General features: G+C 42.4%; 14 protein-coding genes across 15 annotated transcripts; 6 read left to right on the forward strand and 8 right to left on the reverse strand.

Annotated features, from left to right (window-relative positions):
• Nucleotides 1-1,869: 1,869 nt before the first annotated feature.
• Nucleotides 1,870-6,851, reverse strand: LOC306700077 (uncharacterized protein). The gene is made up of 7 exons (XM_079164973.1): nt 6,785-6,851; nt 6,347-6,423; nt 5,208-5,478; nt 4,918-4,995; nt 4,326-4,480; nt 3,629-3,896; nt 1,870-2,064 (listed from the first exon to the last, which is right to left on the reverse strand). The coding sequence occupies exons 2-7, from the start codon at nt 6,417-6,419 to the stop codon at nt 1,902-1,904; spliced, it is 1,008 nt and encodes a 335-aa protein (XP_079021099.1). The 5' UTR covers nt 6,420-6,423; nt 6,785-6,851; the 3' UTR covers nt 1,870-1,901.
• Nucleotides 6,852-9,324: 2,473 nt separating this feature from the next.
• LOC306699578 (fucolectin-like) lies at nt 9,325-11,975 on the reverse strand. The gene is made up of 4 exons (XM_079164218.1): nt 11,711-11,975; nt 11,269-11,423; nt 10,331-10,610; nt 9,325-9,514 (listed from the first exon to the last, which is right to left on the reverse strand). Exons 1-4 carry the CDS (start codon nt 11,863-11,865, stop codon nt 9,367-9,369), a joined length of 738 nt encoding a protein of 245 aa, XP_079020344.1. The 5' UTR covers nt 11,866-11,975; the 3' UTR covers nt 9,325-9,366.
• Nucleotides 11,976-12,714: 739 nt separating this feature from the next.
• LOC306699822 (uncharacterized protein) lies at nt 12,715-17,666 on the reverse strand. Its single transcript, XM_079164586.1, has 6 exons — nt 17,598-17,666; nt 17,172-17,236; nt 16,216-16,501; nt 15,802-15,956; nt 14,710-14,989; nt 12,715-13,089 (listed from the first exon to the last, which is right to left on the reverse strand). Exons 2-6 carry the CDS (start codon nt 17,230-17,232, stop codon nt 12,942-12,944), a joined length of 930 nt encoding a protein of 309 aa, XP_079020712.1. The 5' UTR covers nt 17,233-17,236; nt 17,598-17,666; the 3' UTR covers nt 12,715-12,941.
• A 2,584-nt stretch (nt 17,667-20,250) lies between these two features.
• LOC306699820 (uncharacterized protein) lies at nt 20,251-26,772 on the forward strand. Its single transcript, XM_079164584.1, has 6 exons — nt 20,251-20,305; nt 20,496-20,563; nt 22,765-23,050; nt 24,825-24,979; nt 25,307-25,589; nt 25,732-26,772. The coding sequence occupies exons 2-6, from the start codon at nt 20,500-20,502 to the stop codon at nt 25,880-25,882; spliced, it is 939 nt and encodes a 312-aa protein (XP_079020710.1). The 5' UTR covers nt 20,251-20,305; nt 20,496-20,499; the 3' UTR covers nt 25,883-26,772.
• An 844-nt stretch (nt 26,773-27,616) lies between these two features.
• LOC306699821 (uncharacterized protein) lies at nt 27,617-31,954 on the reverse strand. The gene is made up of 6 exons (XM_079164585.1): nt 31,891-31,954; nt 31,579-31,646; nt 31,006-31,291; nt 30,564-30,718; nt 29,295-29,574; nt 27,617-28,578 (listed from the first exon to the last, which is right to left on the reverse strand). The coding sequence occupies exons 2-6, from the start codon at nt 31,640-31,642 to the stop codon at nt 28,428-28,430; spliced, it is 936 nt and encodes a 311-aa protein (XP_079020711.1). The 5' UTR covers nt 31,643-31,646; nt 31,891-31,954; the 3' UTR covers nt 27,617-28,427.
• A 2,348-nt stretch (nt 31,955-34,302) lies between these two features.
• On the forward strand, nt 34,303-54,517 carry smarcc1a (SWI/SNF related BAF chromatin remodeling complex subunit C1a). Of its 2 annotated transcripts, none has more exons than XM_079164782.1 (28): nt 34,303-34,550; nt 36,226-36,345; nt 36,447-36,532; nt 36,722-36,803; nt 37,156-37,248; nt 37,382-37,451; nt 38,560-38,629; nt 38,996-39,071; nt 39,445-39,570; nt 40,651-40,769; nt 40,964-41,094; nt 41,994-42,053; nt 42,178-42,215; nt 43,275-43,396; nt 43,793-43,864; nt 43,990-44,103; nt 44,276-44,429; nt 44,678-44,788; nt 45,041-45,100; nt 45,543-45,801; nt 45,980-46,141; nt 47,328-47,383; nt 48,101-48,254; nt 48,494-48,672; nt 48,867-49,001; nt 50,141-50,477; nt 50,632-50,742; nt 51,732-54,517. In XM_079164782.1, the coding sequence occupies exons 1-28, from the start codon at nt 34,359-34,361 to the stop codon at nt 51,839-51,841; spliced, it is 3,399 nt and encodes a 1,132-aa protein (XP_079020908.1). In that variant the 5' UTR covers nt 34,303-34,358; the 3' UTR covers nt 51,842-54,517. The 2 variants fall into 2 exon arrangements, with proteins under 2 accessions (XP_079020908.1, XP_079020909.1); XM_079164783.1 differs by having other exon boundaries at nt 51,750-54,517.
• Nucleotides 54,518-59,404: 4,887 nt separating this feature from the next.
• On the reverse strand, nt 59,405-62,624 carry LOC306700230 (uncharacterized protein). The gene is made up of 3 exons (XM_079165184.1): nt 62,583-62,624; nt 61,515-61,591; nt 59,405-61,269 (listed from the first exon to the last, which is right to left on the reverse strand). Exons 2-3 carry the CDS (start codon nt 61,585-61,587, stop codon nt 60,251-60,253), a joined length of 1,092 nt encoding a protein of 363 aa, XP_079021310.1. The 5' UTR covers nt 61,588-61,591; nt 62,583-62,624; the 3' UTR covers nt 59,405-60,250.
• Nucleotides 62,625-68,309: 5,685 nt separating this feature from the next.
• Nucleotides 68,310-116,933, forward strand: cspg5a (chondroitin sulfate proteoglycan 5a). Its single transcript, XM_079164189.1, has 6 exons — nt 68,310-68,536; nt 85,021-86,008; nt 99,548-99,736; nt 106,296-106,452; nt 109,427-109,483; nt 115,912-116,933. The coding sequence occupies exons 1-6, from the start codon at nt 68,440-68,442 to the stop codon at nt 116,077-116,079; spliced, it is 1,656 nt and encodes a 551-aa protein (XP_079020315.1). The 5' UTR covers nt 68,310-68,439; the 3' UTR covers nt 116,080-116,933.
• Nucleotides 116,934-126,181: 9,248 nt separating this feature from the next.
• elp6 (elongator acetyltransferase complex subunit 6) lies at nt 126,182-129,507 on the forward strand. Its single transcript, XM_079165298.1, has 7 exons — nt 126,182-126,406; nt 126,548-126,626; nt 127,055-127,125; nt 127,335-127,459; nt 127,762-127,981; nt 128,088-128,249; nt 128,632-129,507. The coding sequence occupies exons 1-7, from the start codon at nt 126,353-126,355 to the stop codon at nt 128,755-128,757; spliced, it is 837 nt and encodes a 278-aa protein (XP_079021424.1). The 5' UTR covers nt 126,182-126,352; the 3' UTR covers nt 128,758-129,507.
• A 5,427-nt stretch (nt 129,508-134,934) lies between these two features.
• Nucleotides 134,935-155,475, forward strand: scap (SREBF chaperone). Its single transcript, XM_079163847.1, has 22 exons — nt 134,935-135,119; nt 137,081-137,201; nt 137,529-137,686; nt 137,932-138,152; nt 138,926-139,031; nt 139,431-139,603; nt 140,504-140,630; nt 142,714-142,826; nt 142,981-143,075; nt 143,235-143,333; nt 143,882-144,094; nt 144,461-144,852; nt 145,005-145,154; nt 150,091-150,292; nt 151,160-151,275; nt 151,435-151,984; nt 152,376-152,461; nt 152,664-152,746; nt 153,313-153,479; nt 153,610-153,690; nt 153,899-154,105; nt 154,245-155,475. Exons 1-22 carry the CDS (start codon nt 134,998-135,000, stop codon nt 154,488-154,490), a joined length of 3,828 nt encoding a protein of 1,275 aa, XP_079019973.1. The 5' UTR covers nt 134,935-134,997; the 3' UTR covers nt 154,491-155,475.
• Nucleotides 155,476-158,540: 3,065 nt separating this feature from the next.
• Nucleotides 158,541-173,594, reverse strand: ptpn23a (protein tyrosine phosphatase, non-receptor type 23, a). Its single transcript, XM_079164270.1, has 24 exons — nt 173,392-173,594; nt 172,440-172,514; nt 171,404-171,531; nt 170,870-170,946; nt 169,797-169,846; nt 169,566-169,697; nt 169,392-169,472; nt 169,157-169,288; nt 168,982-169,029; nt 168,354-168,410; nt 168,192-168,250; nt 168,005-168,084; nt 167,509-167,623; nt 167,352-167,417; nt 166,742-166,887; nt 165,660-165,977; nt 164,794-164,948; nt 164,286-164,617; nt 161,720-164,129; nt 161,261-161,445; nt 161,030-161,134; nt 160,745-160,883; nt 160,420-160,533; nt 158,541-159,840 (listed from the first exon to the last, which is right to left on the reverse strand). Exons 1-24 carry the CDS (start codon nt 173,473-173,475, stop codon nt 159,235-159,237), a joined length of 5,694 nt encoding a protein of 1,897 aa, XP_079020396.1. The 5' UTR covers nt 173,476-173,594; the 3' UTR covers nt 158,541-159,234.
• A 909-nt stretch (nt 173,595-174,503) lies between these two features.
• Nucleotides 174,504-176,158, reverse strand: LOC306699734 (tripartite motif-containing protein 16-like; the record flags this gene model as incomplete). Its single annotated transcript, XM_079164455.1, has 3 exons — nt 174,504-174,754; nt 174,897-175,056; nt 175,217-176,158. The coding sequence occupies 3 exons, from the start codon at nt 176,156-176,158 to the stop codon at nt 174,504-174,506; spliced, it is 1,353 nt and encodes a 450-aa protein (XP_079020581.1).
• Nucleotides 176,159-179,491: 3,333 nt separating this feature from the next.
• LOC306699735 (GA-binding protein subunit beta-2-like) lies at nt 179,492-188,263 on the forward strand (the record flags this gene model as incomplete). Its single annotated transcript, XM_079164456.1, has 8 exons — nt 179,492-179,599; nt 181,616-181,783; nt 182,069-182,263; nt 185,350-185,458; nt 185,724-185,888; nt 186,790-186,911; nt 187,533-187,811; nt 188,252-188,263. The coding sequence occupies 8 exons, from the start codon at nt 179,492-179,494 to the stop codon at nt 188,261-188,263; spliced, it is 1,158 nt and encodes a 385-aa protein (XP_079020582.1).
• A 20,280-nt stretch (nt 188,264-208,543) lies between these two features.
• Nucleotides 208,544-208,795, reverse strand: LOC306699572 (cortexin-3; the record flags this gene model as incomplete). The annotated part of the gene is made up of 1 exon (XM_079164211.1): nt 208,544-208,795. One exon carries the CDS (start codon nt 208,793-208,795, stop codon nt 208,544-208,546), a length of 252 nt encoding a protein of 83 aa, XP_079020337.1.
• Nucleotides 208,796-235,000: the final 26,205 nt, after the last annotated feature.

Below are 235,000 nucleotides of genomic sequence, written 5' to 3' on the forward strand. Positions count from 1 at the left end.
TTTTTCAAACAAGTAGTTCCTCTAATTGTGCTTTTGTAAATACCCAAAATATTTGTAAAATGCCAATGTAAAGCCTTCAAAAGGTTCTCTGTGTTTCTTTATTGCTGTTTATTGCCAAAGGAAGTCTTGTTATTAAAGCTGCGTATTCGGGGTACTGTAGCACATAAAAGAAGTGTTTTTAGTGATTGAGAACCGTTGGTTTGTGAGTTCTGGAACAGCCAATCCAAACCATTTGTAGCAGTGGATTTTGTGTAAATGGTAGCAGTTGTTGGTTCCTTCTTCAGGGTGCGTTAATGGCCGTACAATATTTCAGGATATATACGCTTAATGGCTTTTATGCCGAGACTTAAATGAGAAGATCCATATAAGGTCTTTGTGGCAATACATGAAGCTACGGCCAGCAGGCAGGTGGCTTAGCTTAGCACAAAGACTGGAAGCAGAGGGAAACAGCAAACCCGGCGATGTCAAAAATGTGCTGAACAAAACTTCTAAAGGGTGCAGAAAAGACGAGTTTTGGTCTTACGGAGCGTTTTGTACATATTTTTTTGGCTGAGCGCAATTGTTTCCGCTGGCAACCTCACGCTGACGACAAGTTACTGTTCCTGGCTAATAAATAGCCCCGTATAAAAACCCTGTAAAGCCACAATTTCAAAAACAACCTGTTAATTAATGATTCATTTATACCTTTAGAGGTGCTGGAAGGCAGATTTTGTTACCATTTTAGAGATCCAGGGTAGCTGTTTCCCCTTGTTTCCAGTCTTTACACTAAGCTAAGCTACCGACACTTGCTGGCCATAGTTTCACATTTAACGGACTGATATGAGAGTGGTATCGATCTTCTCATCTAACTTTTGGCCATGCATTTTTCCAAAACTATTCATATAAGAGGAAGGCGTCCTCCAACATGGTGCCATGTCCTTAACTATTGGTAACCACTTATTAAATATTCCACGATGGGTTTTCTCTCTCTAAAAACACTCTCAGCTTTAATGTGTTTTTGTGTATGAACTTGTAATAGGGTGGAAAAAAACTTTGGTACAACAAACCTTGGTGCAGGTTGTTTTATTGATTGGGCATCGGAATGAGACGAAAGAACAAATTGAATTAGTGCAATGACAAAAAAACGTTAAATGTGCCAGAGCGAGCGGTTGAACAAATCAAAAATACACATTTAATCCATTTTGGACATTTTGTCCATCAGATTTCAGAGCTGTTTCTTCATGTACTCTGGTTTCGCGGTGTGGAAGTGATCTTGTAAGTGCCCGTTTTTTTGTGAAGTGGGGCTGTCGTCACACTTCCTGAAACGCATAAATATTTTTTTTTCCTGTCGCAGGCGTTCGTGTGTTTCAGATGTCTTTTATAATATTTGTCTATTTTGTCTGTATTTTAAAAAATAAAATATTTGCCATCAGCACCATTGCTTGTTTGTCTTGTATTGAAGAGTTTTCACAACAGACAGTTCCGCAATCGTATTCTATAGCGCCCTGGCTTTAGACGACAAACAACGGTACAAAATCAAGCATCCAACAAAAGCTTAAAGTGAACGTTTGCCTTTGTTTTCACACGGGACATGTGTTTGGGATGTGTTTGCAGTTCTTCAGTCCCTTTAGGAGTGATATCTTCTTGCAGATTCAAGTCTACAGCCCAAAGTTCTTAAAATTCTCTCATTAAAATAGTGTCTTTAATTAAAAGTATATAATGGTACATTTGTGTTTAATGGCCTCCACCAAAGATGATACATTTTATGTCCTGTACATGCTAATTGCATCACACGGTTGTGGTCGATAAAACTTTAAATGCAAGAAAAAAGGCTTTGATTCAGACCATTAAGGGTTGAAATGAAAAGAATGATAGGCTGTGTTAATGATTTAATGTTTTTTTTATTGTGAACTTCTTCATCCCTAATCCAGGGAAGAGCCATACACCTCCACCTCACACAGACTCAGAGACTCTTCTCTTGGGATGACTACGTTGATGTAACGACCGTCCATCCCATGACCGTCCGTCCCGTTACACTGGAACTCACCGACACCACCTGATGGGATACTTGTGATCACAGCACACCTGGCAGAAGAAACAGAAATTACGTTGTTGACTCCAAAAAAGATTGGTCTCTGTCGCTTTAACAAAGAGCACAAAGCCGTAATAAAACCAGACTTTAAAACAGTATAACCAGATAAATTAGATGAAATAAAATATAATATTGTCCAGAAGATATAAAAACAAGTCAGTCTAAAGCCAGATTAAAAAGGGATGCATTAAGCGTTTATGTGAACAGTGATTAATTCCACAGTTTAGTTGTCATGTGAGCAAATGCACGGTCACCTTTGGTTGCAAATGTGGAAACGTTTAGGTAACCCCGGTTCTCGGAGTAGCATGAGTGAGTGTCTCACATTGGGAACGCCTTCAGCTCGACCTCATCAGAAGCTCCTATTGCATTCTGCCAGCCAGGATTGGCTGGAACTAAGCACGTCGGTGTCAAGGAGGGTGGAGGCCCTCCCCTTTATAAAAGGGCTTGACGCTACGCTGCCAGTCATTCAAAAATGCTCACCTCTTCTCGCTACGAATGAGCAATGAGGGTGGTTTGGTGAGACACTCACTCATGCTACTCAGAGAACCGGGGTTACGCAAGTAACCTAAAGTTCTCTTTCATAGCATTCGTTTCGTGTCTCACATTGGGAAAGTACTGACTTTGAGGGAGAATCGGTCACAGTGCGTGCACTCAAATCAAAGGCTGCTTGGGCATGTTTCAAACCAAGACACATCACACACATCTGGTGAGTGTCCCAGCTCGCGCCTGCATTTTCTCATCTGCTTTAGGGACAAAAGCGGCAGCCATGGTCACTAGCAGAGATAATTAGCTGTAAAGCTATAGTTACGCTGTGTGTGCTATTAGCCCGGTGTGTCTAGGGGTAGCGGGGGCCGACTGGGAGTGTTGCGACTTCCAGGCGGGTTGTGCAGCGGGAGTATTGCTACTCTGTGATGCGTTAGCCTCGTGAAACTAACGGTTTGAGGAAAGTGTTTCACTTTCGTGGGGTATTGCTACCTCGGAGTGTTGCCACTTGGTTTGGCTAGCTGTTGAAAGTATTGCTACTCTCCACATTTAGCAGCTCAGACTACTGTTTGGTGACAGACTAGTATGAGCGGTAACTCTCTAATAACCGAGCAGCCCGTGAACAAAGTGCCCGGTGACCGAGTTTTCGCTCGTGTCTATGGACAGTTAAGCTAGGTCCCAGAAAGACAGTTAGTTCAAGAGATATAAGGTTGGAACTTCTGGTCGTAGCGAGAAGAAGTTTTTGAATTACTGGCAGCGTAGCGTCAAGCCCCTTTATAAGGGGAGGGCCTCCAATCTTCTTGACACTGACGTGTTTAGTTCCAGCCAATCCTGGCTGGCAGAATGCAATAGGAGCTTCTGATGAGATGTGAGACAATGTGAGACACGAAGCCAATGCTACGAAAGAGAACAGCGATTATGTTTCATATGGGATGGTCTCAAGTTTGTTTTGTGATACCAGAGGTTTTTCCGTGGCTAAAAACATTGATAAGAGCAGCTGTAAAGAAAATACAAATGTATCTAAAGATGTAAATGAAGAAACCATGGATTATAAATTAACAGGTTGTAAACTACCTGGTGTTGTTGTTGCCGAAGTTGTGGAGGGAATCTCCAATGCGGATCTCGGCTCCATTGAGTCGGTCCGAGTCTTCCTCTCGGTTGGTTATCTTAACAGAAAACACTTTGTGGGTTTTGCGCAGATCCAGTCGCCACCAGGGGTTGATGTCGTTCTTTGTGTGAGTGCAGGACCCGTTTCCCGGATTCCCATCTATCGCGTGCGCCGCAGTCAAAAATGTATGCACTGACGACTGTGAGGCTACTCCTCCGAGTGCCAGGTTCTCTCCTGCAAAACAAACACACTTACAAATATGATAAGTGTTACCTGGGCTTCTTTCCCGTTATTGAAAAAAAAAAAAATGCACTTCTGATGCTGTTCTTTTTTTTTTTTTGCAATGTTCAATTTAATATCTCCAATGACTCATCAAGAAAATGTGATTAAGTTAAACACTTAAGTATAACTAAATGTATCACTCAGATATAATTAAACTTTAAATGTAAAATAAAAGGTATTATGTGGGATGCAGGATACAGATGTTAAGCACCATTTATAATATGATTATTTGTAATGCAAATGTAGCCAATAAGCATACAACATGAATAACATTAATAACATAAAAACTGGTTTTATATTATTTTATCTAGTGGCTGACACCGTCAGTTTATAAATGCGATGTCACTGCATACTAATTTATGAAATAGCTCAAATGCTCACCAGTCGAGGCACGGTACCCGTAGACTTCCACTTCACAGAGTGTGAGGAATCTGTCTGGACCCGGTAGAGACACAATCACGTAACGTCCCGCCACACGATTAGTGACAGGCACAGAAACAGATTGTCCTAGACCAGCACTAGGAATTGTACCAACCCTAACAGAGAGAGAGAGAAAGAAAGCAGCACATGAATCACATTGTATACCTGTAGTCCTTTAACATGAAGATGAAAGAAACAAGCTTGTTGTTTTTTGATTCTTGAAAAGTGAATTTTCCTCACGTGTAGTGACTTTAACCAATATCCATTTTTTCTATCTAAATGCCACTGGGGGGTGAACGGGAGAACTTGTTCGGACGCGTGTTCCACAAACATTTCATTGTCCAATGCAATCTTTCTTTTGATCCGTTGATCCATTTATTCCGGTTACATGACACCATAACAGAAACACATAGGATACTGGACTGGATAATATATCACCTGCGACTCCACATTGACACGACAAGTTGCCTTGATACGACTAGTTGCTTTGAGACGGTCTAAAACTGTTGGCTTCCCGTCCACACACACACCTGGCTCATTACCAGGCACTTACCTAACTGCATTTTTAGGGCAAGGTATCAGCCGATGATCCACGCCAGAAGGACTGCACACATATTTATGCTGTGTTCCCCTCAAAAACGAAAGAAAACAACAAAACCACATTATGGCTCCAACATCACGTAATAATGATACTTATTTTTTCAAAAGAGGATAAAAAAAAAGATTTTATATATGAATTTGTGGAAATAACATTTAAAGGTGCCACATATCCATCGCCTCCACATGGCGACAGCTGAGCCTGCAGCTAACTGTCTTCTTTGATTGCGGGATATATTTTCTTACGGTGGGTTGTTCAAAGAGTGGACGATGTAAATCTCTGCCCCGTTGAGCCTCTCCGCGCAGCAGTCTCCTCTGTTGGTGACGACGACGGAGGTGATGATGTACAAGTCCAGCAGGTCCACTCTCCACCAGGGGTCGGCCATTTGAACAGTGTGGGTGCATGATCCCGCATTAGCATCAGCATCACGGTTTCCATCAATAGCATTGTAAGCAGCTCCAAACACGTCCTTGTAACGCTTTGACTGGGTCGCCTTTCCACGCATGGCCACGTTGTCTGGGAATGAGACGGTTGAAAAACACAAAAGAGATATAAAGGAAGATCGTTTGTGAATTGTTAAGCATAAATCTGTGTCTAACAGCTTATTACTCCATGGCTTAGTGTGATGTAGACAGAGATGGGCAGTATTTCTATCACTTGTATTTGAAATATGTATTTCAATTACTTTTGAGTATTTTGTCATTTGTATTTGATTGGGCCAATTAAAAATTGAACGTAATTTGTAACAAAATACTTTAGAGTGGAGTAATTTTGTATTTAAAATACTCAAAATACTTTCTCCACAAATCAAAAAACAGTTCACGAGTTCAGTCTTCAGATCTTCAAGTTCAACGGATTGTCTGTCAAGTTAAATATTATATCTGAGTGTGACAGATGTCAACTAGCTTGATGTATAATTTATGTCTGGGTCTGGCTACATAGCCTATTGTATATACATGGTGATGGTTATAATATCAAGCTAGCGATCGATGCTAACATGCTAATGACACTAGCATGCTGTCTAGGCTAGTGCATACATAGCCAGTGTTTAGCAAGTTAACTTATCAGTCGAGTAGCTAGCTATAGGAAGAGGGAGATTGGGAGCTTGTATGTCATATGTGATGAATATTTTCGTGTTGATACAAAGCCAAAGTTTATGGGCCGTTAAGTCCCATTAATAAAAATATATATATACATAATCAATCAAGTTGTTGTCTTTTAATAGCTTTGCTTAGTTACACTGACATTCTGTGACTGTTCTTCCTTTTTGTGGGGTTCACCAGAGCTTTGTGTACATTATAGCCCAAACCTGAATGCTCTGCTATACCAAATTGTGAGAAAACGGAAAATCCAGAGAAAACACATACTCTCAGATCATACTCACCATAAATGAAAGGAGGTCTCCAGCATGAGCATGTCTCCAGGAGGAGCAGGAGAACCAAAACGCTGAGTTTCATTATTCTGGTTGAGAGAAGCATTTATAAACCATATTGTTTTTAAATGGCACGTCTTATTATTCATTATTACTTGTGTAATATGTGTCCTATTGGAATTCTGGAGGAGTGATTATAACAATAATCTTGAACGTGTTAGATTTCAACAATAAGATTAGAGAGAACTTCATCCAGAGGGAAACTGCTGTTCAGCAGATGTAGTACAAAGGAGAGTGCATATACATAGTATAAGTATTCAGTTACATTTCACAATTATGGTTAAAACCATTACAACTATTATTTGCCTCCATGTGCTCCAGAGGTACATATCGACATGCTAAAGATACTCAGAAGATGATCTGATGCAACAAAGGAATGAAAAGTGTTACCTGGAGTCCCCAACAGTCGGATGATTCAATGAAAAAGAAAAAAGCTTCCAAACACCTAAAACCTAAACAGTTCCCGTGCTCTTTATATGCGTCTCGGTGAAACCGTATCCAACCAATCATCAAAAATCAGAACATATTCATCTTCAACTCTTATCCAATCACATGCCATCGGTTTACTCCCATGCACTAATAAACTGTTGCGTTATACCCACCACGTATGTAAATGGTTAAAAGATAAACAGAACTTTGCCCAACCAGACAAATATCAGTCAACTTCCCAAAAGTGTCAACCATGAACTCTCACACTTTGGATTTGCTGGAAACATGTCCTTGTGTACAGTTGTGTAACACTCAAAGGGGCTACTCTGCCTAACGTGTACTTTTGATCCTTTAATTACATTTGCTTTTAGTACTTTAGTTCTAATATTTAAGTAACATTTTGAATGCAAGACTTTTACTTGTAACAGAGTGTTTTTCACAGAGTGGTGTTGTTACTATTACTGAAGTAACTTGTATAAGTACTTTTTCTATCATTGCTTACTGGACATCCTTCACAACCTCTGCAGACTATGGCTTGATTAAAATGGATCATTACAGCAGGAGGAATGGTTGAGAATGGGTGAATAATCTGCACTTCATAAACTGGTGAAGTATAATTCAGAGATATAACCAACAACTTCAGTTCAGAGAAGCAAAGCTGTCAGTCCAGTTATTTTGCAACAGCCTGATGCTCCTTACTCAAGACTTCACTGTATGGTACTTCAAAGGTGTCTGTGTGGTTTTTTAGAGGTCTTTTGCAATGTGCTCTTTAACTGCCATGTGAGGAAAAACAGCTGGTGTCAGCCTTTTTTATGTGCTACATTACATTACATTACATTACAGTCATTTAGCAGACGCTTTTATCCAAAGCGACTTACAAGAAGTGTATTCAACATCGGTATTCAAGAGAACTACTAGTCACCAGAAGTCATAAGTGCATCTCCTTTGCTAAACAAGTATCTAAGAGCATAAACCAGGGCAAACGTACAGTGCAGAAACAAACATACAATAAGTGCAACGAGCTAACACGCAATACAATAAGTGCAACAAACTAATACGATTACAATAAGTGCAATAAGCTAATACGAATAAAATAAGTGCTAAGTGGAAGGCTCAGGGTAGTACTTCTTGAAGAGGTGAGTTTTCAGCCTGCGCCGAAAGATGGGCAGCGACTCCGCTGTCCTGACGTCAGTGGGAAGTTCATTCCACCACTGTGGGGCCAGGACAGAAAACAGCCGTGACCGGGTAGATGCTATTGACCTGAACCGTTAATGCTGAAAATGCTTGGCTGCAGATTTATTTATTTTTTTGCACAATGTGCCTATTCCCAAAAATGTATAATTTGTTGCCAGCAGTGCTCGGAAATGTCCTACTCTTACGCAAAGGGGCTTATCTCGCTAACTACAAGGTCTATTTGAATAATTTAAATGGCTTAATAACACAAATAAATGTGAGCTTTGTTAAGATGTGTACATATCATTGTATATGTTACTGGTAAATGCTGGACGAATGTTACACACAGCTCAAATTGAGAATTTTCAGGTTCGTTTTTTTTTTAACCTAAAAAGCACTTTTATTGATTTGAAATGATGCAGAATCTGGCCTAAACTCTCCCAAATCATATCACAACATGTCAGCAGTCCTTTTAAAAAACAAATTGGCTTTGACAAAGTGAAGTATGCCTGAGAAATCAAGGTCAGCTGAGGTCAGCCAACGTCAATTCTGATTTTGGAAGTAGCACAAATAGCTGTTTTATTGGGCTTTTATATACTATATAACAATATATGTCACTCCTTTTATCACTAATAGTATTCAATCTATCTAATACAGCAGTTTGGCATCATTTTGAGAGCTTTGGCTATATAAAAACCTGTAAAATATGGCTCATTTTCGTCTGAATTTGAGTTTTACGTGATGTATTTGAACCTTACTAAAGCCTGTGATTGGCCGATTTGCGCATGTGACATAAGATTTGAACCGGAAGAGTGTGAGGCGTGTATGAGGCGATCTTCGAGTTGTTTGACAGAATTTTAAGCCAATAAAATAATCAAAAACCGTGATCCGCCCCCATGGGTCAAACCCATTGGCCAAAACTGAAATAGGTCAAATGTTAGTTACCCTAAGTTAGATTGATCCCAATGTCTTCAGGAAACAGTTCAGAGCCGCCACAGGATGTTGATAGAACAGTAGGACCCGGGGAAATATGCCTTTGTTTACATCAAAACAGCATAAAGGTAAGAAGTTTATGAAATATTAGCGGTGAAGCTGGTTTGTTGTTCTGGTGCTTGTTTGCTCACAGCTCTGTGGTGGTTTCACGTAGATAAATAGTGAAGATATCTTTGGATTCAGTGTGTTATTGGCGTGTTTTCTGCTATTTCGGTTTTCCGTGTTAGCATTTAGCTATAGCTTATAGTTATAACTCAACAGAATTAGAAATTACAACTTACGCACCAAGTAGTGCCATAAATAAATCCCACAATGGAATCACTGTCATGGTTTACAAAAGAAGTGATTTTTGGTTTTTATTGTGAACTTCTGCATCCCTAATCCAGGGGAGAGCCATACACCTCCACCTCACACAGAGTCAGAAACTCTTCTCTTGGGATGACTACGTTGACGTAACGACCGTCCATCCCATTACACTGGAACTCACCGACACCACCTGATGGGATACTTGTGATCACAGCACACCTGGCAGAAGAAACAGAAGTGACGTTGACAACAAAAAAGGTTGGTCTCTGTCGCTTTAACAAAGAGCACAAAGCCGTAATAAAACCAGACTTTAAAACAGTATAACCAGATAAATTAGATGAAATAAAATATAATATTGTCCAGAAGATATAAAAACAAGTCAGTCTAAAGCCAGATTAAAAAGGGATGCATTTAGCATTTATATGAACAGTGATTTATTCCACAGTTTAGTTGCCATGAGAGCAAATGCACCATTGGTTGCAAATGCAGAAACAGCGAGAGGAGCTTCCTCTGCTGATCTAATGTGCGGCCACGTCTGGGCTTGGTAGGTCAGAGGTGTAGCTTCGAGCGAAGCCGATTATGTTTTGTAAGTGATGGTCTCAAGTTTATTTTGTGATGCCAGTTTTTTTCAGAAAACTTGATTTCTTGGCCACATGGGGGCAGCACAACAAAGTAAAATCGATACTTAGATATTATCACCTTAAAAAACAGATAGTTATCAGTGGATTAATCACTTTCACTATGCAGAGTCATTTCATCCACTGTAATAAGAGGTGCCCTCCGAAACTTGGTTCTAAATGGCCCCCGGTTCTAAAGTGAGTATTGATAAGGTCTGGAGGTTCTGCTCTCGGTACTTTAGAAGTTAACGTCTGAGCAAAATGTCTCAGCAATCCATCCAGTAGCATTTGAGATATTTCAGTCTGTAACAAAGCTGTGGCTAAAAACATTGACAAGAGCGGCCGTAAAGAAAATACAAATGTATCTAAAGATGTAAATGAAATAACAGGGATTATAAATGAACATGTTGTGATCTACCTGGTGTTGTCGTTGCCGAAGTTGTGGAGGGAATCTCCAATGCGGATCTCGGCTCCATTGAGTCGGTCCGAGTCTTCCTCTCGGTTGGTTATCTTAACAGAAAACACTTTGTGGGTTTTGCGCAGATCTAGTCGCCACCAGGGGTTGATGTCGTTCATTGTGTGAGTGCAGGAGCCGTGCTCCCACTTGCTGCTGGGATTCCCATCTATGGCGTTATATGCAGTGCCAAACTCAAACAGTGACGACTGTGAGGCTACTCCTCCGAGTGCCAGGTTCTCTCCTGCAAAACAAACACACTTACAAATATGAAAAGTGTTACCTGGGCTTCTTTGCAGTTATTGCAAAAGAAAATGCACTTCTGGTGCTGTTTTTGTTTTTCTTGCAATGTTCAATTTAATATCTCGAATGACTCATCAAGAAAATTTTAATGAATTTGCCGACATAATATAGGACAACAACAGATGACCCCCATTGTCTCGCCCTGCCCTTCTCAGACAATAGTTGGTGCCCCTGTCCCAGACCCTCCCTCCCCCTCACCATTCCGTGCCTTGGCAAAGAGAGCGAGGTGGGATGTTTTTGCTGTTGTCCTGCTAGCATGTGTAGAGCTCGTCTATGACCGGGAGCGCTTTGTCGAGCATGTTAAGAGAACGGGTAGCAGTGTTGACTGTTGTTTGGCGCAGGCTGCGGCCCACAGTAGCCTGTGTTCTGTTCACTAATAAAGTGCAACAAGCAAGATAACGTCTCGTAGCTTTCCTTATCGAGGGGTCGCTACAATATGATTATTTTAAATGCAAATGTAGCCAATAAGCATACAATGTGAATAACATTAATAACATAAAAAGAGTTTTGATATTGTATGTTTTATCTACTGGCTGACACCACAGTTTATAGATGTGATATCACTGCATACTAATTCATGTAATAGCTCAAATGCTCACCAGTCGGGGCACGGTACCCGTAGACTTCCACTTCGCAGAGTGTGAGGTATTTCTCTGAACCCGGTACAACCACAGTCACGTAACGTCCCTCCACACGTTCAGTGAAAGTCAGAGTAACCGATTCGCCTGGATCAGTTCTAGTAATTTTACCAGCCCTAACAGAGAGAGAGAGAAAGGAAACAGCACATGAAGCACATTTTATACCTGTAGTCCTTTAACATGAAGATGAAAGAAACAAGCTTGTTGTTTTAATCTTGAAAGTTGAATTTTCCTCACGTATTAGCATAATGATACTTCGAAAAAAAACTAACGTATATATACTGTACATATTTGTGGAAATAACATCTGGAGGTGCCACATATCTATCGCCTCCACATGGTGACAGCTGAGTCTGCAGCTTGCAGCTAACTGTCTTCTTTGGTTGCGGGATATATTTTCTTACATTGGGTTTGCGGCACCGTTGTCCACTAAAGAGTTGCCGATGTGAATCTTTGCCCCGTTGAGCCTGTTCTCGCAGCAGTCTCCTCTGTTGGTGATGATGACGGAGGTGATGATGTAGGACTCCAGCAGGTCCACTCTCCACCAGGGGTTGGCCATTCGAACAGTGAAGGTGCATGATCCCGAATTAAAATGAGCATCACGGTTTCCATCAATAGCATTGTAAGCAGCTGCAAACACCTTCTCATTACGGTCTGACTGGGTCGCCTTTCCACGCAAGGCCACGTTCTCTGGGAATGAGACGGTTGAAAAACCCAAAAGAGATATAAAGGAAGATAGTTTGTAAGCATAAATCTGTGTCAAACAGCTTATTACTCCATGGCTTAGTGTGATGTAGACCATGTGTTTCAACATTATATACTCTTGGTCTAAACTTAAGCCATTAGCTCACTGTTATGTAGTCAACTATAGTGCGTTTGTGTATTTGGTTGTTTGCATGTGTTGCCCAATTGATAAATTTGTTTCTCGGTGATTAATTGTTCCAAAGATGTGTTGATTTGTTTGTGTCTCTTTGCATGTGTTTCCTTAAGTCTGATGAGCCACATTCAACTTTCTGCTCATTACAAAATCCTGCAGGAAGTTGTTGCAGACAAGTTTGCAGAAAAAGAGGACGTTGGTCTGCCAATGCAGTTTAATTTGAGGAGGGAAATTCATTTTTATGAAGAACAAAAGTACGATTTCAAAAACAACATAATCACATTACCGTATAAAAAACTCAAATTAAGTAAAAAAAAATTTCTTGCTTCCTTTCACCACAACTCCAAGTATTTTGGAGAGATATCAGAAGTGATATCTTGCTGTAGATTCAAGTCTAAAGCCCAACGTTCTCAAAACTCTCAATAAAATAGTGTCTTTCATTAAATGCTGAATGTATCACACAGTTGTGGTCGATAAAACTTTAAATGCAAGAAAAACAGTTTTGATTCAGATCAATGAAAAGAACGATAGTCTGTGTTGAAGATTTAATTGTATTTCAGTATTGATGACAGACAGTTTTATCATGCAGCAGGTAGTGACAGTAAACCAAAAGTTTGGTAAGAACAAAAGACAACTCAACAGTATTAGAAATTAAAGCTTACGCACCAAGTAGTGCCATAAATAAATCCCACAATGGAGTCATGGTTTACAAAAGAAGTGATTTTTGATATTGGTTTTTATTGTGAACTTCTTCATCCCTAATCCAGGGGAGAGCCATACACCTCCACCTCACACAGAGTCAGAAACTCTTCTCTTGGGATGACTACGTTGACGTAACGACCGTCCATCCCGTTACACTGGAACTCACCGACGCCACCTGATGGGATACTTGTGATCACAGCACACCTGGCAGAAGAAACAGAAGTGACGTTGACAACAAAAAAGGTTGGTCTCTGTCGCTTTAACAAAGAGCACAAAGCAGTAAGAAAACCATACTTTAAAACCGTAAAAACCAGATAAAATAAAATATTGGACATATAGATATAAAAACAAGTCAGTCTAAAGCCAGAGATGCATTTAGCATTTATGTGAACAGTGATTTATTCCACAGTTTAGTTGCCATGAGAGCAAATGCACGGTCACCATTGGTTACAAATGCAGAAACAGCGAGAGGAGCTTCCTCTGCTGATCTAATGTGCGGCCACGTCTGGGCTTGGTAGGTCAGAGGTGTAGCTTCGAGCGAAGCCGATTATGTTTTGTAAGTGATGGTCTGAAGTTTATTTTGTGATGCCAGAGGTGTTTTCTGAAATACTTGTTTTTTTGGCCACATGGGGGCAGCACAACAAAGTAAAATCAATACTTAGATATTATCACCTTAAAAAACAGTTATCAGTGGATTAATCACTTTCATCCATTGTAATAAGAGGTGCCCTCTGAAACTTGGTTCTAAATGGACCCCGGTTCTAAAGTGAGTATTGATAAGGTCTGGAGGTTCTGCTCTCGGTACTTTAGAAGTTGCAGAGTGAGATCTCGTCGTCTTAAACCTCCTCTCTCTGTCTCTTTGTCGTTGTGTTTCATTGTGACACACACACACAGACACAGCGTGAGACACACATCATGGCAGAGAGAACAAAATGATCCAAAGTACGGCTACATTTCACTCCAGTAGATGCTGAGAACTCTTGTTATCACAAATGCAATAAAACCCTCACGAGTAAGGGAGGAAACAGCAGCAGTTTATCACATCTGACCAACAAGTAGAACATCAATCTGCAGAAATGCTCAGTTTTCTACTGTTTGTTGAGCATCCGTCCATCCTCGTCCTCGCCCTCTGCAGGTAACGTTAGTGATGCCATACGGAGTTTGATCATAACAGGATAATAAATTAAAGCTCATCACTTAGCTAATTGTTCAGCTGCGAATGTATTGTAAATATTTCTGAATTTAAGAAACACTATTTGTTTACATGCAAGAATAATCAAAAAGAACCAATAAGAGTATCGATAAGGAACCGACCCGATGAGCATGTGTTGATAAGAGTACGATTATCGATAAAATCGTAATGATACCCGTCCCTAATTGTAATAGAAGTCTACAGCCATGCTGGCAAAGTGTAGCAGCTCTGTGAGGCTACACAGCTAAATGCTAATGTCAGCATTCTAAAATGCTGCGTTTAATAGGTTGTGTTCATGTTAACCATCTTAGTTTAACATGTTAGCATGTTAACGTGCTAATTAGCACTTAACTCAAAAGCACAGCTGATACTGATGGGAATGACACTATAGTATGCAGGTATTAAGGTTTAAGTTTTGACCCGATGATGACATCAGATGAAAAGTTAAGGGATAACCAAATTCAATACAATTCATCTTGAGGGGAAAATGAATGTCTGAGCAAAATGTCTCAGCAATCCATCCAGTAATAGTTGAGATATTTCAGTCTGTAACAAAGAGCAGCTGTAATGAAATTACAAATAAAGATGTAAATGAAGAAACAGGGATTTTAAATGAACATGTTGTAAACTACCTGGTGTTGTCGTTGCCGAAGTTGTCGAGGGAATCTCCAATGCGGATCTCGGCTCCATTGAGTCGGTCCGAGTCTTCCTGTCGGTTGGTTATCTTAACAGAAAACACTTTGTGGGTTTTGCGCAGATCCAGTCGCCACCAGGGGTTGATGTCGTTCTTTGTGTGAGTGCAGGAGCCGTGCTCCCACTTGCTGCTGGGATTCCCATCTATGGCGTTATATGCAGTGCCAAACTCAAACAGTGACGACTGTGATGCTTTTCCTCCGAGTGCCAGGTTCTCTCCTGCAAAAGAAAATGCACATGCAACATGTGTGACTTCTGATGCTGGTCTTGTTTTTCTTGCAATGTTCAATTTAATATCTCCAATGACTCATCAAGAAAATGTGAATAAATCTGCAGACATAATGTAGGACAAAAACAGAATTAACCTCTTGGACCCTCAGCCTTTTTTTTAGGCCTCTTCTCGAAAATTGTAACCCATACAAAAGAGACTACAATTCTGTAACTGCAAGGTCTATTTTAAAAATGTTGACGCTTGAATAACACTAGGAATTGTGAGATTTGATGAGATGAGTAAATGTTGTGTATATGTTACTGGTTAATAGTAGCTGAAGACTGAACACAGCAAACTTCCCAGGTTTGCCTGAAGAAAAAGCACTGTAGTTTATTAAATGAGGCCCTGGCTAGCCTAAAAACATTCACAATTCAGAGCACAAAGGGTGCAGGTGCCTCACAAAAAGATTTGGTGTAAATAAAGTGAAGCAAACCCCAGTTATAGGTACTTTTATATACTATATAACTATATATTTCACTATATTTCTCTTTTTTTATCACTCATATCATATAATCTATCATAACAGAGCTGTTTGGCATCATTTTGACCCATTTTGACCTCTCCTATCTCTCCTCCATGCATTTTCCTCGTCTCTGTCTGTGTGTATGGAGCCCTTGCTCAGCCTATGGTTGGTGCATCTTGTCATGTGACCACTCGTTAGAACCAGGTGGCTATTTGGATTTGGCTATTTTATTTGACACCACAGTTTATAGATGCGATGTCACTGCATACTAATTCATGTAATAGCTCAAATGCTCACCAGTCGGGGCACGGTACCCGTAGACTTCCACTTCGCAGAGTGTGAGGTATTTATCTGAACCCGGTACAACCACAGTCACGTAACGTCCCTCCACACGTTTAGTAAAAGTCAGAGTAACCGATTCGCCTGGATCAGTTCTAGTAATTTTACCAGCCCTAACAGAGAGAGAGAGAAAGAAAACAGCACATGAAGCACATTTTATACCTGTAGTCCTTTAACACGAAGATGAAAGAAACAAGCTTGTTGTTTTAATCTTGAAAGTTGAATTCTCCTCACGTATTAGCATAATGATACTTCGAAAAAAACTAACATATATTTGTGGAAATAACATCTGAAGGTGCCACATATCTATCTATCTATAGCTGAGCCTGCAGCTTGCAGCTAACTGTCTTTTTTTATTTTATATTTTCTTACATTGGGTTTGCGGCACCGTTGCTCTCTAAAGAGTTGCCGATGTGAATCTTTGCCCCGTTGAGCCTGTTCTCGCAGCAGTCTCCTCTGTTGGTGATGATGACGGAGGTGACGATGTAGGACTGCAGCAGGTCCACTCTCCACCAGGGGTTGGTCTCTTGGTCAGTGTGGGTGCATGATCCCGAACTGTAAATATTTTCACGGTTTCCATCAATAGCATTGTAAGCAGCTCCAAACGCGTCCCCCCAACGGTCTGACTGGGTCGCCTTTCCACGCAAGGCCACGTTCTCTGGGAATGGGACGGTTGAAAAACACAAAAGAGATATAAAGGAAGATAGTTTGTGAATTGTTAAGCATAAATCTGTGTCTAACAGCTTATTACTCCATGGCTTAGTGTGATGTAGACCATGTGTTTCAACATTATATTCTCTTGGTGTAAACTTAAGCCATTAGCTCACTGTTATTTAATCAACTATAGCGCGTTTGTGTATTTGGTTGTGTTTGCATGTGTTGCCAAATTGATGAATTTGTTCAAAAGATGTGTTGATTTGTTTGCGTCTCTTTGCATGTGTTTCCTTAAGTCTGATGAGCCACATTCAACTTTCTGCTCATTACAAAATCCTGCAGGAAGTTGTTGCAGACAAGTTTGCAGAAAAGAGGACGTTGGTCTGCCAATGCAGTTTAATTTGAGGAGGGAAATTCATTTTCATGAAGAACAAAAGTACGATTTCAAAAACAACATAATCACATTACCGTATAAAAAACTCAAATTAAGTTAAAAAAAATGTCTTGCTTCCTTTCAGACTAGAAAAACTAGAAAAACTTAAACTCCCAACAGTTAAAAAGTAAATTTTTATAAATATACTAGTTACTTTTCTTGCTAACAAAACAGACATACGTGCACCTCCTGGTGATGATTGACAATAAAGACGTCACACATACTCTCAGATCATACTCACCATAAGTGTAAACTGAGCATGTCTCCAGGAGGAGCAGGAGAACCAAAACGCTGAGTTTCATTATTCTGTTTGAGAAAATCATTTATAAACCATATTGTTTTTAAATGACACGTCTTATTATTCATTATTACTTGTGTAATATGTGTCCTATTGGAATTCTGGAGGAGTGATTATAACAATAATCTTGAACGTGTTAGATTTCAACAATAAGATTAGAGAGAACTTCATCCAGAGGGAAACTGCTGTTCAGCAGATGTAGTACAAAGGAGAGTGCATATACATAGTATAAGTATTCAGTTACATTTCACAATTCTGGTTAAAACCATTACAACTATTATTTGCCTCCATGTGCTCCAGAGGTACATATCGACATGCTAAAGATACTCAGAAGATGATCTCATGCAACAAAGGAATGAAAAGTGTTACCTGGAGTCCCCAACAGTCGGATGATTCAATGAAAAAGAAAAAAGCTTCCAAACACCTAAAACCTAAACAGTTCCCGTGCTCTTTATATGCGTCTCGGTGAAACCGTATCCAACCAATCATCACAAATCAGACCATATTCATCTTCAACTCTTATCCAATCACATGCCATCGGTTTACTCCCATGCACATGTATTTCCCTTCCCTAAACTCGTGACTCAATTTCAGAAATGCATCTACAGAAGTGTGCCAAAGATCACACACATCAATTCATTACCGATGATATTGGTTCAAGAGTTTGTATTGTACTTACAATTGTGAGGTACTGTACATGATTTTTCCCATTTTATACTACTTTATACTTCTACTACACTACACCTCAGAGGTAAATATTGCACTTTTGACTCCACTTAATTTGTATGAAAACTAAAGTTACTTTGCAGATTATGATTTCACAATTAAAACGTGATCAATTAATGAAATATGATGTATTATCATAGATTAAACCATCCATCAGTGTAGTAATAAAATAGCCACACCTCAGCCAGCTGTGGTATTAATCTACTGCTTATCTGTAATAATATTCTACTTAATAATAATAATTATATAACATTCTCAAAGGGGCTACTCTGCCTAACGTGTACTTGTGATACTTTAATTACATTTGCTTTTAGTACTTTAGTTCTTATATTTAAGTAACATTTTGAATGCAAGACTTTTACTTGTAACAGAGTGTTTTTCACAGAGTGGTGTTTTTAGAGGTCTTTTGCAATGTGCTCTTTAACTGCCATGTGAGGAAAATAGCTGGTGTCAGCCTTTTTCTCTGTGCTTTTGACCTGAACAATTTGACCCTTAATGCTGAAAATGCTTAGTTGCAGATTTATAATTTCTTTTGCGCAATGTGCTTATTCCCAAAAATGTAAAAAATGTTGCCAGCATCTCTTTAATGTCTCTCTGTTTCAACATCTCAAATGCTCTGCTACTTCTCTGTTTCTCCTTCTGAAAACACACAAACATTATCCAACTCTCTCCAGTTTACTTCCACTTTACTTGCCAAAGTATGATACTTGGTGTGCCTCTTTGATAATACAACGCCGAGCCACTCATAATAATTAAAGGAACAGTGCGTAGCAGAACTGTAATATAATAATATTAAGTGTGTTTTCTTATATACTGTATATATATATATATATATATATATATATATATATATATATACTGCATATAAGAAGTGGATTTAGTCAATTACTTCATTGAAACTAATTACTACATATTAAGAAACTTGGAATTTTAAAAATGGATTTATAAATTGCTTCATATCTTCAGGAGCTTTTCCATCGTGAAAATCTAGTTTTAAGACCCACAGTCTTTCAGCTGATACCGTGCTTTTCAAAAGCGAAGTGTTTGTGTTCATGGTAATGTCAGTCAGTGCAACAGTGTGGCTCATTGATGTGTTTTCAATAGTTTTTGGACGATGGAGCTCTATTGTACAGAGGAATAAGATATATCGGTTACAAAGACAATACTTATTAGGATCAATTCATCATTCATTTTTTGTCTTTTCATTGGATTTCTGGACAACTATTATGGACCTATTCTCCCCTCCTTTGTCTTCATGTGGTTTCACATTTCATTGGTTGCTTGCCTTTACAGCATCAGTATTACATCCCTGATAATGCAAAGTACAAACGTTATCTAATCAAACCAGGAAGTTGAGTCTCATATCATCCACCTTGCGGTGAATTACAAACATGAATGTGCTCTAATTTTACTGTTTTATCTGTGTTTATCTGAAGAGGAAGTAGAACCAGATTTATTCGGAAATTTACAGTAAACAGCAATTACGCGTGACACACTTTCTTAAACAAAAGGTTGCCTATAAAAGGAAGACGCATGAATAAAGTGCATGTTTGGATTGTTGCAATCAACATTTAACTAATTTTTTAATGTAGCCTGTAACCAGATTTTGTCAAAATGTCGTTTTAAGTACCCCATCCTTTCAGTTGATGATGTGCTTTTCTAACTAAACTACAGTGTTTGTGTTCATGATAATGAAGGAACTTGTTAATCAGTGCAACAATGTGGCTTTTTAATAATTTTTGGAAGACTAAGGCACAGAGAAATAAAGTATATTAAGCTTTGATGACAAAGACAATACTTAATAGTAGGATTGTATGATTTTGGTCTTTTCATTGGATTTTCTGACTATTTGAGCAGCACAATCCGAGTGCCATATATTCCCTTTATATTCGAGAGAAGGCAAACATCAAACTGTGACATGAGAACAGTTAGTGCCCCAAACTGTACAAGTGTACCAAGGTCCATGCTTTAAAGAAAAAGCGAAGATCAATTTCACATATCGCCTGGACTAAAAAGGAGATTTGACATTTCCCCCGCCTTATTCTTTAAAACCCTTTAACCTCTTGGTGCTGGAATAGTATTTACTGTAATGCGGGTTTTTAGCTCAAGTTTATTTAAATCACACTTTAATATCGTTAAAAGCTCCGGATCTCTGATCTGCCTGATAGCCGAAATGAGCCTTACAAGGACAAGAACAAAGTCGTCTGTGGTAAATCATCAATGAACAACAGCATGGGCCATGATAAGAGGTGCACATAAATATCCCTGTGTGGTCCACATCAAGTCATATTCACCAACAAAACATAAACAGCGGCTCCTCGTCTTCTTCTGAGTCAATTTTGCAAGTCAAGGTATGTTAAAGTTGAATTACGATGCTTTTAAAAACAAAGTTATTCTTCTTATAACAGTTCATTCATTTGTGTGCACTTTGTATATCGAACATCTGGAACAAAGATTGTTGTAAATTTCAAACAGTATTAAAGAATATGTTTATTCCTTCAGTTTAATTCTGTTATTGACTCTCTTGCATGTCTCAACCAGAACAATGAAACACAGTTCAGTTCTGCCTTTGCTGCTCCTCCTGGGGACGTGCTCAGCTTACACCTATCGTAAGTATGATCAGGCTATATTTGTGATATCTCTGTTATAAACATTGAAGTCTCTCTTCACTCAAAAATGTGTTTTGCTGATTATTATATTCTTTCTATTTGTATGAAGGCAAATCACTGTCAAAATCCGAGAGCACAAATGAGATCCATGCGCGCTCGTATTTTACTTTGACGAGCGCTTTTATATCACTCCGCGAGCAAAAATCCGTCTCGCGCGAGCAAAATTCACTCTCACGTGAGCAAAATTCACTCTCACGTGAGCAAACACTGTTCGCTCGCGAAACTTTATTCTGCTCGCTCTCGAGTCTTTTTCCTATGGAAGCCCATTCCCTCCAGCAAATAAAGATAAAGAATCTACCCAAAAGAAAATAAAAAAATAAAATATCCACCCAAAAAATAAATAATATATATATCCACCCAGAAAGAAAAAAAAAAGATAATGGGTTTTTTTTTTGTTTTTTTTTGTAGCTGGAAAAAAGTAAAAAAAAAGATTATGATGTTTTTCCATGAAAACGACATGCAATTCTACATATTAATACTTATGATATATAACATCTAACAGTTACAAAAGTCACCAGTAATAGTTACGTTGTGTAGAATTGCATGTCGTATTTTTTCCGGCAAAAAAAACAAAAACAAAAACATTTTTTTTTGTTTTTTACTTTTTTCCGGAACAAATACGACATGCAAAAAAAAAAAATTAATCTTTTTTGTTTGTTTTCGGGGTGGATATATATATAATTTTTTTTGGGTGGATTTTATTTTATTTTATTTTTTTCGGGTGGATTTTTTTATTTTATTTTGCTGGCAGGAATGGGCTTCCATATTTTTCTGCTCGCTCGCGAGTAGATTTTCTTTTTGACAGTAAGTGGGCGGACCCAGTCTCCATTGTATCTCTACATCTGATTGGTTACAATGCTCGTCTTTGGATAAACCGGATATCACTGACACAGACGTCAGGGGGAGATTTTCAGATTGCGCTACGGGTCAGGGTCAAATAATGTACATTTTACTGCACGGGTACTTTTACTTTCTGCACTTAAAGTACATTTTGCTGATAATAACATACTTGAGTAAGGTTTTGAATGCATGTATTTTGCTCATAATGGATTATTGTTTCATCAGTATGGTATTAGTACGTTTACTGCAGTGAGGATCTGAATACTTTTTCATCCACTAATTACTTGTCAGTGATTTAACAGTTAATATACAAACAGTGGTCCCTAATCTTGGCTCCAGATCTTTGAGCAGGTCCAAATTGTTGCTCATATTATATACAACTACATTATATCTCTTCTGTAAACACAACAGTATGATTAAATATGATCGCATCATGTTTTAATTAATTAAGATCAAAGAGTGTCTTTGAGCGGTTTGTCACAGTTTGACTATCAAACACACATTGTCTGTAATAGAATGATGGAGTGAATTAAAAGCAAATGTAGTGGCAATGTAGTGGAGTAGTGTTTAGTGGCGGATTGATAACCACCTCTAACAGACCTGGCGTCTGTGTCAGTGATATCCGGTTTATCCAAAGAGGAGCATTGTGGCCAATTAGATGTAGAGATACAAGGGAGACTGGGTCCGCCCACTTACTGTCAAAAAGAAAAACGACTCGCGAGCGAGCAGAAAAAAGACTTGAGAGCGAGCAGAATAAAGTTTCGCGAGCGAACAGGTTTAAGCTTCTCAAGCGACTTTTACTCACGCGAGAGTGAATTTTGCTCGCGGAGTGATATAAAAGCGCTCGTCAAAGTAAAATACGTGCGCGGCTGTTTGATTTTCGCACGCCCATGGGTCTCATTTGCGCTCTCGGATTTTGACAGTGATTTGCCTTCATATTTTTGCTTCTTTTGTACGACATTCAGTCTGTACTAGATGTAATGTACGTAGATAAGTTTAATGTGTGTGTCCGCCACCAAGCAACAATTTGCTAACAAGTTTGCCAGATCAATTTAAACGGTGGTGATATGTTATATGTTGTGTTCACAACTGGTTTCTGCTGCTCTCAAGTGGCCAAAAAAAAGGTTATTGCAGGTTTGATCAGTTTCATATATATATATATACATATAATGTTGAAACACATGGTCTATATCACACTAAACCATGGAGTAATAAGCTGTTAGACACAGATTTATGCTTAACAATTCACAAACGATCTTCCTTTATATCTCTTTTGTGTTTTTCAACCGTCTCATTCCCAGAGAACGTGGCCTTGCGTGGAAAGGCGACCCAGTCAGACCGTTGGGGGGACGCGCTTGGAGCTGCTTACAATGCTATTGATGGAAACCGTGAAAATTCTTACGGTTCGGGATCATGCACCCACACTGACCAACAGACCAACCCCTGGTGGAGAGTGGACCTGCTGGAGTCCTACATCGTCACCTCCATCATCGTCACCAACAGAGGAGACTGCTGCGAGACAAGGCTCAACGGGGCAAAGATTCACATCGGCAACTCTTTAGAGAGCAACGGTGCCGCAAACCCAGTGTGAGTGAACGTATTGAAGTTTCAAGTAAAGTTTGAATTTATTGTCATTCCTGTCCTTACAGGTCATGCAAAAACAGCAGGAATTCAATTCAATTCATTTTGTATGGCCCAAAATCAAAAATCACACATTTGCCTCAGAGGGCTTTACAATCTGTACAACATACGACATCCTCTGTCCCAGGACCCTCACATCGGTACAGGTCCCCAAAGAAATCCTTCAACAGGTAGAAAAAAAGGAAGAAACCTTAGGGAGAGCAACAGAGGAGGGATCCCTCTCCCAAGATGGACAGAAGTGCAATAGAGGTCATGTGTACAGAATGAACAACATAATAGATTTACAATACAATCAATGCGTATGACATAAATCATTCATATAATCAGAGTTGTAAGCAGAATAATGATGGAAAAATGATGACTACTAATAACAGCAGCAGTGGATATAACACAGTATTAATGATAATAACAGCATTGATGGTATCAGTCATAGCAATAGAAATGTGACTAATAATAATGATAATAGTAGCAGTTGGCATCAGCAGGGCCATGGCAGGAGGAACAACTACGATCCAGGTGTAACCACGATCTGTGGAAACCTGCAGGGTGAGAAAGCACAAAGACTCCGCTGACTATAAACCTGAGCCAGCCCTAATTATAAACCTGAGCCAGCCCTAACTATAAACCTGTGCCAGCCCTAATTATAAACCTGAGCCAGCCCTAACTATAAACCTGAGCCAGCCCTAACTATAAACCTGAGCCAGCCCTAACTATAAACCTGTGCCAGCCCTAACTATAAACATGAGCCAGCCCTAACTATAAACCTGAGCCAGCCCTAATTATAAACCTGAGCCAGCCCTAACTATAAACCTGTGCCAGCCCTAATTATAAACCTGAGCCAGCCCTAACTATAAACCTGAGCCAGCCCTAACTATAAACCTGAGCCAGCCCTAACTATAAACCTGTGCCAGCCCTAACTATAAACATGAGCCAGCCCTAACTATAAACCTGTGCCAGCCCTAACTATAAACCTGAGCCAGCCCTAACTATAAATCTGAGCCAGCCCTAACTATAAACCTGTGCCAGCCCTAACTATAAACCTGAGCCAGCCCTAACTATAAACCTGAGCCAGCCCTAACGATAAGCGTTATCAAAGAGGAAAGTCTTAAGCCTGCTCTTGAATGTAATGAGTGTGTCGGCCCCCTGGACTGAAATTGGAAACTGGTTCCACAAAAACATGAACTTGATAACTGAAGGTTCTGACTCCCATCCTACTTTTTGAGAACATATGAACCACAACAGTAACCCTGCATTCAGGGAGCGCAGCTCTCTAGTGGGGTAATATGATACTATAAGCTCCTTAAGATATGATAGAATTAAATATGACGAATGAAACATAGTATCTTAAAAATGAAGACAAAGCAATAAAAAACAGCATAGAACAATAGGAGCAGCAACTATCAACCACGCCATCACCCTGCTTTCTACGGACTTGATAGTCCTCTATGCTGAAGGAATAAATACAGGGTTTCGCCAAGGAAATTGTTTAGCAGACGTAAGCCAACCAGATCCTGCAACAGCTCATCTTATGATCTATTATCTAGTCGATCACTAAATGATAGCAACACTCATAGGATATGTGGCATGTGCTGTGTGAAATACTGTCTCTACTCTTTCTCCAGCAGGTTAAGTGTTGGTATTATTTCTTACTTTATATTGCTGTATACCTGTCAAGCACCCCACCTATAAAACGTATGAATGCTTCCTCTCTCTCTTTTAGGGTTGGTGTGATTCCTCATATCCCATTAGGCAGGTCTTTGAAAATCACTTTTACCAGACTTGTGGCGGGACGTTATGTGACTGTGGTGCTACCTGGTTCAAACAGAGTCCTCACACTCTGTGAAGTGGAAGTCTACGGGTACCGTGCCCCAACTGGTGAGAACTGAACATGAGGCTGAAGCCACACAAGATGTGATTTTCTAAGCGATGCCGCCTCATTTATTTATCTCTACCTATCTAAAACATAGCAAGAATCACCAGGCAGCTGGTTTATTTTTAAAATGAATTAACATCTTTAAAACTGTTAAAACGTAAGCAGATACATTTTCTGAACAGTTAAGATTTGAAAATGGCAACAATGTGCAAATAGTTGTGAACATCAGTTTCAAACCATTTACAGATTGGGGCAACTTTGTTCTGCAGAAAGCATCACGTTAAACTGTCCATCAGGGCTGATGTTTTTAAATGTGTCCTTTTATGCAGGAGAGAACCTGGCACTCCAAGGAAAAGCCACACAGTCGTCACTGCATTCCACAGGCGTTGCAAATAACGCTATAGATGGGAATCGTGCATACTACTGGAACCAGGCTTCTTGTACTCACACAAAGGCCGACCTTAACCCCTGGTGGCGACTGGACCTGGGCAAAACTCATAAAGTGTTTTCTGTCAACATAACCAACGTTATAGATTCTTTGCCACAACGACTTAATGGAGCTGAGATCCTAATTGGAGATTCGCTTGAAAACAATGGCAACAACAATCCCAGGTATAGTTTACAATCCTAAATATGACTAAAAATGTGGGATTAATGCATATTTGACATAGCAGTGACTTATTTTTATCAAATTAATTAATTTGAGTATGAAAATGATCATTCGGTGAGTTAAAGTTATTTCTTCTGCCACTAGGTGTGCTGTGATCTCAAGCATCCCTGGAGGTTTCACAAAAGACTTCCAGTGTAACGGGATGGACGGTCGCTACATTAACATCGTCATTCCTGGAAGAAACGAGTACCTGACCTTGTGTGAGGTGGAGGTGTACGGCTCCAGACTGGATTAGGTCTGAGGAGGCTCATAATGTATAACAATGACATTTTACATTGGTGATGTTTATCTGAGTCTCATGGTACAATCATAGCTTAAAGGGACAGTTCACCACAGAGTTTTGGACGTATGGGCCGTAGAGATGTCTGCCTTTCACTTGAATATAACGGAACTAGATGGCACTCGGCTTGTGGTGCTCAAAGCGCCAAAAATATATATTTAAAAAACTAGACAGCGATGTCTCTTTCTAGAAATCATGATCGGTTAGTCAAGATAATCCTCAGACCTTGTTGTTAGCAGTTTAGTTTAGGAACAATTTTCTTTCTACCAAACTACACCCGCCAACCGTATCCGGAAACAGACAGTGCTGTTGAGTTTTTCAGATGTACTTTTTGGGACTTGAGCACCACAAGCCGGGTGCCATCTAGTTCTAGTATATTAGAGAGAAGGCAGACATCTCTAACCATGCTAATTCAGCTAATACATTAATGGTCAATCAGTTTTCATATTCGTTCATGTCAATCATCATCGGTGTGTACAGAAATCAAACGCATTTTCAACGCTTCTCTAGTTTTATTATCGCATATTATAATGGACCTTATCGCTCCTTCTCTTGTGGTTTCACACTTCAATGTTACATTCCTGAGAATGCAACGCGCACACGTTATATCACACCAGAAAGTTGTGTTATATGTGATCCACCTGTCAGCGTATCAGCAAAATAAATATATTCTCTAATTTTACACATTTTTCAAAACAAATCGGAGCCTATAAAAGGAGGACACATAACAAAAGTGCATGTACCGATTCAACTAATGTCATAATGTAACCTGAAAATATCTGTACAACATATTGCTCTTCTTATTTACTTCACACATTGCAAGAATAAAAGCACGTTAACATGTACTGGACTGTATGTGTCTGTGTGAGAGTCAAGAGGGCGCCATCCTGTGGCGACACTATCCTGCTCTCTTAGTTTTTCCGTGCTGGGTGCTTGTTCAGCTGTGACAGATTTAAATTTTGCACATAAGAGAGAGAACGAGTCTCTTGTATGTCAGCTGATATCAGACTCTTCCTGGCTGCAGAGAGTTTGTCCGTCCATCCAAGTCTGGGAGGGAGAGCAGGTTTACACCGTCTCTTCTTCTCTGAAGTGGATCATAAAAATAAAGATCACCAGACTCGTTTCTTCATGAGGCAAATCAGTCCAGTCTGTGACACTCAGGCCCAAAGGTTAGGTTGCTATTAAAGATGTAAATCTTAATTAAATTATCGTTGGATTCTCTTTTTTTTTAAAGACTCAGTAATTTCCTCAAACGAAGGGCAAAGCTGGATTACCAACTGTGCAAAGCAGGGCACTTGATTCCCAAATGTCCCAAAACCCACGGTTCATTGTGTGAAAATAGTTTTGAGGTCATTTCAATAACTGTAACTTTGTTTGGGAGTTTGGGAATATACACTATTTGTACTAATTGACACAAGACAGGCCTCTAAGTGAGTGAGTCCTGCTTCATCATCTGGTTCCTAAAGTTCAAACTTAGCCTTCTTATGTTGTGTGCTTTCTAAGTGGAGTTTTACATATCACCAAATCAACACGTTGCTCCACACACACTACTTCTAATGTACTCTTGAAAATGTAAAAAATACACCTCCCAGCACATCTGAAGCTCAATCGGAGATCATACAAAAGGTTCAATGTGGAATGAATACAGGTACAATGAAAAGAAAAAAGAAACTAAGGCAGGCTGTTTTTTTTATGCTTTCATTTATTTCATCAAAGGTGACGTAATATTCATCTGCTGGAAATTTAAATCTTCACTTCAGTCAAATTAATCTGCGACAGTTTTAAAAAACAAATCATGATCCAAACAAATACAAAAGTATACAAAGTTCATACAAAATCATATGTAGGCCTACATATACAACATTATTGTCACTGTAGGTTAAATGCAATACAAATATGCATATTTGTATTATTGTTATTATACAGGTAAGGTCGGTGTGTTTTTTTCCTGTGAACCAGAGTGTGCTTTATCTGTGTTTCTGAGTATAGCCATGACTCGGTGTGTGACGCAACAGTCATGGCTGTTGTGTTCCTGAGGACCTAAAGAAGTGCAGTGTCGAGTGTTGTTTTTTATGAGCTTTTCTCGAGAAATCTGAGACAGTAAAGGCCAATCCTTCGGCCCGTTCCGAACAGGCATCTTTTGCATGGTTACTGCACTTGTAAGAAGAAGAGGAAATACAGGCAGAGGACAGAGTCTCTGCAGATACAGACTCCGCCACACACTCCTATGGGTCATAAGTGATGATTGAGAGGGATCACTTTGATTATTGATTACTTATGAGTATTTATTCGTGCATAGTATAGCTTTAATATTATATGTAACACCTTTATTTTTCCCACTATGAAACGCCAAAATGTCTGCCGATCATTGAAACATCGTTTTCGATCAAATCTTTTTTCCCGCTCAGTTGTTAGAACAGAATTTTAAGTTTGATAGTATGGATGTTTCTCTACACTTTGGGAGTGGTAGTTGGAACTGAGGTGTTGATTCATCATGTACCTAATCGAGTCTGGAGCCGTACACCTCCACCTCACACAGGACCAGGTACTCGCTTCTTCCAGGAATGACGATGTTGACGTACCGACCGTTCATCCCGTTACACTGGAAGTTTTCAGTGAAACCTGGAGAGATTCTTGAGATCACAGCACACCTAGCAGAGGAAGAAAATCATCCTTTGTTAACTCATTGAGTGATCGGCTGAATTTATACTCTCAGAAGGATGTCTCAGTTTAATGTTTTAGCTTTAAAAGTACTACTTATAAAAGATCAATTTTAGTTACTGCTACGTGTGACGCTCCTCCCACTGTCCTAGCCAACCTCAGCAGGCAGTTGGCTGACATGGGAGGATCATCAGCTTTATCTAATTCAGCTGGGCCTTCCAGGATATAAAAGCTGGTCCATGTGCACACTATGTCTCTAACCTTCCTACATCTGGCATCCACAATGCTTTATTGTCTTGGTTTTTGCAGATTCAACACCTCCACTGGACACATGCCACATATTCATGCATTGCTTGCAATGTTGACCTAGCTGATTTCCATATCTCATTGTTTATTTGAGTTAACCTCAGTTTAATAAATGATGTTTGTTTTAATAAGGATAACCTTGCATGGACTCTGTCTTTGTCATATTCCCTGGGCCAGTTTGCCACAACGTCAACAGTCCATTCATGAGATTTACTTAAACATAATTTAACTAAAGTTGGCACAAAATAAACAATGGAATGGGTATCAGCAATGAAAGCAATGCATGGATGTGCTGTGGAGGTGTATTGTGCATGAATGTGTTGTTTCAAACAAACCCAATTACAAATATACATCAATCGCAAACTTTTAATTATATTTTAGTTGATGGACATTAAACTACCTGGGATTGCTGTTGCCATTGTTTTCAGAAGAATCTCCAATTCGGATCTCAGCTCCGATAAGTTGCAGGGTAGGAGATATGTAGTTGGTTATGTTGACAGAAAACACTTTATGGGTTTTGCCCAGGTCCAGTCGCCACCAGGGGTTTAAGTCTTTGTTTGTGTGAGTACAAGAAGCCTGGCTCCATTGGGTGGCACGATTTCCATCAATGGCGTTATTTGCAATGCCTATAGAATGCAGTGACGACTGTGTGGCTTTTCCTTGGAGTGCCAGGTTCTCTCCTGCAAACAAAACACATTTGTAAACACAAGATAAAGATCTAGCTTAAGTTCAGTCTGGAAGAATATACTTTTGCATGCTTAGGCCTGAAGTATATTTCGCATGCGTCTGCCGTTCACTCCTCTCACGCATGCTCACTCATAATTCCCTTGATGTCATTGTTTGGGGTTGTCAATCATGGTGTCAGCTGTTCTCATCACCTGGTCTCTTCTTTCCAAAAGCACAGAGACACACCTGCATTGTTGTCCTCTATCAACTTGTCGCTGTCTCTTTTCAAATATGATTGTCTCTCTGCGTTTTGTACGTTCATGTTGCTGCAACACACGCCCCTCCACCTCCCCATCACCATCCAGTCTTTGCAGATCAATCAGATTCATCAGATTCATCATTTCAACAGCCACCACCGCCAGTTTCTGGACCCCATGGGGGTGGGTTATATTGCTGCTGCACAGGGCAGATTACAAATCTCCCTGTAGAGTCTAAGCACCATAGACTCTGTCAAGACTTTATCATTACACATCATCTGTTTGTATGAAATATTTGTCTTTTCATCATATTACTTTTCTCTCCTGATTGGAATTAAATAACAACTATTTAATCAGCGGTGCAAAACTTGAAGGCATTTAGCAGAAGTAAATGTGTACATTGTGTTGTATGTATGAAACATTTGCAAACTATCCAGAATCCCAGTACCCTTTGAGAAACTGTGTCTTCTTTCGATTTAGCAATTTATATCGGCAATAAATGTTTTTTAAGATGTTGATTCTTTCTCAAAGGGAGTCTCTCTATGTTAGAGTTAACATTTAGCTTCAATAGATACAACTTTGCAAAGTAGAGATCTTTTAGTCACAGGACGTGCATGCATTTTGCTCATTTCTTCATTCAAATAATTGCAGTTCAAGGTGTGACCTCGGCTGTATAGAAAATGAGGCGGTGGCATCATTTAGAAAATCACATCTTGTGCGGCTTCAGCCTCATGTTCAGTTCTCACCAGTTGGGGCACGGTACCCGTAGACTTCCACTTCACAGAGTGTGAGGACTCTTTTTGAACCATTTAGCACCACAGTCACATAACGTCCCGCCACAAGTCTGGTAAAAGTGATTTTCAAAGACCTGCCTGCTGGGATATGAGGAATCACACCAACCCTAAAAGAGAGAGAGGAAGCATTCATACGTTTTATAGGTGGGGTGCTTGACAGGTATATAGCAATATAAAGTAAGAAATACACTTAACCTGCTGGAGAAAGAGTAGAGACAGTATTTCACACAGCACATGCCACATGTTCAATGAGTGTTGCTATCATTTAGTGATCGACTAGATAATAGATCATAAGATGAGCTGTTGCAGGATTTGGGTGGCTTACGTCTGCTAAACAATTTCCTTGTATTGTAAAAGAAACAATTGTATTTAAGAAGTCATTACGTTCACTTACACAGGGTTTGCGGCACCGTTGTCCACTAAAGAGTTGCCGACGTGAATCTCCGCCCCGTTGATCCAGTCCTCGCAGCAGTCTCCTCTGTTGGTGACGATGATGGAGGTGACGATGTAGGACTCCAGCAGGTTCACTCTCCACCAGGGGTTGGTCTGTTCAACAGTGCGGCTGCAGGATCCAGCCACGTAGTTAGAATCACGATTTCCATCAATAGCATTGTAAGCAGCTCCAAATGTGTCCACATGACGGTCCGACTGGGTCGCTTTTCCACGCAAGGCCACGTTCTCTGTGAGTGAGACGGATGAAATACACATAGATATGTTTGATGGAAAAATGTTAAATATAAATGCACTAACCTTTTTAAAAAAGAAATACATTCAACCCTTCTGAAGTAAAGATTTAGAGCACTGTGCCTCTTCTTCAATTTATTTCTAAAACACCTGGTTATACGTCAGGAACACACTTACAGGGTAACCTTGAAAAAATCTGTGTCTGAACCTTGTTGCGTCACCACTCAGGGTTTGGTTCATGTGAGACTTTAATATAAAACAAATATAGCCAGATCTTACTTACGATAGGTGTAAGCCGAACACGTCCCCAGGAGAAGCAGCAAAGGCAGAACTGAACTGTGTTTCATTGTTCTGGTTGAGACAAACAAAACAGTCAATGAATTACACTGAAGGAATAAATATTGTCATCATTCAAGACCTACAACAGTCGTTGTTCCAGAAATTAGATATCCAAAGTGCATAAAAATGAAATAACTATTATAAGATAAATAACTGGTGGCAATGTGTAGCCTTAACTGTCAATGCACACTAGATAAAAATGAAATGATCCTCCAGACTTTGTATTTAAAAGCTTTACTCAACTACAACCACATACCTTGACTTGCAAAATAAACTCAGATGAAGACGAGGAGCCGCTGTTTGTGTATTGTTGGTGAATATGACTGGATGTGGACCACACAGGGATATTTATGTGCACCTCTTATCATGGCACATACTGTTGGTCATTGATGATTTACCACAGACGACTTTGTCCTTGTAGATAAGGCAAATGTGATTCCTTTGTTTCTGTCTGTTGCTACTTTTTTAATTAATAGATTCAAAATAAAATACGTTAAGTCACATCAACAAGTGAAAACAAACAAAAGAAATAACACTTTATAGGTTTTCATTAAGGAAATGTAAATATTAAATCAGCTAGAGCTCAGCTAAATACTGATGCAGAATGCAAACAATAGGAGAAAATCTGCACACTAGCGTCATGTTTAGATGACATTTTCTGTCCAAACTTTTGAGTTTTATTCTCATGTATGTCAGAGGGAAAGTGCAGCTCAATATCAATGATTTTTAAGGTTGTGAGTACAATTTTGTCCATCTGCTTTTTCTCTTTTGCTGTGGTGCCCAGGCTGAATTCGACCAGAATAGAAAAGGTAGGCATGGATTCCACCAAAGCCTTATCTGAAGCATCCCTTCTCTCAATAACCTATATTTCTCTGTTTGCCTCGTGAAAAAAGTCTTGAGTGATCCTTTTTCTGATGATAGAGATGGCGTCGTCTGTTTCAGAGAAGAGGAGATGGTGTAAACCTGCTCCACCTCCTGGCCTTGGATGGACTGAGGCATAAACTCTCAGCAGCCAGGAAGAATCTGATATTCGCTGATAAACAAGAAAGGCGTGCTAAAGTTCAATCCTTTTTATGTGTTTGGCTTTATAAACTACCTTTGGTTTAAAATAAATATGCCACGTGTTCTTGCTGATTACTGTCAATTCCCGAATAAAGATGATTGTGTTTCCTGGTCAGATAAACACAGAGATAAAACAGTAAAATTAGAGATATTCATGTTGTTGATAAGCTCCTAGGTGGATCATATATGGCACAGCTTCCTGGTCTGATTAGACAACGCGTGTACTTTGCATTCTTAGGAATAATTATTGATGCTGAAAAAGAAAACAAGCAATGGAGTGTGAAACCACAAGAGGACAAAGGAGGAGAGAATAAGTCTACAATAATATAACAAAACAAGAGAATAATTGTGTGTGATCAGTGTGATATTAGTGATAGACCATGGAACGTGTGCCCTTGTATGTGTTGAAATAGGAAGAAAAAAAATGTAGAACTTTTTTTTAAAGTATTTTTATTGAACAAGATTCATTAGCAAATTAATTAAGGTGGAGAATAAATGGGAAGATCTGTTAACAATCAACGTCTATACAATTAGAAATAAATAGTAAATGATAAACTATGTTAACCGCATTGGTGGAAAGTAACTAAATACATTTTCTCAAGAGCTGCAGGACAATGTTGGGGAACTTGTACTTTACTTGAGTATTTCTATCTTATTCTACTATACACTTCTATTTCATTAGATTTCAGAGGGAAATCAGTTATATAAATTCATCTAGATATGGAAGCCCATTCCTGCAGCAAAAAAATAAAAAAGGTTAACTAAAAAATAAAAAGAAATAAAAAGAAATCCACCCCAAAAACAAACAAAAAACACCGCCCAAAAAAGAAAATAACTGTTTTTTTTTAAATTATTTTCAAACTTTTTTTTTGCCAGCAAAAAAATAAATAAAAATGCACCAACACTTTTGGTGCATCCAACCATAACACTGACCAGACGTTTCCAGTTGCTATAGAAAGTCGAACTTATGAGATACACAACAGTCATAGAAGCAGCTCTTCATCCTACATTTGACATGGATTGTGAGTACATTGAAGACTTCTTTAAAGGTGGCTTTACAACAGATGAAATACTTCAATTGCTTGATGTTTCACATGGATTGCACTGAGCAAACGCACCCTTGAATATAATTTTAAGCAAGAAGCAGCTCTGGAGTATAAAGAATAAAACCAATGTGGCTGAGGTGGCGACCTTCAATAAACAGCAACTGGAAACATCTGGGTTTTTTTAGGGGTTTTTTTGCTGGCAGAAAAAAAGTAAAAAGAAAAAAAAATAATAATAATTTTTTTTCTTTTTCTTTTTCTTCGCCAGCTCCAAAACAAATTGAAATCTTTTTTTTTTGTGGATTTTTATTTATTTTTTCTTTCTTTCGTTAACTTTTTTTGCTGGCGGGAATGGGTTTCCATATCTATATTATATTATATTATTTGTAGTTATATTTTATATATATATATTTTTTTGCATCACTCTTTTTATCACTCTCGTAAAGGACAACGTTTACATTTGCCTACATCTCCCACAAGCCCTCTAATATTGAGACTCGCGAGACTCAAACATCAACACGTTTGCGGCTGCGCAATATCATTCGAAAACTTGCATGGTGAGCGGACGCCGTGGAGGAGAAAGAGACAACGCAGCGGACACAAAAAAATACACACAACAATGGCGACGGCGGCGGGTACAACAGCAGGCGGAACGGGCTCAGGCGGACCGGCCACCGGCCCGGTCGGTGGCGGCGGGACCGCAGTGGGACGAAAGAAGGACGGCGGTCCGTCAACGAAATTCTGGGAAAGTTCAGAGACCATATCCCAGTTGGAGACGGTGCGGCAGTGGATCGGAAAGCACTACAAGAAGGTGAGCTAGCAGCTAGCTAGCTATCTAGCTGGATCTCCATTGATTCTCTATGACGGCCCGCGTCCCTGCTGGCACAATGGGGGCGCTAGCTATCCTAGCTAGCTTCAGCCACAACAAAACTAACGTTCTAGTTTAGGCCGCTTGTATAAACGTGTGTTTGTTAATTAAAGGTGATGTCCAGTTAGCACATCTTCGTGTTAGCATACCTCATATTACACAGACTCTTAACTTTACTGTAGTGAAGCTGTTTTATCGATTGGTTAGCTCCCGGCTAGCTAGCCAGCTAACTGCCGCGTCAGTGCCGTTAATAATAATAACACACTACGGGGCGAAAATGTTGACAAACAAAGAGGCAGATGGGTCGTTACAGCTACTGACGTTGTTCAGCTTATATTTGCAGCTTCTCTTAATAGATAACATTTCAGCGAAACTCCTTTTTATTATGAGCATTGGCTTTAAACAGGCCCGAGAAGCTAATCAAATGGCAGTCACGAGACACCAGGCAATCAATCAAATGTAAGCAAAAATATATACGAGTTTGCCCTTTTTAATCATGCTCAATTACACTGTTGTCCGTTTTGTCAACACCGCAGCATACCAGACTGTGCAGCCACCACTAAGTTAGCCAAACAAAGAGTGGTCCTCCTGTCTCTTCCTGCTCTCTCTCTCAAACCCACTGACACACGTTTAGCTGTTTATGTTGAAGCAATAATACATTTAATTGGGATGAATCTAGATGAGAGACTTAGTTACGTGTCCTACACAGAGAAACACCTGAAACTAAAACATGTAAACATGCTTCTGCATAAATGCTAACCCAGATGCTTGGTTTGAGTTTGTTTATATGATATCACTGCATCTAAAACAGCTAAGATGGATGTTTTTTTTCTTAAGGCTGGAAGTGGGTCTCCTTGACATTGTCCTTGTTATAAATAGACCGGGACATATGTGAGCTTTTCCCCCTGTTTAGTTTGGCTTGTCCTATTTTCTCATAGCGAGAGCTTTTTATAGCTAGATCCCTTTGCAGCATTGTAGCTCTATGCTAAGCGTGGAAATGTATCTGTGGCCATGATAAGAAAGTCATGTATGTGTGAGATTTGGTAGATAGCAGGACCCGTGACAGCAAATATCTGCTTTGCTTTAACGTCCTTTAGGGAGCTGCAAGCTCTTGGTGTTGTTGTTGCCCCTGACCTTTGACCTCCTGTCTTGAGGGCGGCAACTGAACCCACACATTTCAGTGGGTGCTCCAAATGATGTTCCTGTATATTGGCTATATTCATTGCAACATCACACACATTTAAAATGTAAAACACAGTTTTGATCTTTGTAGTAAATTCCCATTTTTTTCAAGCAACCAATTTTCAGACGTCTTTTGGGGATCTTGTTACTAGAGGATTGTCTATTTACTTGTTTATTTTATTTAATATTATATTGTTCCATTTCTATTCAAAGGTGACATACATCCGTTCATTTTTGACATTAGAGTGGTGCACTGTGTTGTTTGTGACAAATCGTGTGTGTGTGTGTGTGTGTGTGAGTGTGTGTGTGTGTGTGTGTGTGTGTGTGTGTGTGTGTGTGTGTGTGTGTGTGTGTGTGTGTGTGTGTGTGTGTGTGTTTGTGTTTGTTTTTCACTGGGGTGTGTTTTAATAAATGTTTATATTCCATCTGGTCCCAGTCTGTCCAGAATGACTCCCCCTCCAGTAAATCCTTGGCGGGTCTGGTGGTCCAGCTGCTGCAGTTCCAGGAGGACGCATTTGGACGCAGGGTCAACAACCCCGCTCTTACCAAGCTACCTGTAAGCAAAACACATTCTTAATTTCTACAGCATATATGCAATTCCTAGCTCTCCCTGTGTGCAGACACGTCACATCCTCATTGTAACTCTTCTATCTTCAGGCCAAGTGTTTCCTGGATTTCAAGGCAGGTGGTGCTCTCTGTCACATACTGGGGTCGGTCTACAAGTTCAAGAGCGAGCAGGGATGGTGAGTTGACTTGTGGCAACTTCCATAGAAAGACGTGTTGACCATAACTTTTAACACTCGTGTAGTCCTGACATGTAAACCAGTTGGCTTTGTCAGGACAAAGAAGCTCCCGCTTTTGTTTTTACAGAAGTCTGCATACTGCTGCATCCACATCTCATTGTCTTACTCTTCTTTGTCAACCACTCCCAGGCGTAGATTTGACCTGCAGAATCCTTCCCGGATGGACAGGAACGTGGAAATGTTCTTAAATGTAGAGAAGAACTTGGTCCAGGTACGACACAACCTCTCCAAACACTCGCTGCGGCTTTGATGAAGTGTCCCCAATTAAAATGTCTTTAGATGTTCTTTATTTATTTTTATTATGTGAATCAATTTAATGGCTCTTATTAAAAGGATCCTGCACTAACAGAAAGACTCTCAAACTAGTTGTTATTACCAGCAGACATTTACTGTTTTAGTTAACTGACATTAATCTGCTGTTTCGAAGTCTTCTTCTTCAGAATTTATTAACTAGTAATAACTTCTATCCAGTTTTAGCCAAGCTGCATGGATACATCGATAGATGAGCAGTAATCGTCTTTTAGACACATTTTTGGGATGAAAAAATGTTTCTGTGCTTTTAGAACAACTGCTTGACTCGACCAACCGTCTTCCTGTCGCCGGACATCGAGCAGAAACAAGCCAGTAAGCTCAAAGACATCATCAAAAGGCACCAGGTGAGCCCAAACCTACTACCTCAAACTACACAATTAAATGATTTATCAGTGAAGTGGAGAAGGGTTCTTTCTAATGGCAAAGTATCTGTCTCTCTGGTTGTTGTTCATGATTTTCTCCACTCTGTCCTCTCAGGGCTCCATTACTGATGACAAGTCAAAGGCCACCCACCACATTTACCCCACTCCATCCCAACAAGAAGAAGGTGAGGTTGAATTGTCTGTAACACACAGATGAGGCTACATCGACACAAAACTCAGAATATGACTACAATTTTGAGGGGAGTCGGTCAAATATTGATATGTCCGTCAGAAACATCTCCATCTGTGCGTATGAGCGGGAAGGAAGAAAGAGCGAGGTGTCTGTCTGCAGTATGCAGGCAGGCACTCACTCATGGGGAAGCTAGCTAGCTAACAAGCTATGACGAGTCACAAAACAAAATGGATTAAGATGTTTCGGTGGATTGTTTTGTATGTGGGAGGCTAAGCTACACTCAACGGCGGTATGCAAGAGTTTTAACTACCGTTTAGCTCGTTGGCTAAACGTTAGCAGACAATGACGTTATTATAGTTCACTGATAAGAACACTTTTGACATGTCGAGGGATTATACAAAGAAGGAGGTTGTGGAGGATGGTTTATGGCTTTTTGCCGGTTACACCTACAGTCTGTGAGCATATCTCTGGGTTTCACTCGTTGTCTTTTTGATTCTTCACAGTCCATTTTGTTTGTACGCCCGCTGGCGTTTCGGAGAATAATGCAGCGCACAGAGTACAAACAGAGGCTCGCGCTACGGCGCCAAGTGCGAGTATAAACAAAGCTTTGGTCTGGTGTCTAGTGTCCAATCTGCTGCACTCATATAGCAGCTAGCTGGGTACAGATGCACACAGTCTCTGGTGTCAACATTGTCTAGTTTTTGTGAAATAACTCATCAGCAGGAGAATGCTTCCATTACGTCATCATTACAGATGTAAGGAAAGCAACGGTTGAAATGAAAGATTATCGTTAAATCACAACCATGGCCAGTGAGCTAGTTAAATTGAACTGGAGCTGGGTCTTATTGGAGTAGTTCTGTATCAAAGTGGTTAACTGTATAGTTTTCGTATTGTATTGCAGACCTTGTATCGAGATGTGTACTGAATCGTCTTGAGTCGTGCGAAATACAGTAAGATGATAACATCAAATTTTAAGCAAGAGTTTGACTGGTAATCTTGTTCTCGATCTTTTTGGAATACCGGATCTGTTTACGTATGACTCAGTAATTTGTATAGTTGGTCAATGTGTATATGTCAGCATTGGTTTGTGTGTGTCGCAGAAGAATGGCTTCGTCCTGTCATGAGGAAAGACAAGCAGGTGCTGGTTCACTGGGGTCTCTCCCCAGACAGGTGAGCAGAGACACTCCTCATACTCACTGATTTAAATGATCATAGTCAGCGTTTAAAGAAAAGAGGGTCTTCTGAAGGGACTGAACAGAACCAACATTTAAGTTTCACAACGTTCTTTGTATTTTTGAGGGAGTAAATTGATTTTAAATGTATTTTTACTCAGATTCCCACATGTACTTATAGGAAACGGTGCTATAAATTTATATAATCCAGATTTCTGCATTACTGAATCATTTTATTTTTCATATTTGTGTTTGAATAATGAAAACGGCTGGGCATTAGTGAACTCTTAAAATACATGTTAGTGACAATTGCAAGTTACAAGTTTTTATAGCCGATTTTTCAGCTGTTTTCATTCTCTATCAGCTATGACACCTGGGTATCAGCCGGTGAGGTGGATGGAGACGTGGAGGACCCACCCGGCACCGACAGACCATGGAAGGTGAGCAACAAGGAGCACGATAGAAGGAACCTTTAGCAAGTCGAACATCTTTAAATCACAACAGGCTTTGACACTCAAAAAGGGAAATTAAGTTTAGTTCCAAAGAGACGCATTCGGGGAGTCACTGTGTCCAGCAGCACTTAACTGGTGCTACTTTGTGACATTTTGTTAAGTTTAATAATTTCTAATGTCTAACTTTTGGGGCTGTTGTCAAAAAAGAAAAGTCAGAACAGTGAGTTCATTCTATTGTGTGAAACAATAAAGGAAAACCAGGGCGGCATTGTGAAGGCGTGATTAGATTCTAGTAGGACGAACAGATAATAAACTATCAGTACACACGATCATGTTGGACAACGGTCTCCTTCCCACTCAGGTCCATGCCAAGTGGGTTTTAGACACCGATGCCTTCAACGAGTGGATGAATGAAGAAGACTACGAGGTGGACGACAACAAGAAGTCAGTCAGCTTCCGCCAGAAGATCTTCCCCAAGGAGGAGGAGGTAGGTGTTTGTGTTGTATGTGTGTGTTTGTGTTGTGGTGTGTGTGTGTTCGTGTTCCCGGCTCTGAACGTTTTCTAACCCTCGATCATCAGTCCGGCTTGAAACCGCTGTTTGTTGTTTATTAAATAACAGCAACAACTTTTCCTGATCGTGTCCCACATGATAACAACCAACCAACTAACTGACACTGAATGTTCAGATTGGCAGTTCATGAACAATAGAAATCAAACATTGCTCATGAATTCTGTACCGTCTGGGAAGTTGCTGATGGAACATTTTGAAGGCGAGCCAGCCGGCTTGTGTAGAAGACTTTGTGTTTTGCTGCGTCTCTCGTGTGGATCGTGCATCTCCTTCGGCTGCGTCTGGCCTCTTTGTCTGTTTTGTTGCCCATCCTTTCCAAACCTCTCCTCACTCTTTGTCTCCTTCTAATGTATGTCAGGGTTTCTGTGCATGTTTGGAAAAAATGATTTTTGAACATTTCACCAGGAGAACAATAGCTGGTAAACTAAAGCAGGTTTTCTAGCCACAAATGACTTGCTCCACAGGCCGAACACTTACACACGATTGCAATCAGATACCATGTGAAGGATTCATTAAGGGGAGAGTTTGTCTTGGTCTGTTCACCGTCACCTCATTGAAGTACCCTCACAGTCTCCGCTAACATTAACACATTCAATGCAGAGGTTTTCTTTTACTTACATCAGTTTTACATAATGCATAACGGCCCCGAAATAGTTCATAAGCTCCTGTTTTTGTTTGATCACTAACTAAATCAATCTACCAATACAAACATTAGGTGTTTATTTGTCTCAGATCAATCTTTAACCTCAATGCACGCACCCTGAAGTGGAGGTTTGGGTGACAGAGAAGCTATATTTGAGACAGCATTGAGGACAGCGTACAGGAACCCTGGTCGTCTCCTCCACCTCCACGGCATCCCCCCCCCTTCCCTTTCCCGCCGTCGTTCTCCCACCGCTTCCCCTCCTTGTGTGTGCAACCGTTCCATCCTCTCATTCTGCGGCTCTTTCTCTCATCCTCCATCCCCTCGCTCCCTGCGCTGCACGGGGTTTGTCTGATCAGTCTTCCCGTACACCCGATCGCAAGGAGCGCAAGGCCAACTCTGCCAGCAAGAAGAGGCGGCGCTCGCCCTCGCCGCCCAGCACTCCTGTCGAGTCCCGCAAGAAGGGAGGGAAGAAGGGGTAAGGAGGCCAAATTGTTACGTGTGTTGATGACTTTATGGTCTGCACAGCTAAAGAAGGAAACACCACAACTTGATCTTGTGTGTTACTTGGCTAGCTTGAGCTGCCATACTGAATTGCTGCTAACGTAGATTTTTTTTGTTGAGGATCTCCAGTGACATTTAACTGACTTATGACTCTCTCTTCGGTGTCAGGAACCAGGGGCCTCACTGGAAGCGACGGGGCCACAGAGGCGAAGAGGAGGACACGGAGGAGGACATGACCAAGGACATGGACGACTCCTCAGCTGGTGCCAGCATGGAGGAGGGAAGCGTGTCCAAGAATGGTACGTGTCGGGAGTGGAGCTACGCTGAGATAAGCGTTCCCTCCGATTTTAATCCGTGATCACGATGGAGGACCGGGCTGCTGAGGTCTAATGTGCAGGTCAAAGGCCAAAGTTATAATAGTTATTATTAACTTATTCTTTATCGTCTTTTAAATTCACAGTTTTATCTAGAAAATGTAATAAAAAAACATGTTAAGAAATGCAATGAAAAGTTCCCACAGACCAAAAAAAAATGTTTATTTAACAATAAAACAGAGAAAAGCTGTGAATGTAATAATAATCTTTATATATAATTTTTTGTACATTTGGTTACATCCAGCTGCAGCCAGTGTCATATCAGCCAAAGATGAAATTAATACTGAATACCGGTATTTCTGAACTCGATGGAGTTCTGAAGTCTGTTTGGTTAAACATTTAATTCAGGATTGTGTAAGGGAGACACTCTGTGTTGTTGTCGGTCACTGATCACTCTGAGCAGCACGATGGGAATGAAATACAATATAATAAGTGTCTGATTAAGTTAGTCGTTCCAAACGCTTCAAGCTTGTTCCCCTACGGCTTCATTTTTTATGTTTTATCACTTGTTCATTCACGCTGAAGAACTTCTACACCGACGACATGTTGTGTGTTTGTGGCTGTCAAGTTATTGTCTGTGCACGTGCAAAAAATAGTAAATATGAGACTGACCTGGGGCGATTAGCTGACGGACCTCATGTCTTGCTGATGTTCAGTTCTAGGGAACTCTACGAAAAGATTCTCTTCTGCTCTTTTTAGACCAAGTCCCCCCCCCCCCCCGGTCTATTACAACGTTTTCTTTTGTAAAACCAGAGTGCCGGTTAATGTCTCCATGCCCACGGCCCAATCACCCTTTTCAGTCGTCTACTTTCTTTCTTACACAGCAAACTCAAAGAAAGACAGTGAGAATACTCCGGTGAAAGGAGGGATTGTGGCCGATTTGGGTGCGTATTAATAACTGAATTCATCTGTTAAGTTGTGTAACAAAAAAAACATGTTTTTAGATAATTTTCAAATATGTGCATCGACCAGTGTGATGCATCTCAACTGTTTTTTTACTTTTTCCAGATGACATGGAGGATGACTCCGTGCTGTCTGGTGGAAAGGTAAGATGATCGATGACTGCTTGGCTTCTCAGTCGGTCTGCAAGATGTCACCGACAATGAGAAATAATTTAGGCTGAACAACAACAGTAGTGATGCCCACCAGATGTTATCAGAGCTCAGAGTGTTGTTGTTACAGTCAAACCTCTCAAGGCTTTCACGTCATTGTTGACTAATCGTCTCAGACACATCTTAAATAACGTGACCTGTCCATCTCTCTAGGAATGTAGTTTTTAATTACACAAACTTAACAATATGTCATCAGAAAAGTTTAGGTTTTTATTGGTCGGGGAAAAGGAGAGTTGTGTCGCACTCAATTTTAGCTCCCAAAAAATGTATTTGAGCGAAAATAAGGCAGGATTTTGAACCTGCTGTGTCTTCTTCAGGCAAATGACCGACATGACAAAGACGAATATATATATATATATATATATATATATATATATATATATATATATATACAAATCATAATAGTACAATATCATTTAAGATAAAATACGTTATCGGTGCTGGACTAGAGACATTTTCTACAAGAAAAACAAAAAACTCAGTAAAAACCTGAAAGAAATTGATACCAAAAATGTTTTAAAAGCAAAACTTAAATAGGTAAAATGTATTTTCTTATTGAAATTGTCTGTATAATCTTTGTCATTTGGGCCATTTGGCTGATGAAAACCTTTCAACCCTCACTGAATCTGTCATGTATCTGGCCTAAATACATTATGGGATGTGCACACAACTACCTTCTGGTTTTATTGGTTAAAGGTAAAAAAGAATTCTGCTCCCCTCTTGAGTTCTCCAAAACTCTTTCATTTTCTCTCTACGAGTTCTCAGAGTTCTAGTCCTGCATAATAAAATGTAAAAATAATTTTCCATCTTTAAATATTACTCTAAATAAGATCAGCTTAGTTTTCTTCCAGGCGAACGCATTCTTTATGTTGAGAAACATTTAGGAAAATCCGACTGCTAAAGTTGTTCTTTTATTTCTTTTGGCATCACTTGGTGCCTCCCAACACCGTGTTCACCGCGCTGACCGGTCCGACGCTTTGTCCCTTTCTGCAGGACGATGAGGAACAAAGCAAAGCTGAAGTGAACCGACTGCTGGACTCCAGCGAGGACAACGTGACGGAACAGACTCACCACATCATCATCCCCAGCTACGGCGCCTGGTTTGACTACAACTGGTACGTGTGTGTGTGTGTGTGTGTGTGAGGACGAACGCATAACTACAGGTTTTGCTCTTTTATTTTATTTCTGTTGTGATTTAATGAGAACTTGAGGCCTCGATATTGTACACCCATTTGATTCTGCCTTCAAGGTCGAGGCTTTTGAAGAAGTTGTATGAGCTGGAATCTTTTCATTTGAATCACTAGCTGTATTTTATTTACACTTTAAGGTGCACTTGAGATGGAAACACTCAAAGGTCACTGTCACTAAAAATGCCTTGTAGGTTTGGCAAGATTGCACCTTTTTAACAACCGCTCAACAGATTGTTACACAGCAAATAAGGAGCCACAGTCAGTTCATCTTTTTAAAACTAATTCTTTGATTTCTTTTGACCTGTTTTCCTCTCCTGATAGCATCCATGAGATCGAGAGAAGAGCGCTGCCCGAGTTCTTCAACGGGAAGAACAAGTCCAAAACTCCAGAGATGTGAGCTCACACACACACACACACACACATCATTCACACATTGTTACAAATGATCTAAAACCACAAGCATTTGTATGTAAATCTTGTACGATGTGTGTTTCACGCTCACCTCTTTCTTCAAACAGATTCCTGGCCTACCGCAACTTCATGATCGACACATATCGGCTCAACCCTCAGGAGTACCTCACCTCCACCTCCTGTCGCAGGAACCTGACCGGGGACGTCTGTGCCATCATGAGGTGAGCGGTCTTTAGAGATACGTTGTATCCTTCTCTGATGGTGTATTCGATCTTTTCAAGTGGAATGCCACCGTTCGTTTCCATAATGGAGTCTGATTTCCATGCCACTGCTACGCACCTTTTTTAGCGAAAAACAAAAGCATATCGATTGTGTTTTGCTGTCTGTCTCCAGGGTTCATGCGTTCCTGGAGCAGTGGGGTTTGGTGAACTACCAGGTCGACTCCGAGAGTCGCCCGTTACCCATGGGCCCCCCACCCACACCCCACTTCACCGTGCTGGCTGACACACCTTCTGGCCTCATGCCCCTGAACCACAGACCCCCACCGGTAAGGCCGACTTAAAAAGATACGAGTTGAAGAGGGTGACGGATGGATGAAGGGAGTTTGTGAATTGGACGAAAGAGAAATGAGGAATACAAATGAAAACATCACATCTTCAACGTATTGTAGCGTGTCTGGATTCCATCGTTTTCTACTGTTTGTATGAGCAGCTTCGTCTACAGACGTCTCCAATGGGACTAAAGCGGTACTACGTGAAGACATTGTTGCCAATGTGCTGTGTTTCATCCCTCCAGATTCCCCCCCAACAGCCAATGCCCAACTTCGCAGACAAAGTCAAAGACAAGTCCATCGACCTGCAGAACTTCGGCCTTCGCTCCGACCTCTACAACAAGAAACACCTCAAGGTCGGCACACGACTCGCTTAACGACCTGTAACGTGTTTTCCACTTTACGATTTATCTTGAGCTCGTTTCTAAAATGGTGAACAGAGGGGCAATAGCCCAAAAATAATAGAATATAGAAATGTTATGTTTACTTATATTGGAGGATATAGACTAACGTGATTGAAAAACGTTTTGCTATTGTACTTAAAATATTGCCAATACGTGTTCCTGATGTCATTCCTAACGTGACCATTTGGTTCTGGTTCCCTAAAGGGTAAGACGGTCAACTCCACCAGGGATTGGACCGAGCAGGAAACCCTTCTGCTGCTGGAGGTGAGTCTCACAGGACCTGTTGTGAATATTTATGACTGCTGAGCGCTGAAACTCTTCTTCCAATCGGCTGTCATAAACACTGATGGAAACATAAATCGGTTAATGCGCTTGTTGCTCGTTGTCCATCTTTAACCTCCATCACCTAACAGGCAGCCTATTATTCTCTCTCTCTTCCCTTCTCTCTTCCTATTCTTTCTCATTGTGCTTTTTGCTTCCTTCCTAGCTTTCTAAATCCTTTCTTCCTTTCTCAATTTGACTCCCTCTCTTCTTACATTTTAATTGCCTCCCTTCTGCAGTGCGTAACCCTCCTCCTCTCTCATCATCTTCCGCCTTACGACCCTTAAATCTGTTGCTTTTATGATCCTGCATACCTCCTTTAAATATTGCACACTGACAAGCTATTGTGGCTGAATGTATATTCGCTCCCCTTCGACTCTTCCAGGCCCTGGAGATGTTCAAAGACGACTGGAACAAAGTGTCTGAGCACATCGGTTCACGCACCCAGGACGAGTGCATCTTGCACTTCCTGCGCCTCCCCATTGAGGATCCGTACATGGAGAGCACCGAGGCCTCCCTGGGCCCTCTGGCCTACCAGCCCATCCCCTTCAGCCAGTCTGGAAACCCCGTCATGAGCACAGTAGCCTTCCTGGCCTCTGTGGTCGACCCCAGAGTGGCGTCTGCTGCCGCTCGGGCAGCTTTAGGTGAGAACTGACGGAAGGAAGATGAAACTGCAGAGTCGCTTCTTTTTAAACTGTGTAAAAACAATACAAACAAAGTCTTTTGAACACAAGATTAAATGTTTCAGTAATGCATGACATGGACATGTTGAGTGTCTGTTTTGTATCGTTGGTTTAATAAATGTCCTCTCTCTGTCTGCAGAGGAGTTCTCCCGTGTGCGTGAGGAGGTGCCGGCTGAGCTGGTGGAGGCTCACGTGAAGAAGGTGCAGGAAGCGGCCAGGAGCACAGGGAAGGTGGACCCCGCCTTCGGCCTGGAGAGCAGCGGCATCGCTGGCACCGCCCCCGAAGAACCCGAAAAGACTGGTGAGTAGAATGCGAAGATGGGGTAGAAACAGGAGCTGCTTAAGGTCTGAACTCGCCTTTTTAGCTAGAAAATCCTTTAAAAAATCAGACTGTGAAAAGAAACCAACCTCCCGATAATGTTCTGTCACTGCATCGATGCAGAATCATTCACCTCCGCATCGCGATGCGTCCTAGAATCGGGGAAAGTTCCACACCTCTTGTAGCCACTAGAGGGCAGCAGATAGTAGCATTGTAACTGCCATCTATTGGGCGTCTGTGTGCGCGTGTGTGTGAGAACATCTTTGCTTTTCCTCCATCTTTGAATGAAAATGATGGTCTTTCTTCGCCTGAATATCAAGACAGATGACATTTGAAGACATTACACATGTCAGCTTTTATCAGCAGGGGGTGAGCAGCACAGAAATACTGCTGTGTGTGTGTGTGTGTGTGGGGGGGTGTGGGTGGTGATACCCAGTGGATTAAAACAACGGTGGCAGATGGGGCAAGGGAGGGGGGGAGGAGAAAACTGGGTCATCTCACTCTAACATGTGCTGATCTCTTTCTCTTTATTTTGTTCAGTGCTTTCTTGAAATATTTCTTCCTCTTTCACTTCTCCCCCCCCCCCCCCCCCCCCCCCCCCCCCCACACACACACACACACACTCACACTCTCCCACCCAATCATTCATCTGTTATACCTGAATTAATGCCCTCCTCCTGACTGAGCCACAGTTGCAATCAATAAGCTTTAATGTGTTCAGTGCCTCTCTTGGCCTGAAGCAGTCGACCGACCAACACACACACACACACACACAATCAATATTCAAACCTTTAACACACGCTCAAGTGCACTCGTGACACGGTTTAACACTCAAGCGTACACATGTATTCATCCGGTCACTTGTGTGTGTGTGCACTCTTGTGGCTCTGCTCCCTTCAAATGTCTTTGACCTTTACTTCCTGAGTTTCTTCCCTCACACACTAGTTTCTGATGGTGTTATCCTCAGAGACTCGATGAACCGGTTGATGTGTGTGTGCTTCCTAACCCTGTTGCAGTTGCATCAGAAGTGTTGAATTTGTAGTTCCTTTTGTCCGATCTCGCCCTCTTTCTCGCCTGTGTTCTGCTATAAATGTCCCAATCTGAAGCGTCTTGATTAGCTTTGTTCTGTGACATGGTGCTAAATCCTCCACGTCGCCATCTCTTGCAGAAGCCCCAGAGGCAGAGAAGATGGACACGGACACAGACTCCCAGCAGGCCGACAAGGTAAAACCACCATTTGTTTTTCCTTTATGCATCCTACACGTCGAGGAAATCTGTGCGTTTGCGAATGAATGCTGTAACAGCATCAGTCTCTCTGAGCACTTTTACCATCTCCGTGGCTCTCAGCCCATAATCTGACACATAAATCTTTAAAAACTGGATCCAAATATAAAGTTTCATTTCTAAAACAAGATCCCGAAGCAAATCCTATTTCTACACTTTCCCTCTCTCCCACTTGGTGTTTAAAGTCAATTTTCCAGTCCTCTACATTTGGTGTCTCTTGGTCCGTAAAGGCCCACCGGCTGACTGAAATGGCTTTTTTTATTTTTTTTGTCCCCGCTCTGCTGGGCTGCTCGTTGGCTGATTGCTTCCTCATTAACATCCATTAACGTGTGTCGGACGCTGTGTCCAAATCACCGTGATCGTCCCCCAAAAAGTGGATCAGGTCAAGATACGACCCATTGTTCCACTTAACCCCGAGCATCAGCTCATTTACCAGCGTCGGCCACATTTACCTGTCGTGGTTAAGTTGTTGTTTCATAGTTTCTTGGCCATTTGTCCCATTTCTACCATCTCTTGAATGTTGTTTTTTTCTCAATTGGGCTTTACAACCCAAAATGTCAGATTTTCTCGTTTATCGAGTACTAAATCTCACGTCGTCTTTTGAATCCGATCTTGACACGGCCCACTTAACGTTGTGCATCCGTCCTCGACCATCAGGCGGAGTTGAAGGACGAGGCGGAGAAGCCCAGCGAGTCTGCGGAGAAGAGCGACAAGACGGAGGCCGCAGACAAGGTGAAGAAAGAGGGATCGGAGACGTCGGAGCGCGAGGAAGACAGCGAAGAGGGAGGGGAGGCAAAGACGACTCCATCAGGTAACTGTGAGGTTCATGATCAAATAAAAGAAGATGTTGCACACACTTTGAGTTTTCATTTCATTAGCAATTAGCTCCTAATTAAGGTCACAGATTGCTAGAAATACTTCAGTGTGTAGAAACATTTTTCAACATACTAAAACATCTATGCAAGAGTGCAGAAGGACCAGTTTTATTTTGTTTGTGTGATGATTTTGAGTTAAGAGTGGTAGTTGCATTTCTGTCTCCGTCGCTGTCAGACAAAACCAAGGACGAGACGATGGAGACGTCGTCCTCGGAGCAGGAGAAGGAGAAGGAGGAGAAGGCCGCTGCAGAGGAGGGAGAGGAGAAGAGGAAGAAACTGGAGTATGACATCGGAGAGGGTAACATCGCCACCGCGGCCGCCGCCGCCCTCGCATCGGCTGCAACCAAGGCCAAGGTTCGTCATTGTGAAAACACTGCTGTATGTCAGCGCTCTGACCTCTGTTAGGTTTTACACAGTAGACAAGAATTTAGAAGACTTTCCGGTCACAAAGGTCACTTCAGAATGAGCTAAACTTGATGACGTAACGGTTGTCGCATTACTCGACATTGATCAGATATTTAATCTTCGTCTTTTCTTCGTCCTCTCAGCACTTGGCGGCGGTGGAGGAGAGGAAGATCAAGTCCCTGGTGGCTCTGCTGGTGGAGACCCAGATGAAGAAGCTGGAGATCAAGCTGAGGCACTTCGAGGAGCTGGAGACCATCATGGACCGAGAGAAAGAGGCCGTAAGTCAAAAAGAAGCTTTTTAATGCTTGAGTGTGGAAGATGAGCTTAAAGGTGGATGTTACTGGCCAGCGTTGACCCTGCACGAGTGCATTAGTTCCGGCATTAACATTTCTTTTCTACACACCCAGTAAAGGCTCTCAGCTGTGGTCATTAATAATGAAGGTGATCTGTGGAAAGAGCCTCGTCCAGCAGGATTGTGAAACGAAAGGTGGAGGGTAGATATTGCAGGTTTTTGTAATTATCCCTAAACGACCCACTCACATTGTCCTACTTCTGCGGCTGCTAAATTGAAATAAGCAGCCAGTAAATATTTGGAGTCGGCGGGCCGATGTTGGCCACTGAACAAGTTGCTTCCTGTTTGGTCCAAAATCCACCAGAGAGACTGAAGAGGAGACACAGAACCACGTCTTTGTGAAGCCGCTCAATAGAGCATAAAACATTCTTCCAGAGAAAAGAGGCTGAACAGTCGGGCAAGTGAAACTGTTACCTGTTTCTCCAGGGGAGTGAATAGACGTCAGCTCTGTGTGTGTCTGTCTCTCTCTCTCTGTCTCTCTCCGTCTCTCTCTCTCCGTCTCTCTCTGTGTCTCTCTGTGTCTCTCCTGGCGCTGAACAATCCCCGGAGACACCAGTGAGAGTCTAAAACTATTTTTCGCGGTGGAGGCATCGGGAGCGTAGCCCAGCTTCACAGCTGTAAATAGTGCATGAAAAGGACTCTGGTTTACATAAGCTTTCCAAAGACTGGAGAGGAATCAAACCTGCTGCTGTCACAGGCTGTAAAACACTGCAAAGACACAGTTTTATACTGAGTCTTAAGGGTCCACAGGTCTGTATGTGCAGCAGCTCCGCTGCAGACCGCTGAAGTGTGCAAATGTGCTGCACTGTCCTGGAAGAGGAATCCCTCCATCAGAGGTTTCTTCCTTCTTGTGTCCCTGTTAGAGGGTTTATTGTTTTCCTTTATCTGAATCGAGGGCTGAAGGACAGATGTTGTTGTTTGCTGTACAGATTGTAAAAGCCTGTTGAGGCAGATTTATGATCTGGTGCTATATGAATATAATTGACTCGCTCACCAGCCATTTGTGTGGTTAGAACACGTCTCTTCATGTAACCGCGTTGCCGTTTCTTCATCTCTTTCCTGCAGCTGGAGCTTCAGCGGCAGCAGCTTCTCACCGAGCGCCAGGCGTTCCACATGGAGCAGCTCAAATACGCCGAGATGAAGGCCAGGCAGCAGATGGAGCAGCAAGCCGCTGCCGCCGCCGCTGCTGCTGCTGCAGCCGCCGCCGCCGCCCAGGCTCAAGGGCAGGGGCAGGCTCCCGGATCCGGACCACCTCCGTCAGGCATGCACCCTGGAGGGCCCCCGCCTCACCACGGAGCACCGTTGCCCCACCACGGAGGGCCCCCACCCGGTGCTGCCATGCACCCCGGCTACCCGCCGATGGGTCTCCACCCCATGGGCCCTCATCACCCAGGACAGACAGGTGAGAGACGGAAACACGGAGCATTCACATGATCGTTATGATCAGTGTTTTTATTTCTTTGTTTAATTCCTGATCATGTGTCCTGCTTCAACCAGTCCTCTCCACCACACCTCCACACGTCTGAATTGTTTCTGCTATATCTTCTACACTACAGGACCGATGGGACCGGGACGCATGATGTCCGGCCCGCCTTCTGGCGGCCCCCCTCCTGGCGGCATGGCTCCCATGATGCCCCCCCGCCATGCTGGAGCTCCCAACGGCATGTGTGAGTACAAATCTCCTTCTGCCACACATTGTGTTTGTTGAGTGTGTTTGTGTATAAACTTGTATGTTTGTATCAGATTTAAAGGGGATTTATTGGGGTGATGTGTACTTTTAATTCATCAAAACCAGTATGGAGGAAAATGTGGGGTATTATTATATCACAAACAATCCCAAAAAAGGTTTGTGGGGGAAACTAAACATTACTGTGACCGAGAGCTACAGCTCAACCTAAGAACCCACATTGAACCTGATCTGAATCTGCTTGGAGGACAGTTCCCAAAACACCTATTAGAGATAAAACTAGATTACTGGGAAGTCAGAAAAGAAGACAAAACATTTATATTTCAGTCTTGTTGATTATCTGACGAGATTTACCAAACTAGTACTAGATACACTCTGAATTTTGACCCATTAATGCTGTCAGTTAAGCAGTTAAAAGAAATATATCACTAATGTTAACAGGCTGAGTCCACCTTAAAGGTCAGTCCACCTTAAGTGAGCCGGAGTTGTCGCTAACTTCGGCGCTAACCTCCTGCACTTCAATCAGCAGGTTGCTGGCAGCCAAGAAATAAGAATCTTGTCTGAGGAGTTGTAGCATTTATTAGCGGACAGATAAACTGCACGCACTCTCTTGACCGATGCTCGCTGATGTTACGTCAGGATTGCAAACCCTGACGGTGTAAACGCACAGCTGACAACCTCGCAGCTACACTAATTGATGCAATGAAGAGTTACTGGCTGCATGTGTCCACAGCAATGCACGCAACATCGTGGTTGTTTTTTTCTCTTTGCCGCTGGATTTAACTTGTTAGTGCATCAGGTTATCGTTGCAGCTGGGCGCCTTTTAACCACATCACCCCTGCATGCAAAGCACTTATCTTATTGGTTAACTGTTAATGATCGGTTAAAGTCCAGACCTCCAGGTTTGAAACCGCTATCAAGGACTCTCCTTCACCTCATAAAGTGTTTCTCTTTTTCTCTAAAAAACAGCATCTCTCCTCTTTCTAGACCCTGGCCCACCACCTGCACAGGCTGAACCGGTACCTCCACTTCCTGTGGGTCCTCCGGCGCCCGCGAGTGGACGAGTGGCTGACAACTAAGACCCCCCACCCCACACACACACACACACACAGCTAACTCATTCTCTGAACCCCTCTTTTGATGGCCTTTGCTACTGGCTCGACATGTTTCCCTCAACACTCAAAACTACAGTAAACTTTATCATCACACAAACACACACACACACACACACAGGGTTCAGTGGCAAGGGTAACCCAATTTTACACACACACACACACACACACACACATCCAGACTTCCTCTCAGGGCGCAGCGGCAAGGGTCGTCTAGTAATGAACACTGTTTTCTGCTCTGATGGAGGCTGGAGAGAATGACTTTGTGTACAGAAAACAAAACAAAGAGAACAGATTAAAAAAAAAACTGTCTTTCTCACCTTTTTTCTCTTTTCAATGCTGTTTTTAAATGACACTGTAACCCCCTCCCCCTCCTCCTCCCCCTCCCGTCTCTCTTTTACACACAAACACACACCTCCTCTTGTCTGGTGCCTCTTTCTGCAAGCCAAACACTAGGGAGAGCTAGTGAGACCAGACCTACACACACACACACACACACACACACACACACACACACACAGCTCGTCCTTGCTCGTGTCTTGTAGAGTATCTACCTCTCGCTCCTCTTTAAACAATACACTGTAGTTCTGTGTGTGTTCAAGGCGGGGGGGGGGGGGGGGGCGGTTCACTCGTTTAACTCCCGTCACCACACTTTGTGCGTCTTATGTAATCTTTGGTCAACAGAAGCACAAATTGGTGAAACGAGGCAGGTCGATGGACAAAAAAAACAACAACCGTAACTTGTTTTTTAAGATGTTAATAGTTATTGTCTTTCCGCTACAGAAAATAAACCCTAAAATAAAGTTGTTTTCTTATCTGTTTGACAAGATGCGTCTCCGTTCCTTGACCAAAACAAAGATGGCGGGGTGGAGTTTCGTCTGATGTTTGACAGAAACTGGCTTTTATACTGATTTAATATAAAAAGATGTAACTGGCTTAATAAGTTGTCTTATTTCCAACAAATCCCACGACCAAAACCAACAACGTGTGAGTCCGTCTCATATTACACTACGAACCAGAGCCCGTTGGTTCGTACTGAAGACGTAAATATGAACAAAAAACATTGACACAAAAGTACACGAGACAAACGTTCCTGCTTCTGCCACGCACCAACCACAGCACTGTAACACACACACACAGATGTAAGCTAAGCTGAGGCTCACACTGGAGGCTGCGTGCGCACACTCACACACACACACACACACACACACACAATATCTCCTGCTGACCTTAACACCGAGGGAGACGCTGTGACTGAAACATCGGAACACGAATGACGCTCTTCCTCGTTGGGCTTCTAGATTGATTTTAGGTGCTGATGATAATGTAGCGGATAAACCCCGCCCCTTCTCTCCCTCCTCTTCCTCCTCTGCTCACCCTTTTCCGAACGCCTAGTGCTGCCTACCTCGCTAGCCTCGCACACTTCCACCCACGCGCACAGACGTTTTTTGTTTTCTGACCACTAGCCACGGGAAAACTAAGCAATATCCCTCCTTCCTGTGTGTCAACCCTAATACCGCAAAATAGCGCACGATCGCGATTTCAAAAGTTTTTAGTCAAATTCTGTGTCCTTGTGGCGTCGTAGGGAAGAATATGGCGCGTAAATGAGGGGAACAACCGCCGACCGGTTATTTATAGAGCTGAAATAAGCGACGATTAGTCGAAACAACAAGAAACTAACTCTGAGCCATTTTGATAATTCTTTGGTTCCAGCTTCTCGGATGTGAATATTTTCTGTCTTGTATGATGTTAAACTGGTTTTGGAGTTTTAAGACGTCACTTTGAGCCTCAGGAGTTTGTAAGAGGCACATTTTCTCTATTTGCTGACAATTTATCAACTAAAAAAACAATTGATTCATTGAAAGTAGTCTGCCCTAGTTCTTGTCTTTTATCAGTTAATTGTTTAATCTTAAGATTTAAAGCTGGAACCAGCAGGTGTTTGGTAATATCTATTGTCTACATATTTAGTTCTCCAGACATTAAGAAAGCAAGTCATCTGAACTCGAGGAGCTTTTCTAACTCGTATCCTCAGAAACCGTTACGGCGCGCTGCATCTTCCTTCAGTCGACACACGGGTTGATAACGAGCTAAAGACAAGAAGTTTGTTTTAATGTGAAGTCTCTCCCCCTTCGCTAGCACTGTTAGCATCTCTGCTACCTCTTCCTCGTTCATCCGCTAGCTACCTCTTCTAGAAATCTCTCTCTTGCTATGTGCTACCTCTCTGCCCCCTCGCTACCTCTCGTTACCGTTTCCTTTCTCCTTATCTCCTTTTTATTCCCCCCCTTGCCCACGTGACTGCTGCATTACTGTTGCCCTCTTCTCTTTCTCTCACTCACACACACACACACACACACGTAGTCATCCAAGCTCTCATTCACCGCGACCTCCTTTCCCATTCAACACCTTCCCAAGGCTTGTTATGTAATATCACTTAAATATGACGGGAATCCCCCCCTTACATATATTATCTTTAATCGATACTTCTTTGTGTTAATGGTAATGTATTTTTTAAGGAGAAGTTTTGTGTAGATGGAAGTTATCTCTGTTCTTTGGAAGTTTGTAGCATTTGTTTTGTTCTTTTCTTTTGTATGGGGTCTGTTGTTACCTGGACCTAGACACTGTTGAATAAACTGTTTTGTATGAGGTTGTTGTCCCGATTTCTTTCTTCTTTTTTTTATTTACAGATTTTCCTCCCTGCTTCTTTAGACATCTTTCTTTTAATGAGCCGGCTTAAAACCCACAAGATCCGGAGATAAATATCTCTGCCGATCAGGAGGAAGATGCTTTTTGTTTTTTAAAGGCACAAAAACCAGCACTGGACTCTAACAGGACAGCCTTAACCTTTTTAAGTAAGTGCTTAACCATCCTTTCTAGATGTGTGGCCACAGCTAAAAACACATCACAAAAGGTGCATCCTGTAAACTGGTGAAGGGTTTGTAATCTGAAGAGGAAGGTGGTGTTACAGCTCCGGGAGGAGAAACTGGATTATCTGTCTGTGTGTCTCCCTCTTTGTGTCGGGATTAGGGACGCTGCTTCAAAACACGCATCTGCACACGATGCGTTCCCAGTATGTAAACGACAGTTGGAAGTGACATCACAGGCTTTATCAAGCTATTGTGGAAGTCTCGTTCTTTTTTCTTTTTGGGGGGAATAAATAGTGACGTCGTCTCCTTTCATCCCTCTCGGATCTTTTCTCTTATAGAGACAAAAATAGTTTCTTTTGTAATATGTCCAACAAAGTGCGTCATCTCGTCTCCTGCAAGACATGCAGCAATTAAAACAAAAGTATAAAACAATACAATATTAATTGATTCAAATTGTATCAATGTAAGACATACAAATTAGAATTACTATTGAAACAAAGTAGAGGCTTCTAGCAGGCCAGACATTTGATAAATACATTGTTTGAATTATATATATTTTAACTGTTTATAGTAAAACTGAGAGAGAGAGAGAGCGAGAGAGAGCTGCTGCTGCTGTTTAAAACCTAATCCCGGCCAACCAGCGCTGTAATCTGGCGAGGGGGGGGGATTTCTCCATTCGGCAGATTGACCATGAGGATGCTATGGAGAGGGATGAGGGCCAGAGGGTGATTACTCCCTCTGTGATGGTGGTGGGGGGGCGGGGTCTTATATTTAGCTTTTGTGTTGGAGGAAGTATTATAGTGCAGACACCGTTCAGAGCCTCTCTTCATGTGAGGCGTGAAGCTAACATGTTTAGCCACAGATGGGTGCAACTTCAACAAATTCAAGTTCAATGTTTAGCATCTGAAATGTGAATTCTTTTTCTTTGCAGTCACATGCTGAAGAGGCTCGTTGCAAGCTGCAGCCCAATATCATACCTGCATTCATAGAAGCCAACACTTTTTTATAAGTATGAGGATAGACATCTGTAACTTGCTTTAGCACCGTTTGCTAAGCATTTCAGATATTCAGAGAGATGCTCCCGGCATTAAGTCTGGCCTAAAGTCATGTTACCTAAATCAAAAAAAGGTTTTGTCCTCTCTATGATGACCTTTTTTTAAGTTTGCTCACTCCAGAAAATAACTAGTTGGGAAACGTCTGTAGTTGGCTAACGCCGAAGGAAGACATTGCTCGCTAACACTAAAACGTTCTCAGGGTTTTTACAGAGCAATAAAGCCTCCTGAGCTAGCTTGTTAGCCAGCTAACGGGACAATAAGCTCACGCACTAATTTGCAACAACCGACTCTTGTCTGCAAACCGGGTGTATTTTAAGGAGGCATGAATAAATATGAGTGGATGGTGCAACACGGCTAATAAGCTACGATAACTACGTTTGCTGCTGGTCAATGTTCTGAATTCACATGTAAAAGTTTAACAGAATGCAAACACTTTAAAAAAAGTTTAGGCTTTAGGCTCATGTTCAGGCAGACGTTAACATGACATGATAACCTTTTATTCAATCCATTATACGTTAGTAGGCTAATATTTAGCTTGTTTATTCTGATGTTTCACGTGCATGGTTAGCATATTAATAGGCTAATATTTAGCTTGCATATTCTGATGCTTCACATGCATGGTTAGCATGTTAATAGGCTAATATTTAGCTGGTGTATTCTAATGTTTCATGTGCATGGTTAGCATGTTAATAGGCTAATATTTAGCTTGTGTATTCTGATGTTTCACATGCATGGTTAGCTTTTTAATAGGCTAATATTTAGCTCGTGTATTCTGATGTTACACATGCATGGTTAGCTAATAGGCTAATATTTAGCTTGTGTATTCTGATGTTTCACATGCATGGTTAGCATGTTAATAGGATAATATTTAGCTTGTGCATTTTCATGTGAGCATGTTGTGTTGGTGACGCACAGGACTGACGAAAGGGATGTTGTTTTTGCACTTTCAGAAGACTTTGGGTCCTTTCTTTAGAGACAACAGTAGCTGCTCAGTGTGTTAACCCAAAACGTGTATCGAGATAACATTCATAACGTTTCACTTTAACCGGCCTACTCAAAGAGTTACCCCGTAGCCGTTGAGGCGAGTATGTCTCTGTTCATTTCTCAGTCAGAAGTCTCTCAAACCTCCGAGCTGCTGCTGTTCTGAACTCGTTTCCAGAGCAGAAAGAAAACTGACTGACAGACCAACAGCCGGCCAAAGAGGCTCCATGAACCGACCAATTTGCATTTTTGCTGACTCTCCTACTGAGAATATCTGACAGCGAGTGAAGAAGGGGTCGAGTGTTTTCACACAAGGGTGTTTAAACTTGACACATGGGCTCAAACAGTGACCTTTTCAGTTACAAGACCTTCTGTCTCTTCAGTCTGCACCGCTGCTGACCTCAGATGTCTCCATATTTAGTATTTCTTTGAGGTTTTGAACTGTCTCTTCCTCTCATATTCAAACGAGATGCAATGAGGATGACAGCGGGGAGCAACGTGATTGACACGTGTCTGTGGAGATTCACGTCAGTATTTTCTCAGTAAGGAAACAATCAGATGGAGTCTGGCTGTGAAGTTATATTCGTCCTCCATCAGCTCATGAAGACACATGAGACTTCATGTATGTCACAAGACTTTGCGCTAAGATCTCATGTGTTACTGTGCATACAATTTAATTATTTGGATCGATTCATAACAAACATTGCGATGCATTTGCAAGAGAAATACTTCATATTTTGCAGGCTTGTAGCCAACAAATGTTTTGCACACTAAGTTGATCATTCGATTAACTTAATTTCTGTTTTCCTCTTCTTCATTTTTCGTATTTTTGTTGACGGTAAACAACGGTTAAATTCTTAATTTCTCTCAGCTCCTTCTGGTCATCGCTCATTCCCTTACATTTTTCAGTTGCATCCTTTTGACTTTCTTCCCCAGGCAGTCCCCTGCTGGTGTGGTGTGTAAATAAATGAACAAAAGCAAAGATACATATATATTTTTTTAATATAGCCAGGACCACTCATACAAACTAATACAAATTCATCAGCACTCGTGGTATCGTCTGAGCACTTCACCTCTTCAACTGAAGGCATGAAGAGAAGCCGGTTGTAACTTGATATGTTCACACTGAGTGTGTGTGTGTGTGTGTGTGTGTGTGTGTGTGTGTGTTTGTAAGCGAACACACTTCTTCCCCAGAATGTTTCATAATTAACATGGCCGCTCCCTCGGGCCTCCCACATCTGCACTAAATCTGCCACTACCGATGAGCTTTACACTTTGCAACTCAACCGTTATCTGTGCCTTTATACCTTTTCTTTCTTTCTATTTTCATCCTCCCTTCCTCCCTCTGTTGTTTTATTCCCGTCTCTGACTCTAACCTCAGATTTCACCTTTACTCCTCAACCTGCCTCTTCTTCTTTTGCAGCAGTACCACCAGCAGCTCCGGGGACAGAATTGTTGGTTAGTAAAGAGGTGAAGTCCCGCTCCTTTCGGTCTACCTCATGGGACCGTTTTGGTACAAATATTCATATCCTGTTTGAATTGTGCCATGAATTACACGTTTGTCGATTTAAAAGAGAATTTTGCACGTCAAGAAAGTCGCAGTTTGTCATAGATTTGTCGTATCATTTAGTTTTGTGTGAAACCGCTCAGGTGAACTACATCTCTCGTCTTGCAGAATGTCAACAACACGGTCTTTATCTTGGCTTGCTAGCAAGCTAGCTAACTTAGCTATGTTCCACACACAAATATAACATTATCTTACCTGATATATATATATATATATATATATATATATGCATACATATATATATATATATATATGTATATATTTATATATATATATATCTGTATATACCATGTATAGTACACCTATACAGAGAGCTGACTCTGAAATACTTTTTAATATGTCAATATCACAGGTGGTCATGCATGTTTTCATAGTTGACATTTCACTGCTGTGTCTGCATGCTTATCAGGGCATAAGTGTGTGTGTGTTAATGTGCTTATGAACAGTAAGTGTGTGTGCGTCATAAAAAATGGAGAAGGCTAAAGTAGGCCAGCGGTTCACAGCACATGAGCTTGAAGGAGCCGTGCAAAGACGTCTCCCTTCCCTCCCACGCTGCCTTCCTCTTTGTCCTCCTCTGCCTTTGTCTTCCATCCCTCCTCTCCTGCACTCTTTTTACCCTATTCACCTGTTCATCTATCATGATTTTCAGAACAGAAAACTGACTGAAATGTGTATTTTATGGTTATTTTTACATGCATTTCTGACTGAGTAATGAGGTACGGTCATGTATTTTCAATGAAGAGGAGAAAACAAGAGAAACATCCTTAAATGTTAAACGTTGATGTGGATTTTAAACCGATCCTCCTCTGGCTGAATATTAGAAACACAGTCTGTGGTCCTTTTGCAAACAGACACCTCTTAATACTATTATTATTTTACTAGATTCCCTCTCACATGAGGTTTATGTAACAGGCATGCAGGAGGTGTACTCCTGCAGGATTAACTTTCCATTCCTGCATGATGGAACATTTGCAGTGACAGAATTAATTGAAATTCTTGGTAGTTTTTATTTTTTTCTTTAAACAATGGGCCCTTGAATTCAGACAGTTAGACAAAAGTAGGCTTCTCTTTATTAGCCGACAACAATCCATTTTAATGTATTACCAGCAGGTTTTATTACAAGGTTATTTATATTCATTCATTGTCATACAACAGCACAGCGCAGGGTTACACAACCAAATGTAGACTGCAGGCCCATTTTGATACAATCAAATATCGTCAAAACAAACAAAATATGAACTGATCTGGCGTACACCACAGCCGATTGACCTTTTAACATGTTTCATTCATGTCTTCCAGATGGCCACAGTTCTGCAACTCCTGAGCAGCCTGGGAGTTGCACATACCGATCTCAAACCAGACAACATTATGATGGTGGACCACGTCAACCAAGATGATTGACTTTGGCCTGGCCTGTCCCGTTTCTCAGCTAAACCAGCGCTTACTCATGCAGCATCAGGTAAGTAATTGGTAACACTGCACAGTTCGATTTTATTACTAATAAAGCCAACCATGGAAGGTCAACTAGGAACCTTTCATTGGTGGTGGACACAGGATTTAAACGCATCCACTTGACAGTTCTGTTAACATTTTTAAATAAATCCAATTGAAATACTTTTATTTGAAAGTCTACTGAGCGACACGAAAGAAATGGAAAATGTGTGTCCATGTTCATGAATCACTTTGTGTTGTCTATTGTGTATGCGCTATGAAAACTAACATAACCATGACTCAAAACATGCTCACACTTTTGTATTAGTTTATATTAGGTTATGCACAGTAGCTTGAACAGCATTTTAGAGGAACATTTGTATTCGCTTTCTTTACAAAAGTTCCGTGAGAGGATCAATAAAGCTGGTTGTCTCTTGTACGAGTAATCGTGTGAAATCTTTCATCACACTGAGCAGCTCTAAGGTTTCTCTCCTGTGTGGATTCTCATGTGTCTCTTTAAATGTGAACGGTGGTTAAAAGACTTCTTACAAACTGAGCAGCTGAAAGGTTTCTCTCCTGTGTGGATTCTCATGTGTGCTTGTAAAGTTGAACCCTGGTTGAAAGAGTTCTTACAAACTGAGCAGCTGAAAGGTTTCTCTCCTGTGTGGATTCTCATGTGTGTCTGTAAATATGAACGCCGGTTAAAAGATTTCTTACAAACTGAGCAGCTGTAAGGTTTCTCTCCTGTGTGGGTTCTCATGTGTGTCTGTAAATATGATCCCTGGTTAAAAGATTTCTTACAAACTAAGCAGCTGAAAGGTTTCTCTCCTGTGTGGATTCTCATGTGTGTCGTTAAATGTGAACGATGGATAAAAGAGTTCTTACAAACTGTGCAGCTGTAAGGTTTCTCCCCTGTGTGGATTCTCATGTGTGTTTGTAAAGTTGAACCCCGGTTAAAAGATTTCTTACAAACTGAGCAGCTGTAAGGTTTCTCTCCTGTGTGGATTCTCATGTGTGTCGTTAAATTTGAACGATGGTTAAATGTGTTCCCACACACAGAGCAGCAAAATAATTTCTCACCAGCACTACATCTTGGTCTGGTCTCCTTCCAATCAGCACTGTCATCAGTGTCAGAAGAGTCTCCAGTGTTCTCATCAGTATCTGGTGCTTGATGTCTATCTGGATCTGAGTTCCTGTCTGGTTCTGGTCCTCCACAGTCCTCTCCATCAGCTTCTGTTTCCATCTGTTCAGTTTGTCTTTGATGAAGCTGTGAGGACTGAGCTTCCTCTTCATCATCTTCAGTCTTCACAGGACTGAATGAGAATTTGACATCAGTCTCCTCCAGACCTTGAAGCTGCTCTCCCTCCTGACTGGTCCAGAGGTCCTCCTGTTCCTCTTTAATGTGTGGGGGTTCTGGGTCCTCCTGGTTCAGACTGGAGCTCCACTCCTGCTGCTCAGGGGGAACCTCTTCTTGAACCACCAACAGCTGCTGGACATCTGCAGGAAAACAGTAAACACACACAGAGACGTTACAAAGAAATATTAGTAAGAGCCAATAGTCTCCTGAACGTACACTTTTATTCCCTTCAGAAGCAGCCACAACGTAACCGTGGACGTGACCATGAACATAGGAATCATTTTAGAATTCAACAAGCTGCAAAATCCACGTGGTGTTATCAAAGGGAACACATAATAAATATGTTCTGTCATAAAGAAGCTGAGAGAATAAACAGTGAACCAACCTGCTCTGTGTAACTCAGCAGCCGCAGTTAGTCGCTGGTTGACTAAACATCTCAGCATTTGGACTTTAGACATTTTCCTGCGTGGACAGAACCAGATATAGTCATCTGTAAGCATGCAAAAAAAATATTCAGGTGGAAATAAAAACCTTCTTCAGTGAGAGTAAACGTATATCAAACTACTCATTGCCAGAAGCATTCGCAGCGTTACATTTTAAAAAGAGACTAAAACCATGCATGTAGTGTTCAAGAACAAATGTCACTTCTGCTGAAAACGTTGCAAAACTAGCTAAAGAACCAGCCATCAATAACATGTAACATGAACCACGAGCAACGCAGACAAGAGAAACAATTCAAAATGTATCAAATCTAGTTGAAACTAGAACATTTCGCAAGAGGTTTTGACAGTGTGGCTGCTACTGCCCAAAGACGTCGAAATATATATACACACGCCAATATTACCGCTTCACATCAACAGTGAATACTGACTGAACTCTTATTTTGTCAAAGATATAGCTTAAAACATTCTCATCTGAACCCGTGGCTTTAAAGGGATAGCATGTATTATTGTAGTGACCCTTGTTCAGGAAAGCTACGAGACGTGATCTCATTTGTGGTGTTATTTATCGGACAGTACACAGGCTACTGTGGGCCGTAGCCTACGCCAAAACAATCCGTCAATCCGTTAAACGTTCTCAACAAACTTAACCATCTGTTCCCGGTCCACCCTCCAGGCTCGCAGCACCAACACAACAACATTCCCACGAGGCCTTCACTGACCTCCGTAAATTGCAATCACCAACTTATTGATAACACAATAACACTTATAACATAACTCAGTCCGTTACAGTATTAACAACACAAGCTAATACGTTAGCATGCTAGCAGCGATTAGCATTCAAACAGCAGTACATGTAATTAGCTCTCCAGCCTGACACTGGCTCATTCCTTAACTACGTTGCTATAACAAATTCCCTCAAATCATACAACTTAACACAATGTCTTTACACAGTTAACAATCCCAATTTCAAGGTGATTCTGCATTTATTAGTAACTTCTCCCGCTACTTACGCTGACCCGTAGTTCAGGTATTTCCCTTCAGCTCAGTCTGGATGCTAAATGCTAATGCTCGGTCCTCAGCAGCCTCTGATTCCCGCTCTATATTTCCACATCTCACGTGAACTCCGTGCTCTCGCGTAGCTCACGCTTCACTGTTCTTAAAGTGACAGTACGCCAAAATACAATCAGCATCTGTCACTGTCATTAACCCTGCACGTAAGTCATATCTATCATGGACATTACAAAAACCTGTCTACCCCCACTTCGCCTGGCTACATATATTTTAAAAATAGAAACGCGAAAAAAAACTCATTACGGACTACAATGAAATGTCTGCATTTTACAGTTACTAAGGCTTCTCAAGTGAATACAGATGTTATACCTAATATGTTTCTGTTTAAAGTCAGTTTACCTTACATTTATCAGGTCAGGTGAGAAGCGCTTTCTGTTTGGACACTTAGCTCATTAGTACCGAAGGCTTTCTTCTGCTCTACTTATGTTAACCACTGATGCTCAGCATACTGCCTAGAGCGCCCTCTGCTGGCGATGTTGTGCATAGCAGAAATAAAATAACCACACATCCCAGTAAAAGACCTAATGACAGCATGATACAGGTATGAGAATAGTATGTTTCTGAGACCTTAGCTTTTAATTTCAAACACACACACACACACACACACACACACACACACACACTCAAAACCGTCGGACAGGACGCTCTCGTCCCGTAGTAATTAGACTTGATAGTCTGCACGTATAGAAATATAGGTCCTAAAATGACCCCAGGTCTGCTATTACACACTAGCATACTGGCTGTATTTTGTGTTCGTTGCAGTTGTTTGAAGAGTGAATGATGGAACCACCTTGAATTCACACTAGTGAGCAATTTGATTCAGGCACAGGCCACTCTGTTCTGATCATATAAGAGGTTTTATTTGCATCTATCTTGTGCAGCAGTGCAGCATGTTTCTGCTACTCTATTGTTTCCTTTCACACCTAGTATTTGTTTTGATTGGCTAGAAAGCACTTATTACCTAGCATTCATTTAAAAATAAGGAAACAATACATAAGAGAGCTTAGTTAAAAAAATAATGGGCTCAAGCCCATTCTGCCAAATGAAACGAGAAGCTGTTCACTGCGGCATCTTTTTTATTCCTTTTGCACTTTCCGTGATATGTGAGTTTCCCTGTTTGTTTAACTTTATTGAACATTGTTATTATGTTGCTTGCAGTTTGAAGACAGCTGAGTAGATGAAAGAAGATATGAGAGTGGATGTTCTTTGTCATCTCAGCCACAAAATCCATCCGTCGTCATCCAAGCTGCACTCAAACATCGTTCCAAATCAGTCGGCACCGAGTTTGAAGAAAGACTGAATACGTAACAGATATTAAAAACAAGTAAAAACTGTAACATTTTCTACCGTTTACTGTTTATGAAGTCGAAGATAACACACCAGAAAAAAACACAGAAAGACATACTCGTCTACTGGCAGTCGGAAAGGAGACTATCACCTATTTTTAACATGTTCAACGTGCACATTTGGGTGGAAAAATTGTATGAGATGCAAATGCCTGGAAGTGTGTGTGTGTGTGTGTGTGGGGGGGGGGGGGGGCTTTATGTTTTGTAAATGAACAAGAGGGATTAAATGGCCCCTAATCCATGTGTTGATGAGCACTGTACCCTATTTATCATCAGTCTGGATGGTCACAACAACAGCACGTGACTCTCAATCGGACATGATAGCTGTGCAAAAATTAACCCCAAAACACTGGGACAAATGCCGTACTGCCATGTAGAATTAGGATATAGTGTGTGTGTGTGTGTGTGTGTGTGTGTATGTGTGTGTGTGTGTGTGTGTGTGTGTGTGTGTGTGTACAGGGAACACCACGGTTGTCTTCTAATAGAGGACCAATTCACATCCTGTTCAGCCCAGTGTCACATGTTGAAATCTGTTAGTTTGGTTTACAGGGACACGACTTGTCTGTTTTCCTTTAAGCACCACCATGAGGTTGACGTATGCGATTTTAGGTGAAATATCTTCAACATTTTTTAATGGATTGTCATGAAATTCAATACAGATGTTCATATTCCCCGAAGGATGAATCGTAATAACTTTGGCAATCTTTTGACTTTTCCTCGAGCACCATCTTCAGGTCAGGTTTTCACTTCTTCAACATTTTTGGTTTACAAGCAAACATCTAAAAAACAAATGTCATTAAAAACAGACATTGTCCTGCTAAAGTTCAGCATCTTAGCATTTTCATTGTGAGCATGTAATCATGCTAATGTTAGCGTTTAGCTCAAAGCTCTGCTGTGTTTAAATACCTAACCAGGCTGTACACTATTATGGACTTTACGCAACAGGAGCCTGAGAATAGTTTGGAACGAAACTATTAACACCAGCAGAGATGCGAGTTTGCGACTGTTGCAGCACTTTTTCATTAAAAGGTTTGAACAGATTCACGCAGGCAGGGGAAGTGGAGATAGTCGTCGTGACGTCACCCGTTGGTTTGTGGACTTCTGCTTTAAAGCCTCAAGGTTGTTGTTTTGGTTGTCGCCATCTTGGATTTTGGCTGTCGCCATTGTTTTTTTTGCAACCAGTGAGCGGAAGCGACCATATTTGGACTGTGGAGGAGTGACGTAGAGGCGCCATATATGGCTCTGGTAGCGGTAGAGACCTGTCAATCATACTCCTCTTTATGGTCTGTTTGACTCTAAATGGACCATCATTTACTAAATGAACATCATGCTGTATTGAAGAAGACTTGAAACTAGAGATTGAGACCATAAACTCATGTTTACAATGTTTACTGAGGGAATAAATCAAGAGAGAAGTAGTCATTGATAAAGTTTGCCGTCTTGTTTCAGACTATTTATCCTCCGTGTTGTTGTACACTATCGTGTATGTTTTGTACAATGTGATTAATTGATGCCTTTAATCGCAGTGCAAAAGCTCAGGAAATCAACCTTGTTCTGAAAAAAAAAATGAAATGCATTTTTTTTAAAACTCATAACAAAAACAAGAGTTCGAAAAGGTATGTTGACGTACGAATAAATCACACAAAAAATCAGCCCTGATGTGAAAAAGCCTTTAGTGTTGTTGAGTTTTAATACGCAGTGATTTTGAGACTTTATTCAGCACGGATGACTCACCTGAGACAAGATGGCAGCTCAGATGAGTCGGAATAAGCAAGGACAACAGTGAGACAACAATAAAGCTGATTCTGAGACAAAAGGAGGGAAAGACGGATGAAAAGACAAATATTCTTTATTACATTTGGGGGATTGGACGACACAACCGAAAGTTCATAACAGATGGGATGCCTTTTGTTATTGTTCCCCTGTCCAACGCTGCTGTCAGCTCATATTGGCATCACACAGTGGAATAGATAAAACAGTCGTCCAGTGAAACCAGATAAAAGCAGCAATGAGCAGGAAGGTCGTCAGTGTGAATGTAATCTTATTGTGCTCATAATGAATACACTGATGGTTGTGCGGATCTGAGGCAGAAAGAGACGTATTAACCGAGAGAGACATAGAGAAATAACTGGCGCTTCGTACTTATTAAAAATGTTCTTTTTTTTGGAAACACGTTTTGGGAGGATACACGTCGTTCATATTCTCCAAACATGTCTCTGCCAGAAAAGGGACCAAATTTTATATGGTTTTAAATGGAAGCCACCAAAATGTCCACTTGACCTACTTTTCACAATTCACCAAACACATTCTTTCTATTCCACTAAACATTTTGGATTTCATTTTGTGGACATTGCTGTTGCTTTCACATGCACACGTACACATCAACAACCAAGTACACACACACACACACTCACACACACACACACACACACACACACACACACACACACACACACACACACACACACACACACACACACACACAGACACAAAACATCTCCTGTTGCCCAGCCCCTCTCTCTTTATGCTTTTTTTTGTGTGTGGAAGAATGCCCACGACCCCCACCACCACCACCAACATTACCCCCGGGGCCCTTGGGCATTCATCACCCTGTGCATCCCCCCATTTACCCCTCCGACCCCCCCCCCCCCCCCCCCTTTCACCCAGACACCCCCACATCTCCCCTCCTCCTCCCCCCTTTTGTTTGCTTCTCTGTGTCACACCATTACACAAAGCAGGTTGTTTTGACGGCATCGAACAACACTTTTTTTTCACATAATCTAAAACTGCTTCATCCCACACACACACACACACACACACACAAACACACACACATGGGACGATGAAGGGAGGTTAATCTCCTTCGAAATATACTGATTTCCCTTGAGGAGGAAAAAAAAAGTGTCCAGAGCAGAGTGTGCACTCCTATTGAGGTCCAACACTCAGATGAATAGCAAATAACTGAAAGCTTTGAGAAAGAGATGGAGGAGGAGTAGAATGAGGTGGAAACGTTGTGGGAAAGGAAAGGAGGAAGTGAAAAAGATAGGGAAAATGTCTCAAAAGTTTGAGAAAATATAGGAGTAATGAGCTAGGGAGGAAGAGGAAGGAACAGTTTTAGGGAAAGGGGAAGGTGGAAAAGGAGAGGGATGGAAGGAGGGAAGTAAAGGAGGAGGAAAAAGAAGGAAAACATCTTTGCAAAGGTGTGGGAGAGGACAAACCGTTTTCTGGAAGAAAAAAAAAGAGGGAAACAAGGTTTTAAAAAGTCTTTGAAGATTATGGAACAAGAGGAAGGGGAACAAAAAGAGGTGGACGGACAAAAAACAAAGGAAAAGTAGGATGAGAAGGAGGTGGAGAAACATGGTGGGAAAGGTGCAGCAGGATGAAACATTTTCTGGAAGAACAAATGGTGAGGCTTAAAAAGTATTGGCTGATGAAGAAAAAGAAAGCCGAAAAAAAACTCTGGAAAGGACTATTTTGAGGAGGAGTCGATTTGGGGAAAGGAAAGGAAGGAAAAGGAATGGTGACATCTCGGTGCAGGAGAAAAGATAACACATTTTGTGGAAGAAAAAAAGACAAAACGTTAGGAGGAAGAAGATACACGTCTCCTGAAAAGAGGGGGGCAACAAAGTAGGAAGAGGTAAATAAAATGATGGAAAAGGATGGATCAATATGGGATTTTGAGAGGAGGAGAGGAAGGGAAACATCTTTTGGAGAAAAAAAAACAAGGACGTTAAAAGTGCAAAACGTCATGGAAGTTGAAGAAAGTGAGGAGGAAGATGAGAAGAAAATGTCTGCCAAAGGAGAGAAGAGGACAATAAGTTTGAGGAGGACCTATATGAATGCTTTGAAGGACTAAAACAGAGGAAAAAGTTTTAAGGGAAGGATGGAGAGAGGAGGAGGAGGCAAGCGTCTTAGGAAAAGGGGGGAGGAGGGATGAAGAGGAGGGGGATGGGGGGGCATCAACAATCCTCTTTTCCCCTCCCCAGATGATGAGAAGGCTGCCGAGCGCGCTGCACTCCGCCGTGCGTTTGTTTCCCTTTTAAAAGTGCCCAAAGCACCGAACCCTACCGAGCCCAGCCAAGCCGAGCCACGGCGTGCGTCTGCGCCCCCCTCCAAACGCACCTCCCCGCCTCCGCCACCACCACCCCACCCTCGCCACGCCGTCTCCGACCGCCGTTCTGTGGCAATGGAGCCGTAACCAACCTCAGTGTGCTTAACTGAGCCGAGCGCGTGAAATAGCAACGGATACGAGGAGACAGCTGAGACCAAGCGGCTATGGAGGAGCAGCGCAGCGAGGCTGGAGTCTAGACTGCACGCACATTTAACAGACCCGGATTACTTTTTGCCACCATTTTTTTTGAACTCTTAATATCACGATTAGAACAGGAATTTCCCCCCCTTTTTTTCCACCCGTCTGATCATCATATTATTCTATCGTTACACGGCGAGGATGCAGGCGAAGGAGGCGAGCTTTTGCACGGGATGCTGGGGACTAACGCTGCTGTCATGCGTCCTGGCTCTGCACTTGATCCCGCTGTCGGTCCACGGTAAGAAACAGCCTTTAACGGTGCACTTTAATCATGCAAACAAAAAAAACCCTTCACTTTTAGTTGCTTGATTTCTTTACATTTAATTTGCTGCAGCAGCACGTCCTCTCTGTGGATTCAGGACCTAAACACACTCCCACAGGGCAGCCAGAAAGGAGGTCAGTGAGGCTCGGATTGTAGGTTAGGAGGCACTGCATACTCAACTGGTTTTGATTGAGTATCGGTTAGTTATTTTTTGTGACACTATTCTACATATTATATTGATCTAGACATTTCCCATTCAATGAACAAAAAAAATTATTTTTGTAGAATCTGCCCTCAAAAAATGTGAATAATGCAATTTTTTTCATGGATAGTAAAGCAAAAATCGGATAAATATCATAATGTAGATTGTTGAAATGTACCCTTATATCAATGCATAGGGGACACACATGTCATGATTAACCCATTATTGAACGCTATGTCCCTGCAGGAATATTTTAGAGATGTCACAGGAGGCAAAAAACGAAATTAGGTCACAATAAAGACACAAGTAGACAATCTAAGCCCTCATGAATATTATAGAGGCACCAGAGGAGGTAACAATGAGGTCAATATAAACCCACTGGACACCACACGCACTGCAAGACAGAATATCAGGACATCAGATGAAATATTATAAGATTACACATTGAAATGAGGACTAATATTATAAAGATTAAGATATGAACATACAATAAGCTCAATGCTGAGTGATGCAGACATTGTAAGTAATTGTACAGCATTGGGGGGGGGGGGGGGGGGTTGAAAAACCCCATTTAACTCACTGCACTCACTAAAGGAACAAGAGATTACAATGACATTTTGGAAGAAATCAGATCACTAAATCCACACAATGTATTGTAGGCACATTTAAAGCCACTGTAGGAGAAATCACAGAGATGTGTGACAGTGACAGCGTCCAGCCCGATGCAGTAAACCGGGTCCCTGGAGGCGCACTGGCACTACAGCGACACAAAGGCGAGGATTAGGGCTGGGGGAGTTTATGAATAATTCATGAAGGGATCTGGACGGACATTCTGATACACAGAGGGGAGGACAGAGAAGGAAAAAAAACCACCAGAGTAAACATAAAAAAGACACGAAGGCTCTCTTCCTCTCTCTCCATCTCTTTGTCTAAGATTCATTGCGCACGGCCACATTACCGTCAGATTAATAATGCAGGAGCGTGCACGAGATGAAATCAGTCTGGCGTTATAATCCAATATAATCTGGCTGATTCTTTTCATTGCACTGGCTGCAATTCATGGAGTGTGATTCCGAGGTGCAGTCCCCCTCGAAAAAAATGATGTTTTTATTGTTTTATTTGGAGCGCAAAAATCCGTCCAGAAGCTTTCGAAAAGGGGGTAAAAACTCCCATCAGTGGAACGTCCAAGAGAAATGTTCCCTGTCAACTGCACATGAGCCAAATAGATAATGATTTAGAACACTGACCAATTTGTGACCTTACAGTCTTCAACCTCAGGTTCTGCCGAGTGAAGCAGATGCGGAAGTGTCTTGAAACCTGCATTCTCTCTACTGACCACCAGGGGGCGACTCCTCTGGTTGTATAGAAGTCTATGAGAAAATGACTCTACTTCTCTCTTGATTTATTACCTCAGTAAACATTGTAAACATGAGTTTATGGTCTCAATCTCTAGTTTCAAGTCTTCTTCAATACAGCATGATGTTCATTTAGTAGATTATGGTCCATTTAGAGTCAAATAGACCATAAAGCAGAGAATGCTTTAGGGCGGGGCTTACTGTGATTGACAGGTCGTTGCAGCTACCGGAGACGTACACAGCGTCTCTAAGTCACTCCTCCGCATTCCAAATATGATCACTTCTGTTCATTGGTTGCGGCAGATGGCTTTAATGCAACACTTAAGGATGCCAACGGCCATAAAACACAACAGAAGAAGCGGCCTGGTGTCATTGTGCACTGTAGTAGACGTCTCTTATTGGCAGACAAGGAGCTGTCTTTGTCCGGTGCTGATGTTTTCATTATGTATTTAGTATTCAAAAGTTTGCAAGACAAGTCAACCACGAAAGCATCTGTGTAAAGGCTTAACCGTAAAACAACTCGCAGATTAAAATACGTCATCAGCAGAGTCTTATCGATATCGCTCCCTGCTCCCATCCACACTCGAACCCATGCAGGAAATGTTCCTGAACATTTCAGGGACAGACTGCTAATGTGTGAAAGGGACTTATGTGTCAGCCCCTGTGATTGACTGGCTACCTGTCCAGGGTGTCTAAAGGATAAGCGATCGTAGCTGATGGATGGATGGATGAATCTTGTTAACTTAGTCTGTTCAGAAATTGAAGTTTAAAAGCATCAATTTGCCTTTATTAAGGGCTTTACGCGCGGGAGTATTTCTTTGCTGAGGGCCGTGATGTACTGGATTCTCTGCTGCTGCTCATGTCAACCTCATGGTGGCACGAGAGGAAAAGTCAGAGGATCACCAAAGGCAATGAGATTCATCCTCTGGGGAACACGAACATCTGTACAAACCTCCATGTCAATCCGTTTAATAGTTGTTGACATATTTCAGTCCGGACCAAAGTGGTGGACAGATTCACGCAGCTAGTGAGGCTAAACTGTCGATACAGAATATCAAAATATTTAAATGTCATATCTTATTATATCTACATATCTGCTCACCTTTGAGCACTAATAAGTGCTTCATAACTCCGCTTCACTTCTCGTCAATGCTGCTGCAGGGAGTTTGTGTCAGCTCCAACTCAGGTGGATGTTTAACGAAAAAAGAGGTCGGCAGATCTGGTGCAGACGCCTTAAAACAACCTTGGGCTAATCCTCCGCCTCCACACCCCCCCCTCACACACACACACACACACACACACACACACACACACACACTTCTTCTCGCTTCACCGGTGAAGTGTGGCGGGCAGCTTGCCCCACATCTGTGAATGATGCTCAGACGACCGAGGCCAACCGCCCCGAACTGACAAACAGCCGACCGGAATGCCGTCAGTCATTTCCCGTCGGCTTTTTCCTCCGGTGGCCATTTGCAATCCTCCTCCGTCTGTGTGGCTAATACGGATGATTATGCCGCCGCCCCTCCCGTCCTCCCCCCCCCACCTCTCATGTTTAAGCTGGTAGATAGGTTTGATTGACAGACTAATGGTTTCTGCCTGGTACATCGGATGTACAGCCTCTTTCATGCCCTTCTCCTCTCCCTTCATCTTCCTCCTCCTCCTCTGGCCTGCTGACACATATCTATCTGCTTGCTGGCACATTATCTTTGATGTGCAGTGGGTTAATCTTCAAGCCAAAGTCCCCCGTCCATTACTCCAATAACCCAACCCAGACGTTTATATACTGCTATATAAATATATATATATATATATATTTATATAGCAGTGTGCAGAATTTAACAGCAAACCAGCCATGAAGATGAATGCCGTCTACAGCTCTGGTTTTTGGCGAACAATGGCTTTGCAGTCTCTCCTCTGCATCTTCTCAGTCGCCATGGAAACCGCACACACCATCCAACTGACACCGGCTCTGCTGGCGGAACAGTGTGTTCACATCGGCGCCATGATGTGTTTCACGCTTTGAATTTCACTAGGGCTGAAAATGTTGGTTGGATTTTTTTTTTTTGGCAAACGCTGAAATGTCTTGCCAAAGTCTGGTGGCTCTACGCCTACTGACCGTGCATGTGTGTGTGTGTGTGTGTGTGTGTGTGTGTGTGTGTGTGTGTGTGTGTGTGTGTGTGTGTGTGTGTGTGTGTGTCCACACCCACTGGCAATGGGTGTAGTCCATCATTACCAGCTTTACTTTTGTAGATGATATCATTGTTTGTACTGGTGTATTCATTTTTACTGCATAATGAATTCATGCGCGCCGCGTGGAGTTTGATTTTTTCGGCAGATGAACCCGCTTTACTGTTGGCTGTGCAAACACCAGTGTTTTGACTCTTGAATTTACATGCAAGAAGGGAAGGTGGAGTGCGTCGTCGTCGGTGATTTCTCAAAAATCTTTCTTGAAAAAAACAGGGAAAAGCGACGTCACTTTAGACGCAGCCTCACAGTTTGTGTGTGTGTGTGTTGGGTGTTGGATGCTTCCAAGAGACTGAGAGCAGATCATCCAGAGCTGCTGAAGGGACTGATGGCTGACGATTCATCAGGCTGCACGAGTTGAACACTTGTCAAACTGCTGAAGCCATCACAGGTCCAGTTAGGAGAGGAATTAGCAGAAGCGTGCAATCATGTTAGCAGACTGACAGCAACAGGAAACTGCAGAGTGAAGGTTCAGTGCCAGGAGGTGGTTTTGTTTCGTGGAACCATCTGAGAAGCCGCCATTAGCAAACTGTTTGGAAAAAATACGTGGCAGATGATTGTTTGAACCATCTGTCAATCAAACAAAAACATCTTTTCTATTGAGAAAAGCCTTCAGTGTCGTTCTTTGCTCTTCTTTCAATGAAGAAATACTCTCCAGTTCTCTTGAGGCTATTGCAGCATCTAACCTAACCTAATGTTTAGAATGAACAGGTATAAAATGCACGGCCCGCCACTGAGTTCTGGTTTACATTAAAAACCAACGACAAGACAGTTTAACACTGTAATGATAATTATATAACATTTTTATAATCATCTTATTTAAGTCAATAATCTCATAGATCCTTTTCAACTGTGAGTACTTTCATATTCAAATTGAGGAAAGAAACAACACATTTTTCATTATTTTTTTCATTTGTTACATTAAAAACTACCATTAAAAAAGTAATCAAAAATGAAAATCATCCTTTTCTAGCAGCCTTCATCACCGCAGTAGAAGGTCATTTGAATTAAACCTGCAGAAGGACTTCACTGGTGGTAATTCATTAAATAAATATGTGTTAATAGAAACATTATCTTGTGTTCGGACTGTTTTTTCCCCGTCTTTTTCTAGCATTTATTGTCTTGACGTACGTGCTTTTGTAAATACTATTTGGATCAAACCGCCAAAGTTGAATTACATGAGGTGGGACAGAAACTCTTCATGCTAAATTGGGACCTGTGGAGGCTATTGGCTCATCCCAGATAAATCTGTTTGTTAGGAAACTACGTGATCCTAATCTCATTTGTGATATCCTCCCACCTGGATCTGCCTGCAAGCCAGCATTAGCATACGTATGTGGGCTTGACCCAACCAGCTGCGGGCTTCTGCTCTGGGTTACCGTGTGTTTGTGTGTGCTGACACTCGATGGGCAGTTTGTTTTTCATAATTTGCGATACGTAAAAAAACGAGCAGGATGTGTTTCCGGAGCGTTAAGCTACAGCTCAGATGTTTCCCTCAGCGTCCGTCATTATCTCATAAAAGCTCTGCAGCCAGTTAGAGCGGCCTCCAACTGAGGATCCTCTGAGCCCACAGCGACAGAACAACCTGCAATCAAAATGTGATTGTCTCTTTAGTCTTTAAATCTACCTCTTAGTTTAAACGTTTTTATGTATCTCTACCGATTAGTCAATTTCTTCCTCCTTCAAACAGCTGTTAATCCCAAAAAATCCTGCGTTTCAGTGGGAGATCTTAGTGTCTTAGCGCTTATGGTCCATTCTAGTGTGCCAGACTAACACACTGGTTGTAGAGTGAGCTTTAGTGTGATCAATAGTAATACAGCCTGTACCCTTGATGGATTGATTTTATTTGATTTAAAAACTCTTCACGTGTTGTAGATCTACTCTCTTAGCGGTTTAAAATGACTATTTATTCTCTCAACTTTAGACCCGTTGGAAGATTATTCTAATGTTTTTTTTCACACAACAAGCTCTTACAGTTTTAACATAATCTGTTACCTCTTGTATAATGTCATTATGGAGGTCCTAACCAATGTTTTAGTGGCCGAAAGCTAACAGACCATGACGTTAGTTCATTACATGACGTATTTTTCATGCAGAGTTTTTCTGGGAAGAAATGTCTGTTCATTGGTTGCGAAAAAAACAAATTGGCGCCGGCCATAATCCAAGATGGCGACGCCGAACTCGATGGAAACGGAAGTCCACAAACCGATGTCTGACGTGAAAACGTGAAAACGTGAATGTCCCAAGAGCCAGTGTTTGGTTTGTCCGTTCTGGGCTACTGTAGAAACATGTCATCCGTATGTAGATATTAACGGCTCATAAAGAAAACACAAAATGTCTTCAGTGATTATAAATGAATGCAAACACACTTATTAACATTTCATTTCTGCCAATAAAGCCCCTAAATGCTACACACTGTACCTTTAAGCAGAGTGACTTCCAAAAAGCGAGTGTCCCTTCGTGCCGGTGTTTCTCGTCGTCCTTGTCAGCGTCCAGGTGTTTCTCTCGCTGCCTGTCTGACTCACAGGTGTGACAGTTGTTTGGGAATGTCATTGTCGCCGTCCTCGCCGGTGGTCGTCCTGAAGTTTCTTGCTGCAGGTGGAGAAGGTCATCGAACAACCCGGTAAAAGTTTCATGTGCAGCCTGACGGCGACGGGCTGCTTCTGTCCTTGAAAGACGAAACAATTAGCGTACAGTAGGGTGTTCATTTTTTTTACATGTTTTTTTTTTAGCACTGCTGAGTTGGCGTTGTTCTCAAACTCCAGGTGCCCTTCAACAGTAATTTACATGTTTGTGTGTTCATGTAGGCGGTGTGTGTGTGCGTGTGTGTGTGTGAGAGAGAGACAGAGAGACAGGGTGATAAAAAAAAATGATGGAAGATGGAATAAGAGCACATCTTTTTGTTTGTGCGTAGGCTTGCACCTGTCTCTGTGTGTGTGTGTGTGCTACGGTACGGCTGCTTTAAACCGTCTGCGTGTCAGCGTGTCCTTGGTGAAGCGAGTCATTGAGTTCATGCTCGTGCACGAACTCCCCTCTCCTCTCCGTCTGGCAGTGCACGGTCCTCCTTCCTCCTCAGCCCTCTTCTTCTTCGTCATATTAGCATTCAGTCCTCCCATCACACGCTTATGTAAACCCCCCCCCACACACACACACACACACACACACACACACACCTGTCATGGCAACAAACCAGGTTCAGCATAGATGCGGATAATTAGAGATGAGGATTTATTTGGTTTGTGTGTTTGAGTAGAGCTGAAATAATGTGTCAATCAGAGAGAAAACTTCTTTTTTTTTGTGCAATTCACCGGATTGAGCTTCTCTAATGTGAATATTTACTGGTTTACTTGTAGTCTTCTGTGATTGTATCAATTTCTTTGGGTTTTGACTTTTGCCGGGATGAAACAAGTCATTTTTAATAAAAAGTCACCTTTGGCTTTTGGAAATTGTGATGGGCATTTTTCATTTTTTTAGGCATTGATTAATTGAGAAAACCGTTGACAGTGTAGACCGCTGTCCTCTTCCCTACGGTAGGTATGCTTTGACTACGACCGTTCCCTAACCTCCGTCTTTCTTGCGCCTAAAGGCTTCGGTTCGCTCAAACAGAAGTACTCATTTATTTGTGGCGTTAATGTGTAAACGACAGGAAAGTTCTGAAGGTGTTCGATGTTCCCACCGCAATCAAACGAATATATTATGTCTTCCCGCTCTGTGACGGCCGGTGTTTCAGCCTGACTGCACTTGTGGTCGTACATAAAGACCGTTGTTGTCCGACGTGGTCAGACAACCTGTCGAATGATCTCGTTCTTGAATGACTTGTAACAATGTTTCAAAAAGCACAGAAAAAATTATGTCATTCTACTGATACGGGCATCAGATTAGAAAACACTCTGGACTCTCAATTACAAATAACGTATCATTCAATTCATTTGGAGGACTTCTTTCTATTATATTCTTTTTACAGTTATTTACAGTTTTTATTTTTACCAATCTGATTTTTTAATAGGAAGAGATTGTTTCAAAGCCGTCAGATTTTGGCTGCAAGAAGCTGCTGAGCGCCGCCATTTTAGTTTATAGCAAGTGAAGTTCTGTTAAGACGAACACGTCTTCAGGTCATCAAAATCTGGTAAAATAAAAAAAAAGATAAATGAGTTTATGATTATGCACCAGAGTCCCTCTGAATGGTTGTGCTGGATAGAGTATGTTCAAAAATTCATTTTCTCTCGTATTCAAGTATTACAGATTTTCTTTTTTTCCATCCAAGTGTTTCCTGTTTATGGCCAAAAAATGCTGCTAATTAAAAAATGATGAATGTGTACTGTACATGTGAGACTTGGCTACTTACAAATCAGAGTGTAAGAGGGGAAGATTCTCTCTGTGTGTGTGTGTGTGTGTGTGTGTGTGTGTGTGTGTGAAACACACATGCTTACACACTTACATTTTAATTGACTGACCGTTGCGAATCAGGTCACACAGGGGGGAAAAAAAACACGCTTTGTAAATGTAGATGCATGGATGCACACATACAGTATGCATGCACTTAACATGTAATGTCTGGTATGTAATATTAATATGCACACGTGCATGCATGCACACGTGTCCGCACACACACACGCGCACAAGAGTTGCACACGTCACATTTTTCGACCTCATAAAAAGCACGGTTCTTCAAAGTCAAACACATTATTATTATTAGGTGTGTGTCTTTTTTATTTTGTGTGTTTAACGTGTGCCGACGCAGATCTTCAGCCGAGTCTTGCGGCTCCAGCGAGGCCGAGGACGAGCGTGTTTCCAAGGCAACACATCCTTCCTCCATCCCGCCACCTGTGGAGTCAGAAATGAAAGGATTTATGTGATGGAAGGAGAAAAGAGAGAAGGGAATGCTTGGAGAGAAAGGGGGAGGGGGGAGAAGATGTGGAAGAATTGATTTGACGCAGAGCGAGAGAGAGAAATTAATGAAATGTATGAGATAAGAAGTGGGAGATGAAGAGGAAGGAGACGGCAAGACAGGGAGGAGTAAAAACCAAAAAGAGTTCCAGAGAGGAGCTAAAGCGACTAGTGTAAAATCGATGCAGGGGTTTTCAATTAGAGGCGACTGGAGATCTGTGCATCTCCTCTTTATAGCGATGTTGATGAGCAGCGCTGAGCAAAGATTATTGTTTTATTCATTAGTGAGTGAGTGTGGGAACGAGAAAAGAGAGGAGTGTGTGTGTGTGTGTGTGTGCCTGTGGTTCTCCTGAGGTTCAGGTATTTGAAGCTAAAATCAATGAGAATGAGTCGAAGAGGCTCTCGCTTCATCTCCGTTCACTCGGCTTCGCCGGTCCGCTCAGTTCGGCCATTTTCCACATTCACTCATTAAATCATCCCTCCTGTGTGTTTAATGTCCACACACTGCAAGACGAAACTGTCACACTGAAGTCAGTTGTGTGTGTGTGTGTGTGTGTGTGTAATAAGCAGAGAAACCTGAAACCAACACTAATCTCTGATGCCTCGTGTCCTAAATGTCTTTGGTCCAGATCAAATACTTCTTACACGGTTACTTGAATGTATAATTAGCAAATATTTGGGTGAATATTGAAGATTATTTTATTTGCACAAATTTGACCTCTGAAGTTTATTTGAAAAAAGAGATTAGTGAGATTAAAAACCACAAAGGGGCTTAAAAATACATCTCATCCAGAAATAAAGAACAACTTTGCAGTTTGGCACCTTTACTTATAACTGATATGATACTGAAGACTGGCACCACTTTGCCTTCTTATCTTGGCTAAATGAGTATGTTACAACTTCCTCTTTAATTACTTGCCAATTGTCAAATGTTACACCTTCTAAACCGATCTGAAGCCATGAGCTTCACTCAACTTTTAGTTGAACACCACAACTAGAAAAATGTGATCTTACACTGTACTATATTCCATAGTATAATGGGATTTTACTCACGATATCATCAGAACCCAGCAGAACCTCCATATTGTTTCTACGGGAGCCTGTAAGCTTTTGTTTATTTGCCATCCGGGGTCCCAACCTTTCCCCTTCTCTCTCCAGTCTGGGTCAGCAAACTGGCTGGCGGGCCCTAACTGTCACAACCAATCAGGTTCTTCTTTACGGTCTGTCACGGCCAATCAGAGTCCGTGGGTGGTGTTTGTGCCCCCCCCCCCCTCCCCAAACTGATCTGGGTTAAACAAAAAGCGAGGCCTGACAGTCGGCGCCCCGCCAGCGCAGGCTAACAGCACTTGGCCTCAAGGCGCCATCAACCCCCAAATAATCAGTCTGACAAACACACACACACAGACACACACACACACTCACAAGAAGACAAGCCAAACTCTTCTCATTATGACCATCCACACCCCCCTTACTAGAGAAGCTGGAGGCCAACCCAATTACCAGTGGGTGATACTGGCAGAGAGACAACACACACACACACACACACACACACACACACACACACACACACACACAAATATAAACAGACATGCAGTTTGAGGAATCATCTTATGTAATACTGTTTGATTATCTCATGTTCAGTGGGAGGAATACAAACAAGGACTCTTTTATTCCATCAGTTTTGTCTCATATGTGCTCGACCGGACCCCGACCCCGCCAGCTGACGTCTAGTCTGCCAGGTCTGGGGGTCTAAACGGGGCACAGGGCTCGTTGTTGGTTTTGCTCGGCCTGCACTTTGAATGCCCTTAAAAAAACAAATCAGTTTTACTCTTTTATTGTGTCCCAGATTTTGTTTAAAATGAAGCGGCCATGAAAGTTGATCTCATGCCGTCTTTCCACTGCACGGTTCAGCTCTGCTCCAATCGACTCACTTTGTGGAATCAGAACTTTTCTCGATTTGTTTTCCAGTGTGCGGATAGCACCGCCTCAGTGACGTCTTAGCTGATCGCCAAAGCAACAAACCATCTTTTTGTGACATTGTGGTCAGTTATGAAGAGCGGAAATCTCTCTAGAAAACATGAATTAAAGTATGTGAGGACTCACTTTCATAACACACGAGACCTTGAATTTGTTTAAAACCCCTCTGTGCGCTATCATTTCCAAAACACAAGGGCTGATTTTACAGTAGCAGTATTATTATATCACAAGTATTATTATATTATTGTTTAGATGCAGAACTTAGCTGCTCCTAAACCAGCTGTGCGTCAAAACTTTTCTTCTCATTAATCCAATTAAGCTAACGAGGCCGTGAAAGGAAGACAACTCGGCTTAATTGGAGCTCCGTCCAGAGATGCACAGTGAGGATGCTGGCAGACTGACACCACTGTGGTCTCCTCCAGCAGACCACCTGAGTTCTGATGTGTGAATGTGTGTAGCTGCCTGTGTGCGTGTAAAATATACGTTTGTTTTACAAGACATCTTGCTTTTTATTTGCTTTATCAATTAAACTGTAATTTGCACGACAGCGATGACGGAATTAACGGCACAAGAGAGAATGACCGGAGTGGTGTACAAAAGTATTTATTTTCCCCACTTTTGCAGATGAGCTCACAATATAGTCCTCTATGTGAGTGAATGAATTTGGACACAACCCATCTCTCTCTCCTCTTATCCTTCACTTTTTCACATCCTCCATCAGTTTTTTCCTTTTCTGGCCTTTTCTCTGTTTCGTCTCTCTTGTCACGACGGGTCCCGTCTCCCTGTTGCCTCGTTACCGCGCGTCCCCATCACCACTTGTCATTCTCTCTTGTTGTGCGGCAGCCATTACCGTCTGTCTTCCAGTCCGTGCGGTTTGTACTTATCAGGCTTGTTGCAGCAGGAGGAAGAGGTATTTGTGTTGAAGGCTGACCGGTTTCCCCGGGAGATTCACGCAAACACGGCGCTCACACGGACAAACTGTCCCCTAATGAGTGTGTCGCTGTCAAGTGTGTGTTGATGTGAACACACAAGCGAGAGACAAAGCCAGCGAAGGCGAGTGTGATCGTTTTGCTTAAGAGAGAGGTCTGAAATCCTGATTTCCTGGTGAGCGTCAAGCATTCGGTGTGTAAAATGCTTATGTGTGGTTATAGTAAAGCCGGTTATTTATATGTGTGTGTGTGTGTGTGTGTGTGTGTATGTGGTGTTTTTGCATATTATCCCGGGCCACACAGCTGATGTGTTGAACAGCAGTGGATTGTGGGACTGCCGGAAGGATTAGCCCCAGAACGACCCCGGCTTCAAAGACGCAGCTCGCTCGCTTTCTGCGCCCGGAAAACAAAGCTGAGGCCTCACACCTGTCAAGCGCCTCGTGGCTAAAGTGACAGCCTCACGCGTAATGATGATGTCTGTTTTTTTTATGAAACCATAACATTTATACATTCATAAGGAATATCCATTAATGAGTGTTAAGTCAGCGACGATTTTTCATGGCAGGCGTGCTCTTCATCAGCACTGTGCTGCTTTATATTCACACATTGTCACAATTCAAGGATATGATCCTCTTCACTGGCAGGAGAAGAAGCCACTGGTAGAAAACAAAAGACTTTTGCTCAAGGGCACCGAAGGCAAACCGCAGCGGAAGTATTTTGTTATATACAATGAGTTATCGCACTCAAACGCAGAACTAATTTCTTTAAAATGGAAAAATAGAAGCTGAGCCAAGATCTCCTGAGCAGACGAGGTCTCTTATCTGTTTATTTCAGTAGTTTGAGTTTTGCACAGGCCACAGCTGCTTCTACCGATGCTTAAACTTGAGTTTCTGGGATCGTTTTCTTGTGGTGAACATCAGGTAATCATGTGAGAATCAAAGATGGAGGGTTCGTTCTTTTCAACCAGTTTCCAGCAACCACAGAAGTCCTCGTCTCTTACTCCCCTCCTCACTTATTTCTGTCTAATAACGGCATAAAAAGCCAAAAAATGTATCCATCAAAGAAGAAGCAAAGAGATCAATTTGCCCTCCCTGTATTACTCTTAATATGAAGAAGACTTTTAACTCTGTTGTTCTTTCCGGCTACGACGATACAACTCAAATAATCCCTTGTGGACAAACTGACTCCCTCATTCTATTCAATTAACGCCTCAATTCAACTCACAAAATGTGTGAAATTGTTTCTTAAGTTTTATAATCTCAGCAGTTGTATGCAGTCGTGCAGAAGAAATATGGATGGTTATTAACAAATAATGAGTTGAAGCTCAGTCTTCATATAAGAACATTAAAAGGACTAATTGGCTAAAGATGTCTTCGTCTTTTAAGATTAACAACTGATGATGATGAAGGGCTGCAATCCATTTGCAAAAATAACATGTTGCAACCCACGGATCCATTGAATATCTACGTTTCACCGTCTCTACAGATATCAGCGTTGGAGTGTTTTAAACGCTCAAAGCTCTCTTTTGCCGTTTCGAAACTACATTCTCGATTACATATTATAGGTTTAGGCATAAAAACTACTTGGTTTAGTAAAAGATCATGTTTTGGGTTCAAATAAGCGCGTAACTTGAATACCGGTCTCCTGGGTGAAGGTCCCATGTTTGACCCGTCCATCCGCCCCGACCTCCTCTCTATACGGACTTATGCAGACTTTGATCTCACATATTTGTGATATATCGAATATAAATATTATTCAGCAGAAAATACGTTCCCTTGAAACGTGATTGACGATGCAGTTTTGTGGTTTGGGTACGTAATTTTTCTGCTTTTCAAGATTGTATTTATTGGGCTGCTAAGCCCATTAAGACATTGGATACATTGGGCTTTACAACTACAGTTGATTTGACTTAAAGGATTAAAAGGTATGTGATCTGTGGACCATCTTCACTAACCGTAGAGGTAGAAGAGACTGTGTAACAGTTGCTCAGTGTTTCCTGTTTATCGTGCTGCGGTTTAATAAGTGATGAAGTTATTAGCTTGTTGGCTCGTTACTGTCAAAGGGTGTGCACCTTGTTTGCTTCTAAATCACGTCATGAAAGTCATAAAACCTTGGTGGAGGTCATAATTCATGATGAACTACCGGCTGTGTCCACGGAGCCTCGCTGAGTGTTGTGGAGACATTTAGAGATGGACGGATTAAAATCCCAGAGGGTCGGGATCAGAGCTTATCTCCAGTCAGCAAAGATCCTCACAGATATCCTCACATATGCCATTTGGTGGAGGCTGTTTACCAAAGCTCCTTACTTATACGACCACAACCACACGCACTTATTCACCGCGGGGGATCAGGGTGGGGATTGAACCCCCAACCCCTAAAACCCTAAAACATGAGTGTATGTTGTCTGCAGTACGATATATAAATGTGAACCCTTTTCTTTAGCGTAGACGACATCGATGAAGCCACTGACTCAATATTTAAGGGTGTTATTTTATCATTTTATCATTTTAAGATAAGTTGATACAATTTCTCTCCAAATAAATGCACCTTTTTACTAAATGCATCCTGGGAAATGTAGTAGTATTGTAAACAGAGGCCTGATATGGAGCCACTTTCATGTTGGCGATGCACAGCCTGGTCTGGCAGCGCCCCTCGCCGTCTTTACACCGACGCACGAGGCACGCTTTAACGTCCGTATGAGACACGCCAGGCTTTACACTAACTCCAATGTCAACCCGTCTGCTTTGTTACTAGACGCTCAGAGCAACGGACGCATGTATTAGGAGCGAGAAAATCTGCTAAGGGCGGGAGGGAGACGAGGTGGAAGGGTCAAACCAACACAGGACCGGCGTTCGTGGACGAGGTTGTCGGTAGCTTAAGTTACGCAACAGTCGTTCTTATTTCAAACTAGACCAGGTGTTCCAACGTTAACCAGACTCAGAAAAAAACAGTTATGGTTTTCATGATGAACAGTCTCGTCATCTTCACATATTTAAAGCTCTCATACAATCGTCGAGACGCTGTCTTGTCTGCGTCTCCTTAAGATCCCCCACCCTCTGCAGGGTACCCCCAAAGTCTCCCAAATCCCTCCCTCTCCAACTTCATAATCCGTAATCCCGGCTCCTCGCCGTTCAAGTACATTAGTGTATTATTGCTTTAATCCAAAGGAGGAGCGGCCGTAGAGCGGCTCTTTGCATGACTCAACGAGCAACCGTAACCGATCGATAAGTGTACGGACGATCACGTCTCGTTTTAATTTGTTTCCCCCGGTCGGGTTCACTGTCAGACTCCTTGAGCCCACTTTGTCCGTCACATAATGCAGGGAGACTTGTGATGTCATCGTGTGGCAGTTGACCACTGGTGTTTTGAAGCGAGAGGTTGGAAAAAGTCCTCGGAAACTGAACCAGTTGGTGATTGTACGTGTAAATGTTTGTGTTTATAGTTCAGATCCAAAAGATGCTGCATCCAACACCTCTGTGCATTTTGCAGCTATTCTCAGAAAATATTTGCAAATATTCCGATTTAAATGACATTTATTTTGCTCCTGTGATCAGATTTAAGGCCAACATTTTGGGGGATAAATTTGTATTAGTGAATAAATGTCTTTATTTCTGGGAACTGACAGCGAGCCAGAAAAGGATGGTTGCTGTTTCCACCGCACCGTCTCCAGACACTTTGTTTCCAACCCCTCGATTGTTGAATTTTTCACAGTAACAGTTGCTGCATCTTCTGATGTCATGGTTTGTGCAGGATCAGCGGTTTTTTCTACTGCTGGCTGCACAGAGGGACATTTCTTCTACAGCTAAAGCTGTGTAGCTGTGTAGCATGTGTCATACACATGTTTTTAGATTCAGTGTGACTTACACTTACACAAGAACATCATTACCTCAGATGTCCATCTGCCAAGTAATCATTGAGAAAAGACGCTCTAAATCCAGAAATGTTCCTGAGAATCATCCAAGTAACAATATAATCCACTGATGGTTGTCCGTACATCCATGGGTATGTTACAAAAAGGAACTGCTAATAGCTAATTCGGAATACTTTTTTGACATATTAGGCTTGAATTAGGTTCAAGTTGACTGCATGGCAAAATGACACTTCCTGTTTTCACCTCCAAAGCCCCCAAATTATGTGAACTGTAGTTCCAAAGCAGGATTATCCCCCAAAATAGAAGTAAGACAAAGAATAATAACAGAAGTGTCAGACTTTGAATTGCATTTCCAAATTTATATTAATCATCTATGGTGCCCCATTAAGGACATAAAAAAGCTGCATTCACTCAAAGTCACAAGTTCAGTAAAAGGCACAAAACTCATGTTTCTGTTTTATTTCACGGATATTTTACACATTTTCACGGGTATTTTTTGTATAAATTTTAATAAGTGAGTCTTTGACCATTTTGGTGCTTTAAATCAAACCAGCTGCTTCCTAACTGTCTCCCTAATGAGCCTTGCTCTCCGGTAACTGGAGCCCATTTGAGAGCTAGAAGTTTTTCCCCGAGCTGATCGATACAAACTGTCTGTTTTTCCAAGTGAAACCATTTTGCACCTCATTAAACTTGCTGAAGTTCTCTCACCGCTGTGTTTCTGTATACTGAGAGGAAAAAAAAAACGTTTGTGTTTTGGTTCATAGTGGCTCTCATGCATCTGCACGCAGGATCTCACAGATAGAGATAGATTTATGTTTTAACACATGGGATAGATTCATGTTTTAAAGTGTGGGATAGATTCATGTTTTAACATATGGGCTGGATTTATATTTTAAGATGTGCAATAAATTACTATTATCTGTTTCCTTCGAAACCTTTAAAACAAACTCAGAACATATTTGTACTAAGAAGCTTTATTTTCTTTGTGTTTGTAGGAGCCGTTGTCGGGACCAATGCCACTGAGCCGGACAGTGCGGCCAATGTCACCGCCCAGCTTGGCGAGGAGGAGGGGCCTGTCAAGGTCAACGAGGTCGTGGCCACGGTAACCGGGATGAGCAGCTCGGCCAGTCCTGCTACTGTGACCCCGAGGGCAGGCCGGATCCCCAGCGCCGGCGAGGAGGAAGAGCAGAGCAGCGGCATGTTCGGCGAGACGATGGTTCCCGCGTTGGAGGAAGTGGGCGTGGCTGCCCCGCCCCAGCTAAGCCCTGACTCGGCTGAGACGGAGCTCCTGCTGCCCAGCAACCCACGCGGACAGGACGTCCTGGAGAGCGTGGAGGAGGAGGAGGAGGAAGAGGAGGAGCGTCTGCCGCACACCGACCCGCCATGGATCCACGCCAAGGACACAGCCGTGTTTGATATGGACCGCCTCTTCACCACCACCACCGCTCAGCCCTCAGCCCCCACCAACCCCGCTAGCCCCGACGTCCTCCATGTGGACTTCTTCGACCCCTCATCTCGTGGGCGTGGCCTTGACCTGGCCCCGCCCTCTCCTTCATCACTGGCCCATGAGCTGCAGGGCGGCGACCCGACCTCCTGGGCGATGCCGGACAACTACGACTACCTCACACCCTACGAGGATGGCGTGTCCCCCACCGCCGACGAGTACACCTACAGCACCACGACCGACGCCTACGAGAGCGACGAAGACCTCCGGCTCTCCGCTGGGTCCCGACCCAAGCCCCGGGTCCCGGACTCCTTCATCCCCGGGGCGGCGCTTCCCGGCGCTGGAGCTCCGGCATCAAACATCCCCGTGGCGGCTCCTCCGGCGGCCTCACCGGTGGACGGGTCGGACGGGATGGGTGGATGCCGTGTTGGGTACCAGATGGTGAACGGAAGTTGCCGCTCGCCCTGCGACATGCTGCCCAACTACTGCTTCAACGGGGGCCAGTGTTACCTGCTGGAGGGCATGGGAGTCTTCTGCAGGTATGACGCAACAAAAACACTGAGAATATACTGCACAGTTACTACCACTCAGCAATACACAGGACATAACTTTGCAAGTCCTCCGAGTTGCACTTATCTATCTAAATCTGATTAAATACTCCTTATTACTTCAGAGCTCGCCCCATAATCATCCGATTTAGACATTGTCGTCCATATCAAAGTAAACCAGGTAAATAATTGTAGGATTCAAGGATAGTTTATTGTCATTGTGCAACACAGGGAACAAAAAGCAGTTGTATTCCATTTGCAACACAAGAAAAACAGTTTCTTTAATTTGCATCATAAGGAATCTGAACAGCAGCAACAAAAACAGATAATAAATAATATGGCATAAAAACACAATGTAAAAAATGTGACCAGGAAAACAACGTCCATCAGCTTTGACTATGTTTGAGCACCAAGCATCACGATGTAATCATCACCCAAAGCATGATGGGAACTGTAGGACCAACACTCCATGTGACCATAAGACATATTCAACCAACATGGACGAAAAGTGACAAAATTAATTGAAAATTGGTTTTCAGGGGATGGTTTGTACGCTACTAAGACAACTGACACTCTCCTCTCTACATTCTCATACCAACACAGTCTCACAGCAGTTTTTAAAATAGTCCTGAAATGCAATACATTGATTCAATGTAAAATGAGCAAAGTCTACTATTCAAAGGGTTAATCAAGAAAAAGCCAAAGAAAAACTTTGCTATTCTTGTAAAACTTTACAAAACGTTTTAAAACCAAAGCTTTGCAGCTGCGTTAGGCTTCATCAGGGTCGTTCATTTGCATGTATAATCAATGATAATTATATTCTGCAGCATCCACAACGGGTTCCGTTATGCAAAATACAATGTTGTGTCATGAGATGTACGAGGCACCGTGAAACTGTAGATTTATAGAGTTATTCTAGTGTTCTGCTCCGCTGCTCAGCAACATGTGGAAGAGCTCAAGTGCAGAACAGAAACCAGTGTGTTATTGCTGTTTTTTAACAAGAGAGTTTTATGAGGAAATGTTCTTCTGCCAGGCTGTATGCTGAGATTCGGTTGTGCTTCTTTAGATTTGGTTTTCCTTTTTGTCATGCAAACTGTACACAAACGCACATTATAGTAAGAGAGCAAACGCATGAACGGAGCACAACGCTCATTACTGTGTGAACCGACTTCCAGGCATTAGCCACGAACTGCAGTAACGACATTCCTCAATACCCGATCCAATGGGGTCGCCGCGGTGCAGAATCTAGGTGGAGGTCAGGAGTCAAACGGATTAAGAGAATCATTTCGGAGTAGTTCCAGCTCAATTCGAGTCCTCTGGCGATGCAACTGAAAGTCAACAATCACAACGCATCTGCGGATCAAAACGTCCCGATCTGTGACGAGAACAGCTACACTTAAAAAAAACATCACAGCAGCACGCCGGGTTCAGGATTAGAGCTGCTGCAGATGGGGGGAGGGGGATGCCTCGTCCGATAGCTTTCATGATGTTTAATGCCGTGTTATCGCGGAACTGATGCGGTTTATGATATGTATTTAAGAGAATGCGATGGGATCAATATTAAACCCGCATTTTAGAAGCTGCAGTCATGCAGAGTCACTCCCTGTCTGCCTTTAGATTAAAACTGATCAATGTTGTACGCTGTTCAGATTGTGAAGCCCTCTGTGGCAGATTTGTGATTTGTGATATAGGGCCATACAAATTGTATTAAAATATACAAATTTAATTTGAATTTATACAGCCAGCTATTGGTCAATGGTGTCAAGTCACAAAAGAAAAAGAAATGCGGATTTATTTCACCCTTGTGAGTGGATCCAGAGATAGTTGGGACGTCCTCAACTAAAGAAATTCTTAGTTTTGGCCTTAGTGGCCGTTCACATGTCGCGCCTAAGTCCAAAATGACAGCTAAGACTAATCTACTAAGACAGGGAAGCCCTAATAGATGGATTGACATCTATTGTCGTTATAAATGTGGGTTAAAGCTTTTGCAAACTGCTATAGGTGACGTGTCGATGATGCTGCTTGGAGTTTCTAACTCCCGTCATAGTTGGATAAATGTAGATGATGTAACATCACCTTGAGATGCTTTCGTCAGCGATACAATGAGGTGGTGATGGTGGTAAACGCTGAAAACATCAGCTCTAAAGAAAAAATAAAGAAATCCATTATTCAAGAGGCGTGAAGATCAATTTATACACTAACAAATGCCATGGTTGAGAGAAAACAGTTTTCAAAAGCAATTTTATTAAAAAACACCTGGAGTACAGTGAATACAACGTTTTTGTGCACGTTTCAATCACATAAACGCAGGTTTCGCATTTCAAAACGGTAAAGATTTTTACATACATACCCCCATAATCATGAAACGGATGAACCCACCAATCAGCGAGGAGAGACTTCCAATTAGCGAACAGCTGCACAGATTAACATGCAAATGTCTGCGTGGTGGCGATCGGCCTCCTGACTGGAGATGATGGAGGAAATATCACCCCGCCAACAACTACACACACACACACACACACACACACATCTCAGTCTAAACTAAAACAAACGTCAGCAGTCGCATCGTGATGTGAATCAAAACTGGAGAACGATTGAAGATTTGATATCCGCCATTTAAAATCGAAAATTGAGACAACCGGAGACAATCAGCAGATCACTCAGAGACTTAAGAATAATTAGAACAAACAAATAGGACCACAGCAGAATGTTTTGAATTAATTTACAGAATATAAACAGGAAGAAGCTTTAATGGAGCAGAAGTCAACATGTAACGAGTAAAAATAGTTTACTGTCATTTTTATCTTTCACCTTTTACCAACTACTTCTGTGTGAAAAGTGACGTGAATATATACATGTAATATATCTATCAACAGATTTAACTCTTTTAGTCATTGCCATCATTTTAAGGAGAGACACTACAGACAAATACATCACATCACAGTTTGCTCATGAACTGGTCAATGTTTTAGATTTTGTGCTATTTTTCAGACTAGAAAGAAAACTAAAAAATAAACAATTCGTTTACTACTTTGTCTATTTGCGTCTCTAGATTTCTACTAAATTCACCAAAAGGTACCATTAGATAATAACTCATTTGCTTATTGATACATAACATTTCAGAAAACTTCTAAAACAAAACAGAATAGTCTTAATGTAAGTCATCAAGTGGGGAAGTTTCATGGTGATATCTATTAGTTTTTTACCCTTGTTCACCTGAAGTGTCTTCAAAATGTCTGTTATTGTAAAAAAACATCCAGAAATCCACCAAATTGTATTCCTCTCTATATTCTTTAGGTTTTTACTGAGGGGTTTGTTCACATATCATTCGTAGTCTGATTTATACAACATTTAATCTCTAAAAACATGGCAGAAAATAGCTTTTTTTATGGTTGTTGACCGTATCTTCTGATTTAAGAAGTGACACGAAGAGATTCACTCAGTAAAAACCTTTGAATCTAATATGTCATCAGAATGAAACAATGATTTAGACCCTGACTTTATCCAAAGTTCAGATTTCCGTTCTGAAATTTCATGCAAATTTCATGCAAATCAGCACTTATAAGATAATTTGCATATTCAAACCCGAACATTTTGGAAAACTTGTAATACAAAGAATAATTGTCTTAATGTCAGTAATCAACTGGAGAAGTTCCATGGTGATTAGGTCAAATGTTTCCCCTATTCGCCTGTGTGTAATGATATGTTTTTATAAATATCTAGATTTACCAGTGACTGAGCAGGAAGCAGAAAAATAATCTTCACTTTTCTGTTTCCAAACATCAGATTACAAGTGTTTTATTGACTGAGAGGGAAATGGAGCGATGCTCACACAGCAATGTTTAAAAAAAAAAGAAGAGAAATCCTGCTTAGCGGACAACATGATCCAGATATTTAGGGCAGATTTTGGGCCTCGGTCAGCAGATCGTAACAGTGATGAAGCTCCTGAGAGTGAATCATGAGGGCTGAAGAGAGAGAGAGAGAGAGAGAGAGAGACTGAGAGGCGTATCACTGCCGGGCAAAAACTATATATGGGTCAATGGAGCGCTGGCACAGATGAGCACCAATATGTTCCTCTGTATGTGTGTGTGTGTGTAGGCATGATTGTGTGTCTGATTGCACATGTGACAGCTCCCGTGTGCGTGTGCGCTGTATATCTGTGTGCGTGCAGCTGAACTGGAGCAGCTTCATACATCAGGCCAATTCAATTACCGCGGGATGAATGTTGGGACCTTTTGGCCCTCCGCAGTAAAACACATGACCCCTTTGAAGCGCTGTTTACTGACCTCAGACCAGCCTGTCGTTTCTCTTTTCTTGCAGGCAGAAATATGTACCTGCAGGGGCCGCGTAGGAAGATCCATGCAACCCGGTTGCGTGTTAGCGATACTTTGTTAAATGTTTAATAGATACTTTGTAAAGCATCTAAAACATTGTACAGATAGAGAGTCAATACTTTGTCAATAGTTAATAATTCTTTTCTGATCCAACAATCTATATGTTTATAGATTTTGCACAAACGGCTTCCTACAATGTAGGTTATCATGAACAAATACCTAATAAAGTATGTAAAATGTAATAAAGTGTGCAGCAATAAACTGTTCATGCACTTGCATGCATTGAGTCCTTTCAAAATAAACGTCCGTCTTCACAGGAAACCGCTCGCTCAGGTTTAGGCAACGAAACTTATTGAGGTTTAGTTTAGATTGTGGCAGAGAAGTTACGAGAGAAATGAATCAACGTTGTGACTTCCGGTTACACGAACGAAGCATCTCCTGGACGAAAGTCTGGTATTTTATCCTCCCTCACGCAGCGTTTGTCTCTATTTGTACTTCGTTCTTCAGTTGATTTCGTGGGATGTATGCAAACTACCGTGCTTTACTTTTAGGCAATGACACTGAATCAGAATGTAATCATTATCTCTTATCAGCCATGATGCAATATATAGTTTATTAACCAATTATTTCATATTACACAGAGTAATGATAGGATAACATAAATTAAAGCATTACTAATAATAAGTAAACATGATTAATTATCATTTCACCATTTATTATTGATGGGTATTATAAAGTGGTCTCACCAATGTCTATCATTTTGACATCCGGAGACAAAAAACATCTTCATGACAGCTTTTATTTTGTGGTATTTTATCTTTGTACGTATTTTTTTTTAAGCTATCCGCGGCATCTCCGGGCCTGGCTCCCCTGTCCCTCTGACTAATGGGGTCTGACAGCGTTGACGTCGTAAATCGCTTCCTTCCTCTGGAGCTGCAGGACCGAGGACCATATTCAGAGAAAAACAAGAGGGAGGGGGGGGGGGGGGGGGGGAGAAACAAGGGTGTCTGAAAGGAGAGGACCAAAGACCAGGGTGTTTGTGGCAGAAGAAGTCCGATGTTGAGAGATAAAGAAAACAGAGGGAAGTAAAAAAGAGAGCAAGAAGCTATCAACAGGAAATAAAAGAGAGACAGAAGAGAGTTAGAGGTGGAGGAGAAACTGAGTGAGAGAATGAGTCAGAACCTTAAGACGCTTGCCAGTATGGAAACGGCCCGGGAGAGCCAGGTCCAGTTTACTGGTGTGTGTGTGTGTGTGTGTTTGTGTGTGTATGTGTGTGTGTGTGTGTTTGTGTGTGTATGTGTGTGTGTGTGTCCGTCCTGCAGCTTGATGTAATTAAGGGAAGCTTTGAGCACCAACTGCAGTTTGTATCCATTTTAGATTTGATCATGGAAACACACTCATGACACATACTTACATATATATACATACACACACACACACACACACACACACACACACACACACACACACACACACACAGGATTATGTGTGTATTAGGGATCACTTCCAATTCAAAGAGCGGGAGGTCGTGGAATCGGGCCCGAGGTCAAACACACAGATTTACGACTGTGGAGGAGGTTCGAGACAAAAGAGACACACACACACACACACACTGCCTGTTTTTGCCAAAGGTAGTCCTGTCTGACGTATTCAATTGTTGACACGCACGTACACTCGCACACATTTGTTTTTGGCAGTGGTCATCTTGCTCAAGAGTAACTCTGATTCACTGCACACACACACACACACATTTATGCACACACACACGCAAACAAAGAGAGATTCGTCACTTTCTTTATTGATCTTTATGTGGGCGGGGCTAATCTTTGTTGAACCAGCTCAGACAGTATCAGGTCTCTCTCTGTCTCACTCTTTGTCTGTCTCACTCTAAATGTTTTCACGCTCTTATTTTGAAAGAGCTGTAGAGAGAGTTCTGGTCTATTGTCCTGAGCGTAAAGTTGCAGCCTTTATTAGATAAAAATTGACAATTACATCATAATGACCTGCCATTTGGATTTGTATCTTCATTTATCACAGTGTTGTTTATGTGGATGTTATTGTAGTTCTTTAGGAGAAGAACCGCAACACACACCAGAGCTTTCCCTTCACAGAGCTCATTATTTCTATATCGGTCTCGCCAAGAAATGCGGCTGATCGTTACCAGATACAAGCGTTGAAGTCTATGTGATTCCGTTAGAATCAATAGATTTCAGGCATAAAGTTTACTGTCAACATTCTGCTGTGATTGACCCCGAAAATATTAGATTTGTCCACCAAACTTCAATCTAATCACCAGACCTGTTGGGATGTTTATTTTTCATAATTTAGTGCGTGTCAGTCTTCCCGAGGGCAACGCGAGCATCTTTTTCAGCTCGTATCCTGTATTCCTGGCTGATGGTTGGGGTGACCGTGAAGGTCGGGGCCACTTCTGCATCAGTGGTAATTGGGAGTTTGCCGTTCATGGTTTCGCGAGTGCTCTCTGGGGACGCAGGGGTTTATTTTAATAGGTGCTTGGGCACAGTTGCACCCAGAGATCCGCGCCGTGTGCAGTCATTTGCAGCGTTGAAACCAGCCTCTCTTTGTATATGATAGCACAAAGGTTAGCACTTAGCACAGTCTGCCAGCAGAGACCGAGAGCTCTGCAGAAGATTAAATGTGACAAGCAAACAGAAATGTACTGAATTAGGTGGTAATATTTAGCTCACCAGAGATATGGGAATAATGTTTTTGGACGGTGTAATGGAGGCTTTTATAGGACCGTAGAAACCACAGTGTCACGCTCATACAAGACAGCTCTTATTGAAATCGAGGATCATTTGTTTAGAAATGTTTGGTGCAGTGCTCTTCTTGTCTTCCCTCGGTTTAAATCCTGGAAAAATAACGACTTCACAAGACAAAATGTAACGCAGTGTGTCTGAATTGGTCCGATTATTCCGATTCCTCTCATGCCAACTGGAGATCGTCAGTTTCAGTTTTCAAATTGAGGGATTTTGGCCTTTCTGCCTGATGAAATGGACCCTAAGAATGTTCTGATCCGACTGTTGCAGCCCCGACACCGACACCAATACCTGGGCTTTGGGTATCAGCCGACACCAAGTACCGATCAGGTACCAGTGTTAAATGAATAGGCTGTGTGCCTCACTGAAGGTAACAGTGCTTTTCTTAGTAAAACAAAATGTAACAAATGACTTTCACTGCAGCTTTAACAATATAATAAGAAAATACAATTTAAATACCTTTATTTTGCTGACTACACTTAATAAAAGTAATATGTTTTGATGGCAAAGGCTCAAGTTCAAGAGTAAAGTTGATGTTCTCGTTACCATAAAGTAGGATTTTAGAAGCCTAAAACCAATGTTGGTCTGAAACCAATCTAATCTCTGCATGAACGTCTTGGTAAGAAGCTTTCTTTAGCTTGTGACCCTTTAAAGTAAAGCAAAGCCTCCTCACTGCTCTAAGGTAATTGGCTGCATATGTTTATGAGTTGTTCAACCGACGTGTTCCCTTCTTATATTGCTTCATTTTCATAGTTTCAGAAGCCCAATGAACTAAAACGATTCAGGGAAAAGTAAATGTTTCGTCCACTTTCTTAACGTATTAAACTTCTGTGTTTAGTCAGTTATGTTTGAATTAACTAAGCAAATCTGAACTATGGCATTCATAAGACTACAAAACACAGAGTTGGAGTATAATGAACGATCATGTAGAGGGTGAAATCATCCAGTGATGTCTTTATTCAGGCATCTTTTTCTTCTTGACACAAAACAACCACAAACTTCCTTCATTACATTTCACATTGAGTCATCTAATCAGATCAAACTCTGTGTTCCACAGTCCCTCCTCTCACTCGTTTTCTGTCAGCATTTAAAAATCAAATCCAGTTTTTAATCCCGGCCTCAGCCACTACCAGCGGTTGTCCTTCCCCTCCCGAAGCCCTCAGCGTCACCAGAACGTTTGCTTTTATTCATCAGAGGAACTCCATGAGGTTTTGCTTCAGCGCCAGGATCAGTAGCAGATGTTTTATCGTCCAAACTCGTGATAGAAAGTTAGATCTCTGAGGCCGCCAGTTGTTCCTTCTCCTGTCCTCTGCTGGCCTGTTATCTCTCTCTGCGTGCTGCACACTTGACTCACTCTTTCCTTCCACTCTCTGCAGTTATTGCATAAGAAAATATGCACTGCTTCAAGGAAGAAATGTTTAAAAATAGTGTTGTTTTAATGCAAATACGGGATTTATGCAAAAGATATTCAGTGAACACCCCGCCGTGCCCTCTCCTGTCAGTCCACATGCAGCTCAAAGACCTTGAAATGCATTTACCTCCTCTGCTGGGTCTTCGTCCATAAGTTACTTTTATCTAAAGAAATATATCTAAAACCTGATGAAAATGTGTTTCATACTGTTTTCATCCTACATCTGTTATTATCATAGCACCAAATGAAGTTTGATATGTTTTCAGTTGAGACAGTTTAGATCTTGAACATGTGATCAGTTTACCAAAATAAAGCCGCTCATCCTTGCAGCTGGCAGTATTGTCTTGGCAATAGATAAGATAAGCAGTTGCTTATTTACACAACAGCCGTTAAAGTCACTCTCCTTTTTAGCTCTGTTTTTGGTCTCCACCACCTCATGAGGGAAATATCTGCCTCTTTAGCTTTCGTGCGTTTTCCTACGAAAGTCCAGCAACATCTAGTGTCATTGTGTGCTCGTTACATACATACGGTCTTTCTGCAGGTACAGCCACGAACGCTGTTAACTGTCTGTCTGCTGTTTGGTGCTGAGCCGGTAGTGTACATGAGATTTAAAGCTTTTTCTTTAGCTGCTGCGTACTAAGGCTGTGGTGACAAAACCTCTGAGTGTATTAGATTGAGAAAATGTTATGTAATCTCACTTTAACCCGCGTTATTGACTCCTTGGGTGGAAGCAGATGTCAGTATTTTATCACTGCCTGTTCTCTGGTGGCCTATCGCCCTAAACCAACCCCCCCCCCGTCTCCATTACTCTTCATCAAAACCAGCAGGGGGTCTCATTAGAGGGCCACAACCCCACCTGCACCATTGTCACCCTCTGTAAGTTAAATTAAAGACTCCCTCTTCCTCTCTCTGTCTGCCTCCCCCTTCCTTACCCCTGCGGGCCAGCCTAATCAGGTAAATATTAGAGGATTTATTAGCTCTTTGTCGTGTGGCTCGGGCCGCCCTGATGCTAATTCTGGGGTATTCCTGCCGGGCTGCGACAACGCTATAAGTGCGGCTGTGGTGAGCCGTGGCGATGGAGATAATGATGGGTCGGGGAGGAGAAAGAACCCTCTGCGGTGGGACACAATGTTTTATAGAGGGAAGGAGGGAGGCTGGGGCGACACTCTCAGCCAGAGAGGGATCTGTGATTTAAACGTTGAAAAAGAGGTTTGACAGTAGAAGTTATTTCGTCCCCAAAGAGGAGCTATTTCCAATTTCATTTGTGCAGCTGCTCTGGACGTGAGACTTTTCTCGAGAAGGAAATCCAATCCTAAAGATTGTCTTCGAAAAAATTCAGCCAAGAGCTGTTTCCTCTCGTGTCAGCTTCTTTAGCTTTGTTCCAAATCTTAATAGATAAGGCCGGTGTTCTGTGTTTTTCTTCGTCTCCGACAAAAAGACCAGAACCAAAAATGCGTTGGCACTGTTTTTACCAAACGTTAACGCTTCAGCTGCAGATTAATAAACATTCGGTCTTCTTACTGCAAAGCTCTCTGCAGGAACTTTGACTTTTCAGTTTACAATTCTGCTCATAAAATGTATAACGGGGAAGAATGTTGAAAACAAACACATCTGTTGAAAGAAATCTTTTTTTGTGAGCAATAATCTGGAGGAGAAACAACGCCAAGTGGCAGTTAAATGTAGATTGACTCAATATAAACTGTGTGTGTGGTCACAGCAATGAAGGAACATGTCACCCAGTGCGACGGTGTGGCTCACTGATTAGCTTGTAGCTCTGCTAGAGGCAAAGCTCTTTGGTCCAGACTGAAATATCTCAACCACTTTAGATGGATTGTGATGAAATGTTGTACCGACGTTCATGGTGCACAGAGGATGAATCCTTTACCACATCCCTGTCAGCCTCAGATAGACTTTATTCGTCAAATGACAGCATGCTAACAAGCTAAATTTACATGGTTAAGATAGTAAACATCACATCGGCATATTAGCAATATCATTTTGAGCATGCTGACGCTAGTATTTAGCTCAGTGTAGAGGCTGTAGATGCGCAATTAGGTCCCGCCCACACTGGAGGGGAACACAATTCATCATTGTGCATTGACTTTGTATTGTTTGAAAGTGTCTCATTGCCATTTTGTCAGGTACAAAACAGCTGAAAAATACAAATAAGTACCAAAAAGCTGAGTCTTTAAGAAAACAAAAGTGAGGAATCAGCATGAAAAATGGGAAAACTGTGGGATTTTTAGTCATCAACTGCACCCCTGGTAGACACAGGACGCTAAAATAGTCCTTCGACAACCTTAAATCTGCAGTTTTATCTACAATATTTTGTTTGCATTTCAGCTCTTGGTTGCCTATTGTGGCGCTGATTGTTTCCCCCTCTGTTGGCCGTGGTTTTCACAGTATGTCTCCGCACAAAGCCACTCGCATGGCTGCATAGTTTCTGGACGAGTGGAGCTCTATGGCTTCGAGAGGAATAAAATATATCGGGCTTCGGATGCCCAGGCAACGCTTGTTAGTACAGTTCAGTTAATTTTAGTTTATTTCCAACTAAAAACCAAACCAGAACATCCACCTCTGACTGCTGTTTTCCTCCCAGAGAAAGTCAGTTGCACTAACTGAAAGCAGAGACATGATTCAGCTGGAGGCGCTCGGCAAAGAAGTGCAGGAGGGAGGAGAGATGGGGAGGTAAAAGAGCCAGTGAAGGAGAAGAGAGATCTTCAAGACGACGAGGAGCGAGAGAGAGAGAAGAAGGAGGGAGGGAGGGAGGGAGGAAAGGGAGGGAGGAAAGGGAGAGCAATGGAGGGGAAGAAAGAAAAGAAATGGCAGCTATAGCCGCGAAAAAAAAACCCCGACTGTGTCCCCGTGGACGGCTGAGCGAGGACGTGTGATGGAATGACATGTCGGCGCCGCATCTGCTCCGGTTTTTTTCTTCTTTTTTTTTGCCGCTCAGCTGGGTTGCCATGACGACCAGCACATCCTCGCTCGCTCGCCTGTTTTATTTATTTTATTCGTGCATCCCTTTTACTTCTCTCTCCCGCTCTCTATTTGCATCCCTCCCCCTCCCTCCCTCCCTCCCTCCCTCCATCCATGCCTTACATAAACCTCTTCTTCTTCTTTGTGCGGGCGCAGAGTTGCTCGGAGGTTGAGTGCATTGAAGTCTCCTTGAAAATGTGATATCGGGCATCATCCCTTTCTCTCTCTCTCTCTCTCTCTCTCTCTCTCTCTTTCTCTCTCTCTTTTTCACACATATGCCCACTCTCAAAATGTCTCCCGGCTCGTTGCCAGTGATTTCCCTTCAGCTGGCAGAATAAAAAAGCGTCGAGGATTCAGGAAGGAGACAGGAAGCGGGTCGGTGAAAAGGAGGCTGTTTAGCATGTAGGGAACGTAGCCGGAGCGGCCCGACACCTCCGTTCACTTTACGCTCCCTCGTCGTGTGTGTGTGTGTGTGTGTGTGTTGGTGCGATGTCCATGTGGGACAAAGAGAGGGGAGGAGGACAGTTAATTGCTTTGTCATTCGTTAATTTAAGCTGTTGTCTCCAGAGCGGCTGTGGTCATTTTGGTTTCATGACCCCCGGGTGCTCTGATGTATATGAAAAGTACATGAATAAGAAAACAAGCAGCGTTTCCTTCATGCTTGAAAACCTCCCTCTGGCAGTTCTGTATATTTTTACTCTGTTGGTGTTCATCCACTTTAACAGCCTCGTGGTCAAAAACAACCAATAGGGGAAAATAGCACACACATAAATCCTCTTTGACAAAATGAAAGTATATAATATTGTGGTAAAGATGCTAAGTACACATATATAGGTGAACAATCTTTTAAAACATTGGAGAATGAGAAATGACATAAATGTAATTATACAGCTTCTGTCGCCATAGAGTTGGCTGGTGCGTCCAGAAGGAAATAAAATGATTTAGATTCCCTAATTACCTCTAATTGAGTTTGTTTTTTAACTTGAACCTTTGTTTATATGTGTGTGTGTGTGTGTTAAGAAAAAAAATTAAACACCGGATCTCCTCAAAGACGGAAGATTTTCCGGGGGGGTGTTAAATTACTCAACACGAATCTAGTATTTCTAATGGAAACACGATCTTCCGCTCATGTGACAGTGAAACAGTTTTAAGGTCTCGTTAAGCGCTGAAATAGTTTTGCACGCCAAACGGTCTGTAGACAAAGCCATCTGCCTTTCTGTCCCCGGGCGGACACCGTACTCTGCCAAACGGCTCCGAAAGGGGGAGCCTGGGACTCAGATGGCGACCGTGTGTGTGTGTGTGTGTGTGTGTGTGTATGTGTGTGTGTGTGTGTGTGTGTGTGTGCATGCGTCCACATATGTGCCTGTAATTTACATCCACACATGGACGCCCATATGCATTGTGTGAGATCTTATGAGTGCAAATGTCTTTCATGATGATGTTTGACAGAGTGTGTGACAGCGAGTGTTTATTGCCGTCGGGCTCTTTTTACATTTTCACTTTCTATTCTCAGACACACACACAGCGATACTGTCCCCTTTAAATAAAGCAGCCTGCAAAAACCTGAAAGCGACTCTTCCATCCTGCTAACACGCCTGCGGTCGATTACTTCATAATAGCGCTGAGGACTTACGTAATATGTTGTGGAGTTTTTAGAGCTTTTTTTTTGCAGACTGCACACTAAAGCAACTTCGATATAATCAGGAGCAGAGAGGAAATCCTGAACGTTCACAAACATGCGGAGGGGTGCTCGAAGCCAGCATGCCTGTTGAATGATACTTAAAAGACAAATATATGGATGTTGCCAAGCAATGAACATAGAAACTGACACACAATTCACTCAGTCCGAGTATTTTGTGGGATCACAAAGATGTGGTTTTATCCAACTAACCATTTCCTCTTTTGTTGTTTTTTATTTCCCACCTCTCATCTTTCCATCCTCTCTGATTCCTCTCAAAACCTTCCCTCTGTCATCTACCACTTTCCCATCTTCTCTTCTTCTTCTTCTTCTCTCTCTCCGTCTCTCTGGCAGATGTAACGTCCAGGATTACATCTGGCACAAGGGTGCGCGCTGCGAGTCGGTGGTGACCGAGTTCCAGGTGATGTGTCTGGCCGTGGGCGCCTCGGCTCTGGTGGTCCTGCTGCTCTTCATGATCGTCGTCTGCTTCGCCAAGAAGCTCCACGTGCTCAAGACGGAGAACAAGAAGCTGCGCAAGCGCAGGTGAGTCTGAAGCTGAGGGATAAAAAAAACGGGAAGTTCTTCATCTTCCCTTATTTAATTGGAGGAGTGGCTCGTTGAAAGGAATTATATTTAGTAATCCTAACAAGATCGTAGAGAAAAAAGAAAGATGTGATATCTTTCTTCCCCGCAAAGTAGCACGTTTGTGATGAAGAAATACACAAACACAAGTGAAACTCCATCTGTCAAGATCTCCTTTTAGTGTGCACGACGTGTCCCGCAGGCTCAGTGGATTCATTTGTCTTAAGTTTAAAAGATCAATCAAACAAAACAAAAAAAAAGTAAAATCTTTAGTGTCTCGCTCAAGGGCATTCTGGCGCAGCAGATTTATTATCCTTCGGCCAGCAGGAGCTTGAGTCTCGGCTGCGATACGTTACTCCCTCAATGTTAAAGATCGAAGGAGAAAGTTTTTGTTTCTGAGGCCGGAGCCGCTGCCTCTGGGCTCAAACGGCTGCCCCGAGGCGTGTTGAGAGTTAAAGTTTAGAGAGTGAAAGAGACAGACCGGTCGATAAAGATAAAGATATAAAGATATAAAGATAAAGAGGCACAGGGGACAGAATATATAATAAGGGGAAAAAAAAGGCTAAAGCAGACAAACCAACAGGTTTTAACACTCAGTTCAGTCAATACGTCTATAAATTAGTCTCAGAGACGGGAAATAGTCCCACTATCATTACTTCACATGCTTAAACTGATTTTTCACAATACTGAATTGTATTGTGAAATCAAATATTACACAGGGAATTTGAGTTTGCAAGGCTAACTATAGCTATAGCTATAACTATACTGTACACCAGCATACTGCTATAATAATCTGATGGGTATTTTACTGTAAAATCACAGTTCGGCGCAGTAGCTACTACAGCAACATACCGCTATATCACAGTATTGATGTCATACCTGACTGTGACATTTTACAATGACAGATCTGCACGAGGCAGTGGGCCTAATGGGTAGATAACAAATCAATGTGTTACTGTGAAAGACCTCTTGGACCAACACGTCTTCTTCCTCCTCTTGTTATTTTTAATCTTAATCATGTTGCGTTACGGAGCAACGTGCTGTAGCTGAGTAGCTACGCTACAGCTAGCTGGCTAACTTTAGCTTAGGTTAAAGTTAGGAGCTGAAGAGAGGCATAAAAACTTCTCACATCTCTTGGATTTTCCCGGCAAAACCGTCCCGAGTCCTTCAAATAGTTTCAAAAAATGTCACGTTACAATTAACACATTGGCAATCCAAAAATGAATATATATAAATTGTCACAAATAGTACCTTTAGAGTCCAGTTGAAACCGTAGTCAGTGTATTTAGCTTCAGCTACAGAGGACATGATGATTGGATGTCATGATTTTATTGGTTTAAATCAGTCGGTGTTAGCTTCTGTAAGCACATTTCATATTTTGTTTTACAGAAAGAAAAGATACAAATGTTCTGCATACATTGTTAGAAAAGCACACAATATAACCGAGGATGTGATCTATGTGTTAAAAAAGTCCTTTTTTTAACTTTGTCTCGACAACACTTCTTCTAAAGTGTCAGGAGCTCACAGCTGAGTAGTGTTTCATAAACAGAGGACGCCTGAGATTTGGAGAAACATTAAACAAGAAAGGCAGGATGAGTGAACACCAGCACGGGTCCTCCACAGGAGCAGAGAAACACGAGTCCTCGGTGCCCACGAACAAAGCAATTATTTTCAGACAAGAATGACCGAAGAATCCAGAATGATTGAGGCAGCAGAGGTCCAGTGCCTTGCTCAAGGACATATGATAGAGATGGAACCTATTACATAAACCAAAGGCTAAAGAAACGACAAAGGAGAGGGATAGAAACAGTCTGAGGGAGGAAGAGGGGTTAGGATTGATCTGCTGCAAATAGGAGGCGAACAAGTGAGGAAGACAATGGAGAAATGCAGGAGGAGACGAGGAAGGAGGGAGGAGGGGGCGGCGGCGTGGAGAGCTGATGGCGAGCAGCCGGCAGAAAACCAGATGACAGAACAGATGAGGGGAGAGGAAGAAAGGAAAAAGAGGCTCCGTGTGAAGGACCAGGAAATGGTTCTGTAGACGTTTTAGATGCATTAAAGGTCATTATTGTTTCGGACACACTGGACCTTTAAAGGGCTCTAAATCCCTTCTCACCAAATGTTTCTCATAACTCAAGGCCGACATGCTTCAGATGAATCCTCAAACAAAGTAGGAAATCATATATTTTTTAACATTAAGAGTTCGGTGAACAGCGGTTCTCTGCATGCGAGTTCAGGATGACCTGTCTCCTGTGAGTCTCCACCTCATCTCAAGTCATTGTTTTGGTGTTCTTGAGGCACGAAAATCTGCAGAAAGATTTGTCTAATATGTTTAAAGGTACACGGAGGTGGCACACACATCATTTCATGAGTTTAAGGAGATACCTGTAGCTTCACATTTTTATTAAAATATCAGCCTTCCTTTGCTCTCTGCCGCCTTCTTCTGCTTTTGATCTGATCGGGAACCTAATTTTTTCTCATTATTAGAGATTTGAATACAAATAATCACATTTTAAGAATTTCCGATACCAGCAAATTAACTTGTAACAGTAAATGATGATATGAGGTGGAGATGTGGTGCAGTGGAAAATGTGAAGGTGGAAAACTCCAGAACGCAATTTTCTTTATGTTTTTCCTAATAAAATATTAAAATAGTATTCATCCCTCAGGCCTCGTTTTAAGATTAAAGAACCTCATGAATGATGATTAGCAAAAAAACACACTGTTGGTTCGGCATTGCTTTGCCGGTGCCCGTGTTTTAGTGTTGGTCTCCCTGGCAACAGCGCTGTCGCGGATGAGCAGCAGCGGGGCCCCGGCGATCGAGCGTCCTCGGATGCAAATGTCAACCGAAGGACCGAATTCTCCAGACCAGATCCCACCCGCCACGGGGGACTACTTTTAGCTCCACGGGGGAAGGTTACGCTAGTCACGGCGGAGGAGATTACGGATAGGGATGAGGAGGATGGTGAGGAGGAAGAGCGGTGCAGTCAGTAGCAGCCCAGCGAGCAGATATTTGAGGAGAAAAGGGTGATGTCATTGGTTCTCTGGATCCAGCTGAAAGTAGGGCAGTCTGAACAGGAGGGGGGGAGGGAGGGAGGGAGGGAGAAACAGGGGGAGGTGGAGTTGACCTACATACAGCTGTGCGACCTGAGGGGTGTGTGTGTGCGTGTGTGTGTGTCTGTGTGTGTGTGTGTGTGTGTGTAGCTTCAGGGTGCAGCATGAAAGAGAAAACACAGCCTCATCAAGTGGTCGGCTAAAAGAAATCGAAGGGGAGAAAGGACGAGGAGGAGGAGGAGGAGGAGGAGGAGGAGGGTGACAGATGAGAGGGGTAAAAAAAAGGAGGGCAGGATGAAACGGGGAGGGAGGGAGGGAGAAACTGTTGCAGGAGAGGAGCGAGGGAAAGAGAAAGTGAAAGAAGAAAAGAGAGTAAGAGGAATAAGAGGGTCGTTGCAGAGGAAAAAATCTCAGCATGACACATTCAGAGGAGTGTGTGTGTGTGTGTGTGTGTGTGTGTGTGTGTGTGTGTGTGTGTGTGTGTGTGTGTGTGTGTGTGTGTGTGTGTGTGTGTGTGTGTGCTGACAGGGCTGATGAATACATGAGACTCCCACACTCCCCCATCTGCTGCGGTTAATGGCAGTCGCAGTGTTTCTCTGCCGCAGTCGAGATCAGACCCAACATCCTGGTCAAAGATGAGGGAGAGAGAGAGAGAGAGAAGAAGAGAAATGGCGTCTTTGTTATGAGACGATTCAGAATCTGTTTCATCGCCGGCTCCATCTGTCTGTTAATGTAAAGACGTGAATCTGTTGATGCCTTTTTAATACTTTTAGGTCCCAAATTGGTCATTCTGTGCACCTATTTAACAATATTCCAAAAATAATTATCAGTTTCTTTATATTTTCGGGTCGGCCTCTGAACAGAAGTTACCATATTTGGAATGCAGAGGAGTGACGTAAAGACGCCGTATACGGCTCTGGTAGCGGCAGAGACCTGTCAATCACAGTAAGCCCCGCCCCTAAAGCATACCCTGCTTTATGGTCTGTTTGACTCTAAATGGACCATCATTTACTAAATGAACATCATGCTGTACTGAAGAAGATTTGAAACTAGAGATTGAGACCATGAACTCATGTTTACAATGTTTACTGAGGTAATAAATCAAGAGAGAAGTAGAGTCATTTTCTCATAGACTTCTATACAACCAGAGGAGTCGCCCCCTGGTGGACAGTAGAGAGACGTTTTAAGACACTTCAGCGTTGACTTCACTCGGTAGAAGCGGAGGTTGTCGCCTGATGTTATGTGTGAGGGATTATTTCTAAGTAGCTGGTATCGGTCGAGGTGGTTGGCTGCCCACGTACAGTCCGGTTCAGTTGGAGGTTTCTTCCTGTAAATCAAAGAATACGGTCTAGACCTCATAAGGTAACTTCTGTTGTGAGTTGGTGCTATATGTGACAAGAAAACAATTTGAAAATGAGAGTGAGAAGTCCAAAGCTGATGTCTGGTGCCAGAGTGTCGACGGGAGAACATGATCTCTGTCTCGTCGTTACATCGTCTTTGGTTGTCCTGTCACAACGTTCATGAAATATAAATATGGAAGCTTGCGTCAAGATCAGGGAGACGGGCGTTTGTTGTTTTTTTTGGCAGGAAGTAGATCGCGGCCTCTTTAACTATGGATATGACGGGGGAGTGAAGAGATTAGAGGCAGAGACACAGCGAGACGTTTGAGTAAAGGTTTGAGTGCCGGGCGAACGACAGACGTTTCATCCATAGGAAGGAAGGTTTGAGAGAGAGAGAGAGAGGAGACAAAACTGTGACGTTCTTGTCAGAGTTGTCGTTTCATTCGGTCCCCGAGACAAACGTCTCTTCCCTTCAACAAGTCAGAGACGAAGAAGAAGAAGAAGAAGAAGAAAGAGGAAGATATTCAAAGAGCTCAGTCAAAAGGGAACTCCCAAAGTCTACCGCTTCTCTGAGGAGATGAGAGGAAAGTCTGCGTCTGTTTTAAAATAGTACGAGTAGTTTCTCGCCTAGTGGATGTGATTATTACCCTTTTATTTTATTGTATGTCTTTGTAAAGAACCTTGAGCGATGGTCAGATAAGTTGCTATTTGGTGTATCCAGTTATCTTAAAGCCAAACTTAAAGAAATAGTTTGCCATTGTTGGAAAAATATCTGGGTGGCAATTAAAACGTGCAACACTAAACAAACAGGAAAAGACACAACATACGAATAAACCATGCACGAATTCTCAGTTTATATCAAGTGGAAAACAAGACAAAGATGTGCAATACAAAAACTAATACATTGCAGAGTCAGTGCATGTAGGGAGAAGCTTAATTTTGTTTTAACGTTTTGTGTTTTAATGTCATCTGGTTGAGCGTTCCATAAACCGAAAAATGCTTAAAAGCGGTGGATTTATTTTGCGTGTGCAGACGGCTAAAGTGGTCTTGCGTAATATTCACTTCTCGGGGCAGAAAATTATTAATTATTGTTGCAGAATATCTGCAATGTTATACCTTTTTAAACTAATGTGCATATATGATTAGAGACATTTTCACAATAATCTGTCAACACTGTGTTTAAGAGAAACTGTGGGGTTAGTTTGCAACAATCTAAAAATGAACATTTGCATCAATATCGACAAGAATCGAGTGTTGTTAAAAATAGAAATAGAGTCAGTTTATAGTCAACAATAGTGGGTCAAATGTGAGTCAAAGTTTAGCCTCTATGACTCGAGTGAGGACCAGGTAACCTAGATCTGATGGTCCTTTAATTCTCAGTATGTTGCATCACAGATGCGGTGTTTTGTTTTTTTACTTCTATAACTAATGCTGCTTTCTTGCTTTTTTCTCCCCCCCCCCTCCTTTCTTTATTTTTTCCTTCTGTCTGTCTTTTCTTCAATAATGTAATCTTTCCCCTAAATTTGTCCTTTCTCTTGCCCCGCTTGTCGCCTCTTTTCTCCTTTTTTTTTTGTTCCATTTTGTCTCACCGTCTCTCCACTTGTCTGTTTTCGTCTCTTTGTCTTTTCTATTGTTGAATATTTTTGCACGACTGTCTTTTCTCCATCTCTCACCTTGTGAATCTCCTCCTGTAAATGTCATTTACGTCTCTTCCTCCTTTTCTTTTCCTCCACTTGGGTTCTTTTCAAATCCTCAAACTGTCTTGCACTCTTATTATCTGGACTCTCTTTGCCCTCCTCTTTTCTTCCCTTGACTTGTCTCTCTTTTCTTATCCAATCCCCTGTTTTCCATCTTCTTTGTCTCGCTCTCCTGAATGTCCTTTATTCTTCTTATCTTACATTTTCATCTCCAACCTCCTTCCTTCTCTCTAAATCTCCAAACATCTCTCTTCTTCTTAATTTGTCCACATTCAAACTCTCCTTTCTCCTCCTCCGTTCTCCCACAATCTCTTTCTTCAAACTCTTTTTTTTTTTGTATTCTTCTCCACCTTTCACCCATTTTCGTCTCCACATCCCCTCCTCCCCCCGTTCTCCACTATCACCTCCCCGCCTCCGTCCTCCGACACTCAGCAGTAAGTACCGGCCTTCATCGGAGCAGCACAATGATAATTTCTCGCTGTCCACCATCGCTGAGGGCTCCCACCCAAATGTAAGGAAACTGTGCGACACCCCTCCTAACGTCCCTCATGCCCGTGCATTGGCTTACTATGATAACATTATCTGTCAGGTAACGTGGTTCTCGCCTCTCTCTCTCACCCCTTTTTTCTGCATCTCCCCCTGCAAACCCTGCCCGGTGCCCCCCTGACTCCCCCTCCTAATGCATGGGCATGAGTATTCTCAGATACTCCGAGGTGTGCAACGCTAAGGACATGGGGATTGGGGTGGGCGGGGGGGTCGAATTGCGACCAAGGATGGCGGGAGTTTTCTCGAGTGGACGAATGCGAATCCAAGAGGTTGAGAAAGAAAACTACAGGATGCACAAAGAAGAATATTTTAGGCATTTTGACTGTGTTTTTTTATACCATCATAGAACTATTATACCATGAATCTTTAAATATTTTCATTCTTATGTATTCTATTAGGATAGTACCAACAGGGTGCTAACACAGCCAAGGTTAGAGGTTAAATTCCACCCTAAAACCGTGCAGACTGAACGTCTCTCACAGTGAAGCTAACAAACCGCCCTGGTGAGAGAAAAACTCCCACAATCCTTCGCTGCGACCCCTCCCCACCCCGTCTCTTTCTAACCTGCTCTCTCTCTCTGATCACCTCTTGCATCGGTGTGCCATGGCATTCCTGCTCTGTCGCTGACATGCGCCCCCCCCCCCCCCCCCGGTGGTCATGTCAGCCGCTGCAGCTGCGCTTCGCTATTTGTGTGCAAATCTGTACTTATGACTAAATGTCTGCTTTACTTGTTTATCCTGAGAATGGGTGGTTGGGTGGGGGGGGGGGGGTTCATTCTGTTTGTTTGCTTCTGGGGGGGAGGAGGCAGGGGAAGGATGGGTGCCACAAACAGGTAAGCTAAAGGTGTGGTACATTTGTGAGAAATGGTCGGGGTTATCAGGATAAACATCTGAGATGCAACACCCCCCCCCACCCCCACCCCCACCCCCTGTGGCGGCCTGCAGGTGGCAGCAGAGAGCCGACATGTGCCTCACTAACTGAAGCATGGGTAGCTAGTAGCGGCTATGCTATCGTTGTAGCAGCATGGGTAGTTCTAGTGCTACAACTGAGGTCGAGTTTTGTTTTTGATTTGTTTTCCAGTGTTTTTAGGATGTGGTACCACCCTCTAACAACTCCATCAGTAGTTCTGTTCACTTGTGGCGCTACAGCACCTCTCATCTTATTTCATGCTAGCTCAACAGTTTTAGACATTTTCATTTCTTTTAGAGGTCTCACCCACTCATTGTAACCACTACCAAATACCATTTCACTACTCTGAGAGACAAGAAATCCCAAGAGTCATTTAAAACAAAAAAACAACATCCATCATCACCTCCTAACAATATCTAAAAAATAAAAGTCAACTTCCTAACTCAACACCACCTGTCACAACCCCCCCCCCTAAAAAAAGAATCCCAACTCATCCACTGGACTGAATAGTAGTTGTAAATACTTTTGGTTTGTTTCAGCACACTTAATTAAAGGTTCTCTGGTGAACTCAAGCACGCACATGCAGGCTGTCAAGTCACTACACGTATCCGCCGATGGCAGTAATGTGCCAAGAAACGTAGCAATGCGCCAGAAAAGGCAGAGAAGAAGACGGCAAGCTTGCAAACAATGTAGCTTTGCAAATGTTTTATGAGGAAGGACATACACTCAGTGTGTTTGTTAGACATCAAGTACACTCAGTGAAACTGCACAGGGTACCTTTAACTAACAAACAGGGTTGGGGTCTGATACCAGGTTGTATTTTGGATCTGGTTTCAGTTTTTCAAAAATCTTCTAAGCAATGTACAGAACATTAGTGTAGCTGTGTGCTCATTTCTAACTTTCATCGGTCATATACGTGTATAGGATATACATATTAGCCGTAACCGGTTAACATTTATTCCTTAAGTAACTTTTTAAAATATAAAAATGTAATATTTACCGATGTGTTGTGTCTGGCGCACCACTCTGCAATCGCTAGTGTTTTTGCAGAATAAGGGTGTCTCCTCTTGTCACATACATTTCTGTAATCTAAATTCTCTAATTGGCTGATGTTTAGAGCCTTATAGAGAAGAATCTGGACCTCCAGCATCTGGAGCAAGTGGTCCATGAAAAGTAAGGTGTTTGTTTACCGATCTGAAGTGTTTCCACTTTTCTAAAGACGACAACATGAGAGATTAACGATCTTACAACAAATGTTGAGCGCTAAACCTAAATAGATTGCAGAAGGGATTCCAATTTGATAAGCAGATTGACTCAAATTGGACAAAATGGTATCAAACCCCAACCCTAGTGATGAATTAGTTAAGACAGTCAGAGGAAAGACATCGCTTTGGTGTAAACTCTTTCTTACGCGTTATCTGCCAGATGAGGCACACTCTGCTCTCTAGCCTAAAACAAGCAGAATGAAAGATTTCCGACTACTATTCAGCCCGGGTTTACTTTTCTAATACATGTTCCAACCTCCTACAAAACTCACTGTAGACATGCAGTAGGTTTCCCCAAACCAAAAACCATACCAACTCCCGTTCCCCCCTCTAAAAAAATACACCCACCAATAAGTCAAAATAACCTCAATTCCCTTCCAAACTAATAGCCCAGTGTCTGTGTCAAGACGGTGGTGAACCTCATCCAGAATGATCCACACCTGTATTTACTGTGCTAATACGGAACGCCAGCACCAGAGAGTCTGTGTTTGAACGGAGTCGGCGTCCACATTCAGAGAGTCTGTAGCCAGCTGGGAATATCAGCTGACGTCTGAGAGGAAGTCTAGTTTGGTCTCCAACACTCGATCTCTCTCTTGTCTATTTTATCTGTCTGCTTCTACCTCTTCCTGTCTGCCTCCTCTTTCTCGCTACCTAAATTCTCCGTATCGTCTCCCACTCGTCTTCTTTCTCTCTGTCCACTTCGATCTCTGTCCTCGTCTTCCCTCTCTCTCCCTCTCTCTCCCTCTCTCTCTCTCTCTCTGTCCGTCTCTGCCTGTCTTTCTCTGAGGATGCCTTGTATGGTTTTGAGGAGTATAACCCTTTGCCCCATCCCCCTCCCCTCAGAAAACCATGAGCAGATACACCTGGGAGTGTAAGACCAAAGAGGAGTCCGACTGCGAGGTAAGACCAAATCCCAAATGTCAGATAGTCCCGCCCCCTTCCTTCCCCCTTCTCTCACCCACCCAAACAGCTCTCTCATTGTTACTGTGGCCCTGTCAATCACCCTCTCTCAACTCTCAGTGGACCCATCTGAGTCGTATCCCCTCCCACCGAAATAAAGTCAGGAAAACATGAAAAGAAACAGATCCACACACTCGCATTCATTTACCAAACTTTTGAAACAAGGTTCACCAACACCAGTGAACTATGAGCACCAGTTAAAGCTACAGTCGGTAATCTATCATCTATCATATTTACTCAAACTGTCACTATATCCTCACAGTGGTACATGAGACTGAAAACCTGTGACGTTCTTCTGCCTCATTTTAGTGCTTTCAGTACCGCCCCTGAAGAAAAACTCTTCTAATCAAAATAGGCATCTAATCAAATGGATCAATACTGCATCACTTATTCCTCGGCCTCAAATCTTTTCAGAAACATAAATGTAGCCGTGAAATGAGAAAGTTTGCTCGAGTCGGTGGGCGTTGCTTTGTTTTGGCTCGACTCTTTTCAACAGTTCACTAAAACGTGTTTCTGAAAACACTTGAGCCGAGAAGCAGGCCACAGAAACAGAGTCTTGATTCGTGGTCGATCGGGTCTGCCGAGTTTGACGGTTTTGATTGGAGTTCATGAGCTCCCCGAGCATTGATTGACAGCCGCGTCAGAGACTTCTCGACTCTTGATTGGTTGGTTAAGAAATGGGTAAAATGAACCTGGAATGACCGGTCAGCTGTCTGTCACACAAAAAAAACACAGTTACTTGTAAGCCCGAGATAAAATCATTGAATCACCCTTTAAAACACATTAATGAAGATCATGTGGTCAAATCAAAATCCAATCACAAACAGACATTTTTTTAAAAACTGCACGAAACTGCTGACCTTAAGACACACACGTATAAGACACACACACACACACACACAAAGAAATTGAACCATACACAAACAGAAAGATGGCAGAAAAAACCCCACATGCACGCACACACTCACGGCAGTGATTTCCGAACAATAGCACAAAAAGCACTTCTGTTTCCCTGCAGTTACAGAACACTTTGTGTTTCATTCACTGCGGTAGGTTGAACCCTCTTGTCCTCAATCATCCCTCCGCAGTGAACCCAGCAGAGTCCAGTCGCACGGTTTCCTCTGCAGCAAAAATGCTGAAATGGAATTGTGTTTTCATCAATACTAAATAAATTCAACACAGAAAATGAATTGGCCGGGCAGCGCTGGCCCCCGAATTTCCGAGACAATTTAATTTCCATCGACTGAATCTGCTCTCAGACTGACTGATCGACAGTGAATTCACCTCAAGCTGCTGGCAGGCGGTGCAATGAAACATTTAAAGATGAAGTGAATTGCCCCTTTAATTTAAGAGCTTTCATATGATGCTTAATGCAGTGAGAACATAAAGTACTGGGACCAACAAGAGCGATTCAATTCAGTGATTTCTCATTGAAAAGTTGTTCTCAGTCTTGATCTCTTTTCTTTCTGCACAGCGCTTAACAGAGATCGCAGCGTGGGCGGCAATGTGACACTTTTCTTCTTTGGACTTTGAAACTTGAAGCTTTTTTCTGTAGGTTTCGTCCGCAGGCAGTTAGCATGAGCAGCTCTGTTGCTATCGATGTTTTCCAAGCAAACAAAAAGTACTTTTACTGCAGTGGAAACGCTTTGTTTGAAGAAGACTTTCCAGAGGAACAACCTTCAAGTTGCAGAGTATTCAGAGGATTGCAATGTATTACAATAACGCACATCATGTGATGGATGCCAGAAAACATGCTGATCCAGTTTGTGCCAGTCACACAGACACGAGTTCAAGACGTTCGGGTTCTGACCGGTCCTGCTCGTCTCCTTATCCCTCTGCCCCGCCACACGAACACAAACATGCAGATGAAATGCAAACACACAAATGTAGACACATGCTGCTGCATATACTCAGAGGAAAGAGCCAGTGAGGAAACACAAACAAATCACAAACAAGTATGTAAACACAGAGCAGCGCAGGCGGGCTAATATTAACTCTCACACACACACACGCACACACACACACACATACCAATACAAATATTTTAATATGCACCCAAGCGTGAAAAAGACTAAAGCTAACAGACACACAGGTGTACTGACTCACAAACAATGTAAATTAAAACATATTTAATCAGCAGCAAGGAGAGAAGTTTACTGATCCAGACTCTCAGAACTCCAGCCTGCACTTTGAATCCAACCAGACACACACACACACACACACACACACCACTGGCAATGTTTCTAAAAACACTAACATATCCCCTCACAGTTATCTGATAGATGCTTTAATCACATATAAATAAAAAAATCTACATTTAGGGGCTTTAAGTGGGCTAACAGATTGCAAACGTATTTTCACATCTGGTTATAAATTCCAAAAGCTTCTGTTGTGTCTCTGAACAGAAGCTCAGTGATGATAATTCTACCAGTGTGTGTTTACCTTAAATGTATTTCCTTGTGCTGAATTATTGGTCACAAAGCACCTTAAAGGAATACTTCACCCACAAAATCCCCATTTGTGGATCGATTCCTCGTTCTGTGTTCCTGAAGAAAACATTTCTCGCATCGGCTGAACGAAGAAATTAAAAAAAATTGGAAAGTCTTGATGAATTGAAGCAAATGGAGGCTGCGTTTGTAGCAAAACTTTATCAAAACATCAGATTATAAACTCTCAACACAACTCAGTGCAGCATGACCCGAGTTTCAGGCATCCAGTCGTAGTCACTGCTTCACAAACACACACATTTTTGCAACAACCTTGGGCCCCAATCACACCTAGACGCGTCACTAGAAACGTGTCGTTGATATTAGCGAGTTTTAATTAGGATAAACTCCCCCTCTTCATCTTAGAGCAAAGCAACAGCAAGATCTTAACGTCCATTTTTTCCCCGATAATAACACGTGTTCGCCTGGTTGCGTTCACCTTTTTTAAGCGTCTGCGGTCGTTGCTTTCACAGAAACTGTCTCACTACTGATGTGTTTTAAATGCATGTGTTTGTGAAGTACTGAGCATATGATTGGATGAATGAGACTTGGATTATACCTCACAAGACTTTTTTTCTCAGTTTTTTGACTCTTGGTTCATCGTTGAGGGGAATTCAAAAGTTTTCCTCAAGAATTCAAGGTAACGCGGGTCGAGTGATTAATATACAGATGGTCATTTTGTGAAGTATTCCTTTAAAGCAAATCCACTCTTAACCAGCCCACTAAAAGACAAAAGGACATTAGGAACTGTCCGTGTGCCTCCATCATCATCATCATCATCATCAAAACCCTGTTTTATATCTGTTCCTGCTCCCCTTCGAAATGACACCCGCTCTAAAGTCCTCGTGACTCTGTGCCTCCCACCCACTGCTCGCCCCCGCCCCTCCCCCCACCCACCCTCCACCCATGCACAACGATGAAATCCAACAAACGAAAAAAACGTTTTCCAGTTTCACGCTGACGGGAGGACAGAGGGCCCCTACCCCGTAACCATGGAAGTGACGTATCCACACGTCCTGCCTGAAGTTACTATCTAGGCCAGCAGCCAGCGGGTAAATGCTCTCACTGCTCTTCCTTTCCCAAAGTGCCTTTGTATTCAAACGCAAACATTCAATTAGGGTGTGTTTGTTAATGGCACAGGCCTCAGGGTGTGTGTGTGTGTGTCCGGATGAATGTGTCCATCTCGCCACACTCAGTGTCTCCGCAAAGGGGTGTGTGTGACGGGCGCCCCAGGTTGCCTCGGGTCGATGATGCCATGCAATATTAATGGGGGATAAGAGGCTGGAAAAACCGAGCTGAAATGGACTCCGCAATCAATTTCTTCCCTCTGACCTTAATTAAATTCAGATGGATTAGATTGAGTTCTTTAAAAAAAAACACGTCGCTTTTTTTATTTTTGTCCCCCCCCCCCCCCCCCCCAGCGACTGCTTGGGTATGTATGACGGTGGTACCCAGGGTGGAGAGTTCATTTCTCTCTTTGTTTTTGTTTTGGGAAGATGAATTCGAGGAGGAGGTGAAGCAGGAGGAGACGGGGAGTTCTGCATGAGCGATCATTACTGTGGGGGGGGGCATATTTTAAGGGTCTTGCATGTGGATGTGCATGCGCTTCCTGGGTTGCCTGAAAGAGGAGGGATAAGGGGGGGGGGGTATGTCGCTCATGCAGCTCACCTCACTGTCTCCTCAACCAAACGTAACATGCCAGTCGAGCATGAAACAGTGGAGCCTCCAAAACACTGACATGGCTGCTACGGAAACTGGTTTTGCTTGAAGTAACAATGCGAAAGCTGCAATTTGATTTAGTTGAATATTTGATGGTATTTTTCCTGCATTCTTGCAGTCTCTAAAGGATCATACCAGAGTTTTAGTCCCTTTTTCTACAAATCAATTACACTCTACATCATTAAACAATGCTGCTGTTTTTATAAACCATTCCAGGTATTCGTAGGTTTCTGTTCTTTCTTTATACAATTTTGAAATCTATTAGCAGACTCTCTAAGGTCTTTTTCACAGCAGATATTTAGATTAGTCAAAGAATAAAAAGCACAGGTGTTACTAATAACATTAGCGAACGCTCTATCCAATCAAAGTGTCCCATTAAAGTGAGCCGTCACAACACCAGGACCCAGAAACTGAAGCACGGTTCGTATGATATCTTAGCAAAAGTTACTCCTCATTTTTCGTGTGTTTTTCCGATGAAAGCTTGCAACCATAGACTATATACAAGAAGTGGACGTAGTCATCGTGACATCCCCCTTAGCTTCGGGTTCGGCGATTTCGCTGTTGCCATCTTGGATTATGGCCGTCGCAATGTTGTTGTTTTTTGCAACCAATGAACGGAAGTTACCATATTTGGAAGGCTCTGGTAGCGGCAGCGACCTGTCAATCACAGTAAGCTCCGCCCTAAAGCATCCCCTGCTTTATGGTCTGTTTGACTCTAAATGGACCATCATTTACTAAATGAACATCATGCTGTATTGAAGAAGACTTGAAACTAGAGATTGAGACCATAAACTCATGTTTACAATGTTTACTGAGGTAATAAATCAAGAGAGAAGTAGAGTCATTTTCTCATAGACTTCTATTCAATCTGACTTCTTTTTGCAACCGGAGGAGTCGCCCCCTGCTGGTCAGTAGAGAGAAAGCATACGGTCATTTCAAACTGAACTTCCGTCTTCATAGGTTTAGGCAACAAAACTACTACTAAAATAACCACGGAAGTGTCGTTACTAAAGTATGCGACAAACACATCGATGTTGACTTCTCGTTTCACACGTAGAACGAACTCCCGTCTCCTGGCTGAAAGACGCTGTTTGTTGGAGCCATCCACCTCAACGCTCCCTGCATTATTTTTCCTAGGTATTGCTACGAATGCTGGATGAGATCAGCCCGTTTTTAGTAGTAACACGTGTGCTTTTATCTTCTGTCTGTAATAGATTACAAAATCCAAGCATGTTTCAAGAGTTTACTTATTAATTTTCACACTGTACAGAAGTTAATGGAAACCCGTAGTTCAAGTGTTTGAACATCAGTTTATCACGGTCAGCCTTGGTTATTGTTTTTTGTTTTAATGTTGGAGGTCGGAAGTTGGAAATTTCATCTGGGAAAAGTATGACCTCTGAGTTGTCTGGAACGCAGCATAAATCTTGCATAGACACTGGTGTGGTTCTTTAAAGCATGAAGGTGGAAGTGCATGAAATAAAAGACAAATCCAAAGCTCTGGGATTCTTCAAAAGCATATTGAGCCAAAGTTCATCTTCGTTTTCTTCAAACAAATCACACGATAAGAACGTCGATGTTGGGCGATTCTGCGAAAACACTTCCGATTACATTCAGTGACAACGACGTTTATGTCCAATGCTAACGTTTTTAATATCTGCACATGGCAACTAAGGTTGGGTTATGATTAGGGAAAAGAACTGTAATTTAACAATGGTTCAGTAAATAACTTGGTTAAAGTTAGAGAAGCATCGTTGATAATAGGACAAATACAGATTGCAGGTCTGTGACCGGATGTGAACTTTAGTCTTCTGTATGAAAACCAGATGCACTACACATCTTTACCTTCTGCCTCTCTACATTAAGGACAGACTACTTCCTGAACAGGCATTGAATGTTGGGATTGGACGTAAACTGTGAGGTGCAGAATCGTCCACTGTGGATGTAATTCCCTGGAAAAAAAGGCTGTTTTTTGTTGCCTTTAAACAAAGATGAACGTAGTCTTTGAGATAGTTGGCCAGAGTTCCCTACAGAGGCTTACAAAAATATTAAAAAGTAAAGTTTTCCACCAATTGGCAGGTTCAAAGTTGCACCTGAACATGAAGGTGGTTGTTGTGGTTCTAACTGTACTTTCTGCCCCCTGCCCCTCCACCCCTCTCTGGGTAGGACGATCCTAATTCCCAGAACAAGCTGGAGGACCCGGTGAAGGCCCAGCCCAAGGAGGACGACTCCCTCAACATCCACAACTCCCTGACCCCCAAACACGAGAACCACAAGGTCCTGGGCGAGGAGAACTCCTCGGAGGTAAACTCACTGCAGAACAACATGATGTGAAAACAAAACAAAACAACCCCAGCAACCTGACAACACGACACTGAAAACGACAAAGGTGCGCCGGCGACGGGAGCTCCCCAAACCCCTCCCCACTCTCCGTCCGTCCGCTGCCGAGTGCGCCTAAACGGGTCAACCAACCAACCAACCAACCAGCCTGCCAACGTACCAGCCAACCAACCCTGGTCTGCAACCGTCTCCAACACGGCAACACTGCCACCAAGCGGCCCCGGGCTGCAGCAAAAAAAAAAACGTACACCACCACCACCACCGCCGCCGCTACCGCCCCCGCTGAGAGTAAACCCCCTCCCACCAAACCTCACCCCGCCGCCGCCTTGCAACCTCCTCTTACATCCACTCACGCCCCTTGTTTCGCAGCCCCGCCCCCGCCCCGCCTTGTTGCTGTCACTCTACTCTCCCTTATCTCTCTTACCTGCGCACACACACACATATACAAACGCACATAAGAAGCACACACATACAGTGAAAAGATGAAAACATAGACATGCGTATATGTATACACACACACACACACACACACACACCTTCCCCTGCCTGCATTGGTGTATTTTGTAAAAAGAAAGAAATCATACAGAAGTTTAAAACGTACGTAAAACGTCATTGTAAAAAAAAGAAGAAAAAAAAAGATAAAGCTACTGAGAGGTTTTGATGTTTGTCTGACTAATCCAGTGAGTATGTATAAATATTGGAGAAAAAAAAATTTCCTTGGATTGATTTCAAAAGAAGCAACACAATGTGTCTTGGTTTTCATTGATGTGATTTCTAATCCTTTGATGTACTTGTTTTTTTGTTGTTTTTTTTGTACTTTTTTGGGACTTTGAACAGAGAATAAACAAACGAGATTCAGACAGTTGTTGAAATAAACCTTTTTAACATGACCTCTGTGGATCCTGTGTTTTCCTCAGCGTCGCCTCCCCCTTTTATCCTCCCGTGAACTCCGACACTCTGCATGGCTTTGAACGCAGCTTCTTACATCCTCGTCATAAATGTGCCTCCCTGCTCACACACATACACACTCAGGTTAAGGTTTACTGCCGCACTATGAAGTCAACTTTAACATTTATTTTATTACAACAACCAGCATCAAAATGTTGTTTTAAAAGATTATATTCAAAGATAAATCATTTCACTTATTCCGGTTTATGTGATGCTGTTATCACATGACCACAATGCCAAACTACACAATATGTGGATCAAAATGATAGATAGATGGATGGATAGATGGATGGATAGATAGATGGATGGATAGATAGGTCAGCAACTCAAATATGTGCCTCTGTGGTTTAGAATTCATTGATGTGACTGAGCTTTACGATCTCCAGAGTCGACAGCTGCTCTACTGTTAGAAAATCGCCTTCACAGCACATAAATCATGACGGTCAAACATCAGGTACCGGTCTGCTGCTTCTGCATGTTTCCTGCCTCCAGAGACGCTTCGCTGTTTCCAACTGAACACACACACACACATACACACACACACACACACATGCAGACATGCTCACACCTGAAAATGAATAACACATGCACAGAATATGAACAGTGAAAAATACATGAACAACATACCAACACATGCAAATACAATTCTTTCAAATGGACATATAGACATGAACTCCTCATATTCGCACACACACACACATACACACACACACACACACATGCAGACATGCTCACACCTGAAAATGAATAACACATGCACAGAATATGAACAGTGAAAAATACATGAACAACATACCAACACATGCAAATACAATTCTTTCAAATGGACATATAGACATGAACTCCTCATATTCGCACACACACACACACACACACACACACACACACACACACACACACACACACACACACACACACCTCCTACACATATTTTAAATCTGATCAAAAGAGCTTTTTGTTCAATTCAGGATGCTGAGCTGGCACAATAGAGCACACACACACACACACACACATATGCACACTTACATTCATACATGCTCAAAGCATCTGTCAGCTTCCCATGCTCACATCACACACACACACACACACATATTTATACTTCTACTTGTGAGGACCCTCATCAAGTCGAGTCTCAAGTCTAGCAGAGCAAGTGTCGGGTCGAGTCTCAAGTCGTTTGAGACAAGTCCAAGTCAAGTCTCAAGTCAGTCATGACAACTCCAAATCAAGTCTCAAGTAATTTGCCCCAAGTCTCAAGTCGAGTCTCATGTCATTTGAGGCCTATTCACGTCACGTCTCAAGCCATTCAAAACAAGTGCAGAGTCGTATGAGACAAGTCTCAGGTATCAAGTTCTCCAGTCTCGAGTCACTCCAGACTCCCAAGTTCAAATCAAGTCCATTTTTAGTCACATCTCAAATGATTCAAGACAAGTCCAAGTCGAGTCCCAAGTTATACAAGATGTTTCTCATTTCATTTGAACCAAGTCTCAAGCTCTGAAGTCTCAAGTCATCCAAGGAAGATTCAAGTCAAGTTTCAAGGCGTTTTGACAGAAGTCAAAATGACATTGCAAGTCATTTCAGATAAGTCCGAGTCAGGTCTCAAGTCATTCGGGAGATGTCCAAGTCGAGTCTTGAGTAAATCAAATCAAGTCCGAGTCGTCATTGTTTGTTGGTGGGTCGAGTCTTGAAGGGGTCACGTCGATGTCAAGTCTCAATTCCTGATGTTTGTGTCTGAGGTCGGTTTCAGGTCTCAGGTCTGCAGCTCTAATTCTAACCTTAATAACACGTCTGTGCTGAGGGCGGCCCGGACTAAATGTCCTCACTCTAAAACTGAAATTGGTTCCCACAAGGAGAGAAGTGCAACAACACACACACACACACACACACACACACACACACACACACACACACACACACACACACACAGGGTCACCCATGTGATGAACGGCCCTGAATGGGTCTCAGATGAGGCTGCAGTGTTGCCGGTCCTTTGTCGGGTTTGATCCTTTGGATCACTGAGAGGGTTAAACAGTGTTATTGTGGGGGATCCTTCCCAGGGTGGAGGGCTGCTGATGGATGGAGGGTGGGGGTGGGGAGGTCTGGGTGCACTTCTCTTTCTTCAAATAAATAAAGAGGGGGGGGGGGTTAAAGAGAGCATTTTAGCCCCTTTTTTTTTAATGTCAAGAATAGGAAACTGAGTAGGCGAGCTACGAAAACAGCAGTAACCGTGATTATCTCCCTCTTTCATTCCTCTCTCTCTCTCTCTCTCTCTCTCTCTCTCTCTCTCTCTCTCACACCCACAAACACACACTTGTGGATGTTGGCACATGCAGTAGCACATGACTGCACATGCTCAAACACACACACACACACACACTCTCACACACACACACACACACACACACACAGACACACACACTAAAGGAGGGTCCTTTTGAATTGAAACGAGCGAGGCCAGAAGTACCGGTGGACACCATGGCAACAAGTGGGCATTACATTACCGAGTGAGAAGTGAAGCAGGATGGGGGGGGGTGTCTCTGAGCAAAGCGAGTTTCATCCATCTACAGCCACTGAAACGCTGGTTAAAAAACGAGAATTAATTCTTAAAAATGCACCAGAAGATCTATTTTTTTTGGTGTTTTTACATTTTAGTTTTGCCTCCATCGTTGGTGTTTAAGTGCTCGTCGCTGTGGGCTTCGTCTCTTTTAACGTTCCAGCAAATTAATTTAAAAAACGCACCAATTTCTCTCTGTTTCTGGGCTCCATCCACAGTTCTGCACTCCCAAGAAGAGATCGTCAATAAATCACAGGATACATTTCTATAAACACTGACCTCACTTTGTACTCTGGAGCTATTTAACACTCTCACAGTGGAAACAGACCTCTGCTGTGTATGTGTGTTATACACAACGTCTCACTCTGCTAACAGCGTTGCACTCCATCCGTACAACACAGCATATCCGACAGTATAGGGCACCAGATTGCGGTTTTTGAAAACTGAAATGGAAAAGCTGCCACTCTTTTGTTCTTGTTTGTTTATTTTTAAAAGTGTGAAAACTACCTTTTTTTTTTTTGAAGCTCTATAAATGGCAGAATCTTATTTCACACCTCAAAGTCAATCTCTCTGAAATACGTGTGAAAATCACCGGAGGGTTTCTCAGTCTTTGATGCTCATCGCTGCTGATGCAGAACTATACTTCTGTTTGCTTCATGTCTGTTCCCAGAGAAACGTCAGACGTATCGCTCACGGAGTACAACATGCTTTCCTTGAGAGAATCTCCAGAAAATACATCACTTAAAGTTCAGATGACACTGATAATTATTGAAGCCCACATGTTCTGTAAAACAAGGGAAAACCGAACGTTAACAGTAGCTAAAGCTGTTGATTTATTTCTCACTGTTAGATCGTGTCATATGGAGTTGTAGTGTCGTATATAGGCTGTCTGGGCTGTCTATGAATTATTAGACAATAAGGTCCGAGCTGCCAAATATCTCAAAGTATTCTATTGATCTTGTGAAAGATGACGATAAGAGTTTAAAAGAACAGATTTTGACAACATGGACGTAACACCTGATCCTTCAGAGTAATCTGTGTTTATTACAGCAGTAAAAGGACACATTAACCCCTTTGAGCGTGTGTGGGTGTGTGTGTGTGTGTGTGTGTGTGTGTGTGTGTATGTGTATGTGTGTGCGCGAGTGTGTGTATTTTCCATGGTCACTGACCCTTTGAACATTTTCATCACATCTCTCTCTCTCTCTCTCTCTCTTTCTCTCTCTCTCTCTCTCTCTCTCTCTCTCTCTCCCTCTGTCTCTCTCTCGCTCTCTCTCACTCTCTCTCTCTCATCCTCTTATTTTAATGCATCTTCAGACAGAAGAGGGCGTTGTTGCCATGGAAACCCATCCTGATGCCACAGTCTGAGCAGACGAGATCCAAACTCGGTGACCTCCGCGTTCTCCGCCTTCACACACACACACACACACACTCACACACACACACTCACACACACACACTCACACACACACACTCACACACACACATGCATGGACGAGGCAGATTAAGTGACTCTCATGCAGCTTTATCGTCGTCAGTAACAAACTGAAACGTATCAGAGCATTAAAACTGCTCTCGGCTTCACATTAGGGTTGAACGTCACACCCTGCGATCTCCTCAGATGAGACTAATCCTGTCCTGCACAGCTGCACACACACACACAGACACACACACACACACACACACACACACACACACACACACTTACACACACACATACTATTCATATGTTTTCATTAGTTTATAATCACCTGAAACTAACACACTGTAAGAACCAAATGTTTTCAGGATCATTTAACTGCTCTACCAGTTGTTTAATCCAGTGGTTCCCAACGTTTCCACTGGATTTGAACGTGAAAATAATTCAGTGTTTCGCTGCAAAATATCAACAAATATGATGTATTTTCTTAATTTCTACAACTCATTTAACATCTCATGACCCCTCAGGTTAGTGAAACAACTGGTTTAATCTATAACACCATCAGCCTCATGTTTTAATCGATTATGTTTTGAATTTTAAACCTTAAACTGTATCTAGTAACTGTAAACATCAGATAAGTGTGTAGATTACAAGTAAAATACAAGAAGAATTTTAATTTGTATCCAAAGTCATGCAGCCCTGCTCTCATTACAGCCGGGCCTTAAGAAGACAAACAGCTCTGAGGTATAAAAATGCGTGAGGATGGTAACGAGGGTAACGAGGGTAACGAGGGTGTGAGAACTGGGAAACAGAGAACATGGTGGAGCCATGTCAAGATTCTCTTCTTCTTTTTCTCTTCTCTCTGCTGTTCCGAGTCAAACCTGCTGGGACTTGGGATTCATCAGCAGCCTGTGATTGGCTGACGGTGTGGTGGAATGATGGTGTTGGGATCCTGAAGGGCCCGTCGTGATTGGCTGATGCGGGCACACACACACACACATAGTAGTGCATGATGATGTGTGGGGGGGGGGGGCAAACACACTCACACTCACACACACACACAAAGTCATGCATGTATATGTGCAAAATGCTCAAACTAACAAAATATGCACATTTGGATCTATACATACATGTACATGTTAACACACAAAACACATAGAGACACATATGTGTGCACGCTCGATATTTAGAATCACATGCATGCACGCACACGAGCGCACAGTGTGCTTTACAAAGGAGGGATTGAAAGCAAAAGGAAAGAGGAGAGAAGCGATGGGGGGGGGTAAGGTCTAAATGAATCGCTCTGGCACCGTCTAGTTTACTAATGAGGCTCTGAGGAATGCTGCTGATCAGAACAGGACCCTTTGGCTTCTTTTCTGATGGAAATGTGGTGATACATTAACAGTCTGAAGTAACCCCCCCCCCCCCCCCCGCTCCCTTTCTCCATCCTGCACCTCATGTGCATGAGTGACTGGTTTGGCTGAGAGTGATGTCACCAAACCGTTCGCTTCGGGAAATGATGATGTTTATTAATTTGTAACAAATTGGGTATTGATTTGCATATGTCCTGTGTGTTCATGTGTCAGTGTGTCTCTGTCAATTTACTCTGCTCCTGCGTTGTCAGGTGACCATCGCCTTGGAGCTCCACCTCGCCAAGGGGACCAAGTTCAAGTCCACCAAGGCTCCCTTGGCCCACTACGATGTCTACCTCCACAGGGTGCCCGAGACCAAACCCCGAGTCGCCAACGGGCCCCGCGCCAAGACTGCTAACGGCCCCGGCAGAGCCAAGGGCCGGGTCCTGAGGTGGGCGGACGACATGTACCCTCCCTCTCCCCCCTGTTCTGTCTGCAGCCCCCTCAGCACTCGCTCGCTGCCGGCCAACGCGATCAACGAGCGTCAGCGGTCCAGGCCGAGGACTCGGAACCCCTACAGCCCCCGATGAACTGCCCCTCATATCTCTCGTTGTCCTGGCCGTCATCTTGAAACTTTTTCCTGTGAATGTACTCGTTGCCGTTAGCCAGAAGCTCCTTTTCTTTTTTTTTTAAGGAAAACTAGTGTCCAGAAGGGTTTGTGTGGGATTTTGGACTTGGAACAGTACAGTTCTGTCTGTGGGACAAACATGGACCAAGTGGCAGCTGTCAAAAATGTCTCCGTTTCCAAAAACTCATGAATGTTCTTAACCGGAAAACCGCTACTTACGGTGTCCTCAGGAAATATGTACCCACTTGTTATGTTGCCGGGTTTAATAGCAAAAGTTGTAGCAATTTTCTAAATATTTGATGGTTGTTTTATTTGTATTATTTGTTCATATTATGTGCCGACTACTGCCCAATAACACAAACACTAACATTTAGATGTTAGGACTGAAAAGAGAAGGAAAAAATGCTTTTGCCATTTATTTAATTTACCACCAATTTTCACTTAATTGGTTATAAACTGGTGAGGAGGATTACACCGTGCTGCATTGTGACAGTATTGAACCTCAGGGTCTCGCTCAGGAACACTTCAGGGACTGTAGGAATCAGGAGTCTTTAACCACAAAGACAGACACACAAGCATTGTTATTTCTACGTTTGTGTGTCTGTGCCAATAATTAACAAGCAGGCAGTTTGCCAAAACGAGAAGTCGATGGCAGCTCATCGGATTGTTCTTTATTACACTTCTCACACGACACAGTGTCTGTACTCTGGGCCTGGTACGTGTAGAATATTAATTACGTGATACTTTATTGATCCCTGCTAGACGAGCCTTAGATTATTATTCAGAGAACTTGAAATGAATAACCCTACAGAGCCTTTTAGCAACATTCAGTGTTTTGCTTTTACAGCCTCTAGCTTTACTGTTTTGGTTCAGTCTCTGCGCTCTCATCGACTTTCTTGTCAGAGAAAAACACCTCTGATAAGTTCCAGATATAATTATATATATATTTATATATATATATTCATGCTTCCTGCCCAGCAACAAACAGCAGACGGACAAAGTCAGAGACTAGCTGAACAAAGTGGAGCATTTAGCAGCTTCAACGCCAGGAAATTTGAGTTGGTGGAGACCAAAACCGAGCTAGAAGGAGAGCGGATGTTCTACTTATTATCCACCACGTGGACACAAACACAGCTCCGAATGCTCATTGAGTATCTGTTAAATGTGTAAAAGTTTCCTCGCGCGCTTTAACAACTTCATATGGTGATAATATGTTAGTGATCTGTTTGTTCTGCTGCCCCCAAGAGGCGAAAAACAAAACTATCAAAGCAGCTCTACTCTCTGCAGGACATTTTAAAGACACGTCAAAAACTAATTATTCAACTAAAGTGAACAACAAAGAGCCAAAATACTAACTATGAAACTATCTTTTGATGTGACAAATGTGATGTTTGGTGACTGGAACACGTTTAAAGATTCAAATGCAAATTCATTGCATTTGTGGTCTTGGTGTATTTGATATATTGAGAGAGACACACTGCCATCTGCTGATTAAAGACATAATCAGTTGTTATTGTTCTCTCTCCCATTTTACTTGAGAGTGTTTCATCCAGCTGTTCTGCAGTACAAGATGGCCTACATACATGAACCAGCCTGAACTTAAGAAAAAAGAAAGATACATTTCATGCAGGTTTAGTGAATGCAGAGCGACACTACTTTTGTTGGCATCGATCATCAATGATCATCAGGAGTGGATGCTATAATAGCTATCTTTAGCTCCAATATGATCACCAGCTATGGTCGCTGACTGTGTGTCTGTTTTGGTTTTACAGCTTTTTTCTCTGAAAACGAAGAGAGCGTTGAGAGTGAACCAAAACTCACTATACAACTCGATAAATACGAGGGGAGCTGCAGTTTCAGGTCATTGTCGCGTGTCACGCATTGTCACACTGTTATTTGAGACATTGTTATTATAAAAATATCTATCAAAGCTGCTTCATTTGTCTCTGTTTCGCCTTTTAAATTACCCCTATGAGAGCTGATATTAAAATGCTCTGTATTATACGCTTGAAATAAAACAAAAAAAACAACATTTTGATGTGCACCCCTGTCAGTGATGCTTGTGCAGTGGAAGAAAAAAAACCTGGTGTGAGTTTATTCAGTACCTCCTGATGAGCGTTTCTTTATAAATAGCGTCTTCTACTTCACTGTGACTTGATGCTGATTCCACTTTGGAAAATAAAAACTCATATTTCCAAATATTTACTTCATGTGAAGTGAATGTACAGGGTCAATAATTCCAGGGGTTGATGGTTCACAACTATAAATATTCCTTACATTTCTAAATGTAAATTTAGCTAATTTGTGCAGATTACCCCGTGTTAAAAAGACAATGATCCCTCCATATTCCATCTTTAGTGTATGATTTATTATGTTTTGCTTATAAAGCAGGGTTGTGCAGAATCAAAGCTATGCTCTAATGTTTTTAACATATTTCCGAACATAAAGTAAGACTTCCTGCTCAATAATGTCTACTATGAATCGATATGAAAAGCAAAGGAAAGTGACGGTATGAAAGAGGTTCACATCTGGTTTCCTGGTATCTCAGGAGAACATTATCTCAAGGTTTTACAGGTTGAACACAGAAGAGACCCTATAGTCAGGTTTTGATGCTAAAAATGCACAAATGTAAAGAAAATGTAGATCTAGAGTAGAAGAATGAAGAGCAGAGTTCATGTTTGGTTTCTCTGAGGCAGAATTTGGCCCAATAGAGATGAGAGTATTTCCTTTACTAACATTAATGTATCTGTGGCTGACTTCATCCCTTCATGTAACTGTTATTTCTAGTGAACATATTACGAGATTACTCATTTACAGTGTACTACCAGCAGGAGGCGGTATCTCCATTTAATAAGGACGGAAACACATCGAAGAAGACACCATGTGCACGCAAAGATCGTCTATTTTGCAGGCTGTACACAGGTGTCACCATGGGGGGGGGGGGGGGGGGGGGGGGAACACTCGTGAAAACGTACAATTCATAACAACTTCATAACTTGAGATTTTATGTTTTTGTGTAGTCTTCGAGAATTAATAAAACTCGGCAAAGATATTTTTTTAGCAGTAAAGACGCTACTAACGGCTTCTCCTCCGTGGTCTACAGGATTCCTCCGAAGTGAGACCTCCTGTCACGGTTCTACTCATCTTTGTTAACTAGCATGCTACTTGACGTTAGCACAGAGAGCTACTTGAGAGGAAAGCAGGAGGATATTATGGAGTAAAGTAGAATCTTTGACGTTAGATTTTAACCTATGGATTAACAAGACATATTTTGAGATTAAGTACTATTTCGTAACGTTATTGTAGCTCGCTAACAGCCTGTTTAGTTGTATTATTCACAGTTAGCCTAGCTAGTGAGGTTAAAGTTAGCTATGTTTACAGAACTCAACAGCATCTTGAACACAACTCCAGACAGCTTCACACAGGCGAGAACTTTACATTTTTACCTACTTTATTAAAGACGTTAACACACTGTTTCACATGCTAACGTTATTATGGGCGAGTCCCTGTAACACAGCAGCCATGTTTATCATATTAAGTGTATATTGTTGCTCTTTATTCTACAGGGGGAGTTTGTCCTGCTGTCAGACAGACAGAGTGATGCCTCTTTCCTTATTCACCACTTCCTCTCTTTGTACCTGCGAGGTGAGTTATCTCCTGTCAATGTTAACTATTATTATTATTAATATTATTATTATTACTTCCTTCCAACCAGCTGTGCTCCCAGTAGACCACACAACACGACACAAAAAATCTATGCAATAAAAAAATATTCTCTCTCTCTCTGTTTCTCTCTCTCCCTCTGTCTTTCTTTACTTATTTAATATTCTTTACTGTTTTATTACTTATTTATATTTATATAATATATATATATAGTACTTTGCTGCTGCAATCCTGTAGCCTACATTTCCCCACTGCAGGACTAATAAAGGATTATCTTATCAAAATGAGAGAAACTGTTAATTCATGTCTGTTATAGTTTATTTAGCTGATCTCTCTCTCTCTCTCTCTCTCTCTCTCTCTCTCTCTCTCTCTCTCTCTCTCTCTCTCTCTCTCTCTCTCTCTCTTCTCAGCACGCTGCAAAGTGTGGTTTGTGGGTCTGGTGCAGTCCTTCAATCACTACAGTGCGATCAGTCAGAGATTGGTGAGTCTCGTCACTTCCATGTTGAAGCTTATTTTACTATCGGAGGAATGTTACCAGTGTGTCATTATTGTTCGCTTGGGACCCTGGTTCACTGGGTTCACTGAGGAGCTAACATAGCTGGGTGCTTGTTAGCTGTGTGTGTTATTAGCCTTAAGCTTGGCGCCGTCACAAGTGATGACATATGAACGTGCGTTTGTCTGTTGTCTCAGGGTGTCAGCCTATCACAAGCCAAGGAAAAGGGTCAGCTGGTTTTCTTAGAGGGACTGAAGGAGTCGCTCTCTGTGTTGATTCCTCAAGACACCGACACAGGAAGTCAAGCCATGGACTTCCTCAGGTACACACAAATAATCATCTCTTGCCTCTCTCTTACGGACTTGTATATTTTCATGCTCATATGGCATCACTGTTTATTTGTAAACATTGTAATTATTTGAGTGTCTCTATCTGGATAACTAATCCAACAGTAATACATTTACTCAAGTTTTTATCTGGTTTCCAACATATCAAGATGTCAAATATATACATTTTTCCACATATTTCCAGACTTCCACACATTTGCCGGTTTGACATTGTGTTGCTCCTCTCTCTTCTCTTCTCTCTCATCATCTTCACCTCCCTCATGTCTCTCGTCTTCAGGGATCCTGCCGTTGGCCTGAAGAGTCTCTACGAGTTTGTCCGGTCCAGTGCGACCAGTTCCGGCGTCGGGGAACATGAGGCGGAGGAGGAGGAGGAGGAGTGGGGACCCCCGGTGCTGCTGGTGGACGACCTCAGCGTGCTGCTGAGTCTGGGGGTGAGCGTTGGAGCCGTGCTGGACTTCAGCCACTACTGCCGAGCCACCGTCTGCTCCCAGCTACAGGTCAGACCCGTGCTGTCAAAGCGTGATTTGAGATGTTTTTACAGGATTTATGCCGTCGTCAGTTCAAATATAAACTCTTGTCTTATCGACATAACTGTGACTGCAGGGCAACGTGGTGATGCTGTCCCGCTGTGATGGGGGAGAAGAGGAGGACGACGGAGACGATGAAGGCTCAGAGAGACTTCTGAAGGGCCTGACCCACCAGTGTAGCCTCACTCTTCATGTACAGGGTCTCCCCACCGGCTACTGCAGGGACATACACGGGCAGGTGAGAGTGTTTGTCCGTTCGTCTATCTGATTCTTTTTTTTAACACTTCAGAGATGTGCTTATAGTCCACGTATACTGCACACAGTGGAGGATAGGGCTGCGATTAAAGACTCATTGATTGCCAATGTAACCGTTACCTGCATCATGAATAACCTAGAGATGAAATCATGGTGAGGAGACCATTTTGTTTTTAGATTTGACCATGTTTAAAGTATTAATATCTGAGTAAAACTGATAATAGTAACAAAAATAGTGACACACATGTTACATGGTCTGTTAAAGGTTACATACTGTATACCTGCAGTATATATTGGAAGGGATCAGTGCAAGACACAAACATATTCCACAATAAAGATGTAAGTAAAGTGTATTTTGTTTTCAGGTAGAAGTGTGCTGGAGGAGGAGACAAGGCGATGGGCATCACACTCAGAAGAAACTCTTTCAGTACAAGGTCCATGATAAAGGAGCCTCCTTCTTTGCTCCCGGGACGTCCAGCGCTGTCCTCTAGCTCCACCGTTCAGCGTCCTTGTTTTGCCTTTTGTCTCGTTTACACGGTGACATCTGACTGTTATATTTTAATATCACCTGACTACACAAGCCGGGTGTTCAGCTGCCAAAGTAGTTGGTGAACTGGACAAATCCGCCAACCATAGACGTTTGGATGCTCGTCGGTGTGTCAACGACCCAGCCTGGACCTCAGACCGTCCGGAGGAAGGATGCCGTGATCCTGCCAGCTGATCGCCTGCATCCAGACCTCTGAACTTTTTTTTTTTCTTTCGGCTATTCAAATAAGTGAAAACTAAATTATCAGGCTGGTTTGCTGAAGGTATAACTGTGGACTCATGCCATTGTCAATATTTGGTTACTAGTTGAATCTGTTTTTTTGTACATGCATGCCTGCACTGAATGCAAACATGCAGGTGTGCACTGAATTCAAACATGCAGGCGTGCACTGAATGCAAACATGCAGGCCTGCACTGAATGCAGACATGCAGGCGTGCACTGAATGCAGACGTGCATGCCTGCACTGAATGCAGACGTGCATGCATGCACTGAATGCAGACGTGCATGCATGCAGACGTGCAGGCGTGCACTGAATGCAGACATGCAGGCGTACACTGAATGCAAACATGCAGGCGTGCACTGAATGCAAACATGCATCCCTGCACTGAATGCAAACCGTTATATTTTTGTGATGGTGAGTGGACATTAATGGACCGACCAATAAACAAAAAAACACACATTGGTCAAAGTGAGTGCTGGTATTTGGCTGAGAGAATAACATGATTATTATTTATCACTGAAAGGGTTTTGGATGAATATAATAAAAGTGTAAGCTGTTGTAATTGTCTGTGTGAACACTAGAGGTCGCCCTCTCCTCGCGCGTCCCACCGCAGGAGGTGAGAGGTCGGAGTTGAGAGGGTGAGACGTCTCTCTGGGATTTGACAACCAGTATTTCTAAAAAAAAAACGCTGCTCCTTGCATGTCAGCGGCCGAGGCGCACATACAAGATAGCCTCTTTTACTAATTCACAAAACAAAGGAATAACACGACGGGTCGCTTTGTCAGTTTACCAAGAAGAAGCATCACCGCAACAACTAACATCTGAGGATCTCTGAAGTTTCTCCAGGCAAGTGTGTGAAAGCTGTAACCACGTTAGCATAAAGCTAGCTGTGTGGCGAAAGTTAGCTCCGTGGGCTAACATTAGCTATAGGCGCTTTCATTCTACGTATGTTAGCATTTAGCTTGGTGCCATCACAAGTCGTCTGCAGGTGCAAAGAAGGTACAAGAAACGTCATATTTGCATGTGCGTATTTGGTTGTTGCTGTGAACACAAGGAGCATGAAGGTGGTCTTGGTTTTATTTAAATTATCTGGTTTATAGATTGTTGTTTACACGAGAAATCGACTAACGCTAGCTAAGTTACACACGCTCTCATGTAAAGTTAGCAAGCTAACGATTAGCGGCAGTGGGTTAATTCTAGAGTTCTTACATATTTAATGTATTCAGACATTCTTGTGTGTATATTAGATACAGACGGATACACCAACGTTTTAATATAAATATGTTATATCGAATACACCCGTTAAGATGCTGGTGGCTAACGTTAGCTTGGCTGCTTTCACCAACGTTAGTTAGCTTGACAGCAGATTCTTTAAATAAAGAAATAAACATTCAACCAGTCAGTTCAAACAGGCTTGTATTTGTGTGTTATCTTTGCATGTTTGTGTATCAGTAAAATGTAATAAATAAAGACATTATTTACTTGTGCAAATGAGAGAGAGACAGACAGGGAGAGAGAGAGAGAGAGAGAGAGACAGACAGACGGAGAGAGGGAGAGAGAGACACACAGAGAGAGGGAGGCAGAGAGGCAGAAAGAGGGAGAGAGACACAGGGAGGCAGAGAGAGACAGACAGACAGAGAGAGGGAGCGAGAGAGAGGCAGAGAGACAGGTAGAAAGAGAGGGAGAGAGAGAGACACACACAGAGAGACAGGTAGGGAGAGAGACAGACGGAGAGAGGGAGGCAGAGAGACAGAGAGAGAGAGAGAGAGGGAGGCAGAGAGACAGGTAGAAAGAGAGGGAGACAGAGAGTAAATTAGAACATTATGTTCATGCTCCAGTGGTTTCTACATCATCTCATGTTAGATTATTAAATTGTTGTCTTGGGCTGTGAACTGTTTTTGTTGGGTTGAGATGGATTATTACTCAATCTGAGGTAAATCCTGTTCTGCCTCGTCATTGTGTCAAAGTCTACCTCATAATAACAGTAAACCTACACTTTCACACTGTTTACTCGAGGCCCGATCCTTGAACCTTGTGGTCCTCTCTGGCTTTAGGAGGCCGCCACCGGTGCCTCCTGGTTCCTGGCAGGTGCTGATGTTGCCTCAGGGTTGCATCAGCCCCATCATCCAGCATGTGTTCACTGTCTTGCAATAGTTATTTCACCCATTCATCTAGTTCAACGTGAACTACATTTACATCTGCTGAAGTGTAATATTCTGTTAAGAAATCTGCGTTTTAACCGGCAGATCTAAATAATACCGCCGCAGTGTGTCCTCGTTTTTCTTCTTCTTCCTCTTAATAGATTGTGCAGAAGTCATTGTGCAGAAGCAGACAGCCTGTGACACTATAGTTACTCATTGACGGGACATTTCCCTCTCTTGCCGTCAGCTCCGGCAGTAAAAGGCTGCGTTGCAGTGATCTTCTGCTCGTCTGTACAGCGGGACTAATGGGCGTCACTGATCAGAGGAGCACGCTTTCACATTATGCAACTGTGGGATTGAGTCTGGATTATGTTACGGAGAACGGACACGGCCTCAAAACTCTCTGGAATGTTTTTTTTTTGGGTGGTGGGGGGGTAGTAGTAGTTTGTGGCCTTCACTGGAAGCTGTTTATTGATAAGGCGTAGACATGCATTGGATGATACAGAAAACAGCCGATATGCCATTTGAATCTCTAAGCCCCGGAGATGCTTTCAAATTAAGCATTTTAGGGAGTGTTGAAAAGAGGTAAGGCCTGTGCTTCTTATTTCTTTTCTCATTTTTAAGACGTTTGTGAGCACAGTTTTGTGACAGGTCATCCTTAAACTTTACTTTTTGCCCACAGTAGTGTTGTAAGCATGTGGCTTTATAAATCTATTAGCCACCTAATTGAGCTGCAGAGACCTACAAATGATCTCCCAAACTGGATCAGAGCTCGCAGTGTGAGACCCATGTGTCTGTCACGTCTCTAGCTGTGTTTTTGTTGTGTGCTGGCTCCTCACGTGGGACGCATATAGACCGCTCTTTGTTCGGACATTAGCTGCCACGGTGGGGTTATTTAACTGAGACCTTTTCCATCGCCATGTCATGGATATGTCTTTGGGTTTATGCATACATGTTGTTTTTACTCCTCCAGCCGTAGTAGCTGGTATCATCCCAACAAACAAATTGCTGGTCATCTGCCAAAGTGGCTGAAGGGAACACAAACCCACAAAGCCTGAAACAACAGTTGACCAGCACTCATTATTATTTTATTTTGGGGTTTTCAAACTTTTCGTGCTTTTGAGGTGTGGGTGTGTCGGGGGTGCTGCAGCCTGCAGGACCGGCTGCCCTGCAGGCTCTGAGCCCTGCTCGCTGAGTTTCCGATCGGCTCAAATCCCGGATTAAGTTCACTTGACGGAGACGCTGCTGAGCCGCCCCCCCCCCCCCCCCCCCCCCCCCCCACACACACACACACACACACACACACACACACACACACACACACACACACACACACACACACACACACACACACACACACACACACACACACACACACACACACACACACACACACACACAGCACGCAATGACCTGGACAAACAGCAGGGAGAGATGGAGGCATTCCCCTGAAAAGTTTCCCCTCGCGAGAAAGTGAGCGGGACCCCCGACCCGAGAGTGGACCCGCTTCCTACGGAAACGGGGAGAGCAGAAAGGCGTCGCTTCAAAGCCTGTTTTTGACATTTTTTGCAGAAGCCATTGTGCGAGCTTCCCAGGACGGTGCCTTGTTTTAACTGTATAGGGTATTTATAACCGCAGATCCAAGAGACTCCCCGAGGCAAATTCCTCCCCGGGGGAATGTTTCCGTTGCACCCGGGGGGGCGAGCCGAGCAGTCGCACACTGTGCCCGGATCAAGAGGGGAGCACTACGTTAACCACAAGGCACCGCTTACGCTTAAGAAACCCTCCGCCGCTGCTTTCAGGGGACGTAGGCGAGAGGTAACCTGGTCTCCCGCCGGCAGGTATGGTCTCAGAACACGTCCATGCTTGTGTGATTGGATGTGTATCGTGGTAACGGCTGCCGTGACGGAGCTGCTGTGTTGTGTGTGTTTTATTTTTGGCACGGTTGGCATATAACGCAGCGCTCTCTTTAAGGGACACCGTGTGAAAAGCTGAGGCTCGGTGGTCGGTTTGCATGACACACTGTACTAATCCAGCTGCGGTGCGTGCGTGTGCCCGGGGGGGGCAAACCAGTTACACAGAAAAACACTTGGTCGGCAGCGGCCGAGCCGGTTCTGCTGAGTAAACAGAGAGACCGGGGCTGAGATTGAGCAGGGACGTCAGTCAACAGGAGATCCAGTCGATACGAGGAACTGAAGGAGCTGATGTAGTTTTGAAGGGAAGTGAAGCAAAGGATTCCACATTTGACTCTTGATTTTGTGAAACAGTGTTGAGGCTGCAGGCAGTCACAGAGCAATGATTATATGTATATTTATATAGTCCATATTATTAATTCAGTGACTGTTTAGGTTTAAACATACTGTGTTATTCAAAGCAATTACAATTTAAAAAAACGAACCAAATGAAAAGGTTTTTTGATTAATGTAGTGACACACAGTTCATGGCAGTAAACTTACATTTTACAGCTCAAAGCCCAAATATGTTCAACGTGGTAATAAAATGTCCTAAAGGCCGTAGAGGCATCATCAAATGACTGGTTGTGTCCAGCCAGCAGACCAAAACCGTGTTTACAGTAATATTTAACACACAAACTCAAAGTCCACACAAGCTGGAAAAGTGCAGCAGTGAGTGTTTGAAAACTTGTAACGATTAATCATAAAATATTTGTCAAACTTGCTGATTAATTTAGCTGTAAAACGTCTAATTTATGCACTTTTGATCATCCGTTTCCTTAATTTCTACCTTGTAAAAATTAGGGCTGCCTGCAACTGAAACTCAAAACATGGGATGCAGTAAATTCTCATGTTTTAGATGCGTGAATGTTTCTGCCCATTAAATGATGAATGAAACTATTGAATTATATAATATTTGTCAGTCTGTGATTTGATTAATTTTCTTGTAAACACTTAAAGGAGCTCATTTATATTTAAATGTCTCCCACCCCCCACCTGAGTGGAAGTAAAATCTGTCCAATAACAAAAGGCCTTTTATCTGGTGAACCTGGTGGTTTGTTGTTGTTGTTGTTGTTGTTGTTGTGTGATCGATGAGACGTCTGTGTGCTTCAGTCAGGCTGCTCAGCTAAGGAGTCTTATGTTTTCTACTGGGGTGAATGTGTCCACACCTCTGTGGCTGCTCAATGAGCTGTGTGTTTAAAGACATGTGACCCCTGTACAGTCTGAAGGAAACACACACACACACACACACACGCCGTGCCTTTAGTCAGCAGCACGGCTGCCAAAACGTGGAGCATGTCACTAATTATGTGTTGAGGAGGACAGAGCTTCACTTTAGGAACCGGCCTCTGAGCGCATGTGTGGATTTTCCCCCATGAGATGCGTTTATAAGAAAACGCACCCTGAGAGGTTAACAAATACTTGTTTCACATGTGTGAACCACAGACTGTGTAGAAGAAGTGGACGTGGTCATCGTGACGTCACCCGTTGGTTTGTGGACTTACGTATTGAGGCCTCAAGTTCGGCAATTCCGCCGTCGCCATGTTGTTTTTTTCCGCAACCAATGAATGGAAGTGACCATATTTGGAATGTGAAGGAGTGACGTAGAGACCTGTCAGTCACCGTGTAGCCCCGTCCTAAAGCATACTCTGCTTTATGGTCTGTTTGACTCTAAATGGATCTGTTGAGGTGAATGTGTGTGTGTGTGTGTGGAAACAAAGCAGTGACTTGTGTACATCTACAGCTTCTACAGCGTTTAGTTTAATGGTCTGTTGTCTCGTTGCTCCTCCAGGTCCCTGGATGCCCCGCGGCGCTCCGTCCTCGGCCGCGCAGTGCTTCCCAATGGCCGGAAGTTGACCCCGCCCACCAGGATGACGCTGCGCGAGCGGCTGAGAGAGAAGATCTCGGCGGCTTTCTACCGCCACGGGCTGCTGTGTGCCTCCTACCCAGTACCCATCATCCTCTTCACCTCCGCCAGCATCCTCACCTGCTGGTAGGTGTTCGGTTTTTATTGTGGTCGATGCTCAAAGTTTGGATGAATGTCTGTTTTTGGCAGGTAATAAATCAAGAGAGAAGAATGAGTCATTTTCTCATAGACTTCTATACAACCAGAGGAGTCGCCCCCTAATGGACAGTAGAGCGAATGCACAGAGGGATCATTTTATTACTCCACTATACACCGCAACATTGTTGCAATATTAATGCTCAGAATTTTGAATTTAACACCTTTTTAAGAACGCTTCAACGGCGTCAATCCATGCTCAATAAATACTAAAAGATAAAAGATTGACGTGACTTATTAGTAAGCAGTGTTTGATACTGAGAAGATTTTGTCGTTGTGAGGAGTTGACAGTTGGGCCGGTGTTGGAATTTCATCTCTGACCCCAAATATTTTAGGAGTAGCTGCTTCTCAGTGCAGACTCCATTTTAAAATGAGACAATATCAACCTTGTTGTCGTGTGTAGACAGACTGAACTGAAGGGAAAGTGATTGGTTAGACAAGTAACCGGCTCAGCTCGCTTTGAACTGGCCATCTGCACACACACACACACACACACACACACACACACACACACACACACACACACACACACACACACAGACACACACACACACACACACACACACACACAGACACACACACACACACACACACACACACACAGACACCCCGCCGACACCACGGCACAAACACTCACTTAACACACGCACATTTCTGCTTTTCCGCTGGTCAAAAGAGAGGACACAGGTCAGAGAGTTGGCCCGAGTGCATCGGCGGAGGCTTTGTGAAACAATCTCGGCAATCCGAAACGCACACACAGGTGCACCTGCTGCGAGCCGTCCTTCACGGGCACCTTGCAGCGAGGGGAGCAGAGCGAATGGACGGCCGACCGGGCACCCCCGGGGCGAAGTGAGAGGAAAAAGAGCTTGAAGACGGGGGATGTTGAAGGCACGGCCCCCCGAGCAGAGGGCTGTGAGAAAATGGCCCTTGTGAGAATGGGAGGCCTGTCCCTCCATCTGCCTGTCAGGAGGGGGGCCGGCTGAGCACAAAAGAGGCCTTTGTGGAGGTACAGTGACCTCGCTGAGTGGGGGAGGCACGGAGGGAGGGAGAGAGAGGGAGACAAACACAGAGAGAGAGAGAAGTAAAGTTTCTATCCAAACTCCAAGCACATTTGAAAGAGTAATATTTGTACTGACCAACCGCACAAAGTGACGATGCACTTTGTCCTCGTGATAATGTTACTGATCAATAACAGTGACTCAGAACATTTCATCACTCGCTCCTCAGTTTTGCAATCGTTTTCCAGATCCTCCCAATCTCTCCTTCAGATAATACAGAAATACTAAGACTTAATCTCAAACTATTAATATAATTAATCTAGTTCATATAATGTTGCTCTTGACATCATACCTGACTGATGTCAGCCTGACTCCTCGCCTTAGGATGATTGAGTGATGAGTGTCTCTCCCACGACTGTGGATTTGTAAGGATTGGATTTAACTGTTTTTTGTCGGTGGGTCTACATGATCCCTCGGCAGAAAGAAATGAGGTTTGTTTGGTGTTTTCGAGGGAACGTGTTTTAAGGACCTGCCCATTGTCAGGGGGACCTGGTAGGAGATCTCTCCAGGTAGCACTTAATCTTTCAAGAGAAGCCGGAGGCCCAGGTGTCGGGTTCTCTGGAGGTGTTTCATCGTGCACACGCGAACACGCACATCACGCGTGTGTGTTATGAGCTCTTCTGCAGAGAGAAATGTGTCCTAACTAGTGCCTAAATGATGCGTTCAGGGGTCGGTTGTTCCAGCACTGATGTCCCGCTTGAAATAACAGTTGAACTGAATTTCCAACAGACGGCAGACTTTGAGAGGTTCAATCATTCCCACAATTGTGTTTCATATCTATTATGCACCTTGTGACCCCCCCCCCCCCCCCCCCCCCCCCAATCTCTCGCCTAGCTATCCATTATTGAGGCTTCCCCTGCCTGGGACGGGTCCTGTGGAGTTCACCACAGGGGTGCGAGACTACAGCGTCCCTTCCCATGAGCCTCAGGGAGACCTCGGAGAACGGCCCGACTGGGTAAGAGAAGAGAAAGAGCGCACACACACACACACACACGTTTTATATACATCCCAGATCATCATCCTGATCATATTCTGAAATCTGAACCCTGAACCTCACAACATAGTCCTCACTCTGAAAGTCTGAGCTGCATACAAGTTCTACAGCAAAGATGGAGGCTCATAAATTATGAAAGAATACACAAAGCAACGGCTCACTTACTGGTCGGCAGTAGACAGTGACGACTTTCACTGTCTTGAGTTCTCGTTTAATAAGCAGTCATTCAACTTGTGTGTGTGTGTGTGTGTGTGTGTGTGTGTGTGTGTGTGTGTGTGCGCTCTGCAGTACCGAGGTCCTCCGGTCGCTTACATCCAGCAGGTGTTGGTGAAGGCGGCGGTGTCTCCGTGGGACAGCAGCCTGGTGCCGGTGGACGTGTTTCGGTCGCCGCTGGGTCGAGCCTTCAGCCTGCTGGAGGAGATACGCAACCACGTCCACTCTGACGGGTAAACACGCACACACACACACACACACACGTACGTATGATAGGCAATCCGCTATATCTAAAATGGAGAATGAAGTCTGTCGAGTGAAATTAATGACATGGTACTTTCCTTGTCTTGTTATTGTTCAACTATGCAGGTAAATTGGTAGATAATTAAAAGATTAATATTATCCTCTGCTCCTACTTTTTGTATTTGTCAGCCTTGTTAATATCTTTCCTCTCACCTCCTCCCCTCTGCTCCGTCAGCTCCGGGGTTCGCAGTCTGGAGACGCTGTGTCTCCAGGTGACGGACCTGTTTCCGGGCTTACGCCGGATGCAGTCGGTGCTGCCCGAGCACGGCTGCCTGCTCGTCTCTCCCGGCAACTACTGGCAGAACCAGCGGGAGCTGTTCGACTTGGACCCGGACCTCCTGAAGACCATCCAGAAACATGAGCCCAAAGGCCTGCACACCTCGGCCACGCTGCGAGGTAGGGACGAGGAGGAGGAGGAGGAGGATGAGGAAGAGGAGGGTGTAACGGGGGCTAATACACAGCCTGCACACTTTGCTTTAATAGAGAAGAGTTTAATCAAAGGGAGGAAATGGCATAAAGGGTGAAATATGATTTCAGTCAGATTGACACAGACAAACAGCGACTTTTTTAATTGTAAAGTTGAGGTTTTAAGTGCTGACATTTACACCCCCCAACCCGTCCTGGTTGTGTTCTGTGTGCGTTCGCTCGGCAGAGCACGGTGACATTTTAATGGGGTTGTGTGAGCTTTTTATTGGTAGTCAGTGGCGGCTGGCAAGGCCCCCGCTTTGGTGAATTCAACAGTACGGACACGGGTGCAAAGCAATGTGCTTCTGTGGACGGAGGCAGCAGCAAAACGTTACTTTAGACACCTAAACAAATCAAAATCAGTCTAAGTGTACGTGTTATTTAGAATATATTCACCACTCTACAGAAAGCCCTTGAGCTGTTGAAAATAACAGTAATTTTACCTCGGGAGTTGCTGGTGTACAGCTGCCTCTATTGTTTCTACTGTTTGTGTTATTGATTCACAATGTCTGAATATTCCTAATAATCAATTGTTGATCTCTCTTTAAAAGAGTGTAATTGCCTTGTCATGCTAGTGTATTAGCATATCGGTGGCATAGAATGGTTTTCAAACGACGATAATATCGTTTATCGCAATTATTTCTCGTACAATATGTCGTCCAGCAAAATATGTTCAGAACATTGTGCGTGTGTTTGTGTTGTAGACCTGCTGTTCGGCGTCCCGGGGAAGTACACCGGGGTCAGTCACTACAACAGGAAGCGGGTGGTGACGTACACCATCACCGTGGTGCTGTCCAGCTACGACGCGAGGTCAGTTACACGCGCAGTAGAAGAGAAAATAAAGTGCAGTACTTTACTTTGATTTCATACGTTTCCGGCTTTTTGCTCAGAAATCACAAAAATGTCGGTGGTTCAGTCTGTGAAGAGAACATTTAACTCTTTATTTCAGTTTATTAAAAATATAAAAGCAGCTGTTGTAATGCAAAGTCTGCAAAGTCTTTAGAAGTATACATCTTGACACATGAAGGGTAACTCATTTGTGCATATTGCAAATCTGCAGCGTTAATGGTGATCTCGGTGTGTGTGTGTGTGTGTGTGTGTGTGTGTGTGTGTGTGTGTGTGTGTGTGTGTGTGTGTGTGTGTGTGTGTGTGTGTGTGTGTGTGTGTGTGTGTGTGTGTGTGTGTGTGTGTGTGTGTGTGTGTGTGCAGGTTCCTGGGCAGCCTGCGGTCCCGTCTGAAGCAGCTCCACCCGTCGGCCAACTGCAGCCTGAGAGACGACCACATGGTCCACGTCCACTTCAAGGAGGAGATCGGCATCGCCGAGCTCATCCCCCTCGTCACCACGTACATCATCCTTTTCGCCTACATCTACTTCTCCACACGTCAGTTCGTTTTCTCTCCTTGTTCACGCTCCACTTAATCTTTGAAAATGTGCCAAAGATCCAGACTCGTGCCCGTCGGGTTCTTTTGTGTGCGCACACGTTTGTTTGTGTGCCAAGGTTGTTCCTGTGCAGGGATAATCCTCACACGGGAACACTCTGCTGTAGGAACCCGCTTAACCCTCGGCGACCTGCCTCTGCAAATATCCGTTTAGAAAACGAACGCATGCGTCCTCGTTTTACAAAATAATATTCACACTCGTATGAGTTAGTTGATTCATGTTTGCCACCTTGTTAAAGACATTTTTTTTTTTACAGTTATAATGTGGAAACGTAACCTAAACGTAACCTTCTAACTGCTCTTCTGCTCATTTTTACATTTTCAAAGTGAGAAAGTAATTTGTTTCTTGATTCCTGTAAAATACGGTTTTTAATCACATTTTTTTTCTTCCTTTTTGAGGGCGTAACTATAAAATAAACTTCCTTTTATGTTAATACATTTAAATAACATTATGTAGCAAGATCTTTATAATGTAGGGATTTTCAGAATTAATGGTTGAATGCAAAACCTTCAAAGATTTAATAGTCACAGAAGTGAAAGAAAGTTTTAAAAAGGCTGAAAATATTTTGATTAATGCAGAAACAATTTTAGATTTTAAGTTATTTAGAAAATCTTGTTTCTTGATCTACTGTTGGCTAAGTCAAGTTTCAGGTTCATGTTTATTTTAGTAAAGTAACGTAGTGTTATAAACCTGTGTAATGAAGCAGATCACCATCATTTGAAGGATTTGTGGAGAGTGCACCTGACTTCATGTCTGCGGTGTTGATGATAGCTACAATAGTTAATGGATATAACGATCATGTCCCGTCCTCCTCATGTCTTCTTTCTTTTCCTCGCTGCAGGTAAGATTGACATGGTGAAGTCAAAGTGGGGTCTGGCTCTGGCTGCTGTGGTCACCGTCCTCAGCTCCCTGCTCATGTCTGTGGGACTGTGCACGCTGTTTGGACTGACGCCCACGCTCAACGGAGGGTAGGAATGCCCCCCTTTTTGTCTTTATCTCCACCAGGAGAACCGGGAATGAGTGTGCGCCTCTGTGTCTGTCCGCGGCTAATCTCGCATTCAGTAGCGGCTGCGTTCAAGAGCCTCTCGTGGTTGCAGCGACTCACACTTTCTCAAAACAAACTAAACTGTTCATCTCGGGCCATTGTCGGTTCAAAATGATGCGGACGAGACCGATACTTTAGTTTATGAGCATTACCTGCAAGACGACTGACATTTCCCTGCTAACATGCTAAACTAAGATGGTGAACATAATAAACACGGTACCTGTTATCATTGTTAGCATTTAGTTCAACGTGTGTCAAACCTGGCTGTAGACTCTTCGGCTTGAATCAGGAAAATGTCAACATGTATCTCACAACTTGAGTCGCACGTACATTTTTTTTTCAGACCGCAGTCATTTTAAGAAGACCCAACAGTCGTGTAGACCAAACCACTGACCAGAAACAATTCATGTCAAACTTATTTATGTAAGGTAAAATAGAAAATAATTGCGTTTAGCTTCTAGGTCTCAGTTGGAACCGATTGTGCAGCCATCGTCTCGCTCTGCTGTTGATGTATTCTGTTAATATTTACTGACCCAAAAGGCCGTTACAGTTTCATCGTTATCTCTTATCTGAATCACTGAAAGACAAGGTCCACGAAAACACACACACACACACACACACACACACGTATACCGGCTTATTGACTTCCCACTTCCTCTGCATTGACTTTCACATAGATTTGTGTTAATGTTTACAGAAGGTGGGCGGAGAAGTCTGTGCGTTACTGTGGATGGAGGAGAATGGACGGGGCGTGGAGATGTAGCAATATTGACATTCCCTGGTTGTCCAATCGTTTGAGGATTATTAGAAAGCAGACTTTGTGGCGTGACCACGTAACACTGTTCAAGATCCACGCTTCAGGGCCGCGCTCGTACTTTCTGTGTGTTTGAATAAACTCACGTCAAGGTCAACGTAACCAAGATATGAATGCCAGCGACGCATCCCGTTGACTCCACAGGGCTCCTGGTACAGTGGTAGTAATGAGTGTGTGTGTGTGTGTGTGTGTGTGTGTTTGCTCCTGGTACAGTGGTAGTAATGAGTGTGTGTTTATTGTGCACTACAGCGTTGCTGAGTGAGTGATGTAACATGCAGAGCTGTTGACTGCTCTGTGACCCAGTTATACACTTCTACAGTACAGCTTACTCTCTCAAAGTAATCTCTCCGTACACTTCAAAGGGGGGGGAGAAGACAACTGCCAGATATTGTTCTGCTTTTATTTAGTTTTGGCCACATGTGTGCACACAGTTCATTATTGAGAAACGACAGCTTCTGGTAAACTGAATGAGTATTCACAGTGACGCACGAAACCTTGTTCAAAGTGATTCTTCTCAACCGTTTCAGGCCGACGGGAATATTTGTTCTTTAGATTAACTGCTGATAATCTCGGGACTACAGTTTGTACTTTTTGCGCTCGTCCGGAGCGCAAAGTTTCAAGAGCTGCTCATAACTTCAGAGAAGTGAAGAGAAGAAGGATTTTGTTGTTACGTTAGTACATCCAGCAGCAAAAGTGAACTGCGGTCAATGAGCTGCAGGCTTTGTTTATTCAAAGCGTATTAATATTTAACGTGACGCGTGTCCACAATGCACCAACGTCAACGCTGCACGTACAGCTGTGTGGAGAAGTCGCGCACAGACAGACTTGCTTTATATAATTAAACTTTACAGGTAGATTGTCAGGTTTCTTTGTGTGAGTTTGGGGGAAAAACATGCTGAAATGGCAACATGTGAACACGCTACAGTGTATACACAGTAGGCCAACTTTTAGTGGCATCGTGGTGCAGTTGTTAGCGCTGTATAGAAAGCCTGGGTTCGATCCCCGCTCGGTTCTGTGTTAAATGTGAAAATCAAATGAAAGCATCATGCATATCATAAAACAGTTGGTAGTTACCTAGATGTAAGTAGACGATCCGCTGTGGTGATCCCTAAGATGCACCGTATGCAGACACGCACTCAGAAGTGAGTCCCGGTCTCGTCGTGTTTAATGTTTTGTTGTTTTCTGTCTGCAGGGAGATTTTTCCCTACCTGGTGGTGGTGATCGGCCTGGAGAACGTCTTGGTCCTCACCAAGTCCGTGGTGTCCACCCCCGTCGACCTCGAGGTCAAACTTCGCATCGCTCAGGGTAAGATTAAAGAGTGTGTGTGTGTGTGTGTGTGTGTGTGTGTGTGTGCAGCTTGTCACAGAGAAATGATTAGAGCATCTGATTTATTGATTTCTTTTTCGGGATGTAATTAAGAGTACCAGCCCTGGCTTTACATGTTGTTTTTCTTCTCCAGGTCTTAGTAATGAGAGCTGGTCTATCATGAAGAACATGGCCACTGAACTGTGCATCATCCTCATTGGATATTTCACTCTGGTGCCGGCTATCCAGGTAACAGGAATACGGTTGTATTGTTGCATCGGCGAAAAACAAAGTATTGGAGACGTATGTTTCACATACTGAGACAGAATGTAAATGTTTTTTTACCGGTTTGTTAAAGTTAGAAACGCTAACATGGGCTTTGTCTCCACTGGTGTCTGTGTGCTGTAGGAGTTCTGTCTGTTTGCTGTGGTCGGGCTGGTGTCTGACTTCTTCCTGCAGATGTTCTTCTTCACCACAGTGCTATCTATAGACATCCGACGCATGGAGGTGAGAACTCTCACTTATACATGCAGACATTTTCATTCATGAGTACATTCAAATAAAACACACACACACACAAATATATATATATATATATATATATATATTAAAAGAAAGTTCTTCTTTCTTAAAAATGACCCGGGTTCATAGATGTGAGGCTGTTGAAAGCAGAATAACAGAAACTGACAACCAAAGCTACGACTGTTTGAACATCTGCGTGTACTCACTCTTGACACACACGGAGGCAAATATCTGTCAATCAATCATGATAGTCAATGTAAGAATCTTATATGAAGATAACATGTAGGTAAGGTACACAAAGGTAAAACTGGGGCTAAAACACACACACACACACACACAAGCTCTTTCTCATGAGCACACATGAGTCACACAGGAGGTCGGGTGGCTGTTACATTCACCACATAGTTTTCGGATTACTGTTTTCAAACTAGTTAGTCCTTCCTCCTGTCACACACACACTGAAAACTTTCGTTTGTTTTCGTTGTTATCGTTAGATTAACCAATTAGTCTTTTTAACCCCTCCCTAACCACAGTTGGCTGATTTGAACCGCCGCCTGCCGGCCGAAGCAGGTCTGCCGCCGCCGAAGCCTGGCCCGCTGCGTACGCGAGAGGTCCCCCCTCCCCCGCGGCCCTCCCCCCACACGATCACCCTGCAGACCCCGGCCTTCAGGAACCTCCGGCTCCCCAAGAGGCTGCGCGTGGTGTACTTCCTGGCCCGCACGCGCCTGGCTCAGCGCATCATCATGGTGAGAAGAGCGGACTTCAAATTTGTACTGTTTCATGTAACGTTTGTTGGCTTCCTGTGTCTGGATTATTTCGCCTTACTTATTGCATCATCATTGTGATTTGTTGGTTCAGTGACTTATCAGTGTGGCTGCACTCTCAAGCGGACTTTGCTTTGAAACGGATAAATAGCTTTGCAATTGAAACCACCATCAACAGCGACTGGTATCTTAAGACTACATCCGCATTAAGCTCGCTAAGTCAAGACAAAAAGTGTCATCCAATCATTTGAGCTTTTAGTTTGAAAATATGCCCGATGATCAAACCGCTCCAGCAGAAATCTCACCTCAACAGACCGATCACCGTCATTCCGTTTGCTTCATCTTCAGGTCGGAACGGTGATCTGGATCGGCATCCTCGTCTACACGGACCCGGCCGGAATACGCACCTACCTGGCTGCACAGGTGTCGGAGCAAAGCCCTCTGGGAGATCCCGGAGGAGGCGGCCTGCCCCCTCACCTCGGGGTGGCGCCCGTCTTTCGCGCAGGCGATCCCACCAGCACCCTCAGAGTCCACCCGCCGCCAGATCCGACTCCCTTACCTGAGAACCAGTCACAGGGCGGCCACCATGGCGCCGCCAGGGCGGGGCCCCTCCCCCAGGCTCCGCCCCCCGCCGTGCCCCAGATCACCTGGGGAGCGGAGGACGAGGAGGGCTGGAGGAGGCTCTCCTTCAGGCACTGGCCGTCGCTCTTCAGCTACTACAACATCACTTTAGCCAAGAGGTGAGCGGGGCAGCAGAAGACAAATAAGAATTTAGTCCTTTACCCACTAAAATGCTTTTACTACAGGTTAACTGTGTTTATGTCCCAACGTAAAGGTGCATTTGACAGTTTCATAGTCTATATTAATTCTGTTACTGGACGTCTGGTTTCAGGTACATCAGCATCCTGCCCGTCATTCCCGTCACTGTTCACCTGAGCCCTCAAGAGGCCATCGAGACGCGTCACCCTCAGGACACCAGACACCCCCCTCCATCCATTCCCAAAGTCTCTGCAGATCTACAGACGGACCTCACGCTCTACAAGTTAGTACACACACACACACACACACACACACACACACACACACACGTCTTTCAACCAGGATGTAGACGTGCACTTGAGAAACCTGGTTATTGTCGCTTTCTAAACTAACCCAGTTTGTTAAGCGCTCGTGTACATGACGACACATCAGACAGAGAAAAGTAACAGTAGCCGTCTCAAATAACCCAATACAGAGTCTGACTGAAAGTGAGCTGAAGAAGTCAGTTTCAACTGTGGGGGAGAAATCTGATCACTGACCAGCTGGATGGATCTTTAGCAGTAATTACGCTGTTGGTTATTTGGAGTTCTTTTCTGCTTATATATAGAATCTGACAAATTAAGACTAAAGTTAAATATTGCACAATTCTTATTACCCTTTGTTGTGATAGTTACATAAACTCGTGTTGAGTTGATATAGTTTGCACAGTGCCTATAAAAGCGTCCAGCTCCTTTTGACCGTTTTATTGATTGTAACCTTGAATCACGTTTCTTTTTGAGACGGCCATAAATTCATTCTTTGGAAATCTGCACCTGGTTAAAACAAAAACACTCTCACACAGACTAGTGTCAGCAGTGAAAGGTCCTTGGCCTTGGGTCTCTCCACCAGGGCGCCATTGAACTGATTGCACGGTGGACATTGAAGCCTGTATTTAAGTCTCTTCATCGGGAGGTCGAGCAGTGAAGCAGAATAGATTCCAGGGTGTCTGTGAGTCAAGGAAGCGTTCATTAAAACTACGACTGAATATCGTCAATGACCTTTTTCTGCATGACTGAGACGAGACTGTGACTATATCAACATGCTTTAAAAAGTGTACAAAATAAAGACTTTACCAAAATTGCTACACCGGCAGCACACGATGAGCTCAATCAGGAGGACTCGGAGGAAGTAACTTGCTTAGTTTTAAGTTGCACAGTAACTTAAGTTCGACCAGATCGACTGAAATATGACCTGATGACTAAAAAAACACTGAAATGTCAACAGATTTCATTCACTAGAAGTAGTTTTTCTTTGACCAAGATACAAAAGACAAAATAACAAATAGCTGACGAGATCAAAGTCGTGATGGGCTCTCACACTCGTATGAAACACAGGCGGGGAATACTGACAAATTGGATTTTTGTTGTTTTTTTTATTCGTATTTAGTACAAAGTTGCACTAAAGTCAGAGAAAACCTAGAAGTTTATGTTTCTGGTGTTTTTATGGGGTGAGCTGTTCTTTTCCTTTGCTTCTAGAAGACGAGAGTGAAGGAGAAGCCTCGTCTTTGTTTTATGGATGCATGAAGTGCACCGTGTGAAGTGTCGCTGGACCGGTTGTTATCTTAGCCGACGCTAGAATAGAGACAAAGAACAAAAGAGGTCTTCTTCACCTTGATAAGCATTGTCTCTGCCTGACGGGACCGGACCGGTTGCTTTAAACGTACCTGCTGTTTGTGATGTAACAGTGGAGAGGAAGGTGTTTTATCCTGTTCAGCCTTATTTTGTTCTGCAGCTTTCATTTGAGATCTTTAAGGACGAAAATAAAATCAACGATTTAATTTATTCTTTTGCTTTTCTTGAACTTATTTGGCCCGACTGCAGCCTTTGACAGCTGTACTTGCAGGCGAGGCTTTCAGGTGTCGGACCGCCAGCTTCCCTTCTCTAATAAACGACGTCTTCACCGTGAACGTCACATTTCACTGCTCGTTAAGGGGCTGAGATTTATCAGCTTCTGTTTACTGTGACAGATCTCTCCACCATTGTTTCGATGCTCTGACTGCTGGAATACCGAGTTATTATGACAACAGCTGTTGGCTGCGGCATAACTGCATATTTAACAGGATTTTCCATATGTGGATTTAGATTCACTTTGCATTTTAGCTGATGAAATGTTGCGTCCGCTGCGGAATCCGCTAAAAAGAGAGTAAATAATGAAGAGAAGCAGCTGGAGGCCGCCCCCCCCCCCCCGAGCAACAACATGGGCGTCTGGAGTTGAGCTTTCCCTGCGCCGTGTTGCGTAAGGCAAAGTGTTGTCACCTTGACTGCTAAGTGGAAGGCCGAGTTCTCTTCGGTTTCATCTTTGGACGGCAGATATGAAGGGCTATCAGCTGAAGTCGGGTCAGGGTCGAGACCTTCTCGGTGGGGAAGTGGCAGCTGAGCTTGAGAAGGCCAATGTGACCAAAGGTGAACACGCTTCAGTGGGACTGAGAGAAAGTTGCAACACAAGACAGATTGTCTTCTAATCTCTAGATAAGATCAACGGATATCGTATATATGTGACTGTGACCCATTTCAAACATCAAGTTCACTGTTCAAGCTGTCTGCGCAGACCAGCGCAGCGTCACGGCCGCCTGCGTCAGAGCAGATCCACCTCCTCCTGCATCGGCATTTACGTTGGTTTCTCTCGGCACGTGTCAAGAAATTGGACGAATCTTTGAGTAAGAAAGAGAATATATGAGGGATTCCTCTTTTAAACAGGTCTCAATCACAACTATGAGCTTGAAGGGTTCACCCCAAAATCCATATTTGACCTCTGACCTGTCGTGCTATTATTTAATCGAGATGGTTTTGGTGTGTGAGAAGTCTGCTCCAATCAGAGATATTATGCCAAACATCTGTACTGTTTAAAACATACATTTTTAACCTAAATCTATGTAAAACATACAGTAATTATGTGATGAATATTTTTGAGCGCTTTATTCTAAATCATTTAAAGAAGAATCCTCAGTTTGTCAGTTGTAAAGCCCGTTAACGATGAATCAGCTGATTAATCGGTAAAATAAATAATATTTAGCTGCAGCTGTCACACATCACTCGTCGGTGTGCCTCCTCTCCTCTGTAGAGTGCATGTGTTTACATTGGCTGGACTGTATTTCCAGCTGTTCATAGCTGCACATCATAACCCTTTCTAAACAACACGTCTTAACGCCGTTAGCAGATATTGACCGGCCGGTATATGTAGAATCGGGGACGATGTGTAATTTCTGTTCTCGGTACAAAAACAAGACACATTTCTGTTTTTAATCTGGGAACAGCGAGAACCTGTCCCGGTAAATATTGCAGCGAACTTTGCTTTGTAGCCTCTCAAACATCAGAGGAGGCCGCGTGTTGTATTCCTCAGATATGTGAATGTGTATCAGCAAAGAGATCAACCCCACTAAGTTGTTCCAAATCCCAATTCTCAGCTGCTAGAATCCCAAATTTGGCTATTGAGGACAGGATGTGTGTCCAGGCACCGTGTCTGAACCAGATTTGTGACTCTGTTTGCACGCTGCACGGCTCCATCAGGTAAGTGCTCAGACGACACTCCCACGGACCGTGCACACTTCAGAAGGGCACTTAGTGCACGCGTGTTGACTTATTAAGTTCAGGTTGCGTAGACGGTCCTGAATGTTTCAGTCCCGACACAGAGAGGGATTACCTGGGCTTTGGTTATTGGTCGATACTCGTCCAATAACCGGCTGTATGCCTCACTGTGTGGATCATTGTTTTCATGGTGTAAGGAAGTCTCTGAGTCTGTACCGGTGCATCTCTAGTTCAGTCGGGCGCAAACCAACGCCGTCACCAACATCTGCACCTCTGACCTCTTCTGAACACAAACAGGACACGACCCCGTAGATCTTTACTCATGAAGAACGCACTGTTAGCTTCTCAGAGCTGGCGTCGTGCTTTTGAAAGCTAACAAAAGGAAGGACAGACTGACCCGTACTGTGATGTCTCTACATCAGATAGCAGAAATTAGGTTGGGGGGGACGATTCGTCCCGCTCAGGAATGTCTTCCAGAGGATCGAGGGTTGAAAGGTTAACATAACAGCCTAAAACATGAGCTCTGTCTGAATCCAGATCTTCTGTTCATTTGTAATCGGACAGCGTGAGCTCAGAGAACCCGGAAACAAAAGGAGGCTGAAGTGAGCGTGATGGGGTTTAAGATGCTTTAAATGTCATCACAGCTGGTTTGAGTCGGCCTTTGTTACATGTTATACTCACATAAGATCTGTAATAAACAGATAATAAGCAATAAAACATCAAAACTGTTATCTCGCCTTCCCCTCATTTCCTGCGTGCTCGTAACATGTAACTCTTCTGTTTGATGACACGGCGTTCCTCGCGCTGCTAAATTCAGCTTGTAGCTTCGTGTTTTAAAGGTGAGTTTTAGTTTCCACAGAGCAGCAGACGGGCTTTCTGAAGGACCGGTATTTCAGGCACGGTTGGTCTCCTTTTCGTGGGGGGGTTTCATCATCACAGTTGTGCCACATTCCACAGCAGGTAGACGATGCACATGAGCTCCGTCACGCCCAGTTCAGCACACAGAGTGCAGCAGGAACGAGTCCCAGAACCAGGAGACGAAACGTCCGCTTCCTTCGTCCTGAAGGGAACGTGTTTTAAATGTGTTCTTGGTTAGGTGCCTAAAATACGGTCTGTGGTTCTACGACATAAAACACGTCTGTAAATACCTCGTTGTGACTTTACGTGTCTCAAACACAGATTATTTTCTACAATAATTCAGGTTTTTTTCAAGGAAATTAGTGCGACGTCTTCCCCTCAGCCCCCTGTTATATTATATATATTCAGACCTGTAGAATATGTTTGAGAGGCGACTCGGAGCTCTCAGTTGTGATGTTGTGTTGATTAAGAATGTGCATCTTTACGCGTGCAGTATAATTATTTATTAAATGATCTCAAATATGTAGATTATGTCTGTATGTATTAAGGACAATATGACTTTAGTGGAATATGCTTGTTTAAGAAACGTGAGTTGTAAATAATTGCATCACAATTTAAAGTGTGAATTTATGGAACGGTTGTGGCGAGAAGGTTGTGTTTGTACTGGGAAGGGTCCAGCGTGGGAATTTGTCAAATGGTGTAGATGCTGCAGAAAACCAAAGTGTTTCACAGATCACAAATAAAAACAATTATTTGTCTCCTCCTTTGTCTCCTCCTTTGTCTCCTCCCACCATTCAGGGTGGCAGCTCTGGGCCTGGCGGCGGGCGTCCTGCTGGTCCTGCTGCTCTTCTGTCTCTACCGGGTGCTCTGCCCGCGGAACTACGGCCAGAACGGCGTCGTTCACGGCCGCCGGCGCCGAGGAGAGCTGCCCTGCGACGATTACGGCTACTCGCCGCCCGTCAGCGAGATCTCACCGCTGCTGCTCCGGGGCCACAGCATGGTGAGAACGGACGTGTTTGCGTGCAGCGATAATTCATAACTATCACGTTTAAACGTCCGTAAATCTGCTCAGAAATCACAGATAAGACGCTTCGGTATCAAAGCAATCCGGTCGTCTGTCCGTTCGCGGCTAAGTTGCAAACAGGAACTCCTACTAGTTCATTCACACGTTTAATGGCAGCATTCTGCCAAGATGTAAACAAATATATGCTGAGAATCAGAGCACATGTTCTACCTGTTGCTGACATCACAACAGATCATTTGGTGAGCTATTGCTTGATGCCTATATGTTGGTGTTGGCATGTTTCCATTTATCAGATTGGCAAATAATAATATCTTTATTTACATCGCACCTTTAGAAATTAAGGATGTCGCTCTGTTAGGGATTCAAATCACACGATGACTGTGGAGTGCTCACCTCTACAGCCCGCTGATTCTGTGGATTCTTTTTAAAATCAGCTTAAGACAGTTTAGTCTGCGTTTCATATACTTATTGTGCGTTGTGTGTTCTTTCTCTATGCAGCTTTTGTACTTTTTACAGCGTGTGGCCCGTGTGGTCAGAATGTGAACTTGACTTCCGGTATCTGCAGATAGAGAACACTTTTTGTCGCTACGCCGTGGAGAAGAAAAACACAAATTCAGCCGCTAATAACAGACGCGAGGTCTGAAATGTAATGTAAATGTTACACAAACTGTAATTATGAAATTGTTGAGTTTCTCGGAGGAGGAGTGAGATTACTGTGTCAGTCTACAACAACAACAGGATGTCACTGTGTTAGTTAACCTGATACCACAAAATACAAAGTGTGGAAATGAAAGCCGGTTTCTTTTCTTCATTTGGATCTCGCTCTGCATTTGTGTCTCTCAGGACATCGAGTGTTTGGCCAGTGACGGGATGCTGCTGGCCAGCTGTTGCCTGGCGGGACAGATTCGGGTTTGGGACACTCAGACCGGCGACTGTCTGACCGTCATCCCAAACGACGGGTGAGCATGTCGCCACGTCAGAGCTCTCTGGTGCTCAAACTGTTGATCATCTGTTTAAGTTACTTCAAACACACTTTAGTACATATTTCTGTGCTACAATGTGACAAATACTGTATATGCTGAACTAACTAACTGAGCACCCTGTTCCCCCCCCCTCAGGCTCAGGCGGAGCAGCAGCAGTGGCTGCTGGGAGCAGCGGGACGGCTGGGACAACGTGAGCGGCGCCGCGGACTCGGAGTGTTTCGGCCCCGAATCTCTCGGCCCCTCCGTCAGCTGCGACGGCCTGTCGGAGGAGGAGGAGGGCTACCCGCTGAGACGGCGCGCTGCTCCCGCCTGGCCGACCCTATTCAACGACCAGCCCGACCTCACCCCGCTCATCGACACCAACTTTGCCTCCCAGCCCCCCTCCCACCTCTGCACCCCGCCCAGGCACGGTTTCGACTTCGGCGGCCTGGTGGAGCGCGCCTACATGGAGCACGAGCCCCCCTCGCCGTCCGCCTACCCGTCCCCTTCCTCCGCCTCCTCCTCGCCGCCCACGGGGGCTCAGCTCCAGAGAAGACCCAGCTTAGGGGACGCAGCCGCCTTCCTGACCCCAGACAGAGCCTCCGCGGCGGGGACGCAGGCGAAGGCGGACGGGGAAAGCTCTGTGTGGGCCATGGAGCTGAGAGGAAATCTGATAGCTGCTGGGAGGAGCAGCGGTAAACTGGAGGTGGGTCTAACCTGTAATGTTTATTCATCTTCTTTGATTTTCTGCTTTTTTCAGGTCATGATGATCGTGACCAAATGTTTTTCTTTAATATATATTTTGTAGAAGTTTCAGGTGTGCACCTCGATAGATATTAAGACATCTGGTCGTCTTCTAGTCATTTAATGAATATTCTCATTATTGGAATGCATCGGCTACCAAGAGTTACCTTTTTAGATGCTTAATGTTTGGAAAGACTTGCTGTTAGTATCAAGTAGAAACAGCAGCTTAGTGTTCAGAGCCTGTCTGAAACCTCTCCCTCCTCTGTTCTGTATTAAACGCACATTTAAATGAAACACTACATGATACAAATATGAAGTTTATGGACTTTTTAAAACCATTGTTTCTGTTCCAGTTGTGGGATGCAGTAGAAGGGTCGTTACGCTGCGTTAATGAAGACGCAGTGTCTGGAATCACAGCTCTAGCCTTCCTCAACAACAGGTGAGACACACACACACACACACACACACACACACACACACACACACACACACACACACAGAGGGAAACACGTGGGGTAAACAGTGCTTCCTCTGGGATGGGGCTGTATTCAACATGCATTTCTTACTCATTTCAGGTTTTCTTGACCTTTTTCAAGTAAGACAAACATGACTTTACATTATCCTCCGTGTTTCCTCCCCAGAATCGTAGCGGCTCGGCTGAACGGGTCTCTAGACTTCTTCACTGTCGAGATAAACAAACCTCTGGGTCTGCTGCAGTACAGAGGTGAGGCTCAACGACACGACTGCATTTCTCTGTATTCTCACAGCTTGTGTTATTGACTCTTTTATGTTAAATTGAATGAGCTACATGGCCTTAATTAGCTTAATGTGAAGTAAATGGAGAGCATAGCAACGTTATTCAATGGAGTTATTTTATGTTGCATTACTTTATCGCAAACTATTATTAGTTTGAAGTTATATTAATCTGATAACTTAGTGCTGAGGTTGATTATCGGCTCAATAAATATTTAAATATTTAACGTTCTCTGGTTGTAGCTTCACCAATTTAAACTGACTATTTTTAAATTGTTAAAATCAATTGTTTAAGCCATTTTTTTACCTTAAATGTTCTTGTATGAGGTTCTTAAATGTGAAAATAATCTGTTTTACCTTCTGTTGATATTGTAGTAAATTTGATATTTTTAGGTTTTGGACTGCTGGTCAGAAATGAACTTAATTGTGATACAAGTTAATTTAATTACACGAGAAAATTATAAAGACGAACTAGGAGGAAGAAATGGGCAATGAAGTGAAAATCTCCTCCTCCTCTTCCTCCTCCTCCTCCTCCAGGCGCCCCTGGGCGAGGCAGCGTGCCTCCCTCTCCCTGTTACAGCAGCGAAGACGTGATCAGCTGCCAGCTCACGCGCTCGGTTCAGTGCGCTCACCAGAAGCCGATCACGGTGCTGCGAGCGGCTGCCGGGAGGGTCGTCACCGGGAGCCAGGACCACACCGTCCGGGTAACACACCGGACCGCTAACGTGTCGGGCTTCTGTCTGACGTTTTCAACATCGTCGTATATAAAAACAGTTTTATTTGTGTTGTTTTTTAATCCTAATACATTCTCTTTGTGTTGTTCACTGATATCAGGTTTATCGTCTCGAGGACTCGTGTTGCCTCTTCACTCTGCAGGGTCACTCTGGAGGGATCACAGCCATCTACATAGACCAGGTCAGTAACAGACCTTCTAACGCCACCAGAAAACTCATGCATAAAAAAAAACATACGGACTCAGACACCGGGACCAGTTGAGGGAAGAGTTCTCCACTGAAATCGCTAACTTTAGCTAACAGCACTAGCATTGATGGCAGAACGTGTGAGGTGCCATGCAGCCAGTAGCTTTATAAAAGTTGTCATTTCTTGTACTTGGTCTCCTCAGACGATGGTTTTGGCGAGCGGCGGGCAAGACGGCGCCATCTGCCTGTGGGACGTCCTGACGGGGAGTCGCGTCAGCCATGTTTTCGGTCACCGTGGCGACGTCACGTCGCTGGTCTGCACCACCTCTTGTGTCATCAGCTCGGGACTGGATGACCTCATCTGTATCTGGGACCGCAGCACTGGGATCAAGCTCTACTCCATACAGCAGGTAGAGTTTAACAACCTCATGATAGCACCGATCGCCAGCAGCTTCCTTCTTGACCCTTTTTTTTAACTTGTGAATTAATAATAAGAAATACACGACAGCAGTATCAACACTCTCTCTTTTACCTCCCTCGCCTCACCAGGAGGTGGGTTGCGGGGCCAGTCTGGGAGTGATCTCCGAGTCTCTCCTGGTGACGGGGGGCCAGGGCTGCGTCTCCTTCTGGGACCTGAACTTCGGCGACCTGCTGCAGACGGTCTACCTCGGCCAGAGCAGCGACGGTCAGGGTGTCCGGCAGCTGCTCGTGCTCGACAACGCCGCCATCATCTGTGACTTTGGCAGCGAACTCAGCCTGGTGTACGTTCCCTCTGTGCTGGAAAAACTCGACTGAGGAGAGACGGACGGACGGACGGACGGACGGACGGCGGTTGTTGATGTCAGTGGGAACAAAAAAAAAAAACATGCACTCAGAACATCCTTTACCCATTCATCACTTCGACTTTCCCTTCTTTGCTTTCTTTTGTTGTTTCTGACCCAAAGGAGACGCGATGACTAGACGGTTTCCCTCTGCATACGAAGCTCTTTTTTTTTTTGTGTGTGGATGTTTTTAAGTACACGCCTGGATGTAACGAGGAAACAAAGCGCTGAGGACTGATTGTGCAACCTGCAGGAGGGTCGACATACTTTTGATACCGAATTGTGGACATTTACTGAGGTCCGTTCAAGAGAAGCTGGATGTTTCTCACTTAAAAGAGGATCCACCAGTCACCAGTTTGTGCTTTTTATTTTTATTTTTTAAATGCGCGTTTGTTTTTGTGGCTCTGCCCTCTATGCTGCTTACACGGGTGGGGCTTCACTGTGACCCCACCCGCCCAGAGAGGAAGGTAAAACTTTCTCCTTATTTTTTATTTTTTTTATATTCCTGCTGCCTCTTTCGCTTGAACAGCAAAGTGCAGCCACAGCGAGCTCAGGATGAGCTGCGCGGTTATACTGTGTGTGCGTGTGTGCGTGTGTGTGTGTGTGTGTGTGCGTGTTGGAGACTGAATGAATGAATCGACGCCCTTTTTATGGCATAACACTGCTGAGAACAAAAATAGATTGGTAATGCTTGAAGTGTGTGTGTGTGTGTGTGAGGGATAAGTGATGATTACTGTGTAAAGTAAACCTCCATAGGAGGCTGTTTTTATATCTATAAATCTATTATTTATTAGCGATACATTTTTGAATAACAGTTGGTTTATGAATGGCTAATCCCGGTTTTTAAACGAGACTATAACAATGTGGAAATAATGAAATAAATGTAAGACGGTGATTATGTGTTGGGCGGGGTTTGTTTTAAAGCGATTCTTTGTGATATTGAACTGGAAACACTGAAGTGTTTGATGTTGTGGGGTTTGGGGGGGGGGGGGGGGGGGGCCGTAGCAGCAAAGGTTCCTCCTTTGATCCCCCCCCCCCCCCCCCCCCCCCCCCCCCCCCCTCGGCCTCTGATTCTGGGGTTACTGATGCTGTACGAGGGGCCCCCGTGTGCTCCACCTTCATTCGGCTACCTCCGTTTTCTAAACTGCTTGAATTTTGGATGAGAATACTGACTTTGTTCTGCACAGGCTGTCGTTAGCTGACGTCATGTTTACATTGGCTGTCGTATTTTTTGGAATAAATTGTGCCCTTTTAGAGATTTTTTTTTTTTAAACATTACGTTTACTGTAACCGGTTCAACTTCAATTGTTTTCATTCTGGCCTCAAGTACAAACGCTTTGGTCCAGTACGTCGTGTTTGTCTGTAAACCTGCAGCCGCTCAGTGACAATGTGAAGCAACAGACAGTCAGTGTGTCTCTTTATACAAACATAACACACACACACACACACAGATGCTTTTATTGTGCTCAATTTGTTTTAGACGATGTTTCACTTTTAGATTTCAGAGAGAGAAATATAACTTCTGTCAAATTAAGTAATTTGTTTAGAACCAACTGATGATTAATTAATATCCTAAAATCTAAAAACTACTTCAGACCTGATGTATGAACATTAAAACATTTCTTTAACACTGAAAAAGAAATTGCATTTACAGGTACAAACAACGTCTAATAGAATTTGAAACGTTTTGATAAATCATAAAACATTTCCACAAGCGTCACATTACATACAAAACTCTTACTGAAGCCAATAATTAGAGAGCAGTGTTGGAAATGTCTTACATTCTGGACCAGGTATCGGGTCGAGTCGGCACTGATCCGATGTCAGTCATCAGCTCATTTTCACTACGCGGGAACAACCCGATCGGTACGAACTAATACTGCAGCTCCATGCTGACGTTGTGAAGAACAAATGTGTGTTGGAATCAGCAGTAGAGCTAGTTGACGTTAGCGGTTGTCTTGCACTGAGTAGCATTATGTTCAGACTCTTAACCAATTTGCACTTTTTTAATTTCTACTGATAAAAGTCCAAATGTGATCTCGCAACACTGACGCTCAACAGCTTACGATTCATAATTCAAACTGCTAATTCAGAGACACTGGTTATCGGTCAATACGCAGTAATGAACGGCATCAGAAGAACTCGTGAGACGCTTGTGTCGATGCTTTAATCCTGATTAAGATCTGTCAGAGCGCTGATTCTATTGATTTAAGAACATCGGTTGGTTTAACTTAAAGGTGGTTAAGAAGCCGAGTGGTACCGAGTTTCAGAGCTCCGTCACCTTTTCATTGAAACTCAGTTTAGGAAAAAACGGCTTCCTGAGGTTTTACGATACTATTTGTCTAATTGGCTCGTTAAGCTATTTAATTATTAGAATCAAGTTGTATATTTATGGCTCGTTAAGAGGTGGAATGATGAATTACTAGTTTGTACCTAAAATCTGTTGAATACTTTGATAAAGTAATAAAACTAACAAGTCAATGGTGGGACGTTTTAGCCCGTACCAGTCGGTGTTTTTAACTTCTAACTCTGAAAGAATGTAACGCTTCAGGTTCAAGACTCTAAACACCATCATACAGAATGTATCGTCTCTCAATCGTCCATCTGCTGAATGTAGTGTCGTACAAATCCATAAATAAAAAACGACTAAATATCCTTTTATAGCATCGCAACACTAACTCAATGCACTACTGACGCTCAAACAGGAAGTGTGGACCCGGCTAGACCTCAGTGGAGTCCACACCTGCAGCGTGTCGAGGTTACAGGTGTGGTTTCACTTCAGTGTCGTCGTCTCCTTTAAGAAATCACACCTGTGACCTGCTCGTTCATTAGCTCGTGTTCTCTGATGTCAGACGGTAGTTTTGAAAGCTTTCGAGATGAAAATGTTTTATGTAGATTTGTTTGTTTTACTTGTTTTCTTGCAAAATGTGAATTTGATTTAGAGCTGAAGTTTGACGTTTTGGTGAAGATGCTCAACATGAATCGCTTACTGGCAGTGAAACCAGACGATTGATACCACTCTAGTTCAGTATTATGATGAGGGTTAACTTACAGCTAGTTAGCTTAGCATAAAGACAGGAAATGCGAACGTCTACCTACCGCCAATTTTAAAGCTCTATAATTAAAACATTGAATTATCAGTTTTACACTGTTTTTTGTAGGGATGAAACAAAAGTTTGACATGTTGATTAGATATCTTAAGTTAATGGTAGTTAGCTTTTCTCTCCCGTTTCCTCATATTTTAACAGACTGATGTGAGAGGTATTGATCTCTAACGCTGGACCAGAAAGCAAATAAAAACGTTTCCCATAATGTCGAACCCAATGTGAAACTGGATGACCTCCTCTTCTACCTTTAGGATGATGAGCAGTTTGTTTGGCTCTGACTCTTAAAAGACGAGCGGTTTGTTTGGCTCTGACTCTTGAGTTGCCATGTTAAAAACTGTATATGTAAACTTTTGTTAAAGTTCTCTTAAGTTAAGTTTTTAAAGATGGAGTTTCGGTGTGGCGCTGACTTCGGTAGAGTCTTAGCTTCTTTTCAATGTTTTGGTTCATCACATATGGACTTGTAACAATCCATTATCCATTATCCAACACTACTAATGATAAATACGCTCGATTCATTTTTCAGTAAACGTTTGTTTTTGCTGCTTCACACATTCTTTCATTCGTCGATATCAAAAGTCTGAGGACGCAGCCGCGACATCCTTCTCGTCTTTGAGTTGTTAAAACGAGACAAAATAAATAAAAAGATCATTTCCTGCGGCTGCGTCCTCACAATGACAGCAGATATTTAACACTTCGTGGTCCACGTGTGATGCTCCGCCGGCTGCCGGAACAAGTAGAACTCAGATTCTGTATCATTTCATTTCTCAACGTCTTTAAATCCTCCTCTCATTGGCTACGATCTACGCAGGCTGTAGTAGTGGAGGTAACTTATTCACTATGTTGTAACACACAAAAAGCTCAAGACTTTGTACTAATTTTCAAATAAAGAGGCTTTGATACCACAACAGTTTGTCCGTCTACTGGATTTATTTAATTCTTTTTTATTACAATAATGAACGATTAGTGAAAGTTTACCAGAATAACTTTTTGGAATAGTCTAACTTTATTTAAGATATTTACAGTGTTACAGATGAAGAAAAGTAATCAACTTGGTTCGGACGTGCTGATTCGTAGCTCCTGCCTGTTGCATGGAGAGTTCTCCGTGCATCCATTATTCCAGGTCAACACACCGATTCGCAGAAGGGAGCGGCCGAAGAAACACCATCGCACCCTGTGGGAAAGTGGAGGGGGGGGGCTATGAAAGTGGAGTGCATGCTGGGATTTCTTTTTTTTTTTGGGGAGCCCCAGATGTGGCGATGGGAGTGCAGAAACATCCAGAAAGAAAAGCAGCAAAGAGCGACAGAAGGAGTGAAGGAATAAGACTAGTGCATAGCGATCTGGTCCCAGAAGCCACCAGTGATGGAAGGAGAAGTGTGTTTGTGTCTCAGGTATCACCCCCCCCCCCCACGAAAGCAAACTTCAAAACTGAACCCCTACCGTCTGCCACCAGGCACGTCTTGGTAAACAACACCGTTAAAATGTCTCACACTGTCGGGATTCAGCGTGTTTTAGTGTTTCTTCTTTAAAAAGCAGGATTAGAACGAGCTACAGGCCTCCGCTGACACCTGGTGGTAAAGTGAGAGAGCGGCGGCGGCGGCGGCGGCGGCGGGCTCAGCGCTTGCCGAGGCTCCAGAGCGGGTCCAGGCTACTGAGCGGGTCGTCGCCTTCCTCCCCTCGAGTCCCGTGGAGACCCTGACCCTCGGCCGGCTGCAAGAAGCTCTGCTTGGTCACCCGCTGCTTCCCCTTGCCCCCTCCCTCCATGGAGAAGGCCTCGGGCGTCAGCGCGGCCAGCAGCTCCAGGGACGAGGGAGCCGGAGCCGAGGAGGCCGGTGGCGGGCTGACGACGTCGGGCGTGGGCTCCGGGACCGCCTGGTGGTCGTCTGCCGGTGGCGTGGAGGGGGAGGGGGAGGGGGCGACGGCGTCCAGACCGTTGGGTGGAGGAGAGTGGGTAGGGGAGATGAGAGGCGGGCTGCAGGAGGAGGGAGGCTGGAGGTCTGTGGGGGGGACGGGGTCCTGGAGCGGCTGGACGTCGCCCAGCGAGTCGAGGCCGGGCAGGACGGCGCCGACCGGCCCCTCCGGGCCGGAGGGGGCCTCCATGGCGGGGTCTGTGGCGCTGGGGGGCCGGATGCTGAGCTTGGCGATGGTGGCTTGGATGGAGCTGATGGGCATGTCACCGCCGAGGACGATGTCCTGCTGGGACTCCTGTCTGGAGTAAGGCTGCAGAGAGACAGGTTCAGATACAAATAAACTAGTAATACTAACTAATAATGGTAATAAACTAACTAATAATGGTAATAATACTAACTAACAATGGTAATAAACTAACAGCTCTACTGGAAATAAAGGAGTACCTCGTCTGACCACAACTCGTAGAATTCCTTTGGAACAATCAGGTGAGCAAAATGTAAGATAATACAACATTAACACTAAAGTGAGAATGATTGAAGCTACCGGGGAATAATTCAAAGAGTTCACTAGAGGAACAACTCTACTCTACTTCCTTCCTGACAGCGGACATTTTTAAATACAAACACTTGTAAATAATAAACACTGTAGAGTCGCATCAACCAAATGACAACATTAAAAAAAAATGTTCTCACTTCTCAGGCAGATAGTTCTGGTTTTATTTGAAGTTTGAGTTACAACAACATAACATGAACCATAACCAGTAAGTTTGAGTTAATTTTGCAAGAATGAAAAAACATTTGCCGGCACCAGATCCTTATCCACAAACCTCTACAGCCAGTTTGAATATTTTACCATCTCGTGTTCTGAACTGAGTTTTGAGTGTCAGACCTTTGTGGCTGCGGAGCTGCTGTTCCTGCTGCAGGTGGCGGTCGTGATGCCGTGTCTCTGAAGGACCAGCTCAGCGTGCTTCAACACGGCCTCGTAGCAGAACTTCAAGTGGAGCTGGAGACGGACGCAAGAGAGAATATTCAAGTATGTCTTCACTCCGAGTAGTTCATGTGCATCCTGCTATAATTACAGCGCTTGGTGAGTTTTAAAGCCAGAGTGTGATTTATAAATAAATGTAAACAATAAGCATCTGCTGCAGCTGTCAGCCGATGATATGAATGAAAATACAGATCTTCTCCAGTATGCTGAGGTCTGTGTGTCTGACCTTCTCCTGCAGCATGTTCTTCCTCTGTTGTCTCATCTTCTTCACCAGCAGTGGAAGGTCTGGGATCCCGTTTCCCGCCTCCAGCTCCTGCAGCGCGGCGTACAGCAGGCAGAAGACGCCGGTACGTCCGACGCCCGAGCTGAGACAGACGAAGAGGACAGCCTCTGATTATTTAGCGACACTTTTCACATACACGCACGCATATATTGTTTTCAGGTGCTATTTAGGCATCACTTGGCTATCTGACACACACACACACACACACACACACACACACACACTCACCTGCAGTGCACCACGACAGGTGTGTGTAAGGGCCTCTGGTGGAGGTAGTGTCCATGAACCTCCTGGATGAATCGCAGCAGGTTGCTCTTGCTGTCAGGAAGGCCCCTGATGGAAAATATGAATAAACGATGACTCTAGAATAATGATTCCCAATAATAAACCGTACACACGATCACGATAATGAGCCATGTCTGTGTGTGTTTCTATAGACACTAAAAATAAGTCTCTCACAGCTCCGGCCAGGAGGTGAACTGGAGATGGACGACGGTGCGCTTCAGGCTTTGGTCGCGGTACTGCAGGCTGATCATGCGCTCCATGTGCGTGGGCGTCGTCTTCTGCGTGGTGAGGCTGAGCGTGATTGGTCCCTGAGCGAGCTGCTGGCCGCGCTCCGTCGGGAAGTAGCGCGCGACCTTTCCCTGATGAGAGATCGAGGAGACGACGTTAAAAACACGAAGACGGCAACAACGGGGGTAGGAGACGAATGAGGAAATGACTTTTACAGGATGCTTCTATAGAATAATAAACTTTAATTTAAACAGACTAGCTGAATATCAATAGATATCCACAAAACAAAATGTTTCAGCAAGTCTAAATATCATTAATAATAAAAAGAAAAAAACCTCCATTATAAATACATTGTATTAATCACTTCCATATTAATCCCAGTGCAGACTAAACTTAACTCCGTACCTTTTCCAGCTCCTGCTCTGAAACCAGCATGACTATCAGCGACACCTTCTGCTCATACACCATCAGCCAGAAGTCCGCCGCTGTGCCGGTGAGCGGAGCCTGTGTGGCAATAAGGCGTGGGCAGTACGGCGACAAGTCTTCCACATAGCTGGCGTTGATGTAGTCGTCTTTGCCCGATTGCAGCACCACGCGGTTGAGGTCATAGGGCATGACGTCCTGGTGGCGGTTCTTCATGGTGTAGCAGCGGGCGATGGCGATGGACAGTTGGCGGGCGTCCTTCTCCTGCTGGTCCTGTAGCTCTTTCCAGCGGGCGTCCAGCACCGACAGGCCACCCTCGCTCTCCGAGGGGTGCTCCAGAGAATCCACCCGGGCTCTGTAACGCTCCAGTTCGCCGTGAAGACGGGCGACGCGCTCCGGCGCTTGGTACGGGTCACCCTGGATCAGCAGAACTCCCTGGGAGCTCTTCTTGCGACGCTCCCCATCCTGCGGGTCAGCTTTGGTGGGTTGGAGGACATTAGTGGGGGCCTTGGGGCCTCCTGGTTGGCTCTCGGGGCTCGAAGAGAGGAGGTCATCTGTGCTCGAGTTCTGGCGCTGAAACAACGATGTGGAGGGAGAGACAGCGGAGGGGGAGGGAAGAGTGGGAGGAGCTGCGCCTCCAGGGGCGGGGGCTGGCGTGGGTCTCTGCTGGGGGTTCAGACTCAGAGAAGTAGGACCTGGAGAGGGAGATGGGGAGGGGGAAGGCGAAGGGGAAGGAGGGACAGCGTTGGGTGGTTGAGCCGCTGGAGGACCTCCGGGAGCCGGCTGGATCATGTGCTGTGCGGGGGGGACGTGTGGAGCACTTGGAGGCACATTAGCTCCTGGAGCTGAAGGATACATAGTGGAGGGCTGCGGGTGGGTCATGGGAAGAGGAGCCTGAGGTTGTTGGGGAGGTGCAGGCTGTGGAGCCAGAGGCTGCTGAGGCATCATGGGAGCCCCTCCAGGGTAGCACACTCCCCCAGAATGAGGGGGCTGAGTCTGGGGCTGGATGGGCATCCCCATGGGCTGTTGGGGCATGTTTGGTATTGGAGGCTGTCCGGGATGGGGGTGATGTTGTGGGGGTAGTGCACTGGGAGGCATCTGTGGCATTGGGCCCCTTGGCAGGTGGACCTGAGGACCGGGGGCCATGTGAGCTTGCGAGGCTGGAGGCATCTGAGGCCGCAGGGTCGGGTGAATGGGATGACTTGTAGGGGGCATGTAGTTCTGCGAGACTGGCGGCATTTGCTGACTTGTGGGGGGCATTTGTGCTCTGGGACCACCTGGTATCTGCATCTGTGGGTGGGGCGGAATGTGCTGGGCATTAGGGGGCATTGAGATTTGTTGCTGTTGTGGCAACATGTGCTGGTGAGGGAGCCCAGGGGGCATCTGTTGGTGGGGATGGGGCAGGTAGGGCTGAGACACAGGAGGTGCTGGCTGAGAAGCTGGGGGCATGTGTGGATGTACATGCTGAGGTGGCATCTGGCCTTGAGGTGGCCTCTGCATGGAGCCTGACATCATCTGAGGGTGATGCTGGGGTGCATAGCCCGGTGCAGTCTGGTAGCCCTGGGGGAGCTGAGGCTGGGGCTGGTAGCCATTTTGTTGATGTGGCTGCAGCTGCCCCGGGAACGCCTGCTGGTAATGGGGAGGAACGCCAGGCTGAGGGGGCATGTATCCATGATGGTAGCCCTGCTGAGCCTGGAGATGAGGGTGAGGACCAGGCATAGCCCTCGGCCCAGGCTGGTACCCCTGAGGCAGTGGATGCCCGATGGGCTGAGGGTACGGCTGTTTCTGCTGCTGTGGTGGGCCTTGAACGGGCATTCCTGGTCGGGGCATAAACTGGGGATAGGCCCCCATCTGTGGCGGTACATTGTAGCCAGTAGAGGCTGCAGGAGGGACATGGTGGTGTTGTGGTACCGGGGCATAGCTGGGGATAGGGGCCTGGTTGCTATCCACGATGGCGGTAGAAGGCCGGACTGGGGTCGGGGCTACAAGGCCAGGTTGGGGGGCTTGAGGATGGGGTGGCCGATAACCTGACGGAGGCATCTGTGCAGTCATCTGAGGGAGGGGTCCGTGCGGCAGAGGTCCAGAAGTAGGATACTGAGCGATCCGTGCCAGGAGCTCCGGAGGAGGCAGGTTGGCAGGGAAGCGAGCGAGACCAGCAGCTGGAGCACCAGGCCAAGGCAGAGAGCTAGCGGAGGAGGGGAAAGAGGACATGTCAGGGGGGAGGCTGCGGAGCTCTTCGGGCAGGTCACCCCCCAAGGCCAAGATGGCTGCACTCAGCTGGGCCAACTCTGGATCATCCAGGCTGGAGCCGGCCGAGTCGACATCCGAAGCCTTCGGCTTCAGGGAGGGCTTGGCTGCCGTTGGTCGTGCTGGGGGCTTCTTCTGGATCTCTCTGAAGAGGAGACAAACAAACAGAGAGTATCAGTAAATGAAGGATCTGACAGTACAAAACCAGATCCTCATTGTGATAGTATTGTGATAAATTTCTAAACTTTCAAGAATCTCACTCCTGCTATTAAAACTTTATGGTTATAAATGTGTGCCCCACCTTTCCAAGGCGGGCTTCCTCTCCTCGGCCCTGGTCTGACATAGGGTCTTCGCTCTCTCCAGCAGACGGGACGCTTTGGCCTCCAGGTCATCGTAGAACTCCTTCCCCTCCTGAGACTTCTTCATCAGGTCCTCGTAGGCTTCGTAGGAGCCCACCAGTCCCTGGACGGTGCCGTTCCACTGCTGCTCCGTCTGGCTCAGGCCCTTACGGACCGAGGCGTACTGGACGTTGGCCTCCGTCAGGGCTTTCAGGATGTTCTCCTGAGCTGCCAGGTTCTGTTCGATGTACACCTTCACCTGCTCGTACTTCTTCAGCTGCTCCTCAAATATACGCTGAAAGGACACCGGTTAGTGAGAGGTGTCAGTGTAATGCTTTTTAAAAAAAGACTTACCATACTTCAGCCACAAGCAGACACTAAACCTACTGGCTCTGGTGCAATTTTTAGCTCTAAGTATGTACTACGTTACAATCTGCATTGGCTTTAGGGAGTCACAGGTCAGCCACATACCCTCATGTCTGCCCTTTCCGTGGTGACGAGGGTGGAGGTGATGTCGTCCTGCTGGATTAGGTCGCGGAGTTGATTCTCCAAAGAGCTTCTCTGTTCCCTCATTTCCTGCACCTTCCCCAGGATCCGCTTCATACACTGCAGCCCTGCTACTTCCTCTGCACGCACACACACGCACACACACACACACACACACACACACACACACACACACACACACACACACAGGGGGTAACATTCACAATTCAAACATGACGAATACATCCGATACACCTGTTCAGAGTTTAAATCTCATCTTTGTAAGCCCGGTTTTGAAAGGTGCTGTATAAATACCGTTTTTTATACATAAGATTAGCAACATATTGAGCTACTTTTCACAAAACAATGTAGCGACACGGCTTCTCTTCACAGTCAAACATCTGAAACCGACAAGTTAATTTTTTAAAGGAAAATATACCTTTTTACTTTCTTACTTTATAAATGCTCCTATGACGCATGTTTATGCAAAACCCAATAAACAAAGTTAAACCCTTGAACATTAAGGGTTAAACAACATTACCTAATTCGGCTTTAGATGTGTGAGGATCCTTCGCTTACTTAGAGCTAATTTGATATTTTTAGGTTTTAAATCATTACTCTGACAAAACAAACACGTTTATGACATGTAACACTATTTTATAAGCTAAATGTTTATTGTTAATAATCTTTAGTTTCAGCTCTCAGATGACTGCACGTTATCTTTGTGCTTTACGTTGATAAAACATATGTGAAGGACTTTCTTAGAGCAGAAAACGACTTTCATCAAACCTTCATTCAACTAGTTTAGGCTACTGTGCTAAACCTTCTACATCACACACACACACCCTCACCTTCGCTGAGCTGGGGCCGGGGCAGGGCCTCCTTCAGGCTCTCCAGTGGCCCCCCCAGCAGACGCAGGTTGCTGATGTGCAGGTGCATGGCCCGGTGGAGCTCCGTGTTGGTAAAACTGGCCTTCTCGTGGGCCTCCATGTACTTCTCCAGGTCCCTGCAGATCTCAGCCAGAGCCTGGGCCTGCGCTGCCGGGTGCACCTCGCCCGCAGCGGGGCCGCCCACCTCCTGGAGGGCTCGCCTGCCGGCCTCGTCCACCTCTAGGACGTCTCTTATCTCCTTCAGCGAAGACTCCACGTCGGTGAAGACGCCCGAGAGCCCTACGGAGGCAAGAAAATGTGACAGGCGTTATTTACACTGAAGCTGCAGAGAACACACAAACAATCGTAAAAATATGGCAAAAAAAAAAACAAGACTTAGAATAAGTTCTCTCACAGTTTGGGCAAGAAAATGTGCATGTTTGAATGTGTACATTATGCATGTTTGTGCAAACAAAGTAACACAGTTAGACTGCAGGAGAAGTTATTTTGTGATCATCGGAATCAGCTTTATTGGCCGGGTATGAGTGCACACAACAGAAATTTGTATTTGTTTTTTGTTGCTCTCAATGCAAAGCTGCGCTAGAGTAAACATAAAGATGTAGTAATTATGTACCGACCAGTCAGTGAACGAAGATACAACAAGGAACAACGTCCATGAGTCAGACTGTTTCTGTAAATAATACTCTAGTGCAATTGTGCAAAGTTCAAATATGCTGGATTAAATATTGAATGACGAACGTAACAGCTTGCTTTATGACTTCGGTACTATTTGCATGTATACATGCGAGTTTACAATATATTCAGCAGCTTAGATTTATACACGTTACCTTACAAATGTATGCATACGATTAATGTAATCGTCTAAATAAATATAACTTTAAAGTAATTCTCAAAATAGTCAAGGTTTTTCTTCAGAACGTCCGTTTTGTTAATTTGTTTTTGCTAATTAGGGACAATTAGATGATAAATCAAGACTTTTTGTTCAGTCAAAGTGTGTGTGTGTGTGTGTGTGTGTGTGTGTGTGTGTGTGTGTGCTCACTGACCCTGCATGGACTGGATGAGGCTCTTGACGGTGTCGGGTCGGACACTGAGAGCAGCACACTTCTCCATCAGGACCGGAGGGATGTGGCTGTACATGTCCAGGTTGTCCACCGACTCCGGCTCCAAGCCCAGAGAGTCCATGAACTGCCTGCAGGAGGAGACGAGACCGGTCAGCTCGTACCGACACAGTGAGTTCTGGTTTAAAAACATCATAATAATAATAATTCTGTTCCTTTCAGTAAATCACTTTTACTTTTGAGGATGAAATGGCCATAAAAAAGGAACCAACTTCTGGAAAATGATGGATTCTTAAAGCAAGATGTCCACTGATTTTATATTCAATTTATATTCATATGCTTGAACTTTAAGAAACTTATGGACCAAACAATAAATCAAACCTAGAAACTATTCAGCAGTTAATTTGATGATGAAAATAATCATCAGTTGGAGTCCTAAAATGCACCTAAATTGAAAAGTTATGAATGATGATTCGAACTATTCGGTACAGCCACACACATTTTAGCTCATTTATTTTGCAGAAAAGCTCCTTATGCTCACACTCACACCTACACACACACACACACACACACACACACACACTCTCGTACTCACTCTAGTGTTTCATTCCTGCTCTCGATCTTGGTCATGACATCCCTCAGCAGCTTGGCCTTCTCCTCACTGGAATAAAACAACATATCCGCAGACATCAGTAAACATAACTCACTCTTCTTCACTTGTCTAATACTTGGCGTCCACTGAAGGTGCCAACCTGTACAGCGAGGAGGCTTCATGGGCGGCCATTGGCACCAGCTTGGCGAACAGGTCTGGTCCAGTAACACTGGGGTCTGTGGGGTTGACTGGTAGAGCTTTCACCAGCGGGGCACCTTGGGAGGACACGGAGCAGCTGGTTTTTACTGGCACAGTAACACATGAGCTCAACTTTATAGAGAATCGATCAACCGAACACGAGGGATCAAAATCAATAGCAGAAGAGCTACAGCCTCTCTGGTTTGTCCACACAACAGCAGCCAGTCAGTTTGAGAACCAATGATCGCATTTTGGATAAAAGGCAAGATTTTAAATTAGTGAAACCTGCTGAGTCACATAGCTGCACAAACCACTAGCACACCCAGTTAAACAAATCCATGGACACACAACACAGAACAGGCTGTTAATGTCACAATGCATACATACATAAATCTATATGCAAATCCTGCTTTGCATGCGCACAGGGATAAAGACGGTGCAGGAGAACACACTGTTACCTTTGACTGAGGCCAGAGTCTCCAGAGAAGGAACCGTCTCGTGATAGATGAAGTCATTGTCTTTCTTGGCTGAATTAAACCTGCGGGTGAAAAAGACAACGTCCTAACTATAACTATATTTCTGCAGGTTTTGATTCAAAAGTAAGACACCAGTGAAATAACAAGTGACACAAGAGTTATTGCTCACTTTCCCCCGATAACGTCCATGGTGAACCTCAAGGCGTCTTGCACGCTGTCAGGTTGTCCCTGGTTCCCAAGAAAACACAGAGGAGTTGATTTAGAAAACTACAGAGAGGGTTACGGTGAGAACTGAAATCATCTAATCGTGTGTTGATGGGGAACATTGTACCTTGGCCAGCTTGATGGCTTCAGTGAGCTTGTCCAGAGAGCTCTGCAGGTACGCCAACTGATGGAAACAGAACATGTAGGTGAGCAACAGGAGCACACGCAGGGGAGAGGAAACATCGAGACATTTAGCAAGAGGGAAGCAGCTCACTAAGACTGTAAAACTAGCTTACAGAAGCTTCATTTCACGAAGACAGACGTCAACAGTGTTGGTTGTAATGTCTGTAAAATGCTTATTTCTAGGAAAGGTGGAAACACCAGCAATAAGCTGAAACATCCTTCTGCCCAACCGAGCAGCACGACCTTCATGGCAGGTAAACATCCTGTCAATATGTCAATTTCAATCCCTGATTGTGAACCAAAATAAAAGTATATTTGCTGCAGCTTTTGTGACAAGTGGAGCTAAACTTTCAGAGTATTTCTGTGCTGCTGTGAGATGAAACGGTGGCCTCGTTGAGGCTTTACAGACAGAAAACTGCTGGAAAATTAGCAAGATTTATTTCTGTATTTCTTGCAGGAACTAGAATATGTATTTTGCAAATTCCCAGAGAGACGGTTCATTTCTGTCTGGAACAATGCAGTGATCAGCAGTGGAAGAAAAAACAAATCCTAATTAGGAAATGTGGTCCTACCCGCTCTCCGTACTTCTGCTGCTCCTCGGCCTGTTTCCCCATGTGAAGCTGTGAAGAGAACAAACTAAACGGTTACCAAATAATCAAATGACAACACGCAGACACGTTCATACGTGCATCAAATCACCACACACACACACACACACACACACACACTCTCTCCCATTAGACTCACATGTGCAATAGAAGCAAAGTAGTAGATCTTCATCTGGACCAGTTTCTTCCAGTCTTTCTGAATCTTTCCCAGCATGGACACCGTCTCAGAGTTCTCCAGCGCCCTGCAGGCCTCTTTATAGTAATCCACCACCTGCAGCACCACATCCACTTATAAACCTCCCAACATTTGAATCATTGATTCACATGATGCGATATCATTAAATGAGATTCATATCTGATGGTAAGGAGCTGACCTGAGCGCTGATGCGAGCCACCAGAAAGCTCTTCCTGTTGTCCAACATGGACTTCTCCAGAAGACACTCCTGAGCCTGACCCTGAGAGGCACACACAGGTTGATGAGACATGTTTCTACGTGTGTGTGTGTGTGTGTGTGTGTGTGTGTGTGTGTGTGTGTGTGTGTCACCTACCAGCATGAGGTTGATGCTGAGGTTAAGGATCTGGTGGCTCATGTCCACGCTGAAGTTGTGGCTGAAATGGTCTCTCAGGTAGGAGAATGCCCCCGCCGAGCACTGGAAGTGCGTACACGACACCTTCATCCCCTGGACGGAGAACAGAGAGTCAGTGGGACTGTGTGTGCGTGTGTGTGTGTGTGCGTGCGCGTGCGTGTGCGTGTGTGTGTGCGTGTTAGTGCGTCTCACCTCCTCAGATACCCTGTTATCCATGGCTCCCAACATGGAGTGCAGGGCCCCTACGGAGAATCCACAGATAGGTTGTGTTCAGTTCCACACTCATAAACGATATTTGCTTACATCAAAAGGCGGCATTGATACAAGATTGACTCGATTGAAATGAGACCATTGAACACCATCAGTTACATTTATTTCAACTCACAAAAATAAACTATTTGTGATTTGATAATTTTATGACTGGGCTCTGTAGGAAGGAGGTGCGCTTGAACTGAATTGAGGACACAGGCGTGGCATGGGAATTTCAAAATAAAGGCGTACCTTAAAGATGAGTACGGTATGTATCAAGGTTTGATATCAACGTTATTGAATTTCTTTATGTTTCTTTGATGCTGATTGACTTACTTCATATAAACGTATAGTCACATCTCTGGTAAACACAAAATCCTTTTGTGTAATTCTTTGTGGAGAAACTACAGATCTGTCGTTTAAATCAACTAATTGATTAGTCAACACAATGTTGACTAATCAATGTATTGTTACCTGTATGTATGTAGCCAGAGCAGAAACGATTAGTCGATGTATCTTGATAATCAATTGTTTGTTTGTTAAATGAAATACATTCGTCAAGTAAAAAAGCCAAACATGTTCCAGCTTCTCCTGATCGTACATTACAGTAAACTGAATATCTTTGGCTTTTCTACCGTTGATGAGAATAAAAAAGCCATTTGGAGACCTCAACCGTTGGTGCCTTTCACTAGAGGTTTAATTGAACAATCGATTAATCGAGGAAAATAATCAGCAGATCAAATGCAACGACAGAGGAGTTCCATTTAAAAAGAGAAAATCAACACGCGAGTTAGTTTGAGCAGTTTTAAGGGATTCTGACCACAAAATAACAGCTTTTAAGATTTTAATTTGTGAAGTGACAAAAGAAAATTATAGAATTTTACAGTTCGAGTCTGAACTGTCTTTTTAAACGTGTTCTGCAAAGTTAAATAAGTTCAAATTAAAAGGTTTGGTTGTGTTAACCGGTCTAGTTTAAAAGAAGAAGACCATGAATTGCTCGACATGACCGGACTCACCTAGATTGTAGAGGATGCAGGCTTGTTCGTAGCTGATGTCATCGTGGGTGACGGTTTTTCCAGAGAAAATCTCCGTCCTGCACACAAACAAAGATTAATTCAGCATTTATTACAGAGTATACAATTAAAATACAGTGAGTGTGTATACACAAACGTTTTGTTAACAGTTCATTTGAAAAATTAAACAGCGACTATATTAGACATACTAGTTATACGCCATCTTACAAATCATGTGCTCAAGAAATCACAAAAAAGAAGGACAATAAGAGTGGATTTTCATTATTAATATTTAACAAAAGGTTCATATCAGCAAATAAAAACACAGTTATCAGTCTGATCCCATTCTGTTCAAAGGGAGGAGACATCATGTAATCCAGTCTGCTACAACGAAAACATTAATTAAAAAACTACAGTCTTAACAGGTTGAGCTGTTCGGTGAAATGTTCCTGTTATTTTGTCCACCCCAGACCTCCAGCGTTCAGGCCAGGCCGGACATGTGTGTGTGTGTGTGTGTGTCTGTGTGTGTGTGTCTACCATGAGATGGGTACAGCAGCCTCCTGGCCCGTTCCCATGGGCACTCGGCTCTGGACGTAATGCAGCTGGCCGAAGTACTTCCTCAGTGTGCTGCATCCCTCAAAGTCTCTCGTCACGTTCACCGCACTCTGTGAAACAGATCGACCATCGTAACGTTATATTTGAAAATACGAACAACTTAATAGTAACATATAATTTATAGGAAAACGTGTCTTTATACTTAACATGCATCAAATACACTGATCTCATATTCTATGCGTGTCTAATTTCTCAAGCTTTAGAAATAAAACCAGTCCGAACTTTGTCACTCTCATTGTCATCAAAACCACGAAAAATAATGTTTTGTTCTGCATTCTTACAAAAGGTTCATCAGATAAAGTAGCCTGAGCTAATTACACAGAGCGGGCTGAAAAACCATCACCGTCCGGGTGAAACACTAAGTTTTCATGGAGTCACGTTTAATCAGCTGTTCTTCACCGCTGCAGCTACAGAACGTCTGCAAACTCACTGTGACCCAAACACAGCATATAATCCTTCCTGTACAGTAGTTTTAGTATTTAACGTGTAGAACGAATCAGTCTCTTAGTGGCGTTTCCAAAGAGCTCTTTTTCAGATGTCCTCTGGACTTGGATGGATGCGTGTGACCCGGCACAGCACAGAGTAAAACAAAGCAGATATCACTTAGTGGTCAGATTGAGCTTTTAACTGCACTCATCTGCCATTAGAATGTCCCCCAGGAAATAATACGACGCACGCGCGCGCGGGTTCTGTAGTGGTGAAGCACTGGAGGAAGGCTTCCTTCCACCTTCAGCGGATGGGGTGAGAGGTGGAGCGTTAAATAGAGAGAGAGAGAGAGAGAGAGAGAGAGACTTTATTTTGCCCACAAAAAGGACGAATAACTGGGTGTGTTGGTCAACGTGACCCAATCAAATCCTCCAGAAGGCTCTGAACAGTTTACATCCACATCATCTAAACTACCAGTGTACCTAAACATCAAGTACTGGAGAGATCTGGTGTTGTTTCACACACAACCCACCTGCCGCAGAGTCTCCAGTTTCTTCAGCTGTTCATTGTAGTTGTCTGGATTCTCTCCGTAATTCTTCAAGATGAACTGGAGGAAAAGAGAGAAATCATGAAATAAATATGTTATGAAGGCTTTGACTTTAACAATACAATATCAGACATAAAGGAGAACCGTTAACAGTCACTTAAAATGTCTTTAAACTGTTGCTAATTCATCAATATGCTAATCTGTTGAGACTAGAGATTGAACTCTCTTGCAGCATCTGGAGTTCTCCCATCATGCATTGCGAAAGCTTTCCTCGTCCCCTTGAGCCACTTTAATAAGCAAGCAAGCTACTTAATGGAGGTGAGCACCCTGCAGACCTGCTTGTGTCAGAAAGGTAACAGATATAACTTAGCCACTACTTTACTGTTTTCTTGAAGGTGTTAACTCTTCTGTGACATGCAAATGAAATATGTAGTGTTTGATAAGTCTTTCCTTTGGCAGGGATTCTAGGTTACATTTCTGAAGAACCTGCTGTAGTCAGGTACACGTGACAATGAGATCACTGTTTATTATTCTCCATGTCGTCAGACTGACTGGGCCGAGAGGAGCCACGGCTCGTCACTTCGGCCTTTAACGCGTTAAATAGGTTTATTTACGAGTAACGGTTAAGTTAGCCACTTTACTGGAGTGCTGACGCTACTTATTAACTTCGACGTGAGCTGCTAGCTTATTATTATTATTAGCTAGCGTGAAGCTAACGTTAGCAAAAGAAAGGCGGTGGTCGCTGGGAGATTTATTCAGATTCTTAGCTAGCTGGCCAGGTTAAGAAATATCCCAGCATGCAGTGTGTGTGTGTGTGTGTGTTTTTTAACGGTGGCTAACGTGGGCTTCTTTATTGGGTTATCCAGTCGTCCATAATCCCTGTTTGGTTGACTTTCGACCTCAGCCCTGTTGCTTCCATTTCCCCACCCCAGCTCACCTGCTTGACGGCCGGGCTGAACTGGAACTCCCCAGCCTCCTTCAGATCCAGCCAGATCATCGGCATCCGGGGAACCGCCTCCATCGCGGCACCGAGTCCTCACGCGACTGTCGGCCGTTACAGTGTCAAAACCCACGTCGGTAGTTTTGTGTACGTTAACGAAGAAGAAGCTTTCCTCCAAACAACTGTGTCATGTATCCATTTACACTTCAACCGGAAGCTGGTTGCACGTGACGTAAGCTTTCTATATGCGCCGTGTGGGTTTGTGGGGAATGTAGTCAGTCCTCTCCCATTTCTGCCCAAAGACTAGCCTATAGCTAGGGGAAATTCCCACGATATTTGTTCTGATTAGTCTAAATTCTTGAAATCTAGTACGCAAATACTTTGACCAATTATCTAACAGTATAGCATTGGAACTTTTAGATCACATGAAAAATGACACTTTTATCAGTAGTCAAAGTCAGAAACTTTGAAAAATGTAGGTAACATTGCACTGTAACATTCAATTTGTTATGAGTTTCCAGATACCAAATAGCCTACTTTTGTTTTTTTCCTGAAATAAAATGAATAAATATATAGGGAAACAACAGTAGTCACATGTAACTATATAGTATAAGAAAAAAAATCACTTTTCAGCCAAATGATTTTACCAATTTTTAAATATTCGTTTAGTTTAAGCCCAGAGAACATTTCCACCAGTGCAACATTTCTACCATGAACCTGTTGTACATAGGTATGGTGAACTCATTGGAAAGCAGTTTGCTTACATTTCACACTTCAGCTTTGTATGATAGCCTGGAATGAGGACAAGAAGAAAATGTTCATGTTTGTTTATTCATCACGTGTACATTTTGGTGCAGAGAAATGTCGGTTCAGGTAAAAATAAAAAGCATCATGAGCAGTAACAGCATCCAAGGCTACACAGACGCAGGAAGGAACGATAAAACCTAAAAGTAATTCAACAAAACAATCAGTTTTATTTAGCAATAAACACACTGGAGACATTTCGGCTGCTTGCAATCTGCAACCTCCCAGCTGGATGCCGCCTAATGCTACACACTGCACCTTTTAAATAACATAATTCAACCCACTTTCCCTTTAGTGACTTCTGTCTATTTGAGTTTGTAGAACGTAGCCAAGTCTCCTCCAGCAGGGACTCCTAAAGCAGGGAATAGACCGATTCCAGCATAGAGAGGCTGAGTGAATGTGGTCTTGACTCTGTGGAGGAGGGTCATGGTTTCGGAGACGCTGTAGAACGACAGATTTCCTGCACCGTGATCCAGGTACACTCCTATTCTGGAGGACTGAGGAGCTGGGATGGTGTTTTTGTTGTACATGAATTTGTATCCGCTGTTCTCAAAAACTAATGCCCAGGATATGTTGTTGCCTCCGAATCCAAGTCTGCTTGTAGAACCCCCTGTGTGCTTGAATGCAACTGCTACTTTAACTCCTTTCCCTTTGCACTCCCCCTCCCAGTAATGAACCCCCAGTCAGCCACTCTCTACTCAGGACCTGAGGCCAAGCAGGGAATCGGTCCGGGTGACTAGAATAAGACTGTGCTTCGGACACGTATGTTTCTTTTCTGTTCCCCTCAGACAACAACAACAACTGTTTGTTTGCTGTGTTCGGATCCAGTGTGATGTCGCAGGAATATTTCAGGAATATTTCAAGAATTCATCTCTGGTCTTGGGCTCCGGGTCAACAGTAAAACGTCCGCTTTAGTCATTCCTAGTGAGATGTTGGTCCACTTCTCCTCTAGTTTGTCTCTGACTTCTGACAAGGTCCCCGTTATGCCCTCAAAGTGCCCCACAGGACTTTTATTTACCGCGGAGAAGTCTTTAAGTCGACCGAGTCGTGCCAGGGAGGGGTAGCAGCGCCGAAACTCGTTGTGATCCTTGTTGCGTGAGAGCCTCCTCAGCGCAGCGTCTTTCCTCTTCAACCAAGTAATCTTACGCTCCGTCTTCTCTTGAAGCTCTGCGATCTGACTCAGCTTGCCGTTCAGCTGGGATCTGATCTCTTGCTTCACGTCAGAGCTTCTTTTCTCCACGAGACGGATCAGCTCGGCAGAGATCTTCTCGCTCTCCTCCAATTCTTTATCTGCAGAGCGATTGATCGTCTCCACCTCCTGTTGAAGCGCCTTCGCGTCCTTCTCTCGCTGCTGGATTCTGCGGCCGATGCGTTGTCGACTCAGCTTTATCTTATCCCGCCTCCTGGTCCTTTCTGCCATGGCGGTCGAGACTGTGGATTGACAGATACACTGTCGATCGGCGCAGCATAGCATCTTCATCACCTCCTCTTCACGAGAGCAGATGTTCTCCTGGAGCCTCCCGGAGGGGTCCAACAGCTGGTGTCTTTCAAAAGCAGGGGATTCATAATGAGGCTGGAGGTGTTGCTCACAGTAAGAGGCCAAACAAACCAGACAGGACTTGAAGGCCTTCAGCTTTCTCTCGGTGCAGACGTCACAGCCCACGTCTTCAGGTCCGGCATAGTAGTGATCAGCAGGAGCAGCTTGGAGTCCAGTCTTCTTCAGCTCCTCCACTAAAACTGTTAACATGGTGTTCTTCAGCAGGACAGGCCTCGTTGTGAAGGTCTGCCTACACTGAGGGCAGCTGTGGATTTCATTGTCTTCCTCTTCATCAAAGTGGGATTCAATACAGTTCATGCAGTAACTGTGTCCACAGGGAATAGTCACCGGATCCTCCAGCAGATCCAGACAGATCGGACAAGAGAAGGTTTCCCGGTTCAGCTGGACTTCTTTCAGCGCCATTACTCCTGGTGGCAGGGACTGTTTGGTATGAACAGAAACAAGTCTGTGCTCCGACTCAAATACTCAAATGTTCCTGTTTATTTGCTAATCATCACTGAATGGGGCCCATCAGCTCCTCCCCTATCACATGGTGTGGTTACTCCCAATCTTAACACTTGCTAATCAGTGAGGGGGAGGAAGCAAAGCAACAGGGGCCCAGAGCAGAGAGTGGGAGGAAGTGGGAGGGCTTTATTAGCATGACCGATCAAAATGATTGCCAAAGCAGCAATATGAAACAATAGGCAACATATCATCAATGATATCAAATGCAATATAATAAAGGCAGTACAGCCATCTCAAGTTGTTTCTTTCAAACTTGAGAGAAGGTAAGCAGAAGGTGAGTTGTGGACCTCGAGCTCAAACCCTGAAAGTGGATCCTGACTTCGGACCTAATCTGAGAGGCATAAAGTCTTTGATTCCTCCGTGTTGAACCAATGCTGGATGGTCAGCAGTCCCTTCTTTCAATGAACTTCTAATAAACACACTACAATGTGTATTACTGCCCCCAATAATCACTACCCTGCACTTCCTGTTTAAATTAATGTAACTTTTAAACTCTGGATTATGATTTACTTGACCTTTTGATCATCACATGGGTTGCTGAAACCACCAACACAAACACATTTCTCAGATTTAATGCTGTCGGCCGCGACACAATGGTATTTGGTATATTGTTTTGTGGCCTTTAAATTATCTTCAGTTTTGAGAAAAAGGTGGATACAAATCTCAGCAAGGTTGCAAAAGAAGGAATCATTCAGGAGTGGGTGAAAGAAAAGGAGTCAATGTGCGGGTTTAGCGAGGAAGTGAGAGAAACTAAACGACTGTACTCGATTGAAACTCCAACAACAGTTCACCAGGCAGGACCCCCCCCCCCCCCCACACACACACACACACACACACACACACACTCCACCAACGACTGAATGACTTCAGGTCTTCTTTTAAAGACAATGGGACAATCCTGACGACTGTCTCTCACCTGTAGAGGGACGTTGAAAGGCTGTCCGTTTGCTTTGGAAATCTAAATGTATAGACTGTGTTTATCATGCCAATAAAGCCCCATTGATCATCATTTGAATAGAATTGAGCTGTTTGAGAGACAAAGCTTGAAACTGTTTTTATTTTGTTGTTCATTCTGCACTTAGTGCTTTCATTTTGTTAACTTTGTTTGATTTGTTGCGCTTGTTTGAATTTTTTGTTTTTTAAAAATCAAATAACCTGTTTTTATGTTTGTTTTTTCTTTTCTTATTATTTTTATATGAAGATAAAATGTAGTTAATAACAGCCGAGGGTATATTCAACTAACTCTGTAATATAATACAATAATAATAATAAAATGTAATTATGTAATTACTAATTATGTATTTTTCTTGACACATGGGGACACAATGTAGAAGCAGGTTTAAAGATGAGCTCTAAACTCATATTTGAATGGCCAGCATGTTTATTCAATCAAAGTAATGGATTAATTAATTCGGAAAATCCTAACCCTTTTCTAAAATTTAGTTTACTGAAAATAATTCATATTCTCCAAAATAAATGAATAAATGCACTATGACCAACTCTGCACAGAAGCTTCTTGCTGCTTACACCAACTGAAGTTGAAATCTGATTTTACCTTCAAAATAAACTTACTTCCTGGTAAACACATCATGACCATACATCTCTTATCGTTATATTAAAGTAAAACCTGCAGGAAGCTTCAGATGAAAACAAACTAGAGCGTTTCACTTAACACTAAGACTTTTTAGTGACACATACTGCATTATTTCCCCCAAAACACATTGTGACGCGGGTGTCGCTTTTGTTTTATTTTGAAAAGTCAAACCGGAACACCCTAGGTCCAATCTGCCTTACTTTACGTTTGTCGTGTCGCCGCCATTTTTGATCCTCAAATAATAAAAACAAAACAAAAACACAAATGATAAGCTTATTTTGTTTTCGCGAAGAAGTTACATAAAGTGTAACAATCATCTCAGGTCCACCAGAAACCAGAAATAACTAAAAGATACTCTGCTGACATCGCCATTTTTAAAGGCAAGTATACCACGATAACTAGACGGCTTAAGTGTGATAACGTGCGTCCTCTCTACTTTAACCTCGTTTGTTTATTGGTAATCCGTCGTCCCTGATGTTTTGGCGGATGTGGAAACATCTCCTCTGATAGCCGCAACTTCCACCGGAACAGAGCGAACTTTAGTGGGTGTCAACACATAACGTAACGTGGAGCTGTCGTCTTCGTATGTTTTACCGTTATAGCGCCTTCTGCATAATAACGATAAGCCACGTGGAGCAGCGTCAACCTTTCATTTCTGTGCGTTTTTATTAAGCAAATCAATTCTAACACTTTTTAATACATAATGCATGGATGAGCTACTAAAATGCATAAGGTTATTTTGAACATTCCTTGTGTACTTGCTATTCCCCTTCGTTGTTGTGGATTTTTTAATATTCTTTACTGTTTTATTACTTATTTACTTATTTATTATACTTGTTTTTATCTTGTTTTTTACTATCGCTCTTGTTTGCACTATCCACTATGCTGCTGTAATCCTGTAAATAAAAGATGATCTTATTATATCTTATCTTATTGACTAACTCACCACTATAATTACTCACATGTCACATTAACAACAGTAAAAACATGATTACAAAGGTGAGACGTAAAAGTACTTTCTCAAGTACTATCAGTATCATTTTAAGGTTTTAGTACTTTACTTAAATTAGCCCTTTATGTGCTGCTTTATAATTATGCTCTGCTGTATTTCAGAGGAAAAATATTGTAATTTTCATAAAGCTGTAGTTACTCGTCACTTTGAGACAAAGTTTTTGTACATAAAACCGATGATGATCTTATAAAATACAACGCATTGCTTTAACAGGGCCTCTACTGTGGCCAGCTGCAAGATAAAATGCCGCTTCAAAGTAATAAATATCCAATAATGTCATATATAGATGTAATCGAATACCTTTTTTTTTTTTGCAGAATATTCTCTTGTCTTCAAATTGGTTGTTTTATCCCAAAAAAAAAGTAAATTGTTTGTATGTTTGCTTGATGAAAGACCTGAAAGATTCATTTTCCCGTCGATCATCCCGGCACTTCAGTAAACAGTCCGACATCAAACGTTTTCCCATAAAACTGGATGAAGGTATTGAAACACGTTGGCCAAACAAACATAAAACTATTTATTTTGTTTATTTCCCACTAAAGCAACAATGCAGTCAACACAGTTGCATCATCTCTGGTGTTTCTCTCTGCCTGACTGTCGTGGTGTTTCTCCTACCTGTCAGCAGATGTCGCTGGTGTATCTCGGGCAGCAGCTGCTGGAGGCGGTGCGAGGTGGACAGGATGATGATGTCAGAGCCCTGATGGCCAACGGGGCTCCGTTCACTACGGACTCGGTGAGGCTGATATGCGTTAATTATGGAATAATCTTTCAGGCTAATCCTTAATGACATGAGCACGAACCCTCACCTGCTGCCAAGAAGCAGAAATTGTCAGCTCTCAGTGTCGTTTCGGACCGAGTCACCCTGCAGTGGCAGAGCGACAGTGATGCTGAGGCGTCATATTGAGCTCAAAAGACAGGAAAAAGTAAAAGAAATATCAAGCAGACACTTACTGAAGGAAAGACAATGACACTCAGATACTCCGTTCACTCTGTACTCAGTCGTGTGCCTGCAAACGTACTTTCCTCCGGTTCAAAGAAGGTAAAACAAACTGCAATTTGCAATTCTCAGTTACACGTAACACACTGACTATACACTGCAATGTATCATGCCACATATCTGTGAAACCCATTAAACTGTACCTCGATTAATCTATTCATCGTCTGCTCTGCAAAATGTAAAACAAAATACTGAGAATTTCCTCTTAATTTCTTTAAAATGTCCTCAAATGTCAAACCTAAAAGATATTCAGTTCACGGTCACACAAGACAAACAAACGAAGCAAATCCTCAGCACTGAGAAGCAGAAAAGTGACATAAAAGCTTAATAATGAATCGATTATCAAAGTAGTAAGCCATTAATATTGAATTAATCTTAATCTCTAAATTAAATGTATTAATATTTTACACACCAGTAGTTGAATGACATCATTTGTTTTGTTGAACCTCCATTGCACCAGAATGTACAGGAGTGTTTGCTACAAGCACAGAACATTCAGTGTCTTTGTATCACTTTATTTCTTCTAATTAGCATTTCTTTTGTTTATTCAATTGTTCTGCGGATTGATAGAAGGATCGTCTCTCTGTACTTATTTATTGGAGGAGTCTACAGACACTTTCCTCTGACTCTTCTGATCACATCTATATATAACATTCATTTATAATTTACCGCTCACAGGCACCGCCGTACGCATCACTAATGGAGTTCTAATGAATGTCCTCTTCCCTGATGCCACCTGTGTCTCTACTGTACTGGAACAGATTGAAGGGTCTCAAAATGGATTGGTTTTAAAGTGGCGTTCGGTCATTCACCTGTGACACCGTGTCACATGACTTAGTGGATTCATGCCACACGATGTCTGCATTTTTTAAATAAGGTGAGAAATAGCAGCCATAAATGAAATGGACCAGATTTATCCCTCTTTTCCTAAGTAAAGCTGACTGTGTGAACGTAACGGATGATGATTTGAATGTCTATTACCTTGGGAGTGTCAACGCGGATGGATTAGCTGTCTTTTGTGCCGCAGTGTGTGACGCAGACGAACGAGACTCCTACACCAGTAATAACTACACTGCAACAACTAATGCAGGTTGTTCTTATTGACAGTTTGTGTTTACAGTAAATCTGACATGTCGTGAGAACTGGACCATTACTCGTGAAAGTCATGTAACAGCATCATTCTTTTGTTAGCATAATGTGTGGCTCTGGGGGATTCACGTAGTTTTGAGTAATCCTGTTTGTAACAGAAAGACTCGTGTTGTGGAGTTTGACAGACCAGGCAGGAAGTCTGTAGAAAGGAGCTATTGAGTTGCATTGTGAAGTGAACTTGACCCCTTAAAAAGGACTAAATGCCAGGATCTGTGGCCCTTTGCTGCATTTATTTGAACCGTTCTGTTTTCTCTCAAGAGTCCCCCAACTTTTTCGTAGTACGATACTAAACCCTTGATAGGCTCACACAGCGGCAGCCTGAAAGTCAGAGAATTGAGCTTCTGACCCAGAGATGATTGAGACTTTATCCCTCTTCAACGACCCCTGTCGAGTTTCCATTAAACACTGAGCATTAGCTGCTGTTGAACTCACTTTCAATGTGTTCGAGCAACTCTGTGAATACAAAGTTTGGGATTATTGGGTGAAAACAAAAGCTTTATCTTGAGTGAACTCGCCCTGCAGGATAAAGTTAAATAAAAATCCCCTCTAGCAGCTCCTTTACATCCCTCTCTCTCCCTCTCTCTCTCTCTCCTCTTCCTCCAGCTGGGCTCGTCGCCGCTGCATCTCGCAGCCCAGCACGGCCATCACTCCACCGCCGAGGTGCTGCTGCGTGCCGGGGTCAGCCGGGACGCCCGGACCAAAGTGGACAAGACCCCTCTTCACATGGCCGCCTCGCAGGGTCACTCCACCATAGTGGGCCTGTTAGCGCAGGTTTTTACATTTTAATATTATATACATATTCAATTAAATGTGTCAGGAACTTCCTATGTTTCTATGTGAACCAAAAAGCAATCGAACACAACAAACATATGGAGCTTGTTTCAGAGACTTAAATGACGTGTTTAAACCACGTTACACTGTTTTCAACATTGTTCAGCTCACCACACTGCACCTATCTGCCGAGTCACAGACATCTTTTCTCATCTTTTCTCGTCTCCCCCTCTGTTTCTTTTGTTTCCTTGTCTTGCCACCGGGGGGCGCCACGTGTCCGTGCAGAACGGCGCCGACATCAACGCCAAAGACATGCTGAAGATGACGCCGCTGCACTGGGCGGCCCAGCGCGGCCACAGGGAGGTGGCCGAGCTCCTGCTGAGGTACGACGCGGACGTCCACTGCCTCAGCAAGTTCGACAAGACGCCCTTCGACATAGCCATGGACGCCAGCAACACCGAGCTGATGATACTGCTACAGGTGGACGGAGGGAGGGAGGGGGGGATGGGGGTGGGGATGGGGATGGAGAGAGAGGAGAGAGACAAAGACAGAGACATACTGGGAAAGAGAGACAGAGAGAGAGACATAGACATATTGGGAGAGAGAGAGAGAGACAGAGACATACTGGGAAAGAGAGACAGAGAGAGAGACATAGACATATTGGGAGAGAGAGAGACAGAGACATATTGGGAGAGAGAGAGACAGAGAGAGAGAGACAAAGACAAAGACAGAGACATACTGGGAAAGAGAGACAGAGAGAGAGACATATTGGGAGAGAGAGAGAGCGAGAGAGAGGCATGTGAGGAGTCAGACAGACACATGAAGGATGAATGAAGACAGATATAAATGGAGGACGAGAGAATGGAAAGTGAGAAGAGACGTGAAGATGATGAGGGTAGGGAGAGGAAGAAAGTGAAGACGAAATGATGCAGGGGAAATGAATAGAGATAAGGACGGACAACTGAGAGAAAAGGAAGGGTGAGGCATGCTGGGGGGGGGGGAGGACAGAACAGCAGAGACGAGTGGACTCAGGTCATTTCTGTTTCACTTTAGTGGAAGATTATAAAGGAAGGTAACAGAGGGGGAGGAGAGAGACGGACAGATAGATGAAAGAGGGTAAGACAAGGACAGACAGATGGATGAATGAGGGGCTTGTGAGAGAGGAAGGGAAGGGGGGGGGGAGAAAAGATGTACAGAGATTAGAAGAAAGGAGGAGGGGGGGGTAAGGAGAAATGGGGGAGCCGAGGAGATTAACAAAAAGACGAAATTTAAAAAAGAGAATAAGAAGACAAAGTGTGAGACGTGCACAGTGCTCCTGTGATTTACAATAAAATACGTTTGATGTTTTCTAAGTGCGGAAAAAAAAAAAAGAAGCTCCAGTCGGACTCTCACCGGCGTTGCTATGGTTTCAGTGGCCGTGCAGACTCTCTCTCTCTGTCGGACGGCCATGTTGTTTCTCACCGTAACGCCCGCACGGAGACACCATTTCACACAGCATCGGGTCAGACGTCGCCGGTTGCGAACACAAAGAGCCCACACTGATAATCAAAATAGCAGCATTGAGGTGCAGGATTACGTTGAAACGAGTGGACGCAGTATGTTTTTGGGGAGAAACGTGATTATTTAAAGGTCAACACGCTCTCCTCACCGAGGCCTTTACGTAACACAGGTGAGTGTGGGCCTTTCAGGTGGAGCGTAGGAGGTTCTTGGTTAGATAACTCCTCTCCTTGGACAGGCCTCCTCAACAAGGACACAGATAGTAGGGCCTCCGGCTGAAAGCAGCTGCTTGACCCGTGCGAGACGGCTGCGTGCAGAAGGGCACTGACACATGTTGATGCAACATAAACACCCACAATCAGCCCACAAGGGCAGCGTTTGAAAAAGGGGGCTGAATCACAGAGAGTGCACCACGATTATGTGTTTATTATCTGAAATTAAAAAGGGATAGTGTGGAGAAGCAGGCTGGAGCAAAGCAATGTACCGCTGCCAAAACGTTCAATGTAATTTAGCCACTTACAAGAAAATCTATTTCGCTTTAAGTGAACGCTCTATTGAGAATATTTTCACTGCTTTGCCGTGCCGTCAAAACAGCTTTCCCACGGGGGACTGAAGCTGTTATCTATTCTCTCTTCAAAGCCACCAGACAGCAGTCATTTCACCTCGCAGAACACGGGAGTTGCTGCTCTACCACCAGTACAGATACACCAAATACGGTGAAAATCACTCGTGGCGTTGAAGAGAGCGAAGATGGACGCCACGGCGTGAAGCAGTGAAGATATTCTTTATCCGGTGGATGAAACACATTTTTGCTGCTGCCACACGATCCCTTTAATTTACTGCTGCGCTCTGATGAAACAAAGCACTTTGGAGAGATTGAAAGAGAAAGAGGTTGAGAGTTTTCAGACATTTAAGGTTGAGACACAGACACAAGGCCATAAAATAACAACATGGTTTCTCTTTCTTATCAAGTCTGTGCGGATGAAAGGTCGACTTCAGATGGAATCACGTCACTGCGTCACTGAAACTGAACCATCAGTGGATGAACAATAAAACAACAAAGAATTCTCCGACACATATTGCGGCCGTCATATTTCATCCACCATTAACCACGCGATGACTTCGGAAAACGAGAGAGTCGTACCATCGATGAAATGATTCCCAAGACGATCACAGATCAGATTCACCTTCTTCGGGGCGTTTGAACCCCCCCAAAAAAACCTGTTTTCACTGAGACTCTTTCTAATAGAAGTGGTTAAAAGTGTCGGTTTCAGTCACAGAACACCGATGCTATCTACTTTCTTATCTTGTGTGTAAACCTTTTTATCTTCGGTCAGATGAAACAATTGGAAGGATCCTATTTTATACATCACGGTGTTTCAGCGTTTCATTCCATTTTGTGGCCGTTGTTATCTGATTGGATTACACATTCATCTAAAATGTAATAAGAGATCAGAAATTGTATTATGTACCACTTTCTTCCTCAAAACTGCATTTAAATATCAATTAAAAGAGGAGGGAAGCATTACTGGGTCCATAAAGTCTAAATTTACAATTATTTTTTAACAGCAGGGCGGCTGAAACTCTGAGAGCCGGTCAAAATTATTCTGCTTTTTTATAATCTTAACACGTGGCGTCGACCTGCAGTTCACGTTAGCCATCTCTGCGATAACTCGGCCAATGACTGGGGCTGTGCGGTCCGTGTACGCTTTGATAGTTTGTTTATTGTAACCAGTGTAGCATGAAAGCATGGTGGGATTAACAAACTAGCTAGCTAACCCTAGCCTTACGAGTGGAGACTTCCTCGTCCTCTCATGTTGGACTGAGTGTTATCAGTGTTGTGTTTACAGCTAGTTTCAGTTGCCCACAAATAGCCAAAAAAGTCAGTTATTGCCGGTTTAAGCACTTTCAACTTTTCTGTTTTGGGTTTGTGCAGAATTGTAGTTCTTGAATTGGGTCACATATGATTTCATTTGAAGTGTTCTCACTCTTTTATGAAGTCTTTTAACTGCAACAGAGCTCAATATAACCGCAACTCTTGTTGTGTGTGTGTGTGTGTGCGCACACAGGACGGCATGCAGAACCAGGTGAACGTCGAGCCAGAGTCCCACTACATCATCCGTGCTGGTGGGCTGGTCAACCTCTCAGAGCTGGTCAACGCCACCAGGACCAGCGCAGGTAGGCCGCACACGTGATTATCCACCAGTTGTGTTTAGGTGCAAAGATAAAGTACAAAAAATGAAGTGACAAAAATTATGAATAAACAGCAGATGGAAGCTCAAGAGACTTACTGTGTTGTCCATCTTAAACATCTGGACTGGACACCACCATCTAGAACAGAACAGTTGTTAATTTAGGAATTTCGTTAATCATCCACGGAGTGTCTGAAAAAGTCCTATGCGGCGGCTGCTCCCTAACAATACAAGCCTACCGTTGTCTGCAGGCAAGTCAGAGGACGCCGTGGCTGCCGAGTCGGTGGAAACAACCATTCGGCATGTGGTGGGCGACGGCGGGCAGAGGGTCATCACCATCGTGACGGACCAACATGGCAACCTGCACCCGGCGTCCCTGGGCCAGCAGCTCTTCTTCACCCTGCAGGGGCAACAGAGTGAGTGGGCGACTCAGTGCTCTGGAACACCGATGAGGACCTAGCTGAGAATAGGGATGCATTGACGTCATAAATACAGATAGTTTCTATTAAAAAAAAGCAGCAATATACCAAAATACAGCTAGTTCGAATATTACAACTCTGCAGACTTCACACACAGACACTGCTGCTAAGACAAGCTGTTTGTGCTTACTTGCATTAAATTCAAAATGTATTTAGGAGATGCAAGTCACTGAAGCCGTTATACATTCTCTCTTCAAAGCCTCAAGACTCCTTTGACGTTTCACCTCTCAGAACACGGAAGCCGCTGGTCTACCGCTGCACAGAATAATCAGTTAGTTAATTTTTATTGTGTGACTTTGGTGTTTTAAAGGGTTAGTTCGAATTCACCAGAGTCCCACAATAACACAAACAAACTAGCTGATAGAGGCAGAGGTAGACCAGCAGCTTCTGTGTTCTGCGAGGTGAAATTATTTATATAAATATGACATTTTTGTCAATGGAGTCTTGTGGCTTTGAAGAGAGAATAGATGGATACAACTGCTTCAGTTCCCCTACAGAAGGGGATGTCTGACGGCAAAGTAAAGCGGTTTAATTTCAAATACAGCTTTCACTTAAACTGATATTGACTAACTGATATTGGCTAAAATGAGTATACATATATATTTTGCTGCTGCCGCCGTGCTACACCATCTACTGACTGTGGATAAGAACCTCATACAACTCTGAACTATCCCTTTAAGTTGTTTATTGTAAGAACAGGTAGGTGGGTGTTGCCGAATCAAAGATAGAAAGTATAACAGAAAGATTTCTTACAGGATCAAGACTTTTTGTCTGAAACAAAAAGAAAAATAGAAAATCTAATCATGCACTGACTGTTCACGATGTTTTGCGGTTGCAGTGGTTGCTTTGCCAGCCAGCGCGATCGCAGAGGAGGTGGTCGTGGAGGAGCCTCAGCAGGCCACGCCCACACGCAAGAGGAAGACTGACCCCGCAGCCAATCACATCAGCCCGACAGACAAGGTAAGCCAGGAGGACTGAGGTACATATCAGCTGTTTGAACCTTTTATGTACTGGGATTATTATACGACTCATTTAAAGCGTAACTTTATGTATGTACTTTATTACTGTCTATAAATTCAGCTGAAAGGTCCCATGTATCCGACTCAGTTCTTAAAAACTTCAGCCACAGCTTGTCATTCAAAGTAATGAAACACAAATGTAGTGGAACATAGTGCTACATTGGTATTTTAAATTCCCACACAACCAACTCTGCTATCTTACAACATCTTGAGTTGTCATACGTTTATATTTATGTTACTTAGTCATGAACCTGTGAATAGTTCCCGTCTTTACTACATATGAACGTGGCGTATAAGTTGAAAGCTTCCATGTTGACACAATGTAATTTTGACTCTGGTTAAAGCTCATTGTAATCAACATTAAAACAGTTTACACATACTTCTTTGGAGCTATTCAGTCCTTTAATATCATGCACCTAAACAGAGCCACTGTGGACAATTACCTGTTTACTTTTTGTTTGTTGTAAAAAATAAAAGAATGAGCGCATTTCAGTTCATTCAACTGTGGAAAATGTCATTTTGTTGGATGCTTTAACCGCTGATTTGTTTGTTTTATTTCCAGAAGGTCAAAGAAAGCCGCGAACAGCTGGAGCGCCAGCTGCAGGAAGCCAATCTTAAAGCCCAGGAGTACCAGCAGCAGCTCCTGCAGAAGGAGCAGGAGGCCGAGCAGTATCGCCTTAAGCTGGAGCAGGCCATAGCCACCAGCAACAGCAGAATCAACAACGGCAACGATGCGGCGACGGACACCTTGAACGACGGCGCCACAGTGAAGCAGGAGCAGGAGGAGGAGCAGGAGGAGGAGGAGGAGGAGGAGGAGGAGGAGATGATGGTACAGGAGCAGGTAGAGATGACAGAGGAAGCCGGAACAACAGAGGTGGAAGAAGAGGAGAGGGAAGACGGGAAGGTGGAGGAAGAGGTCATCCGTGAACTTCCAGAAGATGCAATTCTTGCGAATGAGCGCGAGCTGGACGTCGAGGTCGATGCAACACACAAGTCTTCCCCCGGTCGGCGAGGCCGAGGGAGAAGTAGAGGGAGAGGCAGAGGGGGACGCAGACACTAGCTGACGAGTTTTGCTATAATCTATTTAATTCATTTTATAAACTTTTGTAAAAAAAAATTGTAGAAGACTTTTGTAAATATGTCCACGTTTTCATATGGCACAAACTTTAGATCTGCATCTCTTTATAGGACTTTACATCGAGCACACGCTGAGCCTGGAGAGGACATTCGGCATCATCATGGACTCACTTCTTCACTTGTTTATCTCTTTGTGGTTCTCAGCTCCGGCTGTAATTTCATTATAGACTCCAAACTGAATGGTAGCTGAGCTAGGTGTAGTGCTAGCTAAAGAATTCACCTTTTTAAGTGTGTAAATTCATTCATTCTGTGTCGTATTTTGTAAACTTTAAAAGTGCAATGTGTCTGATCTGGCCTAACGAATAGGGGGCAGCATTTCACATCTACGACTGGGTCCAGCCATCTAAATTCATCAGTTAAAAAGCTAATTACTAACTAACAGCGGGATTTCTGGGTTTCGTCTACGGACCAGAGAAGTACTATTGTGACTATTGAGCAGCTCTACTTGTTCGTCCTCTCATGTCGGCAACACTTTAACCTCTTCGGGTTCTGTTGATAATGTTAGGCAGATCTTACACGTTGCTCCTTTTAAGTATTTTTTTTGTGTTTACATTACTTTTGTTAAAACAGGATTTGGGCCCTCAGACTGTGACGTGTCGCTCGGTGAATGTGCCTCAGTGGCGGTGCACGGTACGGTCAGAGATAATCATGAAGCAATTACAGTAAGAGCCCTTCATGCTCTCTTATCCAGGGTGACCTGCGGTGAGCAGATAGGAGCTCAGTGTCGGGCACAAAGGACACTTCAGCAGAATGCACGGCCAGTGGACGGACAGACTTTATCTTTTCTGGGAATCAAACCTGTGACCTTTGTACATTTAGAGCAGCCGCCGGCCACTCAGTTCTTTTACTGTGTAATGTTGTGGGTTCGATATGAGTTAGAACGAGACAGATCTGAAGGGGAAAACAGAACGGGGATGACAAATGACATTTCGATGTTAATTGTTTTCGACATGTTTACATGGCAGTTTTCACAAATGTCTTTTGGGAGCAGCAGTAGTGCCATCATCGACGAGGACAAATTAGCCAAGCCGGTTTTCAGGGTTTTTGAGCAAAAAAACATTTTGATTAAACAGCCTTCTTTAGTCTTTGTCCGCTGAGGAGAAAGTGCAGCGATCAATAACATGAGCTTGATTGTTTCTTTTGTCTTCTATTAATTATACAACCCATCTTCTCAGTGTTGAAGCTGTCAGGGGACATTTGTTTACTTGTTTACACTTAAGAGCTTTATTCATCAGAATATCTTGTTTTTTGAAGTTTGTAAAAAGGAATAATGTATTTTTTGTCTGTTGTTTTTGTCATTGAGGCAATAAAAGGCACCCCCAAAAAAGAAATAGTGTACTCTTGTGCTCATTAAATGTTGTTAAGTGATTTTGTGGTTGTTTTAATTAGAGAGACACGTTTTGGGAAATAAAAATGAGAAGAAATAGTATTTAATAATTTAAATGGTTTTGTATCTAGAATATTTAAAACAATAAAACATTATTTTATACATTTCAATAAAATGCTCTTAATGTTCTTGTATCTTCATCTCCCAACACTTACTAGTTATTATGTGCATGTGGAGTTATAATTTATGTAAATGTTCCATTTGGTTTCTGTACCGCAGCCAGTGGAAGCATTTATTCTCCAGCTGCCCAGGCGAAAAATAAGTATGAAAAGTATATTTAGGGCCCGAGCACCGACAACGTCGGGTCCGCGAGGTCCCTATTGTATCTGTAGGAATTATTATTATACCCTATGATGAAAAACCGTTTAAGGGTATCTGACATGTCCCCAACCTCCCCATATTTGGCGAGCATATCGGGACTGCGGGAAATTTTGATATTTTATGGGTCCAATGCTCGAGCATACAAAATTACTCGCTAGCGCCACCTAGATAATGGAAAGGCAAGCCCCAACAGCCCGTATGTCCAAATTACTTAAGATTTTACAGACATGAGCAACTGAATGAGTTCTACAAAAAATCCTCTTGGGACCCTAAGCTCCGCCTACCAAAATTTTCCACCATTTTGAATTTTGTAAAAAAAGAAAAAAAATCACTTCTCCTAGACCCTGGGTCTGATTGGTACCAAATTTGCTGTGAATCATTATTGGATATATATCATCAAAAGTTATGAAAAGTTTCTTGATATCTTATTGCATTAAGAATATATGGACCAATGAATTTCATGAGGAGTTGGCCTTCTACAGCAATATATATAACTTCAAAACCATGTGGCTTATCATCACGAAATCTGTAGCATATGTTCACATTGTGTCCTGTAACATACCCTCACATTTTTATTCCATACAACCACTAGGGGCCAATGCAGTAATACTCTCATTTCTTTGCATTTTTCGGCATTTTTCATAGTTTTCAGGCATTGTACTTTAACGAACTCCTCCCACAGAATTTATACAATCAACTTCAAATTTGGTCTAGATGATCTAAAGACATTAATGATGAAAAGTTACTGAAATGGTGTACTGACATTGAACGACCTTCGTTTTATGTGGCGCCCATGTCAGGCACATTTCGTGCCGTTCGCCATGAAAGAGGAAGTTGTTGTAACTACAAGGTACTTTATTCAATCTGCCCCAAACTTGTTTTGCATGATGCTGGTCCAGGCCTGAACACATCTCCATGCCAACATTTTCACAAAGTCATAGCGCCACCTACTGGCACAAGGAAATGACAAGTTTTATACTTTGATGTACTTCGACTAGAAAGTTGCCCAGATCACTCTCAAATATGGTAAGGTAATTTGTAAGACAATGATGATGCTTCATCATGAATATTGTGAGTTGTCGTTAAACGCTGTTGCCGTGGCAACGCGTCATTCGCCATGAAAAATGAAGCTTATTTTTCTGTGGCTTAGGATGCTCAACAAGCCTTGGAACTTTGCACAGGTGTCATAGGTGATGGAAATAAATATTTCATATGGCGTTTTGGCTTGACCCTTTCAAATTGCCTCGATAGCGCCCCCTACAAATATTCAAAAACGCAGCCCCAGCGCTACGTTTGACCTACATGTATGCAATTTTGTAGGCACGTGTATCATATGAAGACATAAAAAAAAATGTCGTGGGACCATGCTCTAAAATTAACGGAAAGTCGGCCATTTTGATTTTTGTGTGAATTTTCCCATGCTTTCTAGTCGCTATCCTTTAACAAACTCCTCCTAGGGACTTTGTCAGATCGACTTCAAATTTGGTCAGTATAATCTAAAGACTGTTGCAATTAAAAGTTACTAAAAGTTATACGTTTGCTGGAGTGGCGTAGCCGTGGCATGGCGGCCATTTTAAGTGATTCGCCGTTAAACAAGCTGATGTAACTCCACTGGACTTGCTCAAATCTGTCCCAAACTTCCAGGCATTGTACTTTAACGAACTCCTCCCACAGAATTCATACAATCAACTTTAAATTTGGTCAAGATGATCTAAAGACATTAATGATGAAAAGTTACTGAAATGGTGTACTGACATTGAACGACCTTCATTTTATGTGGCGCCCATGTCAGGCACATTTCGTGCCGTTCGCCATGAAAGAGGAAGTTGCTACAAGGTACTTTATTCAATATGCCCCAAACTAGTTTTGCATGATGCTGGTCCAGGCCTGAACACATCTCCATGCCAACATTTTCACAAAGTCATAGCGCCACCTACTGGCACAAGGAAGGTGCCATAGGTGATGGAAATAAATATTTCATATGGCTTTTTGGCTGGACCCTTTCAAACAAACTGTGTTCAGTGAATTATGTGCAAATGCAGTAAAGAAAAGAATTTAATGATGAAACCCAATTGTGTTTTTTCAGTTTGTTCTACTGGGGTTAAAGTCGAAAAACAGTCAAAAAAGTCATTCAATCAGGAGAGACTTCATTAGAATTTCACAATAATTTATTACACATTGTACAAATGTGAATAGTGCAACGTCTTTGGCGATTGGACTCCATCCTGAAGGAAGACAATCGATGTTGATGAAGGGAGTTGCTGCGGAGTTATAAACAGCATAGTATAGGATGTCGAAAAAAGTCATGAAAAAGTCAGTGTACCATGTCGAAAAGTCATAACTTTACTTAAGTTACTTTACTTTTAAAGTTACTTTTTTTGTTACTTTACTTTTAAAGTTACTTTTTTAGTTACTTTACTTTTTTAGTTACTTTACTTTTAAAGTTACTTTTTTAGTTACTTTACTTTTTAGTTACTTTTTTAGTTAATGTACTTTTAAAGTTACTTTACTTTTAAAGTTACTTTTTTAGTTACTTTACTTTTAAAGTTACTTTTTTAGTTACTTTACTTTTTTAGTTACTTTTAAAGTTACTTTACTTTTAAAGTTACTTTTTTAGTTACTTTACTTTTTTAGTTACTTTTTTAGTTACTTTACTTTTAAAGTAACTTTTTTAGTTACTTTACTTTTAAAGTTACTTTTTTAGTTACTTTACTTTTTTAGTTACTTTTTTAGTTACTTTACTTTTTTAGTTACTTTTAAAGTTACTTTACTTTTTTAGTTACTTTTTTAGTTACTTTACTTTTAAAGTTACTTTTTTAGTTACTTTACTTTTTTAGTTACTTTACTTTTTTAGTTACTTTTTTAGTTACTTTACTTTTTTAGTTACTTTTTTAGTTACTTTACTTTTTTAGTTACTTTTAAAGTTACTTTACTTTTTTAGTTACTTTTTTAGTTACTTTACTTTTAAAGTTACTTTTTTAGTTACTTTACTTTTAAAGTTACTTTTTTAGTTACTTTACTTTTTTAGTTACTTTTAAAGTTACTTTACTTTTTTAGTTACTTTACTTTTAAAGTTACTTTTTTAGTTACTTTACTTTTAAAGTTACTTTTTTAGTTACTTTATTTCTATTTGAAAAACTCTTATTCCGTATCCCTGTAGTGTTGATTCAGAGTAAGCACTGCATTAATTACAACACCTTGCACATTTGGAAAACCAAAACTACACATATCTTTAATTTCAACCAACATATAAACAGTACAGTACACTACCTTACAGGTTTGGCGAATAGAAGTCTGTGTTCAGTGCATAATGTGCATGGCATGGGAGATGCCCTCGTCAACAGGCTCGTTATTTCCGTTAGCGATGACCTCACCCTATCAACCTTGATGATTTGGAACTTCTGCGTGATATCAGCTGGGTCGGAAGGCAACCTGGACCGGCCAGAGACGAAATGGAGGAAAAGCACTCGCTCCTCATTGGTGAACTCCTCCAGGCTACCTAATGTTCATCAGGCCTTATCCCGCCTTTCTGTCCTGCTGTAAAACTGTCACCTTACTCTCCTGATATCAAAGCCTTTTTGTACTACTGCACCTGACCTGCATATAGTTTGATTTATTTTAGGTACTGAAGTTGTAAAAGTTCCTTTTAAAAGAAAATGCCTTTTGTAAATAGTAATTACTGCAATTTAAATATTTTCCTTTATTGTTTTTATATTATGCATATAAGAACATGAAAGTGTATTTTATTACAGACGTATTGTTTTTACCTTGTTTTCATCGGTCAGTTTATGTATTGGATGCTTCTGGACTTCCGTGTGTTCAGTGAATTATGTGCAAATCCAGTAAAGAAAAGAATTTAATGATGAAACCCAATTGTGTTTTTTCAGTTTGTTCTACTGGGGTTTGTTGTGAAAAAACTTCGTAGAGACAACGGAGAAAGTCAATTTATAGTTTAGTTAATCAAATGCTTTATTTCAAGCTCAAACGGAGTATTATATTCCGGCAGTTATACGTGCACGGACCTAACAACCAACACCCAACATAGAGTTGAGACATTCGTAAAAAGGCGCTTGTAACAGAGTGCGCTGACGTATTTAAGGTTCTCCTTAGTGGAGCCTCATAGGTCAAAATCATAGGTGCAGGCGGAGCTGGGTTTAGAGCAGCGGCCTGGTTGGAGCACTGAGCATTGTCCCGCCCACACTGGCTCACGTCCATTGATTGTTGTCATCTGTCAGTGTGTGTGCATGTTGTCGAGTGCATAGATGCAATTTCGGCAAGGGCACTGTTCCGCTGTGATTACTAGACAATGTGTTCCTGTTTCTAGTGTGATATGTGATGGCCTTTGCCCTAATCACACGTTGATCACAAGGGCTGTATGCTGACAGCCAATGTATGTTGATCACAAGGGCTGTATGCTGACAGCAAATGTATGTGTGTGTGTGTGTGTGTCAGACATTTCCTCCTTTATGTGCCACTTAATAAACTATCTTTCAAACTTAGAGGCTCTTACTTGCCCTGACGTAATTTCAAACCTTCTACTCAGTGTTTCCCACATTATACAATAAATGCCTGTTTATATGCTTATATACGTGTGTGATTGCGTGCTTGGCTGCATATATTTATTTCCATGACAGGTTAAAGTCGAAAAACAGTCAAAAAAGTCATTCAATCAGGAGAGACTTCATTAGAATTTCACAATAATTTATTACACATTGTACAAATGTGAATAGTGCAACGTCTTTGGCGATTGGACTCCATCCTGAAGGAAGACAATCGATGTTGATGAAGGGAGTTGCTGCGGAGTTATAAACAGCATAGTATAGGATGTCGAAAAAAGTCATGAAAAAGTCAGTGTACCATGTCGAAAAGTCATAACTTTACTTAAGTTACTTTATTTTTAAAGTTGCTTCTTTAGTTACTTTACTTTTAAAGTTACTTTTTTAGTTACTTTACTTTTTTAGTTACTTTACTTTTAAAGTTACTTTTTAGTTACTTTACTTTTTAGTTACTTTTTTAGTTAATTTACTTTTAAAGTTACTTTACTTTTAAAGTTACTTTTTTAGTTACTTTACTTTTTTAGTTACTTTTTTAGTTACTTTACTTTTAAAGTTACTTTTTTAGTTACTTTACTTTTTTAGTTACTTTTAAAGTTACTTTACTTTTAAAGTTACTTTTTTAGTTACTTTACTTTTTTAGTTACTTTTTTAGTTACTTTACTTTTAAAGTTACTTTTTTAGTTACTTTACTTTTAAAGTTACTTTTTTAGTTACTTTACTTTTTTAGTTACTTTTAAAGTTACTTTACTTTTAAAGTTACTTTTTTAGTTACTTTACTTTTTAAGTTACTTTTTTAGTTACTTTACTTTATTAGTTACTTTTTTAGTTACTTTACTTTTAAAGTTACTTTTTTAGTTAGTTTACTTTTTTAGTTACTTTTAAAGTTACTTTACTTTTAAAGTTACTTTTTTAGTTACTTTACTTTTAAAGTTACTTTTTTAGTTACTTTACTTTTAAAGTTACTTTTTTAGTTACTTTACTTTTTTAGTTACTTTTTTAGTTACTTTATTTCTATTTGAAAAACTCTTATTCCGTATCCCTGTAGTGTTGATTCAGAGTAAGCACTGCATTAATTACAACACCTTGCACATTTGGAAAACCAAAACTACACATATCTTTAATTTCAACCAACATATAAACAGTACAGTACACTACCTTACAGGTTTGGCGAATAGAAGTCTGTGTTCAGTGCATAATGTGCATGGCATGGGAGATGCCCTCGTCAACAGGCTCGTTATTTCCGTTAGCGATGACCTCACCCTATCAACCTTGATGATTTGGAACTTCTGCGTGATATCAGCTGGGTCGGAAGGCAACCTGGACCGGCCAGAGACGAAACGGAGGAAAAGCACTCGCTCCTCATTGGTGAACTCCTCCAGGCTACCTAATGTTCATCAGGCCTTATCCCGCCTTTCTGTCCTGCTGTAAAACTGTCACCTTACTCTCCTGATATCAAAGCCTTTTTGTACTACTGCACCTGACCTGCATATAGTTTGATTTATTTTAGGTACTGAAGTTGTAAAAGTTCCTTTTAAAAGAAAATGCCTTTTGTAAATAGTAATTACTGCAATTTAAATATTTTCCTTTATTGTTTTTATATTATGCATATAAGAACATGAAAGTGTATTTTATTACAGACGTATTGTTTTTACCTTGTTTTCATCGGTCAGTTTATGTATTGGATGCTTCTGGACTTCCGTGTGTTCAGTGAATTATGTGCAAATCCAGTAAAGAAAAGAATTTAATGATGAAACCCAATTGTGTTTTTTCAGTTTGTTCTACTGGGGTTTGTTGTGAAAAAACTTCGTAGAGACAACGGAGAAAGTCAATTTATAGTTTAGTTAATCAAATGCTTTATTTCAAGCTCAAACGGAGTATTATATTCCGGCAGTTATACGTGCACGGACCTAACAACCAACACCCAACATAGAGTTGAGACATTCGTAAAAAGGCGCTTGTAACAGAGTGCGCTGACGTATTTAAGGTTCTCCTTAGTGGAGCCTCATAGGTCAAAATCATAGGTGCAGGCGGAGCTGGGTTTAGAGCAGCGGCCTGGTTGGAGCACTGAGCATTGTCCCGCCCACACTGGCTCACGTCCATTGATTGTTGTCATCTGTCAGTGTGTGTGCATGTTGTCGAGTGCATAGATGCAATTTCGGCAAGGGCACTGTTCCGCTGTGATTACTAGACAATGTGTTCCTGTTTCTAGTGTGATATGTGATGGCCTTTGCCCTAATCACACGTTGATCACAAGGGCTGTATGCTGACAGCCAATGTATGTTGATCACAAGGGCTGTATGCTGACAGCAAATGTATGTGTGTGTGTGTGTGTGTCAGACATTTCCTCCTTTATGTGCCACTTAATAAACTATCTTTCAAACTTAGAGGCTCTTACTTGCCCTGACGTAATTTCAAACCTTCTACTCAGTGTTTCCCACATTATACAATAAATGCCTGTTTATATGCTTATATACGTGTGTGATTGCGTGCTTGGCTGCATATATTTATTTCCATGACAGGTTAAAGTCGAAAAACAGTCAAAAAAGTCATTCAATCAGGAGAGACTTCATTAGAATTTCACAATAATTTATTACACATTGTACAAATGTGAATAGTGCAACGTCTTTGGCGATTGGACTCCATCCTGAAGGAAGACAATCGATGTTGATGAAGGGAGTTGCTGCGGAGTTATAAACAGCATAGTATAGGATGTCGAAAAAAGTCATGAAAAAGTCAGTGTACCATGTCGAAAAGTCATAACTTTACTTAAGTTACTTTATTTTTAAAGTTGCTTCTTTAGTTACTTTACTTTTAAAGTTACTTTTTTAGTTACTTTACTTTTTTAGTTACTTTACTTTTAAAGTTACTTTTTAGTTACTTTACTTTTTAGTTACTTTTTTAGTTAATTTACTTTTAAAGTTACTTTACTTTTAAAGTTACTTTTTTAGTTACTTTACTTTTTTAGTTACTTTTTTAGTTACTTTACTTTTAAAGTTACTTTTTTAGTTACTTTACTTTTTTAGTTACTTTTAAAGTTACTTTACTTTTAAAGTTACTTTTTTAGTTACTTTACTTTTTTAGTTACTTTTTTAGTTACTTTACTTTTAAAGTTACTTTTTTAGTTACTTTACTTTTAAAGTTACTTTTTTAGTTACTTTACTTTTTTAGTTACTTTTAAAGTTACTTTACTTTTAAAGTTACTTTTTTAGTTACTTTACTTTTTAAGTTACTTTTTTAGTTACTTTACTTTATTAGTTACTTTTTTAGTTACTTTACTTTTAAAGTTACTTTTTTAGTTAGTTTACTTTTTTAGTTACTTTTAAAGTTACTTTACTTTTAAAGTTACTTTTTTAGTTACTTTACTTTTAAAGTTACTTTTTTAGTTACTTTACTTTTAAAGTTACTTTTTTAGTTACTTTACTTTTTTAGTTACTTTTTTAGTTACTTTATTTCTATTTGAAAAACTCTTATTCCGTATCCCTGTAGTGTTGATTCAGAGTAAGCACTGCATTAATTACAACACCTTGCACATTTGGAAAACCAAAACTACACATATCTTTAATTTCAACCAACATATAAACAGTACAGTACACTACCTTACAGGTTTGGCGAATAGAAGTCTGTGTTCAGTGCATAATGTGCATGGCATGGGAGATGCCCTCGTCAACAGGCTCGTTATTTCCGTTAGCGATGACCTCACCCTATCAACCTTGATGATTTGGAACTTCTGCGTGATATCAGCTGGGTCGGAAGGCAACCTGGACCGGCCAGAGACGAAACGGAGGAAAAGCACTCGCTCCTCATTGGTGAACTCCTCCAGGCTACCTAATGTTCATCAGGCCTTATCCCGCCTTTCTGTCCTGCTGTAAAACTGTCACCTTACTCTCCTGATATCAAAGCCTTTTTGTACTACTGCACCTGACCTGCATATAGTTTGATTTATTTTAGGTACTGAAGTTGTAAAAGTTCCTTTTAAAAGAAAATGCCTTTTGTAAATAGTAATTACTGCAATTTAAATATTTTCCTTTATTGTTTTTATATTATGCATATAAGAACATGAAAGTGTATTTTATTACAGACGTATTGTTTTTACCTTGTTTTCATCGGTCAGTTTATGTATTGGATGCTTCTGGACTTCCGTGTGTTCAGTGAATTATGTGCAAATCCAGTAAAGAAAAGAATTTAATGATGAAACCCAATTGTGTTTTTTCAGTTTGTTCTACTGGGGTTTGTTGTGAAAAAACTTCGTAGAGACAACGGAGAAAGTCAATTTATAGTTTAGTTAATCAAATGCTTTATTTCAAGCTCAAACGGAGTATTATATTCCGGCAGTTATACGTGCACGGACCTAACAACCAACACCCAACATAGAGTTGAGACATTCGTAAAAAGGCGCTTGTAACAGAGTGCGCTGACGTATTTAAGGTTCTCCTTAGTGGAGCCTCATAGGTCAAAATCATAGGTGCAGGCGGAGCTGGGTTTAGAGCAGCGGCCTGGTTGGAGCACTGAGCATTGTCCCGCCCACACTGGCTCACGTCCATTGATTGTTGTCATCTGTCAGTGTGTGTGCATGTTGTCGAGTGCATAGATGCAATTTCGGCAAGGGCACTGTTCCGCTGTGATTACTAGACAATGTGTTCCTGTTTCTAGTGTGATATGTGATGGCCTTTGCCCTAATCACACGTTGATCACAAGGGCTGTATGCTGACAGCCAATGTATGTTGATCACAAGGGCTGTATGCTGACAGCAAATGTATGTGTGTGTGTGTGTGTGTCAGACATTTCCTCCTTTATGTGCCACTTAATAAACTATCTTTCAAACTTAGAGGCTCTTACTTGCCCTGACGTAATTTCAAACCTTCTACTCAGTGTTTCCCACATTATACAATAAATGCCTGTTTATATGCTTATATACGTGTGTGATTGCGTGCTTGGCTGCATATATTTATTTCCATGACAGGTTAAAGTCGAAAAACAGTCAAAAAAGTCATTCAATCAGGAGAGACTTCATTAGAATTTCACAATAATTTATTACACATTGTACAAATGTGAATAGTGCAACGTCTTTGGCGATTGGACTCCATCCTGAAGGAAGACAATCGATGTTGATGAAGGGAGTTGCTGCGGAGTTATAAACAGCATAGTATAGGATGTCGAAAAAAGTCATGAAAAAGTCAGTGTACCATGTCGAAAAGTCATAACTTTACTTAAGTTACTTTATTTTTAAAGTTGCTTCTTTAGTTACTTTACTTTTAAAGTTACTTTTTTAGTTACTTTACTTTTTTAGTTACTTTACTTTTAAAGTTACTTTTTAGTTACTTTACTTTTTAGTTACTTTTTTAGTTAATTTACTTTTAAAGTTACTTTACTTTTAAAGTTACTTTTTTAGTTACTTTACTTTTTTAGTTACTTTTTTAGTTACTTTACTTTTAAAGTTACTTTTTTAGTGACTTTACTTTTTTAGTTACTTTTAAAGTTACTTTACTTTTAAAGTTACTTTTTTAGTTACTTTACTTTTTTAGTTACTTTTTTAGTTACTTTACTTTTAAAGTTACTTTTTTAGTTACTTTACTTTTAAAGTTACTTTTTTAGTTACTTTACTTTTTTAGTTACTTTTAAAGTTACTTTACTTTTTTAGTTACTTTTTTAGTTACTTTACTTTTTAAGTTACTTTTTTAGTTACTTTACTTTATTAGTTACTTTTTTAGTTACTTTACTTTTAAAGTTACTTTTTTAGTTAGTTTACTTTTTTAGTTACTTTTAAAGTTACTTTACTTTTAAAGTTACTTTTTTAGTTACTTTACTTTTAAAGTTACTTTTTTAGTTACTTTACTTTTTTAGTTACTTTTAAAGTTACTTTACTTTTTTAGTTACTTTTTTAGTTACTTTACTTTTAAAGTTACTTTTTTAGTTACTTTACTTTTAAAGTTACTTTTTTAGTTACTTTATTTCTATTTGAAAAACTCTTATTCCGTATCCCTGTAGTGTTGATTCAGAGTAAGCACTGCATTAATTACAACACCTTGCACATTTGGAAAACCAAAACTACACATATCTTTAATTTCAACCAACATATAAACAGTACAGTACACTACCTTACAGGTTTGGCGAATAGAAGTCTGTGTTCAGTGCATAATGTGCATGGCATGGGAGATGCCCTCGTCAACAGGCTCGTTATTTCCGTTAGCGATGACCTCACCCTATCAACCTTGATGATTTGGAACTTCTGCGTGATATCAGCTGGGTCGGAAGGCAACCTGGACCGGCCAGAGACGAAACGGAGGAAAAGCACTCGCTCCTCATTGGTGAACTCCTCCAGGCTACCTAATGTTCATCAGGCCTTATCCCGCCTTTCTGTCCTGCTGTAAAACTGTCACCTTACTCTCCTGATATCAAAGCCTTTTTGTACTACTGCACCTGACCTGCATATAGTTTGATTTATTTTAGGTACTGAAGTTGTAAAAGTTCCTTTTAAAAGAAAATGCCTTTTGTAAATAGTAATTACTGCAATTTAAATATTTTCCTTTATTGTTTTTATATTATGCATATAAGAACATGAAAGTGTATTTTATTACAGACGTATTGTTTTTACCTTGTTTTCATCGGTCAGTTTATGTATTGGATGCTTCTGGACTTCCGTGTGTTCAGTGAATTATGTGCAAATCCAGTAAAGAAAAGAATTTAATGATGAAACCCAATTGTGTTTTTTCAGTTTGTTCTACTGGGGTTTGTTGTGAAAAAACTTCGTAGAGACAACGGAGAAAGTCAATTTATAGTTTAGTTAATCAAATGCTTTATTTCAAGCTCAAACGGAGTATTATATTCCGGCAGTTATACGTGCACGGACCTAACAACCAACACCCAACATAGAGTTGAGACATTCGTAAAAAGGCGCTTGTAACAGAGTGCGCTGACGTATTTAAGGTTCTCCTTAGTGGAGCCTCATAGGTCAAAATCATAGGTGCAGGCGGAGCTGGGTTTAGAGCAGCGGCCTGGTTGGAGCACTGAGCATTGTCCCGCCCACACTGGCTCACGTCCATTGATTGTTGTCATCTGTCAGTGTGTGTGCATGTTGTCGAGTGCATAGATGCAATTTCGGCAAGGGCACTGTTCCGCTGTGATTACTAGACAATGTGTTCCTGTTTCTAGTGTGATATGTGATGGCCTTTGCCCTAATCACACGTTGATCACAAGGGCTGTATGCTGACAGCCAATGTATGTTGATCACAAGGGCTGTATGCTGACAGCAAATGTATGTGTGTGTGTGTGTGTGTGTCAGACATTTCCTCCTTTATGTGCCACTTAATAAACTATCTTTCAAACTTAGAGGCTCTTACTTGCCCTGACGTAATTTCAAACCTTCTACTCAGTGTTTCCCACATTATACAATAAATGCCTGTTTATATGCTTATATACGTGTGTGATTGCGTGCTTGGCTGCATATATTTATTTCCATGACAGGTTAAAGTCGAAAAACAGTCAAAAAAGTCATTCAATCAGGAGAGACTTCATTAGAATTTCACAATAATTTATTACACATTGTACAAATGTGAATAGTGCAACGTCTTTGGCGATTGGACTCCATCCTGAAGGAAGACAATCGATGTTGATGAAGGGAGTTGCTGCGGAGTTATAAACAGCATAGTATAGGATGTCGAAAAAAGTCATGAAAAAGTCAGTGTACCATGTCGAAAAGTCATAACTTTACTTAAGTTACTTTATTTTTAAAGTTGCTTCTTTAGTTACTTTACTTTTAAAGTTACTTTTTTAGTTACTTTACTTTTTTAGTTACTTTTAAAGTTACTTTACTTTTAAAGTTACTTTTTTTGTTACTTTACTTTTAAAGTTACTTTTTTAGTTACTTTACTTTTTTAGTTACTTTACTTTTAAAGTTACTTTTTAGTTACTTTACTTTTTAGTTACTTTTTTAGTTAATTTACTTTTAAAGTTACTTTACTTTTAAAGTTACTTTTTTAGTTACTTTACTTTTAAAGTTACTTTTCTAGTTACTTTACTTTTTTAGTTACTTTTAAAGTTACTTTACTTTTAAAGTTACTTTTTTAGTTACTTTTTTAGTTACTTTACTTTTAAAGTTACTTTTTTAGTTACTTTACTTTTAAAGTTACTTTTTTAGTTACTTTACTTTTTTAGTTACTTTTAAAGTTACTTTACTTTTAAAGTTACTTTTTTAGTTACTTTACTTTTTTAGTTACTTTACTTTTTTAGTTACTTTTTTAGTTACTTTACTTTTAAAGTTACTTTTTTAGTTACTTTACTTTTTTAGTTACTTTTAAAGTTACTTTACTTTTTTAGTTACTTTTTTAGTTACTTTACTTTTAAAGTTACTTTTTTAGTTACTTTACTTTTAAAGTTACTTTTTTAGTTACTTTACTTTTTTAGTTACTTTTAAAGTTACTTTACTTTTTTAGTTACTTTTTTAGTTACTTTACTTTTAAAGTTACTTTTTTAGTTACTTTACTTTTAAAGTTACTTTTTTAGTTACTTTACTTTTTTAGTTACTTTTAAAGTTACTTTACTTTTTTAGTTACTTTACTTTTAAAGTTACTTTTTTAGTTACTTTACTTTTAAAGTTACTTTTTTAGTTACTTTATTTCTATTTGAAAAACTCTTATTCCGTATCCCTGTAGTGTTGATTCAGAGTAAGCACTGCATTAATTACAACACCTTGCACATTTGGAAAACCAAAACTACACATATCTTTAATTTCAACCAACATATAAACAGTACAGTACACTACCTTACAGGTTTGGCGAATAGAAGTCTGTGTTCAGTGCATAATGTGCATGGCATGGGAGATGCCCTCGTCAACAGGCTCGTTATTTCCGTTAGCGATGACCTCACCCTATCAACCTTGATGATTTGGAACTTCTGCGTGATATCAGCTGGGTCGGAAGGCAACCTGGACCGGCCAGAGACGAAATGGAGGAAAAGCACTCGCTCCTCATTGGTGAACTCCTCCAGGCTACCTAATGTTCATCAGGCCTTATCCCGCCTTTCTGTCCTGCTGTAAAACTGTCACCTTACTCTCCTGATATCAAAGCCTTTTTGTACTACTGCACCTGACCTGCATATAGTTTGATTTATTTTAGGTACTGAAGTTGTAAAAGTTCCTTTTAAAAGAAAATGCCTTTTGTAAATAGTAATTACTGCAATTTAAATATTTTCCTTTATTGTTTTTATATTATGCATATAAGAACATGAAAGTGTATTTTATTACAGACGTATTGTTTTTACCTTGTTTTCATCGGTCAGTTTATGTATTGGATGCTTCTGGACTTCCGTGTGTTCAGTGAATTATGTGCAAATGCAGTAAAGAAAAGAATTTAATGATGAAACCCAATTGTGTTTTTTCAGTTTGTTCTACTGGGGTTAAAGTCGAAAAACAGTCAAAAAAGTCATTCAATCAGGAGAGACTTCATTAGAATTTCACAATAATTTATTACACATTGTACAAATGTGAATAGTGCAACGTCTTTGGCGATTGGACTCCATCCTGAAGGAAGACAATCGATGTTGATGAAGGGAGTTGCTGCGGAGTTATAAACAGCATAGTATAGGATGTCGAAAAAAGTCATGAAAAAGTCAGTGTACCATGTCGAAAAGTCATAACTTTACTTAAGTTACTTTATTTTTAAAGTTGCTTCTTTAGTTACTTTACTTTTAAAGTTACTTTTTTAGTTACTTTACTTTTTAGTTACTTTTAAAGTTACTTTTTTAGTTACTTTACTTTTAAAGTTACTTTTTTAGTTACTTTACTTTTTAAAGTTACTTTTTTAGTTACTTTACTTTTTAGTTACTTTTTTAGTTACTTTTAAAGTTACTTTACTTTTAAAGTTATTTTTTTAGTTACTTTACTTTTTTAGTTACTTTTTTAGTTACTTTACTTTTTTAGTTACTTTTAAAGTTACTTTACTTTTTTAGTTACTTTTAAAGTTACTTTACTTTTAAAGTTACTTTTTTAGTTACTTTACTTTTTTAGTTACTTTACTTTTTTAGTTACTTTTAAAGTTACTTTACTTTTAAAGTTACTTTTTTAGTTACTTTACTTTTTAGTTACTTTTTTAGTTACTTTTAAAGTTACTTTACTTTTAAAGTTACTTTTTTAGTTACTTTACTTTTTTAGTTATGTCGTGTGTCGTTATGTGACACACTGAATTGGATTTACACGATGTGGTCTATACTTGATATAGAGCAACATAATGCATGTTTGCGCGTGTTCTCTAGCGCCACATAGTGGATACAGGAACTGGTGAAATATTTGCACTACATAATTTCCAGTGTCACACAGTCCAATCATTAAAAATAAGTCTAACTTGTGGGCTCGCTGTCTGATGGTCGCAGATATTTATGGCCGCTTCTGCCGGCATCCCGCCAGTACCTCCGACGTGCGGGAGGATACGAGGGCCCGTACATCGCTGCTTGCAGCTTTAATTAATCTTAGTATACTTAAGTATACTCAAGTATACTTGAAGCCCTACTTATCATCAGTATACTTAAAGAGTATTATTTTGGAACAACTTATTTTGTACTTCTAAAACTGTGAGTCTAGAACTCATGCATGCTGACATCTAAAACTGTGAGTCTAGAACTCATGCATGCTGACATCTAAAACTGTGAGTCTAGAACTTATGCATGCTGACATCTAAAACTGTAAGTCTAGAACTTGCGAATGTGTACGTCTAAAACTGTTCTGTGGGGTCAGCGATTTGTGCTCCACTCAGGATGAATTGTAATCACTTTGCTGATCCATCAACTTTCCACATCCAGAGGCAGGTTTCACAAAGGTAGACTATGACTACTGCTTAGATTTAACTATTTTTCCAATATTTCTCTGAAAGGTAGAGACCTGAAGCACTTTTAAATAACGCTGGCAATCAACTTTTCTTTGGCGCCAGTGTTCCCTGAAGCTTCACAATATTCAGTGAAATAGGTGACAGACTATGAACCTCAATGGCTCTCGGGAATAAGAAAAATCGCTGCAAAATCAATTATACAATATCAGTAGTCCCCTTCCTTATGTCCTCTTGCACAGCTATTCACATTCACAGGGGAACAGTCCCTTCCAACCTGCTCAGACACCATAAAATTAACTGGAGGCTGAAAAGTGAAATGGGGCTCTTGGGAAAGGGAATAAATTCAGCATATAAAGCGTTCTGAGCGCGTACAGCAGAGGGTGAAAATAATTCAATTATCAGAGGCCTTTCTTGAATATGAGTCATGTTGCATAAAGCATTACTGTGCTATCGATCCATAATGGTTCATGTTTACTGCCGCCGCTCCCACTTGCTGTGTAAGGGCGTGTTTGGATTGGATTACAATCTTTGTTTGGCACGAGCTAATGAGATTTCAGAAGGCTTTAATTACAGAATGATTTGTTTCCATTTCGAAATGATCAGAATGTCCAAAACCAAAAGTGTTTTTGTGTAAGCAAAGGTTTGAGTAGGACTGAAGGTGTTTTTCTTTCATGTCAGAATTGTTCTTGAGTGCAGGTGTCATTCTTTTTAAATGATGGATATCAACGTACCTTATCCTCAGAAGTTTATTTTTTTACATCCCAGCAGATTGTCTTTGTTACTCCCTCTGCTTGTGCAACAAACTGGCAGTTTCCTGTACGAACAAACGATGCATGTTTAGTTCTGCTTTCACATTAGAGCCGTAATCAGCCGAGGATGGCATCCACAACACTATTTTGACTTTTAAAAAACAGCAAACAGTAAAAAAAGAGGTTTCAGTAAAGACGTAGGTTGTCTCTTACATAATAATCCCAAAAAGCGGAGAATGCACATTTCTCCTCTGTGGGATCAGCTCGCATTTAATATTCTGATCTGCTTCAGCTCCCCGGCCCTCCCTGAAAAAAAAAAATCAAAATAAAACCTGTGGATGTGTGATATCAGCAGAATTGTTTAGTAACACAGAACAGATGCACATATTGACTGGCAAAGGAACATTCAGAAGTCAATCTATCCTCGTGGTTGCTTCAATGTGAGAAATTATGCAGCTTTTTTCAGGGGGGTGTGCAGCAGATGATTGTATACCAACATATTCAGCGTCGGTGTCAGAGGGAAGATTGTTATTCTGCATGGCGTTCTGGAGGGTCTCGGCTCAAAGAGCAGTCTGGGCCTGGAGCCTAGTGTGTGTGTGTGTGTGTGTGTGTGTGTGTGTGTGTGTGTGTGTGTGTGTGTGTGTGTGTGTGTGTGTGTGTGTGTGTGTGTGTGTGTGTGTGTGTGAGTAGCCAGACAAAGTGTCTGGGTTCACAGAAAACCAATCGAGACACCTGCCGGCTATCACTGCCAGTCGCTGATAATGTGGGGAAAAGAATGCATTGGGCCTCCGGCACATACTGCCGTCTTGAAAAGGGCAGGTTGGGCTTGGAAGAATGTTTTTCTCATCCATCGTTTGTTTGTTTGCCCTCGACACCTGTGACTCTGGCCGCCTGGTGAACGGACCCTAATGAAATAAAACACATTAAAATGGCAGTTTTGCTCTCTGATCATTTTTATTAGAAAAAAGAACGGCGGCTGCAGGCGGAGAACAGATTGAAACAAAAAAGGCTCCATTACAGACAGGAAAATAGCTGCTTGAGCAACTGACCCACAGCTACAACATCAGGGTTAAAGCACTTCACCATTTATCATGCAAGGGGGGGATACTCTGCAAGAAATACATGCGGGGGGGGGGACACACACACATCACCTCTGCACAACATCGCAACATCTGCGATAGGTAGGAAAAGGCCACAGCAGATCACAAGAACATCACACGTCATCGAGAGGGGCAGAGTTCACTTCCTGTCCCGGCCACAACAAGCGCAGGTTAACATTTTTTCTTCTATTTTTTTAGCGGGTTTGTATGACATCTCCATGAAGTGCAAAGACAGTCGCATGAGCGACCGGCTGGTTTCCAGCGTCTCCGCAACACCGACGATACTGTAAACAATCTACACTATAAGGCGCACAGTTGAAAAAAATTGCCCAACGAAAGAGCCACAAACATCAGTTCGTAAAGGGTTTGACGTGAAAACGCATCTTCATCATCGACACTCTGCAGATCTGGCATACCAACTGTCAATATACCAAATGCAGGCAGTAAAATGCTGTTTACGTGTATCCAAATGGGCACTACGCAAAAAAACAACACAAAAAAACCCACATTTAGAGACAAAAAATTCTTCTTCCTAAAACATCAATCTAAACTTTGTTGTTTATTTTTTTCCAATTAGGCACACGGTACAGCACAGTAAACGTTTTTTTTCTTCAATACCTCTTTTGGTTGTTGACATCGAAAGGACGTGGACACCGAAGGGCCCTTTTTTTTTTATCGCACACACAGAACACTTGTCGTCCCTCACTGCTGGCACTTATCTGTCCAAACCGTAAACATTAAAGGGAGAACTCTTCCACAACAGTTTCCTTCTTTGTGATTATTTAACCTGCTTTAGGACCCTAAAAACTAGTCTTATCCAACTGTCTAGAAGGCAACAACCACCACGGAATATCCTACAAAGACATAAGGCATTAAAATTCCTCTTCGCCTGAATTACATCAGTCATACAAGGTCTGTGGGACCTCTTGCGTCCATCCACAAATTAAGACAAAATACGCTAAAAACAAAATACCTCAACAACCTCGACTATCCACACGTTTTTTGTTTTTTTCCCCAACTGTTTTTTAACACTGATTGTCTACATTATCAATACAAATCTAAGGACGTAAACATGATAAGATGTAAACACTGTTAGTATCCAACTTGCTGGGACCTCTAAAAGATATTTGACCCTGTGTGAGACGTGAGAAAACACCAAGTCTTCTGCACATGAGATGGAGGAGGAACGAGGTAGTCCACTGGAGAACTGATGGGAGGGAATGGGAGTTATGGGGGACTGGCTCTTGTGCATCGCTTGGACTGAGGGTTTGATCCGTAATCTTCATAGCATAGTTCTGGTTGTCTTGTTAGTAGTTGAGAATTTTCAGATTTGGCAGGGAGGAGCTGTTGAACTCTCATTTTGACGACAATCCGCCGTCGAAACTCTGAACTTTCAGAGGATTTTCTGAAAGCTGTTGTTTTCCTGGTGAATCAGCAGACATTTGTTGTTTGAGCATCAAAATCAGTCTTTTACTTATTTATTTGTATGTTCTAATTAATCAGGGCTCCTCAGACGATGCGGTAATCGAACGTGTCCTTCTCGGTGTGGTCTGTCCAGTTGGACGAGGGCATGCTGCGGTAGGGGTCCAGCAGGATGCGGAAGCAGCGCACTATGAGCAGGGCCAGGAAGATGAAGAGCAGCAGCACGAAGACGAAGGCCGCCTTCTGCTCCAGCGTCAGGTAGGAAGGCACGTGATGGCCGCCGCCTGATGAGGACAGCGTGCTGCTGAAGAGGCCCTCGGCCATCCTGGGCACATCCATGCTTGACCGTCTCGGCTCCAGCTCTTTTGTTGGTTGAGTAAAGATTTTTGGAGGTGAAGATGGGCTCGGTGGACCTGTGGAAGAATCCAAACAGACGGGTTACACTGGAGGTATTGTCCTCTGCGGTTTGACAAATATATGAACTCCATGTAATCGTAGAAACAGAAAAAAGTCCTCGCTCTATAAAGGCTTCTCTGTTTCTGGAACTCCTGGTAAAAATCCCGCTCCGTGAGTAGAGAAGGCTCAGAGGACTCCTTTGGCCTTGAATTTCTGCAGCTCAGGGGGTTTGAATTGGCGCTTTGAAACCACAGCCTGCTATTATGAAATATCCAACCTTGTCTAGTTAATTATATTCCTATGCAACCAATCTGCATCAGCAATTTGTATTCAATGCCACCATTTAGTTTTAAACATGTTGTTGGCATACAAACAAACAACGACGGTTTGATTACCAACCAGGTAAAGCGGGCAACTGCCGCTGGTTTAAACTAATGTAACCGAAGATATGTTCACTTTAAAAGGTGCTACCTTTTAAATTCAGAGCATCTATGATATGAGACACTGCCTCAACCCGGATCTCAACAACGGTGCCAACAGCGCTAACAGCGCAAACAACTGCAACAGTGCTGGCAGAGCTAACAGTGTTAACCTGAGGGGAGGACCAGAGGGGGTGGGGCGCTACGCTTCCGCTGCGATGAGAATTTCAAATTGAGCACATTTAATTTCAATATCAACTGTTGTGATGAGTTAATGTGGCTCCTCCTTTTTTTCTTAATCTTCAGGCTCTAAAGATTAGTCTTATGTTGGTGCCCTGTGTCATAAAGACATGGCTGGTGATATTCTACATTTGTCTTTTTGTCAACCAATCTCATTTTCTTCTGAGACAAGTATTTTGTGTGCATCCAAAGCCTGATATGTGTTCTTCCTCTGTGCCATAGAGTGCTATTGTTATCCAGAAACTATGGAAAACACATCAATGTGTCACACTTTTACACCGGAGGACATGTTCCTGCCGCAAATGTTCACAAGAGCACCAAATGTGTATTAATCCACAGCTGAAAATAGTCCTCAAGAAATGCCTCATTCAATCCTGTTTGAGGGAAATGTGCTAAAAACTACAGAATCCAGCTGTTTGAGGAAATTACTGAGACATTTTGAAAAAAGAAAACCTATTTGTAATCTTCAGTAGGAACCAGCGGGTTTAAAGCTGAAAGGTTAGGAAGTCGGCAGGTTTCGAGAGCATCTTACATCTTTGGTTTTAGTTTTAAATGAGATTTGTTGACAATAAAACAAGGGACCTGGGTCCCGTTACAGCATTGTGCTAGAATGAGTTTGCTGCTGGTCACAATGGGCAGAATGCAGAAACATTCACCTTGAAACCCGACTGAACAGAGAGCCTGCGGGGGCTTGTGTTAGATTGTTTAGTCAGCTTTAGGCGCCTCGGCTTTCTTCTCAGCATTGGACATCATTTTCTCACAACTGATTTTGAACAGGAGTAACAGCTTGCAGCTTTTCTGTGTGGATCATTTGTTCTGGCAGAAAGAGGCCCCAGCACAAGAAATGTGGAGAAAAGCGTTGGCTCGCCTGTTCAATGAAGAGGGTTGCAGTTAAATGCATCAATCCAAAAAGAGCCAGCAGGACTGCTCATCGTTTCATGTCTTTTCTCCCGCTGAGCACAGTGATTGCTGCAAACCACTTTGACATTTTGTTTTAATTTTTTCCTACAGTACAGGAGCACTACACATACTTTTTTTTTCTTTTTTCTTTAACCCTTATGTGAGACTTTTTGCTCGTTATTTCTGTAGCTTTAGGGAAAAATCATATTTGTTTACCAACTTAATTGAGGACAAACAGCAAGTCTATCAGAGCAACAAGCAACATGAGCTGATATAATTATATGAACCAAAGTTTGCTCAACCTTTCTGGCTTCTCTACCGTTGCATCTCTACCACTAATAGTGTCCAGTTCAACCAAAGGAGCATGTTTCATTTCCTTCATGGAATTCATTTTTAAAAAGCTTCAAACACTGTAAACTAGAAGGGCACTCGGAGAGGGCAGACCTCCGCCAACGCCGTTTCCATAAGTGAAAAATAAGGTGTGTATCCGCCTCGTGATTCGGATGAGCTTTAAAATGTAATGGGTTCTTCATCGGCCCGTGCTACACACACCCACCAAGTTTCTGCGATCCTGCTGACAGACAGAAAACATGGACGCCTTGGTGGAGGTAAATAATCCAACAAATTTACAAGAACAAAAATTGCAAAGATTAGAGGAACATCTGAATAATTTATAGAGTGTGAGGTTGCAAAACACGGTTTTCATCTTTTCCTATTCTGTTAAACTTCTCACGTCTGCGCCGAGTTAACTTTCCTGTGGCTGTTGGGGAAACACTGATCTGAACCAAATTGTCTGGATATGTTAAATTGTGGTAAATGTACCCAAACGTCCTTCACAGTAAGTCCATTGCATTGACTAAATGTGCATGCACATAATTGCAGTAAGTACAGTAGATTGAATCAGAAGGTAGCTCTGTAATGTGAGTGCACATTACAACACATTATGTTTGGACGGAGGCGGAGGGTTCAATTACTATCGCCTTTCACAGCAATAAAACACATTTTCCACTTTAACTTGTATGTAAATAACATTTTGTAGAGCTGAAGACATGGAGACAGCAGCTTGGGGCGGCCAAAGCCTTCGAATGCCAGTAACCCTGGCTTTGCTTTGCCTAATGGGCTCCACCAATCAGATCAATCAGATCAGTGCCAGGTTATCAGTTGCCTCCGAGAAATGTTTGCATAACCCAGACTCCAATCTTTTTTTTTCAGGTTGCATCCTTCGGTCACGCTCCTGTAAGCGTGAAGATCCGTCAGAGAGATTGACAACCACTAGGGGGGGGGGGGGGGTTATGAGGCTTCTTGGAGTGACAAGACAGTCAGAGGATCTTTCTCTTTCTGCCTTAAGAAATAATAAAAAGCATCTCTGTAGGCCCCTCTCAGGAGACAGAGCAGCCTTCAGTTCTGCCTCGCTGATCAGCATCCTGTAATCCATCACACTTACAACTCAAAAAAACGATATTTCAGAGCTGCGATTCATCGCCCTCTTTGCGAGAAACGATAAGTAACGGGCTGTTTGTCTTTGTCTACCGCTTCTCCCCCCATCATGTCAAATCATAATCTCGTTTTCTTGTCAACCAAAGGCCCAGCGGTATTAGCACTTTGGGCCAGAGACCAATCTGCTATTCTGCTACTCAGGTTACACAACGCACTTCAAAGACTCCCATCATCAGCGGCTCTACATGACGAAGAGTTTAGAGCTTTCCTCGACATTCGCACACGGAGATATACGCTCAACATGTAGGCTCTTAATGCCTCGACAAGTTTTGAGAGATTTTATTTTTTTCAAAATGAGATCTCCGCCGTTTGAAGAAGGTCATGTTATCTGTCTGCTTTGATCATCAGCAGCTACATTTCAGGAAAAAAAATAGTAAAAAATCACTTCTGGAGCCCCGAAAATAGCAGAAATACACACACGCCCTATCTGATTTCTAGAAAGTGACCTGCATAATGTAAGGGCACAAGTTTATTTTTAGTCCAATGGCGCCGCATCAGCGATGGCTCCTGTGGCGAGGAGACGAGATGAAACGATGACAGGCACCGAGAGTAGAAATTGACAAGGAAGTGAGTTTGACACGGAGCCAAATTTAGAAATGAAGCAGATTATGTTGAAAAGTTGATTTAAACGGCTGCAGGCCTCTGTGTGTGTGTGTGTGTGTGTGTGTGTGTGTGTGTGTGTGTGTGTGTGTGTGTGCGAGAGAGATGACTATGACTAATGGAGAATTCAAACTGCATTAGAGGAGGTGAAATGAAATCGTTGAGGGGAATTATTGGACTTCATTTTCCAGCATGCTGTCAATCATTTCTCAATATAAAATGTCCTGCGTTATTAGGTGACTGTTGAACGGTGACTTTGAGTCATACAATGTACCGATACAGCATAATACAGCAGTTCATTATTAAATAAGAAAGAAATATATATAGAAATGTACATTTTAACATTTGTTCTTTGTTGTTATTGCACATTTATCGTATTTTCTTATTTTAAGAGAATATTGTATTTCACTGCACATACTGTTTGTGTATGTGACAAATAAACACATGCACACCTTTTAATAACAAACCTAGTGAAATAGCAAGAATTGAAAAATTGTAATAGAAAATATATATCTAAATTATAATTAAAAAAAAAGCATTATATGCAAATGTTCATAATTCAAATGATAACTCTTATTTTCTATAATTTTGCATCAGGAGTTGCATATTTTCTGTGTAAAGAAATGCAGGCAACAGAGGATAAAGGGGTGAGCCTGACAACATGACTAAATATGACGCCAGGGTGGATAAAAGCTAAAATGTGCAATAAAACAAAAAATGCTGCAGAGTATTAAGCATAGGAGTACTGGTACAGATGAAGTCTAATGTATTTAGTCTGATCCATCCAAACGCATGCAATCCTATTGTGATCAAAGGTGGACGCACCCGCAGCTTCAACGCACCAAAGAACAAAAGCTCAACAATAATTCAACGCAAAACGAAGAGCCGCCATTTAAATGTACGTATTAAAAAAAAAAAAATGCACATTTTCTGTCCGATATACTGGCTGATGATGCGATGTCTAAACACGAGCCGGTACACGAGTCACACGCAGCCGGACTCCCCTGCTGCACACGTGGATGCATCAAAACGTCGGAAACCTTTCACACCTTTCACAGCAAAAATAAATAAATAAAATGATGACATGAACACATTTAAAGGGGTGGGAAAAAAAGAAATACTCCGAGCTGAATGTGAATGTGGTCGCGAGGAGTGATCAGTGACCGAGTCTGCAAACACTAACCTGTTGGTGTGAGAGAGGGGAGAGCTCGGGAATCTCCGTCAGCGGCGGCTCTCCATCCTGTTCAGACCCGACGTTTCTGTTTTCAGACTCCAAATCACACCCGCGTGCTGGTCCTCTGCAGACCGCAGGGCTCCTCACTTCTGGTCAGAATGAACTAAAGAAAAGCCTCTAAAGAAGCCTCGCAGTGCAGAGCTTTTGTTCCAGTTTGCTGACTGAGCAGACCTCACCCTCTGCTCCGCTGCTCCCCTTGTTTTTGTCTCCTCGTCGCAGACACGCAGGGATGTAGTGGGGTACCCCGTCGCTCCTGGCAACCTGTTGCCATAGCAATCCTCCAGGTATAGGCTACTGTGTGTTGAGGATGAGATGAAAGGTGTGGCCCCGAAATATGAGAGTATAGTTATCAAATATATATAATATAACACGTTACAAATAACATAACATCAAATTGATATCTTATATTTGTGATTATGAATCAATCAATATAATAATATATATGTATATATACATCTATATACACATATACATATAATCACATATACACATATATACATATATATATATTATATATATATATATATATACATATACAGTATATGCATACATATATATATACACATACATACATATGCACACACACATATATACACACATATATACACGTATATATACATATACATATATACATGTCCAAATATACATATATACATAAATATATGTGTATGTAATTAAAAATACACAAAATCAGTGGATGTTAAAGGTGAGTATATCGTGACTTTTATATTTCCCTATCTTCTTTCTTCAATCATTTCATGTATAATGAAGACACATTACCATGATGCTATATTAATAACATACTGTATATACTGATGTAAACAATATCAGGAGAGATATTCAACTCAGACTTTGCTGCAGATTGTACACTATTGCTCTGGATGCCACGATGTTGAGCTGAAGGTGTGATGGGCATCTCAAGCAGAAAACACTCCCCTGTGTGTGTGTGTGTGTGTGTGTGTGTGTGTGTGTGTGTGTGTGTGTGTGTGTGTGCGTGTGCGTGCGTGTGTGCGTGTGTGTGCGTGCGTGTGCGTGTGCGTGTGCATGTGTGTGTTTTTTATTTTTTTTGTGACAAGCTTCAGAGTCTTTGCCGTCTTATTCTGACAGATGCAAATCCCCTCAGCGCTCCGGGGGGACAGTCCATGAACTGAGGAGGTCAGAGAGTGACTGTGCAGAGCATTTTTTTTGTGGTGGTGGGGGGGGGCTTACATAATGTCCTCAGTCAAATGCTGTGCACCGTCTCCACCTGCTGGAGGTCAGTGAGGACTGCAGGTGAAGACAGATTGAGATGTTTTTCTACTTTTATATTTGTCAGGGGCATACATCATAGTGATAAGTATCCGAAGCTCAACCGCAGGAGAGGATGTCTCTTAAAATGAAGCTAACATTAATCATCTTATTATTTATGCACCCAGCTTTAGCTCTTCATTTTGGGTGATATGCGCTTATTCGCTTTCCTGCCAAGAGTTTGATTGAGTTGAAGATTGATACCAGTCTCATGTCTGCATGTTAAATAGGAAGCTTGAGCCAAGAGACAGTTAGCTTAGCTTAGCACAAAGACTAGAGACAGCCACCACGACGGAACAGAATCCCCTATATATAATCCCCTTTATCATGACATTCTAAACAATTCAAGATCTGATTGTTGCAATTTCCCTGACTTCACTGAACATAAAGTTGCTAAAAAAAAAATTTATTTCACACCCTCAGTATAAAAATACTACACTGTGCACAACACGATTATGAAAGCATGGGTGAGGGAGTTGCCGATTGGACGGCAAGGACAGTGGAGGCAGCCGATTGGCTCTTGCTGCTGCTGTGTCAGTCTCTCAGTCCTCAGCTCAGCTCAGAGAGATCAGAGAGAGAGAGAACAACCAGAGCCCATTTTTGCCCAATTTCACCATTAATAGCAGGTCGCTGGAGCAGATCTGTGCATCAGCTAAACTATATGCGACTGATCTATATGAAAGTATTTGTTTCTCCCCTGAACTACACGTGTGCCTGACACATGAACAAAGAAAGCAACAGTTTCATTGTACTGCATTTCTTTCGGTACATTTTTATAACTTATTTGCTGAATCTTGCATGCACACAAGGCAAAGATGCACAAACCACACAGCTGATCTCAGACGAAGTGTACTACTAATTAACAAGATTGTTCCACTTGGAGAAATCCCTGATTGGAGGAAAATGATCGCTACAGTCAACAGAAGTCACCGTGCAGATTTGATGCATTATGTCTGTTGTGGAATATTTCTATGTAGATGCGGGATAAAAGTTGATTAAATAAACAGAGTCTGATGAATGCTCAAAGTAGTAAGAGTCAATTTAATGCTTGCAAGCAGGAGAGCGGACACACAGACACGTGAACTGTGTCTGTGTGAACTGTGCAGTGAACTGTGCAGACCACTGTCAACGAAGTACAAGGCACATCATATTTTATGCATACTAGAAATCACGCCTTTAGTTATTTGAAAGGAAGGGGGAAAAGGGAGTATAGGTTTTTGGACACGGGTTGATTTGTTCTGCTCATTGTTTTGAGTCTTCCAGGTGCGTTCAACAGGGAGGCAGTTTCATACAGAGGTCAGAAACAATGTTTCCTTTCATCTTCTTCTCGTGTGTGCATGTGAACAACCTTGGAAGATAGGACATTGGTTTCATGAACTAATTAAATACCTCTGTAGGACTGCAGTGATCTTTTCCTGTATCTCTGTACTTTCCCATCAGTAGAACAACATCTTTCAAAACATCCCAAGATACTAAAATATATTTTACCATTATTATACTTAATACATATTTTACCATTACATGTCGCAGACACATGCAGCTGTTTGTATCGAACTGAAGGGACAGGTGCACAGATAGGATTCACAAGCCACAAGAGAGAGTGTGGTAAAGAAAAGAAACAGGAATGAGCCTTTAATCTGCAGAAACCTCACTGATGGGCCGAGAGCAACATAGTTAATAAACACTCCCAATGCGTCAAATACCACAGTTTAGGTCAGCGATGCTCAGCGTCTGACACACGGAGACCCTGTTCAGCGTCTGCATGCGACTGTCGCCGTCATTATTAAAAAGCGCTAAAAGTAACTGATGTAGTGCGAGATAGTCCACAAAGGGGTTGGTCAAACAAACACAGGACTTCTGCAGAGGAGACCGCTGTTCCTGTCCCGTGCAAAATAAAAAAGTAAAGTAAATGCTGACATTTTCGTCTTTTACGCTCTTTCCCTCAACCAAAGTATTTTTGTTGCCTGAACCTAACTTTGGAAATCGAGCGTCTATTGACACGTCGTCCCCGACACGTCCAAAACTGATGCCAGTGAGGGGGGGCGACACGTAGTGCATCATAGTTTGAAGCTTATATGGCCACTGACCAAGCTGTACTTGACGCATCGGGGGTGAGAATGTGATGCCTATGCTGCCGCATGTTGCGATGTTTAACATACTGGCAGTATTAACAACTGCGTCACCACAATCTGCAGCTACTGAACTTCACGACTGAATTTTTAAGTTCATATGCAGCTGAATCATTCAGACGAGTTGTTTCGTTTGTAATCTTTCCTCATGCATTAGTCACCGAGGACCGAGGCAGGGCCAGCTCATCTTGCAGCCCCCGCTGGGCGAACATCTCCTCTGCTCTCTGCTGTCAGTTCTGCATAAAAGAAGAAAATAATCTTGTGGAGGGCCTCTACCTGACAGACCTAATGCCTCCTTGTACCATAGGCATCATGTCCTAGTACAAGTGGATGAGAGGGAGGAGAATAGCCTACTGATCCGTCTACTAAAACCGACAGGGGGTACATGATCGGTTACAGGTGGCAGTGAATGTTAATTTATACGGACTCAGTTGACTGCTCCCAAATCACATGCTTATGAGCACATACATATTCAATAAGGGTTCTTTTAAGGTAAATAATAATAAAAGGGTTTTTCCTGTCTTTATTATAATTTGGGTGAACTGAGCCTTTAACAATATATCAGCATGCTACAATAAATAATGTGTGAATATTGAGAGGACAGAATGCACTTAAAATACAGTCAACATTAGTGTTACATTTACCAAAATGTTTTTTATTCTCATGTGCTCAACAAGAAGCAATGAACATCGCACAAGCAAACGCATTGTAATAATAAAATACTGCAGAAGTTAAAAATATTGTGACGAAATATAAAATAATAAATATATAATTATTTGTGGGGACGATCCAATCGCCCAGGCTCCCTGAAGTACTCATTGAGACTCCAGATGAAGCTGGTTCTGCAGGTCCAGACGGTGCTCACCAGTTCTACCAGCGGACCACAGGCGGGTTGTTACGGTGACAGGTGCCGCTTCAAACGCTTTAATGGAGAGTAAACGGTGCTTTTGACGGAGTTTGTGTGGAGAAAAAGTTTCTGTCGTTGGTGGATTGTCTCCACGTGAGCTAATGAAGTTAGCATGTGTTGTGGAAAATGTCTATGTTAATCGGGAGAAGAGAGAGTTATTCGCAAATTAAAATAAAAGTCTTCAAATGATTCAAAGTTGTCGTTCAATTTAATTCTCTTTCAAGAGGGAAGTACTCAACACAGCTCTGCAAGCAGAGTCCGTGTTGGAAGCTGTAAGGAATTTAAGTTTTAAAGCGCTCCTAGCATGGATATTATGTGATACAATATGTTTACTTGGAGAAGGTTTAAACTAAAAGGAGTTACTGAATGTATTGTGAACTGTGAGAGAAACCAGAGAATATATGACACCGCCATAAAGTAATACAAATCAGTGAGAGGGGGATGTTATTGAAAGGTTTCTGAGCACCGCCTTCAAGGAGGGAGTAATGAGTCAAGAAGATGGCCGACTGAAGTCCGAAGGGTTCGGCCAATCACTGAGCTGAACGATTGGCTGTGGAATGTGAAACATGATACTTTTGAGAGACTCAGCAGGGACAAAGGATCTTCGAATTGCAGAAGACAAGGAAAGCACTATATAAATGCTGTTCATTTCTCAGCCCCATAGGTTTGGTGCTACTGAAAAAAAAAGCGATCAGGAAAACAAATACAAAAGGGGCAGACAGAAAATCCAAAGTCCAAACAACACAAACGGGGTCAGAACTAGCACATCAGATACTAGGAATACACTGGAGAGCTTGGCAGAAACACAAGACAATCTGTCAGGGACCAAGTGCAAGTGGACTGATGTAAATACTGAGGGACTTATGGGCTGCAGGTGAGATGGGCGTGAAAGACCAAGTATCTTAATTAAAAAAAATTGAATTTCCAGTTTTGACAGACTTGACAGAGTCAAGCAGCGACTAACTGCGGTCTTCATGTTTGCACTAATACATCTGATAAACATGATTGCTGCTAAAACCACAGAGGTGGTTAAATACTATGGAAATGTCCGGTAACATTTGCAAACACTTGACGATGCAACAGCTGTGAGTATCAAGAAATATCAGAAGGGAGTTTGTTGAGTTTGAACCGATGAAAATATAAATAAGAGCTTTTTTTTCCCCCCAAAATGAAACTCAAATAAATTTACAAAACATAACAAGGAAGTGATCTGTCAGCTGGGTGAAGAAACAATCAATAACTCCCTACAACAGCTAGAAGTGAGAGGACAGACTCAGCTAACGACACAAGCAGCATCTAAAGAGAAGAATGTGTGGAGTTGTTGAACATTACAAACGATTAAAGGTTTCCACCAGCAGGAGTCTCACCTGTGACAGCTGCAGGATCAGCACTCTGGACAGCTGCTGTGATCAATAATAGGGATAGTCTGAAACAAACAAACAAACAGAAATATTCATTAAAATGGTAAATATTCTATGATGACATATTCTAATCTTTAAATATCCTAACTACACCAGGTACAAGGAGGATGAAGACTCACCAAAAGCATCAGGACAGATCTTCATCATCACTGACTTCAGAGCTGAATGCAGTGGGAATTATTACTGTGAAGCCCAGAACAGAAGAGGACGTCGTAACTCAACTTTACATCTGACTGTTGCAGCAGGTAAATAATGTGCGTTCACCTCCATGAATCTCTTTACAACAGATTTGACTTGGTGTTGGCAGAAGACCCTCACACATGCGTGTCTATTATTCCCACCATCAATCGTCAGTATTTCCTGAGCAATTCTGTGACACGATATGATTGTGTTCATTAATGCATCTAAAATATTGTCATCTGTTGCCTAAATCTAACAGTTCATCCGTTCAGTGGCTTGATGGGTTTATTAAATACTTGTTTGTGTGGTCAGTGTTTCTGTTTGTGTTGCTTGACCCAAATTAAATGGAGGCTAAATAATAAAAGGGTTTTTCCTTTCTTTATTATAATTTGGGTGAACTGAGCCTTTAATAATATTTCAGAATGCTACAATACATAATGTGTGAATATTGAGAGGACAGAATGCACTTAAAATACAATCAACATTAGTGTTACATTTACCAAAATGTTTTTTATTCTCATGTGCTCAACAATAAGCAATGAACATCGCACAAGCAAACGCATTGTAATAATAAAATACTGCAGAAGTTAAAAATATTGGGATCAAATATAAAATAATAAATATATTTGTATAATTGTGTATCATTATTTATGGGGACGTTCCAATCTCCCAGGCTCCCTGAAGTACTCATTGAGACTCCAGATGAAGCTGGTTCTGCAGGTCCAGACGGTGCTCACCAGTTCTACCAGCGGACCACAGGCTGGTTGTTACGGTGACAGGTGCCGCTTCAAACGCTTTAATGGAGAGTAAACGGTGCTTTTGACGGAGTTTGTGTGGAGAAAAAGTTTCTGTCGTTGGTGGATTGTCTCCACGTGAGCTAATGAAGTTAGCATGCTAGCAGGAAGCAGACGGACCCGAACGTAACCTAGCAACCCCAGCGCAGCTCAGAGCGAGCGAACCGTTTTTAACGGTTAGTTTGTCTGAACATGTCTAAAGTCCAAATGCTGAGATGTTTAGTCAACCAGCGACTAACTGCGGCTGCTGAGGAGATCTTTGGTCTGTTTGAAAGAACCATAGCGGAGTACGAGGAGGAACTTTCTCGATCAAAAGAGGAGAACGAGCGAACACAGAGACAACTGCGCGCTGCTCTCATCCCTCAGCTCCGGTTACACAGAGCAGGTTGGTTCACTGTTTATTCTCTCAGCTTCTTTATGACACAACATATTTATTATTTGTTCCCTTTGATAACACCACGTGGATGTTGCAGCTTGTTGAATTCTAAAATGATTCATATGTTTATGGTCACGTTATTATTTTTGAGTCTTCCAGGTGCGTTCAACTGGGAGTCAGTTTCATACAGAGGTCAGAAACAATGTTTCCTTTCACCTTCTTCTGGTGTGCATATGAACAACCTTGGAAGATAAGACATTGGTTTCATGAACTAATTAAATACCTCTGTAGGACTGCAGTGATCTTTTCCTGTGTCTCTGTACTTTCCCATCAGTAGAACAACATCTTTCAAAACATCCCAAGATACTAAAATATATTTTACCATTATTATACTTAATACATATTTTACCATTACATAACACCACGTGGATGTTGCAGCTTGTTGAATTCTAAAATGATTCATATGTTTATGGTCACGTTGTGACTGCTTCTGAAGGAAATAAAAGTGTACGTTCAGGAGACTATTTGCTCAATACTAATATTTCTTTGTAACATCTCTGTGTGTGTTTACTGTTTTCCTGCAGACGTCCAGCAGCTGTTGGTGGTTAAAGAAGAGGTTCCCCCTGAGCAGCAGGAGTGGAGCTCCAGTCTGGACCAGGAGGACCCAGAGTTCCCACACATTAAAGAGGAACAGGAGGATCCAGAACCCCCACACATTAAAGAGGAACAGGAGGAACTCTGGACCGGTCAGGAGGGAGAGCAGCTTCAAGGTCTGGAGGAGGTTGGTGTCAAGTTCTCATTCACTCCTGTGAAGACTGAAGTTGATGAAGAGGAAGCTCAGTCCTCACAGCTTCATCAAAGACAAACTGAACAGATGGAAACAGAAGCTAATGAAGAGGACTGTGGAGGACCAGAACCAGTCAGGAACTCAGATCCAGATAGACATCAAGGACCAGATACTGATGAGAAGACTGGAGACTCTTCTGACACTGATGACAGTGCTGATTGGAAGGAGACCAGACCAAGATGGAGTGCTGGTGAGAAACTGTTTAGATGCTCTGAGTGTGAGAAAACATTTAACCAGCGTTCACATTTACAGGAACACATGAGAACCCACACAGCAGAGAAACCTTTCAGCTGCCCAGTTTGTAAGAAATATTTTTAACCAGCGGGAACACCGAACCACTCCCATCCTGACAACGGTCTTGATTATTTAATTGAATCTTAATTTACATAATGAATACTAGTTAATTGTTAATTGCTGCAGAACGGTACCAAACAGTTGGATATAAATCCCTGAATACAACCTGATCAATGATAGAATGAATTAAACCAGTGGTTCTCAAACTTTTTCTGTCACGCCCCACTTTGGAGGAAGAAAAATGTTCATGCCCCACCGCCCCAACAAAATTGTAACAAAATGGCAAAAAATAGCTTATTGTGGCTGCAATTAACCTGTTTTGCACTGCATATCTTTTCAAAACAACAATAACGTGCAACCTGTGCAAACCAAAACAACATGAGTGCAGATATGTGTGAGCCATATGCTCATTTTATTTTAAATATGAGCTTAAAATGTAGCATTCTGGTGTACTCTGAGAAGAAAAAGACATTTACTTTAAGCAAAAAACTAATTTATTATTCAGTTATTAATCAGTATTTCAGCTCTATTATTAATAACCTTTAACATTTTTAGTCATATAAAAAAAAAGATAGCAAGAGTAGTGAGAACCATCGCCTGTACAAATAAAGTAATTTGTTTATTACTGTGTGGCTTCATATTAACTGTATTACTGTACAGCTGTTAGGATTGTGGCCAATCTTCAATTTGCAATTAATATGCATTCAATCCAGTTAAATTATTTAAATGAAAATGATAATCTACTCTTGCTAAGGTAGTTTATCAAGAGTAAAATAATAGCTGTGATTTAACTGCACGTGGGACTGTTGGGACCGGAAGTACTCTGGCTGTGGTCATCACAGTAAACAGTGTGATGAGAGGGCACGTGAGCCCTTGTTGCTGCACTTTATCTCCTTGGAGCAGAGGCTGCATTTAGCATACCCTGCCTCATCAATGTATTTAAAACACTGTGACATTGGGACGCTTTACTCACGTCTGTTTAGACCTCCACCTTTATCCAGGCCCAGCTCCTTCACATCTCAGCCCTGCGTCAAGCTGCGCTACACAAACAGCCTCCTCTTCCTGAAGCTCTTTGACCTCATCACCTCATCAGTATCTGGGCCTCATTCTACTTTGAGTTAAAACAAACAACCTGCAAACAGATCCGCCGGTGTTCCGATTTAACGAGTGACCGCGTGAACTGAACCGGAACTCAGACGTGTAGACATCGTAACGCTGATTGGCCAAGACTCGACACGTCACATCAAAGATGTTTTATTGTGAAGATCACAACATCGTCTTTTCTCCTCGTCTCACTCCAATCTGAGAAATGCTAGCTGGCCAGTTGACCCCCCCCCCACAAAAAAAACTCGACTGATCTACATGATTCACGTGGATGATATATTTTGATTCAAAACTGCGAATTTCGCCAAAAAGCGACAAGTTTGCAGGTATGAATAAAGTTCTTGAAATAAAAAAATCTGCATTTCCCCCCCCCGCGCCCCACCTGCAATACCGCTGCACCCCACTAGATGGGGAGTTTGAGAACCACTGAATTAAACAATCATACACCATAGATAGACCTCGTTATCATGACACATACAGACCTATGTAGATATACATGTGTTCAGATCTGGCAGGAGCGGGTTTGGTTACTGGCAAGTATGAAAATTACATGATTGACAATCATAAAATGATTAACATCAATAGGATTATTAAAATATATCAATAATAACAGGGACCACCCTGGGATCAGGGAGCAATAACCAAACTGTGGATAGTCTCAATATTGGTGTTCACTCAAAATGTCAATAGTCAAAGTATTTTTACCACATCCAGAACGGTGAAGGTTTGAATCCGAGCACTGACTATAACATCCAGCTGTTATCACAACACTAATGAACAAAATCATCACAGAACACTGCTCCCTAAAATATAACGGTTTATATGAACAATACTGATCATAAATCAATGATATACATCAACAAACATCAAACAATTACAAACATACACTACCTAAAAGCAACAAACAATCGTATGTGTGTGTGTGTGTGTGTAGGAGGGGGTGGGGGGGGTTCAACCTTGACCTCTAGGTTCCTGAGAGCAGTCTCTAGACGAAATTTATTAGTTCAGATTGTGTTGTTGCGCAGGAAATACATTGTGTACGTACAGGAGACGATTTGCTCAATACTAATATTTCTTTGTAACGTTTCCTGCAGACGTCCAGCAGCTGTTGGTGGTTAAAGAAGAGGTTCCCCATGAGCAGCAGGAGTGGAGCTCCAGTCTGGACCAGGAGGACCCAGAACCCCCACACATTAAAGAGGAACAGGAGGAACTCTGGACCAGTCAGGAGGGAGAGCAGCTTCAAGGGTTGGAGGAGGCTGATGTCAAGTTCTCATTCACTCCTGTGAAGACTGAAGATGATGAAGAGGAAGCTCAGTCCTCACAGCTTCATCAAAGACAAACTGAACAGATGGAAACAGAAGCTGATGGAGAGGACTGTGGAGGACCAGAATCAGTCAGGAACTCAGATCCAGATAGACATCAAGGACCAGATACTGATGAGAAGACTGGAGACTCTTCTGACACTGATGATTGGGGGGAGACCAGAGAACCTCAGTCAGGTTTAAATTCTGTGAAACCTGATGAAGTCCATGTCAGTGATTCAAGACGTAGTGCTGGTGAGAAACTATTTAGCTGCTCTGACTGTGGGAACACATTTAACTATTGTTCACAATTAATGACACACATGAGAATCCACACAGGGGAGAAACCTTTCAGCTGCACAGTTTGTCAGAAATCTTTTAACCAGCGTTCGCATTTACAAGCACACATGAGAACCCACACAAGAGAGAAACCTTTCAGTTACTCAGTTTTTCATCAAAGACAAACTGATCAGATGGAAACAGAAGCTGATGGAGAGGACAGTGGAGGACCAGAACCAGGCAGGAACTCAGATCCAGATAGACATCAAGGACCAGATACTGATAAGAAGACTGGAGACTCTTCTAACACTGATGATTGGAAGGAGACCAGAGAACCTCAGTCAGGTTTAAATTCTGTGAAACCTGATGAAGTCCATGTCAGTGATTCAAGACGTAGTGCTGGTGAGAAACTATTTAGCTGCTCTGACTGTGGGAACACATTTAACTATTGTACACATTTACAAACACACATGAGAATCCACACAGGAGAGAAACCTTTCAGCTGCTCAGCTTGTAAGAAATCTTTTACCCAGCATTCACATTTACAGAGACACATGAGAATCCACACAGGAGAGAAACCTTTCAGCTGCTCAGTTTGTAAGAAATCTTTTACCCAGCATTCACATTTACAAACACACATGAGAATCCACACAGGAGAGAAACCTTTCAGCTGCTCAGTTTGTAAGAAATCTTTTAACCATCATTCAACTTTACAAACACACATGAGAACCCACACAGGAGAGAAACCTTTAAGTTGCTCAGTTTGTAAGAAATCTTTTAACCAGCATTCAACTTTACGAAGACACATGAGAATCCACACAGGAGAGAAACCTTTCAGCTGCTCAGTTTGTAAGAAATCTTTTAACCAGGGATCAGCTTTACGAACACACATGAGAACCCACACAAGAGAGAAACCTTTCAGTTACTCAGTTTTTCATCAAAGACAAACTGAACAGATGGAAACAGAAGCTGATGGAGAGGACAGTGGAGGACCAGAACCAGGCAGGAACTCAGATCCAGATAGACATCAAGGACCAGATACTGATGAGAAGACTGTAGACTCTTCTAACACTGATGATTGGAAGGAGACCAGAGAACCTCAGTCAGGTTTAAATTCTGTGAAACCTGATGAAGTCCATGTCAGTGATTCAAGACGTAGCGCTGGTGAGAAACTATTTAGCTGCTCTGACTGTGGGAACACATTTAACTATTGTTCACAATTAATGACACACATGAGAACCCACACAGGGGAGAAACCTTTCAGCTGCTCAGTTTGTAAGAAATCTTTTACCCAGCATTCACATTTACAGAGACACATGAGAACCCACACAGGAGAGAAACCTTTCAGCTGCTCAGTTTGTAAGAAATCTTTTACCCAGCGTTCAACTTTACGAACACACATGAGAATCCACACAGGAGAGAAACCTTTAAGTTGCTCAGTTTGTAAGAAATCTTTTAACCATGGTTCAAGTTTACGAACACACATGAGAATCCACACAGGAGAGAAACCTTTCAGCTGTTCAGTGTGTGATGAAAGATTTCGGCACAAGTCAGCTCTGAAGCTGCACATGATTACTCATACAAGAGACAACCGGCTTTAGTGGTTGTTTCTATACAAAAGGTAATTCTGACACACCACATAGCAGAAATATGGTGCTTTTTTCTTATTGTTGTTTTAATTTGAGAGCAATGATTATTGATTCCACGTTCAGATTTTGAATTGTTTCCTTTTGCTTCTCTACAGAGCATTTTAGTGTCTTTTAGCTTTTAGCTTTTTTTGGCACACAAAAGGACTGTTTTAGTTAATTCTCACTGCTCTTATCAGCCATGTTTGTAGCTGACTGTGACTATTGACTTACATTCATTAAATGTCCAGAAACACAACTCTAAGTATATGCTTGTGTTCTGTATCTGCTGGTTGTGCAAATAAGGACCATATCCACTGTAAAATAAGACAATATGTCCATGTTGTGTTTACAGCTTGTTGTGCTGTATCTCTTTGTAGTCATGTTGTTTCTCTTTGTACTTGTTTTAGTCTCTTTGTAGTTTTTTTGTGTCTCTTTGCGGGAGTTTTGCCCCTTTTTGTACTAGGTTTCTGTTTCCTTCTCTGCATTTTGAGTCTCTTTTGTGTCACATCTCTTTAAATGACATTTTGTAGGTGAAGGCCAGAGGGTTCCCCTGACACTTACAGCCCCTGAGCCTGTACATGATTGACACATTCTTTGATGCATCTATGATTGTAGCTTTGACAAATGTATGAACATAAACTTTGTGTTTGAAACAAAAATAAAAAACAAATGTGTGGACATACGTGCAGAGAAGCACCTGTCAATGAGGAGCCATGTAGGTGTGACATGCAGGATGTTCACGCTATTCCCCCAGATCTTCCAACCAATTAGACTCTAAAGGCACCGTTTCTGAATATGGGCTGTGTGCATTTCTCTGTGGATTGAGGGTTTTGAAAAGACATGAAAATCTCACTTTCAATCAATTGAAAAATTATTGGCAGTAAGTTTGATAATCGATTAATCGTTTCAGTCATTTTTCAAGCAAATGGTTATATGACGATTTGCTGCTTGTCCTTGACGTTCATGATAGTGAAGTGAATATTTTGGGGTTTTTTGGACCATTGTTCAGACAAAACCAGACATCTGAAGTAATCAACTTGGGCTCTGAGAAATTATAATGAGCATATTTCAGCATTTTCTGACAAATCGATTAATGGAGAAAATAATCAGCTGATTATTTACACACTTTAAATGAAAATTAAGCTCTACTTAATATAGCTAGAGCTGCAACTACAGCAGAACTACAGTGAAATAGAAACGTGTAACCAAAAATGTGTCTCCATCAGCCATGTGAGCAGCTCCTTAAAGCAGGTTTCACTGCATCTTTTACAGCTTGATGCTACCGACTCTGGCTGAGTGAAATCAGATATTCACCCCCGTCACATTGGCAGCCGACACCGCCATCTCTCCAACATCTGGGATTAACAGCGAGGCCGATATTGGCATCGGCGAACTGATAACATTGCTGTAACCTTAATACATATCCATCTCACACATTGCCAAAAAAACTGGCAGCCAACACATGCTGCATGATGTGATGCCAGCGACTTGGCAGCTGCCGGCTCAAAGAACCTGCTCATCGCCACTCGATACCTCTCAGCGGCTCAGCTGTCCTTTTATTTTGTAAATCGTACCTGGCTTGTGTCAAGATGGCTGTGAATCAAGAGGAGAAATCCATTAAGTACATCGGCGCTGATGGACCCTGGCTCGGTTGCCTGACGTTGCCCCCAAAAACACCGGTGTCTGATAATGCGTTCAGAATAAAATATATGTATCCCATGCTGCTTCACTTTCACACATTTCCTTTACACATTCAATTTAGCTATTTCTTCTTTTATGTTTTTGTACATTTTTAAGAGAAATAACAGATATTGATGGTTACACAATGTAATGCAAATAAACAATTTTCATGCATGAAAAGAGTTATCTGAATACCATAACCCCCTAAAAGTAGATCTCTATATAATTAGGTGTTTTAATAAAAAATAAAAAATGACTTACTGTGGGCAGACGGTCAGTTCAGGCACACAGTTCCAAAGGAACTTGAAGCAAGATGAGCAGTAATCAGACACATGTAGAGAGTAGTTAAGAGGGAAACAGGTACAGGAAAGGCTGGATGGAAACTGGCCTTCATAGATGAACACTGAGCACACAGCATGATGTTCATTTAGTAAATGATGGTCCATTTAGAGTCAAATAGACCATAAAGCAGGGGATGCTTTAGGGCGGGCATACTTTGATTGACAGGTCAGTGGAGAGAATGCTCGTTAAGAGAGATGGGTTCATATTCAAGATCAAATGCAGGAAAAAATAAGAAGTGACCCGGAATACTGGGAACTCATAGATTGGGGAGACTAGAGGAGAATGCTCAGACTGGGAGACATTAGGGAGCGTAGCCGACTGACAGACTAGCGAGAGGAAAGGCAAGAGATGAGCAATTTATAAGCGAATTTGCTGCAGTGAAACGAATATGCTGGGAGACAGACAAAAGAAGAATTCCTGACCGGGGGAGCAGAAAGGCTGGATAATGAGGGAGCGGGGTTGAACAACCAACTGGGAAGAAGAGGAGTTGACTGAGTGGATAACTCCGGGGGTGGCCGGCAGCAGAGGCTCTGAAGTGCTGCACAGCAGAAAATGTGCCACCGGAAACCACAGGGAGCAGGCTGGGACCCGCAGGGAGGGGCTGACTTGAAATGAACCCTGGAAGATGACAAGCAGAAAGTCCACGAATGATTCCTGCTGGGAATGGATCTCCAACTGGTTTGAAATATATGAGAATATAAAAACAAATGTGTTGTATTTATCCCATTGAACCCCCTCCATCGGGGTTGTGCATCATGAAATGATCCTTGAATTTCCAGCACCAAAATCATAAAAACGTTTTTGATCTTAAACAATTTAACCAAACCTTTCAAATGTTATCTTTAACACAGACAGCTGCACAGGACCTTTGCCAAAAGACAAAATAATGATTCAAATCAGAAACAATTTGATAAAAGAATAACTGAACAACATGCCAAATTTGATCAGACATCCAACAGTAACTTGGTTCGATAGCCAGTCCACCCTACGGAGGTCAAACACAGCAAACTGGTGCCCAGCTGAAGATCCATCCTTCTTCAAGGACATTTGTCTTAAGTCATATTTTCTTTTCAACTCAGAAGAAAAGTACATTTCCACTCATTTTTGTCTACCGGCCTCTTTTATCTTGCAGTTTTCATTGAAAAAAAGTCCAACTGAGTCAGAAAAATCTCCAAAATGATGTGAGCAACTGACTCCGTGTAGCACAAACCTGAGAGTGAGCAAAGAAGTGAAGTTATTCCCCAATATGCTGCTCAATTTATGACTGTAGTAATGTCTGAAAATAATACTGAATCATATCAGGGTATATGAAACAAAATGGCTTTTTACATGTCATAGCAAAATCAATGTTTGGTTGTTACTACAGTCTGCAAAGAGGGAAGTCGTGTTGACTTTGCTGCTTGAAATGCGTGAAAATTGTCTGAAAATGCACAAGTAAAGTATTTCTTTACCCTCCAGTTCTCTTTTTTCATTCCCCTGACGGATGCCTTTCATGTTGCCTGTTTGGCTCTTTCACAAAGCCCACGAAACAGAACTAATGAGTTATCATTTTGTGTTATAAAGTCAACACTTGTTTGGTTTTTCATGAGAAGCACAAGCGCTGACAAGGGTTTTCATCATTTGGAGATGTCGTGCTTCAGCAGGAATAATTCTGGATCTAAAAGCTCTCTTTTATGTCGAGCATTTCCAGAAAAGGAAACCTCAGTTGACCACATCACTTAGGCTCATGCAACAAAGTTACGCAACCCAGCATTTGCATTTAAAAAGGTATGTCCAACACTTGCAGGCGGTTCACATCATACTTGAGTGCACTTGACTCCGGGGAGTTGCATTTGTGGACTGACGAGACAATTTCTCGGCGCCCGCTGTCTCTTGCCCTGTCCCTTTCATGACGCCCGCATGCACGGCTCGCAGAGATCTCAAATGAAATTTCTAATGAGGCCGCTAAGTGTGAGGAAAAACATGTCAACCACACACTTTACAAAGTTTGGAGACGCTAAAGTTCCCCGCGAGTGTCTCCCTGCATGCGTCTAAGTCAGCCATCAAGGGTACTAAAAGCACAGCTCAGGGCGTTATTGATTTCCTCCTCTGATGGGTTACTTCGCTTGACACCTCTTCTCCCACAGCGGCTCGTCTTCAGCGACACTGTATGAACTCAGTGCCCCCCCCCCAGCTTTAATTAATAGCTTTGTGCTTTCCTTCAGCTCATCTATCTCTCAGACTAATTGCTGGCAGAAGCGTTCTCTGCTAATCCAATTTGGAGCCTTGAATAATCTTCCAGGAGCGTCCCGAGCATTATTGAGTATTTGTAGGAACCTGCAGGTCTAATGGCTACTGTGTGTTTCATTTATCTGAGAAGGATATCCTCTTTGTGGGGCTGTTATCATCATTACCGAGCTGACTGAATGGACTCTATACGTGTCACTGACAAAGACTGTTTGAATTGAGCATTTTGGTCGTCGCCATCTTGTTGTTTTTTTGGCAACCACAAGCGACACGAGAGGTTGGAGCTAAATACAGAGGAACGCTGAATAAGACATTTATAGGCAACTCAAATGTTATAATAAACTGTCATGAAGTGGAAACACACTGTGAAAGGGTTTAAGTTCTAAGATGAAAACACAGACAACTTCCAGACCGGACAGCGGTAGCCCCGCCCTAAAGCATACCATGGTCTGTTTGACTTGAAACTAGAGATTGAGACCATAAACTCATGTTTACAATGTTTACTGAGGTAATAAATCAAGAGAGAAGTAGAGTCATTTTCTCATAGACTTCTATACAACCAGAGGAGTCGCCCCCTGGTGGACATTAGAGAGAATGCAGCACAGCAGTTTCATCTGTAAAGTCCAGAAAACAGTAAAGGCTGTTAGAGGCTGTCCTCTCAACAACAGTCACATTCACACATCAGTATTTCACCAATATAAATGAGGTAATGATTTATTTATGTTTTGTCTTCTATTTTATTTGTTTGCACATAAAGAAAATGCCAATATTATAAAAGATGTAATAAACAAACAAAAGTGTGTGCAGAAGAAGAAGGAAGCTAACAGCTTGTACAAAGACCTCTCCTAAAAACTCAGGCAAGATCAACAGAATCACGTCGTAGAAATGCGACAATAAACTTAAGAATTACCGCCTCGCTAAGCTACATTTTGTGTCATGTGTTCACCTACGTTCATCCACATTTTAAATGAGCTTAAGAAGTCTTTTGTGTTTGGTTGTGGTGAAAGAGTTAATGCTGTGGTACCTTCTTCTTCTTCTTCTTCTTCTTCTAGTGTAGACAAAAGCATTCATCTCATGCTGCCACTCACTGTCAGATGCATCTTCTTCACCATTAAGCCTGAAATATGAAGAATAAAAAGAGCCAAGTAACTGGTCAAAACATAACTGCAAAGTCCACTGGTTGAGTTAGAAGAAAGGATTGAGACTCGTGCGGATTGGATCAATTTTCTTTTACTTCTAATTACATTGTGTCCTTGATCTACATACAGAAAATGAATCAGTTGATATACAGTCATATCATGCACTGTATTTAGGTGTCCCTGTGCACGTGGTTGAAATGTGTCTGTGTCATTGATACAAAGTCCTGTACATTTAAATGTATTATTCAAGAACAGCTTCAGGAAACGAGCTCCAACAGCGGTCAATCAAATGCCTGGTGTTAATGCACAGCCTCCAAATAGTGTGTTAAAAATGACACTGATGCCATGGGGAAAAGCTGAGCGTGAGGATGTTGATTAAGCCCATCAGACGTCCTGCACCACCAGTCAGCGGCCACAGGGGGGCAGTATGTAGCTACGAATCACTTTCAGGAGAAAACAAACCGCCTCAGAGCGGCATCTTCCCACAGAGGAGTCCAGTGTGTTTGAGGAATTAATGGCCGTGGTTCAGCATTGTTTGGATGGGAGTCTGGGGGCGGTCAGCACAGACTGATTGCACACTGTCCGCTGAGAATGCCGGCGCTGATGAGCTTCGGACAAACTGGACAAGTGTTTAATTTACTTAAGTGACTGTCTGGAAGAATTGTGGGCCCTTCAACCACAGGACACAGCAGAGAAATCAGCCACATACTCCATCTTACACTGTCTAGTCCACCTCCCCCACATGGCAGAAACACAAAGCCTTTGTGTTTCTGGGATATAACATCATTCCCGACCTCTGCCCCCCTGTGAGAGGAAATCACAGTTTAGCTCATAACTCAATGCCTTCATCTGGTCCGACCACTCGAAGGCCAGTTGGATGGATTAACTAACCTTCTGATGGTCACGACAAGGTTTTCTCGTGTCGCATTCTTTGAATTAATGAGGCAAGCTGAGGATGCCTCACCTGACAGAATGACATTGATTGTTTTATATGCATTACACACATTTACAGGGACTTTCAGTTACACGTTTGGCCGTACAGACTGAGGGGTGTCTGAGTGACATTTTTCAGTCCGGTCAATCAGACTGAGAGCTTGACTGATATATTGCACTGACAATTTAATTTATATAATTGATTTAACGTCACTTTGTTCAGGAACTGCATCTTCTCCTTTAAAGGTGCAATATGTAATACCTAGAGGGCAGCATTTCACTTCGAAACTGTGTCCATACAGTCTACCTTTACAGTCAGCAGTCAAAAAAGCAAATGACTAACTAACAATACGGCAAGATTATGCAAAATTCAACCAAATTGCTTAAACTCTGAACGGCGGTCAAAATAACACGGCTGTTTTATAATCTCCTGGTGTGCCGTTGGTTGACGTTAGCCACCTGTGTGTCTACTGTGTCACTACCCGGGGAGGGACAGTCCACGCACGTTTTGACAGTTTGTTTATTGGACTGAATCCAAAGTGGCAGAAACAAGAAAAAGACCCACACCTTCCTCTTCTCCCCACAGCCAGGAGACCACTCTACGGGGAGGAGAGCGGTCGGCACTCTGCTATATATCACTTCCGGGAGTCGGACCCTCAGTCGGACAACTGCAGCAATGGATGGAGGCTGGTGGAGGTCTAAGTTGTGTAAAGGCAACGGAAAGTTAGTTGATCCGGTGGGGAGACGGGGTGGTTCTCGGGTTCGGGATCAGACCCTCGATGCTGGGGTTTTGCACTGGCTGAATTCGAGCTAACTGCTAATTGGGGGGGGGGGGGGGGGGGGACGTGTCCTGGAGCTGCCGCATGCTCTGCTCCCGGCGAAGGTGTGAGTCCTTTTCTTGTTTCTGCCACTTTGGAGTTCAGTAAAATAAAGAAAGTTCTTCGTCCTCTCATGTTGCAGACTGGACGCTACATAGACTCATTATTGCCTTTCGAGGTACAAGTGGTATTACAAAACAGGGCGGTCCGGGGCTCGCTGGTTAGCGTGCTCATTTCAGTAGATTTGTTTTTGGAATGCTTTTAAACTAAAATTCTGGCCCCATCTTACACATTACACTTTGAGAACATTCCTCTGGCTATACTGTTAAAAAAAGGCAAATCACTTCTGTCATTATAAGTAGGTTAACAGTCTGTTAAAAAAACAAGGGCACTTGTTTATCTGCCTGAAACTACAAAAACTGTCTTTAATGAGCATCATCTCATTACAATCATCACCATAATGAACTTTAACTGATGCATTAGTGCAGCAAAATAGCCTGAAATTGTATAAAAGCTCAATAAGAAACCTTTTTACATTTTCAAGTCTATTAATAAGTCTGTGTAGGTTTGGATTTCAATAAACACAAGTGAGCCTTTTAAGCACACGTTAGCCGAATGTTTAATAGTGTTCTTAATCATCGCTAACAATGCTGTGGCGTGCAGAGCTAAGAGCCTCTCTGATATTCTGCTGCTGCAAACTGTGATGGTCTCCTCCTACATGGTCCTCATCTTTGTCTCAACAGCTCCGTCTCAGTGTTTTTCTTATCCACTCTCACTTACTGTATAATTGCAGTTTAATTATTGTGTTACGTTATCGCTGATTTCCTGCTGCTGCTTCTCTTACCGAAGGACCAGTGGATGGCCTTTACCGTGAGGCCTATTAAACTGTAGCTCTGTCTTTCATCACTTGTCAACCTCAGACTATTTGATAATATCTGGTCTACGCAGGAATGCACATTTTTCCGCAGTGAACTGACAGCAGATCATGTTTTTCATGTTGAAATGTTTCGATGGCAAAGAGGGAAAAGAAACGGCAACCGCAGATTGGGCGCACAATGCGAATAAGCCACAGGGCTTTATTGTATTATCCTGACTTTTTCCTTTCATGTAAGCACTCACTGAGCTGAGCTGGTGTGGGTTTTTGTTTTTTTGTCGGTCAAATAAAAACAATCAATCCAGCAATTAATTAATTGATGAGGAAAATCGCTGCAGGCAACAGATGCTTACTCCTGTAACACAATGTTTACCATGCCGTCCTGTTGTATGAAAACACAGCACAGGAACGTCATGGAAATCATGTTGGCATTGTTTTTTTCCTGCAAACAATGGGTACGTTGAATGTGGACGTTTCTTTTTTTTGTTGTTGCTTTTTTTTTAAAGTGGATGTTTTTAGCATTTGTAGTAAGTGACGTAGTACACCGAGCCACGAGCACAGCAAGTAACGGTACGTGGAGGATGCGTTATTGAAAGTTACGTGGTTTAGTAATGAGCATAAAGACAGAAAGTCCACAAAAGTTGGGAGGGAGGGGTCGTTAATGGCATCGAACAAACACAGGACCTTCACCCAGCAGAC

The sequence above is a fragment of the Pholis gunnellus genome (genome assembly GCF_910591455.1).
Source record: "Pholis gunnellus genome assembly, chromosome: 8".
NCBI lineage: Eukaryota > Metazoa > Chordata > Actinopteri > Perciformes > Pholidae > Pholis > Pholis gunnellus.

Coding starts and splice junctions, on each gene's coding strand:
- LOC306700077 (XM_079164973.1), bottom strand. CDS start 6,419: ATGAAACTCAGCGTTTTGGTTCTCCTGCTCCTCCTGGAGACATGCTCA. Junction 4,481..4,917: donor TGCCCTAAAAATGCAGTTAG/GTAAGTGCCTGG, acceptor TCTCTCTGTTAG/GGTTGGTACAATTCCTAGTG. Junction 3,897..4,325: donor CGGGTACCGTGCCTCGACTG/GTGAGCATTTGA, acceptor TTTGTTTTGCAG/GAGAGAACCTGGCACTCGGA.
- LOC306699578 (XM_079164218.1), bottom strand. CDS start 11,865: ATGGCCAACCCCTGGTGGAGAGTGGACCTGCTGGAGTCCTACATCATC. Junction 11,424..11,710: donor AACGGTGCCGCAAACCCAAT/GTAAGAAAATAT, acceptor TCTCTCTGTTAG/GGCTGGTAAAATTACTAGAA. Junction 10,611..11,268: donor CGGGTACCGTGCCCCGACTG/GTGAGCATTTGA, acceptor TTTGTTTTGCAG/GAGAGAACCTGGCACTCGGA.
- LOC306699822 (XM_079164586.1), bottom strand. CDS start 17,232: ATGAAACTCAGCGTTTTGGTTCTCCTGCTCCTCCTGGAGACATGCTCA. Junction 15,957..16,215: donor AACGGTGCCGCAAACCCAAT/GTAAGAAAATAT, acceptor TCTCTCTGTTAG/GGCTGGTAAAATTACTAGAA. Junction 13,090..14,709: donor TTCGGCAACGACAACACCAG/GTAGTTTACAAC, acceptor TTCTTCTGCCAG/GTGTGCTGTGATCACAAGTA.
- LOC306699820 (XM_079164584.1), top strand. CDS start 20,500: ATGAAACACAGTTCAGTTCTGCCTTTGCTGCTCCTCCTGGGGACGTGC. Junction 20,564..22,764: donor GTGCTCAGCTTACACCTATC/GTAAGTATGATC, acceptor TCTCATTCCCAG/AGAACGTGGCCTTGCGTGGA. Junction 23,051..24,824: donor AACGGTGCCGCAAACCCAGT/GTGAGTGAACGT, acceptor TCTCTCTTTTAG/GGTTGGTGTGATTCCTCATA.
- LOC306699821 (XM_079164585.1), bottom strand. CDS start 31,642: ATGAAACACAGTTCAGTTCTGCCTTTGCTGCTTCTCCTGGGGACGTGT. Junction 31,292..31,578: donor GTGTTCGGCTTACACCTATC/GTAAGTAAGATC, acceptor TCTCACTCACAG/AGAACGTGGCCTTGCGTGGA. Junction 30,719..31,005: donor AACGGTGCCGCAAACCCTGT/GTAAGTGAACGT, acceptor TCTCTCTTTTAG/GGTTGGTGTGATTCCTCATA.
- smarcc1a (XM_079164782.1), top strand. CDS start 34,359: ATGGCGACGGCGGCGGGTACAACAGCAGGCGGAACGGGCTCAGGCGGA. Junction 47,384..48,100: donor ACTCCCAGCAGGCCGACAAG/GTAAAACCACCA, acceptor CTCGACCATCAG/GCGGAGTTGAAGGACGAGGC. Junction 50,743..51,731: donor TGGAGCTCCCAACGGCATGT/GTGAGTACAAAT, acceptor TCTAAAAAACAG/CATCTCTCCTCTTTCTAGAC.
- LOC306700230 (XM_079165184.1), bottom strand. CDS start 61,587: ATGTCTAAAGTCCAAATGCTGAGATGTTTAGTCAACCAGCGACTAACT. Junction 61,270..61,514: donor TGCTGAGTTACACAGAGCAG/GTTGGTTCACTG, acceptor GTTTTCCTGCAG/ATGTCCAGCAGCTGTTGGTG.
- cspg5a (XM_079164189.1), top strand. CDS start 68,440: ATGCAGGCGAAGGAGGCGAGCTTTTGCACGGGATGCTGGGGACTAACG. Junction 68,537..85,020: donor GATCCCGCTGTCGGTCCACG/GTAAGAAACAGC, acceptor TTGTGTTTGTAG/GAGCCGTTGTCGGGACCAAT. Junction 109,484..115,911: donor AAGAGGAGTCCGACTGCGAG/GTAAGACCAAAT, acceptor CTCTCTGGGTAG/GACGATCCTAATTCCCAGAA.
- elp6 (XM_079165298.1), top strand. CDS start 126,353: ATGTTTACAGAACTCAACAGCATCTTGAACACAACTCCAGACAGCTTC. Junction 126,627..127,054: donor CCTCTCTTTGTACCTGCGAG/GTGAGTTATCTC, acceptor CTCTCTTCTCAG/CACGCTGCAAAGTGTGGTTT. Junction 127,460..127,761: donor CAAGCCATGGACTTCCTCAG/GTACACACAAAT, acceptor TCTCGTCTTCAG/GGATCCTGCCGTTGGCCTGA.
- scap (XM_079163847.1), top strand. CDS start 134,998: ATGACGCTGCGCGAGCGGCTGAGAGAGAAGATCTCGGCGGCTTTCTAC. Junction 139,032..139,430: donor CTGTCCAGCTACGACGCGAG/GTCAGTTACACG, acceptor GTGTGTGTGCAG/GTTCCTGGGCAGCCTGCGGT. Junction 150,293..151,159: donor TGCTCCGGGGCCACAGCATG/GTGAGAACGGAC, acceptor TGTGTCTCTCAG/GACATCGAGTGTTTGGCCAG.
- ptpn23a (XM_079164270.1), bottom strand. CDS start 173,475: ATGGAGGCGGTTCCCCGGATGCCGATGATCTGGCTGGATCTGAAGGAG. Junction 167,418..167,508: donor GAAGCCTCCTCGCTGTACAG/GTTGGCACCTTC, acceptor GTTTTATTCCAG/TGAGGAGAAGGCCAAGCTGC. Junction 161,446..161,719: donor CAGAGCAGGAGCTGGAAAAG/GTACGGAGTTAA, acceptor ATCTCTCATCAG/GGAAAGGTCGCGCGCTACTT.